General features: G+C 47.6%; 18 protein-coding genes and 1 long non-coding RNA gene across 24 annotated transcripts in view; 10 read left to right on the plus strand and 9 right to left on the minus strand.

Annotated features, from left to right (window-relative positions):
* The first annotated feature begins 398 nt into the window (after positions 1 to 398).
* Positions 399 to 4,214, plus strand: LOC148814681 (uncharacterized). The gene is made up of 2 exons (XR_016086107.1): positions 399 to 915; positions 1,014 to 4,214. It is a non-coding gene; the product is annotated as an uncharacterized LOC148814681 (long non-coding RNA).
* Positions 4,215 to 11,763: 7,549 nt separating this feature from the next.
* On the minus strand, positions 11,764 to 17,863 carry nkiras2 (NFKB inhibitor interacting Ras-like 2). Its single transcript, XM_088906388.1, has 4 exons — positions 17,793 to 17,863; positions 16,765 to 16,871; positions 15,642 to 15,883; positions 11,764 to 15,072 (listed from the first exon to the last, which is right to left on the minus strand). Exons 2-4 carry the CDS (start codon positions 16,856 to 16,858, stop codon positions 14,830 to 14,832), a joined length of 579 nt encoding a protein of 192 aa, XP_088762514.1. The 5' UTR covers positions 16,859 to 16,871; positions 17,793 to 17,863; the 3' UTR covers positions 11,764 to 14,829.
* Positions 17,864 to 19,208: 1,345 nt separating this feature from the next.
* dnajc7 (DnaJ heat shock protein family (Hsp40) member C7) lies at positions 19,209 to 35,752 on the plus strand. 2 transcript variants are annotated; one of them, XM_088906313.1, is made up of 14 exons: positions 19,209 to 19,306; positions 23,990 to 24,078; positions 24,780 to 24,904; positions 25,493 to 25,606; positions 25,853 to 25,927; positions 26,494 to 26,612; positions 26,968 to 27,121; positions 27,830 to 27,994; positions 29,913 to 30,004; positions 30,604 to 30,677; positions 31,161 to 31,307; positions 31,774 to 31,926; positions 32,649 to 32,720; positions 32,818 to 35,752. In XM_088906313.1, exons 1-14 carry the CDS (start codon positions 19,236 to 19,238, stop codon positions 32,853 to 32,855), a joined length of 1,488 nt encoding a protein of 495 aa, XP_088762439.1. In that variant the 5' UTR covers positions 19,209 to 19,235; the 3' UTR covers positions 32,856 to 35,752. The 2 variants fall into 2 exon arrangements, with proteins under 2 accessions (XP_088762439.1, XP_088762440.1); XM_088906314.1 differs by having other exon boundaries at positions 32,649 to 32,711.
* Positions 35,753 to 37,668: 1,916 nt separating this feature from the next.
* odad4 (outer dynein arm docking complex subunit 4) lies at positions 37,669 to 46,147 on the plus strand. The gene is made up of 12 exons (XM_088906315.1): positions 37,669 to 37,891; positions 38,126 to 38,257; positions 38,837 to 38,990; positions 39,546 to 39,607; positions 40,214 to 40,373; positions 40,785 to 41,009; positions 41,779 to 41,986; positions 42,358 to 42,444; positions 43,696 to 43,892; positions 43,990 to 44,090; positions 44,885 to 44,963; positions 45,421 to 46,147. The coding sequence occupies exons 1-12, from the start codon at positions 37,772 to 37,774 to the stop codon at positions 45,474 to 45,476; spliced, it is 1,581 nt and encodes a 526-aa protein (XP_088762441.1). The 5' UTR covers positions 37,669 to 37,771; the 3' UTR covers positions 45,477 to 46,147.
* A 1,211-nt stretch (positions 46,148 to 47,358) lies between these two features.
* cnp (2',3'-cyclic nucleotide 3' phosphodiesterase) lies at positions 47,359 to 52,300 on the plus strand. The gene is made up of 4 exons (XM_088906352.1): positions 47,359 to 47,459; positions 49,106 to 49,814; positions 50,352 to 50,488; positions 50,768 to 52,300. Exons 1-4 carry the CDS (start codon positions 47,436 to 47,438, stop codon positions 51,305 to 51,307), a joined length of 1,410 nt encoding a protein of 469 aa, XP_088762478.1. The 5' UTR covers positions 47,359 to 47,435; the 3' UTR covers positions 51,308 to 52,300.
* A 4,511-nt stretch (positions 52,301 to 56,811) lies between these two features.
* aclya (ATP citrate lyase a) lies at positions 56,812 to 96,710 on the plus strand. Of its 3 annotated transcripts, XM_088906316.1 has the most exons (30): positions 56,849 to 57,010; positions 64,933 to 65,109; positions 66,742 to 66,864; positions 69,117 to 69,179; positions 69,464 to 69,654; positions 70,649 to 70,728; positions 73,986 to 74,116; positions 75,916 to 76,034; positions 77,024 to 77,160; positions 77,583 to 77,644; positions 78,211 to 78,328; positions 79,501 to 79,655; positions 80,501 to 80,594; positions 82,225 to 82,281; positions 85,424 to 85,453; positions 86,668 to 86,809; positions 87,588 to 87,756; positions 87,869 to 87,973; positions 88,111 to 88,307; positions 89,045 to 89,126; positions 89,424 to 89,534; positions 90,459 to 90,586; positions 90,726 to 90,819; positions 91,300 to 91,454; positions 91,814 to 91,964; positions 92,494 to 92,637; positions 93,223 to 93,336; positions 94,110 to 94,192; positions 94,651 to 94,727; positions 95,107 to 96,710. In XM_088906316.1, exons 2-30 carry the CDS (start codon positions 64,951 to 64,953, stop codon positions 95,199 to 95,201), a joined length of 3,366 nt encoding a protein of 1,121 aa, XP_088762442.1. In that variant the 5' UTR covers positions 56,849 to 57,010; positions 64,933 to 64,950; the 3' UTR covers positions 95,202 to 96,710. The 3 variants fall into 3 exon arrangements, with proteins under 3 accessions (XP_088762444.1, XP_088762442.1, XP_088762443.1); XM_088906317.1 differs by lacking the exon at positions 82,225 to 82,281; XM_088906318.1 differs by lacking the exons at positions 82,225 to 82,281; positions 85,424 to 85,453 and having other exon boundaries at positions 56,812 to 57,010.
* Positions 96,711 to 99,048: 2,338 nt separating this feature from the next.
* Positions 99,049 to 107,197, plus strand: klhl11 (kelch-like family member 11). The gene is made up of 2 exons (XM_088906332.1): positions 99,049 to 99,545; positions 102,608 to 107,197. Exons 1-2 carry the CDS (start codon positions 99,085 to 99,087, stop codon positions 104,190 to 104,192), a joined length of 2,046 nt encoding a protein of 681 aa, XP_088762458.1. The 5' UTR covers positions 99,049 to 99,084; the 3' UTR covers positions 104,193 to 107,197.
* A 620-nt stretch (positions 107,198 to 107,817) lies between these two features.
* LOC148814688 (kelch-like protein 10) lies at positions 107,818 to 111,864 on the minus strand. Its single transcript, XM_088906334.1, has 4 exons — positions 111,430 to 111,864; positions 110,093 to 110,710; positions 108,931 to 109,080; positions 107,818 to 108,241 (listed from the first exon to the last, which is right to left on the minus strand). Exons 1-4 carry the CDS (start codon positions 111,847 to 111,849, stop codon positions 107,867 to 107,869), a joined length of 1,563 nt encoding a protein of 520 aa, XP_088762460.1. The 5' UTR covers positions 111,850 to 111,864; the 3' UTR covers positions 107,818 to 107,866.
* A 1,889-nt stretch (positions 111,865 to 113,753) lies between these two features.
* Positions 113,754 to 124,989, plus strand: LOC148814689 (cytosolic 5'-nucleotidase 3-like). Its single transcript, XM_088906116.1, has 9 exons — positions 113,754 to 113,935; positions 117,415 to 117,513; positions 117,824 to 117,893; positions 118,976 to 119,022; positions 119,183 to 119,268; positions 119,548 to 119,637; positions 120,214 to 120,376; positions 120,835 to 121,035; positions 121,871 to 124,989. The coding sequence occupies exons 1-9, from the start codon at positions 113,933 to 113,935 to the stop codon at positions 121,979 to 121,981; spliced, it is 870 nt and encodes a 289-aa protein (XP_088762242.1). The 5' UTR covers positions 113,754 to 113,932; the 3' UTR covers positions 121,982 to 124,989.
* Positions 124,990 to 125,779: 790 nt separating this feature from the next.
* Positions 125,780 to 136,042, minus strand: fkbp10b (FKBP prolyl isomerase 10b). The gene is made up of 10 exons (XM_088906115.1): positions 135,616 to 136,042; positions 134,167 to 134,312; positions 133,042 to 133,231; positions 132,496 to 132,641; positions 131,917 to 132,106; positions 131,325 to 131,470; positions 130,617 to 130,806; positions 129,516 to 129,658; positions 128,725 to 128,888; positions 125,780 to 127,907 (listed from the first exon to the last, which is right to left on the minus strand). Exons 1-10 carry the CDS (start codon positions 135,807 to 135,809, stop codon positions 127,719 to 127,721), a joined length of 1,698 nt encoding a protein of 565 aa, XP_088762241.1. The 5' UTR covers positions 135,810 to 136,042; the 3' UTR covers positions 125,780 to 127,718.
* A 2,218-nt stretch (positions 136,043 to 138,260) lies between these two features.
* On the plus strand, positions 138,261 to 148,118 carry p3h4 (prolyl 3-hydroxylase family member 4 (inactive)). The gene is made up of 7 exons (XM_088906075.1): positions 138,261 to 138,945; positions 143,010 to 143,159; positions 143,371 to 143,542; positions 143,800 to 143,928; positions 144,526 to 144,671; positions 146,522 to 146,605; positions 147,372 to 148,118. The coding sequence occupies exons 1-7, from the start codon at positions 138,478 to 138,480 to the stop codon at positions 147,513 to 147,515; spliced, it is 1,293 nt and encodes a 430-aa protein (XP_088762201.1). The 5' UTR covers positions 138,261 to 138,477; the 3' UTR covers positions 147,516 to 148,118.
* Positions 147,725 to 174,719, minus strand: erbb2 (erb-b2 receptor tyrosine kinase 2). 2 transcript variants are annotated; one of them, XM_088906074.1, is made up of 27 exons: positions 174,474 to 174,719; positions 165,134 to 165,285; positions 164,404 to 164,593; positions 164,123 to 164,257; positions 163,467 to 163,535; positions 163,165 to 163,280; positions 162,777 to 162,918; positions 162,270 to 162,386; positions 161,769 to 161,895; positions 161,603 to 161,676; positions 161,205 to 161,295; positions 160,846 to 161,045; positions 160,584 to 160,716; positions 159,521 to 159,608; positions 159,096 to 159,250; positions 158,736 to 158,783; positions 157,748 to 157,886; positions 157,457 to 157,579; positions 157,235 to 157,333; positions 156,831 to 157,016; positions 156,544 to 156,699; positions 155,409 to 155,484; positions 154,687 to 154,833; positions 154,086 to 154,183; positions 153,761 to 153,868; positions 152,623 to 152,950; positions 147,725 to 151,923 (listed from the first exon to the last, which is right to left on the minus strand). In XM_088906074.1, exons 1-27 carry the CDS (start codon positions 174,550 to 174,552, stop codon positions 151,601 to 151,603), a joined length of 3,699 nt encoding a protein of 1,232 aa, XP_088762200.1. In that variant the 5' UTR covers positions 174,553 to 174,719; the 3' UTR covers positions 147,725 to 151,600. The 2 variants fall into 2 exon arrangements, with proteins under 2 accessions (XP_088762200.1, XP_088762198.1); XM_088906072.1 differs by having other exon boundaries at positions 153,692 to 153,868.
* A 3,259-nt stretch (positions 174,720 to 177,978) lies between these two features.
* pgap3 (post-GPI attachment to proteins phospholipase 3) lies at positions 177,979 to 189,603 on the minus strand. Its single transcript, XM_088906383.1, has 8 exons — positions 189,145 to 189,603; positions 187,751 to 187,848; positions 187,234 to 187,386; positions 186,138 to 186,200; positions 185,888 to 185,949; positions 184,614 to 184,750; positions 183,808 to 184,012; positions 177,979 to 182,972 (listed from the first exon to the last, which is right to left on the minus strand). Exons 1-8 carry the CDS (start codon positions 189,362 to 189,364, stop codon positions 182,909 to 182,911), a joined length of 1,002 nt encoding a protein of 333 aa, XP_088762509.1. The 5' UTR covers positions 189,365 to 189,603; the 3' UTR covers positions 177,979 to 182,908.
* Positions 189,604 to 191,166: 1,563 nt separating this feature from the next.
* On the minus strand, positions 191,167 to 193,045 carry pnmt (phenylethanolamine N-methyltransferase). The gene is made up of 3 exons (XM_088906206.1): positions 192,865 to 193,045; positions 192,539 to 192,746; positions 191,167 to 192,352 (listed from the first exon to the last, which is right to left on the minus strand). The coding sequence occupies exons 1-3, from the start codon at positions 193,043 to 193,045 to the stop codon at positions 191,917 to 191,919; spliced, it is 825 nt and encodes a 274-aa protein (XP_088762332.1). The 3' UTR covers positions 191,167 to 191,916.
* Positions 193,046 to 197,537: 4,492 nt separating this feature from the next.
* Positions 197,538 to 200,703, minus strand: tcap (titin-cap (telethonin)). The gene is made up of 2 exons (XM_088905926.1): positions 200,257 to 200,703; positions 197,538 to 199,679 (listed from the first exon to the last, which is right to left on the minus strand). The coding sequence occupies exons 1-2, from the start codon at positions 200,403 to 200,405 to the stop codon at positions 199,292 to 199,294; spliced, it is 537 nt and encodes a 178-aa protein (XP_088762052.1). The 5' UTR covers positions 200,406 to 200,703; the 3' UTR covers positions 197,538 to 199,291.
* A 5,908-nt stretch (positions 200,704 to 206,611) lies between these two features.
* On the minus strand, positions 206,612 to 209,653 carry LOC148814696 (melanoregulin). Its single transcript, XM_088906519.1, has 5 exons — positions 209,521 to 209,653; positions 209,281 to 209,440; positions 207,824 to 207,914; positions 207,188 to 207,351; positions 206,612 to 206,842 (listed from the first exon to the last, which is right to left on the minus strand). Exons 1-5 carry the CDS (start codon positions 209,610 to 209,612, stop codon positions 206,612 to 206,614), a joined length of 738 nt encoding a protein of 245 aa, XP_088762645.1. The 5' UTR covers positions 209,613 to 209,653.
* A 5,267-nt stretch (positions 209,654 to 214,920) lies between these two features.
* On the minus strand, positions 214,921 to 225,885 carry stard3 (StAR related lipid transfer domain containing 3). Of its 2 annotated transcripts, none has more exons than XM_088906338.1 (15): positions 225,829 to 225,885; positions 222,481 to 222,704; positions 221,969 to 222,046; positions 221,634 to 221,711; positions 221,418 to 221,471; positions 220,671 to 220,788; positions 220,359 to 220,460; positions 219,621 to 219,676; positions 219,372 to 219,464; positions 218,989 to 219,051; positions 218,449 to 218,544; positions 217,907 to 217,986; positions 217,673 to 217,777; positions 217,352 to 217,445; positions 214,921 to 217,236 (listed from the first exon to the last, which is right to left on the minus strand). In XM_088906338.1, exons 2-15 carry the CDS (start codon positions 222,691 to 222,693, stop codon positions 217,129 to 217,131), a joined length of 1,338 nt encoding a protein of 445 aa, XP_088762464.1. In that variant the 5' UTR covers positions 222,694 to 222,704; positions 225,829 to 225,885; the 3' UTR covers positions 214,921 to 217,128. The 2 variants fall into 2 exon arrangements, with proteins under 2 accessions (XP_088762464.1, XP_088762465.1); XM_088906339.1 differs by lacking the exon at positions 225,829 to 225,885 and adding an exon at positions 225,429 to 225,449.
* Positions 225,886 to 235,656: 9,771 nt separating this feature from the next.
* On the plus strand, positions 235,657 to 262,588 carry ppp1r1b (protein phosphatase 1, regulatory (inhibitor) subunit 1B). Its single transcript, XM_088906076.1, has 5 exons — positions 235,657 to 236,147; positions 254,395 to 254,478; positions 255,374 to 255,449; positions 258,087 to 258,236; positions 259,389 to 262,588. Exons 1-5 carry the CDS (start codon positions 236,037 to 236,039, stop codon positions 259,559 to 259,561), a joined length of 594 nt encoding a protein of 197 aa, XP_088762202.1. The 5' UTR covers positions 235,657 to 236,036; the 3' UTR covers positions 259,562 to 262,588.
* Positions 262,589 to 274,432: 11,844 nt separating this feature from the next.
* neurod2 (neuronal differentiation 2) overlaps positions 274,433 to 279,001 on the plus strand; it is a 6,346-nt gene continuing 1,777 nt past the window's right edge. The window contains exon 1 of the mRNA XM_088906319.1: positions 274,433 to 279,001. This exon is cut by the window's right edge and continues 1,777 nt beyond it. Coding sequence (XP_088762445.1) covers positions 274,435 to 275,529 — 1,095 coding nt within the window. The 5' untranslated portion in view covers positions 274,433 to 274,434 and the 3' untranslated portion in view covers positions 275,530 to 279,001.

Genomic DNA, 279,001 nt, shown 5'->3' on the forward strand with positions numbered 1-279,001 from the left:
ACCTCTTTTGCGGCTTCTGTCAGCAACACGTTTTGAAATAGGACGCCACATTTTCATGCCAAGCAAATCCATTTATCTGAAACCCTTGATCCTAGACGAACCAGCTTTTTTTATTTTTAAAGTGATATCTCCATTCTTCAAGGAGTTTTTAAATATAGAATATTGTAAAATAAGAGAACAGAGTACACTACATACATTTTTATGAATTGATTATAGGCGGAAACTGTTATGGAGACATTGTAGATACCATTGATGTGCGCACAATTCAGAATCCCTAAAATGGGAGAGGGGTGAATTTCAATATTGACTTATTCATTTAAAACAAATGAAGACAATGTGCTGGGGGTGATTCGCTTTCAGCGAGGTACGTAAAAAGAAGAATCAGATTAATCATGAGGACTGTCAAAAAACAAAAATGTTAACAAAATCGCATTACAAATCTCGACTTTTGGAGACTCTCCACAGTCTATAGCCATTTGATGAGTCTTCAGGTTTTCTCAGGGTTCTGAAAATCTTTCTGTACGTCCAGGCTTGCGGTTGTGCGTTTGATCTCTGCTCTCCGTTTCTTTCCGAAATTGTTGCAAAATCCCCTTTTTTATCAAAGCTCTTTCAGACTGTTCTTCAAGGTGACAGAAGTTTCTCCACCGATCCGTGTCTGGCAAAACTGTCACATTTTGAGGTCGAGCTCAAGTTCTGTTTTTGCTCGGCAAAATGCTGTCGAGACCTAGCCCTCTGAAGAGTTAAGTCCATCCACAAGGATGGCCGTTTTGCATTTTAATGAATAATTCAAGAAATCCTTCTGGCATTTTGATTTTGATGAGGAAAAGAAGGATTTTTTTCCTCTGGGGCGGGACTGCACACTGCCATTGGTCAGTGAGGACTTGCAATAAATTCTTCCTGTCTGTAAACGAGAAGGTAAATAGTTGTGATTTGCTTTTAATGTATTCAGTGTCCATGGTTTGTAATCTATGATTTTATATCGCCTAATGTCTGCCTCGCCTCCCTTTATGTAGTACAGTAGCACAGACGCGACGGACAAGAGGCCCAGAGTTGTAACATCTTTACAGTGGATTCTCCTGGCGTTTCAGATCTCAGAGGATCGACTTTGACAAAGCTCTAGAGCGTTTCTGCGCACACGGGGAACACACGTGGAAACCGGAGAACAGGAGGCACATCTTTTTGCAGGGAGTTGTGGGCCTGTGGTCCAAACTATGGAGCCATGTTGTTGAAGCCGATATCCTGGATCAACTGAATTAGCTACAATATCAAACAGGCCAGATGTGCCGATTACCTTGTTCTTATCACAGGCCTATGGGTGAACATTTTCTCCAAGAGGAAAATTGCTGCTCGGAAATGAAGACTGGTCAAGCGCTGACTAGAAGACACAACAACATTTATTGGTTTAAATAGATTTGATTACAGAAGGTTTTACTCGAATCCAGTGGACTGTTATTTTCAAACTTGCTTTTAGAAAATGTCAAGTAGATACGTCTGTCTGTCTAGAGGAAGCCTTGGGAAAAAAAAACCTTTCTTTTTTAGCAATAACAAAGGGATTTGAGTAATAATGGTGGGAAGGGAATTGGGAAGGAAATGCCAGAGCACGACAAGATGGGAAAAAAACCTGGGTTGCATATGGATTTTCCTTGCAGAGAAATGCTTTTTCTCTCCATTTGGTCTTTTTGTTGCAAGTCTCCTTATCGCAGTGAGAGTCAACTTTTAATCGCGCACGTGTGGACAGCACAGTGCTCTCCAGCCCTCTTGTTCCTTTTCAGCTGGGCGTGGAGCAGCTTAGCAGCACAAGGGCCAATCAGTCCAAGGCTTTCAGAAATCTGGGAAGCCTTCATAGTGTGTTTCAGTGTCTGTGCATTTTGTTCGTGTATTTTAAAGGTGGGGCAGGATGGGATTGCTGTGGTGTCGTCATCTTTGTATTGTAAAAAAAAAATGAAATTAAGCTTAGAAAAAAAAGAGCTGGTTATGATTTTTTTGAAGTTCTGGGTGGGGTTTTTTTTCATTGTCAGCCCCCGTGCGAGGGTTTTAAGCCCGCAGGCTGAGACACAGCAGTCATTGGGCAGGCCTGACTTGGTTGACCGCCAACCCGATTCCAGATTAAAGCACAAAACCCACTCACCTGAGTTCTCGCCCCAGAATGGATTCTGGTGATAACAACCCCATCGTGTATAGAGTGGTGAACCAGCCTCCCCTCTTCTCACAGGGTGACAGCTGGCCGTGTTCCTGCTGGCAGCTTCCTGGCAAATCTTCTCTCTCACACCAGCGGCTGATGTATGTGAGCACAGGGCTCTTGGAGATTAGATACTTTGTATTGTATGTAACTAGTGTAGGCTATACTAATGAGTACTTCTTAATGATTCAGAATCGGCAATGAACATCAGCTATATGCTATTACAATTTCTTACTTGTTTCACAAAAAACTGAAATGCGCTACTTCTAAACCCTGACAGTCTTTTGTGCCTCTGAAGTCGGTGTGATGGACTGTGACCGAAATCGGACAAATGAATACAGTAGGAGATGCTCATACAAGTTTTCTCCTTGGTTGTATTTTCTTCTGACATATTGATTTTGTTTAAGTGCTGCATCTTCCTCGCCGATGCGTCGCAGGGAAAGAGGAATAGTTAGATGCAAGTTTTCCCAAAGCTCTCCAGAGCAGTTGGCACACTCCCCTCTCGGTACAGAACAGCACGCCTGTACTTCACAGCTGCTGCAGAATCTTTTAACCGAGGTTTCAACCTTGGAACAGTTCTCAAAGGTAGAACTGGATGATTTTTACACTTGCAGGCATCCAGACTATTGGTGCTCTTTATCTCAAAAAAGTTTTCTAATCGGTTGATACAGGTATTACTTATAAATCCCCATTTGTATGTGAAGCCTCTTCTGTGTTCATTGATCTGGGATAGGTGACATCCTGGTGAATTAATTAATTTAAGATATAATGTGGTGATAGTCAGGGCATGTAGTGCATATCAATTTTTCATTACTTAATAGAATAAAATGTGCAATTTGTGTTAGTTTTTTTTATTTTACTACAACAGAAGTACTGGAACTTAAGAGAATTACTAGGCTTTTGCTTCAGTGCCTACCTACAATGTAAAGGCAAATACAAAAAAATGTACATTTTCAAACATTTACATTTAAAGATGTGGCATGGAAGTATTGTGACTGGACTGAGAGCTCACCTTTCCCCAAGCTGGTCGCCTCAAGCACAAAAACAGGCAATCTTTTTTAATTAAAACTGGAAGACCAGTGTTTCCTTACCTAGTGCCAAATAAAAAGCTGATAATGAGTCAGTCCTGGCAATAAAACATTTACTTTATCAGCAGGTCTCCTAAGACTCGTAACACCTGCTCTTTAAATTCTAGCTATACAGTTCATACTGTATGTGTGTCATGTGTAAATTGTCTTTACTCATGCAAGGATTTCTATGGTTTTTTCTGGTTTTTAAGCGCTGGAAACAGTCATATGCCCTGCTGTAGAGGAACAAAGAATCACTGCTTTGGAAATTCTCCTTCAGCTGAAAGAGTGGGAAAGTGGAGCAGGTCCCTGTTACTGCTGAAACCAGTTTGCTGTGTGGGTGGTTAAAGGGGGAGAGCTGGAAAAGGTATCTGCAATATATCAGATTTTCTTCTGCTTTATACAAAATGTAACCCCCCCCCAGCACATAGTGCCACCACGTGACTGGACAATGTAACTGCACTCTCTGCAAATGGAATTCTTGACAAAAGCACAAAATAACAAAAATACCATTTCAGAAGGTGGCCAGACTGCAGCCAGTATATTATTTCAAAATGGATTTGTTTTTTTTTTTAAGGAAAACTGCCATTGTCTTCAGTTTTGATCAAAAGAGGATATCGCTCTAATTAACTGCAAGTCTGAACTTGAGTGAAAACGTGCTGGACACCGAGCACAGAAATGTCAGCAGGCCTCCAGTGCCACTCAAATATACCTTGCTGTTCTCCTTTTCCGATCTTTTCCTTTACAATAAAAAATACCAAACAAATGTGCCCTGGCATTTCACAGCTGCCTCCTCTGGTACTGATCACTGTGAGTATCACCCTGACTAAAGGTCATAGTTCATAGATCATTGTTTGTGTGTCTGGTTGTATATAAATATTTGAAGTTACAGTACGTGAAAGTTGTGTCTGATCCAAACAAAAATGAAATTATTAATGAAAAAATAAAGACTTTAGGGACCTGGCCAGTATTTTATTGTATAACCTCTGTAATGTTCACTGTACAATTTATTATAATATCATTTTTTTCCGATGTACTATAATAACTGTTAGGTCGAAAGAGAGGAAAATATTTTGCTAAAGAGATTGCTCATTGCTTTTATTGTGTTGTACAGAGGAGAGTGTAAGAGACAGGGGTGGGGGGGGGGGGAATGGAGGTCAAAATAAATCGATTAGAGCTTCCACTTTATTTGTGTCACGTTTTGCTTTACTGGAAGTGGGAACATAATGACATGTAACATCTCCTTGTCATCTTGTCATACTCCGTAGCTGCTGATATGTCACTCCCAGCATGCTCTGGGGCCATGGGAGGTATGGGTAGGACACATGAATGACTGTGATGGCCACCCCCAATGCCCCTGGACACCAACTTTACACAGTTGCCTTAGGTTTTCAAGCAGCCTGCAGTGCGAATGATCAGTGGAAGGTTTTGGGCAGTGCTCGTCTTCTGCTAGGCTAAGCTGGGGACAAATGCCCATGTGCTGTGTATTGCCTTTCCCTTGTGCCATGTGCCTTAGTCCTCTTCACACTGCATCATTTAAGTGTCTTCAAACCAGCGCCAGCCTACTCACCCCCTGCCTGCTGTCTGTCAAACCTCAAGCGACGATTGACTTTGCCAATATCACAACTGTATTTTTTTTAGCTCTCCAGGCCTCAGAAGCACTTGAATTTGAGTGCACCTCTTCAATCAAAGGCAACGGAACTTGATTTCATTTCATAATGTGTCCGAACTGAGATGCTAATTAGATGAATTCAAGTTGATTTGGAAGCTTGAGACATCAGGGGCTCCCAATCAGATGCTTAGCATATAGTGTGGACATGTATCATGTATGTATTCCATATGCATGAATTAATATATACATGATATGAATTGTGGCCCTTTTTGGTTTATGCTCGAGAGGATCCATGCTCCTGTGTTCATTATAATATAATGAATAACTAATATTGCTCACACCAGAAACACTCCAGTATGAGTTTAGAGTTGAAAAGATCTGTGGTAGCCGGCTCTACCTAAACCTACATTTTATCCCTTCTCCTTTACTTTGCAATTACTGTTTTGTTTTTGTTTCACTGCTGAATTTTGTCCGCTTGATGGTCTGGTCTTTCCATACAGGCATCAAGATTTAATTTATATGAGTGTTCCCCCTAGACCTGGCAGAGTACATTTTGGTCCTGTAATTACCTACTTAATTACAACTGGCATTTACTAGAGATTCATGAAATCGCAGAAGAGGAGCTATTCCCATTCTCATATTTTCCATAATCATAAACTCCTTACGGGCAGCACAGTGGCACAATGGCCAGCATTATGGCCTCGCAGCTGCATTTGGGCCTGGGTTCAATTCCTCCCTGTGCTGTCTGTGTGGAGTTTGCATGTTCTCCCTGGGTTCACATGGGTTTCCTCCCGCAGTCCAGAGACATACTGGTAGGGTAATTGGCTTCTGGTGCTTGTCTGAGTGTGCCCTGCAATGGACTTGTGTCCAGCCCTGTCCGTATCCCGCCTCATTCCTGTTGCTTGCCAAGAGAGGCTCCGGCTCCCCCACAACCCTCAACTGGGTAAAGAGGTTAGACAATGGATAAGTGGACAGACTCCTTACAAGCAATTCCTCTTTCTCTTCTCTGTTCTGGAGAAATAAAGGGATTAGCATTCTAGCAGACATTTTCAATGATGATGGGCTTTGCTCATTCCAGTCTCGGTACAGACTTCCTGGCTTTTTTACTTACATTTTCATTGAAAAACATGTGACTATGGGGTGAAGTTTTCTATACACTCAAGGCATAATCTGCTGGAGTTCAGATGGAAAACTAAAGGATTTACTCCCTCTATGTTATCATCATGGAGCTTCATGCAAACCTTTGGAAGCTGTTATTGTCTGGAACAGGAATTGGAATGTTGTTTGAAATTTACACGTTTGAAGTGTTCAAATGTGCTTAAGGTTTTGGAAAGAAGATTTATTTTTTTTGTCAGTTCTTCCAATCAAGTATATCTTCTGGGTCTCACCTCGTACTTCTGCTGAATGACCACTCCTTTCTTATGCTCTTGTAGCAGCAAGAGAAGATCCAGTTGGTTGTTGGTTCGTTCGGCACTGTAATCCTCCTCCAGAATCAGTGCTAATGCTGAATCATCCTGCCCTGTCTTAACGTTATTTATAGAGAGCTCTCTGCACGGGCTGTGGGAGTCTGGAACAAGATACTAACCCAAGTTGTTGAAGTTGACATCTTTCAAGAAAGGGCTGAATGAGATCCATAAACTGGATGATCTCAGACTAGCTACTGCCTACTAAACACTGGAGGGAGGGCAATACTGAAGGAATACTTTTGCTGGTGCAGTGACGTCCTGTTGCACAGTATTGCTATTGCACGTATTTGGCTTTATCTAAGGGGGATTATCACTAATGGCAGGGGAGGTAGAGGATTTGGGGGCATGAGAGAATGTTGTGTTGTCTTGTTTTTGTAAAAAAAAAATAGAAACAACTGAAAACTGGTTTGCAAAAAAGGAAGCACAGGGGCATAGTGGTTAGCTCTGCTGCCACAGTTCTTGGGTCCCAGGTTCGATTGCAGACTGGGGTGCCTTCTGTGTGTAGTTTGTATGGTTGTACTTCCTGTATGGTTGTATGGTTGTCCTTCCACCTTTCCTACACATTATCCCTGTGTCTGAGCACCCTGTGCTGGATTGGTGTGATGCATTGCGCCCTGTGTTTATAGGAGACATTCTGAGTCGACACGACCCATGAGCACAGACAAGCTGCTTCCTGATAAATTGATGGGATTTTCTCCGTGCTGCCACCTAACAGAGAAATGGTTGCTGGAGCAGAGCTGGTATAACCATTCAGGTTGTTTTGACAGATGCACAGCGATAAGATCACACTGGCACGCGGACGGGGGTAAAGAGATGTCACAGAATGCCAGTGCAGTGTGAAAGCCATGCTCCATCATGGTAAGTAGAATGCATTGCTCCGTTGGGGGGGTGGTTAATGAGTGATCAGGAGCCATGTTCCTGGGAGCAGATGGGATGGAGTTCGATTCAAAGTTAGATTATTGCACACACTTCTGTGTTCTTACAGGTAGGAGATGCTGGACAAATGAAGCTGTCCCTTACAGGCAGAGCTTACTACATAAATAGGGGTTTGTATCAGGTTAATATTGTCTTCATGTAATCAGACTTTTCTTCTGCACAACAAAGGACAGAATGCTCATCTGAGTGTAAACTCGGGGGGACTGCTTGAACGTATACACAAGATTAAAGTCTTAAGACGTGATCCTCACTCCCAGTCCTGGAGAGTCTCAGCCCTATGTGCCTTGTAGGGAACTCAAGTTCTCCATTGGCTACAAACCTGAATGGGATTGTGATACCAATTAAGTCAATATTTGATTCAAGTATCTCATTCATTTGTTCTATTCCCAACAACCCCTTTGTCTCTCACTAACCCCTCACCTCTCCCAAAACACTATCTTGTGTGTGTGAAACCCAGATCAGATCTCTGTAAGTTGCTTAATGTAATGCAAAAGCTTTGACACACAAACATAAGAAAGGCTATGCCAATCTATACCATTTGAGGGCTAGTATCTTGAAAGAAGCAATATTAACAACCTCAGGCAGCTTGTTACAGACCCCTACAAATCTCTGTGTAAAAAAGTGACTCCTACTGTCAATTTTACATGCAGATTTAAATTTGCTTCCTAGTAGTTTCTGCTTGTGTCCTCTGGTTTCTCCAGCATGTCAGTGTAGTATCTTTTTTATAACACGGTGACTAAAATTGTAAACAGTATTTTAAATGAGATCTTACTAGTTCTTTATACAACCTTTAGTTAAATATATGCTTTTGATTATACAACCGTATCGATAGAAATGTATTTGACCTTTTCTTGTTAGAATCTTGTCAGGGCAGTTGTCTTTAATTTAATCTTTAAGTGACATATTAAAGCATATCCTTAGGGCTATTAACAAACAAAACCATTATTTTAAATTAAAAATATTTTTAAACAAAATCCAACAAGATAAAAACATAAAAATGAGACAGATGCACAAGATGTACTTACAGTATGACTTTCATGTAAGTTACATTTGATATATTTTGCAAATAACTTTAGGCAGAACTTCATGCACTCAGTTGTTTATAAATTCATAACTTTGTGCGTTACTGAACTTCTGGCTCTGTGTACATGAGATCAAGCTCTCTCACGCACTGCTGCACAGACCCACACACCCAGCAGTCACACTTGGAAAATCTGGCTCTGGCACTGCATTAAACCTCCTGTATCGAAAGGGGTGCTTCAGATCTCTATTGATTTTTCTCAGGAGTGTATGTGATGTGATTTGTAAGTGGGGACGGGACCCATAGCACTTCAAGAATTTCAAAATCTTAGTTGTTATTATGGGGAATGTGGGCAATATTCTGGAGCTCTCCAGAGGTTCAAGGATGACACATTCTTTAAATTTGGAAGACAAAATTGATATAACCTTTGAAAATAATTCCCTTGACTAATTGGAAACGGCTGTAGTGTTGGAGCACAGTGGGACACGAGCAGACCTGAAAGGATTGTGTGATACTGATCTCCTTCTCCTAAGAAGAATTGAGAGGTTTATTTTTACACCTTGACAGTAATTAATGTCGCATAGAACAAAATCATCCTTCCTTCTAGCCTTACTAAAATCAGTTAAATTAGTTTAGCTGCATCACACAAAGGGATTGCACCAGGCCTCTCTTGCTGTGCTCCTGGAGAGCCCCAGTCCAGCAGGTTCTGCAAAGCGATCGATTAAATCAGTTTATCAAGATGCAAAATCAAACTTCTCAATCATCAGAATCCTCTTAAATTAATTCATTTCTGACTTCATTAATTTTGGCATTACAAATCTTGGATGCTTGGTTTAAATGCACCCAAGTAGTCAGATTTTCTAATACTGTACTAAGTACAGGTACACTATGTAGCCAATAAAAAAACCCTGTCCACCACAGTCTGCAGCCTGGTCTGGTCCGATGGACGGTATAACAAGTCAACAGATCAGTGATGGAAGGGTGTGCAGGCTCTTCAAAGCCATTCAAAGCCTTGAAAGTGAAGAAGGATTTTAAATTCAATTCTGGACTCTCCTGGAAGCCAGTGCAGAGACTCAAGAACAGGAGTTCTATAGCCACCAGACTGAGATTAAATTCAAATTCTAGCTGCTGACTCTATTAGTATCTTTGACTATCTGTGATTTTTTTTTAATTCTTGAGAATTCCACATTTGAAACCTTGACTGTATGGTTTGTTTGTTTTTTAAAGACAAATACAAAAACCACAGGAGCAGCATTTAGTCGGCTCTGGCCTGCAGTGAGCCCGTGTACCTGTTCATAAAACTTCTATCTATATTCCATGTGGCAGCTGCAGTAAATCTGCCCCACGCTATAAAATCATTCCAAGCCTTAATCGCATGACTCACAGAAAAGCCTCTGAAAGATATACTGCTGGGAGCGAGTGGGGAGGATTATAAGGTCACCACAGTAACTGCCAGGGTGAAATAAAATACCTCCAGACTATAAAAATTTTCCCATTCTCTCCTCTCTCCTTATGTGAAAATAAAGCAGTAACAATGAAAAGTCTCATCTTTTGTGACTGCATCAAGTTGTTTTTTTTCAGGTCTTTCATCACTCTTGCAGGGAATATCCAATGGGATATTCCTGCTTAAGCCCAGCAAATGCATTCTTATTGTCTCTCTCCTTGATGCACCTTTCTGAGGTGTAGGTGTTTATTTTCTATAAGTGACTTGTAACTCCAGGAGCCATGTTGTGATCATTTAACCATGCCATCTTGTAACTTTTGCTCCCCCTTCCCATTCAAAGTTACTATACTCTCTTCCTTACATCATTTTATTCCAAGTGGCTTGTTCTTCCCCTTAGCACTGCACTGTTCTCCGAAACACAAAGCAAGGCTAGGGATGTCAGCAGAGTCTCATGTGGACCACGAGTTCCTGTGGCCCTTGAAGATGGAAAGTGTGCACTCCAGTGGTTTCACAAAATAAAATGTACAACCCATTGATCTCCTGCTGCAGATTATCTGCAACACCGCTCGCTCATACATAAGTATTAAGCATTAAAGACTTAATACTTAACTGCATGAAGAATGGGACGGGTTTAGCTCAGGTGCTGTTTGAGGGTCACAGATATGGATCTCCACACCCGTGGAAGGTGTCTAAAGAGATGTTTAGACCCAAGAGCAGCACCTTGCTGTCCCTGGGCTACCATTTCTGCTGCTCGCACAGGCTGCCAGGTAGGTGTTGGACTAGCAGTGGAAACTGGTGTAGACGAAACAAATAGATTCTGCAATTTCCCTCACGGGATCAATAAAGTATCTATCTATCTAGATCAGTGCTGAAACAGAACATCCCACATACGACCGCTTCATTTACGGCATAAAATGATTTTTTTTCCCTTGCCAGCAGTTAATTGTTTTTTTTTTTATTTCAAATTGATCAAATTTTCTAATGTTCCAAAGCAAGAAATCTGATGAGATGGATTCTCTGCTTCGGCTTTCTGTCTAGCCAATTGGAGTTGATGGTTGAAGGGGAACTCTACAGCTGTGCACAGGGATTTAAAATAAATGCAGAGCTTTCTAAGATTACAGGAAACAACGTTTAGTGTGTTTTAGTGGTTATGGTGGATTTAAGCTTTATTCTACTGCCAGGCTCGGATATAAGAGGGTCTTATGGTACTAAGGGAGCTCTACTGAGGATCAGTGGAGGAAATGACAGTGCAACACTGCCCTCTGCAGCCCATTCGAGGTCATGACTGCAGTACTATCAGACAGTACCTTGTTCAGTAGGTGTGTGCTAAAATAGATTTTCAGCTCATAGAGCCTAGAATTAGAATAAAATAAAAACTACCTGAATACCTGATTGTTTTTTTAGTAAAGTGAGCCCAGGGGAGCTCAGCACTACGAGACGATTCAGCATATTTACTACCCTTATCCTGCATGTAAGATGTCCGAAATAAATGTTTATACTTTTTTTGTATTATAAAAAGCTTCAAAAAGTATTACATTATTCCATTAAATGTATAATGCTATGCTATGTTTTATATTTCTCTGCAGTGAAAGACAGAAATTCCCTGCTGTCATAATTTCACTTTTGTGCTTAGACAGAAAAAGAGATTTGATCTCCTGATGTCAAGATGACAAAATGATTTAATCTGATTTGTTGTTTTTTAAAAACCTTGTATGCTGGAGAAGTATTGTTGAAGTTTAATGTAAATCTGCCTGTCATTTTAGTGGTGAAGTGTAAATACGCTTCCTGAAAGGATCAAATGCTTCATAGGATATGACCTTACGACCCTTAGCCAGAAGCAACCCATCTTATTAAACAGAAGTTCAGAAAAATATACACAGTCCTGACAAGTAAAGGCATTTGATTTTTTTTTTCAACCCTTTAATACTCTCTAGGTCAGAGTATACATTTATGAGTGCAAAGCAGAAAACTAGTTACTAGTAGCAGTAGTTACTAGCTCAATAATTAAAAAAAACATAGACATAAATACCATATTCTATATTGAATATTATTTATATATACTGTATGTACAACCTCATTTATGTCATTTCTTTTTGTGAAAAACAGTGTTTCAGAACAGCTGAGACATAATGGGAATTGTCAGTGTTTTTAGAAAATACACACAAATAAAAAACTGTAACCATGAGGGCACTGGGCCCCCTAGCTAATGAAATAATCAAGATATTGTTGAGTGCTTTGAAACGGAAACATTTTTAAACAGAACTGAAAATTAAAAAGTAGTTTTTTTTTTACAAACTCCAAATCTCAATGGAACAGCATGCATTAAAGACTAGTGACAAACAAACTACATGAGATCAAGAGCCAGGTAAGGTTCACAGGTGGACCACTGACTTTGTATACGATATTAACAACATCAACACGCTGAACAAAATCAACACAGTATCGACACTGAAACACAAACCAGAGATCACAAGGGGGAACTATGTGGAAGTCCATTTAAACCTGTGAAGAAGAGGCACGTCTTTACACAAAGTGTTGTGGGAGTCTGAAACTAGCTACCCAGCCATCTTGTTGAAGCCAATAACCTGGATTCTTTCAAAAAGCAGCTGGATGAGATCCTTGGATCAATTGGCTTCTGACAAATGATCTGGATGGACTGAGTGAATTTTAACTAATTTTAAGGGCAGATACCCCCCCAAAATAAAATACTTTCATTTTTTTTTTTAAGTGTACGCATACATCAAATGGCTAAAATTCATTCACACTCTAGCTTGCTCAGTATCCTTGGGGACATCTGACATGAGGGCTTTGTTTCTGATATGAATTGATGATAGCTCTGTTTTAGTTCTCCTCTTGGAAAATTGTAAATTGTCTGATTTGCACTGGAAAAATCTAAAATAGAGATGCTCACAAATACAGTGCAGAAGTGAGTTTCCTGCTTCTAAAACAATGTTATCCAGTAATTTAATGAGGATAATTATTTTTGTAAAGCTACAGCAGGCATCAGCAGCCATGGCTTTGTGGACAGTGCTGTCATCCGGTTCTCTACCAGCCAGGCACCGAATAACTTTATTGGTCCCATCAGTTGTTTAACTAGTAAGTTAGCGGGCTTTCCAGATCTCTGCTCATTGACCTCTCAGGGTTGCCTACAGTACCTGCAGGAATGGGGTCGTAATCCCTTCAGCTACACCTATGATGGCTAAGCCAAACTGGCTGTTTGTCAAGTATACCTCTAAGTTTACTGATGTACACTGAACTACCGTTCATAAAAGTAAGTGATAGTGGTATTAAAGCCAAGACTCTCCAGTGAGTTTCAATGTTGTCCAGTAGACCAGTAGAGGCCATTGCTCAAGTATAGGTGGACCTCTATGATCCAGGTGTCTCAGATTTAAGCCCAGGTCATGTCACCAACTGACTGTGACCAGGATTCCCCAAGCACATCTACTGTAAGTGCATGTCAGTGGCCAAGCTCTACCAATGGATAATGTGATTAGTCTGCCCTCGCTTTCTTGACCCCTCTCAGAGGACCCTCCCGGAGGATCCCGTGTGCATTTGCTGGGTTTGCAGCCGAGAGCCGAGAAACCCACATGACTGGCTCTTCTTCAACAGGCGCGTACAACAAAAAGCACCGGAAAAAAATAATTTAATTTGTACTTCTCATGTGCGGGATCTAAATAACATTTCACTGATTTATAGTAACTGTCATGCAGCAGTTAAATTGCAGTTATATGTGGTATGATTAATCTTTGTGAATGGAAATGCGTGAGTCTGTGGTATATTTTCCCAGAAAAGAAAAACATAAACATCGATCAAGCTCTCTCTCTCTCTTTGAAAAGTAGTACGCTGGATGAATACCTGATTGCCTTTTTTAGTAAAGTGAGCCCAGGGGACAAGTCATATTCCCAGCACTACAAGAGGGTTCAGCACATTCAGTCCAGAGAGACAGCAAGTAACCCCAGAGAGAGCAACAACTGCAGCTGACAGAAACAGTTTACTTAGACAAAAACACACGGGGGAAAAAAAGAAAATATACAAAATTAGAAAGTGGTTTTAAATAATCTATTAAAGAAAAAAAGTGTTTATCTAAAGAGATAAAAGATGTAAAATGAGAAAACAGTGGAAAATGTTTTTAATGGGATAAACAGCAGGTAACTGATAAAGAATTTCAGGAATTTCTATCTAATTCCTACATTGCTATTTAGCCATCACTCCCTTCTCTGCTCTTAAATAAAAAATACCCCAACAGAAGATTAAACAGGTTGTTGCAGATGAGATGCAGAATCACACGTCACACTTGTAAAAGAAAATAAATCTACAACTTCAAAATCTGCTTAACGAAACCTGTGTAACAATTTCCTATTTATTGTTTTGACATAAATGCACATTTTACAACACTTGGGTCCGTTAATGTATAATTTAAAATGCTTCGTAACAACAATGAGCTGAACAGGAAAGAAGCAACACTGAAAAAGCCCCAAGCGCCAATGCCTATGGAAAAAGTGGTTTGAAATCTGGAATGGTGCCTGGCGTATGAAGCCTAACCACAAACTGCTGTTGCCTGATGGACAAAAGGGATCAGGCACTTTGGGAAACAAGCAGAGTGGTTAGAGAAAGCTAAAAACAAGCGACGTAATTGTTAGCAATAAGGGAAACAAATAACTCACTCTTTCTAGTCAGTTTTAAATTATTCAGTCCTTAATCTGCAAAGGGAAATGCTTTTTAGTTTCCTTTCAGATAAAGAAAATAAATGGTTGTGTGGATTTCTAAATAACACAGGTAATACAGGATTTGCCAGAATCCTGTCAAGTGTTGTTTTGGAGCCCTTGCTGTTCCGACACCACAGTGGGATAAACACTTTTGCACACCGACCCATTCACAATTCACAAACTAAGAGATTAATTCACCAAGAAAATAACAGGAGGGAATTAGGTAAAACACAAAATTGAGTTTTGTTTTGCCAATTACTTGTACTCAGTTTAGCATTTCCAATGTCCTGTGTCCTGGAAATTACCTTCCTTATCTTGTGTTGTGGTTCTAGAGTTCTGATCCGCTCGCCCCGGCCTCTCCCGAAAGCTCTCAGTCCGGTCCTGCTGGGTCCATGCGCTCAGCTGTCCAGAGAGCCACTGCCCTTGTTCTTGTTGCGACTCAGCGGGAAAGTGGACTTGCTCTGCGGCTGGGTCATCTTGCTGGCCAGGTAGACGAAGGGCTCGATCAAGGTGCGCCGGTCCGCCACCGACACCTCCCACAGCCGCACCTTCTCAGCCTTGGCCCACTGCTGCGCGGCCTCACTGTCCACTCTCCTCTGGTCCTGCAGGTCGCACTTGTTCCCCAGCACCACAATAGTCACCTGTGGAGAAGCACAATGATAAGGACTGTGGGAGTGGAACCTGTACACTGCTGTGCCTCTCAACAACACACCACTGACCGACACTACACCCCAGCAGAGCGCACAGAGCCACAAAAATCTCCCTTCATTTCATGTGGCTCAATCAGAACTTCTTACAAGCAGAAAGAGTAAGCAGAATATGTATTATTCAATAATCCTGCTATTGTTATTTATTTATTTTCTCATTTACTCCTGTTCTGAACTTAAGAAATTTCTCATTTAAGAGGAGGCCTAAATCGTTGACTGACCCAAGGATCTTATCCAGCTGTGACTTGAAGAAAGCCAGAGTACTGTCTTCACCAACAAGGCAGGGATTTGTGTTCCAGAAACTCAAACCCTTGGCCTGTAAGTGTTTCCTATTAAAAACCTTAAATAAACCTTTGTTTCTGCTGTGTTCTCTGCTTCGTGTTTTTTTTTTCCTGTTTATCTTGAAGACATACAACTGAAAGCATGAGCATACCACCTGGCTGCATATGCAAGGGCAAAGCTACTGCATCCATCACATACAAAGGGACAGGTGAGGGTCATACCTCCTTCTTGTCCCTGTGCCTGTCAATGTCCTTCTTGAGAGCCTCCACGCGTCGGAAGGACTCCTTGCTGTCGATGCTGTACACCAGCACAAAGCCATCGGCAAAGGTGTAGTAGTGGCGAGGAAACTCCATGCCCTCCCTCAGCCCGCGGGTGTCGTAGAAGCGCACCTGCTCCCGCACCCCACGGTCCGTCTCAATGGAGCCGATGTAAATATCCTCAAGAGTCTCCATGGGCTCGGAGCCTGCACGGACAGGCAGAGTGGTTCTTTCATTGCCGTAGCAATTATTATTGTAGTTTTTAACTACACCCAGCCAGTCTGAAACCTTCAGCTGTTTCTGTGTATTGCCACTCACTGCAAAGATTCCTCTACTGTGCACAGGGAGGGATGAGGAAAGGCAGACAAGCTTCCCTGACCCTCTGACCGCTCTACAAGAGCCACCATGCCTGACGGCAGGGCTAGTCTGGAGTAGAGGAGAGGCATCTCTCTGTGACATCACAAAGAGTCACAAGAGCTACCCCTGGCATTGCTCTGCCAGTTATGTGACTCCAGTGGTGAGATTTTGGTTACAGTCAGTTGATGATATGATCATTACAGTTACAGGTAATTGCAATGAAAATGAAAACAAAAATCACATTGAAATGTCTTCTTTGAACAGGGCACAGAAATATATAGAAAATGTTTTTGAGGTTCAAGAAAATAATTATTTGGGAATTGCAACAATAGAATGAGTCACTACAGTGAACCTGAAGTTTGATAATAAAGAATATAAGAACATAAAAATGTTTACTAATCATAGGAGACCACTTGGCTCATCTAGCTGCGTTACTTCTAGGCACAAGGGTCTCTTCCGTTTTCCGGAAAGGATCCAGAGTATTAGCTTAAACAAAACTACTGCGAATCTTAATAGTCTCACAACGCATCGTGTAAAAATTGTCTCCTGTTCTTGGTTTTAAACGCTCTTCCCCAGAGTTTTCACCCGTGTCCTCCGGTTTGAGCTCTCGGTTTTGAATAAGCCCACTGCGCTGACTTTGTTAATGCCCTGGGGGATTTTGAAAACTTGATTCAAGGTCCCGAGACAGAATTTGTGAAAATCCCCGACAGACCAGGTCACGGTTACTTACCGACGACATGGTTGGCGTACAGCACATGTTCCAGTACAGCAGTTTTACCGACGCTTGCCAGTCCGCACACCACGACCTTACAGCTCTTTCCCATATTCCCCCGACGCCTACACGATAGCAACAAAAACAAGGAAAAAACATTTCAACAAAGCCCCATCCTCTCCTTTTTTCGGACCGGTATGACTTGCTCGTTCTAGATTAGTCATCGGTATTAGCGGTAAACATTGATCTTTTTCTCTCTATTTAAGACCTTTTACACGCGGTTATTGTAAATGTCTAATACACGAGCACTGCTCCGTCTTCAGCACGTCTCCCAGCCTCGAACTACGTAGAAACGGTCACATTTCTTTTCGTTTTCAAGACGATACTGCTATAACGAGACGGGCCCAACCTGTTGAATTTTGAAAAGCTGCCGCCAGTCTCGGAAAAGAGATGTAACACTGCCGGCTTACACAACACTCTTACATTACACCAGGGACACTGTGCACCACTGTGTAAAGCGGAGTGGCTGTTTTTTTATTCTCCATTCTTAAACCAGGAATAAGTGGCTTTCTAAAAGCGAATGCATGGAACAGCTATCGTCCATTTAATAAGAGCAACTAGACGAGGAGCTACAATACAGAACTGCACACTGCGTTATTTCAGATGGATGTATTTCTGGCGCCGTTGAAAAATACAATTTTGCAGACAAACAGTTCTCTTTATTACATCTTCCTGACATTTACAACATAAAAGTATGACGAAGAGTCAAAACGCTCCCCAGCAAATTTATCTTGATATTCCCAGAGATTAAATAGTACGGCATAAACCAGTGCAATTAAGTTTAAAAGAGGTTACATTCATTACATCCTACACTGAAACATCATTTCAGTGTAAAATGTCATCAGTTCACAAAAAGTGATGTAAAATAACCACGGCCAAGCTATAAACACCGCGACGGGAAAAAGCCCGCTTACACTCGTTTAAAAACACATTTTAAAAAGGAACAAAAATGCAAAACTATATTAAAATAATTGAAAATACTGTACTGTTAAAGTGCAGACAGACAACCGCGGCGATTTCCTGTTTACAATTTGCGTAGGCACTAACCCAACCCACAGGCGGCGTATCGATGGGCTGGTTAAGGGAGCAACCTGGGATCGTAACCAAGAGCGACCCCTGTCGACCGGAGGGCGTTACGATTTCTAGCGCATTTGTGATAGTGCGCAGGTTATAACAATGCAATAATTTTCATATTTCATCTTCAATAATAATAATAATAATAATAGCCAGCAGCCGTGTCACCCTGCAACTCACAACTGGCAGACCACTGAAGCTCAGCAGGTGTGAGCAGGTGTGAACAATAGTACCTGGACAGGAGACTCCTGGGAAAAACTAAGGCTGCTGCTGGAAGAGGTGTTAGTGGGGCCAGCAGGGGGCGCTCACCCTGCGGTCTGTGTGGGTCCTAATGCCCCAGAATAGTGACGGGGACACTATCCTGAAAAAAGCTGCCATCCTTCGGATGAGATGTAAAATCGAGGTCCTGACTCTCTGTGGTCATTAAAAATCCCAGGGCGTTTCTCGAAAAGAGTAGGGGTGTAACCCCAGCGTACTGCCCAAACTTCCCATTGGCCCTTACCAGTCATAGCCTCCTAATAATTCCCATCTCTGAACTGGCTTCATCACCCACTGAGAGCTGGTGTGTGGGGAGCGTTCTGGCGCACTATGGCTGTGTCGCATCATCCAGGTGGGGCTGCACACTGGTGGTGGTGGAGGGGATCCCCATTACCTGTAAAGTGCTTTGAGTGGAGTGTCCAGAAAAGTGCTATATAAGTGAAAGCATTATTATTATTATTATTATTATTATTATTACTACACAACAGGTGCTAGGAAGGGGGGAACCCTGGTCGGGACACAAGCTCGTCACAAGAGACACACAGATACTCGTTCACACCAGGGCCAATTTCCCCAGAAGCCAACAAGTCTGCCAGTATTTCTGTGGACTGTGGGGGGGAACTGGAGCACCCGGAGGAAACCTACACGAACACGGGAGAACATACAAACTCCACAGAGACAGCACCCAAGGAACTGAACCCAGGCACCAGTGCTAATCACTGTTCTAAAGCGTCGCCTGGAAACCGTTCGTACCCTTTTTCACATTTTATTTTTGTCATGATTTTCATAGAGTTTTAGTCATGTTTGCCCTGATCTGGTGTCGGTTGGTGACGGCTGTTATGCTGTATTGTTGTGTTGGACTCCGAACACAGCTCCACCGGCGGATAATCTAGTTTGAATCTGAAGCGATGTTGGAGCCTGGCGCCGCCACTGGAGGCGCTATTTGCGCCTTTTCATGTCGGCGTGCAGCTGCCGTGCGCGCTCGACTCTCTCCCTCCCAAAAAGGAGAGGAAATGGGTCTTTGCCGCAGGCCGCTCTAGCGCTCGGTGATTTCTACGGTTCCCGGAAGTGTCTGTCTTCTCTTCCCCGGCAGTAACATGGACGCTGTTGACTGCGATGTGATCATGGACCCAGAGCCTCAAATAATGAACGAAGAGGAGCTGGCGAGGTACAACGAGGATATTTATTTCAGTCGGTAGTCGCTAGCGCCGTGACGCTCTCGGGGATAGACCGTACATTAACAGAAAAGGCTCGTATGTGGTTCTTGAGCCAAGTTTTGACGGATTGCTTGAGGCCTACACCCTAGGACGCAGGCATGGGGATCCGTCCCGGTGTCTCTTAAGCGAGTCCCGGTCAACCGCCGGGGTTGGAAATCTGCTTTCAGCGGCGGTCTTTGACATAAGAATAAAAACGACGGCGTTGTCTGCGCAGTCCCAGATTTAAACAAAGATCTGAATAAAACAACAAAGGAAACCCGGAATTTCCGCGAAGATGTTTTAAGTGGCGTTACATAGTCGTTTTGGGAAAACGAATCATTTGTTGCTTTGTTTTTAAATAAATCAGATAGTTTTAGGTCAGGTTGTTGAATACGTCTTTGGCTAGTATTGGATTTTCCAGTGCTAGCCGGTTTTGTTTCGTTATAAAAAGGGGGAAATGGGTCACTTTGTGTAATTCGTTCTGTCGTCTCCCACAATATCGGAGTGAAATTACATAGAGGTGTTGAAGGCCTCAAATACTTTTCTTTAGACGTGTAGCTGGAAATACAAATGATATAAACTCTTCCGGCAAGCGCGGCTGTCTTGACAGTTAATAAGAGCGACAGCACAGAGCGACCGAGTGAGACAACAGTCTTGTTTGTGCGCCCTGCTTGTAGTGGTGCTGTCGTTTGTGTATCAGCGGTGCCTCTTCCTTCTGCGGAGAAGTAATTCACTTTGTGGGAACCCGGAAAGTCAGGTCCCCGACAAGAATGATCTGTTCCATGTGCTGTCTTCATTTTAGCAACTGGAATCGCGATATTCCAGTTTGTAGATTGTCATGTTTTTACTGGTGGCATGCGTCGAGTTTTTGTTGTAGATGAGTAGTTCGCATGTTAGTATTAGCCATTAAAAGGAATTTCCAGCAACGGGAATTGGGATCTGCAGACTCTTCCTTTATAAACTCCCATACAGTCAATACATTATGACTTTTTTCTAGTTCGGTAACTTTATCAATGGGACACCGCCGTCCTGTCCCGGTAGCTGCACGCCGTGGTTGTGCGACTGGTCAGCGCAGGGGGCGAGGGACAGCTCCGGGAATGATGAGATGGGGGGAGTCTGTAGTGGTCGGCTCTCACCAGCCTGAAATCGAAAGCCTAACGGCTGAAACAAAACCGAAACCGATTAAATGAACCTTATTTCCGCTGGCTCCAGGTGGACGTCAGATTGACTGCAGCACACGAATCAACCCCGGAATACAGCGTAACCCCCCCCCCCCCCAAAGCACTGAACACCGATCCTGCGCTTAAATCGTTTAAGCAGTTTTTACATTGCGGGTACGAAAGCAAGCCCAGGATCCTCACTGTGGGTGGCGAAGGTGCGCTTCAGAGTCCTTGCCCAATCATACTACCCCGCACTGAGTGAATCGAAGTACCTGAAGAAACACACTCTGCTCTTTCCCTGCGATATGCTATATTTTGGCAGGAAGATGTATTAAGTCACTATGTGTTTCTGTGCATTATTCCTCTTACATGGTATAGATACATGTCTTGACAATGACTAGCACCGTCCCACTCTGACAGAACATAATGGATGCTTCTGTCTCGTTTTGGTGTTGTGCTCATACTTGTATTTACTGTGACATAGGCATAGGAATTGTGCCAACAGGAAACGCCTGGTGAAAAACATCAATTACAGTTCAAGACAGGAATCCGATCACATCTTATTTACACGGTAATCGCTGTGAAACGGGATCAATCAGTGGTGAAGTTTAGTGACTCAGTTGTGGCCTTCGTAAACCATAGATCTGGCTCAGGGTCATCCTTTGTTTTTAGGGCTTCCAGGGTTTGTTTCTTTTGTTTGGTGAGGTCTTGCGGCTGTACTGAAAAATGGACAAGCTGGAGGAAGACTTGGGGTAGAGAAGGAGGTGTCAGTTCCAGACTCCATGATGCAAAGAGATCTTCTCAGTGAAGAGATGCTGTGACAAAAGCGACAAATTCGTTATCAGATCAGGGATGTTAGTGTTTCATATGTTGCCTCTCCATTTGGAGAAACGTTTCAGAAAGCTTTGCAGTGACGTAGTGGAGTTCTCTAACCTTAAACACACCTGATCTCTCCCTTCCTGGAATGAGACGTGGTTTTAGTAATTGTTAACAAATGTGGCATTTTTTGTTCCAAGCTTCAAGCCAGTGTGAGCCACTGTAGTGTATGATTTTTATAGTGCTGCTCTATTGTAACTGTCATAGAATGACACTGTTTGCCTTTACTTTTTTTTTAAAAGGCAGTGGTTTGGAATTTGCTGTAGTGCTTGAGCACTTGAGTGTTGGTGCAACAAGACTGTCTTTTGACTCTTCATGCAGAATTATCTATTCATTTCTATTCATATCTATATTCATTACTGTGTAAAGTTAACCAGCCATCCAACACTTCACATGGTGTAAATATAGCTGCGCAGCATGGCTTAAGAGGAGCACTTCAATATGGACCTCTAGCACCATTGCGCTACAAATAGCTCCTGTAAATTGTGATATGTGGTTCAATATCTATGCTTGAAAATTATGCTCTCACTTACATTTCACAGTACTGTCCTTAGAAATCTTATAGCATTTGACCTTGGCCTGTCTGAGCTGCGTAATACTTGCCCAGGTTTGCTTTGATGTTGCACAGGGCAGTTTAGAGATAAATAGTTCTGGATTGCTTTAGAGCGAGGTCTCGGTTCTTTCTGTAATGATGCTGCGCCTCTAGATGATGAAGGAGAGTGCGTTTAATTTTCAGCAGTAATCTCAGAGCTTCCTCAGGCTAGCTCGTGACACAGTACAGTGCTAATACAGTGCATGTTTGTTCCAGAGAGGTGACCTATATTTCAATTGATACAGTGCACCAAGGGATTGGTGGCCTGGAAGAAGGAAAAAAAACAGTTATGGATGGAGGGTAGAGTGACTATTGATAGTTTTTGTCTCTGCGGCCTCATCATAACACCTCTTGTAACCGGTGGGGTTAATTCACCAGCCCCTAGAAGCTTCCCCATGACTGATAACACCAGCTGGCCACTCCCCTGACTGGTCCTGCTCTTTCTATGTATAGACCCAGAGAGGGGGGGGGAACGCACTGCTCTCCTGCTCTGCTGTAATGAGTTTTGTGCCAGGCATATTTTGGAGTTGCTTTGCACATGGGGGAGATTTAAAAGGTGTAGAGCCCTGTAACTGTCAAATAAAATCATGCCAACAGCCAGTTTGTTTTCTTGTCTCCCCAAAATGTGGTGATTTGAAAAAATAAAAAATGAGTAGAGACAAAAAAACTATTTAACCTACAGCCTGTACTGCTCGAACAGGCGGAGTTGGTGCTGTGAGCTTCCTGTGATTTCTATGGCTACTCCAAAGGCTGAACCAGTCCAGCTTCTCTAATAGGACAACTTAAGTGGCTGGGAAATATTATCGGTAAAATATACTGCTTCCTATTAATGTTGCAGCTCTTTCCTTCTTAGTTTTATTTTAAAATGATCTTGGTGAATAAGGACAGCTGATTTTCAGTGAACTAGTTCTGGTCTGACTGTTTTATGCTTTAGTTTTACAGGTGCATTCAGGAAACATTAAAAAACGACTAGCCTTATAAGCCATTACACATGGTTGTTTAATACATTTCTGCATTCACCTCACGCAAGCAAAGACAACCTCACTGTACTCTTAGGCATGCTTTTTATGAGACAGTGAGTCAAAGTAGATTGAGCTGAGATCATGGGTCAGTTGGAGGGACTTAAAATGGTGCCATCCAGTGATAGGGTTAGCTAAAATGCAGCAATAACTGTCCTTTTCCAAGTGTTGCCCAGTTCAGTAATCAGCACTGCCCTTGTGATCCGGGAAGTGAATGGTATAGCTTGGACAAGACACTGCCATCCTTGATAACTGTGGACACCTGCTCGCTTGGGTGTCCATTAATTTAGCACTTAAAGGTCAGCAGTGGTGCAGATGAAAACCGAACTTTACAATCAAAGGAGAACCTCCCATTTTCAACCTGTGGCCTGAGAACAGGGGGTCTTTAATTGACTCTATCCTACATGTTTTGATTGGATTTCAGGTTTAATTTTTTTTCATATTGTATTAACATCTTAACATCTGCTCTCAACACAAAAAAAACAACTACAAAATGCTTGGTGTTCACATTAACACCACTGTGCCAATAGGGTGTCTAGGACAAACTTGCTAAGCCGCATTCATTAAGGAAGCTTAGAAGGACATCAGCACTGTTTCCTTTACTTTCCACAGGTCTGTAGGTTGCCTCTTTGAAGCACAACCTTGCTAATAGTTTTATTACAGCCTTATGTAAATACATTGTTTTCAGTAGACAGATAAATCCATCCATTCATTTTCTAACTACTTCATCCGTTTCAGGGTTGTGGGGGACACTATACAGGACAGGCACAAACACAGTGCACTCGTGCACACTCACACCGGGTTCCCAAGTAGCCAGTTAACCTACCAGTATGTCTTTGGACTGTGGGAGGAAACCCATGTGAACATGGGGAGAGCATACGAACTCCACCCAGGTAGCACCCCAGGATTTGAACTCTGGGGTCCCAGTGCTGCAAAGCAGCAATGCTAACCACTGTGCAACTGTGCTACCTGACTTAATATGGATGCTTTTCTTTTTTGTGACTACAGGGAAGCTGAGTGCTTTAAAGAACAAGGAAATGCCTTTTACATCAAGAAGGATTATACTGAAGCATTTAACTACTACACAAAGGCCATAGGTAAGGATGCCTTGCCATTGCTCTTTGATCACGAGGGATTAGGTTTCTCCCCCAGTGACAGGTGGAAACTGCTGTGATGCTGCTCTTTACCGAGTAGAATGATTTTCTCAGGAACAGATTAGCCTGATGGTTTGCAGAGCTTTTAAAGGTATTGTTAAAGTGTAGGGGAAGCAAAAGCAAGGTCGATGTTTCTATTCATGCGTCCAAAAGGTCTCTGATTGGAGTTTCGGCCACGTGGGGTTGTCGGATCTTAATTGCAGATTGACAGTTTGTGCCATCTGGCCCTTACTGCTCCCAAAGGTCAGGGAGGGCAGAATTCGCTGGAGGCAGGACCAGTCATTGCACCGTGTCACAGTGTCCTTTCCTGGCAGTAATCACATTGGGACTGTCTGAGCTGAGGCTTTTGTACATGACCGAGGTCACCCTAGGCAGCGGAGCTCCCCATCACTTTAGTCCGCCTCCTTCACATTGATCGGTGCGGCGAGCAATAAAAGTTGCCAGATTTAAGAAAGATTGTCAGAAATTTGATATAGAAGCTGGGGCAAATACAGATCAGGCTATATTGAAGTATAAGTTAAGAAAATGTTGCTGAAGTGCTGACAGGGTATTTTAAGTAATCCTCGTTCCGCCCAGATGGTTTTGTTCTCGCAGGCCTGTGTAAAAGGAACGATGTTAACCCCTGTGTCCATTTGCCATGGCAGACGCGTGCCCTAAAAACGCCAGCTACTATGGAAACAGAGCCGCCACTCTGATGATGCTCAGCCGGTTCCGGGAGGCCCTGGAAGATGCCCAGCAGGCCGTGCGGTTGGACGACTCCTTCGTCAAGGTATGCAAGAGTGCGTTGCGCGGTCCACTGGAGATGGGCACCCCATTTGTGTTCTGCGGCTGTACCGATAGGGACCATTGAGTGCAACTGGAAAGTGACATTCTTTAGGAACTACGATTAAAATCCAGAAATAAATACAGGTGGCACAAGGAGCTGTCCTAATATCGTCTAGTGCACTTCAGTGTTGTTGTGCTCTTGACATCTAAAGGTTATCGCACATCTCTGTTTTATGTAATTTCATGGGTGAGATATAGTTCTGTATGCATCGTGGATAATAATTTTCTTATTGACTATTATTCCGCTTTCATCTCCGTTCTGAGTAATCAAGTGGTATCATGCACATTTACGTTGCGATTGCCTCTCGTTGCAATGCAGTATGTTTTTAGAGATCAGTTTACTTTGTGAATGAATGTATGGGGTAATGCCTGGCATTTATTCTTCTGTGCCTTAGCTTAGTAATAATGTGGCTTTTTAATTTACGTTTTGTTAACCTTTAATTACCTTTAATGTAATGACGTTTAATTAACCTTTTAATAAAAGGTTTTTCCCCCTTTTCTATTTCTTGCACATCTTCCCCGTGGGTTGTAGGGACATCTCAGAGAAGGGAAGTGCCACCTGTCTCTGGGTAACGCCATGGCAGCCAGACGCTGCTTCCAGAAGGTTCTAGAACTGGAGCCAGACAACAGCCAGTCTCAGCAAGAGGTGAGTCCAGGACCAGCTCCCTGTAAACTGCTGGAATCCTATCTGGCAAGATAGAATTGGTTGCAGATCCTAAAACCTTTGTGAGAGTTGAAGCGGCTTGCAGTACATTACAGTTACAATGCTAGTTTAGATTGTGCATTACTGCAATAAACTAGGCAAAAATCACAGAGTATATTCACTGGTGTTGGAGTTCAGGTGTAAAGACAAATTGTTGTCAGTTTTCATGATTGCCTTCCGACTTTGCAGCTGAAAAACGCAGACGCAGTGCTGGAATATGAGAAGATGGCAGAGTTTGACTTTGAGAAAAGGGATTTCAGGAAGGTACGTCATCCCTGACTCACCGTGCCTTGGATCTACTTTTAGTAAGCAAATGGAGGAGTTTGAGGGTCATGTGCTGAAGTAAAGATCTTTGCATGCTTATGAAGTAGAGTACATTTTTCACACAAATTAAAGTTCTGCCTACAGAGCTCGTGCAGGGATTACAAGGGAAATGTTTTTCTTCTGTTAAAACTAGTTATTGGAAAAAGTGCAATGCACTAGTAAGGCCTCATTTAGAATTGTGCACAGTTTTGGTCACCATGTTATAAAACCGATATTGCTGAACTGGAATAGGTCAAGAGCAACTGGGGGGTGTCCTACTCTCGCAAGCTGCGGGCACTGAACCTTTTTAGTCGTGACAGAGAAGACTGAGGGTAACTGACACAAGTGTTCAGCATCCTCAAAGGCAATGATAAAGTCAACCCAGTGGACTTCTTCAGAGCCGACAGTGAAACATGAGCCAGAGGACACAAGAGGAAGCTGTGTTTTACTCCTTCCATTCTAGCAGCTGCTGAAGATCTCCATGTTTGCACATGTAATAAGACTGTTCTCCCATTGGTTGTCTGCAGGTGGTGTTTTGTATGGACCGTGCCTTGGAATATGCCCCTGTGTGTCACCGCTTCAAAATCCTGAAAGCAGAGTGCCTGGCCTTGCTGGGGCGCTACCCTGAAGCCCAGTCTGTAGCCAGGTGGGGGTTATGGGAGTCTGCTTACTGCACAGGAGAAGTCTGACGCCACATGATCTGACTGGTGATCCCTTCACATTACAAGAGGGCAGTGTTAGTGAGCAAAAAGACGTTTCATTCAGGGAAAATTTCCTTAGATTTCTCCCATCCAGGTACTGGCCAGGCTCGCACCTGCTTAGCTTCAGTGGGTTGTCAGTTGTGAGTGGCAGGGTGATATGGCTGCTGGCATATGTTGTTTGTATGTTATGGAGATGTTGGTATGGTACATAGATGCTTTTGAGTCTTTCTCATGCTTTTTCATTCCAATCTGCTTCTGTGCTGCTCGGCCGCGTCTCAGCTCTCGTCTTTTCTCTCCCAGCGATATCTTGCGGCTGGACTCCACGAACGGCGACGCGCTGTACGTGCGCGGCCTGTGCCTGTACTACGAGGACTGCATCGACAAGGCTGTCCAGTTCTTCGTGCAGGCTCTGCGCATGGCCCCCGATCACGAGAAGGCGCGGCTGGCGTGCCGAGTGCGTATTAAAGCAGCTCCCGTCTTCCTCTCAGCCCTGACATGGTTAATTTGACACGGTTGTAGAGAATTGCTTGGTTTATGGTTTTTGAAGAATCACCTTTTTTATTTTTCTGTCCTTTAAAACTAAATTACAGGGATGTACAGTACCAATCATGGTAGATTGCCTGTTACTAAATGAGCCAGATCTTTTTAAAGTTAAATATTCTAGTGCTAAGTTGTAGTATTACAACCACATAACACTTGTTAATGTCTGTTTAAACTGACACCATATGATGTGATTTGTGTGCCTGCGTTATGCATTGAAGTGGACCTTGCCTTCTTTAGTCACCTTTTATCTAAAACAAGGCTACTTACTAATACATAATTGTTTATGATGTATGTGAAATGTTTGCTAAACTATGCTTAATGTATCAGTGATTCGTCTTCTGTTTACCAACTAGCTCATTATCTTAATATTTTAGGAGAGCAAGTGCATGTAAGATATAAAACATGGTCAACAGTCTAATTCTAATTTCAGTTGAGATTGTGAATTGATCATTTGAAAATATGAGTTATGAGAAATGCAAACTCTTTGACTAGTATAAGTTTGTAATGTTTTTGAAAGCCGTCCTGATCACGGTGATGTTTCTCCATCGATGTGACCTTGCCCCAGTGCACATTAGACTGTTCTTGACAAGGCGCACTGACTGTGCCTTCCCCTCTTCAGAATGCCAAGGCGCTTAAAGCGAAGAAGGAGGAAGGGAACAAAGCCTTCAAAGATGGGAACTACGAGGCGGCCTACGAGCTTTACTCTGAGGCACTAACAATAGACCCCAACAACATCAAGACCAACGCCAAGCTCTACTGCAACAGGGGCACTGTGGGCTCAAAGGTATGGCAGCACTCCACAGAAACTGTCTCTAGCAGAACAGCGCTGACTGAAATCAGACTTGCATCCTCTAATAGAATTAAAACAAACCCCAGTCCCATGCCATCAACCTCTGGGTTTGTGATTTGCTTCTTGCTGCTGGTTTCCAGTTGTGATCTACGTGGGGCTAGATACTTGCACAAATCTTACATTTTATTTTAAAACATTAAAAAGGAAGTTCTGTAATTATGGAAGGGGTATCCTGCATCAAGACACCAGAAAGTCTGTTGTGTGCTGTTAATTAAATTACTTTTAATGTTGCTCCCTTTGGTTCAACTCTACCTAGTATACTGTGCAGTTTTTATTTCAAATTAGTTGTAGGTCAGATTCTGAACATGATTACTTTGAATGATGCTTTTATCCAACATGCACCCATTCACACACCTGGGCATTTTGGAGGAACAGTTTGGTTAAAGCACCTTGCTTGAGAACACAACAGCACCTGGAATTTGAACCTGCAGCCTGCCACTTAAGAGAGCAGAGCCCTGACTACTGTTCCACTTGGAGTGTTGGCAAAGCAAATAAAAGAAATGCAAGTTGGAAAAAGTGCTTGACAAAGGCAGGTCTTCTGGCTTCCAGGTCTACAGCTGCTGGAGTGGGCTGATGTTAATGACTGATGTAATTTGGCTATGCTCCTTTGCATCACTTAACAGGCTTTACATAATGAGCTTTCCCTATGATGTACTGGCGTCTACCCCTGCTCTTGCCTTAATTAACTTCATTATAGCAGGGGGTTCCATGTGGCTCACTCAGGGCATGAGATCCAGGTGTTAAAACTTCCGGCCTGGGTTATGCCACTAGCAAGCTGTGACCAGGATTCCCTAAAAGGAGGGACACAGTTGGCAGACCACCGCTAGAAAATAGGAGGAATATGATCCATCTGCAAGGAGTCTGTTTCTAGCAAAACAGAGTCCCCCGTTACTTCTCTGGCCTTATTTCTCATTAGTGAGAGATGTGCTGCTCCTCCAATCATTGGTAACTCTCCCGCCAAGCTCCGGAGTCAGCAGTGTGTCAAAAGATGAATGGTTTGATGGGTGGGGATGGAAGCTTGTCTTACCTTCCTTCTTAGAGTTACCGTGACAAAGAATCAATTGGCAATTACATATCAACCTGGTATAAAAGGGAAGGATCAAAGCAGTCTTATGAAGATTTCTTTCTTTGGGCTATACCTAGAGAGAAATCCGCGAAAGCCAACATCAACATGTGGCATTAATGCACCCTTCGTTATACTTTTTTAATCTGAGCAATGTCAGTGCCTAGGATGTCCAGGGTTCTTAAGAGAAAGTGGCTCGGGTATCACAGAGTGGATGTGTAATTAAAGTGAAGAGTCAACTTTGCTGTGTTTCTCCTCTTGAGTTTAAGAAATAGTTGTACGTATACATTTTTTTATTCTTACGGCTATAGTTGCCAGCTGACTTGTTCTTTCATACATCAGGTGCTGACTTTTTCTGCTGCTCGTCTGTGATTGGCACAGTAGTCTGTGCTGAGGCAAAAGGCAGCAGAACACTGCTTGTCCTCAAACGTGCACATTTCAGTCATGTTTTTCCAATGAAATATTCCGGTTTGCTCGTGTTGCCCTTTTCTCTCCGCTCTCTCTTTCATTGTGGCCGGTCTCTTTTTCTGCTGAAATCACCGCTTCTGCAGAAAATGCTGAATCTACCTTTTGGCTCAGGTTTCCTCATTCCCTCTAAAAACACATCGGAGAGCTGTGAAACTGCTTGCTCCAGCTCTAAATTTTTAGAACTCGGCATCTTTTTTTTTTTGTTCAGGTACGGCTTCAGGGCACAGGAAATATCTGAAGGCTGTTTCCAAACTGAGGCATCACCTTTTGATATCCCGTAGCTCCCCAAATATTAAATTACTTTTTTTCTCCCCTCCACAGCTGAATAAAATAGAGCAATCAATAGAAGACTGCACAAATGCTATAAAACTGGACGAAACTTACATCAAAGCATACTTACGGAGAGCACAATGGTAAGAGAGCTTTACGTTTTTTTAAGTTTGGTATCCCCAAAAATGTTTCCACTTTCCTCATCACACTGATGCATTGGCAGTGGCTGATGAGCTTGGCATGTCTCCACAACCTTCATGCCAGTACGCAGAAAGCAGTGCTGTGGAAGCGTTTTTTTCCCTGCAAGGGCTCACGCCGAGCCATGTGCAGCTTGTCATGCTGCGGGCTCTGTGGCGTGGATCTGGAGTGTTGGCACTGATTGGCAGGCCGATGCGGGGCCAGTGCTTCCCTCTCGGAGACCTCTCTGTGCCCTGACAGGTCCCAGAGCAGGGGAGAGCCATTGTTGGGTCAAGCATGTTTTCGACATTAACATTGACTTTACGTTCTGGATAGGACTCTCCCTGCCGTTGGTTTTAGTTTCAGGTTAAAAAACTGGTGATGAACATCCGATGACATGAAGGTCACGGGGATCAGGGTCGGGGCATCTCGAGTTCCAGGCTCTTCATCATCTCCCTTCATGTGGAAAAACAGAGGCAAACATCTGGATGGGACACCTGAAATCTGGGGAAAAATAAAGCCAGGAATACAAATCGCTGAAGGTTTTTTCCCTCCTGTTTTACAGTTACATGGACACCGAGCAATATGAGGAAGCTGTACGAGATTATGAAAAGGTCTATCAGACAGAGAAAACAAAAGGTATATTTTTTTTATTTGATAAGCAGTGATAAACTGAGCTTTCTCCCACGGACCATGCTTGTTCAAAATATAACTTGATTTCAGATTGTTTGGGTTGCACGGTGGACCAGAAGGTCTCCTCTCAATTCCGTTTCTTATGCAGCCTTCTGTTACATTTAAGTGGAAAAAATCTTATTTGAAAATGTTGCTTCTCATCTTCTTGGCATTTACAGTATGATTTTCTTTACTTCAGAGTGCCACCTGCTGGTTTGCTTTGCCTGTATTTACAGAGGATGCATTTATGACACTTTCTGGATTTGAGATGTCAGAATATCAGTGGCAGCCACATTCTTACCAACCTGAAGGCTTACATGCACATAGATTGACTAAATTGTGTACTGCCACTGGTATTGCACAAATAAGCGCAATACTCATGGATATTCAGATATTCAATACCAGCCTTTATAAACTGTGCATGCTGAAACATCCTTTCTTCTCTCGCAGAACACAAGATTCTACTCAAGACAGCTCAGGTGGAGCTGAAAAAAAGCAAGCGAAAAGATTACTATAAAGTCCTGGGAGTGGACAAGAACGCCACAGAAGATGAAATCAAAAAGGCATACCGAAAACGAGCGCTTATGCACCACCCAGGTAAGGGCAGTGGGGTCAGTGCTCCACACGGGACATTAGTCATCGGTTTGTTTTTTAAATCACTATAAGATTAAACAGTGCTTTGTAAAGTTTCCCTGCTAAGTTTCTAGATGGTTAGGTCTGCATAATTTGCTGCGAGATCTGTTTGGCCCAATACCACATTGTCTCTTTCATCACGTGGTCCTCCTTTGCTGCTGTGGCCTGCAGCTTAGATATCAAATCCTGTTTCTCCCCAATTAAGACACTCAGCTGTTTTTTTTTCCCTTTCCTTCCACCAGTGTCCCGGCTTTTTCTAAGAAACAGCCGTATGAGATCTTTAGCCTTTACTACCAGGCGAAACGGGCGAGATTAGGCGTCGTGGCCTCCTCTCGTTTGTAGCCTTTCTTATCTCCGCGTGGTTGTGCTAGAACCTGCTGCCACCCACGTAAGACGTTTCTTTCTTTGCAACCCCTTTCTCCCGGCTCAGATCGCCACAGCGGAGCCAGCCCCGAGGTGCAGAAGGAGGAGGAGAAGAAGTTTAAGGAGGTGGGAGAAGCCTTCACCGTCCTCTCGGACCCCAAGAAGAAGGCCAGATACGATAGCGGTCAGGACCTGGACGATGATGGCATGAACATGGGAGGTCAGTCTCCGTCTCCCAGCCCTGAGCGCCGCTGGGCCCTCTGGGCTTCCATTCCCAATTAATGTTTCCTTCATTGATCAGAGATGAGCAATCCTGGTCCTGGAGAGCCACAGCTCACCAGCTTTTGTGAGTTACCATTATATTATTGATTACTTACCAAGGGGGCCAGCTGACCTGCTTGGCAGATAACTGGATTAATAAGGACCATTTATTACAGCTTAAGAGTGCCCTGCAACCTTGGAGGTCCTTGTTAATAAGAATATTTAAATTAAGTTCATCAAAAGCATATAGCTTTACAAGTCTTTTTTTGATTGCTAATTAAGAGTGTCCTAGACATCCTGCTGGGTTGTGGCTGACCATGAGCATTTGCTTCCTTGGAAATGTTGTAAGATATTACTGCACTTGCTTTCAATTTTCATTTTATGATGAAATCTCGAGAATTGTCAGCTTCAGCACGGGTTCAAATATGTGGTGAGATTCTGTTATATCCTTGATCAAAGTCTTTCACTCAAGTTGTGAAATACTGTGCTGTTGAAACAATTATTCTCATTTATTACTGTAAGTTTATTCTTGCTTCTTCAGCTAAATAGAGCATAGTTGCATTATTTATTATCAATAATGATAATATTACATGCCATTAAGGCACTGTGTCGAGTTTTCCCATTAGAAGCAGTCTTTTCCTAAGCATAAGAGATCAATTTTTTCTGATCTGTGTTTTTCAGATTTCGATGCCAACAACATCTTCAAGGCATTCTTCGGTGGTCCGGGGGGTTTCAGCTTTGAAGGTAATTCAAGTATGTATAACCTGCGAGATAGCCGTCTTTACCTTTGAAGGGAAAGCTGAAGGGATATTTTTTTTAATTATTCCTTTTTTTCTTATCTTCCCTATAGCATCTGGACCCGGGAATTTCTTCTTCCAGTTTGGGTAAAGGGTGGAGGCCAGCAACACGTTCGCCAAGCTCTGTCATGGACATCACTGAAACGGACTCATGTTCCCTCCCTGTTTTTAATGTTCCAGTAGTTTCTGTTTTCAGTTGGATACCTCTCTATTTATGCTCACATGTGACGAAAGTTAAATCACCTTGTGGATAGATAACGGAAGAAACATAAGACTGCCTCTTTTTTTTTTAATCATATATTCCTGGAACTTAATGGTTCTTAAAAAAACGTAGTCACTGTAATTGGTGCATGGTTCTTAGATTGGATTAATGTTCCTCTGAAACTGAAATGCAGGAGGGCAGTTTGTGCTCGACCGTTCTTTAAAAACCAGAGACCAGACATTTCTGAATACATTGTACATTTAATGGTATGCCCTATCCCCCTCCCCCCAAAAAATGGAGACACTTCAGCTTCATGCATCGCAGTAGGACTCCTGCTGGAGATGGAGCGGAGCTGCAGGTGGCCTCTGCTTTGGCTTGCTTCAGAGACTGTTGGTGTTGTGGGTAGTCCAGAGCAGGGATTTCACCTGAGTGGAAAACCTTTCACAGTCCCAAGACAGAGCAGCTGGGAAGAAACCTAGAATAAAACATGTGAAAACAAAAAAAAAACACACAAAACATACTTGAATCCTGTTCTACCTTTCTCTCTTTGCCATTCAGGTTGTATTCACAAAGTATCGGTATTCCTTTTGTCACATTTGAAACTGCAGTGATTGTTGTTTTCTTTTTAGAAATGACTGAGTCTTTTCCATGTGAAGGAAGGGGGTGAGAGAACTGTCCTAAACTCCATGCGAAATACTTTGTGAATACACCCCTTTTGAGTCTCATTTTAGGAACAAATAATGTGCTTTTGAAGTATGCTGAGGTAATGGAGTAAACATCTAAACACTGCATTATGCTGCTGATGCTAGCCGGTCAGTGGCTAGTTCATTGGTCATCCAATCTTCATTGGCTTCAGTGTGCTGTTTGCCAGTCGATCATTGGTGCATTCATTGTACATTTTACTGGAATGTAAAGTGTCTATTTGTGTTGATAGCTGAAGAAATTTTTTATATAATATTTATTGTAACTTCACAAGCCGTGGCCTCGTTCCCAATCTTACGGGTTGTCTTTGCGGCAAATCGATCTAGAGAGCTGTGCAGAGGCTTCAAAAGGCGGGGACCCGACGTGACCTCCACGTCTCTTGCACGGAAAAAGTCATTGGGTTATGAATTAATTTTCGTCGTAAATTTGTAAATAAAGTTAGCCTCTCTTTTCCTTTCCTTTTTATAAGTCGAGGTATGTTTTTTTTTCCCTCCCCCCCCATTCTCAAAGCTTCTCACCCTGAAATTTGATCCATCGAACAGGCGAGACTGAAGAAACCCAGAATCCTTCACTCCTCGCTGATGTATTTTGTTAAGGCACTTTGCTGGGCTGTTTTTCCTGACCTTGAATGGAGTTATTGCCAAAGGTACCAGCACTGCAAAACTCAGGCATGTGCTCGCAGTGCATTGATGCCTCTTGAGGGGGCTGATGAATCTTAGTTGGCTAACTACCTGCAATGGTAAGCATGGATTGTTTTTGGTTCTTTACTCTGAGAAAAATGAAACTGCAGTGTGAACATGTTTGGTAGTCTTGGGTCCATACGGAGACAAACCTTTGACCCTCGGTCCTGGCCTCGCCTCACCCTCGCCCTGATCTGCATGTGATCAGCTGCTGTCATTACCAGGCACTGTTCTTGCTGTTGGCAAACAGAGTTAAATCTCAAATATTATTCTGTCTGGCCCCAGTCAGGAGTTGTGTGTATGAATGTGAGTATTTGCACATACTTTTGTATCTAAAGAAAATGCTTTGGTCAAATGTCCTGTTCTAGTAATCCCAATAACAAAGGCTCTGGGCCCCTTAAAATATATTTTGTCTTCATTCATGCTTTTGTAATGACAGTCCCTCAGGAGCCTTGACGACCACATGTTATAATGTAACATACTTTCAGAGACCCCTGTTATGGTGCACGTTCACTCTCCTATGTATTAATTCTGCACAGCGATCCAAGTAAAAATGCAATGGGGGAGTATGAGCAAGCTTTTTTTTTTTAATTCTTTGTTTTTACAAGGCCTGGTCCCTTTTCTTAATTTCAGCAGCTGCAGTGTATCTCAATTTGAATTATTAAACAACATACTGTGTTGACCTGATGTATGCATAACCATTTTTCAATTGAATATGCCACCGGAGTAATATAGAGGGATGTCTATAGTAATCTTTTTTTTTGTTTATAGATATTAAATATGCATCTTTTATGTCTCAAATGCTCTTCCTTTTTTCCATAGGATAGTGAATGCAATACTGAATGGTATATAGTATAAGCAGCAGTTTCGTACAAACAGGCATACAGTATTTTAAAAATGCAAATCTGCATCTGATAATACAAGACTACATTAACAGTAAGTCACATTTTATCCCCTCAGAGTATAATTACCCAATTACATGTTTTATTACAAAAAAGCAGTAGGTTATCATAGTAAGTGTGCTTACCCCATAAGCAACATTTATTATAAGAGATAGGCTATCATATGTTGTAATTGAAATGTTTAAACATTTGTATCTTTATATTTGTACTTTACAAACTCTTTATTTTAACAGGCAAGGGTTTTACGATTGCTGTTGTTTTATGTAACGGCCTCCAAATATTGAATTAAGGTGATATAATGTTAAATATTTTAGAAATTAGTAAAAAGTTATTGAAGTTCCTCAAGCAGGATCTTTGTTATACTGAACATTTTAGCGGAACACTTCCCACTTTAAAAGGTTCTGGCCTTTCATTTTTAAAATTACGATCTTTAAGCACTGTACCCCAGTACTGTTGTGTATTTAAAACATTGTGTTGGCATTAAAGTGACGTTTGTAATAAATGTTAGAGTACAGAGTGCTATATCACGTAGTGTTTGTAAATGACTGTGTCGTAAACGACGTGATTATGATAAAGAAAAAGTATAAATACGTTAATGCACTTTAGAAAACATTAACTTCAGTTTCAATGCTGCTGCATAACTACCCATCGTCTTTAAAACAGGAAAGACTGAGATTTTAATTATCAACCAGTTATTTCATAATTGTCACCTACATTCTGTTGTGCTAGCAATGGGCATGTTTTCATTAACACTATTCTATTATCACATCTCCACAGGAGTGTTGGAATGTGGTTTGCAGATTCCGTTACTGATTAGTCAGTGGCTTATGCAGCCTCCAGGTATTTCTGAAGCAAAGATCCCTCCAGTGACCAGCAGCTGTCAGTGAAGTACCATGGCCTCTTGTGCAAGCCGTGTGGTTACCGCTCCTGGAGAGTGGTGCATTTTTCCTATTAATGCTTTAATTGTGAATAGTTAATAACCATATTCAAACTGATACTATCAGCAACAGAATTTGAAAAGGTCTGTCGATCTTGAATGATGGAAGTACAGCACCTGAAGTTAGTTGTTTGAACACGTCTATTAGACCCTAAATGTTCTCCATTCTGCCGACATCTCCTGAAGCAGAAGCAGAACGTGGGAGTTTGATGTTTGAAGGCTGTATGTATATAATTCACCCTTATTAAATCAACTCCACTATACCAGCAATGTTGGTAGCAGTTTATGACGTGTATCACTATGGTTTAAGAAGACCCTGCACTCACCCCCAAACTGTGTTCTGTAGTATAGTTTATGTAGTTAGTAGTATTATAAAAATCCCATAGTTGGAGCTCTGAATGCTGTGTGAGTCTGTGTGCTTTCTGCCATTATTCTGTCCCTAGGAAAGCCATCAGGAAATGAAGGAGTATTTTTAGAGTGAGGTTTCCCAAGCCTGGCTTTGGGGACCCACATACCTGCTGGGTTTTGCTCCACCTGAACGCTCACATAATGGAACCCTTTATAGACCTAGTAATAGCTGAATCTCAACTTCGTTTTCAGTTCCTGGACATGTGGAAATTTGCATTCCCACCACTGTGATTAACTACTTCAAGGTCTCCAGCTTCTGAGCCGACAAACACGACTTTTCGGAGGTGCTAACCAAGCACCATTGAGGTTCCAAAAAATTGTTTAAATAAACATCCGTTTAAATAAAGGGCTCAATGCAGACCGGCAGGTGTGGGGATTCCCAGGAACAGGAGTGGGGGAGAAGAATCGGGCCAGTTCTCTGCAGGACCAGGGTTGGAGACCCCTGCTTTAGAGTGTTATGCCCTGTCTTTGGGTGGAGAATGTGGTGGGGTGGGGGGGAAACAGACAGACAAAACACCAGCTCGTGAAGCATGGCGAATTCCAGGGTGTGGAGCCGAGTGAGTCACCCACAGGTTTTAAATGGTAAATGGAGCCTTTTAAATGGTAATACAGCTGTTTACATTGTGGTGGTCAGGTTTTCCCCCTCTGTGTAGGTTCTCTCCAGGAACCCTGGCTTCCTTCCGAAGCAACATATTAATTTACTTTTCCTTTCAAGACCAGTACAAATGTTATAGGCTAGCTGGAAGAAAAGATTGCTGGTTAAGTGGTCAAAATGATCCTAATTTGCCATCTACCCCAAACCCTCATCGATCTGCTTGAGCTGGACTTTACAGCAGGGGGCGCACTTTCGCTTGAAAGTGCTACAAATGGAAACGCCGTTGATAAATATTCCATCCTTTAACTAAGCCACCAAATTAAGTCAAATTTCACAACAGGCTACCGAGTCGACATTTGCGAAGATTACCAGAAAGTAGTCGTAATTCCTTCTGGTGGGTCTAAAAATTTCAACACTGGTTTTGATTTGGAAACGGAAGTGGTTCTGAAATAGTTAGGTTGGTTGCTAGGATACCGTCCGTGCTGCTTACCAACACAACGCGGAGTGCATCAGGCGACTCAATTTCCGACAAGTTTGATATTTTACGGGGGAAATACATATATATTTAAAGATAACCCGGCATGTCAGACCAAGACGAAGGGGAGCAGGGCCCCAAGAGCTCGTTTACCACCTACATTGCGGAAGGCGATCAGCTGTATCAGAAGGGGGAGTATGTCAAAGCCATCGAAAGCTATACCACGGTAAACCTATGTAAAAGCGACCATGCTAACTCCTTTTAAAACCGTGCTCATTGTGTTCAGTGCATATTAAAAAGCCGTTAATGCTCTCACGTAAAAATTGTTTATTGTTTTTCTCTTGGTGCTCGATGGTCTGGGTACCCTTTTTGCAAAATCAGAGAGAGTTGCACTGAGTCTGAACTCGGTCCTCAAAAGCTTCAGAAGAACCAATTCAACTCCCGTTGACTCCCCCCGCAGGCACTGTCGCTGCAGCCTGACGACAGGAACTGCCTGGTGGCTCGGTCGCGCTGCTATTTGAAGATGGGAGACCCGGAGAAAGCACTGAAGGACGCCGAGTCGTCCCTCAAGGAAGACAACGAGTTCTTCAAGGCACGTCCTCTCGTTCCACCAAATGAGAGTTGATTCAGTAGCAGGCGCAGTCATAAGTCAGTGTGCACAGCGAAAAGCTCTGGTCCAGACCATTGTACAGGCAGCCAAAGGTTAAAAAAAAATAACTTTTCCAGCATAGTCAGGCATGAGTGTCTGAAACCTTAATGATTGTTCTTGTCTTTTCTTTTTGACTGAAGGTTGACATGCAATCAGGCCTTTCAGACCATAAAAACTCAGCCGGGGAAAAAAATAGTGTAATCAGAATAAATTCAACAAGATACAATCATAACAATACACAATACAACAACATTAGCAAGTGCATCAAAGAATCTGAGGAGCAGTCTCTGGGACCTTACAGGCACACAAGGGGTCCCATTCCATTTATAAACAAGCATACAGTTTTCAAGAAAGATCACAATGCTTTATACTGATAGACTGTTTGTTTAACTCACCAGTGTTAAATGAAGTTCAACTCATGAAATGTTGTAGACGTTGCGAGCAGGCAGCGGAAGAAAATCAGAGGGCGAAGTGCTGTTATTTTGAAGTCATTAACTGTTTCTAACCTGGTGAATCCCTCAGGGTCTTTATCAGAAAGCAGAGGCTCTGTACGCAATGGGAGACTTTGAATTTGCTTTGGTGTTTTATCATCGGGGACACAAACTGCGCCCAGAGCTCCAGGAATTCAGACTGGGCATCCAAAAAGCACAGGAGGCAATCGATAATTCCGTAGGAAGTAAGTAAGCCGAGTGCACTCATGGAATTCCAGTGTGCTGGGCAATAGCTTTAGAAAAGGATAAGGAATTAAATATGGCAATTAACTGCTATATAGGCGGCACGTTTGCACGTGGTTAGCATTGCTGCCTTGGCAGTGCTGAGGCCCTGGATTCAGTTACAGGCTTGGGATGGAGTTTGTATGTTTTTCCCCATGTTTGCATGAGAAGGTGCTCCAGTTGCCGGTCTAAAACACATATAGTAGGTTCATTGGCTTCTGCAAAAAGTGGCCCTGGGTGTGAGAGTGAGCGTGTCTTTTGGAATGACTCAGGCTTTATTAACTGCAAAGTGTGGTACTGTATTTGTGTTACATTCTGCATTGATTCCTGCTTCGGTCCTGTGATTAGCATTGGGCTGGCAGGGATATACAAAAATAAAAATGAAGTTATAAACAGTAGTCCCATTTCTTTTACAGTTCTTAACAGTAGTAGGTGAAGTCATCCGTCTTTCCAAAGACCTTTCCAATAGTCCTTATAGGGAATGTTAATGGTCTCAAATGTGTTCTTCTGTTTCCCAGGCCCTTCATCTGTGAAGCTGGAAAACAAAGGAGACCTGTCTTTCTTCCATAAAAAGGATGAGGTAAGGTTGCTTATTTGTTAATGCTATTTAACAGGGAGCTTAAGTGCCGTTTTTCGAAATGATTGGGGGTGCTCTCAGCTTTCATTACTAATAAGAGCTTGTTAAGGGGAACAAGTTCCTTTGCATTTCTGTCCAGCTAATGACGTTATTTACTGTGTCTTCTGTGTCCAGCAAATCTCTCTAAATATGGGGCACCAAAGTATATTTTGTTTTTGTTTGTAGAACTTATCAAAACAACAGAATACATCCTGGGGCTTAAGGGAATCTCCTAGACTGATGAGCTGAAACTGGAAACTACTGTACGTGAAAGTGCATTTAAAACTGAGAATCAGAGATACTTCTTACCCCAAAGGGGTGTGGTTGTAGGAAACAGGCTATCTAGCCATCTTGGCTTCTTTCAAGAAACAGGTGGATGAGATTCTTGGATGAGTTATCTACTAACTACCAAACAGGCTAGATCGCCTGTGGCCATCTCTTATTTGTAACCTGTCTTAATGTTCTCATAACACTAGCCCAGTAAGAGAAAGCAGGGACGTGTGACAGATGTGATAACTGGTCCATCAGTAGTTCTGGGCACGCCGGTAGGTAATTCTGAGCCTCTTGCAGGTCAAGAAAGGGAAGCCTAAGGAAGCGGTCAGGCCCCTGAAGAGGGAGCAGAAGCAGCAGAGTAAGAAGGAGAGTCCGAAGACGGAGAAGACAGCGAGGCAGCTGCTTGGCGAGCTGTACAGCGACAAAGAATACCTGGAGAAGCTGCTGAAAGATGAAGGTGCCTAGCGCTCTTTCAGTGATCACCCTTCACTCCTGGGCGTCTCTCAGCATCTTCAGCGCCGCGAGACGTATCTGTATGAAATAGCACTTTTTACCCTTTTCATTCACAAACAAAATTAACAAAGAGCTTGCTCTCGCATAAAATCGGAACCAAAGCTTTCAGAGCGTATTTTAACTCCCTGTTTGAGGTGGATATGAATGATTTCGATGTGTACACACTTCTGTCGGCAGTTTTGGCTGCTCAGCTGGAATAATATTTTTTTTTATTTGTCCCAAGTAGGATCAACTGTTTGTTTGTTTTTTTTCCCCGTTGTGCTTGAGCGCCCGTTGCTAGAGGCCGGTCGAGCCCACGAGCCTCCCCTGTCCAGTTTTCTGAGCGCTAATGTCGCTGGGAACGTGTGATCCTCAGATTTGATCAAGGGGAACCTGCGGAGCGGGATGAAGGTCCAGGACCTCATCCTTGGCGGCATCGCCTACCTGGACACGCGCACGGAATTCTGGAGGCAGCAGAAGCCCATCTACGCCCGGGAGCGGGACCGCAAGCTGATGCAGCAGAAGTGGAACAAGACCAGGCAGAACAAGCCCTGCGACCCCACCAGATACATCCTGAGGAGCCTGGAGGAGATCGACATGGGTGAGCCCCCTGCAGCTGCAGACACTGGTGCAGCTGAGCTCTTCAGCAGCACCTTGACAGGGGATCAACTGCTGAAGGGTTCTTCATCTTGAATTGAATTGAATTGAATTGAAGGATGTCCATCCACTAAGTGCACGCTTTAATTATATTCGCCTGTTGAGTAAATATACGTGCGGGTGAGGTTAATCCCCAGTAGCCCAGGCCAGCAGAGCTGGTGATGAACTAGCCTCACATGCAGGATTGCACTTTAAAGGGGAGCTGCAATGCTATTTTCATATACTGGGGTTAGAAAGACTCAGCATTGATGAGTGCATTTCAAACCACAATAAAAGTCAAATGTACATAATGACTTGTAAAACCTCTAATTTATATAACAAAATAGATTAAACTAAACTGCGCCATGTTCTGCAATTCGGAATGAGGCAACATAATTTCCGGTGATGTGAAGCGGCCCTATTACATTGCAAACAAGCAGGCTTGTTACTACATCTCTTTGAATCCGATAGAAATATTGCTTTTGATTTTGAGACTCTATATTGCAGTACATTAGTCATTATAGTGACTAGTGAGCAGGAAGGGCTGCTTCACGTCGCAATTCATGGGAACTAGAATGTGAGTTTGCCAGACACATGGCAACGTGCAGTACTTTCACAAAGCGCTTAATCTGACAATTGCATTCCTTTTGTTATCGAGATTTAATAACCGGTCTGAGAAACTGGGACTGTAACTCGCCTTTAAGTGTGACCGTGTCTGCCGGATGTGTTCTCAGCTCTGGCTGCGGGCAACGCGGAGGCGAGCTGCAAAAAAGCACGGCAGGTCCTGCACACGGTCCAGGCCTGGTCCGACGAGCACGTGCCGAACAAGAGGGAGGTGATGGGTAACCTGTACAGCTGCATGGGGAACGCCCTGATCGAGATGGGGGACATGGACGGAGCGCTGGACAACCACAAGAGGGACCTGGACATTGCCAAGGAGAAGTAAGACTCAGAATCACTTTTCCCTTTGTCCCAACATAAAATATCATATATTAATTTGGATTTAAATCAAGCACTCAGAGAGATGGTTTGGATACTAAACACTGTCTTCCCCTGACACCACACAGACCTAGACTTCGGAGTTTAAGATCATATTGGCGAATGTGACTGATCTGGGGCCTTTTTATTCACTGCAGGAAGAGGACTTTTTTAACCACCAAGAAATAAGAGGTTATTTAGGCCAGTTAATTTGACTTTCCCTAGGTTTGTTTCAGTTTTGTGTCAAGAACAGACACCTCTACCTTTAAATACACATTCAATTTTTAAACGCTGTCTGACGCCTAGGATTTTCTGCTGTTCTCTCTTTGTAATAGCAATCTTCCAGAAGCAAAATCCAGGGCTCTGGACAACATTGGTCGAGTGTACGCCAGGATTGGAAAATTCCCACAAGCCATAGAAGCGTGAGTGACCAGTAGTTGTGCATGTAGTTTGGTATTGAACTGATGGTTTGACAGCAGTGTGACCTCCTTGTAGCCTGATCTCATCACATCTTAGAAACAGGCAAGACTGGTATGGTACTGGGACCCAGATCGTTTTGGAAAATCAGGCCGTTGCCTGATGTGGTGTTGGTGGGCCAGTAGGTGGCGTTTTTTACTTTTACTCTGGATACTTTCCAAACCAGTGCCCCAGAATGGTGATCGGGGGTACTGCTGTAGCAGGTGGTGTGCTTCAGATGAGACTTTAAGCCAAGTTTCTGACTACTTGGCCATTAATGACCCCATTGCACTGTTTGTAAGGGTAGGGATGTTAGCCCCGGCTCCCCTGTTAAATTGCACTTCAGGCTTGCATGACCTGACCTCCTCAATTCAAACTCTAAACTGTCCACCTGATTTGTTAATTGGTTGGGCTGCTGATGCACAATGCCTGCCTTGTGTCACCTGACTGAGTCATAAACACCAGTGGTGGAGAAGTGGGTTCCTTCCTATAAGTGAAGTGTCTGTCTCCCTTGAGATTAAGAACCATACTATGGTTCATAAGAACCATACTATGGTTCACATATGTAGAACATACTATGTTCTACATATGTACTATATGTAAAGAGTTATTTGCTAAATACAATTGAACATTTACATATGAAGACAGACAGCAGAACAACTCACTGCAGGATTCCCGAATGCCTTATCAGAGTAGAATTTTGCAGGTACAGTTGAAGCAATATTCACTGACAATGCCCAGAAGCATTAAGTAAATTAAGTAAAACCGAATTTGGAAATGTTCTCCATGTATGTCATTTTAAACATGGCGCAACTAATAATATGCACAACAGAAGTACGTGTGTTTGCTTATTTTATTATGCTTATTTGATTATGATGCATTGCCTGCCTACGTCGAGTGCTGTGGTGCTTGCAGAGTGGGCCATGCATGTGGGCTCTGCAGGTAGCCGTGGGAGAGCCTGAGTGTGTCTCATTCTCACTCTCTGAGTGGATGCAGGAAATAAAGGGTAATTCCAATTTGTGTGGCTGTGTATAATGACAAAATATCTAAGGGTTTTTAGACAAAAATATCTGAAATATTTGTGACCTGATATTTGGTTTACATGGCCAAAGATGGCTTCCTGCCATCCTTGAGAAACAACGCAATGGGCAAGCGCGGGCACCCAGTAAACGGTATTAAAGGGGAGAGGGGTGGGGGTGCTCTTTTTTTTCCCTTAGCTGGGAGGAGAAGATCCCTCTGGCCAAGACGAGCCTGGAGAAGACGTGGCTGTTCCACGAGATCGGGCGCTGCCACCTGGAGCTGGGCCACCACACGGTGGCGCGGGATTACGGCGAGCGGTCGCTGGCAGCGGCCCTGGAGACGGGGGACAGCGAGTGGCAGCTGAACGCCAGCGTCCTGGTGGCTCAGTCCGATGGTGAGTGAGGGGCCCGGGCCCACTCCTCCCCTCTCGTGGCCCTGGGCCGGTGATGACGTCGCCCTCACCATCCCTTTCTCCTGTTTGCCCCACGCAGTGAAACTGGGAAACTTCCCGTCAGCGGTGACATCCTTCCAGAAGGCGCTCGAGATCGCCAAGCTCCTGAAGGACGATGCAGCTCAGCAGGCCGTCCAGAAGGTAATGTTGCCCTGGCACACAGAATATTGCCTCCACAATGTGGTGTCCTTCAGATGGATGTTAAAATAAGGTTCTGACTACTTGGCCATTAATGACCCCATGGCACTGTTTGTAAGAGTAGGGATAATAAGCCCAGTGGTTAAATTCCACTTCAAGTTTGGCACAACCTTGCTTCCTTAATTCAGACTCTTAGTTGTCCAACTGCTCTGCTGTGTGGAGGGGCTGCTGAAGCATAGTATCTGCCTTGTGTCTCCTGGGTGAGTCGTGAACCTCGATGGAGGACGAACCGGACTCCCCCCTATATGTTAAGTGCTTCTGCTTTTGGAGGAAAAACACTACACTAATGCAAGGAACTATTTTTTTTTGCTGAATACAGTTGAACATTCGCTACGTTCCTCTTGCTGAGAGACTAAGTTTCTTCTTGCAGGGAACATCTTGTTTAGCCTGATGAACTTTTGCCTTGTGAGGCTTTATACAAAGGCACCATGATTGCGCCTCCCAGGAACGGGCCCAATCTATGAAGCAGAAATTGAACGAAATGTGTTGACGCCGATGCTTTCTGAGTTAAAGGAAAGGTGTGATAACAGCGCTGTGATATTGTCATTGCCTTTCTTGGATAAGTGGAACAAAATCATTTGTACAGAGAGATTCCTGTTCTTATGTCTATTTTCTGTTCCTATATGTACTGTATAGTACGAGTTTTATCTTGTCTTCTACAGAAATTATTTTTCGTAGGTAATACGTGTTGTTAGAATGATGTTAGAAGCTGATGATTTGCTTTTTCTGTCCTTCAGGCTCTTAATGATGCTGCAAGACACACCACAGATGAGCCGAAAGCAGATCAGAGCACAGCTGAAAAGATGGCTGACGATGGTATTTAATAGCTTTTGATGACGAAGGAACGTCTACGTCTTCAGCAGCGCCACTATGATATTCCTCATGAATTCCACCCCCCTCATTAATAGAACATTTAAAAAGTGTCTTAAATAAAAAATGGCTTAATTAGCCTAATTGCAGCTGTTTCAAGTGTAAATATCAAATCATTGGAGTCTAAATCTTTTGCCCTGCGCTTATTCAAGTGAAATGCGGGATATTATGACTGGACAGAGGTGCGACTTTAAATAAATAGAAATGAATAGAGGATTGCACTCCATCTGAACGGATAACTCAATAAAGATGCAATCTGATTTTTCATAGCAGATCTTTTTTCCATCTAAGTAAAAAAGAAAGTTTCCTGAATGAATATACATACCAGAAAGTCTGTCTTACAATCACTCATTTGTTGTTTGTAATGTAGTATAGCTTAAGTTATTCATTTTCCTTTTTTTAGATGGAGTGAATGTGAGAGAGCAAATGAAAGAGAAGATGGAGGTTAACGAAGACTGAAAAGGAAACTTTTCAGGAACTTATGAAAAAATAACATTTTATATCCCAATTTTGCAGTCCTTTCTATGCTGTGTCATTCTCATCTTAGTTGCAGCCATTCCCTCTTATATATATATATATTTAATACTTCTTTTTCATTGTGATATCATTTATCCTTTGGTTTCTGCTACACCGAGACGCGTGTGTTTATGGACACTGGTGTTTTTGACTGACCAGCTCCTTGTGCCATGCCATAGAAAAGGCAGTCAGACTGGACTCTGGCACTGGTAACATAAGTTTAATTCCAAGTTGGAAAAAGTAGAAAGAAGCAAGAACACAACATTTTGGCTGTACAGCCACATGCATACATGTACGGACTTGCATAAGGCTTCATAGCTGAGTCTTTGTTCTTTCTTCTTTCTTTCTACGTTTCAGTGAAGAGCTGATCTCTGCTTGCTTCTTTCCAGCTCACACACTGGCACAGCTCCCCGCTCTCCAGGGGAGTGCCTGTGAGGGTGGGTTTGTCCTACTGTGCTTCTCTGTTGCTGACTGCTGTTAAGAAACAATACAGAAAGAGTTTCACAATGGGTTACGTGTCTATCCCTGCGTACGTCTGTTTGTTATTGCTATAGAACACCACGGGCTGATGAACGGAAGACTTGGCCTTATCATCCAAATAAAAAAGTACAGTATGACCCTTTGTGAACTGATTTTTTGTTCTATGTAAAAAGAGTAAGAAGCGCTCGTATATTATAGGAATGCTTCCTTTGATAGAAAATTCATTCAAAAAGTTTCATTGCTGTACAATGATATTTAGGGGCAGCATTATTTAGGTGCAGAGAAATCTCTATGTCTGGACTTCTGTGTTTAAAGTACTCATGTTGAATATTCTGATGTTTATAGGTTGTCAAAGGATTCCTTCATACAAGGTGTGCATATTTTATTTTATTAGATACATAGACTTATCAGTTATTAGATATTACAATTTGCTTCAAAAGCAGTTCTTTTTTTTCATTCATGCACAGGAAAACTTTGCAGAGTGTGCACATTGAAATTCAGTCTGTTCCAGTGGCACACAGTTCACATCGGTCTATCTGGGAGAAGAACTCTGACCAGTGTCGACTTCAGTGTCTAAAAGGACACATCTTGCCCACAGACATTCCATGTCCCATAAGGACAAATCAAACCATGACACCTGTAACACCAGGAAGCAGTAGGGCATTCGGATACTTTATTTTCTGGGTGTGGAAAATGTTCAATCATGTGATATTTTAAAGGTGTTTTAAAGTTGTCATGTCAAAGAATTTTAAATTAAAATAGAAAGTCGGGACCTCGGTTTAACAACTCATCTGAAAGATGGTGCCTTTTTTACACTATAGTCACTATACATTATAGTGACTATAGTCACTATAATGACGCACACAGACCGCAGGGTGAGCGGGAATGCTGGAAGACAGGTGCATATTCAAGCGGATGTCCTCAGGCTGCACTGGTACCCGAAAGGAACTATTCTAGAAGGTACAATGTAAATGACAAATAGACGGAGTCAGTCACCCTGACAATGTCATTCCAGCTGCTGGCGAGCTTCAATCTGCTCCCCATACAAAACGACAACAGTTTCGGCTAGGGAGAAACAAGCTAGATTCGTATCGGGGACTTCTGATTTATCCTGCATGGGTCATTGAGACTCGCAAATAGAATAAGGTGTGCTGGTTTAAAAAAAAAACAAAACAAACACTTTTGACAATAGGAACAATAGGCGACGCGAGAGCCCGCACGGGAGCGCGCGCCGCGCCGCCCGGCCCTGGAAGCATCACGTGCGCACACCAGAGCTGCCGGAAGGCCGCGGCTTCTGTTTCTGTTTCCTGCAGGAGGTATGTTGGCATTGTTAATTAGGGGGGCGGTATCTGCACTTAAAACAAGTACAAAGCGCAGGCTTGCAGGAGCACACGCTAACACGAGCTGAGGAGGGCGACACGCATGCTGCTTACCAGCTCCAGCTTGGTGAGTTTTAACGTGTTGCGACTTTTTTTGTTGTTATCGTTCACAGTATCATTGTTGAAAACTACTGCGGTTACGCCTTTTTTTATTTTAAGCGTCCCAGACAAAAGGGCGTCTTTTAGTAGGCAGTCGCGGTTTGGCCACGCTCTTGCGCAGACTGAGAACAGACGGGAAGCGTTATTGCTTGATTGGGGAGCTAGAAAAGTTCTGCGCGATTTCTAACGAATGTCGCGTCTCTGTGGCTGAGAAATAGCTTTTGAGAAATGCATTCAGAAAGCTGTCCTCGTCTCTTAAAAGGCCAGTCTTTTTGTTTCAAGTGGGTGTGCCCAGTGGACAACTTGGAGAGCACAGCCTGATCACTGCCCACTTTGCAGCAGCGAGTACCGTTATAATATGCTGCTGTCTTTTTAAAAAAAATCGCTGAATTCACACCTTTTTAACGCTTTGTATTCGTCTCCCCAGTCTTTATTTAAACGTGAAGGAACAGGTAATGGGTTTATTCCATGCTGAAAAGAAACGCAACGTTTCGGCTTTGAAGCCTTCTTCAGCTGTGAGAGAAGTCTATATTCAGTCTATATTAAACGTGTTTCAAACTAAGTGGGGAGGAGTGATTGTGTTGTGGTCTTTGTGTTGGTGTGGGCGTGGAGTTCGTAAGGTCCAGTTTGTGAAGTCGTCTCGCACAGTTGCACCGGTTTTATTAAATCAATCCCTTACGCTGGGATTCCCCTCCTCCGTCGCTCAGAGACCCCATGACTGGCACAAGGCAGTGCGGGAGGGGGGGTCTGTTTTATAACCGAGTCGATGCAAGTTGGTGAGTTTCCCTTTCCTGCTGCCTAGACAGTGGCTGTTTTTATCAAGTGAGCAGCAGGTGTCTTTTTCTCTCAACAGCCTAGTCGGCTGTGTTTTTTTTTTTATATAACGGGAGGGGGACATCTGCTGATTATCTGGTGTACGTCTTGAGTCGCCTGGCTAGATTCTAACCGTTGTGTCTTAATGAATACCCAAAAGCGATTACATTACCAGTACGAATAGCCGTTATTGTCGTTTTTCATTTGAAAGCGGTATATTTCCACTTGGAGTCAAACTGCACATCTGAGATTATAGGGACTCACTCCACAAGGGTTACTTTCCATTGCAGATGCTGTCCTATAGCTTGGCGCAATACAGCACCATTTCGCCGCCACTCAGTTGCTCCGAATTGTCCGATAATAAATGGGGGATGGCCACCGCTGTTTCTGCGATATTTTGCGTTCAGTTAATTAATGGAAGGCAAAGGCAGTAAAACCCCACTCTGACTGCAGGCAGGGATGGAGCAGAGCGCTTCATCTGATGTTATGTCGCTTTATGAGCCTGTGCATTGTGATGCGCGAGTGAGTTTGCGGCGCTTTGCAAGTCTGGACCCGGTTGTTTCTGCTTCGGTGCATCAGAATAAATACATGCAGCTGCGCTCTTTAATCTCCCTTAACCGCCACCCTTCGGAGCAGCTGTGATACAGTCAACAAGGCCGGTTAACACGCTTCAGAGGTCGAAAATTGACCTCTTGCTCCTCCCAGCGCAAAATACCGCCCAAAGTTAGCAGTGCCGAGCAGGAAACTCAAGGGGTTGAAGCGGTATGAAGGTTGGTCGTCTTATTTTTATTTTTCGTGCAGATCAAAAGGTTTCTGCAGCGCACGCGCCCTTACGGTCTCCCTGGCCTGTTCAGCACCAGCATGGCGGAGCAGCAGCAGCAGCAGCAGCCCCAGCCCGGGTCGGCCCCCGAGCACATCGAGGGCTCCCTCTCCTTCCCCTTCCTGGACCGGGACGAGACGGTGGCGGCCCTGAAGGAGGCCCGCACCCTCTTCCTCCTGCGCGGGCTCCCGGGCAGCGGCAAGTCCACCCTGGCCGGGGCGATCGAGGCCCGGTACCAGGGCGCCTGCAAGGTACTGTGCGCGGACGGCTATGGCGTGCAGCCGGCCGTGGGCGCCGAGCAGCCGGGCCAGCGCCAGGCCCTGGACGAGGCGCTGGTCAGCTGCTGCAAGGCCGGCACGCCCCTGGTGGTGCTGGACGACACCCACCACGAGGGGGCGCGGCTGGAGAGGCTGGCCGAGCTGGCCGAGGAGCTGCGCTACTGCGTCCTGCTCGTGGAGCCCAAGACGCCCTGGCGGGCCGACCCGGACCAGCTGCGGCTGAAGACCCACTGGAAGGAGCTGCCCGAGTCCGCCATGAGCGCCCTGAAGGCCGGGCTGGAGGCCGCGGCTCTGCCCCTGTTCTTCGGCTGGTTCCTGGCCCACAAGCACGAGCTCGAGCTGGAGAAGAGGAGCAAGGAGTTCCTCAAGGCCCTGGTCCAGCTGGACCAGTTCAAGCAGCATGTCAGTCAGTGTGAGTGCGGCGCTTAACCCGGGGTACTGCTCTTTTTTTCCTCCTTTTCATCTTCCATTCTATTTATCTTCCATCCATCCATTTCGTTTTCTAAATTTAGTCCCGCACAGGGTTATGGAGGGGAGTGGGAAGCTATCCCAGCAACCAACGGGTGCAAGGCAGGGTACACCCTGGGTGGGACGCCAGTCCACTACGGCCATTTGACGGTTTTCAAAACTTGCTTGCATCTCAAGTCTAAAATCGCCCTTGAATCAGTCTTGTCTGTCTGCTAGTTTTCAGGTTGGTGGGTTTAATGTGGTTCTAACAGCTGCATCAAACCCAGATGCTCTTCATGCTCATCTTAAATCCCCATATTCCTTATTCTGCGTATGCACGTGTGACCCGTGGAGAGAGCAGGGCCTTGTTGCAGGTCTGCAAGTGCCTTTCATCTCGGAAATTTCCCATGAGCAAGAAAACAGTGGACTTAGTCCTCCTGAAATCTCCTTCTATACACAACCGGCACCTTCCTTGATGTCTTATCTCCATTGGCTCTTGCAGTTACCAGTGAGGAGCTGGGGTCTCAGGGGGAGGTGGACTTGGAGAAGCACTTCCAGAGCAGAGGAGTGCTGCACTGCACCACCAAGTTCTGCGACTTTGGGAAGGCTGATGGAGCCCAGGCTTATGCAGAAAAAGAGGTTGGTCCAAGTCATCGTGATGGAGCCCGCAGACCCTAATAAAAGGCATTGTGTGCCTCTGTGGTGTGACTGCGGGTATCGCGTGTGAGTCTCGGGGAGGGGTACCTTTCGGTGTGCAATGTGTGCGGCCTCCCAACGTTCCAGAGAGAGCCCACGTGTCCCGTTTCCTTCTCCAGCTGCGGAACTTGCTGATCTTCCCTTCTTTGAGATGTGTTCCGCGATGCTTTGTAAAATGGCTGGGGGGGAGAAAAAAACATGTTGGTTCTTCTGGCCTCGCAGGTGGTGAGAGAATCCATGGGCTGCGTGACCGTGCTGCAGATCTCCGCCTTCTTCGCCACCCCCAGGACGGTGGGCGCGCGCGTGGCGCTCACCGAGGAGCAGCTGAGGCTGTGGCCGCAGGACGCGGAGAAGGAGGTCATGCCGGACGTGGACCTGCCCCTGGGGAGCCGCGCCCACGTCACCCTGGGGTGCGCCGAGGGCGTGGAGAGCGTCCAGACCGGCATCGACCTGCTGGAGTTCGCCAAGCTGGAGAAGGAGGGCCGGGGGGACAAGGTGCAGGACCTGGGGGAGGGGGCTCTGTACTCCTACGGCAACGACATGTGGATGCTGCGCCTGTCTCGGAACGTCGAAGCCCCGGCCATGTTCTCCGGCTTCTACGGCAAGAAGAAGGAGGGAGAGGGAGGGGCCGGAGCGCAGGAGAAGCCGGAGGAGGAGCAGGGAAAAAAGGCGGAAGCAGGCGAGGAGGAGGAGGAGAAGAAGGAGGAAAAAAAAGATGGGCAGCCAGAGGGAAAGAAGAAATCCAAGTGCTCTGTCCAGTAATGGTCTCTGCCTGTAGTATCTGGCAGCTGTGGCACAGTGATTTTTGATGTTAGTGTACATTTTTCTGGCATTTTGCTTGTGGAAAGCATTTGGGGAGGTTGAGGGGGGTTTGGGGGCAATCGGGGGTGGCTAGGGGCTGGCGAGGTGATCTCACTGCCCCTTGTCAGTCTTGTGGTGCTGCTGAACCACTTTCTCCACATGCATCCAATCGCCGCTGTGATTTAGACACTTCACGGCAGATAGGTCTTTCTTGGCACAATTCGAGTCTTTCCTGTTGTGCGTTTTTTTTTTTTGGAGCAGTTTGGAGTGCTGTTGCTGGAGACCAAAAAGCCCCCTGGTCACATAGTTCCAAGTGTGGAGGTGGACGAATGCAGGTTTTATACAAACTTGTTCTGGCTAATATTAATGGTGTTTAACTCCCCCTGTGCCTTGCTAAATGAAACGAAGTGCCTGCAGGCATTTGGTACATGGGTGACGTTCTGAAATGGGCTTTCTGCCACTTTTTAGCCCCTCTGTGTGCAGTTAAACATTCGTTTTGCCTTCACTGTGTGTTGTGCTAGAGGCGCTTGACCCAAAGCGAAGATTAAAGGTGTGTAGTTGAAGTCTGTGGAGCTTTCTTGTATACACAACAAGTCTTAACACTCTGTCTGTGTATTTTCCCTTCCCAGTGCAATGCCTCTTAAATCTGATCTGTTTGAAACCTCTGGCACTGGGAGCTGTGCTTCTCGGGATCACAGCTGTGCAGAGCTGCCGGCTGATTGCAGGCAGTCCCAAAGCACTTCTTTGCTTTTGTGTTAATAAATAACTGTGACTTTGTTTGCACTTTGGTTTTTGGCCTTTCTTTGCACTTCTGTTCACGGAAGACCTGGCTCTGAACCTGTTCATGCGGTTGATTTTGTAAGAAAGCTCCATTAGCTCTTATTGTAATGAGGTACTATGTATTTTTGCACTAATGTAACTGTTTTTGTAGACTTAATAAAACTGTGCTTGCTCTAACTGACAAGAATGTTTATTGCACTGCCTAGGGATCCTGTGCTACAGGTGTTTCCTGAAGACTGAAAGATGTTGGCGACTGTGCCTACCAACTCCGGAAATATGATCTGATAGATTAACAGCATAGTTGCTATGATGGATAGTTTTGAAGAGCAAGAATTTTCTTATAACTAATGCTGAACACATTCTAACCTGTATAAATGGACTGTATAAGCACTTTTACTTCACAGGCCACTAAAACTTCAGAAGTAAGAAAAGCCATTGTAAAATACTGACCTCTCGATCCTTTTTTCCAGTAGTGAAGAAAGGGGAGCTAAGTTTTCTACAACTTCACAATATGGTGTTTGTCCACTAGGTGGTGCCAGTCTGCAAGTTTCTGAAAAGGATTGTAGGGTATGTGCTAGAGCTTGCTGGGATAGGGTTGTGTGGGAGCCAGAGCCTGGATTGGATGAAGTGCTTAGAAAATGGGTATGTACTGTAATGGCATTATAACTGAAGATTGTTTTTTGGAACTTATGGTACCTTGATAGTTTTAGTTACAAATACTCAGTGTTTGAGAGTGGAGCTTGTCCCAGTGGCTTTAATTAGAAGGGCCTGTTAATCATGTTTGCTGTGGTCTCACATTTTATGTAGTCCTATTGTGTGCCTGCAGTTTGACGTGTAGCCCTGATCCGACAGACTGTTTTAGAGGGCTGGTCTTATAGACCACCCTAAATAAGCTTTCTAAAGACTGGGTTCACCTGTAAGTCTGAGATGTATAGTTCTAAGAGAATTCTGATTCTTGAAGTTAGATGCTGGTTCTGTATGATCTTTATTAACGTTGTCTGCTTGCTACCTCATACAATGTTATTTTGCATCTTGATCAATTGATTTAGTCTGTCATCTTGCAAAACCTGCTGGATTGGAGCTCTCCAGGATCGCAGCAAGAGAGGTCTAGTGTAATACCACACCACTGTTTACCAACTTGATTGCATTGCTTTGTTCCTGCCTAGATATTGCATGATATACAGCTCTCTGCTCAGATCTGGTGTTCAGGAAGCCAGCTGCCAATCAGATATTTGAGGGCTTGGTTGCAGCTCAGTTGCACAATGCATTTTTCTTTCAACTATCATTGAACCTGCAAGTGTTTGCCAATCAGATTTACCTCAGCTGTCCCAACTGCATTTTACACTTGGATCAAAATTGACCTTGAGCTAGGATGGGATAAACCAGGGTTATAATTAAGCTTTTTTTAATCCTTAAAACATTTCACTATTTTCAGAAACTCAACAAGAGCAGAAACTGTTCAAATGCAACCTTTGTGAAGAGGTTAGTGGCAATGATTTCAAAGTTATGTACAATAAGTTGAAGTACTGCTAAAGTGACATCTGAATATTCTGATCTGTTTAACCCCGGTCAGTATGGACACTTTCCAAATGTCTTGCAGTTAAGAAGTTAGGCAGACACACTTTCTGTTCTTTGGGTTCTTCTGTTCATAAGCCTTGATTCACATGAGTGGTGTAAAACCACTTCTCTCTGGGTGCTCAACTTTGATCCATAAGATTCTTGTTGCTGAAATGTTTGGGCATGTACATGTGCCTAAATTATTTTCTTAAATATAAGATGCCAATAAAGTCAATGCACTTAAAACTGGTAAGTGATGCTACCGATTTCATGAAAGGAGAGGCTGGTGTTTCTGGTGTGATGTTTTTAGAAGCATTTTTTTTCTACTGCAAAGTGACGGGTGTATTGTATAAGCATGGTTTATTACTTGTGTGGGATGGGAGTACCCATGCCTGCCTCAGACTGACTGAACACCAGCCTGCTCCTGTATAGTTCCAGCCTGCCCGTCACTAGGACCAGTTTAGCACAGGGGTCTCCAGTCCTGGTCCTGGAGGGACAGTGTGTCGATGGGTTTTCTAGGTCTCTTCAATGTGCCAGCAACCGTAGGGCTGAGAAAAGTTGTTAAATCGTTCCAGTTAAAGCAACAACGAGCTGAGTCACAGTAAGTCATTGAGAGCAGTCTTGAAGTGAAGACCTGCAGACTCAGTCTAACACCCCTGGATTACTGTTACTAACCCCACCCTGACATGCCAGATACAAACATCTGATGTGTCATGTGAGTTCACCCTGCCTGCTGTCCTGGATCGGCCTGTCTGTGTGGCAGGGCTCCAGAGTCTCAGGGCTACTGGGGAGGTAAGAGAAGGAGGCTGGTGTGCTGGCTGTTTCCCTTCTGTTGCACAACGTCTGCTGTTGGCACAGCCTCAGCAGGCTGGCGGGTGAGGGGGGCGGTTCAGTACAGCCATGTGTGGAGTCAATAAGACCTTTTAAGTTTTAGTGCAATCACTCCACATCAGGCTACTCATCGTTTCAGTTTTTAACCCTTCTGATTAGATCATTTTATTCCATCACTGCCTCCCGATGAGGGGCAGAACTCTTGGATCTGTGCACAGAAAAGATTCATGCTCCTGCTAAAATATCCATTAATTCACCTTCTGGGGACATCGTGCTGCAGCTAAATGAAGGCATGCATTCTGTAAAAAAGGCTCAGCCACCCCATGATAGTTACCAGTTTCTGAACTATGAGCCACAGGCTACAAGTGGATTCATAACTGGAAGCAGGGGACACTTTTTTGCACAAAGGGTTGTGGAAGTGTGGAACAAGTTACCCGGCCCTATTCTTGAAGATGGTACCCTGGTTGGCTTGCAAAAAAAAGCTGAATGAGATTCTCCAATCAGCACTGAGTCACTTCTTTACACCAAGGGTTGCAGAAGTGTGAAACAAACTACCCAGCCATGCTGTTCAAGTCGATACCCTGGCTTCTTCCAAGACCTGCCCGGATGAGATCTTTGGGTCAATAAGATGCAAACAACTCTATGAGCTGGATGGGCTGATTGGCCTCAGCTTGTTTATGGCTGTTTTTATGTTCTTGTCATTTTGGGAAACATGTTTCTGCTCGTGGTGTCACCGCAGCCTGGAGCCTCTTTTGGACAACAGGGTGACACTTTGCACAGGACACCAGGCTATCGCAGGGCGCACACACACACTTTAGAGGAGTCCACTTACCTAGCTCTCATGTCTTTGGGAGGTGAGAGTAAACTAGAGCACCCAGAGAAAACCTACAGAAACATGCAAACTCCTCACACAATGAGTCTCAGACTGGGTTGGTGTGCAGGACCCAAGAGCTCTGTGAAACGGCAGGACAGCACCACAAACAAACCTTTGTGTTGCTGGAATGACTGTTAAGTTAAATTATGCTGAAGACAGACAGGCATTATGCTCAAGACAGGCATTACCATGGTTTTCAGTACCGTAGTAGCAGTAAAGTTATAGGGGACTCTGCTGCTGTTGAGTTCCTTTGTGGTTTGGGAAGACAAAACTTAAGGATTTTGCAACCATTGTTGTCATCTCCCTTTTTTTTTAGATTTTCTTGAAAATGTTCATTAAAAAGATTGTGCTTGAGATGGGATTTAAGGACATGCCACGTCTTTGCACAGATCTCTGGTCCGAGCTGTCTTGAAGCAATAAAGACACAAAACAATCGCAAAACAAACATTTCACTATTACCTGTGTGACGGCAGTTGGCAATAGAAGGAAATACAGTAACGCAACAGAAAGGCGAAAGGAAGTAACTAAGGAACAGTTAGCCAAATATTTTAGCCGACTCCTTTAGATTTTACTTTTAGGTTATTGGTAAAGGGGATTACAAATTGAGGCCTATTTTACAAGTAAAGAATCCGGATTCTGCAAGCCGGAGACTGCTGTGCTTGTGTTTGCCCACGCGTGTTTGGTGTGGGCACAGCATTCTTGTGGAAACAAGTTTGTCCGCTCACGACCAGTTGTGCAAGTATCCGTTAAGCATTTTTTCTTTGCTCTATTACAACGTCTCTTCCGCGCCCGGCTACCTTCTCCGCTACATTACACGACATTTTAGCGTATTAATAACAAAAAAATAATCATTGCTTTTTTTAATTGACGTGGAACAAAATTATAACTAATAAGGTGGGGTACATTTCATAGTATGGTAAACAAATAATGTAGGTCTGAATACCTTTTACGATACTTAATATATACATTAAATCAGGAAATAGAAGCTTAATAACCGCAAAAAAAGTTATGCAAAGTCACTGCACCGGTACTACAACAACACTCATCTGTGAGGTTGTGAAACTGATGCTATCGTCTTATTACTCATCTAGGGGTCAAGGCATGCTCCTCCATTCACAGCCGTAGTTTATCGTTAAACCCCGCCCCTCAATCTAAGGCTGTCCAATTACAGCTTCTATTCTCTATGACGGCTGAAGAAGTTTTGGTACGTCACGCCACGCCCATGAAGCCGAGTCCAGTCTGGCTCCAGTGTGTCCTGTTCCCAAGTTCCTCTAGGAGCCAAAATGGCGCCGCTGCGTGAGCACCAGTTTCACAAGACGCGCAGTTCGAAAGCTTGTCCTGATGTCAGCAAACGGCCGCCGAGGGAGGGCGGGGCCGACGGGGAAGGCAGAGGATCACATGGGGCGGGCTGAGCCAATCGGACAGCTGGGAGGTCATGTAACCATATCGGCAGATGGTGAGGAGAGAGAGAGAGAAAAGGCAGGGGCCGAGAAGGAAGAGCTGCTCCAGAGGCGGATGTACAGGGTGTAGCGTGAGGTGTCGGTGAATCTGGCTTGCTGGGAGGCAGCGCAACGCAAGACAAAAGCCAGCAGGGCAGTGTTTCCAGAGGTCGCCAACGCGGGGTAGGTGGCAGGCTTGGTCCCCGTTTGATCTGTGGAGGCAGGAGCTGTGGGTCCGGGGAGATGCATCGTGTTCGGTGTGAACTGGCTCAGCTCTGCTCTGCTAGTTTGTTGGATGTCCTGTCTGAAGATGTGCAGTGGGCTGGGGATGCTGACTTACTGATAGTCTTGATGTAGCAAATGTTAAAAAAATCAGAGTACAAGAAACATTTTTTTTTTCCACTGAAGTTGTTAACTGCGTTCTTTTTACATGAATAATTTCGCTTTGGTGGATCGCACAAGTTGTGATGTGTGTGTGTGTGTATATATGGGTATTTATATACAGTATCTAGGTATAGTATAAGCTTGAGTAATACCTAGACATCCCGTATTATATACTAAGTTTTGTCGTCATCCTCGATTGAAAGTGGGAACGGTGAAGATCAGCAGCAGCACGGAGCTGATGGCGTGTTGTGTTTTTTTTGGTGCGGTGAGTTGTTTTAAGAATCGCTGCCGTTCACATTTTAAAACGTGAATGCTAATAATTTGTACGCGATCTTAAAACTAACTCAGGGCCCAGAAATAAGGGTTGCAGGTGTGCAGGTTCCCCCCGAAATATATCTATAACATTCAATTTTTAAGTCACATTTCTGACCCAGGGAATGAATGAAAGCAATTAAGTAATGAGGGGTTAGTCCCCCCCCCCCTCCGCGCAAAGTGACTGAGGCTTTTGTAAACGGAGTGTCAGCTTGGAGTGTTTCACATGAACCAGATCTCAAGTTTTTCACAGCCTGAAATAATTTAATGCTTTTGAAATAATCGTATAAATCCTGTTTCCGGATAGATTTGTTAGCGCAGAACTGTCTGTATTGGAGAAACAAAACGGTTTTGCTGAGTTATATATACTGTGGCTGAATTATGCGGTTGTAACCACGGACGCCAAATAATACACCTCCGAAACATTAATCATGTAAAAAAAAAGTGAGGTTAAAACTCTGAAGCACCTTTCTTTCTTGATCTTTGTTTCCAGGGGGTTCGATTCGGGGATATGAGATAGCTGTTCAGCATCTCAGCTTGATCTGCTGCTTTTAAAGGTCCTGAGATCACCGTGTGCTGTTTGTACAGGAGGCAGAGAGAAAGATGTAGTAATCCATTGCTACTCTAAAGAAAACTGGACCCCCTGCGTATGTGTCTACTTGTCATTTTATAATAAGCATGAGACGGGTAGGAAACAGCGCTTATTATTATCGTGTAATAATGTTCGTGCTGCAACAGCACAGCAGACGGGCTAGCTGGTCTTCATGAGACCCGCATAGCGCTGGGTACCAAGCCAGGTAAGGCCAGTGAAAACGCGCTGTGCCCTGTGTATACAGTAGCTTGCTGAAGGATTTACTGTGAATTACACGGCTCGCATCCCGGCAGCTGCAATTTTAATTCAGCTCCCGTTCTGGTGCCCATATCGCCCCTGGTCCTGAAATCTCTGCAGGCTGGCTGCCGGATGAGTCCAGGTTTGACTCGGAAAGCTCTGCTAATGACTTTTCAAGACGTTAAAAATGCCTCCCCCGCCCTCCACATTATTGACCATCACTGTGTCCAGGCAGAGGTCAAGCCTTAGTCTTCAGTCCTGTGACCTGCAGCGTTTTGAAAGCTCGCCTTAAAAAAAAAAAGAATTGTCTTTCAAGCGATAATCATTTTCTCTGTCCTCCTTTGTTTTTTGTTTCCAGTTATGTGCGGCTCTTTCTGTAACATTGTTCTGTCTTGTGGAATGGCCTTGAAAAAGCCCTTTTATGCTGCGTGTTGCCTCAGTGACGCGTCTTTCTCCTTGAGTTTCCTCCGTCAATTCAGAGAGCTGCCCGGGACCGGAGCGGCAGGGGTGTGTGTGCGTGAGGTTGGGGTAGGAGGGCAGAATTGCACCGCCGGGTGTGCGGTTCGCTTGTGGGCTTCAGCGCGTTGTGCATCGCTGACCGGTGTCCTCCTCTCACGACATCTCAGTCAGCCTCTAGCGAACCCTGAGCTGCACACGTGTGGGCTCCCCCCCCCCAGTCTCACTTTCTCAATCTGGGCGTCCGACGATCTGCGAGTTGTGGAAAGAGCGCTCGGTCTGCAGCAGTGCCGTAGAGTGACTTGTCACTCTGTTGCGTTTCCATACTCCGGAATGAAGCTTTCGGGATTGGGTAGGTGACAGAAGGAGACACGCTATCTGAAAGGCTGTTTGTCTGCAAAGGTCGAGCATCAAATACCAACTTGGATAAATAGGTTTTAAGTTGAGGTTTGAGTGTCGAATGATTTGGGGGAGCTCATAATTGCTGAGTCGTGCTGGATATGTGGTGAATGTGAAGGGATGGTCGTGACATCGCAGAGCCCCGGCGGTGTACTTCGGCGTTACAATCTTCTTCAACCTACTGAGGCAGGAGATGGGGGGTCGTGATGCCTTTTTAAGGCTTCGTGAATATGGAAGGATTTTTAATCTGGGTCCTGGAGACTGCCAGTCCAGCAGTGAAATCACCAGTTTCTAAAGAAATGGGACATTTCAATTATGACCGATTAAAGTGGTGATTTGTTAAATGATCTCTAATTGTTTAATTTAGCAGTGAAATCTGAGTACTTTTCAGTCCTGAAGAGACAGTTCTCTTAATTGAGCAGATAATGTGCTTTGTTCAGCAGTATCGTGCAGATGTTTTCCAGTCTTTATGAACGGGTGGCCTATCAGACTCACTGGACTGGGGCTCTCCAGGGCCCAGGGCTGGTGACCTCCTCTAAGGCATTTAATGACCAAATAAACCTTAGGATTTGGGGGAGAAAAGGAGCACAGTACTTACTCTAGAGGTAGTAAAATCACTTTGTCTTGGGGGGGAAAAAACCCCATCAAATTCTCTAGCAGGCAAGACAACTGAAGTGTTCTTTCTCCTGGAGAGCAAGAGTTGCTCCTCTTTCTTGCCTGGAACCCTCAAGCTGCAGTACAAAGAGCCCCTTGAAAACTGGCTCTCTGAACGCATCTGCAAGCTGGTATGGGATAAAGTGTGCCTGGTGTCTTCCTCCTGAGTGGCACTGCTTCTGCTTTATCAGTGCTTTTATTACTAACGATACTAGCAGGTCAGCTGTGGTGTATTTATACTGCTGTATTTCTAGATTAGAATAAAAACTCAGATAAGGCAAATTATAGCTTGACCTCATTCTTTCCCGGAGACTTCATTTCCTCGTTTGACTGACTGTGAAGCAGCTCCTCTTGTGCTCTGTGCACTCAGCTGTGTTTGTCCATTAAATGGACATCCCTGCTCTCCTGTGTAAAGCCCAGAGACGCTGTGCCAGCACGCAGGAAGGGACTGACCAGTCCCCCTTCTGAGGCTTTGTTTAGGAGTTTCAAAGACATTGTTTATTTTGTCCTTGCAAGACTGTTGGACAGGTGTTGCGTTTTTGTTTGCCTAAGGAAAGATTTTGTGTCCTACAGGCTTGACAGGTCAGTCCAGAGCAGTCTGTGTCACTCTAAAGTATTAAGGATATAGGAATGCAGAGATGTAATTAAAATTAAAGCTGGAATTTCCAGAATTGCATACATCAGTAATCAGGAAGGCATTTATTCCGTGGAAGAGCAACCTGTAACCTATTCTGGAAGGACAGTTGCAAGGCAGGACTACTCTCTGGGCACGGACGTGTACAAAATACCTGACAGGCCTCTGTAGTATATACAGGTGAGACAAGACTATTGACCCCGAAGGGAAATTGAGGTGTTACAGCAGCCCAGCCCAAATAAAGCAAGACAGACATCAGAATAGATTAAAATTGAAATAACTACAGCATTCGAGTAATTAAAAAGCATATAGAATACAAAAATTAAAAAAAATAGTTAGGAAAAAATAGGTGTGCGCAAAATATGCTAATAGTCACTGTAAAACAATAAAAGATGTGAAAAATGGGCATAGGTACAGTATATACAGATTGAAAATACCACAGTATATTAATGCAGTGTAAAGAAAGGACATGAGAACAATGAACTGTCCATAGATGAGCAGATGAAGGGCTAACAGGCCTAGCCTAGGGCAGTGTTATCCTCCCTGATGGTAGTCTTTTTTCGTTCCGGGTATCTGTAGAAGGTGTTGCTGACCTGTGCCTGTCCTCGGCATGCCCTCTGATAGGCAAATGCCCTTGTCTTTGTACAGCCATCTAGCCTTTTTTATGCAAGACAGTTCTGTAGGTCTGACCAAGTTAAGACGAGTTACGTTTTGCAGGAAACCCTCTGGACTCCCTGACTGGTTCAGAGGTGGTTCAGGTGCAGAAAGGGGGAGAAGCCTGACGTTCTGCCCAGAGTCGGCTCGGCTCGGCTCGCGGAGGAGGAGGAGGAGACGGGCCCGGCGAGCGTACCTCCCTGTGACTGTGCAGAAACCATCCCCAGCCAGTTTGCGATGCTCCCTAGCCTTGGGCCATTTCTAGCTAAAAACAGTCTTCGTAGTGCTCGGATGCATTCATGAATTATTTTCAAAAGCCTTTCCGAGTAAGTGAGCCCAATTCTTACTCACTGTGGGCATGTGCAGTTGTCATATACACGTGGACAGTTTGTGACGCTTAGCTGTATTTGTAGACACTTGATAAGAGGGTTCAGAGATAATTGCTGTGGCTTCCTTTTTATTGCTAAACGACCTACAGTCAAGTGTATGTACAGTATATACAAATATACATTCCCCTTGTCTCCACAGACCCCTCCCCGCAGTCGTACAGAATTCAGAAGTAAATGGCAGGGGTGATCGGAACGCTCAGGAGTCAGGAAATGAATAGGATACGATTAGATCCTTAAATTTCACCTTTGGCTGTTGAAAGAAGTGTCCAAAACCCTCCCTGATAGGACAGACCGATTCTGTCTGTCCTGTTGTCTGTGCATTCATTCCAGAAGACGAGTCTAAAAAATTAGCCTGGAGAGCTGCAGGGCCTGGTCCGGGTGTCACGTACTGAAGCAGTCTGGAGTGCTGCTTAAAAGGCGTGTTTGTTTAATTACTGTACCTGCCCTGAAAAAGGATTCCCAGCCATCAGGTCCCACCTCTCTCCCTCTGCTTTCGCTCGTTGTGGCACCTGACAGCCGCTGCCCTCCGGATGGCACTGGCTGGCCCGTCGCCCGTCTCGCAAAAAGCCCATCCTGTCACTGGGCTGGGGCTGGGGCTGGGGCTGGGGCTGTGGGTGGGAGGGGGGGGGGGGGTGAGTCATGCCTGCAAGACCTGCGACCCCCACTTGCCACAAGGGACACCCCTCAGCTGGCTGCCGTCTGTTGCCGATGTGAGGCTGTGGTGGCTGTGGGGAGTTTGCAGTTACAACTTTCTGTACGGGTTTGGTTCCGTGGAGAAGTGGTCCCAATATAAGATGCGCAGAAATAGGTTCCCAGCTCACCTAACTTCTGTTATCCAGCCAGTTATTTTATAACAGCTTGATCACATTCAGGGTCGCTGGAGCCAAACCAACAACGGGCTCAAAGGAGTCTACACCCTGGATGGGACGCCAGTTCATCACGGGGCACACGCACTCACAGCGGGGTCGGTTTTCCCAGGAGCAAATTAACCGACCAGCATGTTTTTGGAAGGAAACCGGTGCACCAAGAGGAAACCTACAAGGAAACGAGGAGTGGTGGGGGGGGGGGGGGACATACAGACTCCACTCAGACAGCACCCCGGGTCTATAATCGAACCCAGAGCCCCAGCTCTGCAGGGCAGCTATACTAACCGCTGTGCCACTGTGCCACCCCACCTTCTGTTATGTTCTGTCAAAAATATATTATTCGTTCACTTGAGAAGAATAAGATGTCCCATGGACTGACTTTAACTGAAGCTCGTTTTCAGGGGTGGCCAGTCAGACTGTTTAGAAGTCGAATCTAATTCACATCATGATCCATGTGTAGAAATCCCAAAAAACAAATCGGTACATTTTTGTCGCTGCTGTGTTCAGTAGCTTGTCCGTGATTTTGTCAGTCAAGTAATAAAGCAGTTTTATAGTCCCAGGCGTCGGCTCGGTTGGATCACATGGCTTTATCAAAACCGCATGGTTTCATGCTGGTTAAGAGGTCGCCACCTTTGGACAGAAAAGTACAGTGTTTCCTGTGTAAAACCCAGAGCAGCCTAAGTGCAGTTTCTGCGTCAAGGAAACGTGTATTAAAATCAGCTCCTCCGTTTTATGAGAAGACACTGGGCCATGTTTTCTGTAATATGACAAACTTCTTGGAAATTGGCGTGCCTTAAAAGTCACCAAACTGCCGTTTCTGCATACTTAGCTTGTGATACAGCTGGTCATTGCCGTAAAGCAATGATTTGCATGTGAAATTAATTTTTTGGCACAATCCACAAGGAAGAATTCCGGAAGACCTGCCCAAGACAGCCCAAATAAGTTGGAAGACCTGTGTGAGGGGGCGAGGTGGGGGGGGGAGTAAAGACAGCTTCTGTAGCTGTGAGGGTGGCAGAGCCCTCCTCTTCCTCCTCCAGCCTGCGAGATTGTTGGGAGAATGGAAACAGAAATGCAGGCCCCTCCTCTCAGCCTGATGCTGTGCTGGGTTGGGCATTTCCACCACAATGAGTTTATTAATCATTAAACTGGTCTGGAGAAGGAGAAGCTTTTTTTTTTCCTCCTTGCTTTCCAATGGCTGCGGTCAATCTCGTTGACATGACACCCCTTTCCTCCTGCTGCAGGTCAGAGTTGGGGGTCAGGTTCTCGGGGCTCAGATTACGCCAGCGTTGCTGTGATGAATAAAATACATATGCATGTGAACATCAACAGTTTATTCAGAGCCTCCACTAGTGTCTTCTACAGGTCGAACAGCTTTGTTGTTAGTATAGCTGACTTCAGCTGAAGAGTAACAATGTTTCTCACTTAGCATCTTTAATTCATACTGATTACAATCTTCAAAAACATGATCACATCTTCAGGTAAACTAGGCAATAAATTCTTCCATGCACTTCGGACCGTAGTGCGTTTTCATTTATCCTGTTGCTTGGGAAAGAGCTAGACCTGGGTATGTGTAGGGCAGGATAGGTTGGGTCCCCTCCCAGTGCTTGTCTGGTCTGCCCCACGCCCCCCAGAGCAGGCAAGGGAAACGCACCTGTTACCCCCTGATTCCGCACGGGTCTGGGGCTGCTGTGCTGAAGTCAGCTCTGTCTTGGAGAAATCGATGGCCAGCCATTGGGGCAGGGAGCTATTTTTAGCCTTCAAATCGTCCGCAAAGAGAAAAGAAGTGAGGGGGGAGGGATGATTCAGTTAACAAAGACGAGCGACAGATGACGCAGCACAGAGCTGTGCTGTGCTTTGCGGAGGCCCACCTTGAAAATGAGGTGGCGTTTGGTTAAAGACCTTTTTCTTACTTTCGGGACTAAGTGTTGTTTATTTTTGGTTTTGTTGGTGACTTTTAAAAGCTTGTGTTCCTGTGCCGCAATCTACATGCTCACAGTTCAAGGACTACACGAAATCTTTAATAAACCTGAGAGTTGTCGTTTGGCGTATTGACAGTAGTTGAGCCAAGTATCTTGTTAAATTTGTTTCAGAGCCCAGTGTGTGCGTGCGTGTTCTTCAGAACGCAGTTTTGTTTAATGACCTTGTTTCAAGGATAGATAAAACCTTTGCAATTCCATTCGCTCCCACTGTAAGTCCGTTTTTCCTCCTAGGAGGTCTCCGAGATCTCTATTCTCTGAGATCTCCATTAACAGGCTCATTTTGCACCATTAAGGGCTGAAGTCGAGCCTGGAATAAACAGGGTTTCAGTGACGAGATTGTGTCTCCTTGATCTCTCGAGCCTATGGAGTTGTGATGTGGAACCTGAGGCTGCAGTCATGATCAGACCCCACCCATGATCAGGTGTGTGTGGAGGTGGGCCGGGTGACAGTGAAAGGTCTCTCTACAGCATCGTTCTCCTTCTCCACCATGTTCGTTCCCATGGAGGACATCGGATTTGAGTCTCTTTTCTTCCTGCCTCTTCCGCTTAGGTATCGCGGTGAAGAGCCATGTCAGCCAAGGCCATTTCCGAGCAGACGGGGAAGGAGTTCCTGTACAAGTACATCTGCACCTCGGCGGCCGTGCAGAACCGCTTCAAATATGCCAACGTGACAGCTGAGACCGACTGGGGCAGACTGGCCCAGGACCATCCATGGCTGTTGACTGAGGTCAGAGCAACCTCCCGCCACCAGGGGGCGCTGTATGAATAGTGGAGTCTGATTTCAAGATTGTTTAGTGCCAGTTCTGCTTCAGAGCAGACCTGGGGGCATTTTTAACATTTTATTTTGAAAAGTGAAGCAGTAATTGGAAAATGAGATGGACACAACACAGCAAATATTGTTCCCAGTTTTCAAGCTCATGTTGGAGGTTCAAAGTTTTATTGAGCAGCAGGAAGTTTATTTTAAATGAGACAATAATTTGATTACTATCTGTGATTGGATTTAGAATTGATAACATTGGATTTGTGCTCTTATATGGAGCACTGTCAGTTCTTGGAAGCTGTTTCTCCCTTTCACTATAAAATAAATTAGTATTCTCTCAATTTACTCGTGATTGCCCAGCTCTCTGAATTGGTATGACATATTTGAAAATCCAGTGCAAAAATAAGGTAGACAGAATCACTTCTGGAAGTAAATACTTTAGGACATTCAACGAAATCTTAATATGATTTCTAAGACCACCAGAGGCATCAGAACAAATTATAAAAGTCTTAACATTGGCATCACAGGACTCAGATTTGTGGGACACCGATTTGGTCTATTAATAGCATACAGTGGTATCGCAGAAGATAATAGTTTCACATGCATTTTTCAAAAGACTGGCAGCAGTCAGAAAATGCCGCCTAGCACTTGGCTTTTAAGAGGTTAGTGAACCTTTTTTTAAGGTCAGATATGAATAGGAATGGCTGTAAAATGCCAGCGACAGAGATGGGATTTATTGGACAATTGAATTAACTTTGTGATGGACTGCCACTCTGGCAGATATCCAGAATTAAATGGCTGTGTTCTTTCAATTCCCTTGGCACTCCACACGTTACAAAAGATGTCTGTAAAGTAATGTGTCCCTCTCGGAGACAGCGATTGCATCAGGGAAGAGAAGGAGAGCAATCTAACCTGAATGCTTTTACCCTTCAGTAAAATTCAAGGATGTGCTGAAGTCTGTGCATGTGGGCTGTGGAGTGTGCAAGCCCAGAATGCTCTTTGAGACCAATAACAGGGAAGCAGCACTAAGATATTAGGCACATGTGAGAGTGTTCTTGAGCATTGCATATCTCAGAAATTAAAAAAGCAGCTCCCTTTGCATGTTTCAGTTAATATGCTCTTATTAGGCTGGTATAGCTGTAGTCCACTGTCCTGGTAAAATAATGCTCAGGGCTTTCATATTCTGACCTCCCTCACAATCTCTCTGGTGAAAGAGGCTGCTTATTAAAAATCACTTGTAAATTGTGCTTCTTGCAAGAAAGGACTGGATGAGTCTGGAGACCATGCTTGTGGTGTTAACCTGCTGAGAAAATTGCGAAGAGCACCAGTTTTAAAACCATGTTGAAATGGTGACGTGTTACAGCAGCTGTGGGATTTATTTCTGAAACTTAGATCTGAGTGCAGAGATCCATTAAGGATCAAACAGTTTAGTTAATTACTTAATCAGCTTCATCAGGAGCAGAGTTTGTTGAGGGGGCTCAGAGGCACTTGCAGGACTGAGATAGGAAAATGCCAAGGTGATCAGAGGATTGGTGCCTGGAGACGGCTCTCTGGTGCCTGGCTAGTGGCTGGTGACACTTCTCTGTTGTTCTCCTGCAGCGCCTGGTGGTGAAGCCAGACCAGCTGATCAAGCGCCGGGGGAAGCTGGGCCTCGTGGGCGTCAGCCTGGACCTGCAGGGGGTGAAGGAGTGGCTGAAACCGCGGCTCAACGTGGAAACCACTGTGAGAACCGCACTGCCCCTGCCTTTCCAGCGCCCTCCCCTGTGGAGGGTCGAGGGCTTTTCTGCATCTTTTTTTTCACTGGGGTGGTCCTGAGGCTTGTCCAGCTCCCCTCTCCAGAATATGGGGGTGCCAGTCACCGCATCCGTTGGCCTCCCTGCGGATCGGGGGGCTTGTCGGGGAGCTGTCAGGACCTGGGGAGAGGGAGGGGGCGATGTGAGCGGTCGGAGCAGTTTGGATAGGGGAGTCTCAGGTGACGCTCTGGCATGGGGGCGGGGGTGTCCAGCGAGGGAGCTTTCTGTCGCCCGGAAAATGTTCTTGCGTGTTGACGGATTGAAAAATAAATACGTGCAATAAGTCACGTCAGTTTCTCCGGGAACATAATTCAAAACGCCGCAGGCTTGGAAACTTGGAAGCAATTTGTGCGCTGTTCATTTATTTGGTACATCTAAAGCAGGTGCGTGGCATTTGAAGTATGGCTCTCTGCATTAATGAGTGCCGTCTCGATACTCCAGTCTCTGGGCCACTGCAGCAGAGCAGCGTCCTTGACTCTGACAGAGTGGATCTCGGAGTTGTTTCCCCTTTCTCTGGATTTACGATGACAGGTTTTGATGCAACCAGCTGAGGCCGAGTTGTCTACTGCTTTAATTTTTTTCTTGAGGCTTTGCTGCAGTGCCTTTAATCGGGCTCTGCAGGGACCGCTGGCGGCCAGGCTGAGGTGTTAGTGTCTCCTCCGCTTTTCTGCCGGGTGTTGTGTTACGGGCTTGCCCCTGCTCCAAGGCTGTTGGTTGGTTTTCGTGCTGGTGCGAGGTGTCTCTGGTGATCGCTCTGCTCTGGCATGAAAGTCTATCTGCAGTAGCCCTGCCCTCCTGTCAGTGTGTCCCACTTCCTCAGTCTGGGTCACGCTTTTGTTGAAGTTGAACAGATAAGGATTTAATAAATATTCTACTAATCATCAGTTTTCCAGAAATTACAGATTATTATAATGAGTTAGTACTGTGCATCTGTGTTCTATTTACCGTGTACAGAATCTCTGTTTATGGTAAACTGATGTGTAATAGAATTTGTTAAGCTCCTGTTTATACAACTGAATCTGTGGTGTTGCTGCAGGCTGCTGTTATGCTGAGTGGCTGGGAGTGGACAGCCTGGCTCACAGAGACTATCCTTTGGTTTTTCTGTCTTTCCTTTCGTGTCTCTCCATTTTCTTCTTTTCCTTTTCATCCTTCTCTGGTTTCTCTGTGAGTTGCTGTCGTCGTTGGGAGTGTATTAAGCCTCCTGGAAGGGGAGCTCACTTGCTCGAACGGCTGGTTTCATTTTTTGCCTTCATGCGAAACAACGCCGCAGGATGGCGAGCAGAGGCGGTCTGCGGGGTGCAGCTCGGCGAGTGGCTCGGCCTGTCGTGCCCCCCGAGGCCGTGCGAGGAGAACGAGAATGTCCAGATCTCCTGCATGGCCAGGGGCATGACTGTATCAGAGTTTCTCCCTATTTGTTAGACAAATTCAAATATTTGAGACCCGCAAGTCTTAACAGCGCAAAGTAGTAACTTGGAATATTTGAACATTTGGGCCTGGTGGGGGCGAGCCCGGTCCAGGAGAGGAAGGATCTCTCTGGATCTCAGGTTCTCTGACCAAGCCTGCTCAGACGCCGTGAGATGAGGAGTGGTGTAGCAGGTGGGCTTGTCTGGGCACCATGTTCAGTCTGCGTCTCTCCTGGGCAGTGTGGAGCCCCGTGCTTAAAACGGCAAGTGACCACGTTTGGCAGCTTATATTGGAAATCAGATCAGGACAAGAGGCAGCGTGCGTGCTTCTGCCCACAGCGCGGCCAGCTCTGACTCACGGCCTTTCAGAGTCCCGAAGGTCAGGTCAGCTCTGGACTGGCAGGCCGGCAGTAGGATTGCAGTGGGTGTCTCACCCGTGGTACAGTCTGGGGACAGTGGAGGTCCTGTCCTTCACAGGGATATCCGTCACTAAAACAGCACAAAGGTCACAGCCTCCTTAAATCAGAAACCTCTCCAGTGCAACTTCCTTCCTTGGTTGATCTTCCCAGCGGTGTGTGATCACAAAATTATTGGTCTCCACCCATCCTCTTGATTATTGGTTCCGCAGACACTCCAGAACCCTGAATGTGATTTTTATTGTGTTGGAAACGTGCTGCGTTGGTCCAGCTCGCTTACGGCAGTGGATCAGATTCAATGACTGTTGGATTTTTAGTTTGCAATTAAGAGTTTGTGTTGTTGTTTTTGTTCCTCCCCCTAGATTGCAAAGGCTAAAGGCACCCTCAAGAATTTTCTCATCGAACCCTTCGTGGCTCACAAGCAGGTAGGAGAGCTGGGCAGTGTGCTGGGCCAGCTTTCAGATCCAGGCAAGCCTGCCGATCTCGGATTTTGCCGTCTCTTGGTTTCTAAATGAGTAAATGCCGGCTCCAGCAGCCTGTTCTGTTCCTGTGAGCCTGCTTGCTTGTGTCTGTTCTGATTTCCCTCGCAGTGTCTGTGTTTGTGGGTCAGTTCCTCCTGGTCTCTGTCATGATGTTAATTGTTTAGAGTCTCCGTTCCTCCGCTCCGCCTCTCTTTCCTGTCTGACGGGGCTGCTCCGCGTCTCTCCAGGCGGAGGAGTTCTACGTGTGCATCTACGCCACGCGGGAAGGCGATTACGTGCTGTTCCACCACGAGGGGGGCGTGGACGTGGGCGACGTGGACGCCAAGGCGCAGAAGTACCTGGTGGGCGTGGGTGCCAAGCTGACCGAGGACGCCGTGAAGACGCACCTGCTGGAGCACGTGCCCGCCGCCAAGAAGGAGTGAGCCACAGGTTTTTCCTTCGGGGGGGGTTTAGGGGGGCAGCTGTTCTTACATTCGGCTGCCTGCAGGGGTTCCATTTTCCGTCTGCAAAGCCCATAGCAGATGCACTGAGTGTCATCGGAGGGCGTGTGCAGCTCTCACTGGTAAGACGGGGAAAAACTGGGTACCCAGGATGTTGCATGGCCAATTGAGCCTGTCCCACCCAGCAAACCACCCAGGCCACCCTGTGGTGCTCAGCCTACTGTACCCTGCCGCCTGCCTGCAATGTGCTACAGACATAGACCTAAATTTCTGAATGGAAGTTTGGTCCATCATTCATGCTCGTTCTGTGTTTGTTTCTGGCACGTTTTCCTTGCTCTTCGCCTGTCCTGATCTGTTTGACCTCGGCGACCCTGTCTGACAGGAGGATGCATGAGCTGCTGCTCTTCATCGCTTGGCTGGCCTTGAGATAGACGTCTCTCACACACACACACACACACACACACACACACACCTTGCTTGCGCTTTGATTTCCAGCGAACGCCAAAGCAAAACAAGCTGGGCATCCATCAGCAGGCCTGACAGGAGGAGCTGAATCCGAGTTCTCGCACAAACAGGGCCTCATGGGCTGATGGACTGGGGGGTTGTGTGAGAAAACAAAGTGTGAGCAATTGACAGTTTGAATCCCAGCAAGCACAGCGTCTGTCAGAAATTGACAGGCTGGAAAAGCTGCTCTCTGTCTTTTTTTTTTTTTTATTTCTGATCTGTCCGTTCCTCCTCCTTGCTGGGCTGGGTTAGAGAAGTGGGATTTGTGCCCAGGCAAGTCATTTTGTTATTAGTTTCTTCCGTGTTTCGGAACCACTTTTCAGCAAAACCTGCTGCCTGCCTAGACTCTATTAACCCTAACTGATGCCAGAAAGTGCGAGTTCTTTTCTGAAGTCTTACCATGAAAGAGGTGGTCAAAACAAAACCTGAATGTCTTGTGTTTTATGTCTGTCCTGTGGTCTCTTGCAGTGTGCTGGCCAGTTTCGTGATGGGGCTGTTCAACCTGTATGAAGATCTGTACTTCACCTACCTGGAGATCAACCCCCTGGGTATGTCCCAAATTGCACTGACACGCAAGATTTCAACTGATTAATGCCTGAACTATAAAGGCTTGGTAACTGGTATCAGATGCATGTTAACAGTCTTAGGCTGTGTAAATGCTGATTATATTAAAAATGTGTGGCATGAGATAAGGATACAGATTTTATAAAGCAGTCTTTTCAAGTTTCTAGTGTCTTAAGGACCTGAAAGCCTTATTACTTGAAGTTATTGATTATCAGCTTAATTTGGAATTTGATTAGAGTTCTGTTCAGTGGGTCATTTCTAATTATAATGCATCAATAACTCTTCTGGATAAAAAGCAAGGGATGAGTAGTTAGTTCAATACTTTAGAAAAAAAACATTTGAATAATCCATAGTTGCATAATTTCAATTTTTGATTGCTCAAGATGTCTTTGAAAATCAGATGAATGGATTTATGCCCACAGATGAGCAGATGTTATCTGGCTTTGCTGTGAAGATCACAACTGATAAAACATCTTTGATGTTCTTTCCAGAATTAGTTCAAAAATGGGGGAAAAAGATCTGTTCAGTTGAGGATCTTTTTTTTCAGCCCATAACAATTTTAAGTATCCTGGAATTGCAGAGTTGTTTGCACAGCCTCAGCAACACTTAATGTGAAACGGTCAAGTTCTGCAAGTATTTAATTCTGTTTAAGCAAGTGGAAGTTTGTATTTAACTCTAGAGTCAGGGGCCTCCATCCTTGCAGAGCCTCAGTTGGTTTTATTGATTAGCTCAGTTTATTTGTCACATGCACGAGTGCAATGGAGTGCTTACAGTATTTGCATGTATGCTGCAAAACAAAGACATTAAAGGAGTCACCAAAAACATAAACACAGAACAGCAGCAACATCAACAACAACTTAAATAACACACAACTTAAAAAAAAAAGTCAAACAAGCAGTTCCTGCCTTTATGCTCATATAATGCTTACCAGAGGGAAGGGGGGGGGGAGAATTGGTACTCTTTCACCCATTTTTAAAAGCCTTGCAACTATTTATGCAGGTGTTATCAAGAAATGTACCATTTAAGCACTCTGAAGGATAAGGGTTCTATTAATTGAGCAGATGACATCTGTGTGTCATCAATAGTTTATAGTTGTTGTCCATCTTTAGAAACAGATGATCAGGTTATGTTGGGGCTCTCAGCAACCAGGTTTGGGGACCCCATACTACCTAGATAGGGGCTCTCCAGAACAGTTCTAGAGGCTAGCTGGGCTGGAACTCTTCCCAATTTGTATAGCAATTAGCGGACAGTCAGTTTGGGGCTGATAGCCCATTTCAAATTGGGCAGCTATCTGCTAAAAGTAATGTTCAATTCCTTGCAGAGAAAACTAAAACCTGGATGCTGGCTCCACTACCAGATTTTTAAACACCTTGATAGATGCATCAGAAGCACTATAATACACTATAATAATATGTAATACTATAATATAATAGTGTTATAGGCATGGAAATGAAAGTACTCTAGTTATTGCTAGGAGAGTTTCCATTGGAATATGCTGGTAAAGTCCATCTTGATATCAGATATTAATATCGCGGCAGATCTACTGCCTGGGCAGGGAGTGCATGTTAAAATAACATCATCCCACTATAGGCCTTCTGAAACCATAAAGCAGCTTCTTGCTTTCGTGTGTATGTGTTTCACATTCTGAAAGCCTGTTTCATTTGTTTTAGAAATATAGAAATGGGTGTGGCTCTGCATTAGGAGCCAAGTTACATCACTGACATTACATCAGTGCAGGAAGAAAGATGATGGTGGTGGGGGTGGGGGAGGGTGTCAGGTCTGTCTGCGTGAGTCAGACCAGAGTTCGGCAAGTCATTTCTCTATTCTGCAAAGCCCTTTGCACAGGCACCTGTTTGCATCCTCTTAAGAACATGAAGGCCATTTACAGTGTGACCAAACACTCAAGAACGCCGGCTACGGCTGTGTTTGTCATGATGGGAATGGTGCTTTGTGTCTTGGCACGAGGCATGTACTCAGTTTGGAGAAAATAGTGTTACAGCTGCGCATCAGCCTGATGAATGTGATCCAATTAGAGGAGGGCAGGCAGACACCTTTAATGTTTTCCATCTCGGGTTTAGTGAGTTTTTCACTGTTCTGTGACCAAGACTTCTTCCCCCTGGGCACGCACATGCAGTCAGCCAGGAGAGAGACTTATAAACGGAGGTTTAAAGAGGACAAACAGGAGCAGATGCAGCTCTTAGCTCTTGCGTAACCTAGGTAGGTTAAGGCTCTGCATCCATTGGCAGAGGACTGAGTGAAAGTCCCCTCTCCCCCTCCCCTCCCGCAGTCACAACTGGCTCATCCCTGGATAAGATGCACAAACCCAGTTGCTCTGGGAGTGTCCAGTGACAGATCAACATCTTGTCCAGGGGAGGCCTTGTGGTTTCACTTAGCTTTCCAGAATCCAGGAGCAGATCAGACCTTGTAGCCTCTTTGGCATGTAAAACTCTTCACATCTCATCCTGAAGGATGTCCAGTATATAACCCCTATATATTGTTTTCTTGTTAATGAAAAAATACAGTGAAAAGGTCCAATGGTACCTCCTTCAAAGGCCTTTCCTGTTTTTTTTTCTAAAGTTGTTCCTTTTACTTTCTTTTAAATTCCCTTTGGTTTTCCTGTTTTAACTTTTTTTACTTTAGTCACTTGCCAGCTGGGCAGATGACCCATTGGAATGTGTATGCTGTAGTGGGGACTGTTTTCCCAGTGAGCACATGCAGACTGCCATCTCTCACTGCGTGTACAAGCTCCATCAGCTTAGAATTGCTTATTGTAGGGATCGCATTGTGCTTAAAGGCAAAAAAAACCCTGAAGGTCTCCCTAATAACCTAGTGTTAGAATTAGTTTTAGTGCTTAGAATTATATATTTGTAAAGGAACAATTAAAGGTTAATTCCATGCTGAAAGCAGAAGAAAAGAAACACATTTTGGCTGTAGAATGTTATTCGGCTGTGGTTAGATAGATACATTATTGATCCCGTGAGGGGAAACTGCAGAAGAAATCTCATGGTGACAGCTGGGATCGAACCCCCGAACTCAGGCATGCAAGACACACGCCTAACCCATTAAGCCACACGTAATCACGTTATATGTGATTATATATTTGCATTTATGTATTTGTAGAGATCTTATTAGTTCATGTTTGTCTGAGTGAGGCAGCCAGTTGTTCAGTTGTAGCGCCTCCTGTTGGGCAGATTGGGAGTGTGTTTCCCGGGCTCACTGTCTGCCCTGCGCTGCTCCTCAGTGGTGACCAAAGATGGCGTGTACGTGCTGGACATGGCAGCCAAGATCGACGCCACGGCCGACTACCTCTGCAAGGCCAAGTGGGGAGACGTGGAGTTCCCCCCGCCCTTCGGGAGGGAGGCCTACCCCGAGGTGAGCAGACTGAGCCGGGGGGGGGGGGGGGTTCATCATCCTGCTGAGTGACCAGGAGCTCCGGACACAGGACTGGAAGATCCTGAGCACCCTTACTGTGGCATGTGGCTGAAGTCAATGTGCTCTTTTGTGATTTGCACAGTGGTGATCCCTGTGGCCCCTCGGCTATAGAGCCCGTGTAATGAGATGCATATCACTGTCATTAAGGCTAAATATCACTGTGTAAAAAACCACCTTCTGTTGTGGAGGGCGTTTTGTTCCCAAACGAGGTACAGTACAGGCATGTAAGTATTCATGTTTGTCACATCACGTCTTAGGTTTTGGGTTATTGTACCTGTTACACTGCTGGGAAAAATGACGATAAGGGATTGCAAATGCCTTTAGCAAACCTGATTTATGCTGCATAAGACTGCCTTCATTTATAGGATGTTTCCAGTTTGCTAACCCCAGCAAAGCCTTAATATAACCCCCCCCCCCCATAGGTATTTAAGGTGACTGGAGTAGTTTTGGGAATCACTGTAAATTCTGGGTCTTGTTTTCCTGCCTCAACATCCAGCTGTAATGGCGAGTTCCTCCAAGTCGGAAATTGTCCCCTGTTCTCTGCCCTAGCGGCGCCAGCTCTCTTCCCCTGCGCAGTAACCTGCTCCTCATCCCTGTCTTCTTAGCGCTAACGAGATCTGATCACCTTCCAGATCGCTGCTCTTCCTCCGGGCCTTCTGCAGCGCTTGGCCGCCAAGAGTTACTGTCCGTTTCTTTCTTCCCAAATTTAATTTGTATTTTTATTTTCCCATCGTCATATTTCATCTCCCTCAGGCAATTACCCTGACTGCCTTGGGTGCGCTCATTATGGGGAATGAATCTAACCGGTGCAGTAAATCCAGCTCTGACTCATTCTTTCTGAGAGATGGCAGGGCAATGTGGTAAAAGGCAGCCTGTTGATTCGCGTGCAGCTGACCCTGCGCCCCCTGTCGCGCGGCTGGCTGGCCTGTCCCAGTCCCAGTCCCAGTCCCAGTCCCAGTCCCAGTCCCAGTCCCAGTCCCAGAGCTCAAAGTGCAAGATCAGCGCTCCGAGCTAACCCCACTCCTGCCATGTTGTCATTGAGCTGTACAATATAGAACGGCTACAGAGCATTTCAGCTCTCTGCTTTTTTTCTTGGAAAATTCATATGATCATGTGAATGAGTTTTCATCCTCCTGTCACTTTCCCAGCCATTCAGGTGTTCTTAATTGTCGCTTCGGGGGCTGTTAATTCGGCAGCCCGTTTGCCTTAATTGGATTGAAGGAAATCTTTGCTGCTTTGTTGTTCGCACAGTGAGTAGGGGGAGATGCCTGTGAGCCTCCGAGTGAGTCACTTTTCCCCAGGCAGTGACTGAACAATCTGTGTTATTAAAATTGAATATCGATTACTTAGTCTACAGCTACGGCATTAAGTGAATTAATAATATTGTTGTCTGTATATGGATATTTATTATGGATTTTTGATGATTTATTGATTTAGAGTTCTGACACATTCCTGAAGTGCAATGTATATTTGTCCTTTAATGTCTGAAATGTTTCTCGTGTTTTATGTGTCTGTGTATATATGGTATGTGTTTAGTGTATGGGGAACTCACCAGGTCGAATTCCTTGTGAGAGAAAACTTGCTTGGCCAATAAAGTGATCTATCGATCTGATCAGCTCCCTGATCCTGGCCGGGGCGAATGTCCTCGGGTGGCTCCGCCGTGGGGGCGTCAGGGTGGGCGGCCGGGGCCTGCGGACGGAGCAGTCTGGTAACCGCAGGCTGTCGCTGGGGTTTTGCAGGAGGCCTACATTGCGGACCTGGATGCCAAGAGCGGCGCCAGTCTGAAGCTGACCTTGCTGAACCCGCGGGGCCGCATCTGGACCATGGTGGCAGGCGGGGGGGCCTCGGTGGTCTACAGGTACGCTGTCTGAGCGCCGCAATGCTCACAAATGCTGTTGACCTATACACTCACCCAACACAGGCCTGTGCTGTTGTGTTCTGGGGAGTCCTACTTACCGTGTGATATTAGGCAGGCGTCTTCCACTCACAGACACTAGGGCAGACACTAGAGCTGCTTGCAGTAGGACCACAAATTTATGTCCCGTCCATACGTTTCAAGAGTTGACAGTTAGACAGCTGAGCCTAAAAGCCCCAGCTTCCTCCTGATTAATTTGTGAGCAAAGCAACTTCGGGACCTGTAACTCGGCAGACGCAGAACAGATTGAGTCACTCTGGGCTTCTCTGCCAAGCGATTTTGTGAAGACATGGCTCATTTGACTGCAGTGAAAATGAAATACTTGCAAATGATGCTGTCTAATAGGAGCCTTGAATCATTAAAATGCTTCAGTCCTGGTCAATAACATTTGGAATAAAAATGCACTGTTTGCTTGCAGGGACATGGCGAATAATTTCTCCTTATGTTTAAATTGCTGTGGTAGTCCTTCTCCAGATTACAGCAGTTTTAGTAATATACGTACAGGGTGGCACAGTGCCGCAGCTGTCTCGCAGAGCTGGGGCCTTGGGTTCAAATCCTGGAGTGCTGTCTGTGTGGAGTTCGTATGTTCTCCCCACTTTCATGTGGGTTTCCTGCAGGTGATCTGGTTTCCTCCCAAAGTCCAAAGACACACTCGTACCAGGGCCAAGTTGTATGTGTCTTTGTGGGCCTTGCGATGGACAGGTGCCTCATCCAGGGAGTATCCCACCCTGTGCCTGTTGCATTGCCGGGTTTGGCTCCGGCTCCGCTACAACCTTGTACTGGATGAAGCGGTGAGAAAATGGACAAATGCTCCTGGAGGATCAGAGCAGAGTGTCAGTGCACTTGTGGGCGAGCTTCAGCCGACTGGCGAGCTGAATGGCTGAGCTTGTAAATAAAGAGCCCTCTTTCTTTGTTTTCATTCAATTCAATAGCGACACCATCTGCGACCTGGGAGGTGTTAACGAGCTGGCTAATTACGGCGAGTATTCGGGGGCCCCCAGCGAGCAGCAGACCTACGACTACGCCAAGACCATTCTGTCCCTGATGACTCGGGAGAAGCACAATGAAGGTGGGTGCTCGGGGGTGTAGGTGGTCTGGATGTGTGTGTGTGGTCTGGGCCGGGGTGTGATGGTGGTCTGGACCGAGGTGTGTGTGGGTAGTCTATGAGAGGACTGAGGGTGGTCTGGACCAGGGGGTCTGCTCCAGTGATGAGTGTGGGGTTAGTACCACTATGTCGGAGAATGTTAGGAGTTTTTTTTGGCAAACCCAGCTGTGCCAGTAGTCACCACTTAAGCGCTGCGGCAACAGCGCGAGCATTCGGGTTGATATTGTTTCCGGGCGAGAAAAAGCGAATCGTGTCTTAAAGCTTTGAGGAAAATGTTTTGTTCGTTTTTGCACTTTCTTGTGGACCCTGTTGAGTGTTAACAGAGAGCTCTGGAAGGACCCAGCCATCCCTGTGCTTCTCCTCACTGTTGTCTGTTCTGGCCACAGGGAAGGTCCTGATCATTGGAGGCAGCATCGCCAACTTCACCAACGTGGCGGCAACGTTCAAGGTGATGAGGGGTGGGGCGGGGGTTACGTGAGGCTGCTGGGTCTTTACAGAACTAAAGTCCTTCAAGAAGAGGCTCCAGAAGGCCCCCCTGTGCTGCAGGACCATAGCCAGGCCCAGCAGTGAAGTGTTTCAGTTTGCTGGTATTTCTCCAGGGTGCTGTAGGAGAGCTCCCCAGTCTGTTCCATTCACACGTCTTCCCGCTGACTAATGCATCAGTGAAGGATCAGCTAATTGAATGAAGCATCAACCCTGCTGCTGACCGTTTATGACGTAACAAAAGCTTGCAAGGCAAAGTTAGCAGTATCTCGCCAGTAAAGCACAGACCACTGGGCTTAAGAACAGCGTCTACCCCCCTACAGCAGTGCACATCCTTAACCGCTAGCTGTGCAATGCCTCGGTGCTCAGATAAACCTTCAGATAAACTCCTCTACTCTGTACTGTTTGTGCCATCTGATCCGCACTGGCCTGGCAGTGCCAGCATGGTTCTCTCCCCTGCCAGTGCCGTACATGCTGAGGCCCAGGGGCTGGCAGGGGCAGGAGGGTGACGTGCTGGGGTTTTACTCCTAGGGCATCGTGAGGGCCATCAAGGACTACCAGGTCCCCCTGAAGGAGCACGAGGTCACCATCTTTGTCCGACGGGGTGGTCCCAACTACCAGGAAGGCCTGAGGGTCATGGGGGAAGTGGGTGAGTTACTGCGCAGGGGGGGGACACGGGACACGGGACGTCTCGCTCGGGACTAAAGCACCCCGGGGCCTCCTGGTTGTTATTTCAGCTAAAGGTCTTAATGAGCTGGTCTTGGGGGCCCTGGTGTCTTCAGTGTTTGTTCAGACTGAACTCTGAGCTACTCAGGCTCATTGATCTGTGGGATCCAGCTGCATTCACCTGTCTCTGCACTCAGTCTTTCCTTTAGGGAAAACACCTTGCTGTAGGTGGGGTGTATTTAATAAATAAAATAGACCTTTGTACTATATCTCTTCAACTTGGGGCTCTTCAAGGGGCTTGTCCTTATTTCTTTATAAATCACTCTTAATAGGTGCCCAGTTAATGACATTCTGAAACCCAGAAAGGGATGCACAGGTGATACTTATTCCAATGCTGTTTTTTTTCCAAAAATCAAAAGATTTTAAGCAAATGGAGATCATTTATCCTCAATAACTAAGAGTTAATTTGGAATAAAAACAAATAAGGGGATTGAGCGTCGCTTATTAACTCGGCTATAGGCATCTCTGATCCTTGGGGGTTTGAGTCGTGCCGATACCTCACTCAGCTGGAAACTGTTCTAGACTTTGGAAAAACTGGCGATGTGACCTTGTATGTCAATCTCTTTGTTCAATTAAGTAATTAAGATAAAAGGCTGGCTGAAAAAATAGCTGGACCTCAGTATCAAATTATGTATTGGCTCGGCTACTTTTTTTTAAACTCATTTTCAAGTTCTTTTGTTTTCCCTAATGAACCAGATTATAAAGCCAATTTGGTGAAACGGAGCTCTGGAAGTGGCCCAGCTCTTGGCTTAAATGGTCCTCCCTGCTGTGCTTCAGGAACTCTGGCTGGTTTCACCTCTTCTGAAAAGGGACTGCAGTTAAAAATGATTCCCCCGTCGTTTCTCGTGCTGCGCCCTAAACTGCGGCAGCTCGCGAGGCTGAGGGAAGAGCCTGAGCCGAACTAACAGTCCCCCCTGGTTGATGTTAGCAGCAATAAAAAAAATCTTTTTCTTTCATCTCCCCATTCGAATCAAACCCCCATGCCTTTGATGGCAGTACGAGGAGGAGCAGCAGCGCCAGGGTGTTTAATTAGACAGCCTGTGTGTGAGTTTGTTATTCTCCCCCTAACGGCACAGCTTCCGTCTCTCTCCGCAGGGAAGACCACCGGTATCCCGATCCATGTGTTCGGCACGGAGACCCACATGACCGCCATCGTGGGCATGGCGCTGGGCCACCGGCCCATCCCCAACCAGCCCCCCACGGCCGCCCACACCGCCAACTTCCTGCTCAACTCCAGCGGCAGCGCCTCGGTAGGTTGGCCGCCTCGATCGAGCAGCCTGCTGCGTCCCGTGTTCGGGTTCGAACGGTCGTGGGCTCTGGCTTGGTTTGGGACTGGATGGCTGTGGGTTCGAGTCCCTGCTGGGTCAGTGGCAGCCTTGAGCACTCGCCCCAGGGTGCTCCAGTAGACCGACCGGCTACTTCAGCGGGCGCAGATCGAAGTCCCTGTAGGTAGCTCAGCCTTACAATTGTTTCAGTTTTGTGAAGATGAAGTATCATTAGCCTAATGGGAATTAGGGTCTATAGCATCTATAGCCAGCTCCGTGCACTTTACAGGTGGGGCTTGCTTCATGCATCTCTGAAATGGTGACATCCTATAGCAGTTGCTTCAACCCAGCAGATCACACAGCAGATGAGAAAAGATGTGGACATCATTGCACAGTGCTGCAAAGACCTCCTAGCTATCCAGGAAACAGCCCTGAAGTGTAATCATGCAGAACTGTGCACAATTCTGGGCCATTATGCTGTTGCCTAGCCTGTAGAGAGAGTCTTACTATAGCCCACGTGCCCCTGTAGGTCATGAGGAGCCCATTGTAGCTCCGCTCTTTAAATCAGAGTGCCTTTGTGATAAAGCATGGCCTCGGGTTCTCTGCTGGAAAAGCCAAGGAACTGGGTGTAGTGTAATTCAAGTCATGCTTTATTGTCCCATTGGGGAAAATTGTTTTACAGCACACTCCCAACATAACACAATGCCACATAAAAATGTACTGACCGAGAAGTCAGTGCAACAGTGTTACAGCAAGTTTAAGGGCAAAGATACTGTAAGTGTGGTCTCTGCGGAGGGCTGTCTCATCGCTGTTGCCCATCGTCTTTCCAGACCCCCGCCACCAGCAGGACGGCCTCCTTCTCGGAGCCCAAGGCCGCCCATGAGCCCACGCCGGCGAAGAAGGCCAAGCCGGGAGTCCCGCCAGGTAACCACCCCAGAACCCCCCTCTCCCTGGCGACTGCTGGGGCTCGGCTCAGGCTGCTCGCCTCCGTCCGGGCAGGATCTCGGGAGGCCAGGGTGCTGGAACTGCTACAAGGCACAGACGTAGATTGACGTTATTGAACACCACTAATTACATTGGCCACAAATTGGTCTTTAGCCACTGAGAATTATAAAAATGTAAGAGAGGTTACAAATGAGAGTAGCTCATTTGGCCCATCCAGCTACTTCTAAAAGGAAGCCAGGGTATGGGCTTCAACAACATGGCTGGGCAGCTTGCTCCACACTCCCACAACCCTTTGGCTAAAGTAGTATTTTCTGTTTTCCGCATAGTTTCCACTTGTGCTCTCCGATTCGTGTTTCCCTGTTCATTTTGAAGGAATTCGCTGGGTTGACTTTGTCAGTGGGTTTGAACACGTGTATCAGTTGCCCTTCTAATCTTCTCTGTTTAAGATGAAAAGGTTTCTGTTCCTCTGGCCTGTCACCAGACAAACCTTTAAGTCATGAATTGCATCTAATTGCTCTTGTAACTGAAGCGCAAAAGTGCGATTAGATGGCAACAGAAAAGAAAATTAGAGCAGAGTTTTAGGATCATTTTCCTTAGTTTTGTCTGCTACACATTCTTGTTCTCTCCATTGTGATGTTCTCCTCATCGTCCTCATCGTGTTGTGTGAGATCCTCATTTTGTTTTTGGTCGTCTAGGCAAGTTTTCATGCTTCTGCTAAAGGTTTTATCAGACTGATACTGGAATATTTTTTATTACTGACCGCTTGGAGTATTAAGTGGGAGTTAAAGCAGGGGGGTGAGTTAGGAGGGGAACATGAGTACTGGTCTAGTTGAGTGAGAGGAGAAACACCGAATGGACCCTTTTAATTGCCTGTAGTTGGACTAAAGCTCAGCTCCAAAGTTGTTTGTGATTTTAAAGAAACCAGGCTTTTGGATGGCACATCTCGTCAATCTTCACAGGAAAGGATTTTTTAGATGCCGTAACGTGCACGGTTTAATTATGGTGCTGTCGTTTTAAATCTTGAATTGCTGTGTTTGTGACCTCTCATAGTAGCGTTCTGCTCTAGGGTACTGCTGCCATCTACTGGTCACAAGGCATTTTACAGCCTTCTTGCTCGGTGCAGCACAGTAGCCAGTGCAACAGGTACCTTAGGTTTTGTGCTTCTGTGAAAGAGGTTAACAAGGAAAGATGAATTAAGCTTTAAATGCAGTTGTCACCCAGCTGCTGAAACCCAATATTGAGACTGAAAGTAAATATTTTAGTAATCATTAAGTAAAATTGCTGCTACTACAATCTCAGTATAAAAGAATCTTTAACTTGAAAGTATGAGCCTTCAAAACCTTAAACCCTTTTCAGAAAGAGTTGCTTGTGTACTGAAAGGAGCTACATATTCTAGCGTAGTGTCAGCCCTTTGTTCTTCATTCCTCTTGGGAAACCGTTTCCTCCCATAATCCCCCACGGCTTCCCCAACGGCCTCCAGTTGTGTCCGTCTCCCCAGTCTGACCTCTGAACCCCAGGCTCCTCGGGCTGTCCCACTGCAGCACGCTTACTCACGAGCACAGCTCTGTATTCAAGTGTTATCTCTTTTTCTCACCCTGAAATACCTAAGCCCCTGCTCAATGTGACACCCGGTCACGGACCTGTTCTTCCCAGGGAGCCTTTCAAGGTAAGGCCAGCTGTCGACCAACAGCACCCTCTTACCGAACGCCGTACGTCCCTGATGGCACCCTTGAGGGAGGAGGTGGGGGGGACTGTGAGAGTCAGCAGGCTTGCAGTGAAGAGCTACAAGGCAGGATTGCGTCCTCCCAGCAGGAAGAGAGACTAGGGGCGCTTGAGAACTGCTCCAGTCTCGTTGTGCTGGTGTGTGCTTGTGAAGGCTGTGGCGACACTGCTGCAGGCTCGCTAGGGTCCTGTGAGGCTCACAGCTACCACTGTTGCAATGCCCAGGCTGCCCTTCTACAGCACTTCAGGGATCTCGCATGGCTGTTTCTTAAAAGAAGTCAGCAACGTGGCTGGGCAGCTTGTTGTGCACTCCCACCACCCTTTGCGTAAAGAAGTGCTTGACGTTCTTAGCTTTAAATGCCTTCCCACTTGTGCCCTCTGGTTTGTGCTTCTCTGCCCATTCTGAAGAAATCTGCCTGGTGAACTTGGTCCTTAGAGGCTCTGAGGATTTTAAATCCTTGCTCCAGGTCTTCATTGCCCTTCATTGTCTTCTCTGCTCAAGACTAAAGAGGTTCTGTTCCTTCAGCCTGTTGGGGTTAAACATTTTCTCAAGCCCCAGAATATGTCTCCTTCCTCTTCTCTGGACTGATTCCAGAGCATCAGTATCTTTTCTATAATGAGGTGAACAAAACTGTACACATTTTCTACAATTGTATTGCAGTACTGTTACAGAGTTTTAACATGATTAATTGATAGTGCAGGTAAAAATTCAGCGCTTTTGACCACACATCTTAACATTTTGTATTAATAGTTTATTTTTAGTACTTGCATGCAAAGAAATCCACTTGTCTACACTAGGCATCTTCCAGGTGCTTGGCCTAGGAATTTTATTTAAGTCTTTTTGAAATTCAATTTGCTGCTTCTCTGCATTTACAAATTATCCTAATCTGCTGTTATCCTCAAACGTGACTAGTTTACTAACTATAGCAGAATCTTGATAATTGAATTATTAAAAATAGTGGCAGTCCTAGTAGAGATTCCTGTGGTACTCCATTGATAACATCACTCCAATTGGAGTATTCACCTCCAATATACTCTATTAGCCAATTCTTTAACCAGTCACTTGTCTCCCTGAATACCTACTGAATGTCTGTTAGTCTTCTGTAGAACTTTATCAGCCTGCTTCTGAAAATTTCAATGCATAATATCAGATGCTCTGTGTGTGTTTATTACTGTTGCTGTTTATGCAAAGAGCTCTAACAATTTAGTTAGGCAAAAACTTTATTTTCTAAATCCAACTAATCTGATTCTAATCCCCTTTCCAATTCCCTTTAGCCCTTTACATTAATTGACTGTTCACGTTTTTTGTGTTACTAATTATAATTGTAAAACTCTCTCAACCTTGCATTGCTGCATTCAGTAAAAGTGAGAAGGGCGAAGCATTGCAGCTTCTGTCATCTGATCAATTCCAAAAGCTTTTAGTGATGATTGAAGCTTGCACGTACGTTTTGTGAATAGGATTTTCAAGATCCTAGTCCACTGGTGGTAGTGCATTTGACAGTAGCAGGTAGAATCCTGATTGCTTATTGCTGAGATGCATTGTGTTGTTAACAGGTTTAAATATGCAATTCCTGAGAAACAAATTAGACTAAAAGCATGGTGATTAACTTTGAGTTTATCTCACCAGAAAGGGCTAAACCTCCATACAAACCAACAACAGGCTTTGAGTTTTTCACCTATTAGCTTTGAGTATAGTTTGGAGTTGAAATCCTTTTGAATTTTTAGATCTCCTCAAGCAGAGTAGTTTCCGCATATGCCTTTTGGTCCTTACCAGTTGTGTTCCTTTACTGGATTTCCAGGCTTCGTTGAGGAAATATTTAATTTAATTTCAACTTTCAACAAACTCGGGAACTTTGGGAGTTTTGGTCCGTGATCTCTTGTTCCTTTGCAAGAACATCCTGAGTGTTGAGCTGATATTGACAGGTGGATAGCACCTTAGGTCTATGCTTGGGAGACTGATTGTGACCCTCGTGTGTGTGCAGTTGTGCAAGCACTTCCACATTGTTGTGAGCTTTGTGACAGAATGTTGTATAATGCAGTGGTTCTTAACCTGGGGTGCCTGCACTTCCTGGGGGTCTGAGAAATGCCGGATTTGACAGAAGAAGGTAAATCATCAAAGACACTAAATAGACAGAAGCACATAAGTACAACTACTTTGTTTAATCAAGGCTTTTTCATGCATTTTTAATTTTATTGAGAAATTAAATAATCCCATCTTTCATTCTAAGGTCAGGATAAATATATTTTTTTACAGAACTGACCTACTCTACTTGAGTGGTTTTTTTGATAAGGGGTGAGAGAACAGATTTTGAACACCGAAGAAGTGCAGGCAGCAGGAAAGATTAAGAACCAGTGGTGTGGCTTTGCATTTATCAGAGTGGGTTGTCTTTGTCATCGGTGTTGATTAATAGTGTTCACTGAGCTGCTCAGGAAAGAAAGCTCTTCCAGTAGATGGCCAGCAGTATGCACGTCAATTAACACTTGGTCATGTGACGAGCGCACACACTGCCCCTTTTGAAAAGCCTCCCCTGTAGGTCATAGTTTGTAGTAAAGTTTTAAGTGTACAGTTAGGCAGCTGCATGTACTGACTGACCATCAATATGGCTCCCCTTTCTTAAGGCTGGTGTTGTACAAGTTCAGAATTGTACAGCCCTTACTTTTGGTTCCATTTTTCTTTAGGGATCAAGAGCAACCGGAGTGTGTTTCCTTACTGGGTAATGTTTAAAACTCCCTCTTAAAATGAACATGACATTAAATCTTTCAAAGTCCTGCCATCTTAAATCTAGCACCAAATACACTCACCCCCACCTCACCGACATATGGTGTAATTGCCCAGTTTGCTAGTAGTGGTTATGTGGCATTAATGTCATTTATATATTTGTACATACACTGGTAAGTATTTATCATTTCTAAATATGAATAGAGATGTGTATACTGTGCGGGTTATTGTGCATTCTGCTTGGTGTTTATGATCATTTGAATGTGACGACGGTGCCCTGCAGGACGGTTGATGTTTTTTTTTTTGTTCATTTTTCTTTTGTGTTGTGTTCCGTTGTTGTTTGTATTGTCGCCTGGTGACGTAACAGAGCAGCAGGGCTCGGCAGGCGGAGTGGGAGGTAGGAAAGCCCCTGGTCTGGTTAGTGTCCCCAGGCCTCAGTGAGGCCTGGCTGTTTGCTCACCTGCCTCACTAGTCTACTTCTGACCGTCGCACTGCTGCCACAGGTGTCACCCGCCCTGTTGCCCTTTGCCCTTTGCCCTTTGCCCTTTGCCCTTTGCCCTTTGCCCTTTTGCTGAGGGGGTGTTATTCCCAATCTTGGTTCTTTTCCTTCCTTTTAGAAGCCCTGTTCAATTTGTCTTTAGCTGGAGGGGACTTGCACGTGATTTAAAATTTTAAAGTTACATTATTTCCAGAAGTAAAACTAAATAAGCCTGATATTCCTTCTGTGGCGTTCTGTCCTTCAGGACATCATCAGTGGTTTGCAGTTGACCTCAGCAATGAGGTTCGCCAACCTTCAAGGCAAGAAAATTGTTTTAACAACGTGAACATTAAGTAATTTGAATATTTGAGGTGTTATTTTTTCCCTCCATCTAAAAGTTGAATTAAGACTGAACTTCAGCAGCTGGGTAGATCACAGTGCAGCCTTGAGGACTGAAAAGGATTCTTACAGGCACTAGGGATGAGACAATATAAGAGGTTTTATTATTTTTGTCCAGATTTTTTTCCATTTCCTTTTTATTAAGACGAATAATAAAAACAATCACTGTGTATGTGCCTGCTCTGGCACATTGTGTTGTAAAAAGAAAGCCACAGAGCTGCTGAAGCCCCAGTAGCAGCAGTGTACTGGGTGAACTGGGACAACCTGCAGGCTGGACAGATAAGCTCAGTGTGGTTGAAGTGAGGGGTCCGAGATGCTTCTCTTTTGACGTGTTGCTTGAAATGTCCCATCTTAAATCGAATTTCTGCTACACTAGAGTAAATATCTCATTGTTGCGGGGATTGTATTGTAGTAACAGTAAAAAGTCAGTACCGCACTGTCCAAACCCTGCACTGTCCTGCCTAAGCTTTCGGGGTGATCCAGCATCTGCGTAGCTGGCTTCTGTTTCCTGACGGAGGTCAGCTGGCGTGTGTGTGAAAGCCTGCCAGCGCAGCCTCTGCTCGTGTGCTTAACCAGTTTAACGTTTTGGGGTTTTTTGGTGGTTCTGGTGGTCGGGTGGGGAAAAAGAGTCTGGGCGTGCTCTGTCTATCTGGACAACGCAGACGGGGTCCTGTGTCTGTGTGCAAGCGAGTCCATCCTTGCCCATTTCCTCTTCTGCCCCCTGCTCCCTGCAGCCAAAGCCAGCACTCTGTTCACCAAGCACACCAAGGCCATCGTGTGGGGCATGCAGACCAGGGCAGTGCAGGGGATGCTGGACTTCGACTACATCTGCTCCCGGGAGGAGCCTTCGGTGGCGGCCCTGGTCTACCCCTTCACGTGAGTGACCGCCGCCGCCCCACTCTCTGTGCAAGTCCCCGAGCGCGAGGTGCAAACACGAGAGACGAGTCACAAAACAAAAAGGGAGGGGGCTGTTCAGCCTATCAAGCGCTCACCATCAGTATTTCTCCATCCACATGCACTGCAGAATGAACAGTAAAGTGCATTTAAAACCGAGAATAGAAGGCCCTTCTTTACCCAAAGGGTTGCGGGAGTGTGGAACTCCCAGCTTACCCACCTGTGTTCTTGAAGCTGATACTCTGGTTTCTTTCAAGAAACAGCTAGATGAGTTCCTTAGATCAATTAGTTACCAAATGTGCCAGATGGGTCCAGTGGTCTCCTCTGATTGGTAATCTTTCTTTCCTAAATGTGCTCATTTGGTTGCTTGTAGCTCTTGGCTCTGAGGATCTATGCCAGCTGGTTTAGAAAGCATCCAGGATATTGGCTTCAACAACACAGCTGGGCATCTTGTTCCCTCCTCCCACAACTCTTTGTGTAAAGATGTGGTTCTCTTTACATCATCAGCACATTTGTGCACAAGATTTTTTCAGTGATGGAAAGACCAAGTTTACTAATGAATGTGGCCCGTCTACCTCCTTTGTATCGTAGGATCATTACCGGCGCTGTTTTGTGTGCAGGCGAATTGCACTATCGGGTAGTTACACCTAGCAGGGCCCTTGAGGTTTAATAGCAGAGCCTGTGCTTGAATGTCTCCTGCGGGTGCTGCAGGGAGCGCTGCGTCAGTAACCCAGTAACCTGGTGGGGCGTTGTGTTTCAGGGGGGACCACAAGCAGAAGTTCTACTGGGGCCACAAAGAGATCCTGATCCCGGTGTACAAGAACATGAGCGACGCCATGCGGAAGCACCCGGAGGTGGACGTGCTGATCAGCTTCGCTTCCCTGCGCTCCGCCTTCGACAGCACCATGGAGACCATGCAGTACCCCCAGGTGCCTGCAGGGGGCGGGCGGGCAGTGGGAGTCCCGGATCAGGCCCCGATGGGTCGTGTTGATACTTCAGCCACCCTGCCCTCTGTCCTGACTGGCCCTTCTCTTCCCTCAGATTCACACCATCGCCATCATCGCAGAGGGCATCCCGGAGGCACAGACCCGGAAGCTCATCAAGACGGCGGATGAGAAGGGCGTCACGATCATCGGCCCAGCGACGGTGAGCCGCGGTCACAGGGGGCGGTCGGGCTGCAGCGGAGCGTGTTTTGAACGGCCAGGCCCCCCCCCAGGGCTCGGGGGCCCTTCGCCCGTCCTGAGTGCCGTTTAAGCCCGCCGTTCTCTCTGCCCCCTGCCCAGGTCGGCGGGATCAAGCCGGGCTGCTTCAAGATCGGAAACACGGGCGGCATGCTGGACAACATCCTGGCCTCGAAGCTGTACCGGCCGGGCAGCGTGGCGTACGTGTCCCGCTCGGGGGGCATGTCCAACGAGCTCAACAACATCATCTCCCGCGGCACCGACGGCGTGTTCGAGGGCGTGGCCATCGGGGGGGACAGGTGAGCCACGCGGGGCAGCCATGTGGGCGGAACGACACTCCTACCCAGAGATCCGCACCTGTCATTAATAATAATAATTGCTTACACTTACATAGCGCTTTTCTGGACACTCCACTCAAAGCGCTGTACAGGTAGTGGGGATCCCCAACACACCCACCTGAATCATGAGACGGCAGCCATAGTGTGCCATTTAACTCCCAACACACCAGCTCTCAGACTGGAGGAGAACAGAGTGATGAAGCCAGGTCAGAGATGGGGATTCTTAGGAGGCCATGATAGGTAAAGGCTGGGGGGAAATTTGGCCAGGATACCGGGGTAACACCCCTCCTCTTTTGGAGAAAAGTCCTGGGATTTTTAATGACCACAGAGAGTCAGGACCTCGGTTTTATGTCTCATCTGAAGGTCAGCACGTTTTTACAGTATAGTGACCCCATCACTATACTGGGGCATTAGGACCCACACAGACCACAGGGTGAGCGCCTCCTACTGGCCCCACTAACACCTCTTCCAGCAGCAGCCTTAGTCTTTCCCAGGAGTCTCACATCCAGGTACTGCCCAGGCTCACACCTGCTGGGCTGCAGTGGACTGTCAGGTGTGCGTTGCCGGGTGATATGGCCACTAGCCAAATTATCAAACCCTTCAAACCTTCAGTCAGGCTGTCTGCTGATGGGGAAAAGTGCACACAAGTGAGAAAAGCACTGGCCTCTCCGTCAAACCTCTTGGCTACTGTGCTGCAGGTATCCAGGATCCACCTTCATGGACCATGTGCTGAGGTACCAGGACACTCCGGGAGTCAAGATGATCGTGGTGCTCGGGGAGGTGAGAACACGTTGCTCTGGGGAGAGCCAGGGATGGTATTTCCTTTCATCGTGGCTCTTTGGCCTTGAAGCTCTGCAGCAAGGCTCAGTGTTTCTTAACATTGACATTTTTTTCTGCACGTAAAATGCCATTCCGAAGGGCACCTTCCAAGTGGCGAGTCTTAAGACATGGGGATCAAACACACACCCATGTCATTTCAGGAGGGAGTTCTTTAGAGACCTCAGTTGCTTCAAGACATCTCCCTCTCTCTCTGTGTCCGTCTCTCCTTTTTCTTTTCCCTTTCTGTCTGCTGAGCAGATCGGTGGCACGGAGGAGTATAAGATCTGCCAGGGCATTAAGGAGGGCAGGATAACCAAGCCGGTGGTGTGCTGGTGCATCGGAACCTGTGCCACCATGTTCTCCTCTGAGGTGAGTGTCCTGTCCGCACGTTTCTCCCCCAATCCCACAGCTCTCTGCTCTGGTGGTGTGCAGCAGCTGAAACATGCAGTATGGGAAGCCTTAACTACATCACTTATGGTCCTCCCTTAACTTGTACACCAGTTTGAGCATCTTGGCTGTTCAGTGTTAAATGAAAGGAGGTTTTAAGCGGAAAGCTCAGGGCAGATATTATTTAAGGGGATCATTTCTGAGTGTTGTATTGTAAATGTGCAAATCCCAGCAAGCTGTCAAAATTAAGACCAGATTGCTTATTTCAATGGTCTCCAACCCTGGTCTTGTAGAGCCCCAGTCCAGTTAGTCTTTTAGGCTACTCTTATTTTATAATCAAAAAGGATTAGAAACCCTTGGAAGTTCTTGTTCAAATAAGCAAGTAATTTGGTCAATTAAGTCCTTTATAGCTGAAGCATGTTAAGTTGTTTTTTTTCCCCTCACAATTGCTAAAGTACGTTACAAAACCTGCTGGACTTTCCAGGGCTAATGACATATGACTCCTGACTTTTTTAAAAATGCATCCATTTTTGAAATGCTTAATCTTGTCTCTGGTTGCTCAGCTGCTCCTTTGACCTGAACACAGACCAAGAAGAGGACAGTATGAGGCCTGTATGGCTGTATCTCATACCTGGTTGCTTAATTAGTCTAATTCTGATGGAAAGCTGCTGCTCATTTTCAGGCCAGAGAATATTCTCTGTAAAAAGCTAAAACAGCAGTCTCCTGCCTCCAGGGGATCAGCTTGTATAAAGCACAGTTACTCCCCAGAACATGTCTGTATTGTGTTACTTGCCCATCCCTGACATAAGGTGGTTGTGTCTCTGGGTGACCCGTTAGAAACGTGGTCTGACCAGTCCGACTGCGCTGTGTGTCCACTGCCACGTAACCCTGCCGCTGTTCCCTCAGGTCCAGTTTGGCCATGCCGGTGCCTGTGCCAACCAGGCGTCTGAGACCGCCGTCGCCAAGAACCAGGCCCTGAGGGAGGCGGGCGCCATCGTGCCCAAGAGCTTCGACGAGCTGGGAGACGCCATCAAGTCAGTAGTGCTGCCAGGCCGCTGTGCTCTGTTCTACACTGTCTGACTGTTCCTTACGGGCCCACGCACTGACTGCAGCTGTTAACCCAGGCAGCACCCTCTTCTGACTGCTGTGTGCTGGTTGTCCTCTCCCCTGCAGGTCAGTGTATGATGACCTGGTTGCCAAGGGCGTCATTGTTCCTGCCCAGGAGGTGCCCCCACCCACAGTGCCGATGGACTATTCCTGGGCACGGGTAGGTCTGCCGGGGATCCGAGGAAGAGAAGGGGACGCTGTTTCTCTCCTGTTGCTTCACAGCGCACCTCAGATCAGGCACACTGAGACAGGGCAGAAAAGGCATGACTCTTGCCCCTGTCCTGAGCTCAGACGCCCAGCCTGTTGGAAATCAGGTGCTTTGAAAGGTGTCCCTCAGGACCGTATGTTTGTATGTTCTCCCTGTGTTCACGTGGGTTTCATCCCCCAGTCCATAGACTTGCTGGTGGCTTCTGGGACGATTGGATGGATATTCCTTTTGGCTCTTGGTATGGTTGAGCAGTCAGAGGAGAGCCCCAGTCTGTGCTCAGCAGCTAGGGAAAAAACAGCCACCCGTCCAGAAAGAGAAGACTTGTGTCCCGTCGTTAATCCGGCCCATGCCGAGGGAAGGGATCTAGTGAGGCAGTGAGATGGGAGAAGTTCCTCTCACCGGCCCGCTCTGTGCCCATGTCTCTCCCAACAGGAGTTGGGCCTGATCCGCAAGCCGGCCTCCTTCATGACGAGCATCTGCGACGAGAGGGGCCAGGAGCTCATCTACGCCGGCATGCCCATCACCGAGGTCTTCAAGGAGGAGATGGGCATCGGCGGGGTGCTGGGGCTGCTGTGGTTCCAGAGGAGGTCAGTCCTGTGGCAGTTTCCCCCCCTCATTAATTGCTGAGTCATGCTCTTCATATTCACATGACCAGGTTTATACACCAGACGCAAAGCATTACTCAGCAGTTCTGCTCTAGAGGGGATTTCAAGCTGCAAAGTTTGCAATACTGAGAGGGAATAATTTGATGTGTATAAAAATGAATAGTTTCTTAGGCTTGCAGCAGGGGTTTGTTTTTCAGGTACTGAAAAGACAAGACCAGTAAGCGCAGTCTAATTTATTCACCGGTGAGGAGTCGAGGGGAGGGGGGGAGGGTGTATGTTGGCATGCATGTTGGTGGCGTGTGCCGTGCCCGCCCTGACGCGGCGTTGCGTGTGTGCTCCAGGCTGCCGCGCTACGCCTGCCAGTTCATCGAGATGTGCCTGATGGTGACGGCGGACCACGGACCAGCGGTGTCCGGCGCCCACAACACCATCGTCTGCGCCCGAGCTGGGAAGGACCTCATCTCCAGCCTCACCTCCGGCCTGCTGACCATTGTAGGGACCCCTCTGCTCAACGCGACATCCCTAACAAAGACTCCAAGAATTCCTTGCATTTGTATAACAGCCCAAAGGATACCAAATACCAAGCCTGCCAGAGTGCACCCATTTCATCCATCACCGGTGCACAGCAACCATTAACTTCCAAGCTCAGCAGAATCAATCTGTAACATTGAAAGTGGTTCTAGTCTTGACCCTTTACCTTTCTTGGCCCAGTGCCTTTAGTTTAAGGGTGGCTCCTTACACTGTGTTCCCAGAATCCTGTGGCCGTGGGGTCTGTTGGCTTATAGTTTAGTAATCACGTGCTTGCAGACAGATGAGACTGAGCATTATTTTATAGCACTCCTCTCGTAACAAGTGTCTGTAAATGCTTTGTAAGGGTCAAACATTTAAGGAAATGGGGTAAAACCAACAGAAAAACTGCAAAAATGAATGTCGCTCCATGAGAATGAAAACGAACCGGAAAGAGAAGGTTCGTTGCCAACCTGGCGACTGCAAGAGAAAGACCGTCTCTTCCTTGTTGCAGGGCGACCGGTTTGGAGGGGCGCTGGACGCAGCAGCGAAGCAGTTCAGCAAAGCCTTCGACAGCAGCCTGCTGCCCATGGAGTTCGTCAACAAGATGAAGAAGGAAGGGAAGCTCATCATGGGGATTGGCCACAGGGTCAAGTCGGTGAGGGAGAACACTTCTTTCCAGAGCAGGGCTCAGGGTACTTCCCTGCTAAAAACTGCCTGTGTGCCATGCTGTCCGTCAGTGACCACACCTGCAGCTGGGTCCTGTGGGAAGAAAGGCATTGCATTGGTACAATCCCTTTATTCCTGCAGTCATGTAACTCCACACCATTTGATAACTGAATCAGGAATAAAGGGTTTAGCCGCTGTACAAGTATACTTTTTACATCTTAGTTAGTTTTCAGAGGAAGCCACAGTGAAGTTTCTTGGCATGGAGGCAACGTACACTATACATGATTCAGTACCAGGGACAAAAGAAGAGGGAGAAAGTTTGGCCATTTGCGTCTGGTCATTTGACCTTGCGTGTTGTGTAGGGCCTGACGTGGATGCCCATGCCGAAGTATTGGTACTATGGGTGCAAACATAATGGCTCTGTCTTGGGGATGTGGTTTCTAGTGTGGCGTGACCCAGGAAGGGCAATATTCAGCTCTGTGGAAATCGGGACGCTTGCCTGCATTTGTGTGGTACTTTGGACCCAGATTCTCACTCCACGTGCCTGATGAGGTCCGCCCTCCTGCCGTTTCAGATCAACAACCCGGACATGAGGGTGCAGATCTTGAAGGACTTCGTCAAGCAGCACTTCCCTGCCACCCACCTGCTGGACTACGCCCTGGACGTGGAGAAGATCACCACCTCTAAGGCATGTGCTGCTTTTGGCCTGGTGTACCTGCCCTCCGAGCCTGGTGGGGTGTTTTGAGAGTCAGACACATCTAGTTCAGAGCTAGCATCCTCTCCTGGTCTCCAGGCTCAGAATCTGAATTGATATTAAAACCAGACCCTGCACTATCGCCCCAGTGGAGCCCTACCTTCCCTGTACCACTACTGAATTATTGCACCAGAAAATAATTGCACGAGCGACCTTTGCCTGGTTAAGCAATGATCAGTTTGTCCTACAACAGCTCTGCAGCTGGCTGGGCACTGGTGGGCCTCTGGTCCAGGGATCTCCAGCCCCGCTCCTGGTGATCCCCGATCCGCAAGATCATATTGCACACCCTAAACTTCCTATTTGTAAAAACTGCCGACACTGTGAGCTACCGATCAATTTAGGAAGCGGTTTGTTCACGCACGGGAAATGGGCCATCAGATTTTTGTTGGAGAAGCTCTTTTCATTTCTCAGTTTAAGGATTCCCCAGCTTTATTGATGTCCGGTTGTAAAATGAGCAGGACTGGGGCTCACCAGGAGCTCAGATAAATACACCCACCGTTTGGTCTGGTGTTTTCGGTGAGAGCTGCACTGACCTTTCACCTGACACCTCAGCTATGCTGGCGGCCTGTTTGTTCTTTCGTCACCTTCGTTAAACCCCTCCAGTTCAAAAATCCTGCTTTGGGATGCAATTGCCGTTGGCTAGCAAGCCAACCTGACTGGCTTTAATTTGCCATGTGTCTAATTTGAGGAATTTCTGTGTTCTCCAGAAACCCAACCTCATCCTGAATGTAGACGGCTTCATTGGGGTCGCCTTCGTGGATCTGCTGAGGACTTGTGATGGCTTCACTCGGTAAGAGGGTTGCTATACCGAGACACAACGCGTCATTAAACAAGAAACATGAGCATCTTGCGTGGAATTTTCTTCAGCCCAGATTGAGCTGGTAGAACAGGGAAACCTTGTTTATAGTACTTTCAAGCAGCCAACCTCATGGCTGAGAAAACTAAACATCACAAGGCACACACAGACACAAAGAGAGAAACCCCACACTCACAACAGAGTCAATTTTCCCAGAAGCCAATTGACCTACCGGTATGCCTCTGAACTGTGGGAGGAAACCAGAGCACCTGGAGGGAACTCATAAGGACATGGGGACGACATACAAAACTCCAGACGGACAGACAGCACTCCAGGAATTGAACCCAGGGCCCCAGCGCTGTGAGGCAGCAATGCTGACCCAAGTCAAACCCGATAGATCTACTGGAACTGCGGCTCCACTCTTCCTCACCACCACTGCGGCTGTGTTTCAGGGAGGAGGCTGACGAGTACGTGGAGATCGGAGCTCTGAACGGGATCTTCGTCTTGGGCAGGAGCATGGGCTTCATCGGTGAGTCTGGGGACTGCGGCAGGGGGCTGGCAGGGGGGCTAACAGGGGGTCCTGCAGAGAGACAGGCCTCCCCTCTCGTTCTGACATTTCCTTTTTTTTACTGTTCAGTCCAGAGTCAATCCTTAATCCTGGGACCGTTGATCTTCATTGTTTAATCCAATGTTTTTTTGTGATTAAAATACTTGGCTTACAATGCGGGGAGGGAAATAAAAACTTGTGCAATTCTCTCGGGCTGGATTGGAAGAGCCCAGCTTGAGAGAATTCATGTCCTTCATGATGGAAGCAGAAATACTGTACTTTTAAGTTTTTGGCTTACCTTGACTTACCTGTGAGGGGAGGATGAGGATGGAGTATTATGACGCTGTCTTTCTCCCACCAGGGCACTACCTGGACCAGAAGAGGCTGAAGCAGGGCTTGTACCGTCACCCATGGGACGATATCTCCTATGTGCTGCCGGAGCACATGACCATGTAATCGGGACAGCTCAGGAGCGCCACCTTGCGTGTGTGAGGGAGGTTCAGAGATCAGATCCTCTGAGCTGTTATCTGTCCCAGTTGCAGCAGGAGGGGTGGGAGTAGGTTTTGGTGGCGGGGAGGGGTAGGGTATCTTTCAGATTCTTCGCAAACCGTGAGTGATCCATGACCAGTTTTGAACTGAAAATCTCTCAAATGAATGAATACAAAATACCATCATCCTCAACAAGCAATGCAATTTCTGACTGTGCAATCACACTTTCTGGTTTAAATGGGAAATATGTAAAGAAATAAACAGGAAAGAAAGCTGCCAGTGTTGCTGGTCGCAATCTGCCGTTCAATAGAGTAGAAAATGTGAACTTGTGATCTAGCCTTGCTGTCTTTAGCACTGTGTCACTTCAGTGGAGATCAACAGAATCTCGTGCTTACCTCGGTGCATTTTGCTTTGTTTTTCTCTCCTCCACTGCAGATACTACTTCTAGTTGCATAGCAAGGAATGCTTGTGTTTCTAAATGTTGAGGTTTCAGGTTAGTCAGCGCAAAAAATTGCTCCCAGTTTGTATAGGCCAGGGGTCGGCAGCTCGGATCTTGAAGGGCCCTAATCCAGTTAGTCCTGTAGGTCACTTGTTTAAAACATCGGCAGCACCTTAAATTTATTAATAACTTAACCAAGTTAACTGTTCAAATAAGAAAACTCTGGTCCTTGAGGGCTGGAGCGTATTGAGGTTTTACTTCTAAGTGATCTCTGAATTTCTCAATTTAGCAGATCGCCTCACCTTTTTAATCGATCTCAAAGGAATTGTTGTGTATCTGCAGAACCTGGTGAATTCATGGGGACCTACGAGCCTGGCTGGATGGTTAGGGGTGGAGACTCCTGGCTTAGGCAGTAGTTTTATATAGGCAAGCATAAAAAAAATCAGATCATACGATCGTTATCTAGCAAATGAATGTAAAATCCTGATCTGCCGTGTCATCTGCTAGCCTTGCATAAGGCGTGGGAGAGGAATGGTTTGTGTGAGAGAGTGCATGTTCCTGTGGCTTCATGGTGCACGGAGATCTAGTCACTCGGGTTCGAGGGCAGTGCATCCTGCAATGATCTTAGGAGGATCCTGGCGTTAAAAAGGTTTGTTTTTGTTTTCCCGAGCCTGTTGAGTGAAGAATGAAGGACACCTGGGGCTCAATTGAGCTGAAGCAAATAGTCTTAACATAAGGGACCATAACTAACCAGCTATCTGTGTTTCTCGTGGCTTAACATAGGCTAGCTTAAAGCTCGCTTACTTAACTGTGTGAGATCTGTGCCAAGTGTTCCCTTCTGAACCCAGCCACATCTACAAAATCAAAACTGTTCATTGTATCTGTCAAAACCCATCCCTCAGTTGTATCATTTTAACCTATTTTTACCTTGTTTTACATTATTTTATTTGGTGTGAAATGTGCTTCTGTATTGTTGTTGTTATTATTATTAATATAACCCATGTAATATTGTAGTGAAAATAAACACGTCTTCTTAGTTAATTGGTGTGGGATTCTTGTGATTGCTCGGTGCTACTCTGCTTTACTCTGAACTGCACAAAGTAAAGGGTCGAAGATTGAGGAACCACACACATCTTTATCCCAGGATTCTGCCTGGAACGAAAGCTGAACGTGACCTGACCTGGGATCTGTGTTGGTGAGGAGGACTTAAACCCAGATTGTAAGAAGATCATAGCTGCTAGGTTTATATTTCTATGTACTTGCTGGAGAGAGCAATGAAATAGTCCTTTCTTAGGAAAGATGGACCTAATTTGCAGAACTCTCGGCAATCCTGGGATAAAAGACGAGACCAATTTGGAATTGGACATCTCCGAGTTTGGAATAGGCCCGTCATCACTCATGCCATTTGTCAGTTTCAGAATTCACTTTCAGAGCTCGGATGTTTTGTCACCAACAAATCTTGGACTATCGGTTTGGACTTCCTCTCTCAATTCTAGTAAAACACTAAACTTGAGCCTATCTCAGTCACTGTCAAAACAGAAGAAAGGAAAGACGAGACAAATGTAAGGTTTGTACAATAAAGACGTATTTGTCTTATTGGACTTATTTAATTGGACTTATTTAATTGTGAGGGGCTAGTAATCTGACGAAGCGATCTAGCTATTTCCTGAAAGAAGTCAAGAGTATTGGCCTCAACAGCATGGCGGGGTACCTTGCTCTGTACTCTACAACTTGCCTGTGTACTTCAGGGGATGTGGAAAAGTCGGTGCCACCATGTCATTGGGTGAAAGAAAATATTAAGCCTCAGTCACAGGGCAGGACTTTGTAATATTCCTATTCTTGAATCTTGAGGGTGGGGGGGGGGGGGGATGATAGAGTGACATAGTGAAATTTTGGTGAAATAATCAGTTTACACAAAATGTATTGGATGGAATGAAACCCCTTTGATTTAGGTTTGTGACTGACCGGCTTAAACAGTACAAGCAGCCGTCTGGTCGTTTTTCTTTAAACAAATCGTTATTAAAACTCCTTTCACCAGTGGACTCCCACACGGTCCGAGCTCTCGGAACCGGTTTCTGTCGCTTGTTTCGGGGAGTTGAGCCTTTTGGTTTGTGTAACAGTTTATCCCGCTTGCGGGCACGGCGTCATGGTCTCAGTTTTCAGTTGTGGGCGATCCTGTGTTGTTTCTTTGGCTCTCGCACTGTACGTGCCAGACTCGTTCACAGATGCCACTTTGTACAGTACGTGCCGAGGCCCACAGTCCCTGCCCTGCTTGCTAAAATCCCTCTTTATCTCTCCTCTCCAACCCGCACAGATTTTCCACTCCAGCTGCTCGTGTTTCATAGTTCCCTATTCGTAACGGGACACCGGTAACCGAAGCAGAGACCGTGTTTTTTTTTTGTTTTGCCTCCTTTCAGCGATATTCCTCTTCAATATTAGCTGGCAGTATAGCACCGTCTTGTTAAATGGGTGTTGTTAGTGGGCATCTCTCGACTTTGGTCATTCTTCGTCGTTAGAAAAATTACATTTGATTTTTTTTATCGTTTTTGCTCATAGGAAAGTGTAGCCAGGGTACGAGAAGAGAAGTTACAGTACGGGTGTAAACGATTCTGTCGAAACACTGGACTGTTTTAATGTACTGATGCGTGTAATACTGCAATACTGAAGAGCATTGCTGGCACCAAAGGGAACAAAATCCCGAGTTATTTTGTAACTACCAAATAGCAAATTATCTCGAAATTACGAGATAACAGATTATCTTGTAATTACGAGATAGCAACTATTATCAGATATCATATTGGAGTACGCGTGATCACATACAGTACGTGAGATTTACGGTCTCGGAATTACAAGTTGATCTGCTATCATCTCGTAATTAAAAGATAATTTGATAACGAGATAAATGTAATTACAAGGTAGCATATACTCACGTACTGTATGTGATCTCGCGTTCTCATATATGATATCTGCTATAGTTGCTAACCCCAGGAGAAAGTCAGCCTGTGCACAGGAGCATTTAACATATCAATAGCTTGTACTGTCACAGCAAATGTAACAGGTTGTTCATACACTGATATGATCGTTGCTATCTCGTAATTACGTGATAATTTGGTATCTGGTAATTAGGAGATAACTCAGGTTTTTTGTTTCCTTGGTGGAAGCAATGCGATTCCATAAAAAAAAATGTTTTGTGTGGTGATATTTTACAATTGTGAAGGTGACAATTGAGAATCGGTAGTTAAATGTATGATGCAAATCCCTCCCAGTATTTAGTACGTAATCAAGGAGGGTGGGGGACATTTTGAACCAATGTGGGAATTACGCCTTCGGCTCTGTGCGTTGATTCGTCTCTGTCTGTGTGTGTTTTGTTACTTCACAGACCATTACAATTTCACGTTATCCTCCACCAACATGGCGGCCGCAGCGCCCAATATTGACGACTCGAGCCGGAACGGCGGCGGCGGGGGCTGCGCCGCCACGGCCCTGCCAGGCGACGGGGACGCGGAAGAGGCCGAGGATTTCACCTCGTCCTCCCACTGCTCGGAGCTGTCTCGCCGGCAGAACGAGCAGAGGAAGCGCGGCCTCTTCTGCGACGTGACGCTGGCCTTCAGCAGCGGGGCGGCCGCCGGGGCCGTGCCGAGCTGCGAGTTCGCGGCTCACCGCTCCGTCCTGGCCGCCGCCACCGACTACTTCACCCCGCTGCTGGGGGGGCAGTTCTCGGAGTCGCTCTCCGGCCGGGTCGAAATGAAGGAGTGGAGCTCCGAGATGGGGCCAGACCCGGAGACCGTGGAGAGCGTCATACAGTACATGTACACCGGGGAGATCCGGGTCAGCACCTGCAACGTCCACGAAGTGTTGGAGCTGGCTGACAGGTGGGGAGAGAGATCGCAGGAACCGGCCGCGATTCCCGGTCGCTTTGAAGAGCCTCAGTCGTGTAAAAGGCGATGCTTGCTTGAGCAGGACTGAACCGCAATGCATTTAAATGCTCCCCTCCATTGAGTGACACAGAACACCAGCAAAAAGGGGTGGGGAGACCGCAATGCGTGATAGCCCAAATATCAAGATTAAACAGATTATTGTATTCCCGATCTGCGGTCCTTTTATGTGCAATTGGCTCTTTCGTAGTTGCCGACAACGAGTCCTTAACTAGATACTTCACTCACTTTAACAGCGAGTTGGCGTTTGTGCATTGTAACACTACCCAACCCATGAACCCATGTTGTAACCGCACGGGGAATTGATGCTAATGTTCGTGGTTGAGGAAATCTCTGGGCTTTTTGTCTCACCAGAGCTAGGGGGACCATATTCCTTCTGGTTGGAGAGGCCCCTCCAGAAACCATGTGATTTTTTTTGTTAAATCTGCGTTTCAGTTGCAAGGCGTTCATTTCTAAATTCATCACTACGCAAACGAGACATCTTAATCAGTGCAAGACCGAATCACGGTTTCCTTCTACAGATCAGTAACACTTTTCGGTCCGATCGGCTTCAAGAGTAGCGAATAGCCGTCAGATCATTTTTACGCGTTTAATGCACACGAACGTTAGCCACCCCGATTTCTATCTCCGCAAAATCGTAATGCTCAGTTTACAAATTAGCGCGTTTTTGGCTTAAGGTTAATCTTAAAACTCCTGTCCCGTCTCCGGTGAACTTGAAGTCATGTGGTTCCCAAAGGTTTGCCCTATCATTTACAGAAACCCGTCGAACCAGTAAATGCATTGTTCCTGCCCAGTATTGTCAAATAACAGCGGTGTCGGATCTTTCATTCCCCGCTAGTAGGACGAAACCTGGGGTTGTGCGTTTTCTCGAGTGCTTAAGCGGACGTCTGTCCATTCCCGGAATGATTCCACATGAAAACTCATCTTGTCCTCGTTTGTTATCTGGAAAAGTGTTTTATGCTGCGGAGGTAAGACTCGGTTTGCGTGATCACAAGATCTATGTACAGTACATGAATAGTAAAAGGTGTGGGCTTTGGTACTGTAACGCTTACGGCCGACAGGTACTGTGTAAGAGCCGGCGTACCAGAGCAGGTGACGTCACCGCCCTTCCCTGTGATAGCAGGACTACAGCTACTGGGCTGTAGAGAGATCTCTCTTTAGCTCACGGGGCTAGGTCGCTCATCTGTAATCAAACCCCAGGACCCCGGGGCTGTGAGGTGGCAGCACTTATCGTTATGCACGGCACTGTCCAGTTTCTCCCCACATGTCACTGAACACTTCATGCTCGTTACTGGCTTTTGTACAATGGCTGCTACAATTCAGGGGCCTCAGTTTTCGTGATAGCTGTGCAGCTGGTTACCCAGTGCAGTCACCTGTCGAAATAGCCTGTCTCCCCAGGCTAGTGTTAACTCGCATCCTGCAGCTTTCCTCGCATCCGGAATTCCGACGATCGTTTCCTGTGCAGATGGAAGGAATGCGCTGGTTTTTGGTTGATGAAATGTCTGACAGATGGAGGATAAAAATGTTTTATTCCTTAAGATATGATTTGATGTTTGTGTATCATCCTTAAGTCAGTGCCTTAGTGTATGCAGATGTACACCATATGCCTTTCAGATTAATGACTTACAATTTTGCAGATCTTGTGCTTCTAGTATATTAGATGGGGTTTTATCTTCGATATTCCATATAAGCCTGTGAGATTCCACAAGGATTTTTGTCTTGGAAGTCTCTTGTAGGTGGAGTCCTCTGGTGCCAGGATGCAAGTAGATGCCAGCTGAGTGTTAATGAGCTGGGTGCCATGCTCTTGAGTGACATTAATTCCCTTGTTCGTTAAGCCTGGCATGATACAGATCCATTCCGTCTGATTTCTGACATCTGGCCTGGAATGACAGATCAAGGGTTATGTCTCGGGGGCTTTCATTCCAAGAGAATGGCATTGCAGCTCGTTTTGCAAGAAGAGCAGGTACGTTTATGCATTCAGTCGTTCAGAACGGACTGTGGGATTTGCATTATGACTAAAGGAAAAAAAAACATAAAAGAAACTGCCAATGTAGAAGAGATGGGTTCAAGCACTGCTGTAATTTTTTGGGAATGCTCTAGCTTTGATTGCTAATGTACGTGAAATGCAGCGCTTTTCAAGTGTCTTTGTGTCGGCCCTGCGATGGATTGGCGTCCCCTCCAGGGTGTGTCCCGCCTTGCAACCATTGCATGCAGGGGTAGGCTCCGGCTCACCTGGCGCCCAGCAGTGGATAAAGTGGTGAGAAACTGGATGTTTGTGCATCTTGAAACAGTGCTTGTGGAGGTTTATAAATTAATGAACACAGACATGGTCCTGTGGCCAGCTGCAGGGTGCTGTGGTTTGATTCCAGCTTCAGGGAGGTCTGTGTGGAGTTCTTGTGTTTTCTTGAGTTTTTGCAAGGTAATCTGGTTTTCACAAATCTTAAGAACATAAAGGTTGCGCAAGTTAAAGAAATCCATTCAGCCATTGTGATTGTTCCAAGGATCTTATTCCACCATTTCTTTTCAAGAAGTCGGATGCTGGCTCTAACAGTTTGGCTGCATAGCTTGTTCCATACTCTCCTTTTTCACTGTGCACTTCCATGTAGTATACCTCCAGGGTTAGTTTGATTGGCTGTTCTGGGTTATTTTCCTGTGTTTTGTCATTCATTCATTCATTAATCTGTTTTCGAAACCGCTTGACCCTAGTCAGGGTCGCAGGGGAGCCAGAGCCTATCCCAGCAAGCAACGGGTGGGGTACACTCTGGGTAGGACAGCAGTCCATCACAGGACACACAGATGTGCACACACTCACACCAGGACCATTACCATGAACTATGGGAGGAAACCAGAGCACGCAGAGGAAACCCACCTGAACACAGGGAGAACATACTCTCATCCTCCGTTTTGGGCTCCAGCTTGACGTGACCGTCACCTGGACGCGTAGCTTCCTTGCCAGGGAAAGACGCAGGAATGAACATTTGTCCTTTGTTTGTGCCCAGGTTCCTGCTGCTGCAGCTGAAGGGGTTCTGCGGGGACTTCCTGAAGAAGAAGCTGAGCCTCGCTAACTGCGTGGCCGTCCACAGCCTGGCGCACATGTACTCCCTGGACCAGCTGGCCCTGAAGGCGGCCGACATGATCCGGCGCAACTTCCACAAGGTCATCCAGGACGAGGAGTTCTACACCCTGCCCTTCCACCTGGTGCGGGACTGGCTCTCGGACACGGAGATCACGGTGGACTCGGAGGAGGTGCTGTTCGAGGCCATCGTCAAGTGGGTGCAGAGGAGCCCCGAGGAGCGGGAGCGGTACTTCGAGGAGCTGTTCCGGCTGCTGCGGCTGCCCCAGATCAAGCCCACCTTCCTGACCCGGATGGTCAAGGCGGAGAGGCTGGTGGCCGAGAACGAGGCGTGCCTCCGGCTGGTGTCCGAGGCCGTGGAGGGGCACGCCATCCGCTTCGAGAACCTCAAGACGGCCGACCTGGAGTTCTGGGCCTCCTACATGGCCGCCTTCCAGCCGCGCTTCGGCCAGAACATGGACGTGATCATGGTGGTGGGGGGCGTCTCGGAAGGCGGGGACTACCTGAGCGAGTGTGTGGGCTACTTCGTGTACGAGGACCGCTGGGTCAACCTGCCGCACATCCACAACCACTTGGACGGCCACGCCATCACCGCCACCGAGTCCCACGTCTACGTGGCCGGGTCCATGGAGCCCGGCTTCGCCAAGACGGTGGAGCGCTACAGCCCCAACCGCAACACCTGGGAGCAGGTGAGCAACCTCACCACCCGCAAGCACTCCTTCGGGCTGACCTGCGTCAAGGACATCCTGTACAGCATCGGCGGCCACGGCAACTTCAGCCCCGGCTTCAAGGACGTCAGCGTGTACGAGCCAGAGCAGGACAAGTGGCACAACCTGGAGTCGGCGCCCAAGATCCTGCGAGACGTCAAGGCCATCAGCGTGGAGGACCGCTACGTCTACATCTCGGCCCGAACGCCCGTGGACACGGACAGCGACGACGGGCTGAAGACCATCACCACGCGCTACGACACCGAGAGCCGGCAGTGGCAGGACGTGGACTCCCTGCCCCTCATCGACAACTACTGCATCTTCCAGATGGCCGTGGCTCACACCAACTTCTACAACACCGCCTCCTGCTGCCCCAAGAGGTACGCGGTGCGCGAAGAGGCCGCGCGGCAGAAGATCAGCGCCCGCATCTCGGACGAGATCCTGGAGAGCCTGCCCCCGGAGGTCATCAGCATCGAGGGGGCCGCCGTCTGCTACTTCGGCGAGGACGTCTTCATCATCGGGGGCTGGAAGAACAGCGACGACGTCGACAAGCAGTACCGCAAGGAGGCGTACCGCTACTGCGCCGAGCGGAAGCGCTGGATGCTCCTGCCGCCCATGCCCCAGCCCCGCTGCCGCGCCACGGCCTGCCACATCCGCATCCCCTACCGCTACCTGTACGGCTCCCAGCGCTACCCCATGCCCCAGAATCTGGCCCGCCAGCGGGACCGCATGCAGCAGATGCAGCAGCTGCACCGGCGCACTCTCACTCTCCGGCGGCAGCTGCAGTCACAGATCGAGTGTTGAGCTCTGTCCTCCCCACCCCACCCCCCCGGCCCCACAGACATTTCCCTCAGCCCCAGCACAAGACCTGCTCTCCCACAATCTCTTGCCTGAACCGTTGTTGTTTCTGGTTTTTTGTTTTTTGCTTTGAATTCTCCGGGGTCACGACGAGTGGCTTGGCAAATAATAGCCCTTGTTCTGAGCCCCCCGGATGGTGCCGGCCCGAACCCGGGTAACGGACGGGTCCCCAGCTGGGGTTGTGCAGACGGTAGCCAAACTGGTCTTCCCTGCTGTTGGGGGTGAAACGGCCACTCCTGCAGCTCGCTGACCGCCCGCAGGCTGGTGGAGACACTTGTCCAGTTGTGGTCCTGGAAGATGCCGGGGGGGTGGGCAGTGCGTTAAGGACAGGAGGAGCTCTAGCAGGAGGGCGTGCCTGCAGCGCGACTCCTGCTCCCCATGGAGAGGAGGGGACGTAGCCGTGGCCCGAGTCTTAAGCAAGTTGGCAGCTCCAGGTTGGGTGGGTGTGTCGTAGAAGAAAGTATTGACAGAAACGAAAGAGTGTTCTGATTTGTCCCGCTCTACAGATCAGAGTTATAAATCCAAATCGGGTGGAAGTAAGAGACTGTGACATTGTGAATAGAGCTGTGGACAGTGACCGATAATCTGTCTACTGTATGTCTTTCACAAAACGTACTGTTTGTATATATGTATGTATGGTTTCTTTCCTTTGTTATTGTGTAACTTATGTATTATCTCCTTCTTGAAAGTCCTGGACATGCTGGTTCAGTCAGATCTTTCGGAGGAGATCTCCGTGTTCACGTTCCACCGTGGTGCTGCTGGGATCCACTGCCATTCCGTTCTCCAGCTCGACGCTCATTCCTTTTTCCACGGTCTGGCCTGGCTGTGAGGAGCCGTGCGGCCTTTCCTCCCTCAGATCGGCCTTGTTGTGAAACCTGAGAGTGACGAACTGTGGGCCGGTGTGAAGATGAGAGGAAGCAGCGGTTTACCTCGGAGGAATATTGCTTTTGGACGCCTCGTCCGAACGTTTTTTGGCTCTGGGAGCCGCCCAGACGGTGTAGGGTGGGCAGTGAAGCAGCGTCCGCAGGGCTGCCATCTTGGTTTTCAATTCAAACGCGGGAGCTCCGAGGAGGGGCGTGAGGTGCTTTAGGAAAGTATTCTCCACTATTTGCACTTGTTTCAGAGTGCGGTGGATGAATGTTTGCAAAACGTTTTGGAAATAAAATCGATTATTGGTAAACAATTGACTTTGTTGGGGGGGGGGGAAGAAGAAACTGACAGCTTTTAAAAGGTTTGTACGTTGGAGTTCTGCAGTAGTGTTGTGTTTCAGGCTGTGCATCCAATACATTCCATGCAAGACTCTTCCTGTATGTGTGTAACTGCCCCCTATTCTGACATCCTGGAATTCCTGTACTGTAATATACATTCCTGCTGTCAGTCCTGAATATTCCTATGGACATCCATTCCAATCCACTTTTTCCATTCCTGTAAATATGTCTGACAGCATGCTTCCTGTGTTTTCCCAATGATGCTCTTTCAGCTGTACAAATGTGTAGCTTCCTTCTCGACGGTCAAATACAGGGATTGATAAGGGAGGAGGGGGGTTAGCTTTCCTTGAAAAATATGAGCAAGTCCAGAGGTGTCATGGTACATCCCAGCAGGCGAGCGCTCCTCCCAGCCCTGGGTGCAGTGCCATGCTTGCAGAGTGTTGAGTACGTTCCATGGGGCCTGTGGTTTCTGTGGTGGACATAGGCTCCTGCTGTTGCTGGACATCGCACTGGTCGCTTCAACTTTGTTTGCTTGTCCCTGGAGCGGTACGAGGGACAGGCCTGTTCCCTGGTCTGTTCACATCACCAATTTGCACTCGTCTTCCAAAGATATTTCAAGGGGCCTGGGCTCCGTGTTCTGGTCTGTTAGATGTGGAGGTGACAGGTGTGTTGTCTGTATTGTGTTTAATTAGAACTTTTTTTTTTTGTCCGATACTGGTAACGCACGAATACCTGCTTTTTTTTTGCTTTCATCTTAGGTTGGTTTGCTCTTTTTCTTTTTTTAAAGCCAGGGGTCCGGATCGTACCTACTTCATTGGGGGCTGAGCCAGTAACCTGCACCCCTTGAGTTTTGTGCAGGTTACGTCCACTGGGAGTGCTTTTAGAAATTGGCTGTTGCCTTCCTGTTTCTCCAAGAATGAGCAACAGCAGCTGTAAGGTTGGCTGTCGGGGATGAGATGTGCCACAACGTGAATCCCAGGAAAAAACACCTTTGGCCTGAAATTCCAGTGGCCTGCATTATTATTTTGTCTATAGGCACTGATGCTGTAGAGCTTAATGGCTGCCTGTGGAAATTTGACCTTTTTTGTTCAGGCAGAAACAGACTTTTCAATGTTTGAGAGCACAAATTCAGCACCTTGCATCTGTCTGGGAAGTCGCGCGTCTTGAGATTATTGGGTTGGAGCCATTCCCCAAGCCGAAATTCTCCTTTTGCATTCATGGAGAGTGGAGGATTCTGTGCTGTTTTTTTTTTGGCCAGTCCTTATTGTGCCTTCTTTCTTCCCTTGCACGCTGAGTTTATACACGTCGTCTTGCATGTCTGCGTCGGGGCTTTTCCTGTTAGAGGATACAGGCCCGTCCATCGCAATAAACCCTCTTCCCAGCGGCTGTACAAGATCCCCGCGTGGTCAGTGTTCGTCCCGTATCTGACATTTGAGGTTTTGCCTCCCTCCTGTTGAATCTCTGAGCAGAGCAAATTGGCGATGAGTGTGAGCAGGTTGGGTTTCCATGAGTCTTAACTGATGTAGGAGGGTCATCAAGTCCCTTGATTTCCCTTGTAGTTGGCACTTTGCGGTCCACTGTGGATGGGTATGCACCTTCTGCTTGTAGGTAGTACTCATGTCAGCAGGAACTATAAACTGTAGAACTAAACGTGTGTTTGTGCTAATGTCTGTGATGTTTCAGTACAAGTGGAAAATGCAGAGCGAGTGCTGTCATTTGCAATAAAAACCATTTTGAATCGCTGCCATTTTGTCGTTTCCACTTCTGATTAGGGGTCTGTAAACTGGAAGAGGTTACCAGCAGGAAGCACTCATTGAATGTATTCAGGTGCGAGTAGCCAAGAAGATCTCCAGCCGGCCTTGAAAGGGAAGCAGGATACTGGGTTTGACAGCTTGTTTGGGAATCTTCTTCCCGACTCCTGCTACCCTTTGTGGAGAGGAGGGCCTCCTGTTCTCCGTTTTAAAGAATCCTCTAGCCAGTTTCCATTTTTGCCCATTGAGAGGACTGGGTCTTGGAGGATTTTGCCTTCTTGATTACAGCAAGCATGTGCAGGGGTGTTGCGTGGTCTGACAATGTAAGAACCACTGGGCCTGTGCCACGTGTGCTGTTTTAGAGTTTCTCTTCCTTGAGGTTTAAAAAAAAAAAAAACTGGGCAAAGATTAGAGGAAACAAGGGGTTACGGTTTTATTTTGCGAGGATGATCACTGGCTACAATACATTTAAAATCAACAACAGCCTCTCAAAAAAAACAAATGAGTATTTTTTTTTCCTTTCTTCCCAAAATATAAAGGCAGAATGAAATGAAGAGTGCCTTTGCCCAGCTTGAAAAGGACATAGATGCTTTATTTCTGTCGGTCGGCGTCTGCTACCCTCTGCGCTCCCTGGCTCGCGGAAGGGGAGGGCGGGGAGCCCTCAGACGGAGAGCAGGCCGTTGCTGGCGGACGCTTTGGGCTCGTCGCGCTGCCCGTAGGGCGCCACGGTGTCCCGGGGGGCGGCGTACTCGGCCACGTTGGGCAAGCCGGGCACCACGCAGCAGCTGAGGGCGCTGCGGAAGATGCCCATGTCGTGGGCGTCGTACCACTCGTCCGTCTTCTCGTCGTAGCACTCGGTGTTGAAGGTGGTGGTGAAGCCGTTGAAGCCGCCCACCACGAAGAGCAGGTCGTCCACCACCTCGATGCCGAAGTTGCTGCGGGGGTTGAACATGGTGGGCACGGGCCGCCAGCTGTTGGTCAGCGGGTTGTAGGCCTCCGCGCTCCGCAGCCGGTTCGTCCCGTCAAAGCCGCCAACCTATAGGGGTCAAAGGTCACGCTGTGTCTCAACTCCTCAGCTCATGGGATTGTGAGCGGTGTGCAAGGGGCTGTCCCCCTCCTAGGAGGAGCTGGATAGAGGGGCGACCGCTCTTCTTTTAGTAGACTCTGATTGCAACAGAGGGCCTTAATATAGAATTAATACCCAACACATGACAACTGCCAGTCGTGTCTTTAAATGCCTCTCGGTGTATATGTGTTTATGCAACAAATATCACATAAGGGTGCAGATCTGCATTATTAAATCTTGAACATTATTTTTGCCCATATTGATTTCCATTAGTTGATCACTCTGCTTTGAATAGTGTTATGTCATTTTTAACAAAAAACTGTGTTGGCTTGAGTATCTGCAAGTATAGGTGTATGAATCTTGCTTTTGAGCTGCAGATTACCAATAAGGCACGGGGGAGCTTGCACGCCTTGCTTAGAGCGTACATTTGTGTTTATTCGTGTGCCTGCATGCTGAGCCTTAATTCAGGCATACATGTAGGCAACCTTGGCAATTTGAATCCTTTTCGCTGGAACTTGTATCTCTTCCCCCCCCAGCTGCGTTCACCCTGCATGTCGATGAGTGTTGATTTCAGATCTGTGACCCGCGCTGTCAGAAGGCCGCTCCTCTGCCCCCCTGCTCTGCACCTCGGGCCCGTCTGCGCTTGAGCCGGTCCTCACCGCGAACACCTGATCCCCGTAGGCGACCACGCCCACCCCGCTGCGCCGGCTGCGCATGGGAGCGATCAGCGTCCACTGGTTAGTCTCCGGGCTGTACGCCTCGGCGGTGAAGAGGCACTCGGTCCCATTGAAACCCCCGCAGATGTACACCTGCACACAGAAGGGAAAAGATTTGCATCGAGGAGACAACTGTTGGACGGGCAGGCTCTTTTGCCCCTGTGCATACTGAATCGTTGTGCGTCTCACTTAATAATAATAATTGCTCACACTTATATAGCGCTTTTCTGGACACTCCACTCAAAGCGCTTTACAGGTAATGGGGACTCCCCTCCACCACCATCAGTGTGCAGCCCCACCTGGATGATGCGACGGCAGCCATAGTGCTCCAGAACGCTCCCCACACACCAGCTCTCAGTGGGGAGGAGAACAGAGTGATGAAACCAGTTCAGAGATGGGGATTATCGGGAAGCTATGATTGTTAGGGGCCAATGGGAAATTTGGCCAGGACGCCACCCCTAACCTTTTCGAGAAACGCCCTGGGATTTTTAATGACCACAGAGAGTCAGGACCTTTGTTTTACGTCTCATCTGAAGGACAGCGCCTTTTTACAGTGTAGTGTCCCCGTCACTATACTGGGGCTTTAGGACCCACATAGACTGCAGGGTGAGTGTCCACTGCTGGCCCCCCTAACACCTCTTCCAGCAGCAACCTGAGTTTTTCCCAGGAGTCTCCCATCCAGGTACTGACCAGGCTCACACCTGCTGATTTTCACTGGGTTGCCAGCTGTGAGTTGCAGGGTCATATGGGTGCTGGCATATCATTTAGCATTTCCCAGCGACGTCTCTGTCAAAATCTGTCCATTAAGCTCAAACGCGACTCTGCAGGACCCTTTGAAGGTGACTGTTTTGGAAGTGGAACATGGGAGGTGGATTGGCGGGCGGGGGGTTGGGAGATCTGCAGGTCTTGCCCTGACGAACAGGAGAGAATATGCTCTTAAAGAGGTGCAAGAGCATGTCAGCTCAAGACTGTCTTTAAGTGCCTTACTTTAGGTCCATAGAAGACAGGGCAGCAGCCTAGCAGGTCCTGAGCTATTTTAGAGCCACAGCTGTCAGACTGCCCAGGGGGCACCGGACAGGACTGTCCCGCGGCCCCGATCACACACCTTGCCATACAGGGTGGTGGCGCTGGCGTCGCTCCTCTGGTCATGCATGGGCGAGATGAGGGTCCACTGGTTGGTCTCGGGCTCGTAGCGCTCGGCCGTGTTGAGCCGCACGTAGCCGTCGAAGCCGCCCATGGCGTAGATGAAGCCGTCGAGCACGGCCACGCTGACGTAGCAGCGGCGGGAGTGCATGGGCGCCACCTGGTGCCAGGTGTGGGCCACGGGGTTGAACTTCCTCACGCTGTTGAAGTAGTCCACACTGTCGAAGCCGCCCACGCAGTACACGCACCCCTTCAGGTAGGCGGCGCCGTGGTAGGCCCGCGGGCTCTCCTCCTGGACCGTGGCGTTGACCCAGCGGTCGGCGCGGGCGTCGTAGGCCTCGATGGCGTTGGTGGGGCTGCCGCCGCTCCAGCCGCCGATGGCCAGCAGGATGGAGTAGGGCAGGCGCGGGCGGGTCATGGGGTTGCGGAAGTCCGAGCTGGACGGCCCGTTCATGTTGAGGTCGTACATGGCCTTCAGCGCGTTGATGATGATGGGCTTGCACTCCTCGCTGTCCTTCACCAGCTCGTTGTTCTTCACGTTGTTCATGAAGTACTCCGCGTTCATCAGCGCCATGCGCACCTGTCGTCGGACACAGCGACAGCCAGAGGGTGAGGGGGGTGATCGGCCCGTGCCAGGATCTGCTCCTGCAGGGGCTGCCACCCGCCAATACAGCAGCATGCAAACTCTATATCCACAGCAGGGCTATTCATTAACTAGACAGGCATATTAGGATACACGTTCATGTTGGTTTCAATTAACACTAGATTCATTCATCCATCAAGGTGGTAGTTCAGGTGGGCAGCTGCATCAGCGTGCGTAGGCTGCAAAGGGACAAGTAAAGGTTTATTCCCTGCTGAAAAGAGAAGAGAGGAAACGCAACGTTTCAGCTGTGTTCTCACCCAAAGAAGGCTCCACAGCCGAAACGTTGTGTTTCCTTTCTTCTCTTGTCAGCAGGGAATCAAACCTTTACTTGTTCCAACAAAGTGGTAGTCAAGGTGGTGTTGTGAATTAATTCAACAGACAGGATACCATTAGTACATGATATGTTTTTTTTAAGCCGTGTCAGATACCTTGGGCAAACGCAATCTTGTGTGCATACTGTATGATGCCACTTCAGCAAATCTTAACATAACTCCAGGTACAGGCAGTGCAGGTATTGGAGGCTGAGTTCTGGACAGAGGCTGGAGGCCTGCCTACAGTACCTGGGTCTGGATTCGGGAGCAAACAGAGGAGTGTGTGGCAGTGCTCCAGCCTTTGAAGAGTTGGTTAGGTTGCCCCAGGAGCGGGCTGGCACTGACCTTGGGCAGCAGCACGGAGATGCAGGCCTGGCGCTCGCTGGGCGCCTGCGCGATCCAGCGCAGGATGGCCTCGAAGACCACGTCCTCCTGCTTGACGTTGAGGTCGTCCTTCTCGATGATGTCGCGCAGCTGGCCGGCGGAGAGCTCCAGGAACTCCTGGGACACCTTCACCACCTCCTCGAAGTGGTGCAGGATGAAGAGGTAGGCCTTGCGCCGCAGCCCAGGGCAGTGGTAGAAGTCGGCGAACTGGCAGATGCCGATGCAGTTCTCCAGGCACAGCTGGGACTCCAGGAAGTCGCAGCAGGCCCGCACGATGCCCAGGATGCTGAACTGGTCGGCCGCCGCCAGCAGGCCCTCCACGTTGTCGGCGGTGATGGGCACGGTGCGGGTGTAGGCGTACTCGATGATCAGCTTCATCATCTCCGGGGACACTCCAGGGATGTTGTACTCCTTCTTTTCGGAGTTATTCCAGCCACTGGTGAACAGGGCTCTGAGGGGGAAGGAGACGAGACTTTTTTCTTTCAGATAATCTGCGCCAGACATGAGTTACACCAGAGAAATCCGATTCACCGAAATAGTCACAAAAAAATGTCCCTGATTTGAAAAAACCATGCCAGGTTTGCCCTTGACGGCTCAGTGGAGAAGTGTATTTTTGCTTTTCCAAACATTGTTACAATAAGGTACCCTTACAGTTCTAGCACAGTCGAGTTATACAGCAGCACCACCATGTAACCGCAGTACTACAGTACTATACAGCAGGCCCCTAACCCTAAATACGGCTTCTGGACTGCTTACAGGAAGTAGGAGCTGCAGCCACACAAGATGTTCTTGTGGGCGTTGAACTCGATGCCGTTGACCCTGATGATGACGTCGCACAGCTTCCCCTCCAGACGCAGCTCGTTGAAGACGCTGCACGCCATCGCGCTCATTTTCCGCTCCATGTGGGATCTTTGGCCCCTGGTCGAGGTCGAAGGCTCCTCCATCTTGCCGACTTCCTTGCACAGTTTTGGGATTTTTTTTTAACGGGTTTGTCTGCGGAGGCTTTGGCGGGGAGGGGACACGTCTGTTCCCCCAGAGAAAGGGACAGAGTGGCTTTCTCTGCTGGCTTGTCTCCTGCGCAACTGAAGCCCAGGCAGGGCCCGTGTCTCCCAGCGTTCTAGAACAGCTGTGTGGAGTCATTGCATCACAATCGGCTGCTGACTCCAGGCTTCCGCAGGGAGGCCTTCAGGTACAGCCCGTCACAGACACTTCCAGTTCAATTCAATGCCGTTTATTTTTGTATAGCGCCTTTCACAACAAGGTTGCCCACGGGCACTGAACAAGGCTGTGTGACTTTGCAATACAGAAAGAGAAAAAGCCAGAAGGCAACGGAGGAGAGGAACCAAAAACTCCTCTGTAAGAAGGAAAAAAAAACCTCTAGGGGTCCAAGGTCAACTGGCTGCCCAACCCCTCTGGGCATGCTGACATTATACACTTCTAAAAACAAGTACTACGTGTGGAGTATTAAGCCTTCCATCATGTCCTTCTGTGTGCCAGTACTCCATGCAGATCTCTGTAGACCAGCAAATCCTCCCAAACGATATTGAATATTGAATTGAATATTGGCACCTGTGGGCTCAGAGGCCCCCCTGTTCTTCCTGGGGTTCCAGCTGTGCTTGCTAGACATGATGAGTCTGCCAGGACTTCACAACTGTCACATCACATCACTTTCTAACCCCCCCACAATCGCACAATCACCAAATCACCCCCACAACCAACATCAGTCTAAGACATCAAATTTATCCTAGTTGCTGAGGCCTTATACACATAACATATACGTATTGGATGCAATTACATTTGTCGAGTTTTTAATACCTCTGTGTGTATTTGTGAGCTTCCAATCTTACATTCATCTCTGCAAATTGCTACACACAACACTGAATGATTTTGCACAGCAGTTATAGCACATACCGAGATGATGTGCGATCGACAACATTTGTTAATATACACATTGTAAACATAATACGGGCGCATCCAAAGTTTTATCAAAGTAGTTTTCCTTCAGATATTTTTAAATGACTGTAAAACATTACCCGGTTATGCCATTTGAAATCAGGTTCTCAATTATTGGGGGGAAAAAAACAGTGATGACACGGAAATCAAATTTGAGACCAGATCTCAGCTATGAGGGAAATTTAATTAGCTAACAAGCCAAATATTTTTTTAAGGGAGCCAGTGCACGATACGCGCAGTTGTGTGTTTGTGCCTTTTGCTTTATTTGCCCGGAACTTTGTGGACTGTAGCGCTGTGCTCCTTCGGACAGTTTTGCCAGAACATAAAGTTTCATTCGTTTCCGTAGTACCGGCTCCTACTTGTCAAAAACGTCTTGGGTGTTTCCGTAAGCTTGTGGTATGCAGTGCTGTCCTTTGCCGCCTTTCTTTTAAATTTAGTTAGAATTTTTAATATTGCGGTTGAACCGTTTTTGTCTTGTCGGGGAAGCACCACGTCTGCAAAACAAAAAAAAATGGTAAGTTTTCTTAAATGCAGACTCGTTGGACCGATGTGATTTTGTCAAATGTTAGGTGCGTTAATTAATACAATGTAATTTGGAACAGGATAGATGGTACAAGCCACGTACAAGGTTCAGTCAGCTGCGTTTGACTCTCCGGTGGTTTCAAATCGCCCAACGCTGCAGTTTATCTCACAGCAGCAACAGACATGGCTCGGTTGATACAGCTGCCGGGGGTTGACGTTGAGATTCATTTCTCGAGTGTGAAGGATGTGCATTTTATTGAAGTCCTTCTATTTTTATGCCACATAATTCCGAATTGACCCCTAGCTTTACAGGAATAGAGCGCTAAAAACTGCAGTGCTGGGCGGAGTTTTGCTGAGACTTCTTGGTGTGGGATTTTAATCCAGTTGCAGTGAATGCTGACCTGTTTTATTTCAGAACGCCGCGGTACAAACAAGCAAAACACCACCACAAGCTGTGTGTGGACCGCACAGCACTGTGAATTACAGTTGTATTTTTAATGGGCTTACCCTCGTCACAGATAAGCATTTTGCCCCTGAAAAATAAATTCTACAATAAGGCCCATCCCAGTTTCGGGGGAGCTGTGTATTTGGGGTGCACCTATCTAAAGGGGTGTTGGTGAACTCTTCCGCTTCAAGAGTGCTCCCCGAAAAAAAAACGCCCTTTTGGGGTTGTGACTCCCTTTCACTCAGTCTCTTATAATTGAAAGGAGAGGGAAAATATTGCAGGCCTGTCACTCGTGGCTTTCTGTGTGAAAACTGAAACATTTGAAGTTCAAAGGCTCAGAGACACAGGTAACTTTTAAGCTGGACGGTGTGCGCTAGTTTTAAAACACAGACTACTTAAGATGACTGCTGTTTTTGACTTTTTCAAAAATATTTGTAATGAAAGGAGACTTTAAATACTTTTTTAACCCACACCCCTACACCCCTTCCCGTATCTTATGTCTTCTAGATGGGAGGTAAGATTGCTATACTGTGGCAATCCCTTTTAACGATTACAGAGCACTGTCATGAGCTAACCAGCTTCTGCTTTTGCTGCCTGTTCAGAGTTCAGAGTGCAACTTTCTCCCTGGTCAGTTACAGTTGAATAACTGGGTTCCTGTCCAACGTCTTTGCCTTTGTCCCCATGCGACCCTTGTGTTGCACAACCAAGATTGCAGGCCAGGGATCACCCGGAAGAGGCCCTTTCCCACGCCTTACAAATGATGTAAATTATGTAGAAATCAGTCTTTCTAGCTGTAATTCTGTGCCCCTTTTCATTGCCTCTTTGTTTTCTTCTTGTGTGCTTTGTTTCTTTGCGTGTGCTCTTTTTTGCAAAGTGGCATTTGACGCCTGGGCTGAACTGCAGCTCCAGCAGAAGCTGCTGTTGAAATGGTGCCACCATTGTTTACTTGCACGGGGAGAAGCAAGCTGAGCTCGACAGCCTGGTTCTAAAGCGCAGATCGTTTTTTCTGTCGCATCTCGCGCGGCGCACCGTAGCCCTGCTCAAGTGGCATGAGATCTCTTGATCTAAAAAGTTATTTATAAATAAATTTATTTCATTTATTTATAAGGAGAGGCTGAAAAGCCTTGTGCCAGAATGTCAGATTATCACGCATGCGGCCTCTTCGGTCCTCCCCAATATTGTGGATCAACACAATATTTGAACTAGTTCTCGTCTGTGCACCCAGTAAGGCATCATTTGAAAAAGGTGACCTCCAGCCTGCACCCAGTAACTCCTTCTCCTGGTTCTGCTGTCCAGATTTACCAGGTCCCCTGGCTAGTAAACCCAGTGAGGACTGCCATAGCCATTTGGCACCAGTTGAAAAAGTACGAGGTCAGACCTTTTCTGTACTGTATGGTGTCGTGCATGTTCCCTGTGATGTATTTTTTTTTAAGTATCGTCTGGGAATTTTGAGATTCATCCAAATCCAGTACTGGCAAAACAGGACAGGGGATTTAAAAAAAAAAAAGAAAGCACTGGTGTCTAAAAATCTTACTGCCAGAAAGATTTAATCCTTACCCTGAGCAGATTGAGTGAGTGCAACAGAGCAAGGACCCTAAAACTCAGATCTGTGGGTGTTGCTTTTCTGATTATAGTTGAACACGTTTTCAAGGGAATCGCAGAGCTGTTTTGTCACCGTCAGGTGTTAATATATGCATAATACAATGGATTTGGAAGAATGTTGTCCCAATCAGTCATTCCTTCATCACTGAATTTAGAACCATTCCTTCACAGCCATCACGTTCACTATACATCTGAGCTCTTTTTGATTATAGAGTAGGGATCTCCAAAGTCCAGTCCTCAAATGTTGACCTGCAGATTTTGTAGGTCGTCAATTGTCAGATCTTAGTGGGAACAGTAAATTAAAACTCTTCTTGTGTCAGATATAACTTATTACTTAAACCCTGCTCCACTGCTTCTGGTTAGGGAGCAAAGATGTGTGTAAGAATACTTATACTCAAATAGATGAGGGCCTTCTTCAACAGCCTTCGTCTCCAGATAGTATTCCATTATGAACCTCTGGATATGATTTAAAGTCAAATATGCTAAACAGCCACTGCACAGGTGGCGATGTGGTTGTAAGCATCTTGTTTTAAAGTCTCATCCAGATGATGACAGCTCCTACAGTACAGTGTTCATGGTTTCCACACTGGGGCATTGGTCTTGGAAGTGCTTATTCTTATATCATCAGCCTGTTTTTCCCTAGAGGCTTCTCATCCCAGTACTGACCAGGCCCACCCTTGCTTAACGTCTCAGGTGGTAATACAGCTCTGATACTCGGCCATTCAAACCTACAGAAAACTTTTCAGCAACAAGCAACAGGGGGAATAGATGTTGGATTGCAGTCTTATTTGTTACTTAATGTTTTTAAACAGAACTGCTTTACGATTGCCAATGAAGCCTTGTGGTTTGAGACAGCTTGCCACAGTAATAGCAGCTGAAATTGACAATGTGACAATGTGGTGCTGTTCGTGGCCTTGGCTGCCCAGAAGAGAAAAATGCCTCTCTCGCTCTTAGCGTACAGTACAGACAGAGGCTCTCTGGACCACTCCCGGCTGTCTGCAGCCTCCTCTGCCTGGACAGGAACTACTGGTGTTTAATATGGGTGCGCGCAGTCTGCTGTGTTGTACCAGGGCCAGTCTGAAACGGCTTTGTACAAGCTTTTCTTTTTAGTTGTTTTTTCCGGTCGCAGTAATTGGGTTTAGCTAAGTGAACCGTTAAATATTTAAGCTCATGTGTTGAGACCATTGCTGCCTTGGAACCTAAAATTCTCCTAAGTGTTGTTAAGCATACTGCCCCCCCAGGAACAGGCCTGCAGCAGCAAAAGGGAGCTGGCTTCCAGAGAAAGTCTAAGAGGGCTGTGCCCTACGGGTGGTCAACGTCAGTTCAGAGTACCGGAGCTGCATTGCTGGTCATTGTCCTGTGTGTGTGGGTGAGTCACGATAAGTGCTGGGCTTACAGAACTCATTTTTACCCCTGTGTTGCAGCTACCTGAGCTTGCCAAGCCCACAGTGTGCATGCGGGACCGGCAGAGGGTGGAGGAGATCATCCAGCGCTTTCAGAGGGGAGGACACAGCAAAGTCCAGGTGTGTCTTGCAGGCGGGGGAGAGTTTTTGTAAGGACGCTACACCGGTAGCAGCAGGTTTGCTCTGAGTTGGTGTGCACTTTACAAAGCCAAGAAAACTTACAACTTTCAAACTTTTGTGCAAACTAGTGATGCACGGAAAACAAAACAGACTTAAGTGCTTGGTTCAGAATTCTGTGCTTTTGCAGTCGCAGGAGGAGAGCTGGGGGTAGTCCCGGTTTCCTTCCCTCCCGAAACGGAAAAGCTGCGAGCCGTCGGCACAGTGGGCGTGTCCGTGGACAGGGCCTGAGCGTGCCGCTCTTCTCTTCCAGGTGATTTCCGACTTCGATATGACGCTCACCAGGTTCGCCCACAACGGCAAACGGTGCCCAACGTGCCACAGTGAGTACAGAGCACCTCCCGATCTGCGATCTCTTTGTGTCAGATATATGCATGCACCATCTGGCACCCTGCCCTTTATTTAAAGGGATTATGCAATTCTTTGCACAAATGGTGGTGGTGGGGTGAAACCGAATGAAATGCACGACCGCGTTCCTGAAGATTTCCTGGGATAGTTTGGGGAAATGGCTGGACAAGATCCTCAAACCGATACATTTCTAGAAACCTAATAAGCAAGGACGTCCTGTCACTCGTAACCTGCATGTTCCTACGAGACTAGGAAGACCCTTAGTCTTTGCTGGGGGCTTAAACTAACACAGCTGCATGTACTTGCATTCATCACATTCCTGAATGCAGGTGTTTGATCTGTAGGTGGTGTGTTGGGTGCCTACAGATTTTAAGAAATATATATTAAAAGATTGAAGATTCCCAGAGTTCCGTGTGCAGCGGGGAAAGTGAAGCGTGTGTTGGAGGGGGACGCTGTGAGAGTGTGAGTGGAATGTCTTGCGATTTCAAGGTCGACGGACAGTTGCACAAAACTCAAAAGCTTTCAAGCGGTAAGAGCGCTCGCCTGAACACAGGATGAGTCAAGTCAAGTCGCTAGCTGGGGTGGCTATGATTGGGAATCCCTGAGTGGTGTCGAACAATTGGGCAAGAGCTGCCGAGGGTGGGGGGTAGGGGCAATTAGTCAGTCGGGGAGCTCTTAGCTCCTGGTGACAGTGACCCCCTTTGGCCTCCCAGGGACTTGCAGGCTCGTGGTGCTGGCGATAAAGGTCACGCCTCTCCTGCAGTTGGGGCTAAACCTCCTGCAGGGGGCGGGCTGTGGCAACTGCTGGGCAGGTCAGAGGAGACTGCCTGTCCTTCCTCGTTCTCCCCCGTGTGCGGTTGTGGGGTTTGTGAGCTGCGAGCCAAGATTGCAAACAGACACACAGCTGACTTTGTCAGTTGGAAATAATGGTATGTAACAATACTGAATGTATGCAGTTCACCACCTATAGGGAAATGCTTAAGGACTATGGGGATTAAGATCTATAAGCAAAGGAGAAGAAACAGTTAACTGTCTCTGTTTCTGTGCTCTGCTGCAGACATCGTGGACAACAGCAAGCTCATCAGCGAAGACTGCAAGAAGCAGGTGAGCTGCAGCCGATGAAGGAGCTAGTGGAATCAGTTCAGTTTTTTGACAGCTGCTGTAAGGGAAAGATGGGCTTTCCAGTTTATACTGTAGCAAGACTATGTTCATGCAGGGTGTCAGGACAGGCTTGGAAAGCTTATTTTCCCACTTCTTGCTGCAGCTGAAGGATCTTCTGAACACCTACTACCCCATTGAGATCGATCCCACGCGCAAAATTGAAGAGAAGTTCCCGTTAATGGTTGAATGGTGAGTCTGAGCAAAAACCATTGATCCTTTCACACAGTATATGTTTGTGTTTGGTAACATGCCAGATACCTGCTTGTGGTTTTTCCCAGTGATTGATTTTAAATTTTTGTTTCTTCAGATATGAATTTTTTCCCCCATCTAAAACAGTCTTGCTTGTACAGTAAGACTATATATGGTTAAAATAGGAGCATTTCACGCTGTGTAATTAGTGTTTAATGCTTTAAAAGAGAAAGGAATGCAGCTGAGGCTGAACACTGGGACTTGTTTTCTGTTGTGCAGGTGGACCAAAGCCCACAATCTCCTGACAGGGCAGAAGATTCACAAGGATCAGCTGGCCCAGGTGGTGAAGGAGTCTGATGTAATGCTTAGGTACAGAACATGGTCTGTGCTTGGCTGGTAGAATGTATGGACAGATGAGTATGTGAAGTACAGAGAAATGAAAAGGGGTGGCGAGGGCTTTACGTATTAGGTGAGCATCCATCTTTTTTTTCATTAATGTGCTTTATAACTCACTTATGAGCCGAGTCCCATTACCTTTGTTTTCTGTCGCTGTGAATTAAGTTTGTCTTTAGTAGGATGTGACAGCCAAAGGGCTCCTAAGCCATGGGAAATGCACACACTTCGCAGCGACTGGTCACAAGACCACTTTTGGAAGCTCCAGCTGCAGATTATAAAGCCCTTGAAGGGGTTGGCAAAATCTACCCAGATCTGGGTGCCCTGGGACCTGCAGGCAAACTGACATGATTCCGTGACTGAGAACAGAAAGGACTTCATTATGCAATGGTTTTGTGGGTGGGCGCAGAAAGAGCCTGGTCATGTTGGGAACGCTGAGTCACTGTAGAGTATTTGTAAGGATGACTCCCAGCTTTAACCTTCCTGATCTCTTTAGGTATTTTGGGGTGAATACAGTTCCTTAAACTTACAGCATTTTTTTTTTTAATACAGAGACGGCTATAAGGTTTTCTTTGATCAGCTGCATGAGCACAACATCCCACTGCTCATCTTCTCGGCGGGGATCGGGGACGTGCTGGAGGAGATCATCAGGCAAGTGGGGGTCTTCCACCCCAACATCAAGGTCTTCTCCAACTACATGGACTTTGATGAGAATGTGAGTCTCTTTCAGCAGCCAGACTAAAACTCCTACACCCACATTTCCCTGAAACCTCGGGCCTCATTACAATCACGCCACTCCTTTGTTCACACAGCAGCTTGCCGTTGGTATTCTTTGCTGAGTTAGACGCATGGACAAGTTAGTGTCTCTTGGGAGCTTCTGCAAAAGTCCTCGCAGTGCAGGATAAGATCACGTCTTTTCTTTTCCTTTCGTCCAAGATAGTGTCAATCACTTTGGCCTCCAATTCTGACAGACGTATCCTCCTGGGGAGTTGCAGTCAGCAAAGAATTTGACCAGGCTTGAACCTGTGATCATAGGCGCTTCCGAAGGACACATACCGAGCTCTTTTCCACTTGGGAGCTCCTGCAGTGCCTTTTCCTAAGGGGGGAATGCTCCAAGCTCGACATTGCCGTATTTCGAACTTGTAACTTGGCGCCTTTTCTCTTTTTGTCCAGGGGGTTTTGAAGGCTTTCAAAGGGGAGCTGATCCACACCTACAACAAGAGAGAAGGAGCCCTGCTGAACTCCGGCCACTTCGCGGAGCTGAGGGACAGGCGGAACATCATCCTGCTCGGGGATTCCATGGGGGACCTGACCATGGCGGACGGGGTGCAGAACATGGAAAACATCCTGAAGATCGGCTACCTCAACGACAAGGTGGGCAGAGCAGAGCCAGATGTGGGCTGTGGAAGTTCAAGTAGGGAGCTGCGTCGGCATGCGTGGGCTGCAAGGGAGTAGGGAACGGTTTATTCCTCACTGGAAGGAAGAGACGCAACGTTTCAGCTGTGGAGCCTTCTTCAGGTGCCATTCATCCTACCCTTCTTCACACCTGAAGAAAGCTCCACAGCAGAAACCTTGTTTCTTTTCTTCTGTTTTCAGCTTGAAATATACTGGTGTAAGCCTGCCTTTCCATTTCTTTCTGAGCCATCCCAGGCCCGTCGAGCTGTAGGCTCTTATGTAAGCCAGCACCAGCTGCTAGGGGCTCGGGTAACGTTGCGAGGAAAAGTGGATTGATATCATTGGGGTGCCCTCGGAGACTTGAGAGGCGCTTGTGAGCTCTCTGAGAGGCGCAGCGGCTTCTCCAGTCACCCCCAGCTTTCCTGAAGGTCATGCAAGGAGCCGGGGGTTAGAGAGCGACGAGGCGGTGGGCGTGTCGGAGGAGTTCCGTGTGTGAGCTGTGATCACATGATCGCCGCAGTGAGCTGTGCTGATGAGCAGTTCCAGATTGGCGGGGTATTAAAGCAGATATTGCTGTGAATGTGAACTCTCTCACACACACACACACTCATCGAGCTGCACACTCTTGCAATGACTGGCGCTCCTGCACGGCCTCGGCAGCAGCTTGCACAGGGGAGTAGCGGCCAGGGACTCGGGACTCCTGGCTTTAATTCCCATCAGTGGGGACACTACTGCAGCTGCGCCTCAGGGCTGCGTACTGTACCCAGATTGTTCCACCTGAGCAAACCCAACCTCTTCCGCCCCCCCCCTTCAGGTGGACGAGAGGAAGGAGCAGTACCTGAACTCTTACGACATCGTGCTGGAGAAGGACGAGACGATGGACGTGGTGAATGCCATCCTGCAGCGCATCGTCAAGAGCAATTAATCGAGGGGGGAAAAGGCACCAGGCCAGTGGGGGGGGGGTAGGAGGGAGAGGCGCTTGGAGATAGGTGATAGGCCAGGCAGGTCTGACCCTCCTACCTCCTCTCCTCGCTGGGGAGGGGAGGGGCGGGGAGGACATTTCAGTTAGTTTGTAATGGGATTTATAAGGGGACCTGGCATGGTGGCAGGATCCTATTTTGAGAACCAGTGCTTCAAAACCCTTGTTTTAATTTCCACGTTCTTAAGGAGAAAATGCAGTTGTGGTGTATCCCTCCCTCACCCCTGGTGCCTGAGATTTACTAGTTCATTTTTAATTTTTTTTTAAGGATCAAGCCAGTTGTTCTCTTAGCCTCCACTGTACACGAGTGTTTTGTTAGTCCTGTTTACAGACAGCAAAGGTAATGGGGAACTCCTTCCTGAGTCATGTTTTTTTTTTTCCTGAGTTTTTCGTTTTGTTGTGGAGGTTCACTCTAGCGGTTAATCTGGTGTCGTCAAAGCTCAGTGGGTGTCCCTTCACTTAATCTGTTTGGAGAATGGCATCTTTGTCATGCACAGGTGCTAAATCAGTGATCTGCAGTCCTCCTCCTGGAGGGCCGGTGTACCAGGCCTCTTCCAACGGCCAGCACCCGAAGACATGGAGAGAAGTTGCTGAACTGGTCCTAGTACTCCCATAATGAGTAAGATCTGAGCTGTAAAGAAAATGTATACTGTAGAAACACTGGCCCTCTCCTCCCTGTGCTAAACCTATATGGAAAGGGGGCTCGCCTCAGACGGTCTTCTAGTGGCTTCATGGCGTGTTTGTTTTGTGCAGATTGAACTGGAGTCCTTTGTGCTGCCCTGCCATGTGTTGAGTTTGCATAAAAGATCTGCATGTAAGGCGTAAACCCGAAGCTTTTTTTATTCAGTTTTTAAAATCTTCATTGTTTTAATGTAGGGCTTATGTCCCTTCAATCTGCTGTGGGAATGTTTTGTTTTTTTTTGCCCACTAAGAGTCTATTTAAAAAACAAGATCATGTAGCTTTTGAGAACCAATAGAAGACTGTGGGTTAGGTTCCCAGGGCTGGGCCTGGAAAATGGATGAAGCAAGGGTCTTCATTGCCATCATGGGCCAGGTTGGGAGCCCACAGGGACAGAGAGAGAGTTTGCGTGACGTCAGCAGGACCAGCTCTCCCTCCCACAGATCGGCAGCTGCAGTATCACAGGTAACAGACACTAGGTGGCGCTGTGCTCACTTTGTTCACTTCCATCCTTTCTGGTTATAGTGTGCCTGTGGTCCTTGTGCGTGCGCAGCTGCTTCTTCTGTGTAAAACGGACTCCGAGTTTTTACTTCTTGAAAAGCTAAGCAGAGTGTGCTTGTCTTAAAGACAACTTTCTGTGCCTTTTTAGTTTGCGCAAAAAAAAACTTTCCGTTTAGAGAACGGTTCTCGATATCCCTGTATTTATTTTTAAATCCACAGGAAATCCAGAGGTGTTTATTAGGGTGTTGCAGTGTTCCCCATCCTGTTGACTTCCGCACCTGCTGGCTTTTGTTCCAGACGAGCTCTCGGTTAACATAAACAACTACTTTTGAGTCGAAAAAACATGTTTATATCCTAATCAATCAACTTGTTAGTTCCATCAAGGCTTCAGTTAGATAATTAAGCTCAACTAGAACACAAACCAGCAGGTGTGTGGTCCTACAGGACCAGGATTGGAGATCCCTGTGTTAGAGGGTATTTTTTAAATTTTAATGTTAACAGCAGCTTATAGTACAGTCCCTGCTGTCCGATGCATGATATATGTGCAGCAGATTATAGATAGCAGAGGTGGACAACCTTGGTCCTTAACTGCCATGTTTCTGCTTTTTGCATTCCATCTCTGACCTTAATGACTTAATCAAACCAGTGGACTGGATAAGAAGGCAGCTGTTTTCAAGGTGTTCATCAGGTGCTAATTAAAAAAGTGCCACTTTAGCACTGGAGTGTCCAATCCTGGACCTGGGGAGACCTAGTCTGGTAGGTTTTATGAGTTAAGTCCATTTCTACAGATTGGGAACACGTGGAAATTATTGATCAGTTAAGCAGGTTTTGTATTCAGTCATGGCTGAGGTGCACTAAGCCTTTGGTTCTAAAGGATTTCTAATTTTAATAAATCACCTGCTTAACTGATTACAGCTACATTGTCTTGCCCCTTCAGAAATTGGTTATTTAAAGCTGATCTATCCAGGACCAAAACCTGACACTCCTGCTCTAACCCAGAGCTCATGGACCCGGGTTATCTACCTCTTCTATAGTGTCATGGCGTTAACATAGCTGTACTCCAGGGAGTGCTGTTCCAATAGCAGAGCTGGTCTTTTTCTGTGGTGTGATGACAAGGGAAAATGCCATGGCGTTAAAACGGTTGCAGCTGTTTTTCTAGTTTTGCACCTCTGGGAGGTGTGTGTGTGTGTTGGGGGTGGGTGTAAGTCACTTAACAAGAACTTGTTAGGAAAAAAAACATTCTCTGTGATCACTGGAAATTTTAAATTTAAACAATCTGGCAATTATGAAGGTGTTGGGTGTTTTTTTTACAAAAGAAGCATTTTGAAGTTTATAACTTAAGTTGTATTCTTGCTGTTGGACACTTTTGGCTTAAAGACTTTTAATTTTTTTGGTTAACAGTCTTTTGTACCGTTCTTCAGTACTAGTTTACCCACAATGGTCTTTTTGTTTCCATTGTTCAGAACTTGGTGCAATACTAGTCAAAGCTGCATTCGTGCCGTAGTGTCCCCGAGGGAATGAACATAAAAACTAGACTCCTGTACTTATCACTTAACAAACCCCCCACAGTGGATCAGTTTATGTAATAGAACGGTTATTGTTCATTGCGATTTAGATGTGATTGTTGATCAGAGAGACGCTTTGGGTCCAGGAGTGGTCACTCCAGTAATGGTTATTGCTGCAGTGTTTGTGCATCACTTGACTGTAACATCTGTAATTTGCATGAGAAAACATTCTCGCCTTATTTAACATTAAACTTTGTTTTTGAATTCCCCCACGTTGTGAAATGGAGTGCTGTGTTACCAGAGGTTGTGAGTTCATTTCAAGATGAGGCCAACAAGGTTTGAGGATCACACTGGAGATGTCTGCTGGTCAGTTTAATTCTGGTGTTCATCAAACTTATAATAGGTGCATAAGAAGACAAATATCTTGAAAAGACTCTTAATGAACTCCTGCACAGTGTGTTTTACAAGTCTGTCTTATTTAAAAAAAAACATTTTCCGTTTTAAAAGTAATGAGCTTTAAATGATAAAACTGTGCGCTTTGCAGAACCAGTGATTATGAAGAGGTTTCCCCCTGACCCAAGGCTAGCTTCACACATCTATTCTGAAAGCACTTTCACTGCTGGGGAAGCTGGCAACACCCGTCACTGAATAGTCAAAGTGCCTGTGCGATCTTTAATAGGGCTCTCAATGATTAAGGTTTTGGATACTCTACTGACAATGTAAGAGGTTTCAGGTGAGAAGAAAGCATCTTGCTCATTGGAAAACTAATACCTTATTAATTAATAATAGTCAAGTGACTTCTTTATCACAGGGAATCTGCTTCAACAGCAACCCCCCAACCTGCTGTGTATTTAAACCTGTGTCTCTAGTTTTCCTGTCCCTTGAGGTTGGTTTTGTCAAGACCTCTGGGGATCTTAAATACTTCCGTCAAGAACCCCCTCCCACCATCATCCCCTGTGCTCTTACACACGGGCCAATCATCCCCCCCCCCACTTGATCATTGGTACAATGCAGAGATACCCCAGAGGAAGGAAACACGGGTCAGGAAGCTGGTAGCTATTATCCAAACAGCCGCTGTTTATTTGGTGATTTGTAGTACATGGCGCAAGCACGCAAAGTACACCTCCCACCGGCTTCACCACTCGGCTTATGGCTTCAAAGAGCGCGAGATCCAGCCACAGTGCCTTCAGCAGCACCGGCAGGTGGACAGCCACCGCCTCCTCTCTGAAAACAGCCCCTGGAAGATACCTTGGCTGTCAAAGCTAAAACATAGACTGCCACTGCCTGATCCCAGGCTGCAGCTTGCGGATTTGTAGACAGGCTGTATTCGAAAGAATGTGCTTCCACATCTGCCACAGCTGGACTACAGGATGAAAGACACAGTTGGCATGGAGCTGGGCTGCTGATAAAGGCACTGTCGCTGTGTCCTCACAAGTGCAACCACACCTTTTCAACACAACATCATGCTCTGGACCACAGGCAGTGAGCATGTTTGGCCTGACTTTGTAATTCACACATTTGCATTGAGAGAGAAAAATAAACTCCATCTTATTTTCACAGAGTAAAAAAAAAAAAAGAAGCATTGAAGCAGCTGCCTTTAAGCCCTTTTAAGTTAACTACCTGAAAGACTGCGCACCTTCATTGATATTTTATCCAGGGGGAAAAACATAAACACAACATAGTGGTGTATGTATAAATATATTCTGAATATGGCTCCTCCTGCCTTTGAATGGCAGTTCCTGGCAGGGTGATTGCTTGAGAATAACCAGCAGTTTCCTAAAGGTTTCTAAGAAAATGGATGCAAATCTGTTTATCATATGCTTTTTCCTTGAATTAGGAGGAATTCCATGAGTTTTGTTTCTTATTTTTGCATTGATACACACTATCAAACTACACCATTTCCTCTAGATTTTTGAAAAGTGTCAGATATTACCTGCTAGGACTTAGGAATTTGGATCAATTAGTAACTATGTAACTGAGCAAGAAACCAGAAGAGCACTCTCACAAACATTCACTTATATATCAGGGCATCATGTTTTCAGATCACAGACCATGTTCAGAAGGGGAAACTAGATGCCCAACTGCTATAAACCGAAGAGACCTTTCACAAATGCTTTCCATCCATGATCTGCAAAGTTACATGGCAGTAGTTAGACTTTATAATGCCTAAATACCAAACAGTGAAAGCTAAATAGTGAAAACGCACGTTAGACTTCAGCATGTAGACATTTCACATACCAGCTGCTTCAAGTGCAAGACAAAGGATGAAAGGTATTTAAAACCATTAGAGCCTGCAGGATTGCATTACAAACCAATTGGGAGTTCCGCATCTCCTCTGAAATGCACGTAACTTCCACTTCTGCTAATCCAGTTAGTCTTCAGATCTTTCTCAGGAATTAAAATGTAATGTGACACTACTCGATTGTCCCTGAAGACTCCTGTAAGCCACAATACTCTTTAAAATCTGTGGCTGCTTGTCTCCTCTAAAAGAAAATAAATAGTAATGTGTAATAAAGTTAAAAATTTATAGCTTCACTTCTCAGATGAAAATACGAGTGGAAACATTTGTAGTGTGTGAGTTCATTCCACTGGTTTTAAGGCACTGGTGGCAACAGGAGTTTTAATTTCCTGAGCTCTTCTGGGGAAAATCTGTATTGGGCTCAATGCGTGCAATACGGTAATCACCAAACCCTGTGGTTGCCTGGGCATCCAAATAATGATTTTTTTTTTTTTAAAAATCATAGCTTAATTTTGAGTGTATTGGCTGGGAGCATCTAGAATATTCTGTCCAAAAACTGAATCCTAGATTTTTACTGAGCCAAGTTTTTGGGGGGAGTCAACTGAATGAACTGCAGCTGCAGCAGCATCATGCTGGCTGGTCACAGTCTGCGTTTCTGGGTACTGAATGGGCAGGTTCTGGGGAGCATCTCCCTCCCTCCCTCCCTCCCTGTGTGTGTGTGTGAGAGTGTGTGAGTGTGCGCACGCCCCCCCCGGCCAATCACAGCTCCTCGTGCCGCATTTTCTCCGCGTCCTCGTCCACCTTCAGCTTCAGCTCCTCGGCCGTGATCTTGCCGTCCTTGTTCCGGTCCTGGTTCCCGAACATGTCCTGGATGACCACGTCGGGGTCCTGGCCGGGCTTCAAGCGACCTTTGCCCTCCGCCTCCTGGGTCTTGATGAAGGTGGAGAACTGGGGAGGGGGGACATGAAGAAGGAGGAGGTGAGTTACTGCCTGAGAGAGGTGCCAGGAACACGGGGGGGGGGGGAATCCGTCAGGCTGATGCACGCACGGTACACGCACGACATTACCAGGATGACCCAAGCAGCAGTGGGGCTCAGTCAGAGTACCGACTGAGCCCAGTGGCCCAGGTGTTGCAGGTTCGAGCCTGGGTCACCAGCCCACCAAGACCAAGGGTTCCCTCAGCAGTGGTATGATATCACCAGGGCGAGGGGGGGGGTCGGTCACTCGGGGTTCAGGCTGCTCCTCTGCTCTGTGCCAGCAAAGGCATAGAACCCACAAAACTGGCCATTCTGAACGGGCGGTGGGTCGTTTACAAATTAGCAATGTTGAATTAAGAAAAAAACGTGCTAGAGATGTGAACCCTGGAGGCGTGACGTAGGTCTGGGGTTTAATCCAGACGAGTTCACGTATAAACAGACAATCCCTAACCCTTAAAATCTGAGAGTGCAAAATGGAGTAGAATAATACATTTAACCCACTGTGCACATTTCACTACAGTGACTCTTGGTGGGCTTCACATAAAAAAAGCTAAAAGAGAACTAAAAAACTTGCAAAGAAGGGAAATGATAGGGAATTAGACGGCTTATTGTACTGGACGTTGACAGGGCTGCGGCTGGAGAAGGGATTTAAGATCTGGAGGGCTCGGTTGAAACTGCTCGTCTGACTCGGAGCAGCCAGGACCGGGACAGCCCCTGCGGCGTTTTTAAAATACACACGGAGGCCTAGAGGCGCTCTTGATCTCGGCGTGGTGCAGCGGCACACTGACCTCCTCCAGGGGCACCTCCTTGTCCTTGTCGAGGTCCAGCGCCTCGAACAGGTTCTCGGGGGGCTCCTCTAGCCACACGAACAGGTAGCCGTCCGGCACCCCTTTCTCCAGCTTCACCAGCTCCAGCTCGAAGCGCAGCACCGCGCTGCCAGGCACCCCACGGGCTGGGCAGGGAGCAGACAGGCATGTCAGGCCAGGAGACAACAGACAGAGAGAGTAACAGCCATCCTGGGGGGGGTCAGGCTGGGAGAAGCTTGCAATGTGATCTGGTTAAGCTACTAAGCAGACTCGGATCATTAAAGCCTGAGTGGAAAATGAAATAGACAGCCCTGTAGAAAATATATATTTCAGGAATATAATTTATATATATATATTATAGAATAATACCCCCTCCCACCTAATGATAAGTTCTTTTTTCTTCACCCTGCTTTCTCCCCAGCACTATACCCTTGGCCAAAATGCAACAAAATGATAAATAACTTTGTACTCATTTGTTTGTTCTACTACTTGAGATGACTGGCAACTTTTTAATTTCTGATTACCTTTGTATGTTCATTAAAAAAAAACCAAGAAAACAGGAGTAACAAAAATAAAAATCCCGCCCCCCCCCCCCCTCTCCAACCCCACACCTCTCTCATTTATCCTTAAACTGGAGATACTCAAACAGGCCCGGGGCCCTCCAGTTCAGACTGGCACTGCCGTAATTAGCACACCGCTGTCGGGAGGGACGGATCCTCGCAGAGCCTGCGGCAGCCTCGCGTCAGGGGGAGAGGCAGGCGGCACAGTCTTACCTCCTTCCTCACCGTGGCCGAGGTGCGGGGGCACGACCACCACTCTCCGCTCCCCGACACACATGCCCTGCATGCCCGCGTCCAGCCCGTCGATCACCTTGTTGGCCCCCAGGAAGGCCTCCTGTGGGTGATCGAAGTCGTTCCTACACGGGGGAAAGACGCAGGCTCATTCCAGCACCTGCCAGGCATGCCTGTGGTACTCTCACAGCAGTCCCGGGTTCGAGTCCCTGCTGCACACTGCTCTTGCACAGGACGCATGAGAGGTCTGGACCCATAGGAGATTAACAGGGCACAATGTGACACAACGGTACCTCTGAGGTGGGCAGGACACTGCGGTCCAGTGGGATGCCCTCCACCCAGTCCAGCCCTACACAACAACCATAGACTTTCCTATGGGGGGGGCACCTGGAATGTGTGGTTTATAGCCAAAAACCAAATGGTATTGCAAAAAGGTTGAGATAACAGTGGGTGCAAGTATTACTGTATGAATGTCGACAGTGACCAGTTTGAATGAATTTTCCCTCTGGGTCCAGACTTCCCAATACACCCTGTAGACTGGAGCAAAAGCCCATCGCCCAACCAGCTGTATATAAGGGTACCAGCACTGCCGAGGGTAACCCTGTGATGGACAAGCTGCCCGTCTAGTAGCAGAGTCATGCGCTCTACTATTGTCTCTTCATACTACAGAAACCAGAACTCACAAGGTTCACGTTTCCATAGCTAATCCATGGAAGGAACCAGTTGGAACAAAGCTCATATCTTTCAAACCTTACCCCCCACCCTTCCAATTTTAAGGCTTTTTGGAGGACGCCCTGGGCTGTCTCTGAGGACCCATGCATACAGAACCACTGGCCAACGAAGACCATCAGACAGGCTGCCCCTGCTGGCCTTGAACACTGTCACACACAAACAGGGAAAGCTTAGGCATCACACTTACACAGCTGATGCAAGATCAAATGTTGATCTCCGAATTTACTACAGCTCAAGAGACAATATTGCTGATAAGAGGTCACGTGCGATTGAAGCCAACACAGAGTTCAGTCCTAACCACAAGACCCCCCCCCCTGGTCGTGCAGCAGGGCCAATCAGGTGGCCACTCACGAGGAGAACAGGAAGGTGCCGTCCAGCAGGGAGCAGTTGTAGTGGTAGTGCACGAGGTCGTTGGAGGCGCTGGTGAGGTTGCAGTCCGGCGGCCTGAAGGTGGTCTCGATCTCCACGACGTCGTTGGGGTTGTGGAAGTCGATGACATGGATGTCGAAGACCAGCACGGCTGAGGCAGGGATACTTTCACCTGGGGTAAGAGAGAGATAGAGGCCGAGATGGGAAACCATCACAAGCACCACACGCACTACTGTGCAGGCAGGATAAGGACATTTACAGACTAAAACAGGTCCTCCTGTTCAGGGTCCAAGACGCGATCTTCATCGTGTGCACCACTGAAAATCCTTCCAGTTCATCTCGTCATGACTGGAAAAGGGGCTGGTGTATGTGACTGCCCGGACCCATGCCACAAAAGTCTCAACCTTGCCACCAAGTCACCCTAACGTTTTCCTTGTTTCCGTATGGAGTCTGCATGGTGCCTCCATGTTATGCTGAATTCTGCAGTTTCCTTCCACGTTCCAAAGACATGCTGTCTACGTCAATTGGTGACTCTGTATGAGAGTGTGCCTGTGGGCCTGACAGAGACTCCAATTGCTGTTTTTATTCTTTTTATTCTTTCAGTGTGTGAGCTCACCTTTTATTTTGCTGTGTTCTGCAAAACTAAACATGTTATAAAAAGTCGATTCCAGGAACTCCCCGGACACTGACCTGCTCCGTTCTCTCCGTAGGCCAGGTGTGGAGGCAAGGTGACCCGTCTCCGCTCCCCGATACACACTCCCTGCAGGGCCTTGTCCATTCCTGCGATCACGTAGCCCATCCCGATGTACGTGTTGTAGGTGTGATTCCGGGTGTAGCTGCAACGAGAGGGGAAAAAATCTTCACTGTGGGTCCTGTTGCAACTCGTGTGAAATCATTCCAGATGTCTGCCAATCACTCAAGACTGCTGGCCACTTTCTTTTGAGATTGCTCGAAATCATTAGCGATCTTGCAATCATGGCCATTGCTTGAGATCTTTTGAGATCATCCGAGATCGTTCGAGATGTTCGGCGATCATGCTAGATCGTTGGCCATCCTTTGCGACCTTTTGAGATCTTGGCTGGTAGTTCAAGATCCTCATCATGAGGACAATCATCAGAACAGGTGGATTTATTTCAAGAACCAGCTACTGATGATCTGGTTCTGATACTGCAGTGCACGAACTGGACAGCAGTAATCGCACGCCTCTGGAGAGCTGTTTCCAGGGGGCTGATTCTTACGGAGGGGACTGCCCGTGCGTGCAGCGCTGTGCCCCGGGACCCACCTGGAGTCGAAGGGCGTGCCGTCCAGCAGCGTGCCGTTGTAGTGGTAGCGGACGAAGTCGCCCGCCACCGACTTGCGCTTGCAGGACTCGGGGATCTGCTGGTATTCCACCACGACGTCGTCCTTGGGGTTGTGCAGGTCCACCAGCAGCACGTCAAACATCAAGCTGGCCTGGGGTGGGATATCCGAGCCTGGCGGGGGGCAAAAAGGTCAGCCTTTCAGCAGGCAGCCAGGTGACAGGCCCTTTCTTACCAACACAACAGACCCTGCCCAGGTTTCCCGTGAGGTGGACCACATTGCACAACAGTGTCATGCTGTACAAGGCCGAGAGGCTAGATCTAGAATCGTTTTGCATCTCCAGTTTGTGCCTGGTGTTTTAACCCAGTCGAATTATCCATTACACCTGTATATGTATTATACCTCTTCTCGGGTCTAATCATGCAAGTATATCAGGGCTTTGACTGGCTTCTCCTTTGTCTAAAAGTGGCTATTAAACAAATCGATAGTGTTCTACACCTCAAATGCAGGGCAGAGGAAAAGGCTCGTGGCTCCGGCTGTTCGGAAGTCCCTGCGTTCTTACCGTATCCCTTCTCTCCGTAGGCCAGGAAGGGAGGGATGATGATGTTCCTCTTCTCGCCCACGCACATCCCCAGCAGCCCCTCGTCCATGCCCTTGATGAGCCAGCCTTCCCCCACATAGGTGTCGTAGGTCTGCTTCCGGCTGTAACTGCAGGGCACAAGCGTCACTGCACTGACACACTTCTCCTTTAGCCCAGACGAGCTAAACCCCATGTTCACAAGGTTTCCCCCCCCGGTTTCCTCCCGTGATTCAAAGACATACAGGACGGTTCACTGGCTAGTGGGAAACCTGACCCTGGTGTGTGTGTTTGTGTCTGTGTGTGTCCTGGAATAAACTAGCGTCCCATCCAGGGTGTACCCTGCCTTGCACCCCTTGCTTGCCAGAATCGGCTCTGGCTCCCCTGTAACCCTGTACTGGATAAAGCAGTTAGAAAAGGGACTGGTGGATGCCGACTGCGGTCTGGACAAGGCAACGACGAACAAGAGAATCAAGCCACAGCCCAGATGTTTCGTGTCCCTGCCGTGCAGATGTGCGCCAGCTGTGGTACCTGGAGTCGAAGGGCGTGCCATCCAGCAGGGTGCCGTTGTAGTGGTAGCGGATGAAGTCGGACTTCTGCACGGTGCGCTTGCAGTCCTGGGGCTTGTCCAGAGTGCGCGTCTGCACCTTGTCGTCCGGGTTCCAGATATCCAGGAGGAGCACGTCAAAGACCAGCGTGGTGTCTGGGGGAATGACGTTACCTGACAGCAAGACAGACCGCAGAACTCTGAGAGGCCCAGCAGGCGAGGTATCCTGCACTCGTTATCACTGGTAACTGGGCTTCTCCACTCCTGCCACACTAAATTGAATTAAAAGCTAAATTGAAATTTCACTATATTTCTCAAGCTAGATTATAGCCTGATCACGGCTGTGGCTTTGGCAATGATTATAATAATAATAATTCCTCACACTTACATAGCGCTTTTCTGGACACTCCACTCAAAGCGCTCAAAGATACTCAAAGATACTGGGGATCCCCTCCACCACCACTGCAACAGCAGCCATAGTGCGCCAGTACACTCACCACATACCAGCTCTCAGTGGGGAGGACAGCAGAGTGATGAAGCCCGTTCAGAGATGGGGATTATTAGGAGGCCATGATTGGTAAAGGCCAGGGCACCAGGGTAACACCCCTACTCTTTTCGAGAAACACCCTGGGATTTTTAATGACCACAGAGAGTCGGGACTTACATCTCATCCGAAGGACGGGGCCTTTTTATCGTGTCCCTGTCACTACACTGGGGCATTGGGACCCACACGGACCGCAGGGTGAGCGCCCCCTGCTGGCCCCACTAACACCTCTTCCTGAAGCAGCCTTAGTTTTTCCCCAGGAAGTCTCCCATCCAGGTACTGGCCAGGCTCACACCTGCTGAGCTTCAGTGGGCTGCCAGTTGGGAGCTGCAGGGTGATATAGCTGCTGAACAGGACAGACAGCTGTAAAGCTCAGTGGGTGGTGGGTGGTATATAAATTCATTGAGCAGGTGTGGAAGGGGCTCGGCTCAGGCGGCCTCTGCCTCAGTCCCAGCGGCATGGCCAGCACCCGGTTTCCCAGCTGCGGCATGGCGAGGCCTGAAGAGGATATTTAGCAACAAAAGGAGCAGAAAGGAAAGGGAGGGAGACAGAGCCGTGCCCATACCAGCGCCCAAGCTCCCGTAAGCCAGGTGAGGGGGCACCGTGATCTTCCTCCTCTCGGTGATGCACATCCCCTGGATGCCCCGGTCCATCCCCGTGATCAGCCTCCCGAGCCCGACCAGCCCGCTGAACGGCAGGCCGCGGTCGTGGCTGCGACCCCCGATAGGAAACGGAGAAAAAAGAAAAACGCAGGCGGGCTAGTCAGTCTGCGCTCCGACGGAGAGGCCGGAGCTCTTAAATGAAAAGACAGACCGCTTTGTGCAGCGGCTGAAGTAGCAGGTGACGTATTCGCTTTCATTGTCAGTATATAAACCCGAAAAAAGTACGTACCGGTACGCTCTTCCGGTATTAAGCGGCATTACAGCGCCACCTACTGTCACCAGTCGGTCTTACACGCAACCAAATCCCTGGAAAGGTGATTAAGCCGAGCCGGTGACGTTTGGACTGAGTGCCTTCATTATCGCCAGACAGCAGTGAAGCCTTTTTTTTAATCAGATAAATGAAGTAATAATTTTAAAAAAATAAAAAGACCTGTGGATTTGGGAGCGTGTTTCACGATAGACGTGCTTGAGCGCCAGGATACGGTTAATCCTGCGTTGAAAAAGTGTGACATCGCAGGACCCTGAGAGACTGTAACGCAATACTTTAATTACTAACCTACAAGGCTGCGTCGAGCCCATTCGAAATCACACACACTTCCAAGGCCGTAAAACCCGCGTGCATAGAGCGGCCCTTCTCAGAGTAAACACGCCCCGAGCGACATAAACTCATTCGGGCTGAGGCTTGTGGTTTAAACCTGGAATTCACCGACACCGCCAGCCCCGTCTCCCAGAACAACGATATTGGAGTCGCAATTCGCTGCAACGCCGGTCTTCTTTTCCTTTGATAACACAGGAAAGCGAGGCACCTTTAATTCTTATTTGTTAAGGGACAGAACGCACTTTATTGGCCTAAATTTATTCTTCCTCTTGTTCAACTACTATTCTAGATTACTAAACTAATTTCAATAAAGCTTTTTCACCAACGTCGTGATTCTGATATTGCATTTTAGATTCTAGATCGTAACCCAGCGGTGTGCGAGTGATTCATCATCAACGTTGCACATTTCAGAAGTCTTTTTATGCATACAGGGGAAAGAAAGTTGGGAATGTTCTTTGTCTTAGGGTAAAGGCAACTCTATGGCGTTTTTTTATCCTTTAAAGTACTTTGCTGTGCAAGTAAGACGCTTCCGCACTCTCAGCTGGTGGAGAGGTTACAGAGGCATCCCTGACACGTCTGCAGACACCCGGGGAAGAGCAGCTCGGGGGGGGGGCTACGCTAATTAGACGTTGCAAGGAGGTCGCGTTCTTCAAACGCTGGTCTGCCCAGCACCCAGCCCAGGTGACGCCCGCGAGGCGCAAGCGGGGCTCTGGGGGTGGGGGGTCCGGCGCCGAGGCTCCCGCGGGGGTCTCACCTGGAGTCGAACTTCTTGCCGTCCGGGAAGGTGCCGTTGTAGTGGTACCGCACGTGATCCCCCGTCTGCACCTCGCGGGGACAGACCTTGGGGACGAAGTAGCGGTCGATCACCACGTCCTCCAGCGGGCCGGGGTCCCCCCACACGCCGGCTCCCACCGCGCTCAGGAAAAGCAGCACCAGCGTCGACTCCATCTTGACTCCCGACTGCGATGGCGATGCTCTTTTTGGTTGGTTTGGTGTGTTTATTTTGGCCTCCCCCCCGCTTCTGCTTCCCTAAGATGTCGAAATATTAAAGGGCCCCCTCAAAACCGAAGTGCAAACTGTTGCAAAAAAACAAATCGTGCGCGACCCCTCTGCAGAGCTTCCACGTCCCTTCGAAGCCCAGGAGAAGTACTGCGGTTTCTCATTCATCCCAGGGAAGGGGGGAGGCGAGGGGGGCCGAGGGGGGAGTCAAGCACTTTTTTTAGGAATTCTGCAAACGTGTAAACTGGCCTTCGGCTACAAATTTTAGCTGTCTTGGATTTTGGGGGGCGGATCTATTTTTCTCACCCAACCTCCAACGTTTGCCCGTTGTTTGGGATCTTACGCGGGGAGGGGGGGACTTAATTATTTTTTTTCGTCAAAGTGATCTGTTTGTTGTCTTTTCCGGGTGCAAATAAAAAGGGGGCGAATATACCGGCGAGTTGAAGAACGCACATCTGGCTCGGCGCAGAAGGTCCTTCAGGCTTCCAAAATTTTGGGAACACGTCTCAAGGTCCTAAACACCCCCGGGTAAAAGCCAGCGCTGTGTCTGCGAGTTCAAAACGTGTAACAAAGGATATCGGTTAATCGGGCAAGAGGGTCAAAATGTCTTTTAGCGATAATAATAGAGCAAGAGATATCATGGAGACATTATGCTTATGGAGAAGTAATTAAACAAGGCTGTAGGTTAGAGTGCATTCGTTTTCTTAACCCCTTCTTCCAGCTGGGGGGTCACAGAGCCCATTCCGTTAAACACTGGGCACAAGGCAGGACACACCCTGGTCAGGACGCCAGTCCATCGCCCGGCAGCCAGTCACACACTCACACCAGGGCCAGTTTTCCCACCATTTCTCCCAGAAGCCAACAAACCTGACAGCATGTCTTTTTTGACTGTGGGAGGAAACATGGGAGGGGGCACATGGACGAAACCCACGCAGACACGGGGAGAACATGCAAACTCCACGCAGACAGCACCCCAGGTCTGGAATCGAACCCGGGACCCTGGCTTAAATTGTCCAGTGCGTGGTTCAGACCAGATTTAGCACAACCGGACATTTGGTTTGGTCTCTGCATTCGAAAAGTGAGCTTTCTGCTGTGGAATGAGCTCAGTGGAAGGCAGGAGGGATGAATTCTCAGCCCTGAAGGAGTGTCTGATACGTGCTGGTTCAGGGGAACTGAGCCGCCTTGGTCTTAAACTGAAGAGTTTATTAGTTGATTAGTTGAGTACAACTAATGCCAACCAGAGGACTTGGGAGGGCATTTAAAACCCAACAACAGGGGGCATGTCTTTACGCAGAGGGGTGTAGGAGTGGGTAACAAGCTACCCAGTCATACTGTTGAAGCTGTTGCCCTGGTTTAGTTGACGTTTTTTTAATTAGAGCTTGGAGATCTCTTTTAGTCTAGCAATGTCCCCGAGGGGTCCCGGGAAAGATAAGCATTCTATTACAATACGCTAAATAAATAAATCGCTTTAAAATAAAGACATCATAGTCAGATTTGTCTTTTTTCGCACTAGTACACAGGAAATCCTAGCATTTTCTGAATAAGGGGTGTAACCCCAGTGTCCTGGCCAAATTCTCCATTGGCCTTTACCAATCATGGCCTCCTAATAATCCCCATCTCTGTACCGGCTTCATCACTCTGCTCTCCTCCCCACTGAGAGCTGGTGTGTGGGGAGTGTACTGGCGCACTGTGGCTGGTGGTGCATCATCCAGGTGGGGCTGCACACTGGTGGTGGAGGAGGGGATCCCCATTACCTGTAAAGTGCTTTGAGTGGAGTGTCCAGAAAAGCGCTATATAAAAGTGTGAGCAATTATTATTATTAATAATAATACTTTTAAATTCTTCACCGTGGCTGTACAATGCACTGAATCTGGAAAATAATATCCTACCTTGTAAAGAACAGTTCTAGTCAGCCCTCTACAGAACTCATCTCACTCTGCACTGCTGTGTGTTTGCATGACTAGCAGCCTGTCTCTCCGTCTGAGTTTCTGAAGCCATTTTAATTGGAGGATCTGTACGTGATGTATGTATAAAACAAGTGAGGGACATAATGAAGTCGAAAAGGAGTGTGTCAAAAAGAGTTCATGAACAAGTAACAGGTTTATTCCATGCTGAAAAAAAGAAGAAAGAAAACACAACGTTTCGGCCGTGGAGCCTTCTTCACCTGAAGAAGCATGGAATAAACCTATCACTACGCATGCTGACGCAGCTCCCCACCTAAAAAGAGTTCATGGTGGTTATGTCGCACTTATTTATTATCTTTAATTACGATATGTTGTCAAATGACTATATGTAGTAACACTGTAGCAAATGTAGTGAAATACGATTAAAGTGCACAGCTGCCCTTTATCACAGCAATTTGCTGCGGTCTTGTGGGCGCTATGACCCGGAGAGAGCCGAGAAGCCGACTGACGGACTGACTCCTGCCCAAAACTTATGAAGGACCCAAACTTTTTTTTTCTCCCTCCTGTCTCTCACTCTCGCTCGCTCGCTCCCTCTCTCTCTCTCTCTCCAGATTTCCTTCATTCATCCACCGGGCCTGTGTACGTGCGCGCAGGCATGAGCGTCTGGTAACGACTGGGAGCCGGCCGCCGCAGCAGCAGTCTTTCCCCACACGATGTCCCAGGGGCTCCGCGGCGCGAGAGGAGCTCTGCTCCCCGTCTTCCTCTGCGCCGCTCTGCTCCTGGCGGCGGAGGCGCAGTACGAGAAGTACAGCTTCAGGAGCTTCCCGCACAGCGAGCTGATGCCCCTGGAGTCCGCCTACGGGTACGCGCTGGACCAGCACGCCGCGGAGAACTGGAAAGAGAGCATCAGGTACCTAGAGCTCAGCCTGCGGCTCCACCGGCTGCTGAGGGACAGCGAGGCCTTCTGCAGCCGGAACTGCAGCCGGGTCAGCCGGGAACACGACTCGCTCTTCGCCGACAGCGAGCTGCGCGTCCACGCTCACATCCTGCGCCGGGCGTCCTGCCTCAGAAAGTGCAAGGCGAACCTCCCCGTCTTCTCCGTCTCCTACCCGAGGAAGGAGGTCCTGGAGGCATTCGAGAAGAGGATGCCGTACCGCTATCTCCAGTACGCGCATTACCAGGTGGGGCTTGTTAAATGCCTTCCCCGCTCGCTGAGAACGGAGTCCCGGTTCAGTAGCGGGGCGCGCATCGACTTCCAACACGATCCAAGCGCTGCGTGTTGTCTGTCACGTTGTTTCGCTATTAGTCCCAGCGAAGCTTGCAGAACAGTAGGTGAGATTATAGGTGTAGCCGTGCGTCTTTAAACCAGAGCAGCAACAGGACCGGCGCTGTATCTCAGTGGGGTTTTGAGCGATACATGTCATTTTCTTACCCAATTACACGGGATGCTTGGAGATTGAGGTAGTTTTGTGGCAGTATCAGGCCAACCACTGAGAGTCCCAAATTAGATACGAATGCAGACAATGGATTTATTCGATCTATTGTCTATTTAAGAAAAAGCTCATGGTGTTTACATTTTTAATCGGACGCTTCACTGTGATCAGCCGCACCAAGCGTAAATGATAAATTAGGTGGGGAGCTGCGTCAGCAGGCGTAGGCTGCAAAGGAACAAGTAATAGGTTTATTCCCTGCTGAAAAAAAGAAGAAAGAAAACACAACGTTTCGGCCGTGGAGCCTTCTTCAGGTCTGAGGAAACGTTGCGTTTTCTTTCTCCTTTTTTTCAGCATGGAATAAACCTATTGCTTGATAAATGTATTTTCCATTTCACTGCAGTTCAGCAGCTCCTGTAAGGCGAATGCCCAGGACGTCTATGCACGGTGAATTAAAATATTGTTGTTATTATTAATAATGAGATTTTTTTTTTAAATCTTTTGAAACGATAGGCGTGACTTCAGGGTTGTGTGCCAGAGGACTCGGACAAGTACATTGTTTTTCCTTTCACAGGACTGCCGGGCTTGTGCGTAGTCTTGTCTGTGAGGGAGCCCCCGCGGTCGTTCTGCGTGATTCGAGTTTTTCCGTGACTCAGAGCGCGCGGGGCGGGGGGCTGGATCAGAGCTGCCACGTCCCCCGCGCCCTGCGGATAGCGCGTGCAGCCCACCTTTCCGGAGTGTAATTCTGAAGACGGGACTGAGATTTGTTTTGTGTGCATTTGATCATAAATTTATATCTTTCATCCCTCCATCCTTTTTATAACCGCTTCACCCCATTTACGGTCGCGGGGGAGTTTGCATCTTTCAAAAGTGTAATGATGGAAAAAAATCGATATTGTTTCATTTTTTTTATTCTGATTTTATCAGTCAACTGTTAAAACGAAACATCAGAATTGCGAAGTGAACAGCCTTGTTTATGAAGGTGTGAAGCATTTATATGTCCAGTGTTTGAAAAAAAAATAGTGTACATACTTGTTTAATTATAGTTACAGAGGTATCGTATATGGTGCATTATTTCTGTTCCGTCTTCCATACTTAATGTTGGTTTCACATAAAGCCTACCAGGAAACTGAAAAGCCAGTCACTGTAAGAGATACACTTTGATTTTGTCTTTTGTGTCTTTAAAAATCCAGCCGAGAGAAGCGATATCGTGCTTTGAGGACCAATAATACCTTCAGACATTGTTTGGCTTTCCGAGGAGGGGGCTGCTGTTCGAATACCTTTTATTTTCCACGGCGAGTTCCAAGAGAAAACTTGCCCGGTTTTAAGTATAAACACAGGTGGGGCTGTGGATTAGCCAGAGGTATTGAGCGGTAGTCCGCGGGGGGTGGGGAGATTGGGCAGTTCAGCAGGAATGCAGACAGTAGTGCCCCCCAGAATTATTCACACCCAAGTGAGGACTAGAAACCCCGTAACAAAGATTTACGAACTTGCTTAAAAACTGCAAAAAAAGAGATGGCTTTATCTTAAAAACATTGCACAGAACAAAGATGCATTTGTTACACACGATAAAGACCAGAAAACACAACGGGTCACATTCACTCACACCCCTGTAGTTAGTATTTTGTAAAGCCTCCTCTGGCAGGGATTACTCTGCCCGGTGTGTCCTATAGTGTCCGTGAGCTTTTGGCACTTCTGAGGAGGAATATTGACCTTTCCTCCAGATAGAACTGCTCATCCTTTAGACCCTTTATTTTCCATTTGTGACCTACCTTCTGGAGTCGGAGTCACAAGGATTCAATAGGAGTCTGGAGATTGAGACTGCCTGTCAAGAATATTTATGTTGTGTGCAGTTAACCATTTATTTGTATGCTCTGGATCACTGTCATGCTGGAATGTTTCTTTTAGGGCGAAGCTGAGCTTCTTAGCAGAGGGAACCAGGTGTTTGACCAAAATATCATAACAGAGGAAATCACGAGCTCCAACACATATCTTACCGGGGGCTCCAGGGCCCTTAGGTACAAAAACCCCAAAACATATTAGACCCCCCCACCACCATATTTCACAGGGGGCATGAGCTTTTACCCTTTTTAAAGGCGTAACTCTGAGGAGCACGCCCCAAAAGCCCGATTTGCTTTTCGTTTGACCCCAAGACGGGGTTCCGATGTCCAGATGGAGTTTGGTAAATTCAGGTTGCCCCTTTCTGCGGCGCATCCTCAGTAGACATTTGAGTAAGTGCGGAAAGCACTGTAAAGACCCTGGCTCCACAGCAGTTTGATTCATCTTAGGTTTTATGAACTACAGACTGTGATGTGAATTAATTCTAACAAAAATTCCTTGCACTTGTATATCTGGCGTCATCCCAAACCTCTTCCCATGATGGAATTGTGCCGGTGAAGTGGATAAGCAGGTATTTGTATGCAGTACATAATTTAGCCCTGTTGTTTGATTTTGCATCCTCAATGTGATGAAGAGGCACTTGCCTGCTAGAACCTGAATGAAACCAGGCCGCTGTGCAGCTGGAGTCTTATCTCCATTCCCGGTTTGGAGATTTCCAGGTCAACTTGCCTCTATTCTCCGTGTTGCAATACAGATCATGACCAGTTAGGCCAGGCAGAGGCTGTCCAAGCTGAGCCCGTGCCTCTCATTTGGGCTAATTAAGGTAGCTGCTTGCTGGCCATCAGTCCTGGTCTCTTACCTGTGCATTTATAGGTGTTGGACAGGTATTGAGGTGGGATGTTCTCGAAGAGATGGAAATTAAGAATATGTAGCTGTTTGTTGCCATTAAACATTCAATTACACGCTATATTTAAGCAAGGACCTCAGTTAGATGTACTTCTCTCTCTTCTCCCTTTCCATGTAATCTGTCACCGTGCCTTGTTCATATTCGGTCTCATTAGGAGCCAAATCCTTTTTATTTTTTGCACATTTCAATGATGTTGTCAATGACACTGTGGCTGTGCCATTAACACGCAAGGAAAACCTGCTCGGTGGTATTCTCTCACCAGACTCTCGCCCTGTGAGTCTCTGTACTGCAGCTCTGTTCTGCAATAAAGGAGTTTTCCCTAGACGTGTCTGCCAGACTATTGACAGGAAACTGAACCAAATAACCCAAACCTGCCAGGTTAGTGCTGAGCACAAAAAAAACTCATTAAAATGTGCAAAGGGTTTGTAAAAATGAACTAGCTTACACAGTTACACATTTTGCCCACATGTGCAGCTAATGAGCTGGGAGTCCTGCTGTGTGGAGTAAATACCTCAGTCTCATTTAGAGTCCCTGTGTGGAAGGGAGGTTAAGGGTCGGGTTAGGTTTGCTGTATGGGGGTGGGGTTGAATTGCACCAGGAGGAGAGCTGGTGTCCATCTGTGCCTGTGCCTGAGATTTCTCAGGAAGTGGTGAACAAGTGAATGTGCACATGCTCACTCATTATGTGTGCTCTCCAACTTTGTTCTCCGTGCTGTTAAGTTTTACAGCATATTTCAAAAGCCTCAAGGGCTCAGACCCAGTCAGCTCAGCTTATTTCTTCAGTGGATCATGAACCAGAGGACCCAAGTGGAAAACAAGAGGAAGTGCTTTTAAAACTGAGAGTAGGAGACACTTCTTTACTCAAAGGGGTGTGGGAGTGGGGAACAAGCCACCCAGCTGTGTTGTTGAAGCCGAGACCCTGGCTTCCATAAAGAAACAGCTGGATGAGATACTGGGGAGAATTAGCCTTTAACAACCAAATGGGCTAGATGGGACGAACGACCATCTTCTCATATGTAACCTGTATATGTTCTTAAGAATATTTGACTGTCCTCTGTCTGTCCCCCTAGGAGAACCACCTGGAAAAGGCTATTTCAGCAGCGCACACCTACCTGCAGAGAAACCCCAAGGACGCTCTGATGCAGAAAAACATGAACTACTACAAGACCCTGTTCGACGTGGAGGAGTATCTCATTGACCACGAGGAACAGCCTTACGAGGTGAGGGGCCCGCCTTCCCAGCATTCCACAGGCCCGTCCTGGTGGGCGCTCGTGGGCCGGGGAGGGGGTCAGGCAGTGTGGTGGGCATTTTTACATGACGTGAAATGAAACGAACGCAGAAGCCTCTGGCCGGCTGTCACTGGCTCCTTCCATCCGCGGGGTCTCGTCGTCTCTCAGGGAAGCGACTGAGTGCTCGTCTCTCGTGTTGCAGGGCGTCTTCCTGAAGGCCGTCAAGCTCTTCAACGCGGGAGACTTCAGCAGCAGCGCGCGGGACATGGAGCAGGCCGCCTCCGAGTATTTCAACGCGTACGACCTGTGCCTGGCAGGCTGCGAGGGCGCCTACGAGATCACGGAGTTTAAGGACTTCTACCCTTCCCTGGCGGGTCAGTGATCTCCGACACTCCCCCTGCCCTCCTGGCAATCGCTGTCCTCAGCTCCCAATCATCAGGGCCGTATTGTATGGGGGAGGGGTCAGAGGTCAGAGGTCAGGAGCTCGGGAGTTCTAACTCGGGAGTCCCATGTCATCGGCGTTTCCCCGATCTGTCATTCGTCCCCGTCATCGCGACACGCCAAGAGAGCCGTGCTCTCTGCGGGGGAATTTAAGTTCTGATATTTTTTTTAAATATGACGTTTCTTGCAGATCTCTACACGGACGTGCTGGAGTGCAAGGTGAAGTGCGAGGGCAATCTCACCCCCAACGTCGGGGGGTTCTTTGTGGAGAAGTTCGTTGCCACCATGTACCACTATCTGCAGTTTGCCTATTACAAGTGTGAGTATGGGACTGCAGGGGGGCGTCTGTGCTGATGTGGCAATTATATACTGCTCTAGTGATTCCAGCTGCCTTGATAGTTACATACAGTAGTTACTAGTGTTAATGTCTCAGTTAGACACTGTAGTTGGTCCAGCTATTTAATTAACAGCAGAACTTTATGTTTCTGACCAGCCTTGAAGGTGTTTTATGGGCATCAGGACTTCTAGTGACGTGCACTTTCTCAGTAATCGACTGTACATGATCTTAAGAAAAATCTTTTATTTGTCCCGTTAAGAAAATAATTAGATGAGTTGTTCGCTTGACTTCTTGGGTTGAAGCAAAAGAACGGGAGACACTAGGTCATTCAGGAATGGAGTCTGCCACTCCTGATTTTACAGATAATGTGTAGGTGACACAACACTATGGATATAATGGAGAATACACTAACACAGCAGTGTCTAGCACCATTCAGGGCCTGGTGTAGATGCTGCTATTTATATGGGGGTTGAAAGGGTCATGGGAAGATCTGCAGTGTGCCCCCAGTCCTGACGCAGGGTGGAAGTGCTGGGTGCCAACTGCAGATTGTAAGGTGATCCTCTTTCTTCCGCTGGGCAGTGAACGACGTGAGGAACGCTGCCCCCTGTGCGGCCAGCTACATGCTCTTCGACCCCGCCGACAAGGTCATGCAGCAGAACATGGTGTACTACCGGTTCTACCGTGAGCAGTGGGGGCTGGAGGAGAACCACTTCCAGCCCAGGCCGGTGAGTTGTGGACGCTCTGCCCAGCAGCCTTGTAGCCCTGGCGGTGTCCGTGTGCCACAGGGCTGTGCCAGGTGAAACTAATTAGAAACGCGGTCCAGGCTTGCGTTCAAAGTGTGTGCTTCCTGTGGGTCGCACAAAGGTTTAAATTCTCTTGAGAGACAAACATCTCCTCTGTTAGCACAAACCAAATGACATTCCTGTAGTTGCAAAGGAAACTGGGAGAATCCTTCACTGGAAACAATTCATTACGACAATTTGCTCTCCAAATGTGAGCAGCAGTGCCTGTTCACGTCCAGCAGAGGGCGCTAGTCCTTATGTCTGAACCTGTCGGAGTACTGGCCCGATAATTCCGGGGGGCTTTGTAATGAAATCTGCTGCACAACCAATCAGGTAGAGAAGTGTGTAACTACTCAATTGATTAACTTGACGAGGAATTTTAAGTAGGCTGGACTCTATAAGTCCAGCATGGAATTTAGCCTGGACAGCTAGGAGAACTAATGAAATTCTCTTTGTAAGGGGGGCGGTCGTTTAAGCCTCAGAATAGAGTGATGGTTTGTCCTACACCTGGAGTGAGTAAGTACCCTTTATGTCAGGGTACTGTCTGATACTTGGGGGGGTCCCTCCCCACTCACATACCCTCAAGCCCTCAGTGACATGACTGAATGTTGATTCAGCTAATGACTGAATTAAATTAACTTTACTTAATTGTCTAAGCCTTGGAGGTGGCCTTTGTAGCCATTACCTTCTACACAAAATTTAAAATCTCCAGCCTTCAGGTAGATGGGTCTTATTTGTTTTGAACAAAATAAACTTTATTCCGCAATTAGTGGATCCACAGTGAGTACTCACATTAACATAGCATAAAACGTCGGCTAAGTTATAAACTTTCTTTAAAGGATTATTGTCCGTTTTTACTGTGGTTGTGGTGGCTTGATTTGCACGATAAAAGAGCTCCAAGCTCCAGGCCCTACCCCTTGCTGTGGTGCCCTGTTGTGTTTTCCCTGGCCTGGCTCTGAGACCGTGGTTGTCCAGTCCTCCGCAGGAGCTCACAGGGACAGTCATTCCCTCCTCAGCCCCCGTACAGTGTTCCTTTGCCAACTTAGATGGGTCTGATTAACCAGTTTATTAGCTCAGGTGAGGCCTTAAGTAACCGAGAGCTGGGCTGGATCAGAGCCGGTGGGTGTGTGGGGGGGGGGGGGTTCTGAGGTCTGGGGCTCCCCTGGGTCACAGTGCTCCCCCAGTCGGCCACCCTGTCCTCTCGGGGGCTCAGCTGCAGAACTCCGCACTAATCTCTTCCCATTTTGGCAAACTCTCTCCCCTCCCCCCAAAATGACTCTAAAGGATTTCCCAGCAGTCCGTTCAGCAGAACAAAGCCCTGCGTTGTGCGGCGCTGTACCCCTGGGGTTGGGGTGTGTTAGAACTCTCCTTGTCTAGAGCTGCTGCACAGCAGGGCAGGAAAGAGACTCCAGCCTGAGCTCCTTTCATGTAGCCAAGTCAGGGGCTCGTGTGGAAATGTGTGGCCAGGGAAGTGACTTTTTGATTTCTACAGCGGTTGGATACTGCAGCATTACAGCGAATTAAATCAAAGCAACACTAACAGTCAAGAATACTTTATTTGGGCCAGAGGAGTCTCTAAAAGAGGACTTTGCTCCCCATATTTTAAATGTAATTGCAGACATCTAAAGATACAAGAAAACTCAAGACATAGCAGAAAATAAAGGAAATCAGTTTTCCGCGCTAAAAGTCATTTTTGGGAAAGGAGCTGAAGATTAGGGAAAAAGGGAACAAGCTGAGTGAGAATGTTGCTGGTCAGAGCTGATGGATTGCTCTTCCTGTGTTGTCCTGCCCAGGAGGCTCTGAGGTACTTCAACACGACGACGCTGCAGAAGCAGATGCTGGAGTTTGCGGCGAATTACCTGCAGGCTGACGACGAGGTGAGCATCTCTGCCAGCCCACGTGAAGCCCAGGTCTGCTGAGGCAGAATCCTGCGACCTGTCCTGCCTGGTTACGCATAGGTCCTGGCACCCCAGGTTATCCGCTTAGGAGCTCAGATGAAGTTATCTTGAGGTTGTACAGCTCACTGTGGGAAGAGTCTTACTATATTAAAATGAGCGCACAAACACACACACACAACACACAGCAACAGCTCAGTGGAGTTCAGATTCTTCACGGGGAGTATTTTTTCAGTACATCACCCCGAATCAGCTGTTCCTGATGTTGGGGAACACTTGTGACTCAGTTAAGGAGGTACTTTGAGCAACTGCTTGAATGTGGCCCCTTTAGGTTAAAGGATCAAAAGACCTTTGAGACTCTAAAGCATTTAACAAGTCATCTGCTCTATTGATCACAATAAAATTGTTGTGTGCCCCCGAGAAATCAGTGACTTACTGGTTGGATGTAAAATGGGGCTCTCTGGCAGCAGGGTTGGAGACATTTAAGAGCAGTGGAAAGACACAGCATGAAATAACACCCGGAGATACGTAAACTCGGTGAAAAATATGAAACAGTGATGGAATTAATAATGTGAATTCTGAATTAAAAATATGAGCAGTCTAAATTTCTGTATGTGAATATAGAGTGAATGCTGTACAGGTATGTGTGCGTACAGTGTGTGTATAGAAGCATGTTATTCAAGCATCGATCGACACACCCTGCCACATGCAGCATGCTTACTGACAAACCTCCCGTGTCCACTCCCAGGATGTGGTGACCCCAGAGGTAACGGGGGCGGGTCCAGACGAGCCCCCAGATGCCGAGTTCGAGGGTGTGGGGGATTATGAGGAGTCCATCTATGCAGAGTGGTGGCAGGAGCCCAAAACCAAGGGTGATGTGGGTGAGCCCTAAGCCGGACACTCTTCGCCTGACCACCTCTTGGACTTGGATGTCCCACAACACACATACCTCAGTGGCCTGGGCTCTTTTCAGAGAGGCTCCGTGCTGGCCAGGACATTAGGACAGGAATGGTCCCAATCCCAGCTGGAAGCAGTGCACACTCTCTAGGCACTTTTGAAAAAGTCTTACAGAACTACAAAAACACTCAGACTGACTGTTCAACTGGATAAAGACTTCTTTATTATTTTTATCCTGTTTTTGTGCCTTAAATACAGAGTAACCTGAACAAAACAGACACTGCAGCTCCTGTTTTCGCAGGAGGCAAAATGTTGTTCTGAGAAGACCCCTCCTGTTCGAATGCGATAGAAAATAAACCGCAGAGAAGTAGTTGAGGGTCATACAGGCTGCAGAGCCCAGTGCTCCACTGTGTGTTCGATGTGCAACACTAACCTGCATTTCCTGACCCTGAACTGCGTGAACTAACTTGAGGAGTTTTTTCAGAAGCAGTTGTTTGAGTAGACAAAGGGCTACTGTAACCTGGGCAATTAGCTGAATATTATGCAAAATACACAGAATGTGCTTTGTCTAAAAATTAAAAGTGTAAATGACAAAACCTACTCCTTTACGAGGAGCTTAATTGTATGCAGCTCTTTGAAATGGGTTTTTCAAGTCTTGGCCTTGAAAATCTTTTATGACGGCAGTTGACTTGTTTCCTGTATTTATTTTATGTGTCAACTGTCTTACTTGCATGCTGGAGGAGAGGCTCAAATAAAGCAGGGTTCCGCGTTCAGAAGGTCCCCAGACCTGCTTGCTTTCTTCAGAGCTCTGCTCAGCAGCAATCCCCAGCCCCACCCACCTGTTCCTGCCCCCGGGGAAGGAGGTAGGACACATCCAGTGCTCCAGACAACTGTACTCCTTAGGAACAGCGTAGGCAACTATCTGCTCCCCCGTGATATTCACAGAGTTAACGCACGTCAGTACTGTCCAAATAACAGCTGGTAAACTCCTGGTCTTCCTGTGTTTGGAACTCCACCTCCCTCCTCGTGCTCATCCCATCACTGCTGAGCCGATTCCTGCCTCGGGTGAGGAGGAGGGGGAAGAGGACATTCCCACTAGCCCTGTCCCCAAGGTCACACTGTCCCTCTCTCCGCCCAAAAGCAGGGCAGAACGAGCCTCCTCAGCTAGCCTTAAAGACCTGGGCTCGCGTGTGACCGCTTCAACCCAGAGCTGCAGGTCTGAACGGAATTCTGCACTCGTTGTATTGTTATGTACATAGGTTTGTCCAGACCTTTCAACGGCAAACAGCGTTAATTCCCAAAATTCACAACCACTCAAGTGCGTAAACAGTTACTCAGATTATTACAGTTTTTTAAAATAAAACGTTTAAAAGGAGAACTGTACCTTATAGAAAAAAAACATTAAAGTATCAAATATACAACGTTTTTTAAAAAAAAAAATGTACACATTGTTCTGACCACTTTGCTCATAACCTAACCCCCCTTTCCAAACCAAGCCCCACGGCCAAGTCAGAGGGTCGAGGCAAACGTGAAAGATCACTGGCGTTGCCAAGGACTGAAACTCATGGGTACGGCTCGCCTGGAGCTTCTAGTCCACATGGCCCCAGCCCGGCAGGGGGTCTGGTTCTCCGTACCCTCCTTGGCTGTACCGTCCCGAGGTCCCGAGGGCCAGGCTGGAGTCAGTCCCTCGCAGCGAGCACATCGCCATGCTGCCCTGTCGAGGCCAGTGTTCACTCCTCCTGTCAACAGGGGTTCGAGCTGTTGGCTGTTGTTCTTCTCCAAAGCTTTTCACAAGGTGGAGCGGGGCTTAGGTCTGCTTCTCTAGGGGAGAAGCAGCTTCCCATGAGCACATGAGGGGGAAATTAGTCCCACGAAGCTTTAAACTCACTTAACCGTCTTCCTGTGCAGATGGTGAGTTGAGCAGACCTGCGCACTCTGCTGGACCACGTTTAAGCGTGACAGTCTTTGCAGTCTTACGAGTACATGCTGGCGAGCGCAGGACCTCGAGCTGCCCACAACTCCTCCCATGCCTCAGGGCTAAACATCAGCCACCTGAACTGCTCTGTATCAGGCCCTGCAAGATGCACAAGCCCTACGAGTTGCCGCAGTGTTTGTGTCTGTGCTACTGATATAACTTCTACACAATGACATCTTCTTTTATTACAGCCTGTCTCCGACCACAAAGCCAGGGATAGAGCAGGAAAGCAGCAGTATTTTCTGCCTGAGGCAAACAGCTTCTCTAGTCTCATGCCTGAGAGCAAGCAGAGTTCTGCACAAGCAGTGCTGTGCCAATCCCCTTGCAAGCACTAGCATCGTCAGTGAATGGAAGAGGCTACAAATTTATCATTGCTGATACACTGGATTCTTTTTCTATGAAACGGGTGGACGAGCTCCTCAGGTCATTTAGCTACTAGCATCCAGACGAACAAAAGTGACTACAAAAGGGAGGTGGGTTTTTGGCACTTTTTTATGCAATGCTTTGTTAAGAGGGACCTGATATGATTTCTGGGGGTTCTCAAGAGATGCATCGTGCTGGCCAGGACATTAGGGCAGGAATGGTCCGAATCCCAGCCCAGAAGCAGTGCACACTCTCCAGGCACTTGCGATTCTCCAGCATCTCTCCAGAAACTTGCATATTCTCAGTCCGTTTGGCCACTTCCAGAGTGTGTGAGGGAGACACTGTCTCTCTGGTAAAGGGCCCGATGCCAAGGAGGACCCACGTGCAGGTGAGCAGTGGAAAGAAAATGAATGATCTTTCTCCTCTCCATTTTCCCAAAACCATTGAAGATGTTCCACAGCGCAAGCCCGGCTCTCCCCTAGATAGAGGCGCTATGTGAGAACCCCAGTCTTTGCTCCCCCCCCCCCCCAGTTTCAGCTTTGTTCAGAAGCTACAGGTGAGAAGTTTGAAACAGCTGCCTGGTTTCGAGGTGAGTGGAGGGGCAAATAAAAAGTGCATGACATCAGCTGTAGAGAGAAGCTGCCAACTCTGCTGGGAATCTGGAGATGGCAGAATTAGGATCAGGGTCAAATGTTAGTCTTGGTCAGCCACTCCAGAACTCACCATGCAGTTCATTTAATTTCTGAACTAACCCAACAAGACTCCAGTTTCTCAGTACACGTTAGTTATAAACCAGTCGGACCTCCATTGCAGTTCAACCAGTACTCTGAGCTGCTGCCAACAGCTGGAGAATGGTGACTGAATACACCATGCTAGATACATCCTCACTTCTGTTCCTGGAGAGTCCCAGCCATTCTGGTTTTACAGATAGGAAACCGTAAGATACTCATTTTTCATCAATGATTAAATTATAGATGATTAAGGACTAAATGAATAATTGATTCAATCAAATGATTAACATTGTAGATAGAACCAGGAGCAAGAAGCAAGGATTTAAATTATGTGTCACACAATGGATTTTAGCTGAGCTAAGCTACAAAGGGCTGTTTTCTCATTAGGATGAAAACAGACAAAGTCATTTATGGTTAAAGCACGTCCATGTTGAACCAATGCAGCCTGCCTTACAGCCTGGACTAGTTCAGCTTGGACCAGTAGATACCTTCTGGTTCCCCAAGCTCACAGTACAGCCTGGACCAGCACACATATTTTTATTCCTCAGTGGGAGTCGGGTCAGGTTGCTGACCTACCCTTTCCCAGCAACAGTCAATGAAGCCTGGAGTCAATCGGGCTGCTCTTAGGTTCTCTGACACTTCATAGTCAAGTGGCCTGAGTTGGTACACCAGACTGGCACAGAGAAACTGTGATGCTACAGATGCCTAGACTTAACACCTCCAGGGTGTGATGCCAGCATACCATGTTGTCCCTCCATCCTCTGGGGTTTTGACATTTAGAGGCACACTGCAGTAAAAGAGCATGGGGAGATGAGATGGGTGCCCTGCCCCAGAGCGTCCTGGGAAGGTACATCATCTGGACCAGACACCGAGCAGCAGGTGAATTACTTCACTAACAGCCACAGCTCCTTCCTCGTACAGGCCCTGCCCGTAAAAACAAGCCCCATCTCTACAAAAGTTCAGGGTTCACAAGTCTGTCTGGTCTGCTCAGCTCTTGCCTGTGTGCCGGTATCAGGGTTCCCTCGGTCCGCTCCAGGTCTCCGCCAGCCCCAGGTACTCTGGGTTCTCCGCGGTTGGCGTGACAAAGCCATTGGCAAGCCTTGTGGGCGCTCCCTCGGCGTGTCCGCCCGCCGCCTTGGCGCCCAGGTCCAGGTAGTAGGGGTTATCGAAGGCAGGCACAGTGCTGCCCGTGGGTACCAAGTACTCGGGGTTCTCCACACTGTTGCCTGGCACCAGCCCGTTGGCGAAGCGGGGCGCTCCGTGAGACCTGCGGGGCAGAGTACTGGGCCGCTCCGTGCCACTTCTGTTCCCACACATGGGCTGGTTTATGTACTCTGGGAAAAGGGAGAGAGAACAGCACAGCTCATCATTCACGCGATTGTGCCTGAGATGCATGAGAACGTGGCTGGAACCTTCCTCCTACAACAGAACTCCGATGATCACTGAAGGGAGGGATAGAAACATTGAAGATTTTTCTATATCTCTCCTATATAGGTTTTGCAATATATTGTAATGTATTGTGGCCATACTGAGCATGACACTAAAGAGGGAGAGAAAGGGCCACTCAACTGGTTCAGCTGGTAAAAGACTTGGCTGAGCACAAGTTGGGAACTCTGTGATCACGGGTTCGAGCCAGGAGCATGTCATTAGGAGATTTACCGATTCTCCAATGAAGCTGAAACTGGCTAAATGCCTTAGTAGCCCTGCCCAGAGCCTGTGATGTGTTTAAACACGAGTGTTTCAAAGGTGGGCAGGTCAGAGGAATCTGCCTGCGCCTGCTCATTCTCCATCAGGTGTGCTTAAGGGCTTCACAGCAGTGAGCTGAGATGTGAAAGACACAGACTTGGCTATTCCAAACTGGAAAGGCGTCAGAAAACCAATGGATGATTGTGAATGGAAAAGAAAATAAGGTGCTCAGCCACAGAAGAGCTGTTAACCCCCTACAAGGCTATGGCGACAATGCCAGAGGCGCCAGGCCATGCGGTACCAAGGGAGGGGCAGAACAGAGCGCAGGCCAGCCGTCCCAGACTCACCATGTTGCGGGGCAGCGCTGGGCGGGTGCGCGTACCCATCAGCCTCCACATCAGAGTCGCTGCCGGGGCCGAGAGTGGGGTCCTCGCAGTACCGCAGCACCGTGCTCCCCGGGCTGCAGGGGGCACCCCCCTCCCCGTCCAGGAACACCGAGTCCGACTGGTCCCCAGCAGACCGCTGCGACACGCTGCGGGCCAGAGAGGGGTACTGGCCTCCCCATGCTCCTCCGCCGGGCAGCGTGGGGCCCTGACTCCGCCCCAGTGTGCTCACGGATGGGTACAGGCTCCGCCCTCCCACAGGGCCGTCCCCTTCCAGGGCCTGATCCGTGCTCTGAGGAGACGAGGGAGAGAAGAAGGCTGTCACAACTCCAGGTCCCCTTCACGATGTGGAGTTCATGATAAGATAAGATCACTTTATTGGCCATATACAATCTCGTGCATTAGGAATATGTCTTTTCGCATACCCCAACTTGCTCTCCATGAGACACACAGACAGAGAGAGAAGCTTGGGGTCAGAGCGCAGGGTCATTTATACGGCACCCCTGGAGCAGCTGGGGTTAAGGGCCTTGCTCAGGAGCTCAGCGGAGTAGGATTCCTCTGCCGGCCAGGGGATACGAACGGGCAACCTTCCAGCCACTGAGCCACCGCACCATGATAATGATCATGTGCTGTATATGTATATAACATTTTGGCTGAATTGGATAAAGAGCTTAGAAAATGGATAGATAGAAGGAATTGGCTACTCTTGGCCTGACAGATCATAAGAATATTTTCCAAAGCCCCACGACCAAATTTCTCACTTTACAACAGCAGAAGGGGCACATCTGAGAGGAGGTCATTCAGCCCAGGGTACTCCATCAGTTCCATTGCCCTTCAGTCATGCAACTAGTTTGTACTGCTTGTGCTAGGAACCAAACCCCTCAAGCATGAAAATGCCTCAGAACACCCTTCGGAAAGCAAGCACACACACACACACACACACACACACACACACACACACACACACACACACACACACACACACACACACACACACACACACACACACACAATCCTATGCCCTTCCTCTGACCCTGTGGGAGGGGTGACGCGTGGGCCCATTGCTCTGGTCTCCCCCCCTGAAGAAGACTGGCTGAGGCACCAAGTACTCCTCTGCGTCCAGCAGGTCCCGCATGTCCCCCTCTTCTGCCATCAGCGTCCGGTAAAACTCGCTGTCCAGCGGGCTGGACAGGCTCATCTGCCCGTCATTCTGAAAGGGCAGAAAGAGAGAGAGTGAGCGTCTGCTTGGGTGAACGGGGCCATGCCTGTCATTCCGAGAGGCATTACCAAAAAAGAGAATGAATGAAGAAACTGAACATGCATTTGACGGACAATGAGAAACACCTCCGATGAGGTTGCTACAACAACTGCCTAGTAGGTTTTTACACACTGGTAAGCCAAAAGGTACCGTGCAGTCTGAGACCCACCTGTATGACCACATATTTGGAGGGGTCTCTGGCCATGGTACTGAACTCTGTCACCAGCTCTCGGAATTTGGGACGACTCTCTGGGTCGATCATCCAGCCTGGGGATTCACATATACACAGGCCATTACTGCTACTGCTCTCTCATTTATTCCCCTCTATAAATATCTTCCTCCCAATAGCTCCCTATAGCCATCTATTCTGCTGTCTTCCCTCTTTGTCTTTCACTTTTGTCACACCAAACTCTCTTATCCCGATTCCTCATCGCTTATCCTTTCTCTTTCCCCTCTGTCCCAAAGTTCCTGGCAGACATCTCCATTCCCTCCCCATATTTCTACCAGGCTCTAGTTCCCCCTACTTGTGCCTGCCCATGGATCTTCCTCTGACTCCCCTTTCTCCTCTCCAGAACCCCAGTCCATCCTTCCTCCTCTCTCTCTGCTGCTTCGTTCTACCCGCCTGAACCCAACCCATCTCAGATCCCCCATACCTCTCTCCCACCTTCCTTCCTCTCTCCCCTCTCTGCCCCTGAAGAGATCCCTCCCTCCCTCCCTGGTGTCCAGTTCCTCCTCTTGGTCCCTAGAACCTGCCATTCTCTCTTACTCACACTTGACCATGATCATGTAGACGTCGATAGTGCAGATGAGGGGCTGTGGGAGACGCTCCCCCCCCTCCAGCAGCTCGGGGATATCCCGTGCGGGGATCTGGTCGTAGGGCTTGGCCCCATACGTCATCAGCTCCCAGACTGTCACCCCTGGCACACAGAAACAGTTTCACTGATACAGCCTTTCCTAACGTGAACCACAAACACACTACTACATTCATTCTGAGCACAGGTTGGGCTCCAAGGCACAGATGTCACGTGTTTGAGCGGAGTGCCAACTGGAACTCCTGCACACAAGAAACTCCCGTGACTCACCAGGCATCCACAGGCTTGCAGGGACATCAGTGCTGCCCCTCCTGGCAGGCACCATGGATTTAAGGCCAAATGGATTCTGCCAGTGTGTATGTCGGGGGAGGACTCGTGTCCTCATGTCCCATTCTCTTGGGAGGTGAGTGGGTACTGGGAGTTGTTCCCAGAGATGGTCGAGTTTTAAAACAACTATTCCAATATATCATTAACAGTTCCAGGCTTATTAAAAAACATGCACTCAAGTCAGTTGCTTATACTAATCTATCTCAAGAACTATTAGTATACAGCAACATGGTACACAGCGAAACATATGACATGACCGTACAGAAATAATATTAATTACAGTCATAAGAACTGAAATTAAAATAAGAAGGGTTTTGATATGAATTTTCTAAGGCCAGGACTCAGCAGCTTACCGTAGCTCCACACGTCACTCTGGTGAGTGAATCTCCTATGCATAATGGACTCCAACGCCATCCATTTAATGGGCACCTACACACAGGGAGCACAGGAAAACACAGTGTCAATGAATCGCACAAAGTTGCATGATATTAATGCCAAATAGTTGAACCTGCTCACAGGTTAGAGCCTGCTATAGGCAGGTATTCTAGATCCAGACTTGTGCATCTGCAGTATTATTACTAACTTATTTGGTTGACTGTTTTATTCAAAGTAGAGCTGGGCGATAATTCGATAACGATAATTATCGCGATATAATTTTCCTCGATATAATTTTAACAAATGTTTGATATATATGTTTATGCTTTGCGCATGCACACAAAATACTGTGCGAGTGCGCGTGTGTGTTGCAGACTGGGCAGCTAACAGATTTGTTTAATGTTTCTGCTGTTTGGCAAGTGTTTGTTGTGTTCTTAAAACAAAAAGTTGTTTAATTTACCAATTAACTGTCTGGTTTCTTCAACTTTCACTCAGGAGAAAAAATCTGCCTTTAAGCTTGAAAGAAATAATGATTTGACATGTATCGTGATAATTATCGATATCGACTGATATGAAAATTTTTATCGCGATAATGTTTTTGGCCATATCGCCCAGCCCTAATTCAAAGCATCTTACATTTACACCTATTATACAGCTGAGTGTGTTTCCTGGAACAGTTCAGGTGAAGCACCTTGCTCAATGGCACACAACAGCCGAGTCTCACCTGGGATTTGAACCCACAACCTTTCAGTCACTACTCCGGACCTCTACCTACTGCTCTACACTGCTGGCCATTAAACCGGTTTTTGGGAAACAAAATTGTCATGTCAAAATTTAATCATGATGTAACAGAATATGACAAAAGCCTCAAATTAAGAAGGACAGGTGTCTACCATTAAGAGGTGTACGACTGACAGTGATAAAATATCACTCCTCTCAAATGGCCATTTGAGCATCTCCAAGAATTATTGGATACACGATAATGTGTTATAAGCAAATGCACAAAAACAATAAAATGACACCAGCCTGCATCCTAAGCTGCAAGAGTCTGACTGTCAACCTTGTATCTACAGACACACAGAGAGGCAGAGGGCCAGACAGATGAGTGCCTACCTTGCCCCCGTCAGCGTGGTACTCGGTCTCGTCGATATCCAGCAAGCGCGCCAGGCCGAAGTCGGTGATCTTGACGTGGTTGTGATTCTTCACCAGCACGTTCCGGGCTGCCAGGTCCCTGTGAACCAGCCGCACGTCTTCTAGGTAGCTCATACCCTGCCAGCACAGACAAGAGGCGTAACCAGGGTGAGATGGACAGAAATACGGAGACCGAGGACCAGCTGCGGCTAAGAGGGAGGGACAGACGGGGACACTCCTCCGGGTCCAGGGCCCAAACAGTACCGTACCTTGGCAATCTGCACACACCAGTTGAGCAGGTTCTGGGAGCTGATGCGGTCCTTGTGCTCGCGGACGTACTCCAGCAGGCAGCCGTACGGCATCAGCTGGGTGACGAGCTGCACGGTCGAGGTCAGGCAGATGCCCAACAGGCGGCACACGTAGGGGCTGGCCACTCCCGCCATCACATAGGCCTCCTGGACAGGGAGGGAGAGGGGTTAACAGGATGCCACACGGCTGCACAGAAGCTCTCATCAGGGCGGGGGGGGGGGGGGGGGGACTGACTATGTAATCTGCAATACAGAGACTGCCTGAAACAAACAGGGATGAGATCGCTGTCCAGGTGGATGGACGCACCTGAGTCATGCCAACGGACAGACCGATGGGACAGACTGATGGACAGAAAAAGACTCACATCCAGAATATCCTTGTTGGCCTTGGGGGAGGTGTTCTCTCTCAACACCTTGATGGCCACGGGAATCTTCACATTCTCTCCATCCGGAGTCCAAAAGCCCTGAGCGGAAGCGGAGGAGAGACCAGCAGAACAATAAGAGGTGGCGATGGGGATGTTACAGACTGTGGGCAGTATCGGCGCCACGCGGAACACGGGGCTTCTTCACTGTGGCCGAGCGCTTACCTTGTAGACCGTGCCGAACGCCCCAGAGCCGAGCACCCTGTCCTTCTTCAGCTCCGTCTCCTTCAGGATTCGCATCTGGGCCTGGTTAGGCACTGCGCCGCTGGGCGTTAGGGGCTCGACCAGCTGGGGGAGAGGAAAGCAAAAAGAGGCCAGCAGTAAGAAAGATCTACAGCCTTGTGGTGCCCCAGGAGGTTCCCCATATTTTATTAGAAAGCAAACCCTTCTTCTCACTTCCGCTCTTGACCTCTCTCATAACTCGGCTTCTCGCTTCAACTCCTCTCCCCCTCTCACCTCATGCTCCTGCAAGAGCCTTCTCATGGTCTCCTTCCTCTTCAGGTAGTGCTTCCTCCTCAGGTACGCAACAAGCAGGGCCACCAGGATCAGGAAGAGCAGGACCCCGCCCACCGCGGCTGCAATTGACGTTGCCGGCCTATCAGGGGACAACAGACCACCGGGGCCGTCACGCCATTGGCTCATCTTTCCACACGCCCCTCACTCCATCCCACCACATTATCCCAGATGAACCAATCAACAAACAGAATACTTTTTGTTACAGCGACAGCTCCACTCTCTGCTTCCACAGTTTCCACTTGAAATTATTTTAAAAAACAGGTACAGTGACAGCTACTTCACAGTATAGCTTAAAAATGTAAATCAATTATAAATGTATCTATCACGTTTATAGTGCAATTATGATGATGAGTTATATAGAGCTCCTATTTTAAACCTTGTGCTTTCAAAGGCTTACTCCACTCTTCTTTAAAACATGCCATCTTACTTAATCCAACTTTAACGTTTCTAAAGTGATCAAGACACTTATTAACAATTCCCAGAGACCAAGGGAGGGAGGCCAATCAACCACCCAGCTAATAATAATTGCCTTTCTCATCTGAAAATACGATCCTTCTTTGAATTGCTGGAACAGTGCAACCCATTGCAGAACAAAACATGAGGCACAACTAAGCACACTGGTGACATTTATACCAGAGTGTCTTAAGCTCGATACTTCAGATGAGTCACCAAAAAGAGGCTGTTACATAGTTAGGGACCCAGTAGTTTTTTTATAAGTTGCCTGGGTACAGCTGCATAAAGGATTTTAAAGAAGATTTGCTCTTTGTTCCTCTTTAAATTTAAGTGCAGTGGAGCTGAGCCTAACACATGAAATTCAGTGCCATAGCAAAAAGGAAAAAAAGATTTCATGCAAAGACGTGTTTTATGTAAACTCAGCGCCTGAACCCTTTTGAAAGAAAGCTGCTGCCCCTTCAGGCTCAGTCCTTACCCAGCCTTCTGGTCGATGGGACAGCCTCTCTCATCCAGCAAGCTGCATCTGCACAAAGGAAGACAAAAACAAAAACTGTTCCCCTCATTCGCTCATTTCCACACCAGGCTCCAGAACCCGGTTTTTAACTTTTTTTTTTTAAGTTCTTGTTTCAGATGAGCTGCTGGATGTCAAGTGAACAGTGTGTGCACCACTGTGCGAATATTTTTGCAGCTGCAAGTGTTTGTTTTGCTAAAGTGTACGTGTGTCTCCAGGTGCTTGGAATTGTCTGTGTGCATATACCGCACACATCACTAACAGCTGTGGTTTGTCAGCTCCTGCACACAAACTCCCCCCCATGCCTGTGTGCATCACACTTACGAGTGGGTGCAGTTGGTGCTACAGGTCTGGCACTGCCCTTTCTCATCAGGGTACTTCCAGATGGTATAGTGGCCATCCTTGACTCCACTGGGACAGCGTGCCACACAGTTGTCCCCATCCTGGAAATTCTGGCATTCTTTGCATTGGTCCGCCCCCTGGTAAAACCACAGCGAATGAATGTGCTGATAAACACCTGGGTGACAACCCACACAGCCAATCACTGCACTGATAAACATAGGGTTGATATACACAGCCAATCACTGCACTGATAAACATAGGGTTAATATACACAGGCAATAACTGCACTGATAAACACAAAGTCTATTGTAATATTGTCAAATGCAAGGGGGAAAAAACCTTTTCTATGTAAAGGGAGATTGATCTCATCCTGCCTCAGTGTCCCAGAGTGCCCTGCAGAGACTTACCGGTCCATCGCAGGAAGTGTCGTTTTGGGGTTTACACTCTGGGTGACAGGGAACACAGTGCAGGCCATCAATGTACTCCCGAATATCCCTGTGCACAAACCACAGACAAGTCACACTAAAATACTCCACAGCTTTGGATAGGCAAAGTACTTCACTCTCTCTAAGGGGATGTTAGCTTATAGCTTTGTGTAAGCGTGACCAGAATCCATTTCTTTCAGTATTTTAAAGGGGAACTGCACCCCAGTTTCTCTGACCAGTTATTAAATCTTGGTAACAAAATAATTGACATTATAGAAAATTTGACAAATTTCAAATTAAGCACAAAATCGTAAACTTTGTGAAAGTACTGCAAGTCGCCACATTGTTGCAAACTTGCAATCTGAGTTCCCACAAATTGGGACATGATACAGCTCTTCCTGCTCACAAGTCACCGTAATGAGGAATGCAATGTGATGCACGAGTGAATAAATAATGGTTGTGCAGCAGACATTTCACTGCAGAAATGTTCTAACGTAGTCTGCACGCAGAGTTAACAAGTAGTATTTGTCAGCAAAACCATCTCAAAATCAAAAGTAATATTTCTATTGGACTAAAAGAGATATATTCACAAGCCAGCTTATAATAAGGCTACAGCACGTCACCAGAAGTCTTGTTGCCTCTTTCTGAATTGCAGAACTTGGCGCTGCACACACCTGGAAATTCTGCCTATTTTGTAATGTTAACTGGAGGTTTTACAAATTACTGTGTACTGTACATTTGACTTTTATTGGGGTTTGAAATGCACTCATCAATGCTGATTCTAACTCTGAAATATAAAAATAGAGTCGCAGTTCCCCTTCAACATCTTCCGCAACTATCTAGTCTTCTTGGATGGCTCTTTACATCAAACAGCCCTGGGAAGACCTTTGAAACAAGCACGCAACCATGCCCTTATTTTCGGGAAGCGAAGTCGTATCTAGATGATGACAGCTCTCGAGCATATCTTGCGCTACTGTGCAATGGAAGTTTGCACAGGAGGGTTTTTGCAGTAAGTCAGTGGGCAGAGTTGTAAGGCGTCTCTCACCCCTGGGTGATGTTACACTCCTTGACGCATTCAGACCCTCGCAGAAATCCGTCACACGACACACACTGGCTTGGCCCCGGCCCCCAGCAGCTGCCATTGGTGCAGAGGTGGTAGCAAACCCGCCCTTCCGCCGCTATGGAGAGCGAACCAATAAGGGTGTGAATTCAGACACGGCAACCAATAACACAGCAAGCAGCTAATCACATTGAAAGAAGGCGCACACAGACAGAGACAGAGTCCAGGAATCACAAAAAGCTCGTACCGCAGACATTGGGGGGCTTGTTGTGGGTGTCAATGAGCTGCTGGGCGTGTGGCTGCTGGATGGACCCCCAGGGCAGAGAGGGGGTGTAGCAGAGGTTGGTGTTGTTATGGAGGAGGACCAGCCCACCGCTGACCTCTCGCAGTGACCGCAGCCCGAGGGACTCCACCTGGACCGACTGCACGCCCAGCGAGATCACGCCCCTGGACAGAGGGAGGGACAGAGAGATGGAGGGACAGAGAGAGGGCCGTGTTATGCATCTCTGGCAATACCTGATGGGCTTGTCAATATACTGATAAAAGTGTTTGAACGTGGAAAAAAGACCCGGAATTATTCTTGAAGTGGACGGACAGTGAGCCCACCTGTATAGCATTCGGCCCCGGATGACAGCCAGGTTCTCAAACACACTGAGGTCTCTCAGGCTATCGGGCCAGGCTTCAATATACAGGTACCCTGACAGACAGACACACGATCTCATTAAGAGGGAGCCCAGTTCACTATATTTGGTGGCAATGTGGAGGATGCAAGATGGCTGTGAGCTGGAAGGATGTGGGTTCAAATCTCTTGTACCCCCAAGCAAGCTATTTTACTCAAGATTGCCTCAGGAAAATACTGTAAAAACTGGTTAAACATTTAGAGTGGATAAGACAAATTAATAATAATCCACAAACACATTACTTTGTCATCCAATAGAAACCCATCTTTATAAGTACATGAGTGAATTTGTGGCTGCACAAGTGAGACAGAGGGAGGGGTGTACCTGTGATCTCCGTCAGGTCTTTAAATACGCTAAGCTGGCTCACATCCAGGCCTGACTTGTTGGTGGCTGGGTCACTGTAACACACAGAAAGAGGTCAGGCATGCAGAACAACACCTACAGCAGGATCAGGCACAAGAGACGGAGCAAATGGAGACTCTCCTCCTACCCGGCAAAGGTATCCGCCAGGAAGGCCAAGCTGCCGAAGATCTTGACACAGCCCCGGAACAGGCCGATGTTGGAGGGGTTCACTGATGAGACCCCCTGTAGAGATCCCATCCCCAGCCCGTAGCACACTGAGAAAGGAGTTGAAAAAGAACAGCTCATACTGATATGAAATTGATATGAACTGTATTTCTCATGTAAGCAGAACCACACGACTGTATCATCAATGCGAACAGAAGTCTTTCTGATTTTCATAATTTGAATAGAGACAGATATAGGACAACCAAATGGCAACATTTAATTGAGTCATTGTGCTAATGAAGTTGAATTACTTTAGCAAGCACTTAAAGTGAGCTCATCAAAAGACAGAGGAAAAAAATAAGAGAATTCAATACAGAGTGCACACTCTCGCCACGCACACAAAAAGCATGCACTGGCAGTGCACACGCCTACACACACCCCCTGCAGAAACCGGTGCAGAGACGTGCACAGAGGAGGTGCGCACCTTTAGGGCACTCCCCGTCACACTTCTCGCACTTCTGCTCCCGGTTCACTATCACTTCCTGCGTGTGATTGGGGCAGACCATCGTGCACGAGCCCACCACTGTGGCCAGGTAGTTATCTGCAGAGAGAGAGAGTTGGAAAAGCAAGACAAGTCAGGAAGAAAGGGCACAGGGACAACTGTCAAGTGCAGAACTTCTATTTGTTTTTATTCAATGGAAATGTTCACTCATTGCACATATATTTAACCTGAATACTGTACTATTTCTGTTATCTGTATTATTTATTTTTTATCTTCTAGAGAGATGGGGGAGGGGAGAGAAAGAACACAGATTAACTTCAGCTCCGTTCCAAATTTCCTCTACGTTTCTATCGCAATGAACAACCGAGAACAGATGGATGGATCTCAAAACATGAGGAAGAGACCGCATGGGATCTGGAGGGAGAGGCCAGAAGAGGAAGGGTGGGGAGCGGGACTGGGCACCCAGGAGGAAGTGATGTCGGAGCTCACATGGGCACTCCTTGACGCAAGTGGCGCCAAAGCTGTACTTCCTGTCCTTGTTGGGCTCCGACTGGAAGGTGACGGGGTTGTAGACGGTCGGAGGGGGGCAGTCCTCCTTGCAGGTCCCACTGTCGTTGACTTGGCGACAAGCCTGGGGAAGACCAGATGAGCAAGAGGCAGACACGGGGGGGGGGGGCGAAAGAGAAGAGGAGAGAGATGGAGAGGAGAAGAAGAAGGGGGGGGTAGAGCAGGGATGGAAAAGGGGAAAGGGAATGGAAAAAGAGATATCACCTCTGAGCTGCAATGAACAAAGAGCACGCTCAGAGAAATGTGTGCACCGAAGTCCTACATGACGTCCACTGCGTGCGCTGGTCAGTCGAGCGGTGGCGAGACTCACCAGGCAGTCGGTGTCCTTGGGCCCCGTGCAGCCGGCCGCACACTGCTTGTGGCAGCAGTCGCTGGGCTGGGGACCCTTGCAGCGCCGACACCCGGAGGCACACGGAGTGTGTGTCACTGCACAGAGACGGGGAGAAGCAACGTCAGTCTTCGGACAGCAGCGTGGGCAAGGGGCACGCCTCACACAGACACTCACAGGACAGAGCCACCGGCAGGCTGGCAGAGACCGTTACCCACATAACAGGCAGGCAGACGCCATTGCACAGAGGACACAGAGACGGACAGGAAGACAGTGTTACTCACAAGTCTGACAGTCCTGGTTTCCTTCTCCCCAGCAGGACTGGGGCAGACACGTGGCAGAGCAGGGTGGGCCTGGGACAGAGAGACAGGAAGTGTTACCATGCTGATAACTTTGTTAGAGCTTAGAGGCTTCTTCTTCTCTATACAGTATTACAGTCAGTGTACTGCATTTCTGTCTCTCCCTGTATTCAATATTACAGTCAGTGTACCGCAGTCCTGTCCCTGTACTCGGTATTACAGTCAGTGTACCGCAGTCCTGTCCCTGTACTCGGTATTACAGTCAGTGTACTGCAGTCCTGTCCCTGTACTCGGTATTACAGTCAGTGTACTGCAGTCCTGTCCCTGTATTATAGTCAGTGTACCGCAGTCCTGTCCCTGTACTCGGTATTACAGTCAGTGTACCGCAGTCCTGTCCCTGTACTCGGTATTACAGTCAGTGTACTGCAGTCCTGTCCCTGTACTCGGTATTACAGTCAGTGTACTGCAGTCCTGTCCCTGTGCTCAGTATTACAGTCCGTGTACTGCAGTCCTGTCTCTGTGCTCAGTATTACAGTCCGTGTACTGCAGTCCTGTCTCTGTGCTCAGTATTACAGTCCGTGTACTGCAGTCCTGTCTCTGTGCTCAGTATTACAGTCCGTGTACTGCACTCTCACACTCACAGTTGGCAGGCCGCTCCTGTATATCCAGAATCTGCCTGTATTTGTTCTGTTGATCCAGGATGTCTGTCCAACGGATGCTGTTGGGGAAGCAGAGCTGGAGGCTACCCGCAATCCGCACCCCCCCCAGCAGGATCTCTGTGGGACAGAGCAAGGAAAGTTAGCTGCATGGAGATACAGACTGATCCCCGTTCCCAGCCTCTCCCTCCTCCCTGTCCTTCTTCTCCCTCCCTCCCTCCCTCCCTCCCTACCCGCTCCTTCCCCTCCCCCCTCCTCCCTCTCACCTGTCAGGCTCCTCAGTCTGAGCTGCCGGAGCCCCGGCCCAGCCTCCCGGGACGCCGAGTTGTCCAGCACGGCCAGGGCCAGGGTGCTATTGTAGAGCTGGGAGCCCCGGATGATACGCAGGTTCTCCAGGGGGATGGACTCCACGGTGGTGTGGGCAATCAGGACATAGCCCTGCACCTCCACAATGCCCTTCAGAGACACAAGCCGAGACTGAAACCAACACATCGATGAAGGCAGTGGATTGTGTTAAAAGAAGTCAAATCGCTGAAGCTCTTGACCAAGCTCTTGTGACTGGTTCAGTTTCTGCACATGAGCTTGAAGCGAGTCTGGGTTGGCCGTCAGAACTGTCAAAGTAACAGCTAACAAGTAATAAGGTTCACAATTTTTTCTGGCCAGGGAAACTACTTTCAACAGGGACCTAGAGTATGTATGCATAAGAACAAGTAATAGGTTGAAGAAGCCGAAACGTTGTGTTTTCTTTCTTCTCTTTTCAGCATGGAATAAACCTATTACTTGTTCCTTTGCAGCCTACGCATGCTGACGCAGCTACCCACCTGAACGTATATATGCATAATGCCTACATACTACAAATTAAATACTTGTCATTCATATATGTACTTTTGATTCAAAGGTCACTGCAGTGGACAATACTCTATATAGCAGCAATGCAGTAATGCAAGATGCAAATACTATTTCCTAATATTCCCACAACTCTGCAACTGCACTCACCTGGAGGAAGCTGAGGTCCTGTGCCCCCTGCAGGTGGGTGATCTCCAGGTTGCCCTGCACCACCTGGCAGCCTGTGTACAGCATCCGCAGCATCTGGTAGTGATTCTCTTTGCTGGAGGGCAGAGCCAGCTTCATATCTGTCCCGGTGCACACTGGGAGGAGAGAGCAGAAAAGAAGAAGACTTCATACTGTTAATATGAAGTACTGACACACCAGCAGGCTATTCTGTATCACCAGAACAGGTCAACGGAGGATGCTACTGCTACTGCCCTCCATACTGTCCTCTCACACCTGGATAAGAAAGGAACTTATGTGAGAATGCTGTTTGTTGATTACAGCTCAGCATTCAATACCATAGTGCCCTCAAAGCTTGGCATCAAGCTCCAGGACCTGGGACTGAGCACCTCCCTCTGTAACTGGATCCTGGACTTCTCGACGGAACGTCCACAGGTGGTGAGGGTGGGCACCAACATAGTGATGAGAAAGAGGGGTTAGAGGACAGGAGAAATGTGAGAGATTTGTTATGGAGCAGAAGAGAAAGCCAATTTAAGAGAGACTGGGACTGAAGGATTGAGAGAAGGACAGAGAGAGAGAAACTGACACCCCCCTCTCTCCCCCTCCTTTTAGCCCTTCGGAAAATGAGCAGTGATTTTCTCAGGAAGTACAGTGTTGAATATCTCTGGGAGTATTACCAAGTTACAACATGCTGACAGGCCAATAAGGGCTATAATTATTTCCTGGTGGCTTCCTGTGAACTTCCTGTGACCTGAGCCCACACAGTCTGAAATGACACTCATACTTCCTGGCCACTTCCTTTCTGCGGAGTTTTGTTCTGTGTGTGAAGAAGAGTGTTATGAAATATTGGCGGAGAGGGCAGTAAAATGTGGGGGGAATTGATTTAAATTCCGGTTTTTCTTTGCTCCCACTGACATTGTCTGATTTTCAAAGTTTTACTGGCCCAATGCAAATTCCACTTCTCTGAACGCCAATAATATCCAAACGACAATTCTCCAGGGACGTGTTCAAATGAAAAGTTTGCTTCCCGTTTTCTTTCCTGTACTCTCTCTGAATTCACCTTTACATTTACTTTTACTGAATGCTTTCACATTTACAATGTGAAACAATGTGAACAAGGAGCAACGTGTGCTACCGAAAAAAAATCTAAATGCTCATTATATTGTAAAAAAATGGGCTTTCACACTACTGGGGAGCTGTCTGGCAGACCTTAACTAAACTAATTTAACAAGAAAATTAGTACAGTCAGAAACACTGCATGTGCTCCAGGCACTGGGAACAGGGTTGGTCAACCTGAGGTCTCTTCTTGCTAATCATCTGATCATCAGTAGCAGCTGATATGTCTGAAATGGGAGTAATGCAGCGGGACATAACCTAACCTAATTTTATCAAAAAATATCATACTCACTTGCGAAACCATTATGAACCTTCAGTCCCAAAAACAGGCTTTCTGTGAGAAGCAAGGGCAAATTGAAGATGACACGGGCCATGTGCTCCACAAAGGAAATGCTTGGGAATGGGCTTTGAAATGCTTCCACTCCAATCTCACCCCAGCGTTCTAGCAGATGAGCTTCAATTAAGGCAGGGATGAGCAGTAGTGGTGAACTGGTTCTCAAAAGGATTGAGATCTAGGGATTGTTCTGACCAGGGAACATGAAGAAGGTCCGACTCAGGGGCCGTAAGCCAATCTAGGCATTACTAAACGCTGAAAGAGTTAACTAGGCCCTTCTGATATTGTGGACGGTAGGAGCAATAATAATGGCACCGAAACAGGCAGGATAGCAGGGCATCGCCATGACAGGAGTCACTAGAGCTGTGCTGTCTGCGTCAGTGCGTGACAATGGTGCTCACTGACATGCGGACACAGTGCGGCCTGTTTAATCCCCTGCTGCCTCTCGCCACTCCAATAGAGTGCCCATGGCTCAGAGGCCCAGGGACACCATTGCTCCCCGCTGTCTCCTAGCAACCACCCACAGAAGGCCTGCTGGATCAAAGTGCCAAAGTGTTTCCGCAGCAACCCCAGGGACCCACCCCATCCCTCACACTGTTAGGGCCAGGAATTAAGGTTCAGCCTCTTCAAATTTCTTTCCTGACTAGTTTTAGCTTTGGTTTACAGACGTCGTAATAGTATTGACGGTTCCCCTCCTCTCCTTACAGCCCTTAAGCTGTTCAAATATTTTACTTTAACCTTGTTCAGACTGTGGGGACTTCACCTGACTGAAAGAGATGCCATGCCATTTCTAAGATTTAGAAGTCATTATTCATAGATTCACAAGATAATTCACTAATTATATTATACATTCATTTCTGGCTGCAGAAGCCTTTTTCAAGACACGCCTCTCACTAAGTAAAACACAATCAAACTGAAACCTACCATCATTATAAGCAACATGAGGAGCAATTATAAAACAGTGGAAGTCTAAGTGGGATGGGGGATTTGTTTTTGTAGTTTTGTAGAGAAAAACACTAAAATAAATGGGAATGAAAAGTACCATCAGTACAGGTCTATAGAGAGCAGGCGCTTGTTTTAATCACTGCTGAGATCTTGGGAGAAACAGTACGGTGTCTTCTGCCGTGCCCGTCTCCTAGGACTATTTCTGGGTATCCCAACGCTTCTTCCATCCGTAAAGCTAGTTTGGAGCACTTGGCTTAAGCAGAAGTGAAAATGGAGAGTCACAGGAAGCACACTCATTGGAATACGTAAAACAAGAAGCCGGTCACCAGGAAATAGCAGGTAAACACATTTACACCTGTCCATGACACTGAGCCAGCAAGGAAACTGAGTCTCTCTAGCAGTGATTGACGCGCGAGATTCCCGCTCCTGCTCTTGTTGCTTAGACTCCTCAGTTTCAGCTCAGATCCCTCCTCCTCCTCCTCCTCCCCCTCCGTCTTCTCGTTTGCCACAACATGCTCAACCTGATGGACTGGCCGCACTGGAACTACGCAAGAAGTCCTGCTGCAGCCTTGCGTTTACACACACACACACACACACACACACACACACACGTGGAGGATTCTGAACGCGAGAATCTGGATCCCTTTGCATTCTTCTGTTTAAGACTTCAGTTTCAGGTTGAGTTAATCTGTCCAGCTCCGATGGACTAAAAGAGCTGTATCTTTGCAGTCGCGAAGCAGGGAAGCTGATAAGAATCTAACTCAAGTATTCAAACTCCTCAAAGGCAGTGACACGTCAACCCTTGCTGAAATTCAAAATCGGCAATGAAACAAAACCCATAGATCACAAGTGAAAACTATGAGGAAATGTATTTGAAACAGAGTACAAGCAGGTACTTTTTTACACAAAGGTCCTGCAAAGGTGCACATGTGTCTTTGTGTCAGAAGGAGGAGGAGCACAATCCCAAGTGATAAGAACTTGCCACAGTTGGCCGGAAACTCTGACTGTTGACCCTTGAAATGTTAGCTGCATGCTTGTTGGGTGAAAGTGCATGCAGTATGTGTATATATGTACACGAGTTCATTCGGGCCTTTTTGTATTCATCTTACTACTGGGCCATGTGCGTGCACAATTTCTCTGTGCAACATGCACATGCAGGACAGGGTGTGCACGTCTCATGGTTATCTGCAAATCAAACTTCACCTGTGCCTTTTGCCCACCTATGCAAGTGTGTGTTTGTGTATATCTGTGTTTATGTGTGTCTACTTTAAAAGTGTAACAAATGCAACAAATGCACGTGTGCATGTGGGGTCTCTATTTTGTGGTATATCTTTGCCTTTATGAAAAGAAGGAATAAATCTCAGCTCTGGCTCTCCAGCTCACTTCCTGCTTTACCTCGCCTCCTTTTAGCCCAAAGTGAGAATGACTTCACCGCTCCTCCGCAAACCCTGGGTTACCCTGCGCTGCCACGCGCTCCTCTCCACACTGCAATTACAACACAGGAACTGGAGCCCCTGCCAGACCTCGCTCAGACTGTGCTAGCCTGCAGCCTCCTGATCGCGAGTGAGACTCTCAGAGCTAGTCTCCCATTCACGTGGCCTCCCTTCCTGTCTCACTGCAGCTCGATCCATGTGCTTAACTACGAGCTCTGAGCCGGCTGCTGCACAGAGCGTGCTTTATTAACATAAGCACTCTTCAAACACAGCAGGGCTCTGCCACATTGCACCATAGCACTATGACATAAATATCTCCTTCCTGCATAATCATCTGTGTCAGGCTCTGCCTTATGTGAAAGGGCAATCCTCTACATGCTGCTGCGTTTGTCTCATTTGATCTGTGGCTTTGGCATTTTCTTTGTGCCAGTACACTTGTTTTGTATGGCAGGGAAATGTAGAGGCAGAGGCAATGCACAGATTTTGCATTAGAACTTGAAGTTAACAGACAAGAAGGCCAAGTCGTCCTAGTTGCTCATTTGGTTGCCGCTAAATTATAAATCCAAGAACTTCATTCATCCAGTTTTCTTTATTCCAGATTATCACAAATCTTCATGTAAAAATTCTTCCTGACATCAAACCTAAATGCACTCTCTCCTGGTGTCTACTTTTGGCCACACAGACTTTGTCTATGATCTTTCAAGGTTTTAAAATACTTGAGTCACAGCCCCTCAATATCCTCTGTTCAATACCACAGAGATTTTGTGCCATTATTTGATCGTTAACAAAAGTCAAGACTCTTCAATGTTCTGTTTGTGCGAAGCTTTCAAAACAGGAGTTTAATTCTTCAGATCCCCCACTCCCTTCTAGTTTGACTCAATTACTCTGTATACAGTGAAGAAATAATCTATTATATGATTGCCGCGGTCTGCTTAAACAGGCATAATTTAATCAATTCATTCATTTCAGTTACGCACTAGAAGTATTGTACTGTTATCCACAGATCCACGCGTTAATGCATATTGTATTTTTAACTGTGCCACAAATAATATCTTCTAGAAGTAATTCACCAAGCTTTTGGTAAGGGATTTGTACAAGAAAATCAAAAAAGCTGTTTGATGGACCAGAGACGACTGTTAAGCAACACTGACATACTGCCCTGGGTGGGAGTTTGTAAATGCAGACAGCAGACCTGAGTTTATCAATCACACAAACTTCGTCTGTGCTCACTAGTGGCTGACGTGTCAACAGCTGAGTAATAATCAGAGCACAGCCAGAAAACAGGAGACTTCAGCCCTTGCACAGTGCTGGTGTCTATTCAGAAACACTCACAAACTCTCAGTCTCTTTCAGTTGCAGACTTTGGACAATTGGCTTTGATGCAAAATCTAAAGGCCACAAAATACAGAGGAGGAAGGGGAGGAGCAGAGCAGAGTTCCAAGGTTATTTGCACAGTTTCATGTGTATTGAGTCTGGGGCATGGGAGGGGGGACCAACACAAGCATGTTAGAGACACTTCTGCACAGCCTCTTATCGGAGTAACAGGCAGGAGCCTGTAAGGGGCTGGACACTAAATCTAAGCCTTGGGAGAAAGGTAAAAGTGAAACCTGCACAGCAAAGAACTTGGATCTGAACTAGAAAGCAGAAACCATGCACACACCAGTGTGCCCAAGAAATCCACCCAAACAAAAGGCTGACGGTATTGTCTCTTTCTTTCCTTTGGTACTTGGCACATGACCTGCTGAGAGGGTTCAACAGTACTCTCTGCCACTGCTTCCACTTGAAATGTGATGCACCCTGGCCACTGAGCGCATGTAGGTATTTCAGTTTTACACCTAATAATGTAACAATCTACTCTGGTGTGTTTTCATCTGGCAGCACTCAAAATTGGACAGAACCCATTAAAAAAAAAACACTGACTGCAAGTGTCCTGTCCTTTCCTTCCTTTACAAACGCTGCATGAATCACAGCATATTTTCAGCACTATGTAATAACAGAGTGCAACCTTCCTTTGACAATCGGAATAAGATAACTTTCCTGGGCGTTACACCTATATCTTTGCTAGTTCAAGGCTTTAGTTTATTTCATGTGACCCAACTGCATAGCCTACGTAGCATGAATAAGAAAAATGAAAACAGTTTTGTCTTGCTTTCTGGAAGCACAGAGCCTGCTCTTGTCAGTCTATACCTCCTTGAAGTCAAAATGAAATAAAGCAATAAGTAAATATCCAGTCACAATCAGCAAAGGCACCGCAGGAATACTCATTCTTTCACTTATGCTCTGGTCTGACCAAGTACCACTGCAGAAGTGACACTACTTATTATTTTGCAAATGACCTTTCACAACAATGCAGTTCAGGGATCTGCAGAGCATTTACAAAAGATATAACACTACAAAACATACGTCAGGAAAAAAAGGAATTATAGTTAAAAGGTAGATTTAAAAGCTCTGACGGAGTCACTATTCCTTATATAGGTAAAGTGGTACATAACAGCAGAATACAGACTTCCACTTCTTTGAAGCTGGTTTACAATGCTGTCCAGAGAAAGGGACTGTGGCATGCAAGCAGTTGACTGAGGTAAGCAGATGGCAGACCAGGGGTCTGTAACCCTGCTCCTGGAGAGCCACAGTCCTGCAGGTTTTACTTGTAACCTTTAATCATCAGTGAGCAGACGTCTCAAAAACATGTTCAAACCTCTTAATTAAGGAACTGGTTGATCCAATTAAGTCATTTAAATCTCAGCTGGAATGGAAAGGAATACAGTATGGCTCTCCAGGACCACAACTGCAGAACCCCCCCCCCCCCCCCCCGAACTGGACCATTTAAAACATATGTAACAGTATTTTAAATATAACTCTAAATTCTACAGGGAGCCAGTGCAGAAACACAACAATGGGAGTCATGTGCTCAAATGGCTTTGTTCTAGTCAAAGAGCCCTAATCCTACAGGGTGCGTATTTATTAACGAGACAAAAACGGCCCACCAGGAAACAATACTCTGCAAAATAAAGACAGCGCATGAAGGAAAACAAGGAAACAAGGAAGCTTAAGCAATGGTATTTCAGTTCCTTTAGAGGCAGCACTATGCATAAATAACAATAAGTTACCTATTGCTGGACAGGAGAGGGTTAACATGTCCCTTTTTACTGGCGTTACACTGTAACCAAACTGCCAAGGCTAAGTCACTCAAAAAGGTGGCTGGTGGCATAAATGTGCAAATGTTGTGACAAACCGTGTCTGCCAATGAGAATCCACAAGAGCTAGGGCAGTGCGCGTCTTTACTGCAAGCCAAACAAATCTGTTTTGACCCATTTGAGCATTTATGAGGTGAAGGATTTTGTAGAACAAAATACCCATGACTGAAAACAACATCTATCGTATTTTTATCTACAGCACTGAGACCCACTTAACCATTATTAACCTGGCAAATATCCAGCACCAGGTTTTTTGGCATGTACAGGACATAGAAGCCTACGTCTGGAGAGACCAGAAGCTGGAAAAACAGAGGGAAACCAATTCATCTAGTACAATGCTGGACTGGCCGAATGCAGGCTAAAGTCACAGTCCAGTTGGCAAAAGATATTGCCACATAAAAAAAGAGATTATAACCATCTTCTGTGCTGAAAAATGACCACTTGCTAATTTTAAGAGGATGTCTTCTTCCATGAAGCTGAGGGTCAGTCTTCTTAGCTTCAGAGGAGAAGTTGGAACCCTTCTGCTCTTCCTGTGGTGACAGTGCGCGATGGTTTTGTGTCGTGTAGCGCACACATCAAGTATCTCTGGGCTTCTTCTTTTCTTGGATTTTATTGGGGTTATCAGGGCTTCTGAAAACATCTTTAGCCCCTAGAAGGAGCTCTGAAAAATGCTGAATGAGAAGAAATGCTGAGGGGGACAATCGCCCTTGTGCAGTGATGAGAAGCCCATCGGGAATCATTATGCCCAGAATCCGTTTAGATACTTCCCCGCTTTTCTTCAGGCATTGGGAACGACAGCAGGAATCTTCGCATCCCATAACTAACCCGTCGGAATCCTGCCGACAGACTCTCAGGCTCTAAAACCTATTTTTAAAGATTGTGGGAAAAAAGGGTTTGTGTTTGCAGAACTTGAAATTACTCTATCCACAGGAACAATTCGGCTGTTGCAAAAAAGGAAAAATAGCAAAAAAAATGATTCGGATGTTCAGAAAAAAAAACAACTGGCAACTGGAAGTGCCAATGGGACTGCATCTCCATGGAGGGGAGACTCTGGGAAAAACCAGCGGGAGGCCGTCATCGTGAAGTGTGCGTCCCAGAACTGGGCACGAGATTTCAAAACTACAGCGTTTCCAACAGCCAGGGTGTTAAAAAGGGCTCACGCAGCGCTTGAGCTCAGGGTGGCAGAACAGGCCTCGACAAGGAAAGATGGTGGAAACCGCCGCACTCTACAAAGGAAAGGTTTCAAAACACTCAACTACATGGAAAGACTTTTTGCCATAAAAGTAGGCTTAATTTTTTGGGATGGAAAATAAAGCCGAGACATATAGTGCCCCGTCAGTAAGAAAACAACTGCATTTCACAGATAACAGGAAATGCCACCTTACAGACTCACTTGAAGAATATGACACACATCACCACCGCCTTGTGCACAACCTGGAACCAGATATCAGCAGCGAATAAGTTTGTTTTGACTGTGCCCAAGCACAACAAGCCTGCTGCATCGCTGTAGAGGGTTGTAGAGGGGAGATGTGCAGTGTTTCAGTTCAAATTCCGTAGCCAACAGCGTATTTGACTACAAAGTTTGCTCAACGTCTGTATTTCGAAATAGGCTTATGCAATTGTTTCTGAAATCGATACTTCACACAAATCTAAAGCTCGGCTAGTTTATTATTAGCTTATATGTCAATACACAACTTGGCGTTTCTCTTCGGCATCTCCGCCGCAGTTCGGGGCTGTAATTATTAGGTGTCAGGACTGGTTTCCAAGATTATACTCGCGACGGGATACGGGTTTGTTTACTACAGAATGGTATTCTTCTTCGCTATAAGGATTATTCTGTTTCCACTCGAGTGTCGTCATTCAAAGTCGCAAAGCAGGTTCTCGGGCAGCCGTGAGTATTTTCTAACACCACCCCCCCCTTCCCGGCACAAACACACCTCCTTTAAGTATTTGGCTTCGAGTTATAGTGTTTACATATTTCGAGAAAGAGGAGTTTTAAACAGGCACCCAAGCCGTCCTGAAATCGCGCCTGCAGTACGGTCCGCACTGACACATCCAGGGAAGTCCCCACTAATTGTCCCGAATGTGGGAGAGAGCAGCGCGGCGTGACGCGGCTGGGGGTTGGAAAGTTATTTTCGAGTCGCGCAAGAAAGTTTCACGCTCGGGAGAACATGAATCGAGGGGACCAAAAGTCTCCTCCGAGAGTTTTTTTTTTCCCGCGTTTCCTGCCCTTGCTCCCCCATTCCAACCCCTCTCTCGTCTCTGTGGCCCTGAAGAGAAATGAAAGTTTCAAAGTCAACCCACCTTCCCTGCCCCGTGTGCCCGCAGTCACGACCAGCGCAGCTCCGAGCAACACCAGCAAACTTATCCACGGCGTTTCCATCGCCTTCGGCTTCTACTCCATGGCGAGCACCGGGCGCTTCGGTTTTAGTCGAAACTTAAGAACGGACAATCTCCAAGAACGTCTTCTCCTTCCTTGTCGATTTAAAAAAAAAAATCCCAGCACTTCCCCACTCCTACTCCCTATCTCACTCGCTGTATCCCTTCCTTGTGGCTGGTAGGCGAGGGTGACGCGCAGCGCGCTCCCGGGGACCGTGCTGGGAGTGGCGGCGCAGAAACTGAGCCGCCAGACCGACCCGCCTCACACTTCACTCAGCTTGCTGCTGGTGGTGCAGGCACCGTGTCCGCCTCTCTCTCCCTGTCCGGCTGTCTCTTGACTGGGCAGAGGAAACCCCAGCAAGGAAAAATACCCTTCCGAACACGGGGACGGAGACTGGGCGAGCTGCTATAATCGGGTCCTACAAATGTTCGGATTCCATTTTCAAATTCCCTAGTCTGTGCACCCCGCCCACGCAAAACAGTATCTGAAATTATCATTATTATTGATATGCAGACAAGCACATTTGTTCTGCACCGGCGACTGATCTTACTTTTATCGCTTATTTTTTAATTAATTCACCCAGCTATCATAGGGACGTTCGTATCGCGTTAAATGTTTGGTTTTGTTTCCCCGCTTAGATAAATTAATAGGTGACTGTTCTGAATAGTCCCTGTTATTCTAGCGTTAATAAGGAAACAAAGCTCCCATTCTCTTTCTCCTGTCATGAAACTGCCAGCCGGTGTATGCCAACGGGCAAGGTGCAAACGACTAACAACTCTCTAATCGTCGTACGTCTCTCAGCAAAATGTCTTGAACAAGTTGTACGGTGCAGTTCTTCTATTCTTGCAAAATGATGGCAGCTTGCCCTATATCTTAAAGTCTTTGGGTGGTCCAGACTGACATTTTTCACTCGCAGACCCGAGATTCTTTTTAATCGACATTTAAAAAGGCACTTTAAGTTGAAAACTCACATCCTGAATGGAATTCAGCTTAAACCCCTCCCATGTTAGACCTCGCGTTTCCTTTTACAGGCACCAGGAATTTTCATTTAAATGTCTTGCTTGCGTTACTTTTTTTAATTAAAATTCAATTACACTGACAGCAGCTTGCGAGCAGCGGCAGTTTGTCATTCTTTGTATCATATTACACCCAGTGACACCCGTTGACTCGTTCCGGCGGTTAGGCGGCTATGAGATGTTGTACAGCTAATAATAAACCACATTGTCTGAGAGTTCATTATAAACCCGACTGGTGTCAGGGGTGGCGACCCGAACACAGCTGACAAACTGGAATTTTTTCCGTTTTAAAAAGAGAGCGCTTTACGAAACAGTCGGGCTGCAGTTCTTCGCCCTGAACTGTATAGAAATCTTAGTTTTGTCGCACTCTCACTACAGTTATTGTGAGTTTGAGGTATTGTATTCGCGCACTGCCGTGGGAGTATTGATTTCTAAACATCTCTTGCTCATTGATGGTCTTTTCGGATGGGTTTAAGGAGAGGGATCACGCCCCGTCTGTGACAAACCTCTTATGTGGAAATATAGTTTGGGCCTGAGACACGGATTAGGCTAAAGGTGAAAAATGACTACGCACTGCGAAAACTGATACCTGTGCAGGTAATGGCTGCCTGCACCTGTAATACAAAGCAAATAAATCGTTAAGAGAATGAAAGAAAATCGCGGAATACCGGGATACAGTATCTACCGAGATTTATCTGAGCTCGCCTAATCATTGCAATTAAATCAATTATCCACCTACTCGGCTTTGTCGTGACGGTCAGGCTGCAATGTGTTATTGTATGATTGTCCTAATAAGAAACCTTCTGATCAGGAGGTTTTCAAACATTCTGACTTGGGGGAAAAAAAACATCTATTCGGCTTTTTGGAAAAAGACCTTCTCCAATTTATATACCCCCCCAAAAAATCAAACTCATGACAATGATCGTTACAAAAGACCGTTACTATTAACGAGGAGGTATAAAAAAACAGAGCTGGAGGTCGGAGCACCCGGACAGAGCGTCGATTTCGGGGGAAGGAGAAAAGTTGCTTATTTTTGGCGTTGCCCTGTGGCTGACATTCCCCGTTTTAAAGTAAAGTTAAGGTCGACTTCCACTTTCAAGTCAGACTAAACAACTCAGCCGGCCAGCGCTCGGCACCTCCTCTTGAAGATTTTTTGGGGGGGGTTTAGTGATGGATAACTGCTCGAGCAGCTCTCGGGTGGGTGGGAGATGCCGGCCGACGGCGCCAGTCCGAGCTGTAACGGTAGCGGTCTCGGCACAGAAGCGCGGCGTTTTCTCAAAACATCACAACGCCTGGTCAAATATGTATATATCTTTCTGTACAGATCCATTGTCATACTTCCCAAATGTTACACGTTAGTTACAATGTTAAATGTTGTTACAAATGTTATAGCACAACCCCCCAATTCCATCTGTAGGAAGTCTGTAATGCTCAGCTACGAAGGGTCATTAAGATCCTTTTTTTATGGCTATTGTTATTTTGACAAAAAGGTGATTACCTCAATTAAAGAGAGCGTCGTAAAAGTATTGGTAGAATCATATGTGTTTTGTTTTTGACCATTTCCGGCGTGAACAAGACTTTTGTTGTAAAAATAAATATTTTTTGGTGCTTCATGCACTTCAGTGTATTTTAAGAAGACGTGTTTTTTAATATTTATTCTATTCCACTGAATTGGTTGAAATTCCTTTTGGTGTTGTAATATTTACTTATGTATGATTTAGAACACGAGAAGACGGGGAAAACATTAAAATACTCCAAACGCTAAAGAAAGGATGCTTGTCTGTAGGGGTTTTCTTTTTACAAAGCACACAAGTAATATATTTAGTTATCTGGCTGAACATGACGCGTTGGTGACGAGGCGCTAGGGTTTGTTTTTAAACTCCGTGCACAAATAAACGGACGGAGAGAACACCTCACACGTCGGTCAGGTCTGTTTTCAACCCCTGCTAAACTGTTGCAATGCATTCAGTCCCCACCCCGAGTAAGTGACCACTGAGGATACATTTTAAGTATTGTTCACTATGGGTGATAACTCATAAAGGCAAACTGGGGAACCGAGTTAATTTTTTTTACTTTAAAAAGGCCCCTGAACAAAGTTGACCCACATCCCTGAATTGTACTGTCTGTAAAATACGAACAAAGCCAGTCATCGGTGGCCACCATATCGGCTACCCACCTCTCTTCACAGCAGAGAAAAGGACTCGGGTCAAGATGTTGACGATTTCTTTCCTCCTGGACCGGTATTGTGCATGTATGCCATCTCCGAGACCTTCGTGCCTCTCAACACCGTGCCCTGGTCATTCCTAATACTGCAGGACTACAACACACAAGTCCTCAACACCCACAACAAGTATAAGAGAAAGAAGAAATCCTGGAAGGTGCTGTGAAAGAAGGAGACTTTAAAAAACAAAAATGGCAGCTGAAGTAACAGAAGACTATTTATTTGGATTCTCATTCATTTGCATTTTAAAGCTCCTTTTTTTGGATACACCACTGGATATATACAGGTTCATCATTCCCAAAGAGGAGAAAAAAATTACAATGTGCATACGTAGCAGAGAGGGGGCGCTGTGGAGCACAAAGTGCCTGGTGGCATGCCAACTGGTTAGGAAGGGCTCAAGTGTTTATATATATATAGACCCGGGGACACCTGCAGGGACGCCCACTTGGTTTTAAGGTTTGTGCCCGTCAAAAAGGAATGGAAGTTGACACGTTTTGTATGCAGGAAACAAGGCAACCTCACCATCCTCTCCACCACCCTCCAAAGTGAGTCAGTCTGAATTTCTGCCATCCTGCCCCCCTGACTCAATCCTAAATCTCCCCACTCCCCCCTCTCTCTGTCCACTGTCTCACTCTCTCTCTCTGTATCTGAAAGTTGCTATATTTATCCACACTCTATCATCCTACTATCTTAGTGGAGACGTACTCTCGCACCGTAAACATGAGCATTCAGGATCCCGGACGGCAAGGGACAGACACACACAAATTCCCAGATCAATCACAGGGTTCCCAGGGAAACAACAGCCTACACACATACAATCACACAACTCAGACATATCACCTTCCCAGGACACACTGGCAGTGTTCTGCATTTGTGAGCATACAGATTAGTATGTAAAGAAAGGGTAATACTAGTTACCTTGTTCTGTACAATCGGTTGTATGAATTTAACTGACTTTAACTCTGTTAAAACAGTTTGCAATTACAAGGTATAATGTAGCTGTACCAAGTACAAAGTATAACTGCAAAGTCCTCAAAGTGAACTGCATCCTGCCCCCACCCCCAAAGAAATGAGAGAATACCTTTTTTCCGTTAAAAAAACAGACTTTGTACAGTTCACCAATAATTTTATCCTGCAAACACACTCCAACATAGACTGATTTACCAATGCAGCCTCACTGCTCAACAATACACACTGAATTGCACACAGTCTGCACAAAGATGTCTGTTTTCCCTCTGTCTCCCAGTTCAAAGCAGTTTATCTCAGGTGTCAAACACACACTGTCCACCCAAGGACACACACTTCCTCAAGGACACTGAAGAACTGAACTGCACACTTACCCCAGCCAGCACACACTTGCACTGGAATTGTCTGTTGTAAAGCTTGAAAATGCATAAGAACTGAGAAGTTTGAAATCTCTTTCACTGTTTAAAAACATTTTTTTGTATAAAGAGCTACCTGGAATAGGCTTTCAAGTTGGGTGGCTGAGACCCAAACTCTGATGTCCTTGAAGAAACATCCAGACATATCTTTTGTATTCCATATACTACTAAACTATCACATGACAAAAATGGTCCTTCTTTCATTTGAAAACGTCATGTTCTTATTTCCATCCTGACCCACACCTACTTTGGCAAAAAAAAAAAAAATGATCAGAACCAATGTAATTTACCAACCCACACAGACCTGGACACTTTGGACTAAGCTTGGTAGAATTTCTTTTCCAGAGCTGCAAGACAGAACCACCGGCTCCTAGCTCAGACACAAGTGTGAGAACTGAAATCCCACGATGCATCTCACAGGTTTCCCACAATCCTTTGGGGCTTGATTTCCCAGTCATGGTTTTCATGACAGCCCCGTCATCAATCACGGCCATCCGATCCATGCTTTGCTACTTGCTTCTATACTTTTGGCACTTCAATTTAAACAGTATTCACTTTAAAGGCTCTGACAATAGGCTGGGGTCAGGTGGGACTGAGGGCCAGAGTTTCTATTCCCCTTGTCTTCTAAGGAACAGGAAACACACACTCACACTTTCCAGCAATGTTGGCACTTTTATACAGAAAGATGGACTGAAGCAATCAGGGTAGACTTCCTTACTAAAAACTCAGCTACCATTAGTTTCATACAGCCTTTCAAGTAACGGCCCAGTGCCATAACCATTTCTCCAAACTGACACATGGCAGCCTGCTGTGTAGCCTCAGTCAAACCTTTGGCACCCACTCCCACTTCTCTTCCATGGCTGTGAATCCCTGTCATCTTCCTCTCGGGAACTCAATGCACAGTGGTCCCGTCTGGGGAATGACTTGCATGTAACCACACTAACACGGTGATGCAGGCTCACCGACAGCGGACTCGCACTCACGCGGTGGAAAGCAGGGCACAACCCAGACGAAAACATCTGACGGTGCCACATTTTTAAGCAATGAGGTAAAACTAGCTGAGTCCAGGAAAAAAAAAAACAAAACATGGAGCTGAATCCCAGACACAAACGGCACCCAGGGTGAAGCACTGGCAGAGGTGCACAATAAAAACGAGGGAGATACTGGAAGAGCTGGATCCCGTTGATGGACGACAACAAGACAACACCTCACGACCCATCAGGCGTTTTGGGGGTGATGGGGGAAGGGGGTGAGCTGCAGTTTTTTTTCCCCCCAAAATGAAGTTATTGCATTGTCTGAAGGGCACAGTGCAGGTTACAACTGCTATCTGAATTTAAAATAGCCAGCCGGGAAAACCCAAAAAGCACCAGGACAGTACACAATCAAAATTCCTGTCTTCTCTGGCCACAGGGCTGGTTAATCAGCGTTCTTCAGCATCTTAACCTTCCCCATCTCCCGTCAGAATAGCTGCACAATTGCTTCATGCTAAGACAGGGTGACCTCATTTCCATACGAGGGGTGCCTATAAAGCGATGTTTGAGATGAAGTTGTATTTTGCTTTATGAACTTCAATGTGAGTCACATGGAATTTGGTGCCCCTACTCTAACAAGTAGTGCCCCCAGACCTCTAAAGATCAAGAAGTCAGGACCTCCCCTCAATTTAAAGGACAGCACCTCCTGCAACACAGTGTCCTCGGTCACCTATGACCTATGACCTATGACTTGAGGCACTAGTTTTTGGAAATGCAGAAATTCTGAGCGCCACCTACTGGTCCACCACCACTTGCAACAGCAGTCTCCCATTCCAGTACTGACCAGGACCAGACATGCTTAGCTTCCAAGATCAGGCTAGCCACACACTAGTGCCCTCCCCAGGCCGATCGCACTCCCAAGAACAGTCATAACACCACACACTCGCAGCAAACACGCAACACTCCCATTGGAGAAGACAGGGTCACCTGATCTGAGACTGACCCCCCACCCCCCTCCAAACACACACACACACACACACACACACACACACACACACACCCCTTCCCTGTCCCTGTGAAAATAAAGGCAGCCAGGTGAATGAGATTGATAATCCTTTTGGTCAAAAAACACTCCCCCACCCCCCCCCCAAAAAAAAAAATCACACCATTTAACAGGGAAGGTGACAGACGTCTCATTGCACAGCAGTGCCATCCATTTCAGGATTTTACAAGCTGGTAGACTCCGCTACATACCTTACAGAAAACGGATATTTCAGCTTCATGGATCTGCTTCTGTAAATCCACTCAAAACCATGCTAACCAGCAGAAGCCTGGTGCTGTCTCATTACATAGAACAGCCCTTAAGCTGGTAAAATGAGAAACTGCTGTGCAATGGGAGCACTGCCACCCCTCTGTGAAGAAAGCATTACCCTTAACATATAGATCAATAACAATTAGGATATAACAGTAATCTTTAAGAAAAAAAAAGCAGCAACAAAATCTGTAAATGGCAAATCTCTAAAGCAGGACCACAGAGCACCCAGTCAGCAATTTAGCGTGTAACCCCCTTCACCAACACCTAGTAGCAGACCTTGTCTGCTACCGACTATGAAAAAGCCCCAGGCTTATCTCAGCTGAGCTCAAAGGCACGTCAATCCCTAATGAAGGGCTTGGCACTGACCCTGTGGAGCCCCACAGGGCACAGGGCAGCACGGCGTCCAACACCGAGGACCACGTCTCCCTCTGCTGGCCGCGCGGCACAACTGCAGCCCAGAAGGACTGGCGTGTCCACGGACATTCAACGACCGGAATCGGCTCGTCGGCAAATTGGGCCAACTAAGCCCATGACGTCTTCCAGCCCTGAAGGTTCTGCGGCTGCAAACAGAAGCGGAAAACCTGTAACGAAAGGGCCAATCGCAATCCACCAAGCAACTGATGCCAAGACAAGGTACTGTAATCTGCATGAGCTTGGACAGAGTGAACCATATTAAGGCAAGACCAGCCATGCGTCTTAAAAACTGCTCAAAGTGGCTGGTCCCGGTTTCCTTCACCTCTTTTTAACCCCCTCCTCTCTGTGGACACCTCTCTCCCCGCCACCCCACCTGTTACACTAGTGCTAGCTAAGTTTCCAGTGCAAACGAACGCGAACAGCTTAAAACAGAAGCAGCACTTAAAAAGTGGGATCACAACGCCGCAGCTACATCAGCCCAGCTGGGAGGTCAGGTCCCCGTTTCCTTCAGTCGGGGTGAGAGAATAATTCTCCCAGCATCCTCTGCAAAACAGGATGTTGGACAGCACCCATCAGCACCCTTTCTACCCCTGCAGACAGCACAGATGCCCTACCCCCACACAGCGTGAGAGTCAACCACTCGTTAAATTCCTTAAGACTCTTAATGTAAGTATCCTGCAGCTCACGAAAACCCAGGACAGATCTCACTGCTCCGCAGCAGGAGTCTCAGAGGCTCCCCTGTGAATAAAACACACTGCTAAGAGGGGGGTTCTCAGCACAGTCTCGCTGACTGGGCCTCCACTCACCCCCACAAGGCAAAGCTCAGTGAATGCAAATAAAAATTAATAAAACTCGAAAAAATCAATCATGGCACTACGTAAAATCTCTCCCCCCCCCCTTCCCCCAAAATAAAATCCAAATTAAAATCGGAAAATGTCTTTAGAAGTGGGGAAAAAAAGTGCGGTTGCTGGGGAAATCAGGGCGTGCTCCTCTCCTGACCGGAGAGCCCAAAGAGACGAGCAGCTGGGGCCAGGCCTCTCCTACTCCAGCTTCACCCCCGTCTTCTCCGTGTTGAGGAGGTGCAGGCTGTCGTCAATCAGGAAACTGGGGGAGAGACAGGGGGTCAGATGGGAGAGAGGGAAGAGATGGAGAGGGAGAGGGGCAGGGGGAAAAGAAAGGAGGAACAGAACAGGACGAGCGAAAAGAGGATTGGGCAAGGGAGCTAAAGGGTGGGATCGTGCCGTAGGGCAGTAGCCCTGGAATTCAGTTTCCTGGCACTACTGCCTGCCACCCAGACAGTACCCCGGTCACAACCCACACCTGAGGACACACGAGATGTTGAGTGCACTCAAATCCAGCACTACTGACCCCCATCTCAATGAAAACTACAACACAAAGGAAACGATCCATTTTACTTTCAGATATCGCTCATGATGAAGTCGCTGCTCATCTATTTGATGGTTTAAGACGTGGGCTTGCCGCCTCCAGGAAGGGGAGAGACCAACAGTGAATTTGTGGGAGACCTGTGAGCACTGACTCCAGTGCAACACGCGGCTCTGTCATCAAGACACAAACACACCCAGAGCTGACCAGCTCCTTCACTTAACCCCCCTGCTGCACGTCCCAGAGACCCAGGAATCGGAAAATATCCGGGACATCTAAATTGTGGGAAGGGATGAGTATTTTGACAGCAGTGTTTCGGCATCACCCTGGCAGCCTGCGATGTTACACCGTGTGACCTCAGCCAGGAAAGAGATAAACAAGGTACAACTCGGAGGAGCCGCTCTAGAGAGCGCAGCGGAAATCCGCAGATCCTGTGGTGCCAGGTGACGCGATCAGCCACAGGCCGTCCCAGGGTGCGAGGGAAACCTCAGGAAAGAGGGGAGCGGGGAGCGGGGAGAGGGGCCGGCGGACTCCGGCTCTCCGCGGCGCGCCTCACCTGTAGAACAGGAAGTGCACGGGCACAGTGCTGAGGTGCCAGATGGCGTGGGCGTCCAGCACCCAGAGCAGAGGGGGGAAGTCCAGCAGCTCCAGCAGCGCCAGCCCATGCAGCAGCAGGACCACAGAGCCGCACTTCCACCAGTACGGCAGAATCCGCCGGTTCATCCAGCACCAGCACAGCCACCACAGGAGGTTGACCATCCCTGACACACACACACACACAGAGAGGGGGGGGTCAGGCAGGGGTCACACTGCACCACGTGACACCCACAGGTACAAACAATGACAGCACACAGTGTCACAGCTAGAGCCCAGGGGAAGACCACCAGAATGTGCTCACTTTACACCTGCTCAAACCCCTTATCCCAAAACCCACATAATTGGTGTCTGTGAACAGCGGTGTCCCCAAGCTAATTAAATCTCCAGATTAACTGCTGTGAGTCAGAGTCTACTGTAGCGATCCGTGCAGCATTGTTCTTGTTGCGTTCTTTTTTTTGCAGACACACGTTTGTCTGTACATTGTTTATAAAATGTATGTTGTCCAGGAGTGCTGCCTCCACTGAATGAGCAAAGCCCAGAGAGTGCTAGACTGGCATTGAATGGGATAAAACTATTCGAAACGAAAGGAGAATGCAAATGTACATCAAAGCCATTGGCATCATGTTTTCATCAAAACAATTGTTCCCAAAACTACCCTTCTGCACAAAGTTACAAAGCAGGCAGACTCATGGCTGTCGAGTGTTCCTCTTACAGAGTCCACTGCCACAACCCCCCCCCCCAGCCTCCTCCCTCCCTCTTCCTCACCGATGGTGGCGTTGGCGGCCATGTTGTAGCCGTAGTCGAAGCGGACGAAGGTGAGATAGGAGACGTGCGAGGTGAAGGCCAGGATCAGCACCACGCCCACCACACTGGACAGGCCGGGGCGGCGCAGTCCCAGCGTCCTGGGGCAGAGCCAGGCGGAGAAGGCGGGAAGGAGAAAAAGAGACGTTGGTGAGCGCCACTCCACGGCGAAGTCCGTTAATAAAGACCAACGACTAGATACGAAGGCAAATCAAAAATCTCGATCTGTTCCTCACCGAGAAGTAGCTGCAGTACATGCCCAGTCCCCATTTTAGTGCCCGGTTCCACAGGCTCCACACCCCAACACTGACACAAACCCCCGAGATTCCCCACGCTGCTAACGGGACAACCTGCCACAGCTGCACACAGGCACCAACACTAGGGCACAGCAAACCATCTAGTCACATCATTCATAGCAACTTGCAATGGCATTCCTGCATGTTCCCATGTTTGTCAAGCAGAATGTATGTGGCTGATGCTTTTTAAACCAAAGCAACAATCACTTGTACAGCTGTGGATAGCTGGGAATATAACTGGAGATGTCTGGGCGTGGAGTGTTTGATGTGAACCCACAACCTTGCAGTTCCAAGTCCAGAGCCCTGAGCGCTGCTCCCACACTGCAGTGAGCGCAGCCCCAGCAACCCCTGCTGACAGGTCCCACACCAGAGATCCCTTCAGCCCTGCCTGGATCACAGCGGAGACAGTGAGTGGATTACACTGCTGGGGTTGAGTGGCTTAACACCAGTAATCCAGAACTGCTTAATTTCTTCTGTGCTCTTTGCCCAGAGAACAAAGTTGTTTCGATGAGAAAACCTTTAGCGGGTTGAATTGCTCATCCATTCCCCTGAAACTAATCTGGTCGCTGAGTCCAGTCTTCTAGCATTTACCTGACTAGGACCTCAGCATCAGACTGTCAGCCTCCTGCCGAACATACTGAATTCAGCACCCCCAGAAAAAATTCATCCGCTTGTCCGTGACTGAAACGAACCAGCCAGCGGGACAAAACAGATTCCTGCCGCGCGGCCACATTGTTCCATTTCATGAATTCGACACTTAGCGGCTCTTCCCCTCCGTCTCTACAACTTCCACTAGCCGGTAAAACCTGAAACTGCAAAAACTCTCTTTTTCCCTGAAATCGCTGCTGGCTGGACGCACACAGCGCAACAGTGCAAGAGGGAGGGAGGGACTGCAAGGAACGGACAGCTCGCACAGCCAATCAGAGAAGAGTCGCTCATTACCTCACACAGCACAGGTAGATGGAGTAAAGGATGACAGCCGACGCGCAGAAGTAATCCATTTTCTGCAAGAGAAGGAGATGGGTGGGCAGGCAGGACAGGACGGCCAGTTGTATTAAGCTTGGCAGAAAGAATCCACAAAGGGATACGACTTGAATACTGATGATTTTTTTCATTTGCAATCAAAGGGCACCAAATATTTTCCAGTTATTTAATGCCTGCTCTGCTGTCTAGTTCTCTTCTGTAGCGTTACCTCGGTCAGATAGGTGTCCCGTGTGTGGAACACTGTGGACCAGAACCAGGCATTCAGTGACACCTGCAGAGACAGACATGGTGAGACACACTGGCACTGCCAACACCCCGAGACCCACAGTCAAGACACACTGGCACCGTTCACACCCCGAGACCCACAGTCAAGACACACTGGCACCGTTCACACCCCGAGACCCACAGTCAAGACATACTGGCACTGCCAACACCCCGAGACCCACAGTCAAGACACACTGGCACCGTTCACACCCCGAGACCCACAGTCAAGACACACTGGCACTGCCAACACCCCGAGACCCACAGTCAAGACACACTGGCACTGTTCACACCCCGAGACCCACAGTCAAGACACACTGGCACTGTTCACACCCCGAGACCCACAGTCAAGACACACTGGCACTGCCAACACCCCGAGACCCACAGTCAAGACACACTGGCACTGTTCACACCCCGAGACCCACAGTCAAGACACACTGGCACTGCCAACACCCCGAGACCCACAGTCAAGACACACTGGCACTGCCAACACCCCGAGACCCACAGTCAAGACACACTGGCACTGTTCACACCCCGAGACCCACAGTCAAGACACACTGGCACTGCCAACACCCCGAGACCCACAGTCAAGACACACTGGCACTGCCAACACCCCGAGACCCACAGTCAAGACACAATGGCACTGTTCACACCCAGAGACCCACAGTCAAGACACACTGGCACTGTTCACACCCCGAGACCCACAGTCAAGACACACTGGCACTGTTCACACCCCGAGACCCACAGTCAAGACACACTGGCACTGCCAACACCCCGAGACCCACAGTCAAGACACACTGGCACTGTTCACACCCCGAGACCCACAGTCAAGACACACTGGCACTGCCAACACCCCAAGACCCACAGTCAAGACACACTGGCACTGTTCACACCCCGAGACCCACAGTCAAGACACACTGGCACTCGAGACTCACAATAAGCCTCAGTCAGACACGCTGAACCACGCAGTGGCGGAGCCTGCCAGATGCAGGCTGGGACAGAGACATGAAGTCAAGAGGCTACAGACAGGCAGGCAGACGGACCAGAGAGAAGGCGGTGGTGGTGTGGTACATGGGTGACTGGCGCGGCACGGCGCTGCGGTATCGGAGCAGCATGAGCAGGCAGGCCAGCCCGTTCAGGAGAGACGCCAGGGCCGAGGCCGGCTCCTCGAAACACAAGAACCGTGTGAACGGCCACTGAGAGAGAGAGGGGAGAGAACACGTCAGCACAGACACAGAGCTGATGCAGGAAAACAGCAGAACTGATGAACGTTCACACACAAGAGGAGCCATTGGCAATATACAGTGTATTTATACACTGAGCGAGAGAGGACAGCACAGGGAATATCCACTGGAATCACAAACAGGGAGCAGAGAGGGACTGAGGCAGGGACGGAGGGAGGGAGGCGAGAGAGACAGAGGGAGGGAGCAGAGAGAGAGAGAGGGAGGTAGGGAGGCGAGAGAGACAGAGGGAGGCAGGGAGGCGAGAGAGACAGAGGGAGGCAGGGAGGCGAGAGAGACAGAGGGAGGCGAGAGAGACAGAGGGGGGGCAGAGACACACCTTGCCATGGAACTGGGGCACTCTGTAGCCCTCGGCTTGGTACAGCCCCACCGTGGTCCACATGCACTGGTAGCGGCAGTCATCGCGGCAGGTCCAGCCTGCGGGCGGAGACAAGGGCAGCAGGCGCTGAGGCACGCGGCCCAGCTCTTCACACACCCTCGCACAGGGAGTCAGAGGGGTGGTCAGGGGCGGCGCCGTCCAGCTCGGGACGTTTCCGTGAAACTGACCCCACACACACACAGCCCTGGGGCACAATCGTCCCAGAAGACCCTCTTTCTGCCATCACACAATTGGGGTAATCGGGGTAACTGGGGTGCGCCAAGCCCCCGGGCGCTCGGGGGTGACATTCAGAGGCACCAGGGTGATCTTCAGGAGCAGTGTCGTGGAGCCGGCTGGTTACTGGACCAGTTTAACTGCCTCTCCCAGCTCTTCAGGTGCTGCTGCTTTAAACAGGCTTTGAAGCCCTAGAGACACACTGACCGGCCCCCCAGGACCGGACACTCCTGATCCACATCTCCCCCACCCTCACCCCAGGGGACAGATCCAAGCTCGGCAGCACAGCTTAACCAAGAGTCTTGGATTCTGAGGCAACAAATCATTTCATTTTATTCAATCCGAATTTCTTGTTTTTATCAAGGCAGCCATCTTCCGGTACAATTTACACAGGCTGAAGGGCCTCTGCCACAGCTGTCAGCTGGAGGGACTTGTAGAGGCATGAGCTTTTATTTATATCGGCCACCTTTCCCCTTTTCTCCAGTGCTATGTCTGAGCCAGGGCAAAGACAGCCAGAACACTCTTCCGCTGACAAATCCTTCCTTTCATTTAACCCAGCAAAGGGGAATCTTAGATTATGACCGCTTTTCTTTGCTTAAAATGACACCACCAGCAGTTACTCAAAGCTTTTCTTTCCGTTTACCGTTTCCGTTTTCGGTTACAACGACAGGAGCTACACAGGTCGCAGTTCAGCACTGCGCCCAGGTAGATCGATAGGTGCTACAGGACCGTTGCACCCAAGCACAAGCCCTGACTTTTTTTTCCCGTACTGCCAGCCAACACTGACGGGAGACTGAACACGCCGAGAGGCAGGGAAAACGTGCGATCGTGCAGTATTGTACTGGCCCGATGAAGGAACGACCCCTGTCCAACAAAGGTGACCCTAGGTGGACTCGAAATGTACGAGCTGCACCCTTAAAGTAGCCCAGCTCCGACGGCAACTTTGAACAGCGAATGAAATCCCCAAATGAACTGCTGTGAACCGCGGTCTACCGTGGCGAGCGGTGCAGTGTTGATCTGGGCGATTGCTGCTGCTGCAGAACTGCATGCGTGTCCGCAGGTTATTTTAAAGAGACGGCTGTTTCTAGCGCAAAGCAGATAATCGCGGCACGGAGACTCACCGGTCAGAGCCATGTAGTGGGGCTGCGAGGACTCGAACCCCCTGAGCCGAGATCCGGTGCAGTTGGTTCGGACACACTGCTTGACACAATCCCGATAAAACGGCTCCTTGTCTCCCTGGGACCCGGAGACCCGAGCCGGTAGGAGCAGGCAGCTCGCCAGCAGGAGCAGGCGGGCAGCGGAGCGGGGGTGCTGCGTGCCCCGGGGCGGCAACGGGCACATCGTCGGGCCCGGCGGACAGGCTACGGAAGGCACACGACGGGGCCGGGGGGGGGGGGGCGGCGCGGCGATCAAGCCATAGGGAAGCAGCGGCAGGTCTCACCGGGGCATCGCGTCCTCGGCCACCGGGCAGGTTTTCGCGTTCGGCGGCAGCAGGGCAAACCCGGCAGAAACGTCACTGCATGCAACTCGAGCTCCAGCTCCAGGAGCGCTGCCGCGGCCGCTCTCCACTTCCTATGTCTGTGGGAATACGCTCCCCCCGCGCCTCCGAGCTCCGAGTAGCACAGTTCCGGGCAGCCGCAAGCCCAAGGTGTCCTGGCGCCCTGTCACCACTAGAGGGAGCCCTAAGCTAAGGCGCCTAACTCGCCAACTTCACAAACGCCACCTGCGCAAGGGACAAATGCAGGTGTGATGTTGTACTCATTCTGTTCCTTTTGTCTCAGTCCCGGTGCTGGGCAAATCCTAGGCTTCTGTTCTCCAGCAGGTAAACCGATTTCCGTTTCCCTTTTAAAATGCGTTTCAGCTTTAAAACGACAAAAAAAAAGATGCACGGAGTTTGCGTTGGGTATCAGCCCTGTGCCAACCGCTGGGTTTGAGAATTCCTGTCTTGCAGGCGGGTCAGCTGAACAGTAACCAGTCGGACTACAGAAGGAAAAACCGCCCTATGGGAGTGTCTTATACACTGTCATTCCCACCACTTAAGAGCTTCTTAGTCAAGAATTTGCTCCATTATTTTTAACAAGCTAGCCGAGATGGGATTGTGTGTATGTTGAAGTTGTGGAAAATAACAGTTTAGGATAGTTAAAATCGAGGACTGAAAAAAATGCCTAAACAAGCCAGTAGATTACAACAAGCCAGTTAGATTGATGGTTTCAGGGAAGAGCTGGAACACAAACCAGGAGAGAGCGTGGCTCTGAAGGATCAGACTGAGAACCACTGACCAGTCTTAATTCAGCACCATGATGCTCAACACTGAGAGCAGCCCTACTCCTCTCCTGCCTTTGTGCAGGATCAGGATACTGAAAGGGTACTGCAGGTGGTCTCAATCCCAGTTCCTGGAGGACCTAGCTTCTCTGCAGTTTTTTTCTGCTAGACATGCTCTTCTTTAGATCTTCACTATTCTATATTTTTCTAGCCAGGCTCTGTGCCTCTAATGAAGTGAATGTCTTTGTCTAATCAGCCATCAAAGAACCTAAGGAAAATCCCCAAAGCCCCATGTGTCCTGTGGGAGAAGTCTAGAGTGGAAGAGAAGATGGGAAAGGGAGGGGTTTTAACAAGCACAGAAGCAGTTAAAACTGAGCAGCTGGGGGGAACTTCACAGTAACACCTTTTCATTTAAAAACATGCCCAAATGCAAGTCAGTAATTCTATACAGGGCCAAAACACACATTTTGAAAGTCATACTTCAGACCACACAAAATGAAAAGGCTGCCATTTATTAGGTTTCCAATTAAACCATATCAACAGTTCTCTAAATTAACTGTACCACTCACACAAGTAGGCCACATCCTTAAAAATCCAATATCTATTCCAGGTTGATGAAAGCTATCGGAGCTGATAAGTAGCTCTACCAGGTGTAAACCGAGCCGATTCCTGGATTACACAGCATTTAAAAAACAAAACAAAATGACACCTAACCCCTCCAAAAGGCATTTCTTGCAATACAATTTTCCAACTTTCAAGCCGAGTTTAGCACTGTGGTACATTGGAGCCTGAACCCTCCCTAAGCCACTGAAAAAAAACTCTCATCCTTTGAGATGCACATAAATGGTGGAATTACTCAAGAAAGGGACACTGGGAAGTTCAGATATGAAAATTTATTCAAGTTTCACAATGAATGTACATGAAATGAGGGGGAGGGGGGGGTTTAAGAAGCAACTTTGAAAGGACTGTAATGCAGGGTGTAAAATTGAACTGATCCAGTGTGTGAGGATCTCAAACAGGGCTGATGCTCCTTCCCAGTTTAAACTGCCTCAGCCTCAGCTGAGGAGGACTTGGTCCCTGTGTCCAGCGAGTATTTGAAAAGGGGTCTGAGAGAGAGGGGCCCAGGACTCTACAGCAGGCAGGCAGCGTCGTTCAGGAGGATAAAAGTAGTGCAGATCAACAAGCTGCATCTTACATAGCAGCTATTTCACAGAAAAGGCAATTGTTCCAAACAACCCAGACGAGCTGGAACTGCAAACAAGTGCATTTAAGACCGAAAAACAGAAGGGCCATTACACAAATAGTTGTGGGGGTCTGGAACAAGAATTTCAGACAGCCTCTCTGCTCCTCACTCTCCAATCCCACCTGTTCCTGCATTCTGCCCAGCTGGACACAGATGTGCACATCTGCCACTAGTGCCCATCTGGGGACTGGCGCTAGACAGCACCACTGTCCACTGCTGCGATTGCTTTAGTGCCACCTTTTAGAACGAAACGGGGAGCTACCAGCTGAGAAGGACAAGTCTCGAGTTGGGATTTAGAAGCCAAGGAGCAGATGCAGACTCTTTGGATTAAACTGGCAAGGCTGCCCTTGAGTAGAGAGCCATGACAATGGTGCCCACTTCCCCCCCGCTACTTTTTTCTGGCCTTGAGGAAGAAGATGCCCACCACATCATCCACACCCACGCACATGTCCGCGGGCAGGACGTAGGTGCAGAACTCCAGCACGGTGTAGCCGCACTCCTCCAGGCTGGCGGTGACGAAGACCTGGTCCACAGGCACCACGGGGATCCGCACGCCGGGCCCGCCCAGGTAGTAGCTCTCCTCCAGCGCCCCGATCATCACCAGATGCCCCCCCGGCCGCAGCAGCGTGGAGACGTGGCGCAGCGCCTGGGTGAAGGCGGGCCGGTCGGGGCTCACGGCCTCCAGGCAGAAGGAGGAGACGAGGCAGTCCGCCGGGCCGGGCAGGGCACCGGGCAGCAGGGGGGCGGGACGGTGCACATCAATGGGCAGCACGTCAGTCACCACTGAGCGCAGGCGGGCAGCCTTCTCGTGCCACGCCTCCGGGCTGCAGGGGGCAAACAGGGACACAGAATCATACAAGTGTCTGAACACACCCCTGACCTCCCCATCACTCCTGCCTTGATCAATACCCTTCTGCCCATCACACTGAGGGAGATCTCAGCCCACCATGGGAACAAGGAGGGATCAGCCAGGCTACGGAGGCCCGAGCACCGTGCCCAGCGTGCCTCACCTGCGGCCCTCCAGCTGGCAGACGTGCCGCAGGTACGGGCTCCAGTCGAAGCTGTCCGGGTCGTCCTCCAGCCACTGCTCCAGCGCCGCCCGGTTCTGCGGCAGGAAGTCAGTCAGAACCAGCCTCTCGAACGCCTCGCAGCCGCTCAGGACCTGGTACAGCGTGGGGCCCGAGCCGACGTCCACCAGGGTGCCCCCGCAGATGTCACCTAGTGGATCGGCGGGCAGAGGAGGGGTCAGAGCAAGAGAGGACACTCACTCCGACAGATCCACCCAGGGAGACGCCCCCCCCACCCCACGCACACTTGGCCCCGGTGCCAGGCTCACCCGCAGTGAAGGCTCGGTGCAGACAGCCCAGTTTCCAGGGAACGATGCTGTCCAGCCGGGAGAAGTCTGCGCGGGGAGGGGTGTAGTTGTACTGCAGGTAGGCAGCCGGGTCAAACGGCTGGTAGCACTGAGCCATGGCAGCTACCGCCGCCTCGATGCCAGCCTCTTCCTGCTTTTCCATCCCTCCTGCCAAGGACGCTGCCGCTCGCTGGGCTGCGGATTAAATCCCGGGGTGAGACCGTCTCGACTTCCCCTGCAGACGTAGCTGGTTTTAAGTCTCACCGGGCCGAGAACAAAACAAAAAAAAAAAAAAGCGATGGAGATCACGTCTGCCGGCCTGCAAGCGCAGCTCTGCGTCTGCCTCCGTCTACGAAGAAGCTGTGCCAGTCTGCCAGCCTGCGGGCATCTGAATTTCAGAGGCAGAGCCTCTCTCATTCTGTCCCTGGGTGTGAGCTGCCATCTGTATTTATACCCCTCGCTCACTTTGTGCGAGTGAATCCTGGTGTCTGGAGAATTTTACTTGTCCCCCCTCCCGCTCCATGCCCTAGTTCATCCCCAGCCCTGGGCAGTGATATGATCTAAGGAGGCTCTCTCTGCCTCAGCATCTACTAATGGATCACCCCACCCACACTTCTCCTGTTAATCCCCCCCCTTCCCTCCCACTCCCTTCCTCTCTCACCACCCACTCTTCAGTATAACAGGGATGCACACTCTCCCTGCTGATTATCATTGAGCTATACCACACCATTACTGCAAAACACTGCACTGTACCACAGGGCAGATGACCAAGGGTTCTTTAGCACACACAAAAAAAAGGTCTATATCCTTGGAGAAGACCAACAAATCCTTTTGAGACCAGATAAAAAAAATAGTCCCTTGGTAGAGTTATAATTACAGTTTAACTAATTTTCCTCACTAGAAGAAAAAAAAAGGGGATTAATTTAAACCATCCCAATTACCACATACATAAAACCCACACACCTCTTTCACTGCCCTTCTCTCTCTCCTGATTCCCAAAGCTGGACTCTTAGCCTGTTCTATCAGGTTTATATAGCAGCTGGGGCTCATTATCCCAGCCTACAGGTGTGATCACTTACTGGCGTGCCCATCACCATTTTGGCTCATCCTCTCCCCTTGTTTTCCAGTTGATCCAAAATGGCTGCTGTCTACGAAAGGGGACAATCCTGCTGAATATTTCCTTCAGAAATCTCGACTCCCTCACCCTTCCCCCTGTCAGGTGAGGCTCCTGACTGAACTGAATGTCTCAGGACAAAAAAAATCAGCATTTGTGTTTGTCCGTCATGGTCTATGTTTGGCTGCATTGCAAGGGGCTGGTGCTGTCAATTGACATTCTCTGTGTCTCGTGTCTTTTTGCGCTCCTAGTTGTCCTCCCAGTCAAGGACTGTGGTCACTGTGCTACACTACACCATCACTGTGTTACACTGTGCTAAACTACACCATCACTGTGTTACACTGCACGATCACTGTGTTCACTGTGCTACACTATACAATCACTGTGCTACACTGCACAATCACTGTTCACTGTGCTACACTGCACCATCACTGTGTTTGCTGTGCTACACTGCACCATCACTGTGCTACACTGCACCATCACTGTGGTACAGTGTAGCATGATTATTCTATACTCCACTCTTATTGCTCGATATGGCTATAACTGTGATTGAAAGAAAGAACGGATACATCAGGATAAACTCTACATAAGGAGGTACATGCACTGATAACAATATTGATATGCTTATAAAGATATGTCTTGGCCAGTGGCGTTTTTTATCTCTATCGTTTACAGATATGCCTCGGTATCGCACATCAGGACTCCTACAGGAACAATTGTGCGAGATTTAATAACTGAATCTTTCCATGGCAGGCAGGGAACTGAGCAGCTGAGGGGAGGTGGGGCTGGCTGTCACTGCCCTTTCCTGCGAGCGCATGGTGTAGTTTCCACAATGATGGCCACGTGTCCTGAGATACGCGCTAATTAAATAACACCCCCCACACACACACACACTCTGGAGACATCAGGATAGTGTGAGAGTCTGTGATAGCATCTCCCTGCATCCTACCAGGCTATTAAAGTCCCACATTCGCCCACCCTACGGCATGCTAACTCAAGCCAGAGCTCCATTAACATAGAGACACGCTGATAAAGACAAGCGCTGTGCTGCTGTCAGCCATCACACTGATAGAGGTGGAGAGAGAGGGAGATAGGGAAAGAGGGAGAATGTGTATGTGTGTGTAGGGGGGGTATACACAAACTATACACAGAGCTTTCCAGATGTCGCCCAGAAGACTGGGCTCTGTAAGAGGGCCACCTGTCAGCACCTCTTTTATCATGAAGTAGGAGAGAGTGTTTGAGTGAGAAAGAAAGGGATGAAGAGGAAGGAGGGGGAGGTATGGAGACACAAAGGGACAGAGAGGGCGAAGGTCAGACGGAGAAAGATTATAAGGGAAAGATAAAGCCGTGATGAAGAGGAGAAGACCACTAGGGGACCTGATTTAACATATTCACAATCCTCAAAAACATCGACAAAATCATTCCAACGGACTCTTCTAGGATCAATCAGTGTGAATCACAAACACAAAATCTAAGAGGACACAGGTGGAAACTATTTAGAGGTGCATTTGAACTCAGATCCGGTGGCGGCGTCTTTACCCCAAGGGTTGTGGGAGAATGGAGCAAGATGCCCAGCCATGTTGTTGGAGCCCATTCTAAACCCTGGCCTTTTTACGAAACAGTTAGAGGAGACTGATCAGTTACTTGTAACCAAAACGAACTACTGTAGGGGGGGCAAAGGGTCTCCTCCTGTTTGTAACAACAACAAGAAGAAAAGCAACGAGAAAGAGAGAGAATGAGAGAGAGGAGACACGGAGTGAGGGATGAAAGAAAGGAGAGAACAGTGTCCTACAGGATTATTTGGAGCAGGGGTTGAAACAGGACCCTGCTGCCCCCCTCTAACATTCCCAGCTCATCATCAGCTGTCACCAGACACAGCCTTGGTCTTGTTTGTCCTGCATTGTAATCCGTGTGGCTTAAAGCACCTGCCTACCGCCTCCCAGAGAGACTCAGCCTGGACGTTTATCACCACGGCTGCAGAAGTATTCTGGGAAAACTGGAATATCCCGCTGTGTTTTGCAGGTCCTTATTTAAACGTCAGGATTCCGTGCAGCTATATCCTTATCTATATATCTACGATTCCATTACCCCCGTCCTGTCTCCAGCTCTGCCACCAGCACACCGATAATCAGACGTAGAGAGGCTGACGCCCCTGGCTGCAGCAGGCCTGGTCACCCCCCTCTCTCTCTGCAAGTGCTGGGCCACTGTGATGCTGGGGCAGTTATTTGTGGCCCGTATTTTGGAAATACCCCCAGAGAGCTGGGAGGATTATGGGCTCTGCTGTGAGGAGCAGTTAAGCCCAGCTCTAGGGGCAGGACAGTGTTTACTGTGCTATATATACCCCTGTGCTGATGCCCTGGCAGACAGGCAGGGTGGGGGAGCTGGCACAGAATAAAAGGGTGGAAAGAGCATCCGTACGAGTGGGAATTAAAAGGTCTGGAAGCTGGGCGCCATGTTGCATTACCCCTGGCACATCTCGTGACACATAGGCTGCTGCAGCTCCCGAGAACAACAAGCCTCAGATCATGAGAAAGACCACCCACACGTTAGCTGTTGTAAAGGGGGCTTGTAAGTTTCATTACGATAAGATAAGATAAGATCACTTTATTGGCCAAATACAATTTCTTGCATTAGGAATTTGTCTTTTCGCAGACCCCAACTTGCTCTCCACGAGACACACAGGCACACAGACGGGGAGAGAGAAGCTTGGGGTCAGAGCGCAGGGTCAGCCATTTATACGGCGCCCCTGGAGCAGCTGGGGTGAAGGGCCTTGCTCAGGGGCCCAACGGAGTAGGATTCCTCTGTTGGCCACAGGATTTGAACCGGCAGCCCTCCAGCCACAGTGCCACTGCTCTGCCCAATTCAGGGGTGTCCCAGCCCTGGCCCTGCAGGATCACTGTGCCAGCTGGTTTACATTCCAGCTGACACATCTCCAGGGCTTACCGATGACTCAATTGATCAGATTATTGTCTTAGACTTTTACTTAACTTGTCATTCAGTCAATCGAGTGTCAGAAATACCTGACATCAAGGGCACTGTTTCTAACGTTAAGCTGTGCTCAGTTGGTTTCATGTTATGTCTGACTGAACAGTTCTAGTTGACAAATTAATGAACAGACACAGATGAGAATGGCACGGTATCAGACATGTCCACAGCAGGAGTGGCAGTGTATCAGATATGCCTGCAGTGGGAGTGGCACAGTTTCAGACAGGCCACAAGGAGCAGGGGTGCATTCAGTTAGATTTCAGACAACACACCTGAATGAGTGCAGTTCTGAACCTCAAAAATTGGTACAGGATTGATACCAATTATAAATCTCACCCGACGTTTTATACAGATGAATGCTAATGTGCAAACACACCCCAAACAGTAAAATAGTAACAACTAGGGAGCTGGGGGGACAACAGCACCATTTAGACCCCCCTTTTTTGTATATTGTGGTCCAGATACCCATAACAGCTAGTACACACATCCTGCATGTTCAGAAAGACAAGACTGTCAAACTTGCTAACAGAAATACTCAAACAGTCACCCAGAAGGAAGTGTTTCAATCAGATGGATAATTTATTGTACAAAATAAAAATCACAATCCAAGATACCATAGCATGTCTATACAGAATGTTACATATAAAGAAAGTCTCTGCCCTTCCACCGAAGAGAGTGCCCAAACCTAGTCACTGCTAGAATCTGTGCAAGAGGACCCCACTGGCGCAGAAATCCCGAAACGAGCTCAGACCACCCCACCGAGCCTCAACCCCAGCTCAGAGGGCAGGATGCTTGCTCTCCCATCCCGCACAGGCATCTGCCCTGGTGGTCCCAGCTCCCCCGGCAGCTGTGGCGTTGAGAGAGGGGCTCAGGGAGAAGGAGCTCGAGCACCCACTGTGCTACACTGCCCCCCAAATGACAGGCGCTCAGCAGTCCCACAGGGTTGCTCCAGAAGCCACAGCAGGGGAAATAACTCTGCCTCCCCCCCCCCCCCCAAATAAAAGCACTGCAGTGAGGGGTGGGGCAGATGGGCAGCGCTTGCAGCTCAGTGACAGACAGCGGAGAAATTTCCTGAGCCTGCAGCCCAGGCAGCTGCTGTCAATCCAACAGCCAGAAGACTCCGCTCAAGGCCTGGAGCTCCTGCCCCTCCTCCTTCCCTCTCTCGTTCACCCAGTATCCACTCATCCCTCTTCCGTGCCCGACCTCCGATAATCCCTCCATCTCTGCGGGAACACTGCGTGCCCGCATTGCATTCTTCAGCAAGGTGCTCCCTCTGTAAAACGAGCCCTCTGTTCCCACATGTGCACCTTGCCAACATCTGCTGTAGGCATTAGCCCTGCCCCAGCCCCTTTCAGCCTGAATCGGGTCCTGTTCACTGTGCCCTCCACCTGCGTGGGCATTGAAGCAGGCGGGGGGAGTGTCCCAGGGCGGAGCAGTGCTGTGCCAATTCTTCCGTGCAAAACTATGCTGTGCGTCCCCCAGTATCCATGACTATTTCTGTGTGCACTCTGCAGCTGGACCCCAATCCAGGGTCGTCCGTTCACGAAGCACCCCTGCTTGCACCAGTAAGCACAGTCTTGCAGAAGCTTGGCTGTGCTGCTGCTTTCGCACAGGCGAGAAGCAGGAGAACAAAGCCCCACTATTTGGGGTGCAAATTAATCCTCAGGATCCCCTGGGCTAGGGGCTTTTCCAGCCAAACCCTTTCATCTGGGTACCCCAATACTGAAGCGACTTAGAAGCCATCCAGTTAGAATGAGAACCTCAAAAGCTGTTCTGCAAAGCAGCAGACTCAATATAAATTTGGCAGAAACAGTCCCGTTAGCGAGAAAGAGCATTACTAAGTCTAAACCTCTGAATTAGGTTTTGGGGCAGCACTACCTAGGATGCCTCTGACAGGCTCGGTCTCCCCCTCGGGGCAGGAAAAGGAGGGGTGCTGGCGGGGTGACTCCTTTGGCAATGTGAAAATCACATGTAAATTTATCTCATTAACTCCCCCCTCACTCCCCCTTCCACTGTAGAAAAACCTCCTCTGTTTAAGAAAGTTTAGCCTGGGGGGTTCATAGGGGGGTGTGACACAGAAAATTGTTAACAGATCCTCGAACTCCAGGTACATAAATCAGACAGATCACATCATTCTATCGGCTACACTCGTCCAAAATTTGGGCATTTCTCTATAACACCCCTTTTTCTCCATCCTGTTCCTGCTGCTCCATCAGAAGACCTGTCACCCCCTCAGCCTCTCCCTGTCCCTCTCCCCCTCAGCCTCTCCCTGTCCCTCTCCCCATCAGCCTCTCCCTGTCCCTCTCCCCATCAGCCTCTCTGGGCCTCCTGTGACATGGAGCGGCCCAGTGACCTGGGGGCTTTGGCGAAGTCCATCCTGACTGGCTGGGTGATGGGGGGCAGGTCCCTCTTGATGTCGCCGAGGGCCCTCTTGGTCGGACAGGCACCGTCGGAGAGGACGACGGGGCGGGGCTCCTCCTCGTGGGCCGAGCCCCTGCCCAGGCGGGCGCCCAGCTCCGCGGGGGCGAACAGGGGCACGGGCAGGGTGTTCCGGTACGGCAGCTGGTACTCGCGCACCCCTCCCGCCAGAGTGCCCAGACGCAGCACGCCGGAGGGGCAGTGCTGGACCAGGGGACGGGCCTCCCACTGGCGGGTCAGAGACTCCCGCCGACACTCATCCACGGCGTGAAGAGACTGCCTGCAGGGGGGGGACGGAGGAAGAGGACAAGAGTGAAGGGCTTTCGCTGGCGTCAAGCAGACAATCAACCAGGACAGGGCAAATTTCAAACACGGCTCACTCCTGTACAGAGGTGCACGAAATCTCGCAGACTATTGCCAGACGTCACCGTCTCCAGCCATCCATCACCATCAGGCATCCCCGCAGCAGCGATGCTCACGATGGGCTGAGGCAGGCAGGTGTCTCTTCACTGTTATGCTGCTCAAAAGGCTGCTCTTAAGGTGGTCAGGTTCAGAAGCGATTAACTTGCACCCATGCGTCCAGGACATTTCACAGAACCAGAGCACAGCAAACAGGCTGTTGGTGCCCACGACTGCGGTCCGGGTATGAAATATTTCATTATCTCACCATGGGGCAGGACCGGAGAGCTGATCATGTATAGCACACCAGGGAAGCACCAATGACAGATAAATGCTGGCACCAAGTACTGTACAGAGGCACCAGTGTAAATTTGAATTAAAAAAAAAGACCAACGCCCAGTCTGATCCCTCCCTATCTAAGCGTTATGGAGTGCTCAGGGGTCTAACGCGTCTCTCACCTGTCCTGCGGCTGTGTGGTGAGCCTCACGCTCTGCCAGTCTGCGCTGTAGCTCTCCCGATCTGCCCGGTTCTCCTCCCGCACGCTGCAGCCCAGCTCGGCCCGCGCCAGGGTTCCTGCCCGCTTGACGAGCACCGTGCGCCCCTGCATCCTGTCTGTCTGTCTGTCTGTCTGTCTGTCTGTCTGTCGGTCCGCAGAGCCCCCCTGCGTCTCTCTCTGGTTCCAGGACACTCTTGATGTGCGGTCGGTCAGGCTCCTGGCGACAGTACCGCTCCCTTATTCTGTGTTGCTGGGTGAGCAGCACTGTAGCTGTAGCGGCAGCTGTTCTCTGATCTGCTCTGTCTCGGTCTCTCTCTCCGCCAGCCCAGCCCCGCTTTATATAGAGAAGGTGCTGCTATTTCCAGGTTCTGCCCTCACCCTTCAGATCCAGCTAGCGCACTCCGTGTACCGACACCCGATACCCAGGGCAGAGTGGGCACCGGGCAGTGGGCAGGGGAAGGAGGGGACAATGTTGGAAAGGACGAGAATCAAAGCCCCCGACACCCCAATAACAATGTCTCCCCCCTCCATTCCATCTGACAAGCCGACCACAAACGGAAAATTACAATTATCCCCCTAAAATCCCACAGGCGTCTTTCATTATGCCTCCTTTGCCCTAAATGAAAAAGAATTTGAATGACTGTTTTTTTAAAGGGCCTATTTAGGTTATCTCACCCCCCCTCTTCTCTTCTGTTCAGAGGACTTTTAAACTACGCTGATGTCTGACTTATCACACAGCCACAATATCAGCTCATTCCAGCTGACAGAGCAGGGCTCAGGGGCAGCCAGAACACTCCAAACACCTCTCAAAGCTTTCGATTAAATTTCCATCCTCTTTCTGATGCCACAATATTTCACAGCTCTCACGATTTTGCCTATTATAAATCTACTGTATGCCTTTTGGTCAAAGTATTTTTACATTCGATTTCACGGTTGTACTCTTAGAAACTTTACCAAGTTGGTCGGGTGTATGTATTTCAATGTTACTACTGAAAAAATATTGATTGATGACCTCTGAGGAACAGAACGCTTTTGAGACTTTGATTCTGTTATGCTCTTTTTCTCGGGTTCTGTAATTCATCTATTCATCAAGAGAGGAAAATCAGTGGAAAAATCATATTAAGTATTTCCATACCTGCTGGGGCCTGTGCTGATTTACACTGAATTTACACCGAATTTACACTGAGCTCCAGAAGAATGCAGGTCACCCTGTCAGTCACGAAAGGGGGTGTAGCAGGGGTAGGGAAGGGTAAAAGGTCAGAGGGGACCCCGATATGACCAGGCAGCGTGAGATGGAAAGCTCACTCACTGCCCACTAATCCAGCGCTGACGGGATGTGACCACCGCCGGACGGTCTCGCGTTACCGATCGCCGTAGAGCCGGCCCTGACCCGGCAGGGTCTGACACATACGCAGCCTGAGTCATTCGCCCAGCTCAGCTCCTGACATCACCCAACCCCATCCCCTCTCCCTGCCCCCGCCTCCGCTGTCCCGCCACAGCTGTCCTGTCCACTCCAGAGGGAGGGGGGGTGACAGTTTGGGCACAGGCCAGCCAGACAGCACAGAGCAGAGGCCAGGACTCAGACGGCAGTGTGGACATAGGGGCAGGGGCCTCTGTGTTCAGACCCCCCAGCTGGGACATGGCTGTCATACCTCTGAGTAAGACGCACTTGAATCAGCCTGCTTCAGTAAAATCTAGCAGTTCAGCTGTAAGACAGTAAGTCTGGATCAATGTCTCAGACAGCTAGTGCTATTTAAACTAAATAATTTCAAGCAAAGCAAGGGCGTGGGTTCTCAAACCCGCTGAAGGGATTACTAATGAGTGACACCAGACAGGAGGAGAGTGAGGACAAGGCTTAGAATATATTTACCAGAGGGTGACACATACAGTAACCATGCACCTCAGTATTTCTCATTTCCGGGTAACAAGCCGATTAATTCTGCAGGCTCTGCTCTCAGCTATGACGCAGGGGCAGTGAGTCGAGGTGTTGCCTGCGCTCAGCTCTTTCATCAGCCCGGAGAAACAGACCCTCAGTCATGACAGATGCCCCACTGGAGTAGCAGCACAGCTGACCCGGGAATGGAATGCTGTCGAACGCGTTCTGGAATTACTGGACATCAGGACCCGTTTGTTTTTCCTTCTGTTCCTCCCCTTAGTGGTTTATCACAAACTAGTTTTCTTTTTTTAGGGCAGTATTAAATGTACTATATAATTAACGTACCAAAAAAAAAAAAACATCAGTCGAGCAGTTCGATCCAGACATCGATTTGCTCTCGGTTTCTGCTCGGCTCAGACGGGGGCAGCACTGTGTAGGGAGCCCAAAAGGTGCCTGTGTGTCGCTTTCATGAAAGTGGTGGTTATTAATGGAGAAGAACTGAGAAGATGGGGAGTGAGGGGGAGAGACAGGAAGCTAAGAGGAAAGGCCATCTGGAAGCAAGTGGGTGAGACAGAGGGCTTACCGATCAACTACTTTTTGACAATCCATCCTGCAGGGCTGGGCCTGACTGAGGAGGCTGTACCTCAACCCACTAGCAAGCCAAGAGCCTTGCTGTGATACAGTGCCTCCTAAACAGCACCTGGAAGCCACTAGTATGGGCTTTTCAGAAGAGCGCAGCTCCCTGTGGTTGATCTGTTCTTCATAAAGAACATTTGAGACAACTTTCCCATAACTCTCCATGCTTTTACCCAAATCGCTTGAACTTTTAACAGTTTTTAATGCTTATTCCAGATTTACAAAATCCCACAGGCAGAAGTATGAGACGGTTGCCTATCACACAAAGCCTGGACATATGTTCTTACCCCGCACACCGGTTTTGCACACATCTGTATCATTTCATGGCAATGCGGATGAAGCGCTTTAAATCTGGATCTAGAAAGACTCTGAAACGAGGGAGATTTGAGAGAATCAGAAGGACAGATGGAGAGCTGTTTATAACTGCACTGCATGCCCTGTGCTCAGTCAGGAGATAAGAGACTCCCCTTTCCTTCCCAGTTCGGACTGGCCACAGGCTCATCCGAACTGGGACACCCACATACCAAGCCCTGGTGCTGGTGTTTAACCCACAAGACCTTACTCTGCACTGGGAGAACTGTGACCAAACTATAAAAAGCATGTACATTGGCTTTTTTGTTTAATTTGAACAGTCTGTGTACAATTTTGACTCTTTTACAGGCGATCTAAATGTTCCAGGAGCACAAAAGGAGTCTTATTTCCATCCCTGATCTTATTGAGGCTGTAGGACCCAGGGGGAGGACTGAGAGTGTGATTCCCTTCGCAACCACTCTGTGTTCTGTGTTGTTGCAGTTTGTTGTTGTTCTCTTGCCACATAGTTACATAACCTGGCATCTGTCAGCACTGCCAGACTGTTACTGTAGAGATACACATTGCCCCACACACACAGTCCCGCACACACACACTCCTGCACTGAAACACACAGCGTTCTGCACTGACACACACACACAGTCTCAAGCACATAGTCCTGCACTGAAACACACACTCTCACACACACTGCTGCAGTGACACACACTCCTGCAGTGATACACACTCCAACACACACACTCCTATGGTGACACCCAGTCCTGTACTTAAAAAGGTGTGCAGTTAGGCAGAGTGGACAGAACAAAATGACAAGCTGTTTACGACACTAGCAGCAGAAGCTCTGTTCATCCTTAACCGCACTGGGAAGCCACTAGTTTGGACTGTTTGAAAGAAAGCAGCTACCTGCGATTGATCTGTTCTTCATGAAAAAAACATAAAACATTTGTTAGAGCTTTCCTGAAACTCGCCAGACTTCTAAACAAATCACTTGAGTTTTAGACACTGCAGAACTTTCTTTTTGAGTTTTATTTCAGATTGACAGAATCCCAGCAGAGTTATGAGACAGTAGCCCATCGTACAGACAACAGGAGCACAGTCACGTCACTGCACAGCAATGCCAGTCTCAACGCCCTCTTCCACATCGTGCTCCTGATCACCTGGGCTCTGGGAAGAGCTCGCTGGCTTGTGCTCATGCCTCATTTGGATACTCGGAGGGGTGTGTTGCAACAGGAGGCAGACTGATCCCTGATACAGAGAACCCTGGTGCTTTTAGAGCACCACATCTCACAGCGAGTACTGCCAGTTTTAGACACCTACTCCTACAAAAGCCACTTTAGCAGCCTCTCTTACTGACAAAAACAACTCACAACCAGTTCACTGCTCACTTCTTACAGAAAACACTTTGGTGCTCAGACAGCAGAGCTACTCGCTAACAGCTGACTTATCTTTTTGTGTGAGTTGTGCGAGTCTGGTACGTTGCCCTGCCATGCTCATGAAGCAGATATCCTGGCTTATTTTAAAGATCCTTCAATCGCTGCTAGCTACCCAACAGGCTAGATGAGCCTCCTCTCATTTGTGACCCTTCTTATGTTCTTGTAATTGGCATTGTTTTCAGTGAGAAGCACTGTGGTTAATCCTCTCTATGGGCTCTTCACTATTCCCTGCTCTAGCTGCGCTGTGAAAGGGATCAGAGTGATCACACACACCCTACGGCCAGAGGAGAGGGATCAGTTTCTATTGGCAAATGTGGAGCTGGAAAAACACACGAGCTTGTTTATGTCCTGCTCAGATATGCTGGATTTTTAATAAGGGAACAATTCTAATTCTGGCTTCAAAGGCTTACAGAGAACATGGGAACAGAGCTCAAAGGCTTATTAATACTTCATGCCTTGTAATATTCCATTACGCATGGGTTCTTATTCGTCTTCTGTAGGCAACCCAATGAACTGTACTTGGGTTGAAATAGTTTAATTAAGGCTCAATTAGATCAATGTGACCCTGAGGACATGAGGACACCTTCAGAACCTGCTGGACGGCCGGGATCAGATCTGGATTGCAAGCATGCAGCCTGTTCTCCGCTGGTTTCAATTTTACAGGAGAACTGACAGGAAAAACAGAGGAAAGGGACCAACTGTGCCTGAGCCATTGCTGCAAACCCGCTCTCTCAGGACGAAATCTGAATCAAGTTCCCAAACTCCTCCTAATTTGTTTGACGTCTCTTTGCTCGTGCTGCCTCTTTCTTGTGAGCTTTGTACCCCTGAGCAACAACCTGAGCCCCTGGTTCACCGCTGAACCCTCACACTGGCCCTGTAACCCCAGCAAGCACACTGGAGCCTGGACCCCTGTGCAAGCATGTGCCCGGGCGCTGGGCACACTGCACAGGCCAGGCACTCTCTGCTGAAGGGCACACTGTGGCTTGTAAATTGATTTAAAGGGCAACTGCAGTCCCAATTTCTCAGACCGGTTATTAAATCGCGGTCACAGAATAAATTATTTGACAGTACAGAAAAATTTGACGAGCTTCGAATTAAGCACAAAATCGTGAACTTTGTAAAAGTACTGTATGGTCACCAAGTTGTCAGGAGTTCGCGAGAATCACAACGTGATGCAGCCCTTCCTGCTCACTAGTCACTAATGTGATGGACAAGCGAATACATACAGGTTGTGCGGAAGATGTTTCACTGTAGAAATATACCAAAGCCATCTGCATACAGAGCAAACAAGTAAATAGTATTTCTCGGCAAAACTACATTGAAGTCGACAGCGATATTTCTATTGGCTTGAAAGAGCTGGATTCACAAAGCCTGCTTGTTTACAATGTCACAGGGCTGCTTCACCCCACCGGACACTTTGTTGCCTGAATTCTGAATCGCAGAACATGGGACTGCACAGACCTGGAATTTCGTGATGTAAATTGGAGGTTTTGCAAGTTACTGTGTACGTTTTACATTTATTGTATTTTGAATTGAAATGCACTCAGCAGTGCATCAGTTTCTAACCCCAAAATATAAAAATAGCATTGCAGCTCCCCTTTCAATCAGAATCTCCAGCTGGACTAAACAATGAAGCAGACTACACCCATTACTTATTTTTGAATATTTTGAAAGTATTCTCAAATGTAGGCCATTTAATGTAAAAAAAAGATTTATTTTTTTTGTTTACTCCAAAGCTACAAAATTAACTGAACTTAATCTGAGTTAACAGGCAAACCTGCAATCCTTCTAGATGGAGATTTTGGTTTTGTGATTGGATACAAGGCCAGTTCATTGCTTGCCTTTGACTGGTAACAACAAAAACAACTCGGAATATTGTGTTTTGGTGGACGAGGGGAGTTTTTTGTAGCTAAATACTTTAAAGAAGTACCTAAAGAACAGCAACTAGCAAAAAAAGGTTTATAAGGCTGGACTGGCCCAGTTTTAGCTGTCTCTTGCAACTTGCAACTAACCAAAATCAAAACAGTGCCCCCTGCTGCCCACACCCTGCCAGGTAACCCAAGCGCTCACTCCAGAGACTTGGACATGAACATGTCCTCATCCATTTCTGCACTGCCCTCCTCCTCCACTAGTTCCTCCTCCTCGCCTGGCAGCTGGTGATTGGCCTTAGCCACAAGGATGGGTGTGGTCAGCAACGGCTCCACCTCTGCCTCGTCCGGAAGCTCCTCCTCCTTGGGGTAGAATCGGCGGGCCTTGTCCACGAAATCCTCCGCGGCATCCAGGTAGATCAGGCGGTCCTGATGGAGGAGGAGGAGGAGGAGGGACTGGATGGGATGAAGTGTTCGGATACTCCCTTTCTGTTCCTCTGCCTGCTCTCCCAGTCTGGCCCTCTCCTTACATCCTCCTCTTTTCCCAGTTTTCTCTCCCCTCTTCCCTTCTCTCGCCCCCATTTCCTCCTGCTTTTCCTACTCTATCCTTACCTGGGGCCACTGCTACCCCTGTAATATCCTTGTTCCCCACCCCCACCCCAATGATGGGCATGCCCCCTGTCAATGACCCCCAGAAAAACACGCACAAAGCGGACCCTCCCTACAGCTTCCCTCTCCACCCCCCCCGACCCCCCCTGCCCCTCCAAGCCTCACCAGCACGAAGAGATAGCGCTCGGGCGGTGCCCCCTTGCTGTCGAAGATGGCAGTGTCCTGGTGCAGCGCCTGCAGCAGAGAGCGGGCGGTGGTGGCATAGCGTAGGTTGGCGTAGGTGGTACTGGAGGACACGGTGAGTAGAGACTCAGCCTCTGCCATGAACCCTGAGAGAGAGAGAGAGAGGAAATGGGCCAGTGGAGAGAGGGAGTGACGTCCGATTGCGTGGCGGGATTGTAAGAAACACCCCAGACATCCAGGTCATTTTTAAACAGAAGAGACTGCAAAGGCGCTGCATGCAGAGTCTGCCCCCTGGAGAACTTCAGGTCCAGCAGTGAGTGCTTTTAGGAAGGAAAGTAGCTGTCACTTCGCTGCACAAAGAGGTGTGGGTGCGTGGTGCAGCTATCCAGCAACTACTCGATCACTGAAGACAACTCCCTGGGCGTCGTTCAAAAAAAGAGCCGCATGAGATCTTTTAATCACCAAGCAACTAAGCAGTCAAACGATCGAGCACAAAACACACGTGCAGTGGTCAAGCAGACGATGTTGTCTGTGGTTTTCAGACCTCACTCGTCCCCCTGCCCTTCCCAGTGGATTCTGTCAGCGCCCTCCTCTCTCCCTCCCCCTTCGGGGACTCACCCAGGTTCTCCAAAATCATCTTCCACTTCTCCCTCACGTCTCGGCGGACCTGCCGCATGGCGTGGATGTCCACGCTGAGCCGCCGGTACCCCTGAGAGGGAGGAGAGAGGGGCGCAGGGCCTCAGCACACGAAGTCACGGGAAAGGCCGGAAACAAACAGGTGGACATTTAAAACCTCCTTCCTTAACTAATTAAGTAAAAACTCAGGTTGCTGCTGGAAGAGGTGTTAGCGGGGCCAGCAGGGGGCGCTCACCCTGCAGTCTGTGTGGGTCCTAATGCCGCAGTATAGTGATAGGGACACTATACTGTAAAAAGGCGCTGTCCTTCAGATGAGACCAAAAACAAAGGTCCTGACTCTCTGTGGTCATTAAAAATCCCAGGGCGTTTCTCGAAAAGGTTAGGGGTGGCGTCCTGGCCAAATTTCCCATTGGCTCCTAACAATCATAGCTTCCCGCTAATCCCCATCTCTGAACTGGCTCCATCACTCTGCTCTCCTCCCCACTGAGAGCTGGTGTGGGGGGAGCGTACTGGTGCACTATGGCTGTGTCGCATCATCCAGTCGGGGCTGCACACTGGTGGTGGTGGAGGGGATCCCCATTACCTGTAAAGCGCTTTGAGTGGAATGTCCAGAAAAGTGCTATATAAGTGTAAGCAATTATTATTATTAATTATTAATTGTCCCATTTGGGAATTTTGCTTTGCAGGGAGATACAGTAAAAGACAACACAATACACAATACCTCTGACACAACATGAACCCATTTACTAATAATAAACATCCGACCATTATCAGAAAGCTGTTTATTCCTGGATGGGGTAGAGGAAGCCCATTCCAGAAAGGGAGGCTGCAAGGTGGGACTTGTTGGAATGCCAGTCCACTGCTGGTTGCACCCACAAAAATCCATTTATTAATATAGAGACAAGAGGCACCAATTAGTGTGGGCTTAGTGTGCCATCTTGTGGCCATGTGTGATAACTGCACCTAGCCAACTGTCACCAATACTGCTATACTGATATACTGATATAGCTAAACTGATAGCTAATTACGGCTCATTAGCTTCCTTAATTAATATAAGACTCAAGCACAGTGACCTGACTTTTACAGTCGTAACCTTTCAAACTCAAAACACTGTTTACAGACCCTACAGTGTGCTGGGGTAGATGCTCTGGAAATGACCATTAGAATAAGGTAATAATGTAGGTTAATTAAATGATAATAAAGGCAGATTGATTAACTGCCAGCTGATCACTGACAGACAGAGAACAATAACGCTCTTCAATCAGGGCAAAGTTCAGGGCAGCAATTCCTCAAGCTTAGATAACAATTCAGATACAGACAGGACCAGTAGATCAATGTTTGAAATGGCTTTGCATTCTATCAGCACATTTCATACAGGGTATGTGAAAAGACAAATGCGTTCACCCCTGGTTCTCTCCCTCTGACCTCTAACCTCTGACCTGGGACCCCCGCCGTGTCTTGGCTCTCCTGTGCAGCAGGTTGTACAGCTCGCGGTCGTCGTCTCTCTCCGTGTGCGACTTGTCGGCCGGCTCGCTCCACAGGTTGGTCTCCTCCGCCCTGCGCCTCTTGGCCTCGCGGTCGAAGTACTGCAGCGTCTCGCTGAGGACAGACACAGCGCCTTCACACACACAGACACGTCAGAGCGCGAGAGGCAGGCCGGGCCGGGGGCCGATCGCTACCTCAGAATGGGGCTCTTCTCCTCCGGCTCCTCTTCTCCGCAGCAGCAGCAGCAGCAGTACTGCGTGCAGAACCGCCGGAGTCCAGAGCCCATCGCTGCACAAGGGGGAGGCTGACCGGGTCCAGCCGGGAAGAAACGGGTCAGAACCTGGTGCCACGCAGGGAGAACGGCTCCAACGAATCCCGGGACTTCGATAATAAAGTGGGCTGGTTCCGGTCCTGGACGGTAGTTCTGATGGCAACCGACTGGAGTTGTTCTGGAGAGCCGCGAGTCTGACACTGGTCTACTGGAGAGTTCCCAGGTCCGTGAGGAGTGGGCCTACTGGTAACAGACCAGGGCTGAGCTGGGAATGTAGACTGGCGTGGCAGAGCAGACCTCTCTGTGCACCGGTGTTGACAGGGGAGTCCAAACTGCGGTTCACTAGATCAACACCAGAGACCCCGCTGGATCGGTTCTGGAGATCCGACTGAAACAGAGGAGAGCGACATGAACATAATTTCTTCCCAGGGCTGTAAAGTTGCCAGCTGGGTTTACTGTAGCTATAGTGGTCTGAATGCTCGCTATCTGTGGAGGTTATGCTAGTTTAAAAGTGAAGCTGCTTCCCATCCAGCCTGGAGTTTAACTGGTACCAGACCCCTCAGGCTTACTGGAGACAACCTGAAGAACTGCAGGAGTTGTACCGGGGCGACTGTGCTGTCGTCTTGGCCACTCGGGTGGCACTATCTGTTGACCCGATGGTGACCCACTAACCCAGCGATGACCCCAGAATCCCCCTGCTCACAGGCTGCAGAACCACCGGAGCTGAACCGGAGGTGCTCTAGTCCAGCACTACAAAATAACTACAGATATTCTGCTGCAGACCTGCACATCTGTCAGATAAATCCTGGTCCAGCTCCAGAGTGACAGAAAAAGTATTCGGGTCCACAAAACAAGATGAATTAACTAGAAAATTGATCTCCCACCTCCAGACTCTATTCTGGGACTGACCTCTGAAGACTGGTTCTGATCCCAAACTGCAGATGGGACAAACAGCCTGATCTCCTTTCTCAGGGCTGGAACGAAGGCATCATGCTGCACAGATTCAGATCCTTGGGATACACATGCAGCTGAATACCAGGGAGGTCCTGATCCAATGGGGAGACCCGATGGTTCTGGTCCAGAAGTGAGAAGGCTGTGAAAAAAGACTGCTGTGATCCCTCTTACTGTGTAAGGAGCTGCAGCCGGTCCCAGAGACTCTCTCCCGTCACTGTAGATTCAACAGCAGATCAAGCTGCTGCCTGCATCCCAGCCCACTACTCGTGTTACAGTGAAGCAGGGCTACACACGCTCAAACTGAGAAAATGACCCGCACACACAGCGCCAGAGACGCGGACACACGGTTTTTAGAGAAAACTGAAATAAACTCACTGCGATCAGGGAGTCACAGTGCAGTCATGTGCAGCCCCTTTCTCTGCCCCTGGCACCCACTGGCTGACAGTGTGAGGGTACCGCGGTCTCAGCTCCCCGTATCCCCACCGCCCACTGCCCCGGGACAGCACTGTAGACAGACGCTGCACACATCCAGAGTTCAGGCGAACAAACCTGAACGAACTCCAACGTGAACACCTTCTACTTCCTAAAAAACAGCAACCATGATAGCCCTTCTGTCTTTCAGTGTATCGTCATTCTGGACAATGAAGTTTTTTGAGAACATTTACATTGTAAAACCTGAGGAGTACAAGGGGGGGGTGTCGGTATTTCAGTGTTGCTCAGGCTTCACAGCACCGCCCCTCTCCTGCCCGGCCATCAGCTGCCTTCACTGCGACAACCACCTGGGATAATCAGAAAAGAAACAACTCACACTCACGGGCCCACAGCTTAGCTGAGGGAGTGGGTAAGGGAAGGAGATCCAAGGGAACAAGGGGCAAATTCACCCCCCCCCCACCTCTCAGCCTGCTTACCGAGCCCTCCAAAGGCAGCCTTTGATCTCTTGAGCTTCAGACTTCCAGCCTGGGTCACATGAAACAGGCCTGGGCTCAGCCCCTTGCTCCCAGTCCACACAGGAGACATTCCTCCTGGTGCGCACAGCCGGCCCACGCGGGCTCTTCTGGACCCCAGTCCTGCTTGACAGATGTTCAGACGCAGCAGGTGACCTGCTACGAAGCACTCCCTCTCGTCTGGTCAGGAGAGAGGCTCTTGGTAAGAGTGCAACTGGGCTAATATGAGATTCACGACCTAGCAGAGTAGCCCAGTATTTACAGCACAAGCCCTCAGAGCTGTTTCAACACACATTTCCTCAGTGACTGGTGCCTACAGTCCTTGAGGTTTGTGGCATCCACTACTATTCAGTCCAGCTTGAAATGGCCTAATTGAAGCAGCTTTTTGCATAAGAAGTTGGATCATCTGTTGCTTATAGCTCTTGCTCAGTTGCTCATTAACAAAGCACCTGTAAAACTTGCAGGCCCTCATGGAGTGGAGGAACCCAGCCCTGACACAGTCGCCCTTGCTGTCACTGTCATCACTGACCGCTCACCACCAGCGCCACAAGCACACAGGCCGCACACCTGACTGCGGACAACACATCCATTGCTAACCTGCTCTCTCCGTTTTTTTTCCCCGAAATGGGAAAAAGACTTGCAAACTGTTAAAAGCTACAAAACTGAGAGGCCCATTGAGATCACACACGTACAGACGGAACAGCTGAACGATCACAAGATCTGCGCCAACCGCCAAGGGGCTCTGGGCCCGAGACGGCCAGCTCCCACACCCAGCGGAGGGGAGCGGGGGGGTTAGGACGCAGGGAATGAGGAAGAGGATGAAGGCACAGAGTGGAGAAGACGTGCGGAAGAAATGTAGAGTGTAGAGTGGGGAGAGAGCAGGGCGAGGACAGCTATGAAGGAGCTGAAAGCAAAGAAGAAATGCAGAGCAGCAAAGCATGGCTGCTGTATCATTTAGTATTGCCTCACTATGACACAGAATACCGATAGACTGAGGACACAGATTCTGGGCTGGGCCCTGCATGCTTGAGGGACAGCCCTCCCTCCCATGTTTCAGCAGAAGAACCCACATGGCCCCCTGTCTCTGTCTCTGTCTCTGGACAAACTGCCCTTTGCTTTCTATCCAGTGGGACACTGTGAACACAGTGGGAAATCAGAACCTGGGCTCTTTCTCTATAGGAATAAACTCCAATCAAAGCTGGCACTGACACAGTGCAGCACAGGCAGGGGAGGGGGCGCGGAGCTTTTACTGTGCTTTCATGTGCTCGTTTCCAGGAGCCCTAATCTACAACTAGGAGACAGAAACGGAACAGGGCGCCATCCCAACACCACGGGAGAACACCAGGAATTGGTCCCTAGAGAGAGCCAAAGCAGAATACTCAAGCCAGCTGAATTAGCCCCCCCTCTCTGTCCCAGTGGGGAAAGGATAAGCCTGCGTCCCCTGCGCACACCTCTCTCCAAGAGGCAGCGTGCATGACAGGGGCATTGTACATGAAGCAGGGAAGAGGGAAGGACTGTACCCTGATGATCCCTCCTGCCCCGAGGGACACACACGTACACAACAGTCTTCTGTGTGCTGGCCTTCAGCACTTGCACAGAGAGCGAGTGTGTGTTGAGAGCCTTCTCAACAAAGCCTCCATTCAGGCTTGCATTAAAGCCATTCAGCTAGGCTGGGCACTTCTACCCTCGCATCTCCGATGTAGGGAGTCTACACAGCTACAAATGGAGAGGAACAGGGAGAGACTAGAAGCACAGGGCCTTGACATGTTAAAGTAAGCCCCTATAGTGTTCAGGTCCCATGGTTCCAGTCCTGTAGGAGATCCACAGTGCTGCAGGTCTGTCAATCACTCACTTAAGTGAATTAGCTCATTTAAGAAGCACTGACACAATGAACACCTGACTGCTTGCAGAACACCGTGGCCGAATTAAGCCAACAATGGCCTGCTTCAGCCACCAGGCCTCGTTTTGACCAGTTTGTGGGTGCTTTCCTGTCCCAGGTCTTTAACAAGCGAGGTCTCAAAGAGAACCAGGCAATCCGAGGGACTTGTCAAACTCGTCTCGGTTTTAAACCGAGGGGCTCCCGCCCAGCTCAGCCAGCGAAGTCGCTTGCTCAGCGGGCAGGTTGGTGTACAATTAGCAAGAGTTGCCTTGCTCTGATGACCAGCGCTTGCGCTCCAGACTGGGTGGGTTTATAATAAAGAATAACCCCAATGAAGACCTGTGACAAAACCAGTCACATCAGGCAAACACTGGGCTGAGTGAGAGCGAAGGAGTAACTAAACTCAGGTGATCCACTGGTCTTTGGAGCCAGGTTCAGAACAAAACATACTTGAAAATATAATAATAAACTCCTCGTCCCTGAAGTGCCCTCTCCCCCACCATATTTATTTTCCTAGAAGGCTGTGGCTGTGCTGGGAATCCCTTAACGGATACTGCCATCGATCCAGATTTCAGGAAAGAGGAGCATGCAGAGAACCAGTCTCCACATCAGACCGACACGACATTCGGGTTTCGAGGTTTGTGACTAGACTTGCCAACGTCTGTATTTATTTACTGCAGTGCACTACAGTGATGACTCTCGGCCCAGAGCAAAAGCAGACCCACATCAAACAGTTACAGTCACTTTTCAGAATGTAAGGAAGACGCTGTTTGGTTTATAAAATGTAATTTGCCCTTAGAGGACATTTTATTAAACCTGGCCTTAATAAATACAGTCATGTCTATGTGAGAACATAGGACACTCACATGCAATCAAAATTCAGCAAGGGTACCACTGTTGCAATTTCTATTATCTGAAGGCTGTGCTCACTGCTGTCTGGGTGAATAATCAGATGGCTACTGTCAATTACACATCAGGAATGTCGATAGAGCAGCATGCCCCAATAACGCCTCACCCAGCTCAGCTGTACGGAGCAGTCAGACCTGAGATACGTGGGTCTGTCCCACTCAGGACCCAGAGATCAGGCCCAGCAGAGAGATCTGGTCCCAGTGTACGCATCTCTTCTTAGCACTGCAACACGGATGTGTTCTCTGCTACTGCTTCGGCTAGGGCCTGTGACTCCCGAGTCACCGTGCGGTCTACCATGAGGGACGCGAGTGAGAGAGCACAAACGCTGGCAGCAGCAGCACCGGCAACAATCGCAGCTTTGAGAGGCTGGTCTGTGAGGACGCGATTGTTCTGAGCCAATCTGTTCGGGGGCAGCGATCACAAGAGCCTGCTGTACTCCAGCTGCTCCGGGGTGTCAGCCCAGCTCCAGGACACGCTGTGCTGTGCGGGATTTCGTTTCAGGAAGCTCTCCTAGAGCAGGGAGAAAGGCTGCACCCAGCTGAAGATGGGACAGGGTTATAAACAAGGAAAAAGAATTCCTCTTCAGGATGTGTAAGCTACAGGCCCTTGTGTAATTATATACTGATGAAGCAGAAACTGAAATATAAAAATCTGTATTTGTACATTACTTTTCAAATTAATTTAACTGAGCCCATCGGTCTGCACAACTTTACTCGACATTAGGTAGAAAGCAGGAAAGATCAAGCACCTTCTCTTACAAGCAAGAACCCTTTTGGAAAATGTGGGAAAAAAGCTGCCTGTAATGGAAAAGCAATATAGTCAGGGCCTGGCACTGCAGATTCTGGAGGAGGTGGTCAGACATTGACTCGAGTCAGGGCAGTACTACTGTAAACCCAGAAACCCATTAATAAAACAACAAAGTGACAGAGTAGACAATTGTACTTGTAAAAGTGCAATTCCAGGAAGGTTTGCCTCTGAAAATTCATATTGCCTTAACAACTCCCACAGCACAATGTGTTGCTCCCAGTCATATCCATGCTCAAGTTACAGTTGCTGGTACCTCAAAGACAGCCCGTGACTCAGACCCCTGCTCTGCTCCATTTCCGATACAGCATGATGATGGAACAGTAACATGTCAAGCGAGAATCTCCCAGGTTCCTCCACAAAGCCCTTAGCACCTTGGGCCCACGTGTGGAACAAGGCTGCAATTCCAGTTTGGCACAGAAAAGAAAAAAACAATGCATGCAATATGAACCACTCTTTTCCTGATTTTTTTCAAAAAGGCACGAGTTCTTTTGTCAGGCAAGGCAAAATTCCTAAACATGATGTAAGCAGCATTATTCTCCTCTGTAGTGGTTGCTCTGGCCCCATGGTTCAGCACTAACGTGATTCAGACAGACTTTTTACACTGCACAAAAGGCTAGAACAAGGCCATCGGGCAGAGAAGTGTGTGCACACACAATCTCATTTTGTCTTCTGCCATCGATCAGTGTTTTTTTTGCAATATGAAAACATTTCCCCCCCCCAAGCGTTAACAGTAAGAAAGCATGAATAGAAATGGTGATCCAACACTGGCACAACAAAGCAGAACTAGAATTCAATTTGATATGTACACATATAAAAAAAATAACCGGTCGGACATAATTTGTTCAACCCAGTTTGAACTGCATGGTGTGCATGTAGAAACTGCACCTCCCAGGACACCTGCAGGCCAGGAAGTACAATCGACAGCACCCCACCCCGCCTTCCTAGCACTTCTTTGAGGGGGATCAATACAGAATCAGTCTCCTCTAAAACCAAAGGGAAGGGTGCAAAAGGGAAGATGGGCATCACCTGTACTCCTACAGAAACCAGAAAAAAACAGGAGTCCTGTGATCGCACATGCACGGAGTCTCTGGGATGGGGGGATGGGAGTCTGGGTTTGGTCCATAAGCATCAGCCCCAGCATGGAGCTGTATGCCTTCTTGCTCAGCATGATGTGCTAGTGCCACATGAAAATGGGTCCTCAACACCTGCTCGGGCCCTGCCTGAGCACCAGGCTGAGCTGGCAGAGCTCTTTGCTTGGTGCTGCAGGCAAACTCTCAGGGAAAAGCTGCCCATTTTCACAGAACAGGGCTATGCATGCGTGCTTTTTTTTAACGCACGGCTCTCCATGTGTATGCCTTTCAGGTCTGGCTGGGTGGGTCTGTGGTACGCCTGGCATAAACGTGAATATGAAGACCATGGGGAAAGATGAGACAACTTCTGGAACCGAGTCATACTAGAACCAGTATCTTTAACCGGGCAGAGGAATTTGAGAAGCAATGCAAATTGGACCAGATAATTTGGTGCTGACCACCTGAAACCCACCAGAACCCAAAGTCTGGACGGAAGACCCCACAGCCAACATCAAGATAGACTCAGCAAAGCTCACTCTGTGGTCCTTCTTCTGTGCTGCTGGGACACTTCTATCAACACCAGTCTACATTATACCCCCTGGTAGACAACAGCAGCAGGTTTCAATCACACACAATCAATTTTAAGGACATAGAGGAATAAGTAAGATGATTCCAGTTCATCTTCTGTGTTTGCCTTTTCACATTTGCATTGTCCAATGATCCTTCCAAAATTTCACTGTGGTACAGAGAGCTTTTCAGTTTCTTCCTTCATTGCTTAGAAAACTGACTAGAAACAAATGAGCACCCTCTTGTGGAAAAAGGCATCAGTCTGGGTGGTGCCTCCTGCAACGCGCCTTCCTGTAGGGCTGTTTGAGTGCAGAACCGGGAGGATTGCCACCGAAGAAGGCAGTATGACCTCCGAGCCTCTAGGGGGCAGTGCTGCAGGGTGAACTGTGCGTGGGACCACTCTAGCGCAGAGTGGAACGCAGCTCGCTAATCCGCTGGCGGAGGTGCGACACAAACTCAAACATGGTGGCGGCCAGGCTCTGGTGGATGAGGTAGCGTGGTAAACGACCCTGAGAAAGAAGGAGAGACAGGAAACCTCAGGGCCAAAACAAGCAACACCCATTCAAACCCACAGGAACAGGGCGACAGACACATAATCCTACTCCAAGACAACAGGGTGCCCACCTTAAGGTCTGTGTTGAGGACCCATATAAAGGTGCAGAGAGATGGGTTGGTGTTGGACTTCAGGACCACAAAGCCTCCTGGACCATTCTCACCCCTGCAAGAAACAGCACTGTTTATATCCTCCGCAGACAGGAAGATCTGCTTACTTACAGCAGTGGGACTGAGGGGACTGTCTGTTAGCTTGGTAATATTAAACGGCTGATCTGCAACTATATAGAGAAAGGCAGCAAGTGTAAAGTATGGAGACCTGAGACCTGACCACCACACGGACACACTGGGCAGCAGCCTGGGAGCAAGCCGAACAGGAAGTGTCCAACTCACCTGACGTAGCGGACGTGGGGCGGCTTGGACTCGTGATTGGTTGCCTTTCCTGCAGAGATGTAGCGGTCCCGCCTCCTCTCCACCCTCCGGACATTCACAAAGTCCCTGACAGACACCGAGAGAGAGGGAGACCTGCAGTCAACCGACACTGTCATCACCCAACAGGGGTGGGGGGATGAAAGAGAGAGAGAGATGAAAACGAGCAGTTTTGGGCCGAGCGTTTCGACAGGATACCTGGGTGAGACGACACCCCCTGCTGCTCCTGCCGATACATCATAGGACACCATCGTGTTGTCGTCCACCCTCTGCAGGATCTGCGGCACAGAGAGTACAGCTCTCGCACATCACATTACTCCTATCCTGGAGGCCTTGCACTGGCTTCCTCTCAGGTTTTGTGTCGACATCAAAATCCTCATGCTCACCTATAAGGCTCTGCATGGCTTGGCACCTCAGTACCTGTCTGAACTATTATCGCCCTACTCCCCACCTCGCAACCTTCGCTCTTCTAATTCTGGTCTCCTAACTGTCCCCCAAGCCTGTCTACATTCTATGGGTGACAGGGTCTTCTCCTGTTATGCTGTAAAGGGCTTTGAGAAGCCATGATTAAAGCCGCTATATAAAATGAAGTTTATTATTCAATTAGTAATGCACTGTATGGTCTAGTAATTACAACCACAGCTCACTGTACATAAAGGCTTCAGCCTAATGAGTTAAGCGTTAATTAATAACCATTAAACAACAATTGGACAGCCCCACACAACCCAGATCCACAGCACCTGGCAGGCAGAGATGGTTCTGTTCCACTGCACCATCTTCTCAGGCTGCAGAATGACCTCCTGATACACCAGCTCCGCAGGGCACTGCATGAGGGCCTGGTCAGGCACAGGCACACCAGACAAAGACAAGTGTCAAAGACGCATGGCACCCAAATGTTTACTTTAGAAACCTTAACACTCCAAGAAGCTAATTATTTTAAAAAATGTTGCTTTTCTTGCTTCAGGCCTACAGCCTGCAGTTGCTATTAATCAGCTTTAACATCATGCAACATCTTTCTAAAACTTGAGTAATTATTTGAAAACTAATAGATCCTTCATTTATAGCGACATTTAAATTTCTGCCTGGCACATTATGCCGAGATTGAGAGATTACACTATCAATTTATGTATAATTTCAGTACCAGGATTACATTCTAAGTAACATTTTAATGTTCTAAAAGGGAATTCAGAAATACTACATTCTAAAAAACCATTAATCCTCATGCAGATTTAAAAATGCTGGATGGAAGCACAGACTAGGCTGAGGGAGATGGCTGTCACCTTGAGGATGAAGGTCTTGCCATGGAAGGGGATCTCCAGGGAGTAAACAGCATCTCCATGCTCCTAAAAATCATCAATAACTTGTTACACACGGATACACACAGAGAGAGCAACACTGCACACACCACAATCCTGACTGTGCAACTAGAATTGCCGTGAAGTTAAACACACTCATCTCTGGTAGAAAATCACACACAAACCAAGGTCACGACAATACGTTACAAACGACTCCATTCCTCAATCACAATCGCACACAAGCACACCACCCGGGAAGTAAAACTGCACAAAGAAGAGCTTTCACAAACAGACTAAGAGAAAGGCCCCATGCGCTAGTAACCACCGCCAGACTCCCTGGGATGTTGCCGCGAGACGGACAGACTCACGTTGCTCTTTTCTCGTTTCCAGTTCTCCTCCTGCGCGAGGATCTGATCGACGATGGCCATCGCCTCCCGGCCCTGCCGCACAAACTCCTTCTCCTGACAGATGGCGACAGGAAGAGAGAGAGATTGGACTTCCTGGTACAGCCCAGACGCCGGGCCTGGGGTGGGGGAGTCTAGCACCGACCCACAGAGCCACGCGGCACAGAGACGAGCAGGGAATTTCACCTCTACATGCACTCAGGCACTGCGCACCTGGGGGGTCACGGCTTTGCGCCCATGGGTCTCCTCCTCCTGCTCGTCATCAGATCCTGTGGAGAGACAGCCGTCAGGCCAGACCAGCAACAGTGAGGTCGCGAGTCTAGCTGGTTTTCATCAGCTCTTTAAACACCCGCTAGTTAAGGACTTACGAAGACAAACAGTCCATCCACCTCTCTACAAATCAGAAAACCCCTTAAACAACCAGTCCTGGCAAGGACTGAACCGACTGCTCTCCTGCACAGGATCATTGCAGGGCTGTGGAGAAAGGAACAACTCTCTGAAAAACCACTCAAGTCAAACAGCCTTCTGCAGAGAGAGGAAACCAGAGCTCAGGGGAAAAAAAACAAACAAACTCAGGAAGGACTCAACACAGACAGAAGGGTAAAGTTAGAACTGAACCCTGGACCCTGGCACGGACACAGCAGCCACTGTACTGTTCCACAAAAACAGGTTGCAGAGCAAACAAACACTGAGGTGTGGAGCTGCCAATCAATAGCATTATTGATCAGCATGACCCAGTGATTACTGGGCTTCAGAAGCCAGGAGGGGCTTGTAGCTCTCATTCTCTCGGGTCTTTACATGATTACTGCGCCTGTGTCTTTTACCCCCCCCCCCCAAGTCACTGACAGCTGAATAGTGACGCATAAAGAACCTGCATGAACATGGCTCTCCAAGCCTAGAAGTGGTCACCACTGATGTGCGTGTGTTGCAGGGCGCAAACAGCCATCTCACCTGCTGGAGACTCAGGCGGGGAGTAGAACTGGCCATCGGAGAAGGCTTGGGCATAGATCAGGGGTCCCCTCTCCAATGCTGCATTCACAACTGATAGATAAGCTGAAAGAGAGGGGATCACTGAGTGACAGACATACACAGGCAGAGACAAGTATAGAACGGGGGGAAATGTGGAAGCTGGAGACGGAGAAGGAAAGTGAAAAACAGAGTATAGTAGCATGAAGTCTATGATTCACAAAACCGTCTCTTTCTCTCCATGTAGAACAATCTTACACCCCCTACACACACATCCCCTCTCGCTCCTTTTCTCACCCCTCTCCTCCTCTGCCTCCTGCGTGAGCACTTTGAAGTCGAGGAACCACGTCTCCAGCCAGGCCACGACGAAGGAGGTGATGGGCAGCACATACCCAAAGGCATTCTTGAACAGGGGCTGGGGGAGACCGGAGAACACCAGCTATCAGAGCAGACCCGGGTGTGCCAGGGCGTTTTCTGTTACGCTTAAAACTACAAGTCATCATCCTTTTCAGAGTATTTCCAACAATCTCTTACTTGAACTCCATTTTTCCCCAAAACTAAAAAGACTTCCACTTTTCCCTTGTGGCCATACAAGGACAGGCAGACCTGATGCAGGGAAAACACTACTGTGGCTGTACCGCCTAGCGCAATGCACTGCCGGCACAAAGGTATCACATCACACACAGCCCAACCCCAGAGAGCACCAGGACAGTGTTGCTCTGGAATCACTTAAAAGTAACAAGGTTCACTCCTTCAAAGAAAGCCTTACACAGGATAAACAAACTGAATATTTTTGGTCTTGAAGAAGACATATACAAGTGGACTTAATTCAAGCTACGTTAACCCCAGTGCACTGCTTTCTTCTAGGTGAACTGAAAGAGTCAGACAGGCAAAAGGACCCCCTCTTGTTTCTAAGCTGGTGATCTGGCAGAAAGTTTACAATTTTAACAATTGTGGAAGTCAAATAGGAAAATAAGTGTAAATTAAGGGGACTCGGAGATCATTTTCATACAGCTGGGGCTCTTTGAAACATTGTCCACTCACACCGGACAAGATGACCTTGGCGACGAGGAAGGAGCTGGTCACGAGGGTGGTGATCTGGGAGAGAAGGAAAGGACAGCAGACAGTTCATCATGGAATTCAAACAGCTCTTTTAGAAGAGAACTTTGACGATTCTGCAATCGGCAGTTAGGTGGTTGCTGTTGTTGTTTCCCCAGGTTCTCCATGAGCCCGGCGTCACTCCTCTGGACCGGTTCTTACCGCGATGACCCACCAGTGTCGCAGTCTCAGGGCCGCGTAGCCCAGCTGCAGCAAAACGAACCGGAACACCGCCAGGAGCTGGGAGAAAAGAACAGGAAAGGAACAGGTTCACACCCTGTACCTACATGTGCCAAACAGCCTTCATGAAGGTGTCAGAAGACCCCTGCATCATTACTGCACCCAATATAGTGAATCCCAAGAGTTAATCAGAACCACGTTTCGTTGGTTAATCAGATTTGCAGTAAATGAGCAGTCTTCACTTATTATAATGAGTCTAATCGGCTGGACTTCACACCACTCGCTTGCATAATTTCTGACTGTAAAAGGAGACTCACAAAAATGTCGAAGAAAGAAGACGTGAATTTGTAGCGGATGACCTCTTCTTCCAGGTTCTCCCAGATAGAGTCCTTTATCTGAGGACAGGGGACACAGATAAGGACACTGGGTCAACAACAGCAGCAGAGAGACTAACAGACATGCACAGAGACGGGACTTAAGCTACGGGTTCCGACAGCTAGGTTGAAGTATTTAAATTTGTCAAACATCCTGAAAAAAGCCAAACCAATAGACAAAATAGCAAAACACAAAATACAAGACAAATGTAAATTAAGTATACGCAGATCCAAGAGAACAGGAGCCACGTCGTCATACAAAGCACTGTGGAAGACATGAACAAGGTGTCCAGACATGTTGTTCATTTCCTGGAAACAGGCTGGACAGGGTCTAAAATCAATTAGCTGCTAACTCATTTGGGTACACAAGGGTCAAAAAGTCTCGGCTCATTTGCAACTTGTCTTATTTTCTAAGAAAAACCTGAAGAGAAAGAGAGTGGGACGAAGGCACTGACATTGAGCTCGATGATCCACAGCAAGGAGATGAAGAGGAGGTCGAAGGTGACGAAGAGGCAGAAAGTCCGGCGGACGTCAGAGATGAGCCTGCGCTCCCCAGGGGCAAGGTAGTATGGAGGCAGGGACAAGGAATTCTGGGAGTACGAGGCGTTCAGAGAGGCGATGGCTGGGAGACTGGCCCCCAGGTCTCCATTCTCCACCCCCCCCGGCATCTTACTGCACTCTAAAGGGAGAAGACAGGGATGGGAAGAGAATTCCTGCTGAAGACGTGTTTTACAGGAGAATCAATCCATGCATTGATTATGTAGAAGTGTACTGCTGCCGTCATGCGTTTCAGACATGACTTCCTAGTTTCACAGGCAAATCTGGAGCTTTCTTTTTCTCAGAAGCCTCACCAAATTACCTCTTTGCTTGCCTGTGATGACACGGAAGGGGGATTCAGCACACATGCCTACAGAGAACAGGCACTTCTGCTTTCTACAGCCTCAACACCCCTGCCTGGGTTCTCCACAGTGCTGACTGTAGAGGCTGACTAAGTACTTGAGGTCACAGGCGAGTTTCTTCAAATCCCCCAGCTACTAGGTTAGAAAATTTCCAAAACACTTGAACAGGGTGAGAGGGTGATGGCATCAGTGTCTCTGTTTTGATACATAATAGTTTTAAAATACGACTAAGGATCTCACTCCCTTTCGACTTAATATGGACAAATACTGCCCACTTAAGACTGAAGGCTACCCTAAGTAGCAAGCAGATGTCCCCCTTGAACAAGGGTATCATTAACCCAGCTCCTGGAGAGTCACAGCATTGAGGCAGCATAAAATGGTTGATGCTCAGACACATTAATGACAATTATTAAGCAATTAGTAAGCAACTGAAAAGACTGTTTCATTCAGACCTCAGCTGGAATAAAAACCAGAGGGAATTATTAATCTCTTAGATGAGAACTGCTGTCCTCTGCTCTAGGAGGAAACAAATGTCTTAAGCATGTCCAGAGAATTTGGTTCCTTTAGTCTTGTCCGAAACTGAAAGCAGGAGGACCTTCTTCACACAGAGGATTGCAGAGGTACAGAACAAACCACCCACTGGCACTGATTCTCTCATCTGGACAGCTGTTACAGCCCCTTCACAGATCACAGCTCCGAGGGTCCTGTCGACCAATCCCCTTCCATACTGCCCTCTGCTGTGGTCAGGCCCATCACTGGATACTGGGAGCCTGTGGGCTTTCACTGCAGGCTGTGCCCCAGGAACCCCCCTGAGCAGGGCACCCCATCTCTTCTTCGTCTGGGGTCGCCTCTCTGTTGCTGTGCAAAAGTCAGATGGGGACTCTGCACCACTACTAAGACTACTAGGCCATCACTGGAGTCCAGCTCCCCTCTACTGTGGACATGTTTACAACTCGCTGTCTCAGGAAGGCTGGAAGGATCGCTAAGGACACCAGTCATCCTGCTTTCTCACTTTTCTCCCCCCTTCCCTCTGGTCAGCGTTATAGGAGCACAAAGGCACCAACCTCCAGATTCAGAGACAGTTCCTTCCCACAAGCTGTCAGATCAATGAACTCTACCCCTACCTCTGGCACACACTGATGTTTTAAGTTGTATGTTTTTTAACTTGCTGTTGCTGCTGTGATGTGCTTATGTTTTTGACGATTCCTTTAATGTCTTTGTATTGGAGCACACATGCAAATAAGCGTTTCATTGCACTTGCGCACGTGACAAGTTAACTGAACTGGAACCAATACTACACTCTTAATACTAATGCTGGCACAACGATCGTTCAACCCCCGTACCCCAGCCTCTCCCCCTTCCCCCATTAGCTTGGGAGAGGTTAACAGGTCCACCGTATGTAGAAACAGGAAGCTGTACTTTAAAAACCCCAAACAATTCCATCATATTTCTGTCCTCGGGGTCATGCATACCCCTCACTCCTCCCAAGTTAAAAAACGAGCTAGGCAAACCCACGTGACCTCCCCCCCCTTTTTCCCCGAATTTTCTCGAGTTCCTAATTTAGCTTCCAGCGCATTTGATGTTCCATATTTGCATGTTGGTTATTTACGCCGCTTGCTTAATAAGACATCTGCTGATGATTCCTGTTTCACCCCTTATAGTAAAGAGTCCGGAAACAGCAGCCCTAGCGCGGTGTGTTTTACTGGTGGAAAGAAACAGAATGGCAGACGGTCATGAATATCTTTCTGATATAACTTAAAAGCGTGCAAAATATTTCAAACCGAGGAACAACTGAAGTACCGGGGATGACAGCGACCTTAAAAACGTTGCGCTTTTCGAGTTGCACACCGTCACTGAAACACTCTTCCAAGTAGAAAACTCGAACAGGCATCAAAGCCGGATGAGGTAAAACAACAAAACACGGTTCAGATCGGTGTCAAAATAAACAGGTATTTGCAAAGATCGCTTGCCTGGTCACTCTTATCCACCCTGTTGGGTCGAAGTCCGTATATCGACTTTACACCGAGATCGGCGACACTCTGGCCGCATCGATTCCTCGCTATCCGGGCTGCAACAAAACTACAATAAAAGGTCCAGGAAGAAGGTGTCGCCAATATGGGGCACCTCTCTGTGTACCGTAGCTCATATAAAACATTTCTTGCACTAAGAGGAACGAACAGTAGAGCAAATTCGATTCGTCGGTGTGAATGGTGTGCTGTTGAGACACCAGGGGTAACAACTAGTCATTTTAAATGGAGCTTTATCGTCCCCTGGGGCAAGTGTGTTTTACAGCAGAGTCCAACACAACAAAAACATCACACACAATGAGTACAGTCAAATAGTCTTACAGCGCTACTGCATGATGGGAAGACTTCTCCATCACTGTAATTTCAAAACGAATTCAATCATATGCGATGCTCTCGCCACAGTACAGGGGCAGCAGAAGCAGCAGCAGCACAAACACGACTAGTACAATTACAAGCACGGTAAATAAAACACATTACCTCTTGCTGGTAGGAGACGGGTCTAGCCCCCTACCCTAACTGGCCCTGGGACAGAACTGAGATGATCTGACAGTAATTCATCTACCGTTTTCGGATCTTGCGGCGGCACGCAGTTTCGGAATCGATTGTGGAGAAGCTGAGGCTCCGACGAACAGCTGTGCTAAAGGTAGTCGCGTTTCGAGCAAAAAAAACTTCTGCTTCTCTCTACACTGCCTAGCAAGATGAAAAATAAACCAGGGAACAGCAGATAAGTCAGGAACTCTCCCCCTCCCCCCTCTATAAACAATCACAACAGCTTAAGAATATTACCCGACGACTCGTACAACTTCTAAAAAAAAACAACGTATTTTTATACGACAAAAAGCAAAAGCACAATGTTTGAGAATAAACCGAAACTCACCTGATCATACTAATCACGTTCGCGCTGACTTCCGGAAGACGACGTAACTGTATAGCCGTACACATCCGGTTGACGAGTGCGCGCACGCACGCACACACGGAAAGAGAGACCGGAGGTTTATGCACGGAAGAGAACAGCAAAATAAAGTCTACACGTGAAAAACAGTGCCCAGATCTCTACTGCCACCACAAGGCCCTGCTGAAGCTTAAGAAGAGACCCCACAGCCAGCTGGTTCTGAAGCTCATTACCCTGGGCCACAATGACACTAGTCAGCCTCATCAGGACAGCACTGCGAAAACATCACAAATCAAACTTAACCAAATCACAGGACATGCTAAATAACACTACTTCACCCACTGTGAACTCTTTTCGAGAAACATCCTGGGATTTTTAATGACCACAGTGAGTCAGGACTTCGGTTTTACGTCCAATCCAAAGGATCATTTTTTTCAGTATAGAGTCCCTAGTAAAGGACTACATCTCCCAGAAAGCTCTGCTTAATCAGTCATACCGCCATCCCGTGGAAATTTGAGGAATAACAACAATGTGGTCAGTTCACTTTAATAATTAGTGACCGCACATAACTTCACAAATTCATTTTAGAATGAAAACGTTCGCTCTCAAATGTAACTTTTAGCAGGTGCAGTTTTTACTTTCTTCCTTCATATTAATATGAATACTAAAATGTTACACTTCTTATTAAAGAACAAGAAGTCCTAAAACACTTTGCAAACTAAAAATGCAGGAAGGTTTCTGTTGATATTTGCTTTCACTACATCCTGCAGCATCTGGGATCTCTGGGAATATTTGCGAGTCTCTGTGTTGTTGATTGTAGCTCTGTATTCAACAACATCATCCCAGAATTCCTCCACAATAAACCCTCCTATTTGAATGTTCTTCTCCCCACCTGCCAGTGGACGATCTATTTGCCTAGCACACAGAAGGCAGTATGGGCGGATGGGTCTTGTTTGTCAGCACTGTTGCACCTCAGGGCTGTGTTGTCTCCCCATTACTTTACTCCCTGAACACCTGAAGAGGAAACCAGACAGAGGAGGGAAGTGGATGTCCACAGCAACCTTCAGCTCAACAGCCTCCAAACAGAGAAACAGAGGAAATGTTCATTGATTTTTCGAAAGACCCTCCAGAACCCATCCCTGTAGAAATCAACAAGGTCGTAGTGAGCAGAGTGGAGTCTTTCAAGTTCCCAGGAATAAAAAAATCTTGAACACCCTCACATGGGATGCAAATGCAGCCATATCACCCTGCAACTCACACCTGGCAACCCACTGAAGCTCAGCAGGTGTGAGCCTGGTCAGTACCTGGATGGGAGACCTCCTGGGAAAAACTAAGGTTGCTGCTGGAAGAGGTGTTAGTGGGGCCAGCAGGGGGCGCTCACCCTGCAGCTCATGTGGGTCCTAATGCCCCAGTATAGTGACGGGGACACTATACTGTAAACAGGCGCTGTCCTTCGGATGAGACGTAAAACCTAGGTCCTGACTCTCTGTTGTCATTAAAAATCCTAGGGCCTCTCTCGAAAAGAGTAGGGGTGTAACCCCAGCGTCCTGGCCACATTTCCCATTGGCCTTTATCAATCATGGCCTCCTAACAATCCCCCTCTCTGAACTGGCTTCATCACTCTGCTCTCCTCCCGACTGAGAGCTGGTGTGTGGTGAGCGTTCTGGCGCACTATGGCTGCCGTCGCATCATCCAGGTGGATGCTGCACATTGGTGGTGGTGGAGGGGAGTCCCCATTACCTGTAAAGCGCTTTGAGTGGAGTGTCCAGAAAAGCGCTATATAAGTGTAAGCAATTATTATAAATGTTATCAGCATCACCAGATGCAGCGGACCAGAAGTTGCATTTCCTGCATCAGTCATCCCTCTGACGGACAGGCGTCCCGTCCCAGGAGAAGCCCTGGCCCGAAGAGCTGATGTGATGGGACATGGACATCTCATCTATTTCAAGAGCACCTGAGAAGGAATGGTGGAACACTATATTCCGTTTCTGGGGTGCAGCTGAACACTAGAGGGCGACCAATGCAAAGTTAACACCCTACAGGACAGACGGGAAACAAAGCTTTGTGCTCGGATGTGTTTCTTGCACCTTACATGGCATTAAAATGTATTTAAACTGCGGAGTTTCATCTTTAAGTCCAGATATGTCCCAATACCTATGTTCACCTAAAATGGGGGGATGGAACACAAGTTGTATTATTCTTAAATATAAAGCATATGCAGTATTCACAGAAATATCCAGAAATAAAAGGTGACGTTCTGTGCTTTTAACTAATATTCATCTTTTCATCTCAAATCCGAATTGCTGGAGAATCCTTGAAAATAGCAATTCTGACTTCACTGTCCCAGCACTTATGGAGGGCCCTGCATGTCTCCATGTGTATAGTTCTGTAATGATTTGCAAAATCACCAAACACACCCAAACAAGCAAAACATATCTGCCCAGAATTTGTAATGCAGACAGAGGACCCAATAGGTTCAGGGCACGAATCTTACTTTTAAGGAGAAAATCTCTCTGGGTGCATTTTGTGATATCAAAAGATTTCAGATTATCCCTGCTCACACAGAAGGGCTATTTTATTTTCAGAGATCTTACCAGTTTAATTTTGCTTCATATATATGCCTGTAACGTATTCCAGTACCAGTGAGACTGGGGGGTCAAGGAGGGTCAAGGTGTCTGTGGCAGGACATTATTCTTCTCACCCCTCCAAAAACTAAAGAGATTCATTTTAAAATCCTTAATAACATATATTGTTGTAAAGAATCCCAGAGTAAAAGCTTTAACCTTGACTGTAAATCCTGTATTTTTAGTGAGTCTGATTTTACAACAACTGAACATTTTTTTTTTACCGTCAACATGACAGCAAGCTGGTGTTCGGCTTGTCTGTGGAGTGGGTAGTGAGTCAGTTCTGGACTGCTCCTTCTTGGGTCACGTCCTTTGAAGCTGGTGCTCGTGTGGTCAGTGGGAGGGCAGGAGGCAGTTGTGTCCTGGGTAAATAGTGACAGGGAGTTTACCATACCGCAGTGCCAACGGCAGTGTGCAGCAGGTCTAATGGTATTTCGCTCTTTGCAATATATGGGTTCTTGAAATGCTCTCATATAGGATGGACTGAACATTCATGATCAGACTGTTTCGAAATGTAATACCAGCACTGTTGCCTTTTCCACTCAGAAGAAATTGTGCTACAGTATATGTTCCCTGTATCAAAACCTTAAAGTCATTTTTGTAAATCCTGGCTTCACAAAGCCCACTAAACAACTGGGAACAGGGAGGAAACTCCCCAGACCTGCAGCCCAGTATGACGTCTCCTGTCACAGCCCGAGGAACGCAGAGTGTGCCTGTCAGTAATAAAAATGTTTTATGTAACATCCAATAATATGTTTTTACTGTAAATGTTTGTAAATTGTCTGTGCTTTGGCAACACTGAAATTCATGCCAACGGATCCCTTTGAATTTGTCTTTGACACAGAGAGCTTGCTGATACAGGCACGTCCCTGCGTCAGTGTCTGTGTACTGTCAGCCTCGAGCACGGGACATTCCTGACCCCCCTTCACTGTCCCATCCCCAGCCTCCCTGGAGATACTTAGAGCCCCTCCCGCTGAAGCCCGCACTGACAATACAGGTGTAAGACTTATGTCATCATAAACAAGGCCTGCAAAACACAACGCTAATGGCACACCTGATCCGGCTCATTACGTGGCTACACACCCCAGGGGTGTTCTGCGTTCTGGAACTGTTCTGCGATTCTTACGCTCTCTTTTGTAAATGTGATAAATTCCCTGCCTGGCTTTGAAGTTTCAGAAAGGACCACCCTGGCTGGAAACCAGTTTAAAGAAAAATGTAAGCAGGCACTTCACTGTTTCCCTGTTCTGGTCAAACAGTATCTTTGTTTTTTTATATTAATGGTGCATTTAAGTTTGTCCCAACTCAGTTAAGCTCTGTTGTATGTAATTTTCTCTTGAGCAGCTTCAGAGCCACAGCCTGGAAGCTGAATCACAACTCCAGGAGGAGGAAGAGGTGTGGCGAATGTTTGTTTTACTGCCCTGTGACGGTGTACCCTGGGTACCCTGCCTTGTGCCGAAAGCTTGCCGAGACAGGCTCCAGCTCTCCCGCAACCCTCAACTGGAAGACGCAGTTAATAAATGGATGGATGTAATGTTTGTTTTGTTATATACACCTCCACACCCGCGTCTCACCTCTGCAGAGGTTTCTCAGATCCAGGTGAGAGTTGGGCGGGATGGGACCGAGAACCTCCGAGATTTCAGTGGGCAAGTCTGTGACGATGGGCCCTGAAGATTACTTTCCTCGCCACATCTCTTCCGCAGAGACATCACTCAGCTCAAAGGCTGTGGCTCTGAAGCTCTTTAAGGGACAATTACATGCAACAGACCTCAGGGATGAACAAAGTGAACAGCCTCATCGCGTCTTAGGTACGGATTTCTGCTGGGGACCCGTGATTACAGGGGTTTTAAGGAAAACTATCCAGACACCTGTTGTCCATTTGCATGGTTGTGCTGTGCAGTTTCACCTCCTCAAAGAGCATCTGAAAATAACACATGATGCTGGCTACAGGGCAACCAGGAGTGATCACACAGCACAAGCCTTAAAAATTGTGTATGCACAGTGACACAGCCCTGATGGATCAAGATTTCCAGTATCTTGCAGCACAAAAACCATATCAATTTGTTCCCTGCTCACCGGCGCCTCCTGATCCATCTGATTTTTCCTGCCATTGGGTCTAACTGCTGAGGGATTATGCTAGGCCCTGGCTCCAGGCTTGGTTACCCCCTTCTCCTAACAGATTCCAGATGGAGTAGTCATAATAATAATCCAACGCTTTAGCCAGTAATCCTGGGTGAGCGCTGGGAGCCGCTGAGCCGTGCAGTCAGTTTAACCGGAGCCGCGCCAGACTGGAGTTCAGCATGCCATTCAGAGAATCCCTGCTATGTCTGCACTATGGTCAGAACAAGCAACGCAGTCCACAGGCCTGACAGGCTTCGTCAGACACTACGGCTCTGCTGTCCACTCCAGCACCCTACAGGAAAACCTCAGGTGAGAGGTCAATGGATTGTGGGAAAGACAAATTCAGGATTCAGGTCCGGATTGAGTTCTTCACCGGGCACATGTGTAAAACCTGGAAGTATATGATGGCCAATCGCTGGTCCAGATCCCATTTTTGCATTGCAGTCTCTGAGCTGTGCTTAGTATAGGCCTGGGCATTGCATAACAGTTATCTTAAAAAGTTATCATGCAGAAGCACTTAGCACAATGAAATCAGCAAACACTTTTATCCAGAGTGATTTACAGAGCTGAGAGGATGAACTTTGCAATCCAAAGCTGCAACAGGTCTTGTGCTTTTACATCTCCTCCGAAGGACAGAGCTGAAGGGGGCTCCTGCGGCTCCATACAGCGGCTGAACCACGGGATTTGAACTGGGAGCCTCCTGCTAGTGATGGCTTTTCCCTCACCACAGGAATGCCAAGCTTCAAGGATGTTAGAAATCATTTAGTCTCCCACGTCAGCCAGCAGTTCATGTTTCAATGCTGCAGAACACAGAAGTCAGCTATTGTTTGGTTTCGTCTCCTTCCTTCCTGAAAGCCCATTAAAACCCAGCTACCCTGTCAGCAGCACCCCAGTGGAAAATTGAAAGCAGGCTGCTGTTACTTCAGGGTGCTATGCACATATCTTTACATCAATCAATTTGCACTCATTGAGAATGGGTTTTCTGTTCTTAATAGAAAAAGATATTCTTGAGAAATTTCATAAGACTGGGAGCCTTTGCAGATTTAAAGATGATACATGTCCATAGTGATCTATCGGATAAAATTATATTTTTCATTAAATGTCAGAGACAAACTGCAGCTTGACAAAAAAGGGTTCGGGCCTCAAAATCGGATTTGTAAAAGACTTGAAAAAATAAAGAAAAAAGTTTCACATGTGGTCAGACTCAAGACGGATCACCTGTGCTCCTCTGAAAAGGAAATGCCTTCTGGAAAAAAAATCGCACATTCTTCTGGAGACACGGAAATACCAGGAACTGGGATGGAAAAAGATCTGGTTTAAATTACGTGTCTCTGCTTTCAAGAAGGGGACTTTGCTCACCAATTCATTGACGGATTTGGCAGAAAACATCTTACCTCGACACTAAGACAGCTGTTCTTGTTCACTAAGCTGTGCCTCCTCTTCCTTGCTCACATGGCTGTTTATCAGAGCATGAGACTGCTCTGAAAGATCCCCAGTTCCCCAAGATTCACTCCTAGCCCCCACCCCTTCAACCACACGGCCTTAAAAATTGAAGACTTAGAGTGATCCATAAAAAGCAGAAGGTTCAGGATCTCCAGGACTGAACTGGTCTGGGAGGATCAGGAATAAAATTTGTGTGGTTGAAAAAGTTAAATCATAATTCCATTTTCTGAAAAAAATAGGCACTTGATGATGATGTTGAGCTATCTCGTCTTTACTCCCAGATGCATGGTAACGTTGCTAAGGAGCATCAAAACTGGTGACATGGATTCAAGGGGCTCGTGGGCGGTGATCGACGATCAGACTCCAAAGCATCCAGTGTGCTCCTAACTGTACGCATTAGTGCCATTGCTAGACTTGGTGTTTCATCAAGCACTGTTTACAGACCCTAGAAGCGCCACCTGTTCTTGCCACACATTCGTGTTCACTCGCTTAGAAGACAAAAAACAGGTGCAACGGGGCTCAGCTGGAACGGGCTCATTCTTTTTGACAATGAAATCAGTGTCAGTGATGTCACATGTGCAGTCTGTCCTCAAGTGGGATTTATTCCACTCGTCTCACTGGTGCATCACATAACCCCCACACCAATAAATCTACTGATCCTAATCATGGGGCCCTGCAGGTTTGGAGCCCCTTTCAAACTGCAGGAGGCAATATGTCACATTACTGTAACTGTCTCACTGTACACCCTCTGTTAAACATGCACGTGCCGTGCAGGCACCAGCTTCGAGTTTTGCTCCTGTTGCGCAGTTTCCAGGCCAGAGACTCTGCTTGTTCCCAGCAGAACATGTGGTTCGATCACAAGCCAGGACTGAGGCCCGCAGTGACAGCAGGGGGCTGAGCGGAGGAGGAAGTGGCGAGGGGAGGGCGGCTGTGTCCCTCAGTGTGATCGCTGGGCACTGTGTCTCTGGGGCTGGGGTCCTGCTGAGCTCAGAGCTGGCAGCCTCCTCAGGAGCCATCAATTATTCACGCAGCTCTGCCCCTCTTCCCTTCCACTTGTCTGCCTACACCTCCCTGTCTCCCTGGCACAGCTCTCCACGCACACACCACAGCACCATGGGGCAGTGGGCCACGGGCCACACACGCCCGTCCCCCAAGGCTCTCCTGCTCCAGGGCAGTGGAACGTCCCTCCTGTCACACTGTCATTGCAAATCCTTTATCTGGTGACCTTCAACCCTCTCACAGGGAGAGTTGAAAGCATGCGTCCACAGCCATTTCTCCAGCGATTAATGATAAAATCACAGCTAATGGAAGTTTACCGTGGCATGTTACTGTAAAAGCAGAGTAAAGTGCAGTAAACCACAGTGAAAACATAGTAAAATATACAGATGATACAAATATGACAAGACCATGGGAGACCAAAAGTCTCCAGCTCTGGAAAAAGGATTTCTAGATCTCCTTGAGCTAGAAGCAGCTCTTCCCATGGGAGAATAATTAAATTGATGCATTTACAGTTTAACTGGACTGACTGTCCCTTTCCACAGCCTTCAGGAGTTGGGGATTTAACGAGACCTGCTCTAAAAGACAGCTTTCTCAACCAGTGAATCCGAGACACAGAAGAGGAGCAGAGCAATGCAGAACCCTATTTAATTTAAAAATTAAACCCCATAATGAAGATGGAGCAGCCTTCACACAGCGTGGCCTTGGGGGAAAAGTGAGAAAAGGCTGGATGAAAACAAGGCAATTTGTTAGTCACACAATGCTTCCAGTGTGCAAGGGGTGTTTGTCTGGATGTGATGCTGAACCTCTTACATAAGATGAATGTGTTAGAATGTGCCAGAATAAAGCGGACCCCACCCCCACACCCCTGGAAGTCCTCTAAATTTTGCAGAGCTCCCCACAGAGTACTGAACCTGACTGGCTGCTGCCTCACACCAGCACAGGAGATATAGAGACAACCTTCACAGAAACGGGCTGAGGATCACGCCAGGCCACTCACTCTCTCCTCACACTGTGAGCCTGCAGCAGCAATGGCACAGATAAGTCATCTTAGGAGGCATCCAGGAACCCCCACACAGCTCTCACTGTCAGTGCTGTTAGGTCAATTACACTTGGCAAGCCACAGGGGGCGCTATTGAGCATAATCTGGCAGCCCCCAGCCAGAGCATACAACAAGAGGTTTGCTGTGGGGAATTCTGGTCTCATATGGATGACGAAATTCCCAGATCTGAACTGGGTGAATTCCAGCCTACAATCCGAAAAGAGGCCACCTACTTGTAGAGCCACTCAGGAGATCCCCGATTGCTAAAGGAACCTGAGCACTATCAGCACACAGCCCACACTTTTCAGCCTGTGCTTTCACAGACAGACAGAGGAATTCAAGGCTGTCAGCAAGCTTGGCCGCATGTCTTGTGGTTCATCTACCAGGCGTGGCTAAGGGCTGTGGATGGAAGTGAAGCTACAGGCTGCAAGAGAGGCGTAACTGACTCTTTAAGCAAGTTTCATCTTCCTAGCTGCTCCCTGCTTACTGTTTTTACAAAACTCATCCCAGGACCCACAATCCACTGAGGACAGATACCCAGATTATCCATTAACAGGCTCTGGACAGACAGTAATAATGTTAATAATACAGGAAATCGCAAGGCTTAGATTGCTAGAGAGATGCTTTGTTTGCATCCTCTCATGGTGAAGTTTCTTCACTTTAGAAAGATGTTTGGGGAGAAATTGGTTTGGAGATTTGCAAGTTTTTCAAAGCTCCGCCTCAAGTCACAGAAATAAACACAGATTAAGATTTCAAGTTTTAAAATAGGATCAACTGGCAGGTCAAGATTCAGCAAATTCATTCTCGAAGTGTACCTTTTAACAGCAGGCCTACAGATGCAGTCAAAGCTTATCTCACAACTGCTGAGCAGTCTCAGCGTTGGCACAGGGCAGCCAGGACTAGTTTATGTTTTGTTCTTTTGAACTGATGAAAACATCAATTAGAATGTAACTGTGCATTGAGCAAGATTATAGTGAAACCTTTGCTCCTCCAAAACAGCAAAACAACCCCATTAAAAAAGTCCCCGGTGTCACAATCAATCAATTGAAAGCAAATATTTGGAACGAGTAATCAATTATTTAATTATTATCATATATATTTACTATAGGCATTGCAATCAGTACAAATCAGCTTATTTACTCATACAAACAGATCTCAGGTCGTGCCAGTTTTCATAGTGGTGGACCTGAGTGTCTCCTCACTCCAGCTCAGCCCCTAATCATTTAACTGGGCCCTTTGCTCAATCGGTAATTTGATTGATTAGATCTATCTTGCTTCTAGACCTTAAACTGTTAAAGATTTCAGGTTAACTAGTACATATTTAAATGTAACCAAAAAAAATGCAATGTTTAGCAGCTGAATAATGCTGGCAAATGATTCTTTGAACAATCAATTGATGAAGGACTTCATTAAGTCCCCGGAGAGCTGAGTGGGGGTTAAAGCCAGCAGACACTGTGGTCACCAGGAAGAGGTGTGGAAAGATCTGTGTGCGCACACACACAGACAGACACAGGACCGCTCTCTCTCTCTCTCCTCCCTCTCACTCCCCGCCCCTCCCTCTCACCCTCCTACTGTAAGGACGTCCCAGTCAGTCGTCGGCGGAGCAGGTTGTCAGAAGAGCGAGCGAGATCGCTGGCAGGAGGCAGAGGCAGACGGGAGGCAGACGCTTGCAGGAAACAGAGAAGAGGGGTGGTGGAGGCAGAGCGAGCGAAGGGCAGAGAAGAGAGAGAGAAGGTGGGGGTGAGGAGGAAGAGGGACGTCTCGCCAGCAGGAGCGAGTGAGTGTCAGTGACAGACAGGCAGATCCTGGCTGCCGTCGTCCCTGTTGGATTCCTCCCAGCTTTCCTGACTTTCACCTCCTTCGGAATCCCCCCTCTCGGCCGGTCCCGGAGATTCCTCGCCCCCCCCCACCAGCAGCCTCGTGGTCAGACACCAGGACAGGATCGTCGGGAAGGACGGACGGAGGGAAAGATGGAGCCCATGCCCACAGCGGGCTCCGGGGAGCCCAAGGAGAGGAGGAAGATCCAGTTCTCAGTACCGGCACCTATGCCCAGCCAGCTGGACCCGAGGCAGGTGGAGATGGTGAGTGTGCAGCCCTCTGTCTTGCGAGAGTTTGCTATGGCTGTGTCACATACATTTCTGCTGGACTTTTGCAATGCTGTGCAGCAGGCTTTCCAGTGCTATACCACATCTGTTCCTCTGATTAAACGGCTTTAGCCACACTCTTTCTCCCTCTGACACACGCTGATTAAGCCACGATTCTCCTAGGCGAGCTGTCATAAGGGCTGTGCTGTGGTCATGTCGACAGAGAACTGGTAGGTCGGAGGTCAGTCTTAGAGCAACAGAAAGCCGAAGAATCAGCTCTCTGCGTATAGCAGGTCCTGTAGGTATACCAGCCTGTTCTTCTTGCTCTTTAGTTTTCTCTCAGTTTCCCACACGGTACAATGCAAGACAGCTGTACTGGAACGACACCTCACGCAGGTATCGCCAAAGAATTTGTTGGAAAATTTTCCTTGTCGTTTTTTTCATGTGTGGAAAACACGTTGGATGTCTCTCTCTGTCTTTCCAAGACCTGCTGGGTTTTTGTTGGAAAGAAACTGACCGTAAAAGCTCCCTCTTCCTCTCTCTTTCTCTCTCTGGGAGACCAAGAGACTTTTCCCTTTCGTCTTAAAGGGACGTACTATATCTGAAGTGGGGACTTCTAAAAGTCTCTCCAGCTTGTTCCCTGTGCTGGTCCCAGTGCTCAGGACCCACGGCCCAGCACTCCCACAGAGGCAGCTCTCCCGCAAGCAGCAGGCGAGCCCTGTCAGCTTGCTTCGATTCTAGACAGGCTGGGAAGGGAGAGGTCTCTGGAGGCTGCCGCCGTGATGCGCGGTACCTGTCAGCTTGTCTGCGATATCGCTTTCACCCGTCTCTCTCCAGGACAGGCTTTCTTCTACACAGCGTTGCGCTGGCGAAGTGAGATGCATAACAAAGAATCCAGCTGGGACACTCAAGGCATGAGACCAGACACCCTTTATAATCTGCCCCAGTTGATCCTTTTAGTACTGAGTCTTTCATATTTTGGATTAAGGTCTGACAAAAAAGAGCAAGTCGGACTTCGGATGCTGGGCCTTCATTCTGTATCAGTTTGGTTCCGAATCCTGTCATGCCTTTGCAGGGAGAGAGTTCAATAATTTTAAAAGAGGCACTGCTGACAGGTGTAATGTGACACGTGTTAAGAACTCCTAATTAATTAGAGAAGGGATTTCTGTCAGATGTCGGGTGCCAACACTTATCCTGGTGACTGTCAGCCTGTTTGTTTATTTAGAGGTAAAAGAGGGCAAGGAAAAACACAGCAGAGACTCAAATGTGCCACCGAAAATGAAAGCAAAATAAAGTAAAAAAAAAAAGAAAAGAAAATGCAAGTAGATGTTGGGTTGGCAGAACACTGCTCTCTCCATGCTGGCAGTGTTATTTCCCTGGAGCGCCAGCGTGAGATCGCTCTCCGGGCTGTGCAATGGACTGTGGGGTAGTGGGGGGGAGAGGGAGCCGGGGGGGCAGGCAGGGTGTTTAACTCGCTGCCTGGGGAGTGTCATCGCCTCGCCCCTCGCTGCCTGCAGGGAGTGATGCACGCAGGGCCAGCTGTGGCGGGATTATCCCATCAGGCCTTGACCCCTTGATCCCCGAGCAGCATGACAGCCCCTCCTCCGGGGCTCTGCTCTCGAACAGCGACATTTATCCCATCAGCCGCAGCAGCAATCCCCCCGCCCCACGGCCCTCTCTTTACCACACTCGTGGTCCTCCCTCCCTTCCTCAATTGGCCAGGGCTATGTTTCACTCAGTGCCCGGGGGTGCGTGGCTCGGGGCAAAGTTTGCAAGTGGCAGGAGAAGACGCGGGCTGCGCCGTGTTGACGGAGCGAGGATCGGTTTCAAAACCCTCTCTGATCTCTTAAGAAATGGAGCTTGCAAAACTGAGCTCAGAGGCAGACATGCACCGGGATTCCAGATGACAGCTCCAGCCCTGAGACACTTATTTATAGTTAATCCAGTAATAAATTGCCGTCACAGATGTACTGCTGAGTATACTGCCACGTTTAAAGTTTTTTTTCCTCACCAAGAGCGGTTACATGTCTGAACTCTATTTCAGGCTTTATCAGTCTTTTTATTGCGGCTCCCATCTCCATCTTTCATGCCTTCGTTCAGCGTCTGAGCCAAGGGAAAGGAGGGGCAGATAAGACGTGTTTGCCATTGCATCACTGCAGAGACAGGTCTGGTCTGCCTGTCTCAAACCAGAGAGTTGGGTTGGAGGATTAATGTGTCTCATGTTGGGGAGGAAGAGTTCATTTCTGCAGTTATCTTGCAGGGGGAGCAAAACTCACATTATTTATCTATTCACTGTGAGTCTAAAGATGGTGGGACACTGGATCTGAACTGGACTGTCCATGCCCAGTCCACCCCACCCCATCAGCAGCAGCCTTAACTTTCCTGACCAACTCCTGTCTCCCTGGAAGAGGGGGGGGGGGGTGGCGCTTTGTATGCAACATGGAAAGTAAACAACAGGTCTCTTTGTAAAATCTCTGGCTCGATTTCAGCTGCCGACACGCCAACCACAAGCTTGAAATGGGAGAAAGTGTCAAATTCGCCCCTGATTCAGACACTGGCTGTGAGGCTTCACTCATTTTTAATGAATCAGTTCTAATTTTACGCCTGTATTCATTTTAGATAATCTAATAATAGACGCGGCTAATTTTTCACCTGTGACACCTGCATCTGGGATCCTTGTGGATCCCTAGGGCCCCTGAGTCACAGAGCAGGTTAACATTAAAAAATGAATATTAAAAAAAAAACTAAATGGGGCATCACAGCTGAGGGCAGAATCTACTAATGAGAGCAAATCCTGATTAGAGGCTGATATACAAGGTCTAATAATATTAATAACATAGAATGGGCAGTATAGAGCAGGAATTAGGACTCTGGATTCCCAAGGAGAGGTTTGTGGGTCCAATCCCCACTGCACACACTACTGTTGTACCCTTGAGAATAGTGGGTCCCAGCATTCCTGGGGTTACCCCTACATCAGACCAGCACCCCATGCAGACAAGAGTCATGTAATCTCACGCTAACACTACTGAAGCGGATTTGGCATCTGGACTGATGGACCCAAGGCACAAGTACAATAAGACTCTTGCAGGATTTTTTCTGGTTGTCTCAAGGGGTCAAGTTTTAACAGCCCTCCCACAAGTCCCCTGCTTTTTAATCCTGCAGTATAATGAATTTGCTGTGCAGACATTAGGTACCATTAATCACGTAACATAAATTAGTCCCGATCTTTTATTTCTCACAACTCAGCAAATGACTATTGGTTACCAGTCATGGAATGAATTGTCAGGCAGTTATCTGAGAACACAGGGGGTGTCATGACCCCCTCGTTTCATTGCTAGGGGAGCCTAAGGAAATGGCCACGCAGCTGTGCCCATCCCAGCAAATCAGTTACTGCAGCCCAGGTGAGTCTGCTTCACACACCCACAACTCTGTGCGTAAAGACGTGCCTCCCGTGAAACAGTGACAGTAAGGCTGTGGTTTTAAAGGATGCTGTGCCTACAGTGTGTACTTTTACAATCCAACTGTCTGTGAACTGAGCAGACAGAAAATTCAGCTGAGACGCATAATTAGAGCACCAGGGAATAACTATCTGTACCTGGTAAGAATGCTAGCTATGCTTGACTTCACTTCATTTAAAAGTTATTTACAGGACCTCTATTACATAGCCGGTAAATGATTCTGCATCTTTTGACATTCTTCTGAGTTTTCAGAGCCCTTGCTTGCAGCGTCCCCTTGCTTCATGTGCATCAGCTGCTCTGCCCGCCTCAGCGCCCTGGTGCACTGAGCTCTCAGGGGTGTGCGTCCTGTCTGGCATTGCAGGGGCACAGAGAGAGTCACACGGCCCTATGCACACTGGGTCTGGGGGGGGGGGAGTGGCAGACAGTGACAGAGAGAACCAGACCTTGCTGGCCCCCCCCCCACAGACTACATTAGTGTCCTGACAGATAAGATCTCTGCTGCTGTTCTCGGCACAGCGTCTGGGACGAGTTCCTGCCATGAGAGACCAGCAATGACAAGTCCCCCCCCCAAGAGAGATTTAGGAGGTATTACAGGGCTCCAGCTGTTGAATTGCTTTGGCCTGATTTATTAATCTAATAACCATGATGTGATAACAATTATGACTGATTATAGCAGGGATGTCAGACCCACTGATATTTTATACTGATATTTTCCAGGTCTATTTATATTGACTCTATTTAAAATGCTGCTCTTGATTCGGTGGACAGTAGCTATAACATGGCTTCCAGTTTGGATAGAAGTGTTCATTCTTTTAAAGTGCATCAAACTATTAATCTGTTAAATTAAATAAGAGATTGACCATAAGCAACCATAAGCAAGCCTGTTGGGAAGACAGTTTCACATACTACATTAAAATGTTCTTAATGTATCAGGTCCTTCAGACCTGGGATTTGGAACAAGTTTACTACGCAGCTGAGTTCATCAGTCAGGTGCAGAGATCTCTCAGGTGTAATAATAATAATAATAATAATTGCTCACATTTATATAGCGCTTTTCTGTACACTGCACTCAAAGCGCTTTACAGGTAATGGGGACTCCCCTCCACCACCACCAGTGTGCAGCCCCACCTGGATGATGCACCAGCAGCCATAGTGCGCCAGTACACTCCCCACACACCAGCTCTCAGTGGGGAGGAGAGCAGAGTGATGAAGCCAGTGTGCATGGATGGGGGAAAGAGAATTTTGACATCTCTTTTTTTGTCTTACACACAGATTCACTCTGAGGAGAAAAAAAGTTTTTTATGAATTTCAGTGAAAACCAAACATCAGTTAAAGGCACACAAAATCAACACAAAATCAGATTTTAAAAGAGCAGAAATTTCCAATAGATGCTCCATCGTCATCTCCTACTGTCCTACTGGGTACTAGGATGGTTGTAGGTGTTTATTCTCACTTTCTGAAAAGGAGGACCAGGATTTACATTAGGAACAGCATTCATGGGAAACTGACCTTTCACAGAACAGAGTCTGCAATGTGTTTACAGACAAACTTGCAAACTGTCAAGCATATTATAAACCCGATTAGGGATCTGTATCACTTCAAGATCTGTCTACCATCCCTAGGTATTAGACTAATGCAAGAAGAAAGAAGATGTTACTTGAAAAGTTTAGCCCTGCAACTTTGGAGAGGATGTAGCAAACATGTAACACATTCTTTAAGTTAGATATCTGAAAGAGGAGGAGTTTATTTCATTATCTACTTTGCTGCCTTTATTTATGTTTTAGTTTCTTTATGACTTGTGAGTGATTCTTTGATGTGTTCTGATTAGATTGCTGTTTAACATCATGGGCAGTGTTCACAAAAATGATTATTTTGACACGATCAGTATTTCCTGTTCTTTTCTCAAAAAGGGGAAATAACTCTCAAGGTTTGAGATTCTAAGTGCACTGCAGAGACTGAGTTATTGGCCTTGTTATATATTTACGTCCTGGTAAATAATCAGAAACCTACTGATGAATTTGATCACACTGGCATACAGTACATAACAGTCTGAAATCTCACGTTTTCAAGGTGATCCCAATGAAGCTGATCAATAATTAGTAATCTGCTACTGGCTAATTTTATGATAACACCTGATAAGAAGGGAACATTATGGGTGTTCAGCAGCTGATCTATAAAGGTAATACTGAACTGCAATAGAGCAACATTAATCCAACCCATTATCATAAAGCTGCTTATTCCTGATCTGGGTCACAGCAAGAGCAACATTTAACATCACAAAACCACACATCTAAAGGCTGAAATGTTGTGATATTGTCTAATGCAGATTGTCATTAGACATTAGATATTGTCTAATGTCTAATGAAAGGAAATGTCACAGAGGGAAAATGACCCACTGAATCCGGATTACAGTAATTCTCATCGGACAGGGGTATGCATCTGTGCTAATATCAACTTCAAAAAATATGAAGAAAATATGAAGAATTAGTACTCCAAAAATGTCAATTCCCTGACTGATTACGTGCACTGAATATTGTTTGTTAAAAAAGTATCTCTGCAGCACAGATGAGCAGTGGTTAGCAGTGCTGACTCGCAGCACTGGGGCTCTGTGTTCAATTCCAGACTTCTGTCTGTGTGGAGTTCGTATGTTCTCCTCCAGGTGCTCTGGGTTCCTCCCACAGTCCAAACACAAGGCAGGTTAACTGGCTTCTGGGAAAACTGGCCTCTGGTTCCCCTGCGATCCTGAGTTGGAAGAAGCATTTAGAAAACGGATGGATGGACAAAACTGTCTCCCGCTGCCCATATCAACTTCTATCCTCTGGCTCGTACTCCACCCTTGATTCTAAAGAAATCTGCTGAGTTGACATTCTCAACACTCTTGAGGATTTTGAATTCTTGAATCTGTTGCTTGATTTTTTTGTTCTAGTTATTTTCACTGTTCAAGACTAAAAAGATTAATTTCTATAGACCTGTCAGATCAGGACATTCCTGTATGTCCGGGAATGTATCTGCTTGCTCTTTTCTGGATGGATTCCAGAGCAGCAACATCCCTTTTTAGAACACGGTGAAAAAAACTTGCACAATATTCTAAGTGAGGTCTTACTATTGTGAGACATTGTGACGGTTACATCTCTTCTGACTTCATCAAATGCTCATTCTTCCTAGCAAATAGTAGCTAAGATTTCTAGTGGATCGAAGTATGAATACTTATTTTTGTAACTCTACAGTAGTGTCCCATATGTTGATTAAATCAGGGAACTGCAGATTTGCAGATTTCTGAGAACATGTCCAGTATGTCCCCAGCACGATTACTTTTTTCAGCTTTCATATGCAAGGTTTACAACATTGTTGTAATCTACATTACATCTGCGTGATTTCTGTTGCCTTCTGTTAATCTTTTAGGTGCAAAGCACTCCTGTCCAATCCCCCATCCCCCTGGAATTGTTTGGGAGTTTAAAGGTCCTGCTTTTATTTCCAAACAGATAAATATCACCAACACCTGGCCGGTGTCTATTCCGAGCTCCGCCTGTGACCAAATAAGAGCAATGCAACACTGCAGGCAAACAACCCCAGGATTTTCCATCTCACCCCAGTGGAATGTGGTTGGAATGTAATATTTATTAGCATTTGTCTGGAAGAGGGATACCGATTGCAATATGAAGCTAATCAAAGTGAGGAAATTGGCAAACACAGCTTGTTAAATAAGAGAAACTAAAAAACTCAACAAAACCGCTCCTGTCTGACTAGCAGCGCTAGTGTCAACTTTGTTAGGACCAAGTAACAGACAACATAAATCACATCTGAAAAACTGCATTTCCTCCTTTTTTAATTTCTGTTGTGTGTAATCAGGTGGATCAAGTCTGAGAGATGGAGATCTCTCTGTCTGGTAAGAGCTGACTAGGTCTATGTTATCAGTAAAGGAAATGAAAGTGCTCTTCTGTAATAATGCACTTTGTGAAGAGGAAGCAGTTGATAAGTCTAGTGCTGCTTCTTAACAATGCAACGGATTAATCCATTTTAACAGCCGGGACCTGAGGCAGTGATGCATAAGCAAATGACTATTTTTTCTCTTGTAGTTGTCATTTTTTCAATTTGGACAAATTATTTCTTTCAGTTCTTTAAACTTCTTTAACTAGACGAGATATTTGCAAGAGTGTAATGCACTTACATTATACGAATGTAAAAACAAGCAAAACCAGGCAATGAAAAGCTTCTCTCTGTGTTTAAAATGGAAAAATGGAAAACAACGTAATTCAAAGGGAACCATTGTGAGGACACTGTAATAGGGGAAGGCACATCATGTCCGAAGGAGTGTGGTATACAGTAAGTGGTGGTAAATATAGCCTGGCCATCAACGCCTCACAGTTTCCTGATGGTTAAGTCTTTATTACTGGTGTATTTGGACAAATATCCCCTGCACAAACAGCGGGAGAAATTTCCACAGGGGAAGCCAATGACTGTAGCACCATACACTGTTGTGCCACTGGCCATTCACAGTGCGACAATGAAATACATCCCCCCATTCCACCTCACCTCCAAGGTCATTTCAGAATTGGCCAGGTGAGCTAATTCAAAGCACAAACGGGAACAGGCAACCAGAACCAAGGGGCTATGCGATGGGAAAGGACTGGCTTGAGCTCACCATATTATAAAGAGCACCTTCAAAATAGGTAAATGTCTTCCAACGGAGCCATCATACCAGTGCTAAAATTCCCATAATCCATTGTATGCGGTATGAAGGCATGACATGACAGGCAAAGACCCCCACCATGCCGCTGTGTGTGTGTCTGCTCTGCAGGCATTGTTTTGCAGTGGCAATACCACCCAAGCTGCCTACTCCAAAAAGACTGGAATAACAACACCCAGGAATGAAGTCTACTGCAAGGATTATGGAGTGTTTTAATCCAAATTTGGCCTAACCCCCTTGGCTGAGGGCTAACCTCTGGGCCCCTGGACTGCAGTGTGAGGAGCGACCAGGGGGCAGCTGCGGAGGCGAGACGCACGCGAGGGAGAGAAGGAGACCACGTGCAGTATTTATAGCGTCTAAGCGAGGAAATGATGTCAGGAGTGATTACGAATTACTGGTAGCTGCATCTGGTTGAACACAGCTGTTGTCATCCCCCCCCCTCCCCCCGAACTCTCGGTTTTTGGGCTGTGGCTTTTCAGCTGGGGACCGAGGTGTGACCACAGCGGTAGGAGAGCAGGCCTGTGCCAGCGCGCCCGCTGGCCCTGCGCCCAGCCACAGCCGGCACCATCGGCACCGACCTTGGGAACGTTCACAGGCATTCCAGACTAAGTAAATTAAGACAAGGGGGAATAAAACACAGGGCGAGGAACCAACACAATTCATAATAAAGAACTCAACCAGGAGTGTCCTGAACGTATTTTAAAGTGCATATCCCATCAGAAGCTAACGCCATTTAATTCTGCATGCAAATTTGTTGGTCCTGCATTTGAAACAAACGGTTAAGGAGGGGTGATTCTCTCCCTCTCTTTAGGATTTACCGGTTTAAGCAGCCTCTGGTGCCACGTTGCTGTGTACCAACTCAATGATAAGCTTCAGCAGGAGTTCGGCGCTAGCTACTAAACTAGATGGGCCGTGCTGGTAGAGCACACGGACCCTTCACTTCTCGCACACTGAGTGCTCTTGCTTTATCCACTTGCCTGCCTTTTCTAACATGGAAATCTGCTCCAAGAGCACACAGGTGCTGGAGCACCCATGTATGTAAAAAAGCTGTGTTTAGAGGAAGCGTTGCTTTCCCCGTGTTTGGTGTGAGGGAGCAGATGGGAAACGATGTTTTCTTGGGGCTGGTGGAGGTGCACAGTGCTGTGGAGTGGAGGGAGAGGCAGTCTCGACAGTGGGCAGAGCCACGTGTGTTGTGCAAACATGGATGTTTCCACTGGACTGTTCATACGAAATGTCAAGGTCTTGTGCTCTGTCGGCCAGGAAGGGAGGTTGATGCAAGAGGCAGTGCCTGAGCAGGTTGTGAGCAGCTGCTTCTCAGGAGAAAGAATATGTTTTCCTGTTGCTGGTGTACTTCCTGCCAATTGTATCTCTTATTTCGTAAGCACCACGAGATTCTGAGTCATTGTTACCTCTTAGATTACATGCCATGTTGAGAAACACTCTCTTAACCTCACTGCTGCTTTTACTGGGTGGCCGAACAGAAAGGAAGATTTAAAGAGTATTTACATTTTAAACTTTAAGATCCAGACTTCTCCCTTTTGACAGTGGCAATGCTGTTCAAAATGGAGTTCGCATCACAAGAACATTTCCACATCGGTTAATCTTTTAAAGCTGCACTGTAGCACACCAATATTTTAGCAAAAGTGAGATGGGTTAGGAAAACAGACTGGAAAACGGAGTAGTGTTCTACACATGTACTGTAGGTTAAAGGAACTGAGTCTCTTTAGTCTGCAACAGAAATTATTATGAGTGGACTGAATAAAAAGGTGAAATTAATATAGCAAGGACTAGACAGCACAAATGGAAACTACTGTATAAGGATATTTTAATTTACACAGCAAATTCCTTTTTTAACCTAGAGGGCACATTTTTGCGCTAAAAACCTCTGTTGTCTGGAAGAAGCTGCTTAACCATGTTGTTGAAGCTGATTCCCATCAAAGGTCCACCTCTTGTTTGTAACTTTCCTTATGTCCTCATAAGTAATGGTTTCTTAGGGCCAGATGGTTACAAAATCTCAGAACTTCACATCCCTCCCAGAGGTTGCAGTAATTGTCTTTCTTTTTCTCCTAGTTCCCACAGGACTTTTGCATGCTTTATATTTTCAGTCTGTGAAGAGCAAACGGTCCCCACCTCCCTCTTTAATCTGTAAAAGGGATTTAATTTACACTGAAAATCCTCGGCTATGGCAGTAATGACAAGAGCAGTTTCAGGGGAGCTCTACGCAGGGCAGGGATTAGAGAGCAGCAGGCAGGTTCCTGCAGTGAACAGCCCTCAGCAGCTCCCCTGTGTTCAACACTGCAGGCTCTGTTTACCATCCAGATACCCCCAAGAGCAGCAGGAGAGGACAGCCCTGCAAACAAAAATATTCTAGCATAACCTGCCCCCTTTCAGCTAACTCCAAGTATGCCACAACATGTTCTGCCAACTATCGAGTAAAAAAAACAAACATTTCAGTTCCCGGCTGTGCAGCAGCGCTCAGTTTTGCTGGGCTGCTTTCTGGGAAGTTTTCAGAAAGCAGGGAAGCATCTTCAGCAGGGAAGCATCTGTCAGCAGCCATATCACCCTGCAACCCACAACTAGCAACCCACTGAAGCTCAGCAGGTGTGAGCCTGGTCAGTACCTGGATGGGAGACCTCCCACTTACACCGTACTGTAAAAAGGTGCCGTCCTTCGGATTAGATGTAAAACCGAGGTCCTGACTCCCAGGGCATTTTTCCAAAAGAGTAGGAGTGTTACCCCGACGTCCTGCCCAAATGTCCCCCTGGCCTTTACCAATCATGGCCTCCTAATAATCCCCATCTCTGAACTGGCTTCATCACTCTGCTCTCCTCCCCACTGAGAGCTGGTGTGTGGGGAGTGTACTGGCGCACTATGGCTGCCGTCGCATCATCCAGGTGGGGCTGCACACTGGTGGTGGTGGAGGAGGGGATCCCCATTACCTGTAAAGCGCTTTGAGTGGAGTGTCCAGAAAAGTGTAAGCAATTATTATTATTATTATTATCTTGACAGTGCAGCTGTAGGCTGTAGGCAGTATAGCAGGGAGACTCCCTGTGAATAGTGGGGCTCTGAGACTGGGCTTATGGACAGGGAGAGGGACCCCAGAACCCCAGCGCTCTCACTGGAGATTCAGCCTCTGCTGGCCCGAGTACACAACCCCCAGCCGCACAGAAGGGAGACACCACACACATCCGGCGCTGACTGGCAAGGGATCTGACAGGGCTGTCAAAGCAGCGCTCCCATCAGAGAGTGGCTGGCAGCAGCTCTGCATAGAGACAGGTAGCTGAGTAATCAGCCCAGTGGGATGAGGAGGTGGCGGTGGTGGTGCTAACCTTTGTGAGGTGAGCAGCTGCAAGCCTGGGCCTAGCAGGGATTCTCCGGGCCGTAATTGATGGCACAGCACATTAGCGCTGCTCTTCTGTGCTCTGCTCCACTTTGCAAATGTCTCATCAACCTAACTGCCAATTACCTGCCCGGGGGGAGCCTGTCTCTGGTATTTACTGCCGCTGCCCAGGGGCACGCTCATCTCTGTGGGATAATTGGCACCCCCCCTCCCTGGCTGACATCTCTAGATGGACGGACCAGGCTGCAGCAGTGCAAGTGGCTGCTTTTTCAGTTCGCACCTTCCCAGGTGATCATCTCCTGCACCCTTATGCCTGCGGCACTGCTACATCAAATAGGATAGATCAGGGGGCTTTGGGCACATGGCTTAAAACGACCTGGCTCTGCTCTAAACATTTTGTTGTTGTGCAATAGCCCGTGTCAGGTATTATTAACAGCCAATCCCTGATCCACAGTGCACCTGTCTGTAAGAGAGCTGACGGTCAGGTGTGGCCACCTGAGAAGCCCTGTACTGCCCCTGAGCCTCACACAGGTGGGCAGAGGGCATGTGATGGGATGTGTATGGGAGCTGTTCCTGTTTAAGTCTAATGTTGGCACAAACTGTAGATTCACAATTCTTTTTTAAAATGGCACAAAAGCTCCATGAAAGAACTTTACTGGGCAGTCAGAATTATCCTTGTTTTGAAGCAGTGCATCTCATCTGCTAAGAGATTTTATTATCCGTCAGCTTGGATGCAGGGAGGGAACTGACACAGTTGTACCAGACTCTCCCTTTCTCATAGTTTTTGGTTCTGGGTTCGATCCTAGTCTCTTGTGTGAGGTGTGCATGCTCTCCCAGTGTTTTCTCTGGGTACTCTGGTTTCTTCCCATTTGCCATCTTGAGAAACTGGAGTTTAGAGACAACTGTCCCCCAATAACATATTGAGTGAACATGTTTATGTGTCCTGTGATACACTGGCATCCTGTCCAGGCTCTATCCTGCCTTGTGCCCACTGTCTGCAAGAAAAGGCTTCAGATCACCATGACCCTGTATGGACTCAGAAATTATTAAAAATGGAAGGACTGATTTTCTTCAGCATTTATGCCGCTGAGTAAATGTTCTGCAAACAGCTCAGCAATTGCTAAGGTCTGTAGCCACACAGAGAGAAAAAATAGAATCACAAAATATCCTTACACAAGACAGATCTGCTTTTTTCCTGAGGGCAAGCTGAAGACAGTCACAGAAGGCTATCCAATAAAATAATAACCATGCACTTAATTATATACTGTATAGTCATTTTAAAAACAGTCATCTCAAAGCACTTCAAACAGCATGTTTGTTAACAAGGGTTATTGTTCTCACTCCAATTACCAAAGGCTAATTCATGGATACTGAGGTCTGTCCCCAGTAAAGTCCCCACACTGGTAATCAGCAACTCTTAACTGCAAATCAACAGATCAACTGAAAGCCTCCGTTAAGCAATGCAAAATATCAACACCGTGAGACAGTGATGATTTACAGAGCTTGTATTCCTAAAAGACTGGGACAGAGAACAGATATCACTGTGTGTGTATAAGGAGATTAAAGGGAGGTCCAGTTAATGGCCAACTGATAGAGATATAGTTACAAGTGGTTCATTGTGTGTTGTATTTTGTAATAGGTTGGGAAATTCTGCTAATGAAGTCATGCCCGTAAAGCACCTTTGAACTAAAGTGAATTAAAATGAATTGAATTAGAATTGGAATCAGAGAGGAGCGCACAGCCAGTGAGACTGGGACACAGTCACCCTGCACGGGAGAGAAAAGGCCAGGAGACGAAGGTGTCTCGCTCTGTGTGCGTCTGAGGCAGAGTCCCAGGAAGACTGCCAGAGGCAGAACATTCTCAGATGAGACCCTAGAGCGATTACAGTCCAGCCTCTACATTTCTTTGCTTGGCATTCCACTGTGAAGCCAAAAGAGAAGGGCACTTGAGGGACTCAGCCTGCAAAGGTTAATTCTCCTGGTTGGGCCTAAGCTGTACTACTCTTGCCTTGTGACCAGGATTTCCCAAGCCAAGGTGCATAACCAGTCAAGTGGGCTAGAGTGACCAGGCTTATGGCTCCTGGTGGCTAGATCAGTCGTGGTTTCAAGCCACAAGATATTCCTCAAATACTCAACAGCGCCCCCTGTGCCTTTTTGCACACACCTCATAGGGAGTGCTGTACGGCTCGCAGATTGAAAAAAGGCCAAAGGTCCTGACAACATTTACAAGAGAATCATTGCCGTTTATCAATAGGTGATTCTATATTGAGTATATATGTGTGTGGTGGGATTATAAAAATAAAATAACTGCTGACTGTGACGTTGAAACACAAACTTGGGTAAAGTGACATTGTATTAGGCGTGGCATGAGGAATTCCAATGTGCACTGGAAAAGGAGATGTCTGTGCCTGAAAGTTCCCTTCCATTTCTGGTCTGTAGATGTTATGACTTGAGTGTTTCAAGTTAGGGAAGATGATGAGAAAAGGTATAATGAGAGCCTAGGATGGGTTTCTGTAAGCCAGCATGAGACCTTCTGGTCTCTGAGACTGAAAGCCAGCCCCGTGGCTTCTAAGGAACTGAAAGTGAAGCCTGGACTCAAAGGAAGAAGATACAGAGCCAGAATCGGCCTCCACTTTAATGCTAATGTGCATTCATTATCTGAGGCTTGTGAGCAGAAGGCTGGTAACAGCTCTCCCCTGAGCCCATGAATCTAGTTTAAGACGTTCCCGTGATTTTAATAGGGTATGTGATTAAGGGGAATCTCCAGAGATGCACGTCCCTTCGACAGCCCAGGTCCTAGCTCCTGAGAGCAGACCCACATCTTCACTGCCCTCCATCAGGCTGAGGGAAGTTTCAGAGAAGGAGCACAGGCCACTGAGGGACAGCCATGTGCAGTGACAATGACCACACACTGGGTCAGACTGATCCCAGACAGCAGGACAGCTTGGCCATATCTTGAAACAACGTGGCGGCACTTCAGGATTCAGAACAGGAACGAAGACCCAGCATAACAGGAACACATAATCAAGTTTCCAATGGCGGCGAACTCAACTGCATAAGAGCATTAGGATAAAGTCCTCTAGCCATACAAAATACAATTTTTCTAAATGTGGCATCCTGTGAAAGGAGGATAAATAACAAATTGTTTAACCCAGAAGCTCTTATAAATGCCCAACAGAGCACAAGGAATGTTAATGACGTCAGTACCATGAATGCAGCTTTGACTTCTTTTTTCTGTGTCCATTGTGCACAGAGCTCCCAGGCATCTCAATATGTAGCCATGTCAGGCTCTCCCTAGATGGGATGGGGACCTTAACACCCCTGCAGAAGGAAGAATCGGAAAGCCTGGCTAACTGAGTGATTTTCTTTGCCTCTCTATGGATTATGCAATCAGTGGTTTTAATTCATGGACATCAGCTCTGCTCCTTAAATTTCAGGGGTCTGTTTCATAAAAGCACAGTATAAGCTGTCCTCCAGTGCCCTTGACTTCAGTGGGACTTTTCATTATCATTGTGCCCCAGAATGGAGTCTCCCCTGGATCTCTGTTAGCATCGGGAGACTCCAGAATGGAGTGAGGGGAAAGGGCACTACGCACAGGGACACAGGCTGGGAGATTCAATTAACTCCTTTTCCTCCAGTGAGCTCAGGGAATGATTAATGCCCTGGTCAAGTTACGGATGCAAGGTCACTGCTGGCTAACCTGCTTCCCTACATGCTAACATGCATGCACACGGATTCACAAAGAGGGTTTCGAATCCTCTGAAATCCATTCCTTTCATCAGCGTTCGTCATTAAGAAACTCCTCAAGGACGTATTTAATAGAAGTAGTTGTTTTGTGGAAAGCGCACTTTTGAAAGTTTGGTGTGAACTGCTTTCCGTTGCATCTTGTTGAAAATGAATCTGTTCTTTGCAAGAACTTCTGTAACTGGCTCCTTCAGCAACCGGAACTGACTCCAGCATGCAGGCAGAGGGTCCCGGAGGGCCCAATCCTGGATAACACTGATACAATAAACTCTAAAGGCCACATTAAATCGCTCCTTTCCAAATAATAATAATTCCTTACACTTATATAGTGCTTTTCTGGACACTCCACTCAAAGTGCTTTTACAGGTAATGGGGATCCCCTCGACCACCACCAGTGTGCAGCCCCACCTGGGGAGGAGAACGGATTGGTGAAGCAAAATCATATTCGATAGCTAATTGAATTTCTAAAGGCTGGAAACACTAGGAAGTCATAGATAATTGCCTGCATTTACTCTGTTTTGGTTTCCGAGAGATGAGCTCATGCCTTGTCTAACCTCTACACTGTATTCAGTTTTTCACCATGTGCCACTGTGCCTTACAACAATCTTCTTCACTTTCAAGTGGCGTAGTACAATACAAGGCTTACAGTCCTGGCTTCACGCAGCTTGTTTAGCACTAATCCTCCATGCAAATTTAGATAAAATGGTCACATACATATTAGTTTGTACTTATATTGTACTAATATCCATTTGCATAAATGGATATTAAACCAGCAGTCCATACAGTACATTCATAAAGTATTGTAAATAGAACAAGGTAACTGTAGGGTTAATTCAAGTATGGTTCAGGCTATAATCAGGTCAATGACTTTGTTATTAAAAAGCAATTAATCTACAATGTAAGGTGACAAAGTAATGTCACTCTATTACTGCTTTAACAATATATTCCAATGCCGAATCATTTAAAAATGGCCTAATCTAAAGTGCTCATACATTTCAGGACTAATCAGAATCTGTGAAACCAAACTTTAGAGGAACTGTTCTAAAGACTTTCCAAACTGGGCTGATATAGGGTTCCCACATTTTCGGGGTCATTTCACCCTCAAAGGGAGAGAGATGTGAAACCCTGGTCTCACTCAGCATGCTGCAGACTCGGTAAATGGACCAGGACACCAGCTCCATGTGACCCCCTGCTCCACAAAAGCTTCGTCTCTTTTACTTTTAGGAGCCTTGAGAATGATGTTTTCTTTTTAGGGAACGGAAGATGATAGCAATGCAGATTTAAGGTGTTACTCAGCACCTCCCCCTCCCTCCGGTGTCTCAGGACCTTGTCAAGGGTAGAGAGAGGAAAGGGGAGACTGCTGAGAATGGAGAGAGAGGCAGGCAGGCCCTCCTGGCATGATGTCAGGAGAGAGACGTCCGCCCTGAGATCTAACACGAGTTTCACAGAAAATGAAAGAAGAGTAGAAGAGAAAAGAGAGCAATGGGGAGAGCTCAAGTGCCGTGGTGGCGTAGGCCCACACTGATTAACACACGGCACTGATATCTGCCGTGCCTCCCTCCCAGCGTCATCGGCCCCCTCCCTCTCTGTCCTGCTGGTGTGACCCCCCCTTCCCCACGGTGTGGACAGAAAGGGCAGCTGGAAGGAGAGAGGGAGGGAGATGCACAGTCCGGGAAGTCAAGCAGACGGGGGCGGCGCTGCAGTGTATGTCTGTCAGCAGTGCGTGTCTGGAGCCGAGCTGGGATCATGGCTTGGACAGATCAGGTTGACACTGGCAGCCCTTTCAGACACACCCGCTCAGTCTCTCCTTGCCAGCCTGCCAGTGGGCCCCTGTGTTTATGTCATAAAAGTGGGAAAACAGCCCAGCGCCTGTGTTAATGCTAAAGAACCATCAGGCTGAGGACATGAGCAGACTGAAGACCTTACATGGTCAGTGTTATTAATCACTGGGAGCTTGCAGACAGCCTGATGAACTGGAAGACAGTAATGTAGGAAAATGAGCATTGTTCCAGTGCTCCATGAGTCTATGAGCAAGGCATTATATCTGCAGCCTAAGCCACTCTGGTACACCCCCATCACACACACACACCAACCTCATTTCTGCACCTCTTGTATGGAGGACTGCTGTCTGTAGCAGTTCCTTGCTGGAGCAAATTGAACTGAGCTAAGCAGAAACTGCCAATGGAGGACTGCTAACAGCACACGGAGTATGAGACGAAACAAGCAGGAAATATGATACTGGGAAAAAAGGATCTTAACTCTGCTTAGGCTTTGACGGAGAGGCTGGGCCTGACTGGCAGCAGCGCTGGTGTGGGCAGGTTAGCCCAGTTAGTCCCCCTGCTGCAGACAAGACTGCTGCCACTACTCCATTCTATTGGACAAGTTCATTCCAACCAGTACTATGCATGTGTAATTGATCCTTAATTATCTAATTGACCTTTAATTTGTTAGCATACCCTTAATGTCTTAATTAGGCACTTAGAGTTAAAATAACTAATTGTTTGGAGCTTATGTTTGCAATGGAATGGAATAGGAATAGCAGAGGTTCATCTGGTCCCTGCAAACACATTGCCCCCGTCTCCATGAAACTGGTGTATGACATGAGAGATGTCCAGAAAATGACAGTCTCTGCTGAGACTCAATCTGGCACTGCCAGCTCCTTTAATTGTATATTCTGCCAATATGCCGCATTCCGCAAAGTCTTGCTGAGATGTTTTAAGAAAATAAAACCAGAGAGACAACAAGTAACAGCTCAAAATCAAATAGTGGTATCCTTGGTGAGAGATTAAAAAATCAACAAATATATTTAATAAAGTGTAACAAAATCTCAGTGCAAAGCAGTGTTTCGTTTTTAAAAAGAGCTACAGTTCCCATGCCTCATTTGTCATTGGGAATTTTTTGGTCAAAATAAAAATGACAAGTGAAATGTAGTTTCTTTCTACAGAAATATGGACTGAAAAAAGTGAACTGGGACTCGAGGCTGACCTGTGTGTCATTCTGATTTCTTTGTCCGTAGATCCGTCGCAGAAGGCCAACCCCGGCCACCCTCTTCAGAGTTTCAGACAATCCGTCCCCAGAGGAAGAACATATCTCTCATCAGGTGAGACAGTCACCCTCTGCTGGTCTGGAGGGTGATTGCAGTGTACTCTCCATCATCATTTGTCCTCAAGCTGGCTCTCTTGCTCCTTTAAATATTCAGAAATCAAGAGGCAAAGTCAGTGATCTGATTTTGAAAATTCAAAGTTACTTATTATAATATGATGACACTTGTCATTTCTGATGTGCTGCATGTGGACCAGTCCACTTCCATGAAATTCTCTGCATTATTGTTGAAGATGATACTTTCATATTACTTCTACTATGATCAATAATGCTCCTAATTTATTTACTTATATATTTAAACACAGAGGTTCCCTGAGCAGATTTACAATGGGATCTTGTCCAAAAGGACAATGTGATTTACACAGGCATTAATGCCGACCCCAGTTAAATTGTACATGTTAATTTCTCTAATTAACAGCTGTCTGAGCATACGCAAAGAGAATGGCTTGCCTGTGGGCTCAGAATGTGATTTCCCTTTCTCATTGATGTCATTTTGATCAATGGCGAAGAAGTCAAATTTGGAAATACTGGAAACGGTTTCTGAAGTTAGCACGGGTTTAACTGATGTAACGAGGTACAGTAGAGGAGATGAAACAGCTGGGAATTACAGCTTAATAGAAGGCACATCCATCAAACACGCAGGCCATGAACGGACAGCTGTGAGCAATGCCCCCCGCAAAACTTAATTCCTTCCATCAAGATGCAGATTACGCACAGAGGTTTAATGTGGGAAACACTGCTCATAGTCTTCTTCTCACAACCGAAGAAGGCGGCACAGCAGAAACGTTGTGTCTCTTTCCTGCTCTTTTCAGCAGGGAATGAACCTTCACTTGTTCCTTTGCAGCCTACGCACGCTGATGCATCTCCCTGCTTGAACGTCTCTCTCTTTGCAGTGGGTCGTAGGAGAGAATGGAATCCTGAAACCCAAGCGCTCCAACCCCTGCGTGTACCACCCCCCTTCGCTGAGAGGTAGGCCAGTGGGAGATAAACCACATGTGCGTGCCTATGTGGCAGAAGATGGTGCAGGGGGACATGGTGTCCAGCCTTTCCTCTCACTCAGGAGGAACTCCGGTGTCTCATCCGGTTTTCCAGCACCATGCCCCACTGGGCCTTCCCCCTTCCCCGTGCTTTAGGATGGCACCTGTAAATCCTACATCCACTTCACATCATCACCTGCTAGCACTGGCCTTCAGTGGTCTCTGGCTCAGCCTGCTTTCACTGGGTACAATTCCAGTGTCACAGGAAATCTGCATGACTTTTGCTGTGCTCAGGCTATTATTACTCTGCTCCATGATGCTATCAGTGTGTTTCAATACACTCTGTTCTCCCTGTTCTCAACGTGAAGCATTAAGCAAAGGCTTGCTGAGATGTTTTAAGAAAGTAAAACCAAAGCAGCAGTTCTTTGCTAAAGAGAGTTTTTCAGCTCTCGGTCTCTCTGTGCTGTGTGCTGTCTCAGGCTGTCTCAGGCAGGGCAGTGTGCACAGTGTGTACATTGGGGATTAGGGTCGAGTGACAGCTGTGTAGTGACTGTGAGGCTGGCCTGGATCAGCCCTGGATTACCGCACCACCCACCAGCACTCTGCACACAGCTGGGGCTGCAGCAAACACACTGACACGCACTTTCATTTCTGATGGAGAAAGAAGAGAAGCTTCGACCCAGTGCTGCAAACACACATTCACAGGAGTAACCACGGTGCTGCACTTCCACTGACTGCAGCAGTGAGCCAGGTTCTGGACCTGCTGGGACCGTGCACCCAACAAGTCAATCCTGGCAGAAGGGTTGGTCCTTTAAATGTAAAGGAAGGAATGAAATTGTACACACATCTCTTTTTCATTAACAAAGCCAGGAACAGTAAAGTTTTATTGTGCTGATCCCCTGCACAAACTATTACTATTAAACTGCATTTTTGTTCACCGTAGTTAAATTAAGACATTGACGGACAAAAGGTGATTGTGATTTTAGTGCTAAAATACCTTAGTTCTTTAATACTCCCTACTGTAATAGCTCAGTGCTGTAATGCCTCAGTAGAACAATACCCCAGTGAAGTAACACCTAGGTACAGTAACATGCCCATACAGGAATACCCCAGCACACTGATTACACTCAAACCCCAGCTTTCAGCCCCAGTGCCGCAGTGCTGTGGTGGTGAGAGGGCAAGGTGACCTGAGGAGACAGAGTGCGTGTCTGAGGGACACAAACTGGATTGTAACTCTGAGTGAGTCAGCGCTGCTGAGAGAAGGGGAGAGAGAAAACAGGTCGTAACGACGAAGAGGGAGAGAGCAGGCAGAGAGGAGGCAGAGGAAAGGAGTGAGAGGGCAGAGAGGGAGGCAGTTGGAAGAGCAGGGAATAAACGAGAGAGATTGAGATGGGAATCTCTCGTACTGCCTCAGCTTTTAAAAAATCTGTGTCCATGCTGCTTTGCTCACTCGTGTCCATATGCATAATGTTTGCATTTTATCAAGAGGACTCTGCTGCAAGAGAAAGGCACACAGAGAGAGAAGATGTCACTGTATGTGTGAATATCAGCCTTCCTGTCTATGTGTGTAATGCAGAACTGGAAAGGGACATAGGGACAATTGTTTGTCCATCTGTCTGTGTGAGCCTGTCTCCTCACCTCCTCAGTATATGGGATGGTCTGTCTCTAATCAAGTCCTTCTGTCTGTCCATTTAGTCACCTGCTTCACTTCTGTCTGCACTTGTCTTCATCTCTGGTTTGCAGCACTAACGTGGATTTGAAGAAGCATGTTTGTGGGGGACTCTTGAGTGTCTTAACCAGTAAAGACACTCACTCAGGGTGGAGAGCAGGCTTTAGAACCCAGGTGTCATGGGTTCAAAAACTCTAGACAGCTTCCCCAAGTGGTAGCATTCAGCCAGTTGTGCTGGGAAGGGTAGCAATAAACAGCCAGGATGCTCAAAGCTCTCTTGCAAAGAGCAACTCCCATTACTTGGCAGCCACCTTGCAGTCCTGCAGTGATGTCAATGAGAGACGCGCCCACTCTCCTGTCAGGATCTCAGCATGGCAAATAGGGATGGGGCTCTGCAAGGGAGCGTGTCATGAGGAGCACGCTGTCTCATTCTTTCTTGGGTGGTTGACAATTATACCTTTGGTGGGTATGCACAGTACATGCAGTAATAAACAGATGCTTTATTGCATGGTTCACATTTTTTTAAACTGTTTTCTTGGCTTCAAACTGCAAATGACATGTCTAAGAAACATATATATCCTTTTTTTCTAAAAAAAAATATTTTTGTAAAACGTATGGCTCTGGACCTATTGGTTGAAAGGAGGGTGCATGTTTAACTACAGCATGCCTTTAGCTGTGCTGCAAACTTTCGATGAGAACAATGAACACAGCCTGCGAGTCTCTGTCTGCCTGTACCCTTATTTAAGCAGCTGCTAGTTGTTACAGCGACGCCTCGCTGTCAGAACACGAGGTTTCGTTCCCTTTAACAACTACAGCGGAAGCAGAGCGCAGTGCTGGTCATACTGTGGAAAAGTGGTAATCCTATCCCTCTGTCCCTGTGTTATCCCTCTGTCCCTGTGTTATCCCTGTGTCCCTGTGTTATCCCTCTGCCTCCCTGTATGTCTGTGTCTGTGTGTACAGCGGTGCAGCGGATGGCTCAGGCTCACATGCAGGCGTTGGGCGCGTCCCCCCCGCTGGAGGACCCCCCCGAGGGGGTGGAGAGTGAGGACGGCCCCCCTGAGGCAGAGATGTGTGAGGAGAGTCCCTGCACCCCCGCAGAGAGCCCGGAGGGTGAGAAGGGCGCCCAAGGGACCCGACACTCCAGGGATGCAAGGCGATGGGTGGACACCCTGAAACGACGCACGTGCTCTTGATCGGGCCACTTATTCAAGGCCCAGGAGTCTCCGCAAACATCAGAGCCCGAACCGCAATTGCAATCCCGTACTTAAACCAAACCACAGCCCTAATCCTACCCCAAATCCTAAATCGATATCAATGGCACATTTGCGTGCTCGTGCTGACAGAGCTGTGGGTGTCTGGAAGCTCCTGTGGAGTTTTTAAGTGGTCAGATTAGCAAGCTGGCAAAGACACGCCGTACACACACCACTGTGGGACTTCCACATGGGGACTCCTCCATTACCAGTTCCCCGAGATTTGACGTTAGGAGAAACTGCAGCTGAGAAACCGTTCTGCAGCAGCTCTGGTGTCCGGAGTGTCTGGCAGCTGGAGTTAGTGTCTCACGCTGCACACTGTTTTACGAAGACTGGGTTTCCCAGCGTGTGCTTCAGCGACCGAGTTTGACCTCGTCATCCAAGACGTGTTCTTTCAAACATAAAGAGAAACCAGCTAATCTAAAGATGTTGTCAAGCAAGTATTCATGCTGATTCTACAAAATTATGTTTTCATTCAACTAAATAAAAAGAACTTTTGAACAATTTTGAACGAGGATAGGTCTCGAAAAACACTCTTGGGAATCCATGCTTCTTTTTAATCACACTTAATGATGCTCTCACTGCACCTTTGACCACAAAATGACAGGTTTACATGTGCTTGTGGAGGGCATGTACCTGGTTATCTAAAGAGCAGGTCTCTTAACCCACATGCCTGCAGTAGCCACGGGACAGACACACCCATTGTCTGAAATGTGCAAGTTCTATGTAACTGTGATTGCATTGCTATATGGCGTACAATTGGTGAGCTTTCGGTCTCAGTTTGATGTGTTTAATCAAATGATGCAAATGCATGCAGGTAGAAAAGGCATCACGAATCCTTATGCATTATAAATCCTTCCCCCTACACACCCTGTCATAAAAAATGCTCGTGAAAACTTGCTAAAATGTTCAATTGACAGACAGGGCTTCACTTTACAAACCCAGGAGCCCGCAGTTCATTTGACTGCAGGACACACTAACGAGGCTCTGATGTCACTTCTTGTCTCCCCAGAAACAAAATCTGATCTGGAGAGCGGAGCCCTCGATGAGCAACAGGACCCACTCCTGACAGGGTCAGAGGTCAACGCAGGGGAAGAGGCCATCCCCCAGACCCCGGAACCTCTTGGCAAACCAAGTGCAGAGAGAGAAGGAGAGGAGAGTGAAGAGAGAGCGAGAGGGGAGTGACAGAGACACAGATAGGAGGGGGAAAGGGGGAGGAATCAGAGAGACAGGAAGAACTGAGAAAGAGGATGCTGGGAGATTGGAGCAGACTGAACAGAGAGACTAAGGGAGGTGGGAGGGAATGTGGGTGTGAGAGACAGAATTGCCCTGTGGATAGGAAGTGACTTCCCTTACAGTGAGCAGTTTGTGGAGGTGGCCTAGTCTGCTCCTGTCTGTCTGCTTGTCAGCCACTACACACGGATTGACGTTTCACCTTTGGTGACCCCTCGCAATGTGCCGAAAATAAGCTGGTGCACAGGGGCAGGGAGGCATGTTCATCCAAACAGGTGTTCCCATTATAGAGATGCCCACAAACAGACCTGCTATTCAAACCATGGCTTTCTGTAAAACAGCAAAATGGTACAATGGGTCCTAACTATTAAGAAGGCTTTTTATATATAAGCAGATGGACAGATATATCCCTGCTCTATGAAAATGAGAGGTATGTTTGCAACACATCACCAATACCAAAATGGTGCAGCTGCACGTCAAGGAAGGCTGACACACCATAGGTACAGGAATGGTAGGGACAGCGCCACTCAATTTGGAGGTGCTCATTTTCATATGGCAGGACTTTCTGCATATTTTCTGTATAACACAACATGCCCACACCTCCAGCAACTTTGTGCTGGCTCACGTGTGTGCAGAATCCCACACAGCCAGCTCACAGTGAACACAGAACCAAGCCCGTGGTCACGCAAACAGCTGCCAGCACTGCGGATGGAGGTAACGTTGGCTGAGCTGCACCGTGATGCTGGAGACTGTGCAGCGAGCACCGGAGCGATGTTGGACTGTGTTTCTCTCTTGTTCAGCACTGAGCGCCAGTCAGTCAGGCATGCTACAGCACTGGGAAGACAACACACAGCCCACAGCAAGTCTGTCCTGCTCTGCTTCACACTCCAGCCACAAACATAGACAGATCGCATTCATACCATTCCCTTTTCTGTCACGTCCCTGCTGGCATTGACACCGTGAGTCTGGTCTCCGTGTGCCCAGATGTCTGGTTCCCTCAAGACGCTGCAGCTCCCTGTAGTTTCGCAAACACAGGGCCTGGAGGAGGGAAACTACAGCTTAGTGAGACAATTCCATATTCATATATCATTTACTAGCACACTAAGATCACACCAATTCTGTCTTTCCCAAATGAGAAAAACTAAAGTCAGTTTAAACAGATCTCGTTAAATAAATTTCTTTCAGAATTCCCATTAAAATGGGATCTTGTGTGGCAGGACTTTTCAACTCCACGCCCTTACAGTCCACTTTATTGCCTCCTGATAATCCTATGCTTAGTACCTATGGAATGAGTGGGAAGCGGCTGACTTGGTGATAGTTCAGACATTAGGTTGTTCCCCTCCTTTGCAAAAATCGTTTTGCAAGGAAGAGAATGCTTTATGCATGTGGCCCGCAGCCCTGTGTTCATGAGGCTCAGACCTGTGCACCACATCGACATGCCTCCCCCTTGTGCATTTCCTGTGCAAACGGTTTTGGAGAAGTCTCTTCACTGCAGCAGTTGCTGCCTGGAGCAGAGAGCTGATTCGGGAAGAGGAAAGTTGCACTTGGGCATCTGCTCAGAACAAATCTGTGAGGTTCCGAAGCGAGGCAGCTGGCAAGCTATCAGGGCCCAGCAGAAAAGGGCACAAACTGCTCCTTTAAAGGTGAATGACTGTGGTTGCCCACAGGACAAGACCTTTTTTGAGCATTTCCATTTTTACTATCATTGTTGTTATTATTCGAATTGTTGTACTATTGTTTCTGTAACTACTTCTCTTTTTTAACCATTATTACTGTCATTATTATAGTAGTAAGTATGGCTGTCATGGCTGATGTAATCCTCCTTTAGGGCTGAAATTAGGGTCTGGTTGGGTGTAGAACTGTGGACACTTGTTCATCTGGGCACTACAGCACAGCCCTCTAATGGTGTAAATGGAGTTTTAGAAATCTTCCTCAAGCTACAGTTTTCTAAAATAACACAGTGAAGTAACAAAGGTATCAGTAGCAGAACGTTTGCAACCTCCTTCCACTGTCCTGTTGAGTGCTCTCAGCAGAACTCACTTCCACTGTCCAGCAGTGTGATCTACAGCAGAGTTCACCTCCACTGTCCAGCAGTGTGATCTACAGCAGAGCTCACCTCCACTGTCCAGCACTGTGATCTACAGCAGAGCTCACCTCCACTGTCCAGCAGTGTGATCTACAGCAGAGCTCAACTCCACTGTCCAGCAGTGTGATCTACAGCAGAGCTCACCTCCACTGTCCAGCAGTGTGATCTACAGCAGAGCTCACCTCCACTGTCCAGCAGTGTGATCTAGAGCAGAGTTTCACCTCCACTGTCCAGCTGTGTGATCTACAGCAGAGCTCACCTCCACTGTCCAGCAGTGTGATCCGTTGCTGTTTCACTCCACAGATTAATTAAATTTATCAAATCAATATATAACAAATTTGCATTGCTTTAATTTGGCATCCCTGTTTGAACACCTATTATACTGACTTAATTTTGTTCTGCTTGGGTGTAGGTTAATATTGAATTGTGTCGACAATGTGTTCATGATTTATTTATTTTAAAAAAACATTGAAATATTTTAGCAGATATGTTGTACATAATGTAATTATATCAGAAGTATACTTTCATGCAGAAGGATTTAAATTTTATCAACCAGTTCAGTTCGAGGTCAACCAACCCGTTTTTAAGGTGAGAGAGTCCTCATTCAATACAGGTGTTGTATTTAGCACTGCGTTCAGCCTCTGAAAAGGCCAGGCTCAGGAAAATCCACGCATTTATTTAAATCACTAATACTTCAAAACCTGGGGAAGACAGATTTGTACAGAAAAGTGCAGTTTGATAACAGATAGATGGTCCGTTGATGACGGGTGTTGGTCTGATCTCATTAATTGCGCTGTAATCTCGTTTTTTTTCTTTCTTAACTTGTACAGCTGTAGAAATGAAAGGAAGTATAAATGAATAATAATAAAATGATGAAGAATTGTTGTTATTCTTATGTAAAGTGTCGTGTGCCCGTCTCTCTGCGTGTGTAGCGAAAAGCTGTGTGTGTAGTCGAGGGCCAGCCCTGCTATATTGAACGGCGTGAGAGGGACAGGAGTTAATCAGTTCTACTGTATTTAAAAAAAAAGAGCAACAGCGCCCTCTGCAGTTCTATCTGTTCCAATTTACGTCACATACAAACAAACCACAGCGCAGCGTTCTCCCTGTTTACTCAACTGCAAATCTCTCAGTTGGTATCAGAAAAAGTACAGAAGCTGGATTGCAAGTGTAGTGTATTATTGCAAACAGGGCACTGTGCATTGCTTGCAAATTGTACTGCAGAACGAGAGGAACAGCAGCATTACACTCAGCACGGAGTTTGGACATAGACCCCTGACACATGGACAACAGGGCAAAGCTATTGGAAAGGCAACCCGATTGTTAGGTTGTCTTGTCCAAAGTGTGGAAAGGTGTGCTTAGATCGACGCGGGTCAGGCTTTCCTTGAAGTGCTGTGCTCATTTTTGGGGTGGAACAACCACACAAGTCACGGATGCGCTTGACAGGGCACCGCGAGAAAAACAAGCAGGCTGGTCTCTGCCCACCGTGCTCCTGTCCAGCCGTTTACTCCCTTTCTACTGGGTTGTCTGTCATCCAGGGAACAAGTGGCAATCACAGAGAGAACCTGGTCGCTCAGCGATGCAGATCCTTGCAGCACAGCCTGCACTAAAGTGCAACGCGTTTCTGAAGCAAAGATGAAGAGGCTGAGAGAGAACGTGACTCCCCTCCAATGACGCCGTACTGGTACATTGAGGAGGGTGGCGCAGTTCGACTTTCTGACGCCAGATGGCGCCCTTGCTCCCTCTCCTACACTTGCACCGCCGGCGTGGGCCCGCAGGAGGAAGACTTGGCCAGGCCCGAGGACCACTCCTCCCGGCAGGCTGTGCAGAAACAAGACGCCTTGGGGATATGCAACTCCTCACAAATGATGGGAGGTGAGTATCACAACTAAAAAGAATAAGAACTAAACTGAAAAATGCCGAAGTCATGCAAACGTCTTCTGAAGGTCTTGGGATGCTTTGGTGAGAGTGTTCAGTCTGAAATTCGTGTTTTAAACCTCTCTCAAGTTTCACGGTTTGCTCTTCTTACTCTGTGTCTCACTGCATCTGACGTGGGTCAGAGAATAAATCCGCATCTCGCTGCAGAAAAAACCACAGTTGCACACAAAACAAAGCTGCATCACACCCACCCCTGACCTCTGCACCCCAAATTCACTGTAACCCCATTCCTCCCCTCCTATGCCTCTGTCCACACCACCCCTCTTAAACCACACTGACAGTAACAGTAATACAATTTGTACAGAGAGAGGAGGGCAGCTTGAGCTGTGATTTAATTACCACCATTTCTGCAGGCCCTCACTAACCCTTATTCATCAATAATGCATGGCCCCTTGTTTACCCGCTGTAATTAATCCACCGTTACCATAATTAAAAGCCCAAAATCCCTCAAGATGGTACAGCTTGTCCTGTCAGTACTGGGAGACAGCAGCCATCTCTGGCCCGGATGAGAAGACACAAAGGCAGGCAGGAAACAACCACGCCTGCTAACAGCTTCGATTTAACCTCCACCTGCGGTTTGTGCCAGAGATAATGCAGCATTGAGCGAATAGGAAGTGAGGTCCTAGAGAAATTAAAAAGAGGGGAGGGGTCACGAAACTCTGTGTGAATGTGAGCGGGGCCAGGGTGTAAGACAGAGACAGCAGATGAAGACGTGTAAATCAAAGTGACAGATGCTTACACGCACAGAATCTGTCTGGCTCAGCTGGCCCTTCCAACCTCTTACCTCAGGGAGGGTGGAAAGTGGGCTCAGGGCCCATACTAATGGGATGAGTTTGGCAGGGCTCAGGTTGTCCTCAGTGCACAGCCTTGCACCCTAGGGGGTCGGGCAAAAGTAGGCAGCCCAGGGATCAATGGACATTCAGACAGGTGGACCCGCGAAGGAGCAGCTCCAGAGCTGGGTGGCCAAGGTGCTCCGGGAGGATCCCAGCATGGGGGAGATCGCACTGCGGCGCCCAGGGCTGTACCTGCTCAGGTCTCGGGTCCAGGAGTGCGCCGCTTGTCAGCCAAGATGACCAGGATTTAAAAGCAGAACGCGCACAGGCGCCCCTGCCGACGGCGTGGGGCGGACGTGTTGATGTCAGCCGGATGCTCGTGCACGAGGGGGACAGGCAGGCCCACAACGACAGGGGAACACACCCACGGCTGCGCGGAAAAAGATGTGTTCAGACGCACACGCCCTCGCGCCGCGCGGGGGGGGGGGCGCGAATCTGTAGCCTTTCATCTCGAGAACGGCGCAGTGAGGTGGAGTTGTCTAAAGCAGCAATTAGGCCACACCGGCTTGTTGAGCACACAGGAAATGAATATTTTAAGCCCAGGATCTCCTTGGACATCCATGCTGGGGGCCTGGCACACCTACCGCAGACACACTGTTGCCAAACCGCAAAAAACACTCAATACCTCAGGATGATTTTTACTACTAATTTAAGTATTATTGCTATGGACATTCCTGAACAGTCAAATATCAAGACAGCATACCCAAAGTATTTATCTTTCATAATATAAGACACTTTTTTCTTAGATGATTTATCTATTTCTTAATAATATTGAAATGGAAAATGGGTTTATGATAGCTTAGCACTGGGTGCTTCTGTTGACGTGTACAGAAGCAACAAGCACAGCTGGTCACTAATTCGCACACTCGCTGGGTGACAAGCACTCAAGCACAGAAGGAGAGGAGAGATGCACAAAGCATGCTGTCGGTCACACACACATATCAGTGCGATACACATGTGTGCGCAGTCTCAGACGGGCATGCGCCCCCCGTCACACGGGATGCCCAAGATCACATGCTCGCAGCCACAAGCACTCATTGCTACACAAAAACTACCCGCCCCAAGGAGTGTCATCAAGCACAGGCACTTCACACTTACACAGACGTGCTTGCGGACTGTCACAGTGAGACACACTTCCAGGCACGCAAACAATACATGTGGGCAGTCACACACACACAAACACACAAACCTTCACAGCCAGCTCAGTTAGCCAGGCCTCTTCCTTCTTGGGTCTCTATTAATTTTTCATTCCAGGCGCGGCGGCCTGGGCTCCTATATCCTCGCCTCCACCTTCACTTGATTTATTGCTCACAAATACCACAGCACTAATTAGTCTAGTAATTAATTAATAGGAATTTGCATATGTGCATGTGCAATTAGTACGGTGGAGTGTGGCGACTGCAGCTGGGTACAGCGGGCAGCTGAGAGAGACTGGCCTGGGGTCAAGGAAAGGTCATGACCCCAGAGAGGTCAGGTTGGGGACCTGTCTTGAGTGGAAAGAGAGGGCGCACAAGGACGAGAGGGGCGATGCTCTCAAATTCAACACTGGGAAGAATATGAAAATCCCCTTAAACTGGCAAACTGGTTCAGTGCATTTGATTCTTCGGTATAGTTTCCTACATGTCTTATATATCTTACAGCATTCTTTAACCCCAGTTTCAATCAGTGTTTCACTGCTTGGGAATATGAAAACTTTGACCTTACAACACTCGCAAGCAGAAGATCAGCACAGACACATTTTTTAACTTTATACTTTAATTTTATTTCTATACACAAAGCATCGTATGGTGATTGTTAATTATTATTATTCAATCTTTCTTTATTGGAAGATTTATTTGGTGTTGCTTTTTTTATTACTTTATTTGGAACTGCCAGTTGTTTATTTACATCTACAGCATATTAAAAAATGATAGTTCAGGTGGGTAGCTGCGTCAGCATGCGTAGGCTGCAAAGGAACAAGTAATAGGTTTATTCCATGCTGAAAAAAAGAAGAAAGAGAACACAACGTTTCGGCCGTGGAGCCTTCTTCAGGTGTGAGAGAGACAGGGCAGTAGGCAAAGGTAAAGTAGCGGGAGAACAAAGGTTGGGAGGGAGGAGGAGTGAGAGGCGGGAGCAGGGGACAGAAAGAGAGGCCAATCAAGAGGTGTGAAGTCAGAATGGGTGCAGAGAGGTGTGAAATGAAACTTCCAATGAATGGAGAAAATTTAAAAGAACAGTAGTCTGTCGTTAAGGGAAGGGAGAAGGTGTGATCCTAGCTGCAGAATAATTTTAGTTTCGGTGGTCTTTCTGATGTATGAGTTTGGAAAACCGTCTTTGAGAACACAGACGGAGAGATTAGAGTGGTCGTGGCCGTCAGAGGTGAAATGAGAAACAATGGGCTTGGAGAGATCTTTAATCTTTACAGCCCTGACGTGTTCTCTGAAACGGTCTCCGAGTCTCCTTCCTGTTTCTCCAATGTAGATGGCTGGGCATTTACTGCAAGAGATACAGTAAATAAGGTTGCTGGAGGTACAAGATGCTGTCTGGGTGATCCGGAATTGTCCTGAGGGGCCTTGAATGAGTGTGGTGGTGGCTGTGTATTTGCAGGTGATACAGCGAGCTCTGTTGCAAGGGAAAGTGCCTGGTGTGGATGGTTGTTGTGGGCGGTCAAGGGAGCTGTGAACAAGGAGGTTACGCAGATTAGGTGGTCGGCGATATGAGATGATAGGGCGATCAGAAAAGAGGGCCCCAATGGAGGGATCATTCTGTAGGATGGAAAAGTTGTGGTTAATGGTCCTGGGGATAGGAAGTGTGTTAGGGTGGTAATTAAAAAATGAGCTGATGTGCTCCTTCAACCCACCTCCCCACTGAGCCCTTCATCACACTACAAGTTCCATCGCAAGCTGGGAGAAAGGTCACTATGGGACAGGTCGCATCACACCGCCCAGGGATGTACCTACTCAGTCCACAGCCTCAGGACTATGGTGCTCATCAGCTCTGTACAACATGAAAAGACAAGAACTATTGCAAAAAGCCTGTTGCCATCAGACAGAATGGCATGTACAGGCACAGACAAATTAACACACAAAGACAGGCAAACACACTCATGCCTGCATAAAAGGATGCTTTTGGACACACTATATGACAACACAGTAGATGCTGAATGACTGTAACTAACATTAATGCCAACCTGCAGACACTTGAGATGATGCAAGGGTTACTGGTTTGCATGGAACCTAGTTAGACCCCTGGGCAGCGGATCTGAATCACATCCTGGAGGCACTCTTTCAACTGTGTGCTCTGTCACCTGGGGAATCTCAGTCCCAGCTAGCTAGAGATATAGACCAGGATCAAACAGGATCATCCTGGAACTGGAACAAGTGTCTTGAACTCTGCTGGAGCCCCGTCATAATTGTTACTGCTGATCAGAATGCAATGTGAAACATGCCCAGAGAGGATTGCTGTGCTTGAAACTATGAACAAGACACTAACCCCGTCCCCATCAGTGAGGACACCTCAGACCTGAAAATGGTGTCCCCAAGCACCAAGATCAGACATACTTCTGCAGGAATAAACCTTAAATCTTTCAGTGACCAAGGGGCTTGGTCAAGTCTAATGTGAAAAACAGCTAAGGAGCTAGCCAGTTCTTCTCTTTTAATTTGCTGTTATCTACTTATAGCCTAGCCTAGTAGTTCACTCAACAGGCTATGACTGCAGTCCCTAAGTGATCGTGGAGAACTAATGGCACACATCCATGATCTTGACATCAGTGTGAGAACCAGAATAAGCCCAGCATCCCAAGGGCTGCAGAACTTTCAACATCTTCTGAGCACAGGCTCATTCCTTCCAGAATACAGTCTGCAAAATTAGTCAGTAAGTGTGTATTCATATGTACATAATTACGCATGTCTGTGACACATACCTAAATGTATGCCTACAGACGTATGCACATATGAGTACAAAGTTGTGTTCTGTTTCTCCAGATTTTTTCCCCTCTGTGTTTAGCAGGAGAATTGAATGCAAAATCTTCAGGACAGAATAAAATTCTATGGGTGCTCACTGTTCATGTGGACGCACGGGAATCGGATCTCACCCTCTCACCACTCCTTCCTGCCGCATCACTCATGCAGGAGTGCACTAGTATGGGGCAATCATTCCCTTCATACACACTCAGATACTGCTGTGCTGAACTGGGGCTAGATATGCTGCTACTGGCCTTGTAAAAGGCATGAATCCCCCCTGCTTTCTGCCACACACAATGTTTGTTAATGAAAATAAAATTAATATTACAAGTATGCATTGCATCATTAATTAGAACTCTCTTGGAGTGTTGCGTTTAGCTTTGGTCAGCATGCTTCAAGACATATTGCGACTCTGAAGACAATATAAAGAAGAGCAACAAAATTAAAATCCTGGTCTCCCAGGAATGTCACACCGTAACAAGCAAAGGAAACACATTTCTTTATCTCTCGATCTGATTCAGCTATTCCAGATCTTCACAGGCATTGAACAAGTCACCTGAAGACTCAGACAGCGCAAGTGGTAATTGTCTCCAGGAGCAAAAAAATAGGAGACACTTCTTTAGATGGGGGTTACTGGAAATCTGAAACTAGATAAACTTGATAAAATTATTGGATCAGCAAGCTACTGGCAAATAAGCAAAGCTGACAGAATGACTTCAACTCATTTGTAACCATTCTCATATTCTAATGGAATATATGAATGGCCCATTGATTATCAGACATACTGTATTCTACACAAACCTAGTGCATGAGGAATTTCATTCTTATAGTACTGAAATCTGTATTCGTATTACAGGATTTTATTTGCATGATAAGTTTTATGCTCTTACTGCACAACTTCCAATAAATTACACATTATGTATAAGATGGATTTTCTTGTGGACACACAAACACAAAATAAAATCTCTGTGGCAATAGAGCTAGTAATTAGCTGTACTTTTTTCATCCTAAAGGATGAGAGTACTCCCTTCGTCCAGCACGGAAGTACAGCCCCCATCAGAGTGAGGCACAGCGGGTCACCCAGAGTAATGCCCTCCCTGTGGCCATGTGCACCTCTATAGGCACAGAACTATCCGACTGCTAGAAGAAAGAATTTTTGAAGAAAGACCAGGCTGGCTTTATATGTGTTAATATACTGCACACATTTAATAAATGCCTTGCAGCTTTACTACAAACTGTTTTCATATAACAAAATCAACATTTAGAAATAAAATACTTTCAATGTAGAGCGTAGCTTGAGTATTGGATGCATCACATTGGGCTTGAAACCTCATGCCAGCAAGGTCTGAGTGCCCTCAGATGGCCTCCATGCTTCTCCTGCAGTGCAGTACTCTGAGATGGCCTCAAGCCACCCACCCAATAGCAGCCACTTCTGTCGCTCACACCCTTATCAGGCTCCGTCCCCCCTGTATTTCAGGCGGGTATACAGTAGGTGTTGCCCGTTTCTGACTCTCATGTACCCACAGTGTAAAGCCCATCTCCTGAGTGGAGGATTAAGACCGGTCAGTGGCCATTTTGCATCCCAGTTCATATGAGAAAGACACCGATACGCTTCCACATGGTGCAGTTTGAAAACCATACCTCTGCAGGAGACAGACTGAGCTGCCTGAAGGAAGTTGAAATAAAACCAGGTTATGAAACAGAGCCACGGTTCACAGGAGTGAAAAGAGGATTACCACAGCAGCTTTCTGCTGTTATTATGATAATACATTTTATTTTATATAGCGCCTTTAAAGGTAGCTTCTTAAAGTGTTATCATTTTCAGTTATTCTACTGTTATTACCAAGGTCAGCACTGTTATTACCGTGGTATTAATGGTCCTGTTACGACTATATAGTCTATTAAAAATACATAAGTCGACCATAAGCTCTTAATTTCAGGCTTGAATTCTGATGCACACTGCTGTTGGAACAGCAGGCATGCTTCTCCTGTAGCCCACTGGACCGGGGGGGTGTTATTGAGACTCTGTTCCTCCCCTGACGCCAAACAATGGATCAGCAGCCGGGCACGCGGGCCGCGGGGGCAGGTGCCCTCGGACGATCCCGCTTGCCCCTCAGACACCGGCTCCCAGCGCGCATCTCAGCACACCTGGGTCCCCCCGGCTGGTGCCGTGCCACCCTCCCACAGCCCCCAACAGCGTCTTTCCAGCCAGCGGCCGGGCAGCTATTGAGCAAACCAGCCCAGCCCACAGTTTGAGAAAATGAGAAGAATTGGCTACTATTCCTGTCGTCGCCTACCTGCTATTGCTCTTTGTTGTTATTTATTTCGGACATTTTTTTCCGCCCCCTTTCCCTCTCTCCTTCCTTTTTCTGCCCCTGTCTCTGCATTTTCGTTCACACCTCCATTCACGTCCGTCTAGCGGCTCAGCCCTCCCGACACGACCGTCCCCGCGTTCTCCCCGCAGAAAACGCCCGAGAACGCAACAGTGCCGCCGGTTTTTCTCTCCTCCCCCCCCCCGGTGTCGCCTCCCGGCTCCGGTCCGGTTCGGGAGATCCGGCGAGCTGTCCCCCGGCCGCTCCCCCCCCCCCGCCCGCCTCCCTCTCTCTTTCTGGATGTGTGAGCGCGAGCGGAGAGTGACAGATGGCGAGTCGCTCTTCCCGAGGGAAGGCAATCTCTCCGAATGCAGGCGCATGTCAATCACCGGCTCTCATGTGATGGCTCTTGCCAGTGACGTGCCAACCATATGGCCTGGCATCATAGCTGGTATGTAACCCTGCCTGGTAGCGATGCCACACTGTCTCCGCGCGCTCGGGTAGCACTCCGAAGCAGGCAGCCGCACCTACAGGAGCTGTGCTCGACATCCCCGAAGATGAAGTAGAGAGGCGCTTCACCCCGAGAGAGCTCCGCGGAGGTAAGTTTATTACAGATGAAATGCGTGGACGGGGACAGGACGGATAGATCAATAACGCGGGGGTGATTGTAGAGCGATTTCACACGTTTGCGGTATTTTTTTTTTTCATTGAAAAATGGAATGCGTTATGATTTTTTTTTTTTGGGGGGGGGGGTTACTGATTTATAAATCATTTTATTGTTTCAACGTACTGTGCTGCCCGTTTTCGCTCACGGTATTTCGAAGCCCGTCTTTTAAGTTTGAACGGGGGGGGGGGTGGGATGCAGCTCCCGTCTGCACTGTCCGCACTGTCTCTTAACAGGCATAGAAATTCCGTATTTCACGGCACTTGGCGTCAGAGAACCACACAGCTCTTTCTGTCGGGTGCCTACGCTGAGCAGGCGAGCTGGCTGGAAAAACGGAAAACGCGAAGACATCGATTTCTTTTTCTTTTTTTTTTTTAAAAAAAGACGTGTTCATTAAGTGCATTTAATTTTCCACCTACGGTTATCGAAACGAGATCATTTGATTTAATAGAGGAGCCGCGATTTGTCCCCGTGCGCTGCAAACCCACGGAGCACGCAGGGAGAGCGAGGAAGGCGTTTCTCACTTTTACTGTCCCTTATCTATCCTCGTTTCTAGCCCCTGGTTGAGATAGAAGATTTATTGATAATTTTTTTTTATTATCGGGATCTTACGTCTCGCAAAAACGGGCGACTTCAGCCTGATCCGGAGAAGCGCGGGAGTGTACGAGGAAGTGTGTTTATGATTACAAATGCCCTTTTTTTCAACTGTTGGCTTTCCTCCTTATTTGTCTCTGCAATTAAAAAAAATTAAACAAAAGTGTACCCCTTTTCCCATCCCCCAACCGCTAGCCACCCCTTTCCAATTAGTATCCCTTTAGTGCAATTGTAAAATGATATATATATTTAACGAGAGCTAAAATGAACCGAGTTAGAAAAAAAACGTTTCTCCATTCAGTATTTTTATTGCTAAATTACTTTAGCGTTTAAAAATTGCCCAGCCGCGCATACTGCGGAACGCGTGAAATGGCTTTCCCGTGAAATAAATGTTCTGCTAATTAAAAGTTTTTTTTTTTGCTAATCTCTTGTGTCTTGAATGTAAAAACTGGGATTTTGCCTCCTGGCATGCCCCTGAGTCACGCAGCAATGTGTTCTTAAGCTCACGGCGTGGTTGCAATGTGCCTCACAAACACATTCTGTCTGCGTGCTTTCCTAAAAGGCGTGCAACGACTTCATCATAAAATAATCATTAATATATACACAGGTTAAACAGAATGCTTTGGAAAAAGACGAAACGTTCCCCGTGTCACCATCCGTGCAACTTAAAAAAAAAATGCCAGAGTAATTGTAGAGAATTTGCACTGTGCATCAATCGCTCAAATTTGGTTGATAAATCGTGGTTTGTGTGGATTTTTTAAAGTTGTTAAAATACAATTTTCGTAAAATAACGTACACGTTTATTGAATGACATGCTTCTGTACAATAACCTTTTTTTTGTTTTGCAAGGTACCCTCCGATCTTGTGCGCACGCTAATTTTTAAAAAGATCAATTATTAAATTATTAGTTACAATTTACGTGAAGGCAAAAGAGCAACGAGCTCCTTTTCCTCTCCCGGCGCTTGGAAAGGGGTCCTTAGTGGTCAACCGGGACAAACCCGCTTCCATCAGAGATCATATTCATATTAAACTTGTAAAACCCAATCAATGCGTTGTGAACACAACGCTTCAGAGGCAATCGAACCCCTGCAAGCAAGTCGTTTTTGTGATCGTTATTGTTCTTGAGTGTAGTACGTCCCCACAGTTCAAAACCCTCTTCTTATGGGGTGCTTTCTGTGCACTGTGAAGCAATTCTGGGGGACATCAAGCACAGGAACGATGGGAATTGAGACGATTTCGGGGGTGCCGTCGATATCACCTCCTAAGAATACCCAAACGACCTGTCGCACGAAAGACAATTTAGCACAGGCAAAAGTAAATCGGAAAAAAAAACAACCAGAAATAATCCGGATAAAAACACTCAGGTGGACAGTGTCGCGACAGCGCAGATCGCTGGCAAACCTCCCGCCCTGGTTTCTCAGTGACACCGGGGCTCTGAGCGCTCCTGGCTGGCGGCGCCTGCTGGAGGAGCAGCAGCGCTTCTCACCCGCCTCCGGCCTGGGCCCCTCTTCGGCTGGAGGGCTACAGGAGAGGGCAGCTCGCCCAGCACAGCTCCCGGCAGCAGGAGACGGCCCGGTCTGGTGCTACTGCTGTAGCGGTCCGCCTGAGTACAATAATAATAATAATAATAATGGCGATGATGATGCGGTTTAGAAGTCTGTGAAGAGAAAGTACAGACCACAGCCTCCGCGGGGTGCGGGGAGCAGGGGAGGAGGCTGCGGGGGCCGGACAGCAGGCTGCTCTGCGAGCTGCTCTGGAATGCCGCCAGCCCGGCGGCTGGGACCCCTCTCTCTCCGCGGCGCGAGCAGGGGACACGGGGAGGGGCCGCGGAGGGCGGGGGCGGGGTCTGCCCCGCTCTGCCGGCATGTCCCGGGCCCGTGTGCATGCGGGATGGGTTAGGTTCTGGTTAAAAACGGCCTGTGTTTCACGAATTCCCCCCCCCCCAAATTCATGGGAGATTTCATTCCGCAAATTAGAAATCAGCGTGTGATCAAAGGACATTTTTTTTTGTGCCGATTTTACTTTTAATGGTGCACAGGCCGAGGTGCATCGATAGTTAAGTCGTTCGGGTCTGTTTTCTGTAAAGCTACATGCATTATTGCTAATAACCCCCCTGATACTAAGAACACCGAACATACATCCTCAACTCGGCCTACATAGTATTTTATTTCAGAATTGTTTCAAAGACGGGAAGGAATATTAACGGCGTAAAACCTCTGACATACGAAATTTTACCCACCCCATCTAAAGTTGCTTATTCAACCTGCTGTGTACATCTCGAGGTACCGGTTGTGAATGAAAAACAAAAAACTCTGTATTTTTCTGATGATGTTGGATCTGTGACGTGTGGCAGTCGTCGCTAGCAGACAGCTGCCGATCTGTAAAGACGCGAGGCGCGTCTGAGCCCGTCTCTGTGCGCACGGAGGCATTAAAGTTGTGCGTCTCCGTTTCAGTGTCGCCATGTTGACGAGGCTGTTCAGCGACCCCTCTCTGTTGCCCGAGGTGCAGAAGTATTCGGGCTGGGTGGACGACAGCGAGAGCGAGGACTCCAAGGCCAAGGACGACGACCAGGAGCCCGGCTGCCACCTGCCGGAAGACGAGCTGGAGGACGGAGACCTGAGGGGCGGCAGCAGCCGGGCCCACTCCGAAATCGCCGGGGAGGACGAGGAGGAGGAGGAGGGGGAAGAGGAGGACGGGGGGGAGGAAACCGAAGGGGAGAGGCCCAAAAAGCGCGGGCCGAAGAAGCGGAAGATGACCCAGGCCCGCATCGAGCGCTCCAAGCTGCGCCGGCAGAAGGCGAACGCCAGGGAGCGCACTCGCATGCACGACCTCAACTCGGCCCTGGACAACCTGCGCAAGGTGGTGCCCTGCTACTCCAAAACCCAAAAACTCTCCAAAATAGAGACGCTCCGGCTGGCCAAGAACTACATCTGGGCCCTGTCGGAGATCCTGCGCTCGGGGAAGCGGCCCGACCTGATGTCTTACGTGCAGACGCTGTGCAAGGGCCTCTCCCAGCCCACCACCAACCTGGTGGCCGGGTGCCTGCAGCTGAACTCCAGGAACTTCTTAACCGAGCAGTGCCAGGAGGGAGGCCGCTTCCACGGGCCCAACTCGTCCTTCTCCATGCACCCCTACCCCTACCAGTGCTCGCGGCTCTCCAGCCCGCAGTGCCAGTCGGGCAACATGCCCCCCTCCCACTCCGTACGGACCCATGCCTACTGCTCCACCTACGAGTCACTCTACGCCGGGAACGCGTCCCCCGAGTACAACAGCTCGGAGTACGAGGGTCCCCTCAGCCCCCCGCTGTGCATCAACGGCAATTTCTCTCTGAAGCAGCAGGACTCTTCCTCGCCGGACGCCGAGAAGAGCTACCACTACTCTATGCACTACGCGGCGCTGCCGGGCTCCCGACCCGCGGCGCCCAACCTGGTGTTCGGCTCGCCCGGCGTGCGCGGCGGGGTCCACTCCGACAACGTGCTGCCTTACCACGACATGCACTTGCACCACGACAGGGCGCCGATGTACGAGGAGCTCAACGCGTTTTTCCACAACTGAGCGGCCGGAGCCGGGCCCCTCGGGGTTTTCGTGCGGACTTTAAAAAAAAAGACCCCCCACCCCAATCCCACCCGGAACTGCCGAACAGAACTGGGCTCTGTGCTCTTTACAAAACCACCCCCCCCCTCCCTCCTCTCCCCCTTGTCCCCTTCCACCAACTCTCCCCGCCCCCCCGCTCCTCTCACACTGAACACTGGAAAAGGAGAGAAAAATGGCCTCATCGGTTTTTGTTTTGGTTTTTGTTTTTCTCATGGTACGAATCTCGAGTTGTCATGTTGTGTCAGCAACTTTTACAGTACAGTATTGAATCAAATGCTGCCGTATACACAAGAGAATAAAATCGTTGTTTTAAAAGCAGTATTTCCGATATCAGAAACAGGTTGTTACATTTGTACACCATAATAACTCTTCTACCACACGACAATCGAGCAATGTCGAGCGGAGAGAGGACGTGTCCTGTCGACTGCGGTATACTGTAAAGCGGACAGGTACGTCACCGCGGCGGCCATTAAGCACAACGACGTCATTCACGCCGAGCGGGCGCCTCTGTGAACAGACTCGCCCTGATTCGCAGTAAAAGCAATAAAGGAAAACAACAGCAAAACAAAACGACGAATCTATGCAATACAGTTTATGACATTAAAAAACAACAAGTTTTTTTTTTTTAAGTCGAACAACCCCCGTTAAGGACCAAGCACTCCGGCTGATCAGGCACTTTCCCCCAAACAGGATGCTTAACATCGCGGCCGAACTTAAAAAGAAAGTTCAACCTTCTGTTGAAGCGCGTTTCAATTTGACCTTGAGGTCTGCCGATGGTGAAAAACAAAAAAAAATATATATATATTTACAAGCCTCTGCTCTGTGAGCTATGATCAACCTAAGCGTGCGAGGCATGGCGTGACTGCAGGACTGTGGAAAACGACGCCTTTCCCAGTTCTGTGCGCGGGATGGTATTTGTTCGAGGAGCGCAGACCCCACCCAGACCCACCCAGAACGGGAGGTTCCGTGCGCGCGCCCTTAACCACAAGCCCGCCTCACCGGTCCTGGCGCGGCCCACGCACTGACAAAATGTAGGAAACACCCACACACACGCAAAACAATTAGCCTGTAACAAAACTCGCCTTATATTATTATTATTATTATTATTATTATTATTATTATTATAGAGGTAACGGCATGGGCGTTGCATAGTTTAGAAAATGCCGTGTTTTGAGCGCAATAAACCGTGTTGCTAAAAGAGGAAGAGAGACCTAACCTGAGACTGTAAATGTAACTAGATTTAATTTATTTCGCTGTTTAAACACAAATACAATGGGTACCTGATTTATTGCAAGGCTCTCGGTCTTTCTGGCCTTTCATTAAACTTGACACCAGCAGGGCTGAAGGCGATACTCAATGGCTACACAAGGAGCTGTCTGACTACGCAATTCACAAGAACACCAGAAGTGCTTTCCTTTATTCAACTAACGAGAAAAAAAGAAACCTAAAAAGTGCTTTTCCGCTTGTATTAGTAATTACAATCTTGCAGCACCTCACACAGCATATATTAAAAATCGAATATTCGAATGACGTCGGTTTTCGGTTGTACGATGCGCGCTGTTGGACGGATTGGCCTCTGCGGTTCCGGTACAGGATTTGACAATAAAAAAAGACTACAACAACGAGCCTTCTGCTTTTCACGCAAGACGTAGCGGCCCTTGTTTCCCGTGCTGTCTAAATACATACAGAACGAATTCCGCAATAGTCTTACGCCCGTCTGTTGGAAGACGGAGAATTTACGTAAAATCAAGTTAAAATAAGACTTATCTAGTCAAAAACGAATCTAATAATTACAAATAAAATATAAGCAACTTTGTGTAAGAAAACGAAATAATCTGCAAAAAAAAATCAGAAACTCGCAGAATTATCTCAGTGCTCTAAAATATTTATTGCGGCATTTTCAAACGAACAAAACTTTCCGTTGTTGAAAACAATTATTAAATAGCCTTTAAAGCTAAATTATTTGTCATTTCTACCCAAGTGTCTTAAATTTAATGTACTCGTCTTCGATCTACCATATATATATATGAAAAAGGCTTTTAGCCGCGGGGTCTGGCGGCAGGGGCAGTGCCCGTTGCAGGGCGAGCGCAGACGTGCGCGTGTGGCTTCACTGCGCTTCCGCGACCCCGAGCTCAGCCTCGAGGGAGGGTGTTCAGCAGGCTGCGCGCGAGCCGCGTCCTCGCGCCAGTCCTACCCGAAACTTCAGAGTCTTACAGCGACCCATAATAATAATAATAATAATAATAATAAAGCTGGCTTTGCTCCAAATACTACAAAGGGAAACAGCTTTTCTTTATTCATTGCCGTTGTTTAAACTCTATTTTAAACTCATTTTTTGTGATGTTCCGTTACGTGATTAATAGATTAATAATTGGTTAGGTAGTCACACATTAAGTTACAGTTTAAGTGATACATTCCTTTTTGATTCTCATTATTAAAAACAAAACAAAACAAACATTACCCGAATCCCGTGGGTATGTTTTTGTCTTCGCAGCTGCTGGAAATTTGTTTTCAAGATGAAATGATCTGTCAAATAACCTCTTTCAGATTCAGACCATTGAAGTTTAAAATCCTAATGTTGCTCAAATCTGAAGCCCCGATTTCATAAACAGGGAAAATTAGATGAGTACTGGATCTCGTTCAGAAAAACTCGGAATACCCCTCAACGACACTTCGCCATCGTAGTTTTAACAGAACGACACCAACAACGATCTTCTATCTCCTCTTACGGCTTTTACCAATTCCCCCTCTTACAAGCCTCCCAAAAACTGAAAAAAAATAAATACATTTGCAATGTCTCCTGGAACATGGTGGTAAATAATTATTTGACGTGGATCACGTGGAAAGGTGGCGGCCATGCTTGTTGTTGGGACCCGAGGCGTGCCGATGTCACGGCCGAAGACACGACCCGCTCGCCAGCGGCAGTGGGCGGGACCCCTGAGGGCTCGGAGGCCCGAGACGCGTCATTTCCGGGCGGACGGTGGCGCAGGATGGCCGCCACGGGGGCTCGGGCCCGGGGAGCTGCCCGGGCGACACGAGCTCAGCTTCTCGCGGCGTGAGGCGCGGAAGAGCACGTTGCGCCCGAATACAAAATGGCTCCTTGGCTCGAGGCGCCGAACCGCAGGGGCTGGATGGGCGGACGGCCCGCCGAGGGAGGGGGGTGGAGGAGGTAACAGCGGCTGTTGACGAGAGCTTGGCCGGTCTGGAAAGCGGGCTAGTGGGAAAAACACAGCCGACCCGAGTCGAACGTGGGATGCTCCAGCTTCTGCTTCTCGGGATTTTAATTTTTTCGCACCCTTGGAATTGTATAAGAGCTCCAATCGAAATGGCTTGTTTTGGGGGTTTTTTTTCGTGTCTTGCACGCCACTTTGACGGACGTACTCTCTCGGTCAAGGAATTCAACATTCAGCTTTCCAACCCCAGTCTTCTGGTA

The sequence above is a fragment of the Atractosteus spatula genome, chromosome 26, assembly GCF_055471065.1.
Source record: "Atractosteus spatula isolate fAtrSpa1 chromosome 26, fAtrSpa1.hap1, whole genome shotgun sequence".
In the NCBI taxonomy this organism is placed as follows: Eukaryota; Metazoa; Chordata; class Actinopteri; order Semionotiformes; family Lepisosteidae; genus Atractosteus; species Atractosteus spatula.

Excerpts from the sequence above, each read along its gene's own strand:
- stard3 (XM_088906338.1), bottom strand. The coding sequence starts at position 222,693 with ATGCCGGGGGGGGTGGAGAATGGAGACCTGGGGGCCAGTCTCCCAGCC. Across the intron at positions 217,987-218,448 it reads GAACCATCTCTGCCTGCCAG|ATCCTGCAGAGGGTGGACGA; the intron begins GTGCTGTGGATC and ends TCTGTGCCGCAG. Across the intron at positions 217,237-217,351 it reads TCCTCAACACAGACCTTAAG|GGTCGTTTACCACGCTACCT; the intron begins GTGGGCACCCTG and ends CTTCTTTCTCAG.
- erbb2 (XM_088906072.1), bottom strand. The coding sequence starts at position 174,552 with ATGGAAACGCCGTGGATAAGTTTGCTGGTGTTGCTCGGAGCTGCGCTG. Across the intron at positions 162,387-162,776 it reads TTGCGTCAAGGAGTGCCCAT|ATAACTACCTGGCCACAGTG; the intron begins GTGAGCTCCGAC and ends CTCTCTCTGCAG. Across the intron at positions 157,334-157,456 it reads CGTTCGGCACGGTCTACAAG|GGCTTTTGGACTCCGGATGG; the intron begins GTAAGCGCTCGG and ends GCTTCCGCTCAG.
- cnp (XM_088906352.1), top strand. The coding sequence starts at position 47,436 with ATGCTGCTTACCAGCTCCAGCTTG. Across the intron at positions 49,815-50,351 it reads CAAGCAGCATGTCAGTCAGT|TTACCAGTGAGGAGCTGGGG; the intron begins GTGAGTGCGGCG and ends TGGCTCTTGCAG. Across the intron at positions 50,489-50,767 it reads AGGCTTATGCAGAAAAAGAG|GTGGTGAGAGAATCCATGGG; the intron begins GTTGGTCCAAGT and ends CTGGCCTCGCAG.
- LOC148814689 (XM_088906116.1), top strand. Across the intron at positions 119,023-119,182 it reads GCGAAGACTGCAAGAAGCAG|CTGAAGGATCTTCTGAACAC; the intron begins GTGAGCTGCAGC and ends TTCTTGCTGCAG. Across the intron at positions 119,269-119,547 it reads TTCCCGTTAATGGTTGAATG|GTGGACCAAAGCCCACAATC; the intron begins GTGAGTCTGAGC and ends TCTGTTGTGCAG.
- dnajc7 (XM_088906313.1), top strand. The coding sequence starts at position 19,236 with ATGGACGCTGTTGACTGCGATGTGATCATGGACCCAGAGCCTCAAATA. Across the intron at positions 24,905-25,492 it reads TGGACGACTCCTTCGTCAAG|GGACATCTCAGAGAAGGGAA; the intron begins GTATGCAAGAGT and ends CGTGGGTTGTAG. Across the intron at positions 25,928-26,493 it reads AGAAAAGGGATTTCAGGAAG|GTGGTGTTTTGTATGGACCG; the intron begins GTACGTCATCCC and ends GGTTGTCTGCAG.
- LOC148814688 (XM_088906334.1), bottom strand. The coding sequence starts at position 111,849 with ATGATGAAGCTGATCATCGAGTACGCCTACACCCGCACCGTGCCCATC. Across the intron at positions 109,081-110,092 it reads CCACCACCCTGTATGGCAAG|GTGTACATCTGCGGGGGTTT; the intron begins GTGTGTGATCGG and ends TTCTGTGTGCAG. Across the intron at positions 108,242-108,930 it reads ACGGGGATCAGGTGTTCGCG|GTTGGCGGCTTTGACGGGAC; the intron begins GTGAGGACCGGC and ends TGACCCCTATAG.
- pgap3 (XM_088906383.1), bottom strand. The coding sequence starts at position 189,364 with ATGTGCCCGTTGCCGCCCCGGGGCACGCAGCACCCCCGCTCCGCTGCC. Across the intron at positions 187,849-189,144 it reads CCACTACATGGCTCTGACCG|GCTGGACCTGCCGCGATGAC; the intron begins GTGAGTCTCCGT and ends CTCCGCCCGCAG. Across the intron at positions 187,387-187,750 it reads TGCCCCAGTTCCATGGCAAG|TGGCCGTTCACACGGTTCTT; the intron begins GTGTGTCTCTGC and ends TCTCTCTCTCAG.
- pnmt (XM_088906206.1), bottom strand. The coding sequence starts at position 193,045 with ATGGAAAAGCAGGAAGAGGCTGGCATCGAGGCGGCGGTAGCTGCCATG. Across the intron at positions 192,747-192,864 it reads GCACCGAGCCTTCACTGCGG|GTGACATCTGCGGGGGCACC; the intron begins GTGAGCCTGGCA and ends CCGATCCACTAG. Across the intron at positions 192,353-192,538 it reads TGCCAGCTGGAGGGCCGCAG|CCCGGAGGCGTGGCACGAGA; the intron begins GTGAGGCACGCT and ends TGCCCCCTGCAG.
- klhl11 (XM_088906332.1), top strand. The coding sequence starts at position 99,085 with ATGGCGGCCGCAGCGCCCAATATTGACGACTCGAGCCGGAACGGCGGC. Across the intron at positions 99,546-102,607 it reads GTGTTGGAGCTGGCTGACAG|GTTCCTGCTGCTGCAGCTGA; the intron begins GTGGGGAGAGAG and ends GTTTGTGCCCAG.
- tcap (XM_088905926.1), bottom strand. The coding sequence starts at position 200,405 with ATGCAGGGGCGCACGGTGCTCGTCAAGCGGGCAGGAACCCTGGCGCGG. Across the intron at positions 199,680-200,256 it reads ACCACACAGCCGCAGGACAG|GCAGTCTCTTCACGCCGTGG; the intron begins GTGAGAGACGCG and ends CCCCCCCTGCAG.
- p3h4 (XM_088906075.1), top strand. The coding sequence starts at position 138,478 with ATGTCCCAGGGGCTCCGCGGCGCGAGAGGAGCTCTGCTCCCCGTCTTC. Across the intron at positions 143,160-143,370 it reads ACGAGGAACAGCCTTACGAG|GGCGTCTTCCTGAAGGCCGT; the intron begins GTGAGGGGCCCG and ends CTCGTGTTGCAG. Across the intron at positions 144,672-146,521 it reads ACCACTTCCAGCCCAGGCCG|GAGGCTCTGAGGTACTTCAA; the intron begins GTGAGTTGTGGA and ends TGTCCTGCCCAG.
- fkbp10b (XM_088906115.1), bottom strand. The coding sequence starts at position 135,809 with ATGGAGTCGACGCTGGTGCTGCTTTTCCTGAGCGCGGTGGGAGCCGGC. Across the intron at positions 134,313-135,615 it reads GGCAAGAAGTTCGACTCCAG|CCACGACCGCGGCCTGCCGT; the intron begins GTGAGACCCCCG and ends CGGGGGTCGCAG. Across the intron at positions 132,642-133,041 it reads GGCACGCCCTTCGACTCCAG|TTACAGCCGGAAGCAGACCT; the intron begins GTACCACAGCTG and ends TGTGCCCTGCAG.
- ppp1r1b (XM_088906076.1), top strand. The coding sequence starts at position 236,037 with ATGGAGCCCATGCCCACAGCGGGCTCCGGGGAGCCCAAGGAGAGGAGG. Across the intron at positions 254,479-255,373 it reads AAGAACATATCTCTCATCAG|TGGGTCGTAGGAGAGAATGG; the intron begins GTGAGACAGTCA and ends CTCTCTTTGCAG. Across the intron at positions 255,450-258,086 it reads CCACCCCCCTTCGCTGAGAG|CGGTGCAGCGGATGGCTCAG; the intron begins GTAGGCCAGTGG and ends CTGTGTGTACAG.
- aclya (XM_088906316.1), top strand. The coding sequence starts at position 64,951 with ATGTCAGCCAAGGCCATTTCCGAGCAGACGGGGAAGGAGTTCCTGTAC. Across the intron at positions 82,282-85,423 it reads TTCCCAGGGAGCCTTTCAAG|AGCAGCAGGGCTCGGCAGGC; the intron begins GTAAGGCCAGCT and ends GTGACGTAACAG. Across the intron at positions 89,127-89,423 it reads TGATCGTGGTGCTCGGGGAG|ATCGGTGGCACGGAGGAGTA; the intron begins GTGAGAACACGT and ends TCTGCTGAGCAG.
- LOC148814696 (XM_088906519.1), bottom strand. The coding sequence starts at position 209,612 with ATGGGCTCTGGACTCCGGCGGTTCTGCACGCAGTACTGCTGCTGCTGC. Across the intron at positions 207,915-209,280 it reads AGACACGGCGGGGGTCCCAG|GGGTACCGGCGGCTCAGCGT; the intron begins GTCAGAGGTTAG and ends CCTCCCTCTCAG. Across the intron at positions 207,352-207,823 it reads GATGATTTTGGAGAACCTGG|GGTTCATGGCAGAGGCTGAG; the intron begins GTGAGTCCCCGA and ends TCTCTCTCTCAG.
- odad4 (XM_088906315.1), top strand. The coding sequence starts at position 37,772 with ATGTCAGACCAAGACGAAGGGGAGCAGGGCCCCAAGAGCTCGTTTACC. Across the intron at positions 37,892-38,125 it reads CCATCGAAAGCTATACCACG|GCACTGTCGCTGCAGCCTGA; the intron begins GTAAACCTATGT and ends CTCCCCCCGCAG. Across the intron at positions 44,964-45,420 it reads TGAAAAGATGGCTGACGATG|ATGGAGTGAATGTGAGAGAG; the intron begins GTATTTAATAGC and ends TCCTTTTTTTAG.
- nkiras2 (XM_088906388.1), bottom strand. The coding sequence starts at position 16,858 with ATGGGAAAGAGCTGTAAGGTCGTGGTGTGCGGACTGGCAAGCGTCGGT. Across the intron at positions 15,884-16,764 it reads GTACGCCAACCATGTCGTCG|GCTCCGAGCCCATGGAGACT; the intron begins GTAAGTAACCGT and ends CTGTCCGTGCAG. Across the intron at positions 15,073-15,641 it reads GGCACAGGGACAAGAAGGAG|GTGACTATTGTGGTGCTGGG; the intron begins GTATGACCCTCA and ends GCTTCTCCACAG.